The sequence below is a fragment of the Arvicanthis niloticus genome, chromosome 4 (genome assembly GCF_011762505.2).
Source record: "Arvicanthis niloticus isolate mArvNil1 chromosome 4, mArvNil1.pat.X, whole genome shotgun sequence".
Classification (NCBI taxonomy): Eukaryota; Metazoa; Chordata; class Mammalia; order Rodentia; family Muridae; genus Arvicanthis; species Arvicanthis niloticus.
Genome location: NC_047661.1, coordinates 79,939,856 through 80,228,213, shown reverse-complemented (window position 1 = coordinate 80,228,213; position 288,358 = coordinate 79,939,856). Strand labels below are relative to the sequence as shown.

The following is a 288,358-nucleotide window of genomic DNA, read 5'->3' as shown; positions in this document are numbered from 1 at the left end:
TGGTCTTCTTCACATCCTCATCCCATCCCCTGTATCAGTATTAACTGATGGTGCTGAGGATACTGTCCCTGTGTTGCGTCTGAGTGCCGGCCAGTGTCCCTGGAGCACAGCACTGTTGCGGAGTTTATGGGAGCAAGGACTCCATGACAGCTGTTATTAATGAGTGGGAAGTTTTATGACTTTCTAGGCTGGTGAAATGAGTTTGAAACCACATGGTATGTTCTGATGTTGTCTAGAATTCTCTATTAGATTATTACACTGAGTCACTAGTAGTCATGAATTTTCATTGAGTGACACTGGAAAACAAAAGAGGGCTTTTGGTTCTCTGGGTGGAGGGTTGAATGGTACAGCGGAAAGGGCTGATACTAAACCACAACTGCTACCAAAAGGAAAACTCTTTGGGGACTGGGAGCAGATACCTAAATAGGCATGTTTGTATGGCCGCCTGCAGACTCTCACTCAGACACCATCTCTGAAATGAACATTCAAGGGTGGCAACCTGTCAGTGTATATTTAAATACAAACAGGGGCACTAAATATAGCTATGTGTTTTGATTTAAATATGCACGTTAAGGGAGCTCATTTGTAATTATTTTACTTATGGTAATAGTCCTTGTCATAAGCAGCGGTGGCTTTTCCTGTGCACTAGTTTTCTTAGCAACAAGTTGGGGACAATGATGATAGCTACTTCACAGATTAAGAAATCAATAAACTGGGCATGGCAGCTCACTCCTCTTATCTTACCCTTTGAGGAGGCTCCAGGAAAATCATGAACTCATGCCCCACATGGGTTATATAGTAAATTCCAGGTCAATCTAGCATAAAACAAACAAGCAAAAATAGCTTAATACCACCATACCTATAAAAGCCTTTTGTGCTCTGTTCAGGGTCTGGCCCAAAGTACATATTAAGTTTTAGTGGTGTGTGTGTGTGTGTGTGTGTGTGTGTGTGTGTGTGTGTGTGAAATTGTCCTTGGAAATCTATAACACATTGATTGACTATAGGACCTTTTCAGATACCCAGATCTGTAGATACTCAAGTCCCTTATAGGCAAATCTGGTACGCAGCCCAGCCAGTGTGAAGCTCTAGATTTGACCCCCAGCGCTACAAAAGAAAAACAGAAGATGACAAAGTGTTTACATTTTGCATGTACAATCTTCATGAATACCTACATTATCCCTAACTTATATTCCTGAGTACAATATAAATACTATATAAATGGTTGTTGGCCTGTTTTGCTAGGGGAACAATGACAGAAAAGGAACTGCACATACTCAGTACAGATGTGAATTTTGTTGATGTTGTTACTGTTGTTCAAATACTTTTAGATCTGCACTTTGTTGAGTCCACGGATACAGAGGACCGGATGCCAATCTGCTTATTAAACTGTGCATATCATTGAGACTATAATTGCCATAGGCACTTAGAGAGGAAATGATTAACATCGGCCAAAGAAAGCAGAAAAGTCGTGTGCGTACTGCAGGACCAAGTGGGGATGAAAGCACCTACAGACCTGGGAGGAAGACACTGAAACTCTGGCATCTCAATGTGTAATTAAACAGAGCAGAAGGTAGAGTAGAGACTGCACGGGATATGGCAAGAGATATTCAGTACACGTTTTAAAAAATACTTTTCTGATTGTTGATATTTGTTAGAATAAATTACTCTGAAATATAAGGTGAAATAGAGGCCAGAAAGACATCTCAGTTGGTAAAGTGCTTGCTGCTTGAGCATGTTTAATCTCCCGCACCTACCTTAAAAACAGTACAGTGGTGTGTGCTCGCACCAGGAAGACGGACACAGGATTGCAGGGGCTGGCACAATAGTCTAGCTTAGTTCATGAGTCATGGATCCCAGTGAGGATCTGTCTCAAAAATAAGGATGGCTTCCATAAATGACATGTGAGCTTAAACTGTAGCCTCTACATGCATGTGTATATGTGTACATGCATATGTAACAGCACACACATGTACATGTAACATACGTATACAAATAAGCAAATAAATACTTTAAGGAAGCTGGTAACTCTGCTGAGCTTCTCTGGACATGGTTAGCATCAGCAAAATAATGAAAGCGGCAAACCAGATCTATAAACCCATTCAAGGGACACTGGGGAGACAGAAGTGAGAAGGGGGAAGCTGCTTTCTGATATGGAAGATGCAGGCTGGAGCATTCCTCCTAGAAAGCTGGAAGTTTGTGTCACTATGACCCTTGTCTTAGTTAGGGTTTTACTGCTGTGAACAGACACCATGACCAAGGCAAGTCTTAAAAAGACAACATTTAATTGGGGCTGGCTTTCAGGTTCAGAAGTTCAGTCCATTATCATCAAGGCGGGAAGCACGGCAGTGTCTAGGCAGGCATGGTGCAGGAGGAGCTGCGAGTTCTCCATCTTCATCTGAAGGCTTCTAGCAGAATACTGACTTCCAGGCAGCAAGGATGAGTCTTATAGCCTACACCCACAGTGACACACCTACTCCAAACAGGGCCACACCTAATCGTGCCACTCCCTGGGCCTAGCATATACAAACCATCACAACCCTGTAATGGCTTCTCTGTGGCAGGAAGCCCTGGCTATTTCCAGCTGTGTCTTCAGACTGTCTGGGGAACAGCTTGAGGGACAGTGGATCTGCTCTTAAGCTGGGAAAAATCTGACCCTGGATTCTAATAGGAGTGTGTGGAGTTTGAGAATCCTGAGCAAAATGAACTAGTGAAAATTCAGAATTACTATAAACATTGGTTTCAACTTTTCTGAAGTGTGTGTGTGTGTGTGTGTGTGTGTGTGTGTGTGTGTGTGTGTGTCTGCTGAGGGTCATGGAAGTGACTCACCCTCTGCTTTAGTGTTTTGGTTTATCAGATCACACAAGACATGGGGTAGGTGAGAGTGGTGCTTATATCCAGGGGCTAGAGAGCATGCATGGGACTTATGTGAAACAAGGTGGGTTGTTGTGCATGGTAGCAGGTCTTGGTTAACTGAAGGACTCCCTCCTGAACATTTAGTCAAGGGAGAACATATACGTATATCTGAACTACAGACAAAGTATATATATCTTAAATACCACAGTGGGTTTAAAGCCCATATACATATGTTATTCATCTATTACCAGAATGTGAATGAATACCTACAAGTGGCCACACCCCCAAAGAAAAAACTTCCTACACTAGCCGTCATCAGTTGCCAATGGCTCTTCAGCCGGGGGTGTGGTCTCATGGGAACATCTCTAAAGTCAGGGTGAAAGAATCTAAGAGCCAGAGGACGGTAACGAGCGCTGTGCAATGCTGCCTCTGGACATGCTATGACCATTGCACTCATGAACTCATAGGTATGGTTACCTGCACAAGACCAACACAAGATCAAACCAGTCGTGGACAGGAATGAGCCCAGAGAAATGGAATCAACCTAGATATATGTCAACTGGTGAGTGGGCAATGAAAATATGCTATTTATATACAATGATTCCATTTCTCAGCTATTGTGAATAAAGTAGCCATAAACATGGATGTGCAAGTATACTCACTGTTGCGAGTCCGTCCAGGGGTGTGTAGTTGGGCCATATAGTTGTCTTATCTTTAACTTTTTGAAAAAACTCCACATTGGCTTCTTTTTTTTAAAGGCTTTTGTTTATTTATTATATGTAAGTACACTGTACCTGTCTTCAGGCCCCCATAACAGGGTATCAGACCTCATTACAGATGGTTGTGAGCCACTGTGTGGTTGCTGAGATTTGAACTCATGACCTCTGGAAGAGCAGTCAGTGCTCTTAACAGCTGAGCCACCTCACCAGCCCATCCACATTGGTTTCTATAGTGCTTATACCCACCTACACCCCTACCAACAGTGGGTAAGAATTCTCCTCTGCATACTCACTAGCCTTTGTTGTCACCAGTCTTCTTGATGATAGCCGCTCTGACTGCTCCCACTGTCAGGAGTCCCACAAGTAGACCAAGCTACACAATTTTAACACACTCTGGTTTATTGCTATGGTTCTGTAGTGGTAACTTGAAATTAGGTATGAGGGATGACTCCAGCAGCATTCTTTTTGTTCAGGATTGCTTTGGCTGTCCAGGGTCTTTTGTGCTTCCATATGAATTTTGAGATTGCCTTTTCTGTTTCTGTGACTGTTACTGGCATTTGGGTTGGGGTTGCTTTAAATCTAGGCATTGCTTTTAGATCACTTCCACATTGATTCTTCTGATCCATGAGCATTGAAGGTCCTTCCATCTTCTGGTGTCTCCCTCAATTTCTTTCCTTAGTGTTTTCAAATTTTTTTACAGTACTTCTTTAGTTAATTGGTTTTATTATTTTTTATTTAGTTGTTTTATTCCGAAGGCAGTAGTTGTTGTTGTTGTTGCTGCTGCTGCTGGCTATTGTAAATGGTGTGGTTTTCCCAATTTCTTTCTCAATATTGTCATTAGCAAATTGGATGGCTTTTGTATAATTTTTAATCCTGCCACTTTGGTAAATAAAAGTTTTCTTCTGAAGTCTCTAAGGTCTTTTATGTAGAGAGTCACATGTACAAATACATATAAATATATGGAATATATCCAATTTCACCATGGTGAATGGTCTTTCAGATAAGTGTTTGAATTTGTTTGGCAAGTATCTTGTTGAGAATTATTTGTGTCTGTGTTCATCAGGAGGATTGGTTTATGAGAGCTTTGTTGTTGCATCTTCAGGTCAGGGTAAAACTAGCCTCGTGGGAGAGTTTAGTGATGTCCTTTCTTTTCTGATTTTGTGTAATGATGTGAAGCATTGGTGTTAGTTCTTCTTTAAAGGTTTGCTGAGATTTACCAGAGAGTCCATCTGGAGCTGTTCTTTTTTTAGTCGGAGGATTTTTAATCACTGCTTCCATCTCACCGCTTGCCACAGATCTGTTTAAATAGTATATCTTGTTCTGGTTTAATTTTGGTAGGCCATATGCATCTAGAAATTCATTTATTTCTTTTAGATTTTTCCAAATTGGTGCAATATATGTTTTTAAGGTATGACACAATGATTTTTTTTCTGGATTTTGTTGGGGTTTTTTTTGTTTGTTTGTTTTAGTGGCTCCATTTTCATCTCTAATTTTATTAATTTGAGTTTTCTCTCTTGTTCTTTTGTTTAGTTTGGCTAAAGGTTTGTCAATCTATTTATCTTCTTAAAATCCATCTCTGTCATTTCTTTATATTATTATGTTTATCTTGTTCCCACTTCATTAATTTCTGATATGAATTTGCCATTTTCCATACACTCATTAGAGGTTTAGTCTGTTCTTTTCTCAGGGCCCTAGGGTGTATATACTGTCAAGTTAGAGAGAAATCAGATCCTGCTGGTTTCTACGTAGACATTTAAAGCCATAAACTCCCCTCTTTGGACTGCTTTAATTGTCTCTTATATGTGTTTTCATTTGATTCTAGAATTTTTTTTTTATTTCTTTCTAGATTTCTCCCAGGACCCATTCATTGTTCAACAGGTTATTATTTAGTCTCTAAGAGGTTTTATACATTCAGAGGGTTCTTGTAGTCACACTCCATTGTAATCAGCTAGGATACAAGGCATTGTTTCAATTGACCTAAATTTCTTAAGACTTGAGCTGTGTCCTATTACATGATCTACTTTACAGAGAGTTCCGTAGGTTGCTGGGAAGAGTGTATATTGTGCAGGATTTCGATGGAATATATTCTGTGACGTCTGTTAAGTTCATTTGTCTACATTGTCATTTAACCTGTATATTTCTCTATTATTTTATTTTTTGCAGAATGACGTGTCAGTTGGTGAGTGTAAGATATTTTAGTCACTGGCTGTGGTGGCTTGAATGAGAATGATCCCACAGATTCATATTGGGATGCTTGGCCTGCCATTGGTGGAATTGGTTACAAAGGATTAGGAGGTGTGGCCTTGTGAAGTTGTGTCACTGGGGATGGGCTTTGAGGTTTCAAAAGCCCACACCTTCCTGGTATGGTGGTGTGTGGCTTTAATCTTAGCGCTCAGAGGCAGAGGCAGGCAGATCTCCTTGAGTTTGAGGCCAGCCTGGTCTACAGAGCAAGTTCTAGGATAGCCAGGGCTATGTAGAGAGACCCTGTCTCAAAACAAAACCAACCAAACAACCAACCAAACAAACAACAAAAACCAAATAGAACATCTTTCCCAGTTAGCTCTCTGTCTCTGCCTCCTATTTGTAGATGTAAGCTCTCAGCCACTACTCCAGTGCCATGTGTGCTTGCCTGCTGTCAAGCTTCCTGCTATCATGATCAGGGACTTGCCTTCTGAAACTGTAAGGAAGTCCCTAGTAAATGCTTTCTTTTGTAAGTTACTTTGGTCATGTGTGGGGAGCTGACAGACGGCAGCTATCATCCTTGCAGCCATCTTGAGCCATATACCCTGACAAGAGACTTGTTTTCAGTAGCCTACAACAGCTGAGCACATTCTGATAGCATCTTGTTTTATATACCCAGGATTTTCCCTTGGGTGTTTGTGACTTAAAGGCATGACTTGAGAAGTCAGACTTATAAAAGGCGAGAGGCAGACAGAAGAAGGAACTGGAAAACTTGGAACTTGGAGGCACTAAGGACTAGGAACGAGGGACTAGGAACTTGAGACTTGGGACTTGAACTAGGAACAAGAAACTTGGAAAGAGAGAAGAAGAAAGACTTAAGAATAAACGGGACTGAATCACACTCTATCTAGTCTCCATTCTTCGCGTCCGCCCTCAATCTCTTGCTGAACCCTGACCCGCGGACCGGAGCAGCAGTACGAGCCAGGACAATTTAGCCCCCAAAGCTTGGGGCAGTGCGGGTTCCAACATTTGGCAGAGTGGTCCCTGACAGTCATGGTGTCTTTTCACAGCAATAGAAAAGTAACTAAGCCACCAACTACTATTTTGTGGGGTTAATCTGTATTGTTTATGAATCTGGATATACCTGTGTTTGGGGTGTATCTGTTTAACATTGTAACATGCTCTGGGTGGATTGCTTCCTGAATGAATCTTCATGAAGTACTCTTCTTTATCTTTTACCGCCAGTTTTTGTTTAAGCTTATTTTGTCATATATTAGATTCTCTTGTCTCCTGGTCCACCTGCTTGGAGAACCTTTTCCATTCTTTCCCCTAGGGTAGAAACCATTTTCTGTCATGAGGTGGGTCTCCTGGGGACAGAAAATAGGTAGATAGTTTGATGCTCTTTTTATCCAATCTACTAGTCAGTGCCTTTGGCTGGGAGATTGAGACCACTGATACGCATAATTATGGAAAGGTTTGCATGGCTACCTGGCATCTGGCGTGTTATACCATTTGTTGTTTTCCTCCTGCTTTGGTTTGTTTGTTTAGCATGATTTTTTTTTTCTTGTGGCATCATGGATGAATTAGTTTTTCTCTTCAGCCTGAAGGATTCCTTCAAGCACCGTCTACAGAGTTACCTGAGTCGTTATAACCTCTTCATTCTTATCATGGGAAGCTTTCATTTTCCCTTCAATTATGATAGGTAGCATTTCTGGGTATAGGAGTCTGCGCGGACAGCTGTTGCCCTTCAGAGATTGAAATACATCATTCCAAGACCTTCTGGCTTTTAGAGTCTTGTTTGAGGAATCTGCTGTCTCTCTGAAGGCCTGCCTTCATATGCAAGCCTGCATTTCACTCTTCCCCCCTTTTAATATGCTTTCTTTGATTTGTACATTTATTATTTTAATTATAATATAAGGGGAGGGGTTATTTCCAGTTTTTTCTATTTGGAGTCATAAAAGCCTCCTGGGACTGCATCACCATCTTTTTTTTCCTAATTCTGAGAATTTTCTCCTTATGACTCTTTTTAACAATGTTTTCTACAACCCACATATTTGGTGTCTTCAGAGGAGAGTATACACTTCGCTATTCACACGGGGCCTTCCATGTAATTTTGTCAGTGTCTGATTGCTGCAGTCTCCCCCCTCGTTCTCAGGCTTAGATACTCTCTCATCTCTTCACCCCTTTCTATTGAAGAAACTTCTCATAGTTCTTATTTATGTTTCTCATGTCCGGGATTTCTCCAGGATTCCTTTCTCTTTGCTGAATTCTTCTTACATATGTTACACCATCTTATTTTATTCGGTTGTTTGAACTCTCAATCGAGACCCCGTTTTCTTCTTTCATTTCTCAGGACATACTTATGAGCATTCTTCTGACTTTCCTGCCCAGGAATCCGCCTCACTCATTCTCACTAGATGGCATTACTTCAGGGGTTCTCTTGGGGTTTTTTTTCACGTTTCTTATGTTACTGAATTGGGATTTATGCATCTGGGGTTATTTCCCTGCTTGAGTTTTTTAGATGAGCCATGTGCTTTCAGTTGAAGTATTTGCATGTTCAAGTGGGACTTGGATAAAGTAGAGTTGAAATATATAATTCAGAAGACAGTTCCTCTGTCCTGGAGTTCAGGGTATTGCTGATGCTGTATTATCCCCCAGTAGAATATGAACTTTCCTCTGAAACCTTTTGCAGCCTCAGTCTCCTCTTTATACCTGTTTTTCAGAATCACAGTGGGTTCTCACAGTGATGCAAATATCAAATCTGGGGCAGAGCTGAGATGCTATTTTCAACTTGGCAAGGAGTCCTCACAGTTTCCTAGTGTATCATCTGAATGGTGAAAATTTTAAAAGTAATTCAGAAGTAAAAATATTCATGGACAGGTACCTGTCACCATAGCAGGAGGGAGGCAGAGGCAGGAGGATTGCCTTTCCTGAACTACACAGCAAGGCCGTCTTGATAAATAAATAAATAAACAAACAAACAAACAGAATAAAAAGTAAAAATGTCAGTAAAGTCTGAACTGTAAAAGCTCAAACTCACCTCTGGACCATACACTCTGCTCTCACCCTCTAGAGGTTACCCTGGTAACAGAGTTTTGCATACACTTCAAGGAAATGTTTGTATACACATAAGCATCTGTGACCCAGATGTCGGTCATCTGTCTCATCTGTTTGGCTGACTCTCTAGCCCCATGCCACACTTGACACAGAACTCAGCCCTTTGACCAGCATTTACAAGACGTCCAATCACACCAACTATATCCTGATGTTTAAAGGATTATTAAAGACGGACGGGGCCGAGGAGAAGGCTCACATTACGCAGCATCAGCCATTCTCCCTGTCCAACCAAAACAAAGCTGTGTTGACCTGTCTCCACACTACAAACAGGAACTGCTCACCCCCGGCCTCCGATTATCCAGTGCTGACACATGCACTCGTGCTCCAAGGCACTTGGTTTCCACTGCCACCCTTCCCCTCCCAGTCCCTGCCTCCCCAGCAGTAAGGACGGACTACATTTCATTTCAACAACTGTTGTCTGGCCAGTGTTTAGTTTGCTTCTGGTTTTTCTTTTGTTTGTTAACCCTCATCATAATTAGAATGGCAGAAGTGACATCTCTGTACACTTGTGAGCTTGCTACAGGGCAAATTCTTAGAAGTGTAAAATTTGGCTCAAGGATTCAGGCATTCACAGTTTGGACACATTGTGATAACTGGTTATATCAAGGAAAAATAAAAGTGGCATGAATGTTTCAACTCCTAGAGCATGGCGTGGCCCCAGGTCACAGTGCCTTGTCCAACACCAACTGTTACCAAATGGTGTCTACCTTCATTACCTATACAAGTGTGAAAATATGTATTCCTTTAGTGGTGATGGGTGATGTTAAAGCAACTTCCATCTTTTTGTATGCCATTCTCTTTCTCTGTGTCTCTCTCTCTGTCTCTCTCTCTGTCTCTCCCTCTGTCTCTGTCTCTGTCTCTCTCTCTCTCTCTCTGTGTGCTCTCTCTCTGTGTCTCTCTTTGTCTCTCCCTCTCCCTCCCCCTCTCCCTCTCCCTCTCCCCCTCTCCCTCTCCCTCTCCCTCTCCCTCTCCCTCTCCCTCTCCCTCTCCCTCTCCCTCTCCCTCCCCTCTCCCTCTCCCTCTCCCTCTCCCTCTCCCTCTCCCTCTCCCTCTCCCTCTCCCTCTCTCTCTCTCTCTCTCTCTCTCTCTCTCTCTCTCTCTCTCTGTGTATGTGTGTGGCATAGGCTGGCACACTCACAGTATGAAAAATGAACACAGACCTCACATGTGTGAGACAAGCTCTACCTCTGAGCTCCACTCCTTCAAGATCATTCACATTTCTTTTTTACTTTTTTTTCCTGATACAGGCTCTCAGTACCCACCACAGACCCGAGTTCCTGCTGGCCCAGCCTCCCCAAGTGCTAGAATCTAAGCCTTGCACCACTGCACTCAGCTGTTGCACACTTTTACTCTGAAAGTTTCCTCTACTGCTTTTCCTCCTCTTCTCCTCCTCCCCTCCTCCTCTACTCTCCCTCCCCTCACTCCTTCTCATCTTCCTCCTTGTCTCCTTCTTCTTCCTCCTCATCCTCCTCTTCCTCTTCCTCCTCTTCTTACTCCTTCTTCTTCTGGCCAATTCTTTATGTAGGCATCAAGCATACCAGGAAAGCCCTTTCCTTCTTGGAGGGATCACCTCCCTTTGCTTCCAGGTCACGTCTGTCTTGAGATTCTCACGTACTCCTTTTGGTCTTTGTGTTGGCTTTTTGCTTATCTGTCTCAAGAAGTCACTGTCAGGTTCTCCGATGTTCCAGTTACATCCTGCCTCTCCTCTGCTATGTAGTGATCTCAGCTCTTGAATAAGAGGCACCTTTTATCTACTACTTCTATGTCCTAGCTTTCTCTCCCATAGAATTCCTACTGTTGTATGAAATTCTATGAGGTCAGTTCACCAGCTCCAATCTCCACATAAAAACATGGAGCTTACAGACTAACCTGCATGCTGGCCCCAACCAGCGAAGGGATTTGATACCAGCTGTGACTCTCCAGTGTCCTCTCCTGTTACTCACCTCACTGTGTCTCCTTTACCTTCAGGGACTGACTCTGAGCTGCTGTTACTCAAGACCTCTCCCTTAGTCTCCAACATGAGTATTCAACTCCTCCATAGAAATCCTTACCTGGAATCTGCATGAAATCCGTGTAGTGTGTTCCCCAAACCTGCCTGAACCTGCCCTTGCAGGGAGGTCCCCCAGGCTCTGCCAATAGTCACAATGTCCTATAGAAACAGCCCTCCCCTTCTCTCTGTCACCCCTTTAGCACAGATACTACATGCTTCTCACCCTGTCTCTGTAGCACCAGGCCGTGCATACCTTACTCCACCCCAGCTATACACCCAAGGAGTGCTTTTCCTTTAATTATAAGAATCTCAAAGCTCTGTCTCAGGCTTTATCAGAACAGCACTTGGGAAACCAGGAATGTTACACACACAGGGGCCTCTTCTCAATGGAGGAGATAAAATACCAGTCTCGCTACCACCCTCAGAAGGCTGGAAGTAAATTTTATTAACAATCTGGTGGCCTTTTTGAGATCTATGGAGGTAGATTTCAGCCACCTTTTGCTACAGAGGCAGACCTTAGCCACAAACACACACACACCCAATGATTATCTCAGACTCTTCTCTCCCTAGACTGTTATCCATCCTTAGGGAATATGTCACAAGTGTTTTATAGTGTGCAGACCCACCTCTATGTTATCGGTCAGAGACCACTTTAGATTCCAGGCCTTTTAGCTCTGGAGCTCACCCTCATGGTCACAAGTACATTGTAAAGGAATTTCTGTGTTTACACCTTAAGCTTTATTGTGCACCTGGAATCAGAATGATTACTGCCTGGAAACCTCTTCCCAAACTGTAATGTGTCTTAAATACATTGACAATGGCCCACCCATCCCTAGACATCCCAAAGTCTGTTCAGGTTGACAAGGTCACTCTGAATCGTGTTTTCATTCTCATCTCTCTGCGGATCCCCACCTGCAGGGGCCCCTTCAAGCTCTTAAAGGAATCCATGAGTTAATCTGTAAAGTAGATGCATTATATTAATTCCATAATCAGCTAGGCTTACCCCAGCCACTCAGGAGGCAAAAGCAGGAGGATGGCCACAAATCCTAAGCCAGGCTGTTTGACCTAATGAGTGCCAGGCCAGCCTGACCATATCTGATCTGTTAATCAATATTAGACTCTGACTTGCCTTCTAGAAAGTCAGTGCCTGTTGTCTGAAGAGAAACTCAGCAGGTCCCAGTTTCCAAGGCTCTAGTGGACATCCCTGGTTTTGCTGCATATCCCCATATCTGGTCATCCAAAGTCCTTGTGGCTTTGCACACACTGTTCCCTAGCTGGGCGTCTCCTTCCCTCAGTAGTGCCCAGGATTAAGACTAGGTTTGCTGGGCAAATTCTCCATCACTGAGCTTTGTCCCTTGTTTTCAATATTTATATTCTGAAACAGGCTCACTAAATTGCCGAGGCAGGTCTGAGTTTTCCTTTGTCATTTGTTTTAGAGGTGGTACCTCATACATCTCAAGCTGCCTCTGCCTTGCTATATAGCAGAGGCTAACCTTGAACTCCTGACCTTCCTTTCTCCACCTCCCAAATGTTGTGTGTGGCCTTAGGCATATGCCACTACACCCAGTAACCCAGAGATCTTAATCCTCCTGCCTCAGCCTTCAAATATCTGAGATTACAGGCCTGTGTCATCCAGCCCAGTTTAGTGCATGAACATTCGTAAATCCTTCAGATCAAGCTTAAGTGGTTCTTTCTTCTGAGGCTGGCCTGGATCCCTCCTTTCCCGGTTCCCAGGCATCTTCTCTGACCTCCTTTTTCATTCTTCTGACATTGCACTGCTGTTCTGTGTCCATCCATCTCCAAGGCAAGGCTCCCAGCAAAGCCTTTATGATCCATTCTCATCTCTGTGTGTGTGTGTGTGTGTGTGTGTGTGTGTGTATGTGTGTGTCTCACAAGGTGACTTGCAAATGTCTGTGGACTTAACATGTTCTGCGTGTAAGTGATCATCAGTCCCTCCTCCCATCAGAACTAGAGCTGTGAAGAACAGGGACAGTAGTACCCTGGTACAGTGTCAGAACATACGGGAAGGGCAACATCACAATTTCTACATCCTAGCCTGAAGTGGGATGTTAGTCCCATCACCCTGCCAAGTTGTTCCCCCAAATCTGCTGTATTGCCATGAAGATCCATGTATATTTGATAGTGTATGTGGGAGGTAAAGCTGAGAGGTTAGTAGCTTGGGGCTAGAATGGGCTACAGTGAGACTCTCTACTTTGCAACAAACAAACAAAAATCCAAGGGACACATATTGGAGCAGCCCCCCCAAAAAATGCAGCCAAGATGTAAGTAGATGTGAAGTTGTAGCTGTAGGAGAGGAAGGTAGGAAGCCTTTCCTCCTCTCCTACGTGGTAAGGAGCATGACTGATTGCTCTACACCAAAGGACGGGTTAACAAGTGGAAGCCATGGTCAGCATATCTCATCAAGGCTTTATATCATGGAAGAACCTTCATGAATGAAGACCCAAACCCCCAGGAAAAGTCTTTCTGCTTCTTTAATGAAGATGAGACAGGCATGAACAAATGGATCACTCAAAAGCTGTGACCTGATGTAAAAGACAGAGGGGCACCCAGTGAGGCCTCCCTGTACAGCCTGCCTTCCTCCCTGAGATCAGACCTGACCCACTGGAGTGAGGCCTTCAGAGGAGGAGGGAGAGAGTGGATTGTTAGGTGGCTTTGAGAGAGAGAGGTTGGAGTCTCCATGGCACACCCTGGGTAAGGGAAACTCTGGGATCTATGAGGGAGACGACAGGAGGGTGGGATAAGGGCCAGAGAGAAAGAAAGAGAGGAAAGAGAGGGAGGGATAGGGAAGGGAAGAAGAGAGAGAGAGAGAGAGAGAGAGAGAGAGAGAGAGAGAGAGAGAGAGCTTGCTTCTCAGGCTACATCTGAGGCTTCCAGTCTCTCCTGCTTCTAAGTATTCAGCAGATCCACGCACTGTACTTAGAGATGCTTTTTTTTTTTTTTTTTTTTTATTTTTGCCCTAACATAGCCAAGACCAAAGGACAAATACTTTTCAGGTAATAGATTGATACTTAAAAAAAATGTGAGTGTTTGAGACAAGTTTAAATTTACAGTGTAATGCTGTCCTGACAAATGAACCCTGAAACAGCCTTGACCTGACAAAACAGGGGTCAGTTTCCCTCAGGGGACATGTCCACCACAGGTGATGTGGACCCTGCTCTACACAGTATTTCGGGACCCACACTAATGACGTGTGGCAGACTGAGATTCCCTCAAGGGCAGACTCTGTAAGGCTCCCACCTAGGAACTTGTCAGAACACAAAATAGAACACGTGGCATGTTAGTCCTGGAGGTCCCCCTGGGGTACCCTTGGGAACAACATCCCTGAGGAAGAGCAGAGGAGAACGATTGTACAGAGGGAGAATCACAGCCTCCGCCTTACCTCTGGGTCTCTGGCACTTGGAAATCCCTTCTGAGCTGTCCGGAGTCCAAGATGATTAGATCCCACCCTCTACAGCTGAAGGCCTCTTGTGGACGACACTCCCAGTCCCTGGGGCCATGTGTCTTGGGGGAAGAAGCTGAATGGAGGGTGAACTCTGATTTGCAGCAGCTGTGTTCTCTTGTGGCCTCTCTTTTAGTTCCTACCTCCAGGCTCCTGCTGGGATCTGCCCTGGTGTCCCTCAGTGATGAGCTCTAACCTGTAGGCCTAAGAAACCCTTTCCTCCCCTGAGTTGGTCTGGTCAGTTTTTATCACTGCTGAAAGTTGGCTAGGACAGAAGGAAGGGAAACAAGCAGAGAGAGAGAGTGGGTGGACAGGGAGGGCTGGAGGATTCTGAGGCAGAGGAATACTTTTTCCCACCCATAGGACAAAGTGGAATGTATCAGCAAAGCCACTCCCAGAGACAGCCACTCCCTGCCAGTTCTCCATTACCTTGGCCACTTTAACCAAAAGTTGGAGGTCACTGTAGAAGAAAGCCACTGCTATTGGCACCCACCATGGTAATGGGTTTGGGACTAGGTGCCTGCCTTGCTTCCACCAAGATGAGAAAGGGTGCTGTTGAGAACTATTAAGGTACACTCACTACATCTGTGTGAGACCGAGAAGGGCTTATTTTAATGCGCCTCAATTTACCAATCTGTATAGTGGGAAGGACAGCACCTATCCAAACAGAGTATGAGAAACGATGTGAATGCACACACAGCATGGCAACGTCCTGGCTCAAATCTGAATTGAATCAAATCGGAATTGAATGAATGAAACAGACTTGACATGACTCCTTATGATTCTTTTATTTTACTTTATAACATAAACACATTATGTATGTTTTTACATCTCAAACACAACATTAAATGATAAGGTGTGCACATTTGATGTTAGGCATGGTTGACATTCTAAGACTGATTTCAAATACGTAAATATACCAAAATACTAAAAATGTGGGTGCTCTGGTGGGTGACAACGCCAGTGGCAAGCTGACGGCGGTGGGAGCATGAGGACCCAAGTCTGGATCCCTAGCACCCACGTAAAAGCCTTACGGTGGCTTGGTGTCCCTAACCACCTTACTGGAGGGTTGGGGACAGGAGCAGGATGGAGGCAAATGGATCCCTAAAGCTCACTGGCCAGCCAGCCTACTGCTGAACTACTGAGCCTCAGGTTCAGTGAGAAATCCTAACCCCCACCCCCACTCCACCCCCCACCCCACCTCCACCCACCCCCCCACTCCACCCCCACCCACCCCCCCACTCCACCGAGATTGCACCTTCACTCCCCACCCCACCCCCCACCCACTACCAAAAGGACCTGATAGGGTTTGCATCTCAAAGCTCTGTCTGGCTTCTGGCAGGTGAGGTATTCCGCATCTCAATCAGATGGCATTGTAGCCTGGGAGCCTGCAGCAGCTCCAAGCCTGCACTGTTACTTTTGGCCTCCGCACACAGGCATACTGTGTACACACTTCAACCCCCATACACATCCACAAATAAATACATTTTTAAAGTTGTAATGGTCAACCACAGTGACTTGTAATTACTTGGGAACGTTGGAACATCAATCTTATTAGGTCAAACCAGACTTGGAGTGTGAGTCACCCAGATAAATAACCAACTCTCAGGTCTACGTGGGGAACTGTGGGGGGCGTGGCCTAAGCCTGGACTCACCAAGTAAACGGAAGTCACCCTCATTTACTAACAGTGAAGATCTATTTCCTGCAGAGTCTTTCTAATAGGCGCTTTGGGGCCAAGGGTCAAATCTGCTCCCACCAGGTTTGGAGCTGCCGGCAGGCTCCCAGGCTACAAGGTCATCTGAATGAGACATGGAATACCTCACCTGCCAGAAGCCGGACAGAGCTTTTGAGATGCAAGCCCTATCGGTCCTCAGAGATGAGAGGGAGAAGTCACTTTCAAAGCACTGCCTGCCCCCTACTATACACTCGCTAAGCATACACTGCTTGCTCAATCTGCTACGAAAACAGAATTCTAAAATAAGCTATAGCCTGCTCTCTCGGATTGGAATTTAGAAGAAGATGGATTCGTGTATTTGAGTTAGCTTCATCCTCTTTCTCTCGTGCACTCTCCACCCCATCCCCCGTACCCACAAAGGGCAACACTGGCTAACAGAACCAGTTAAGACCGGGAAAGACAGACGTCGATAATTAAGAGAGCAGGCTAGAGGCTGCATGAAAATAAAGTGCGCAGAAGCCAGCAGATGGCAGTTAATCATAATTTTTCCTGCAATTCCTATTAATTGTCGAAGATTCTTCATTCTGTCTACCCATAAGACGAACGATACACTAATGTGTCATAATAAGTAATGTTTCCCCTTTGAGATATTAAATAAGCGTACTACATAAAGGTTCCCCTCCCACATAACTAGCCCCAGACCTGATTTTCTCATGCATGTATTTATCATATCATAGCGCACCATGCATATGCATGCCCATAGATCTGTACACTTCCCAGCATGCTGCATGCTTGATCAATGTATAAAGTTAAAGCTAGCGCCCGGGTGTATCTCAGAAGCAAGACTGAATCAAGGAACTGTCGTTCCTAACACAGTGCCCAGAAACAATTTAAACCACACTGTCTACAGAAATAGCAATGCAGAAGTACCTCAGGGAGGCCACTGGGGCAGTTTCCTCCAAGGCTCTGATTACAAGCATTAACAAGGTGCGTGACCCCTTCCTGGCTGTTCTCCCCCAACCCCACCAATCCTTCCCCCTCCCTCCCCTTCCCTCCCCCTCCCTCCCCCTCCCTCTCCCTGAATTTCCACACTGCCTTTCCTTTTCGGATGTCTAGTTCCCTCCACTCTGCTTCTCCAGTTTTCTTACACATACACACACACACACACACACACACACACACCAGCCCGTCCCTGGTTTCCTGAGTCTTGCAGGGACAGATGCTGTACCAGGCAGGGTTCTTGACTTCCAACACTACAAATCGACTCTTAGGTAGAAAAAAAAAAAGAGAGAGAGAGAGAGAGAGAGAGAGAGAAATTATTGGAGAGCATTCAAGTAGTTCACAGAATCAACGGGAAGCCTAGGAAATTTGGCTCGGTGAACAGGCACGAACCAAAGGATTTGGCACCAAAGAGCAGAGCCAAGGTCACACCATTGAAAACTACCCAGTGGGACTGCCACCAGCATCCAGCCCACCAGTCACTAATGACCACCGCTGCCAGTTGACTCTTCGGAGGGGTGGTCTGCACACCTGAGACCTTTCCTCGCCTTCTCCGGTTCCCAGTCTGGGCTTCAGACCCAATGCCAAGGCCTAGAGGGCGGGCCTTGTGCACAGCTTTCCAAGAACAGAGCTTTGGTTCCGGCTCAGACCACTGCAGGGTCAGGGCACACGGCCCAGTGCCTCAGCGGCTTAGCAGAGCTCAGGACACTGTGGATCTGGAGGGACACTGGGTAACACAGGCCAGGTTAAAGTCGGTACCCTCCCCCCTAACCCCTAGGTGTGGAGATCTGCACTTCCTAGACAAGCAGGAACAACTCTGGGGAAAGGTATTTGGCCGCCACATCAGGATTAGTGATGCCAACTCTGGAAAGATAGTGTCGTGAAATCGTGCTGGAGCTCAAGCCCCTCCCTGCCCACTCAGTCTCTTCTCACAAACTCAGTCCCAGGCTGAGCAAGGGGCTGCAGCTGGGATGTGAACACTCTTTGTTCTCGTGTTCACTTAGCCACCCTCCATTCCTGCTCCCTTGAACCGCTCTCTTGACCCCCAACATTTTAACCCTTAATGGAGACTGGTTTCTTTCTAGGGACCAGATTCCCGGTCTGGCCACAGGCTTTGCTCTCTTCTGCCAGCTGTTCCCAATTAGGAGCTGGTTTAAGCAATTTGAGTGTCTGAGGGTGTCAGTCAATAGGAGTATTTGTTAGTATTTGGTTTCCCTTAGGATCCCAACCCCAGAACTAATGGATTCTCTAATATCCTGAATTACGAGGTGATTTTTGTAGATTTTCCAAGAAAGGAGAATAAAATATATGAATAAAATCTCTAGGCAGCGGGCCTGGCGGCTCCTCCCAGAACAGGGTGAGTGATGGAGGCAGTTCTCTGAATCATTCTGACAGGGCTCTGACTTTGTCTTGGACAGTTACATCAATTCTCCTGCGTGTTTTAGCAGAGGATCTCTATGTTACAAGAAGCTTCTTGATTTAAAAAAAAAAAAAAAAAAAAAAGGGTTCTGGGGGGAGCTCCGGCATAGAGTGTAAAAAGGACTACACACACCTATATTCACTTGGTTTCAGCTTAGTGTTTATTGAGCATCTATTACAGCCTAAATACTTGATTATTCTGGAATTACATAAAAGTCACAACTTGGTACTATGGATCTCTTCCAACCAATGGCATTTTTAAGAAGATCGAAGACCAGCCTTTGGCTACATTTGTTGCCAACTGTTCAGAATTGCCACGGCTGTGGCAATTATATAAACCAGATGGCTTTTAGTTGGTTTTGTTATTATTTTAAAACTCTACAGACTAATAGCCCCTTCCTGCCTGCACCTGGCTGGCTTCTTTCCCCGACTCCTTCCAGGAGTCACCCCTTTTACTCACTCCTCCAGTTGACAGCCGCAGAGAAATGGAGGGGGAATAAATGTTACTGGCAGGCAAGTGCCATGGAGAAATGGATCTGTGGTAACGCCACTCTCTGTTGCTTAGACTCTGAGTTTTGGGGGTGGGGGTACGGGAGGCCCCCTTCATCTACACAGGCTGTTCCATTAAGTACAGGTGTATACTCTGGTGACAGTAATCTCTCCTGGAGACACATGTCCTCGTGTCACAATGTGAGTATTTATAAGTCATCTTCTTCCGTCATGTTTGTGTTATTTACTGTCTTGGAGCCTCCAATGGTCTCACTGCTGGACTGTGGCTAAGAATGATTCTTCCTGAAAGGACTATTCCTGGGAGTCAATGAGCGAACACATGAAAGATTACTGTACTGGATGACTTTGTATCAACTGGACACTAGAGTCATCATCTGAGAGGAAGAATCCTCCTTAAGGAAATGCCTCTGTGAGATCCAGCTGTAAGACATTTTGTGAGTGATCAATAGGGGAGGGCCCAGCCCATTGTGGATGATACCATCCCTGGGCTGGTGGTCCTGGGTTCTATAAGAAAGCAAGCTGAACCAGCCAAGGAAAGCAAGCTAGTAAGCAACATCCCTCCATGGCCTCTGCATCAGCTCCTGCTTCCAGGATCCTTCCCTATTTGAGGTCCTGTCCTGACTTCCTTCATGATAAACAGTGCCGTGGGAGTGTAAGCAAAATAAACCCTTTCCTCCCCAACTTGCTCTTTGGTCATAGTGTTTCATCACAGCAATAGAAACCCTAACTAAAACATCCTCTGAACTGGCTATCTACTTCCTTAAGGTTTTTTTTTTTTTTTTTTCCAGGAAGGAGGCAAGGATTCTGGGGGTGTCAGGGAGATGGGGAAGGGACAGCAATCAAAACTAAGGTTATATGGGGCGCCTTATGGAAACCCACGGACTTTATAAGCTATTTTTTTAAAATGTAACTTTTTTTAGAAGTTCGAATAGTCGTGGTAGCTTGTGTAAGTACATACTGCTGCTCCTACAAGACTTGGTTCATCAGACAACAAGCCCAGTGCTAGGAGTGGATGGCTCCCTTTAAGCTGTTGGTCAGAAAGGTCCCAGAAGCTCCCAAAACAGCTCAGGCTACTGCTATTGTTTTTGCTTGCCAACCAGAACTAGACAGTAAGACTCTCTTACCATTGCTGACCTGGAAGATTAACCTCCTTTTTAGCTAGCTTTCACAGAACCAGAAGGTGCCATGCGGGCCACTGAAGAAGACAAGTCATCAGTGGTGGGCTTACCTCAGCGGTGGACCATGCCATAATACTGACCTGCTAGGCAAAATGTACCTACTGATGAAATAGCGGCACAGCTGTTCTGAAGGTAACCAACCACATTCTGGGTAGATGTGGGGCCTTCGTCACAAGGAGGGAATTCATGCCTATATTGTAACCTGCTCAAAAGCCCTACTTTTGAGCAGGTTACAATACTGGCTAGGAGGTTGGAGGCCCTACTGAGGAACTTGCTACTGTTGTTTTTTTCTAATAGGAATGTTGTTAGCTGCCTTCTCCCTTCTTAATATTAATGTTTATACTAGTATATTAGTGATACCCTCAGCCTTGATTAGAGGAGCTTCTTAGTGGTTGAAATGTTGCAAACAAATGGCTATAAACAGCTTTTGAGTGCTTAGTCCTAATGGAGCATGAACACCATCACTCCTTCCCTAAGACTCAGGAAACATCCTGGAAGGGGGCAGAGGGATAGGTAAGAGCTGGCATATGGTGAAGAGAACTATGACGTATCATCTTCTAGACATGACACAAGGTAGCACACATGAACTCACATCTAGACATGACACAAGGTAGCACATATGAACTCACACCTAGACAATGACACAAGGTAACACACATGAACTCACATCTAGACAGGACACAAGGCATATGTACATATACACATACATACACACACATACACAATGATAAGAAATTACTGAGGGAAAAAAGCAAGGAACCAGCAAGTATTTTTTTAAAGACAAGAGGAGCAGAGAGAAAGGTATGAAGAGAATAGAAAGAAAAGAAGGGAAAGCAAATGACTTGGGAGGGAGACAGGAGTGAGGAAGGAAGGAGGGAGATTTGGGTCACATTTTGCTTTGCATTTTGGAAGGGCAACCTGGCATTTCTGAAGAGAAAGAACTGGAGGGTGGGTTCCCTTCTTGCTTGTTTTCTCACTTTGCAGCCAGGTTTAAGGAGGGCACTGTCTAATGTCTAAAATGGAAGGCAGAACCGAGTCTCTTCGGTGGAGAACTCACAAGGCAAAAACCACATTCTGTGTGTCTTCTTTGTGCTGTAAAGACCCCTGTAAGTGGCTTCCTGTGGTTTCTGGTGTGAGACTGGACCCATTGTCTGTGGAAGGCTACATCATTTTGGAGCAGATCATCTTTGCTCGGTAGCAGAGCTCTCACAGACTGGCGGTTACATACATGTAGGTCAAGTAAGAGCTTTGTCCTGGGAGACCTTTTGGCAGTGTTTTCCTCCCTCCTCTCAATCTATTTCTGCTCAAGTCTTTTTCTTTCCTACACAGACCTCACATCCTGGAAATGGAAACCTAATTCCTTAAAAATCCTAGTGATCCTGGGAGGGGAAAGATTAAAGTTCAGGGTCCTGTTCCCTGAGTTCAAAGTTAGGAGTTGATAGCACAAGATGTGACTCATACTGAGGCTAGAGTCACTCTCTGGTGAGTAGATCCTCATTCTGTCTGAGGTCTCAACTGAACAATGGAGTCTGGTGCTTGGTATGAGTCTACCATGCTGGGCCAGCCTAAGATCAGGGACTGGCTGTGTTCAAACAAAGCAGGTGGCTAGGAAGCTATAAAGCTGTGGCATTTGGGAGCTGGCTAGTTGGCTCCTGTGAACTGGAATTCTCTGAGGTAGCCCTATCTCCATGGAAGACCTTATAGACTGATTTATCTCGCATTGCTGACATTCCTTCCAGAAGAGAGGTAGAAATAGCATCTGCCCCTCCTCCTCAGGTTCCAATGGCAAACCGAGGTACCAGTGAATTTACTGGGCTTACTTACAGGGCAGTGGGTGAGGGGCTGTGGGAATGAGCACAGTTGCGCTTAAGGTAGACACACTGGGAGGTCTGCACCCTTCAGCCAAGATGGCTTCCCTAAGGCAACATAGATGGAACTCCCTTTTCTCATCTTTTCCCACCTATATTCTCTAGCCCCCTCCCCCAAGACAGAATTTCATACAACTGATTGGGAAGGGTGGCTGGATTCTCAGGTGATAATCCCATGACCTTCCCTGAACCCTCCTTCTATGAGGGACCCAGCAGACTCCTGACAATGGGAGCAATTTGCTTAGAGGAGAGTCTTAGTACAACACCCTGGCTGAGTTAAGACTGTGGAGAGATGGAATGTTGTCGACCAAGAGCTAAAGTTGTCTTGGGCTCTCTTATCTGTTGCTATCAACCTGTTTCTGGCTTCACATCATCCTGAGCACTAGATAAAATTCCTAAAATGTGTCACTAAGTCTGCTAGACCTCTAGACTCCACCAGGCCTAGAAATAAGACTGGAGCAAGGTAACATCTGACTCCTATAAAACACATTGTCTCCACCTTGTTGTAGCTGTAGGCCAGCTGGGATTACCACCAGTGTAACTAATGAATGTGTAGACTCCAGTCCTTTTATTCTGTGACTACAATGATTATACATAACCTCTTCCACAGTGGAAGATGTCATTCAGGATATATTAAACCTGTGTTTGTATGCCACGATCTTACTTCCTTTAACACAAGGTAGTTATTTCACATTGACACTTATATGAACTGTTACATTTTCATAAGTTTGGAAAGCTCCTTGTTAAATTATCCTTTCATAGTTGTTGAATCATGTAAACTTTCAACTGAATAACTAATTTGGAGTTGTGAATGGAATGAAGATTCTGGTGGCTTACTACTCGAAAGTCAGTATTTAGGAGTTGAGAGATGATTAAAGGAATTGGGATTGTTAAAGGGACAGTAATATTGAGAAGATGGGGATGGGTGTTGAGGATAGGGTTTAAAATGGCAGCACCCAATCTGGCTTGTTCTTATGTGACTGCCATGTTCCCGACTAGACAATGCCTGAGGCCAAGAGTGGCAGAGTGCTCTCACTGCTGCTTGGCTTTGACCATGGCTCAGACCAGTCAGAAGTTCTGGCCCTGGCACCCATGAGACACCATCATGGTGGCTAGATCAGCCGATCCACCACACTGTCTCCACAAAGCTTGGCTGAACCCTAAACAATACCCGCCATCCACACAGTACCTGGTAGAAATTAGACTCTAAAGCTTAATTATTATCCAAAGGCTTTATATATTTAGAAATGCTCAATTAACAAGATGCTTATCAATTAGAGTTGTAACCCAATATTTAACATTTTGATAAGTTGCTACTTTAGACTGCTAGAGACACCCAACGTCTGCTGCCATCTTCCCCTTTCTCCTCTAACTCCTCCTTTTCTTTCTCCTCTTCCTCTGCTTGTCTCTCTTCTCTCCTCCCACATCAGCTCCTCCCAAATCACTGAGCTTTATTGTAAAATGTAGCAGGGGAAATATCCTGCTACAGATGGATAATCTCTTCAAAGTTCCATCTTGGGTATCTTTAGGGACAGGGTAGAAAGGACTTTCCCAAGAAGGGAAAGGAAGAGAAGGAAGGTCACACTTTGAGTGGGCCTCCATCAATCAGGACATGTGTCTCTTTTGGTCTTCTCTGGAACATTGCAAGGGACTAACTTGCTCGAGCAAGTTTCAGTATCGCCACTCAGATATATGTATGGAAAAAGACTTAAGGAAGGGGGCTAGAGCAAGAACATGGGTGGTAAACTGCTTGCTATGTGTGCTGGCTAGATTTATGTCAACTTGACACAAGGAAAGGAAATCTGAAGGAAGGGAAACTCAGTGGAGAAAATGCCTCCATAAGATTCAGTTGTGGGGTATTTTCTTAATTAGTGGTTGATAGGGAAGGGTCTAGACCAGTGTGGGTGGTGCCATCCCTAGGCTGGTGATCCTAGAGTCTATAAGCAGGCCAAGCAAGTAGCACTCCTCCATGGCCTCTGCATCAGCTCCTGTCTCCAGGTTCCTGCCCTGCATGGGTTTCTGTCCTCACTGCTTTTGCTGACGAACTCACCATTCCATATAGCACCCATATACATTGTGTTTCATCACAACAATACCAACCCTAACTACGACACCATGCAAGCACAAGGACCTTTCCCAGTTTGGTTTCTCTTGGCTGGGATAAAAGCCATGACCCAAAGCAGCTTGGGAGGAAGGAGTTTATTTCCAAAAAATAAACTGTCTACCATCAAGGGAAGCCAATGGAGGGACTCAAGTCACAAATCTGGAGCCACGAACTAAAGCAGAGGCCACAGAGGAGTGCTGCTCACTGGCTTGTTCTCCATAGCTTGTTCAGTTCTTTCTTATACACTTCAGGATCAGCAGCCCAGGGGTGGCACCATCTACAGTGGCCTGGGTCCTCCCATAGCAAGAAAAGTCCACATGTGATGCAGGCATTTTCTCAACTGGGTTGCCCCTTCCCAGATGAGGGTGCTAAAAAAACACTAAGTGGAGAAGAAAGATGTGGAAATGTGCAGTTTGCTGAGGAGAGAAGTGAAAACCAGTTTAAGCTACAGATGAGGGTGCAACGCATCCACCCCTGGTAAGGATGCTAGCACCACTAAAGAGAAGCCTATGTTCTGTGCTGGGAAAAATACAAGTGCCAGTCTGAGGACACAACCCCACCCACGGAAGTGTCTAACCTATGAAAATAGAGAACCATTTGAAAGGAAGAAAATCTATACTGAGAATGCCACCATGGGGGGTGGGGTGGGAGTGGGAGGGTTTATGCTCGTGGAGGTATTTCCCCAGGGTCAGTCTCAGAGGCATGCAGAGGTCACTGCAAAGCCAGACTATGTCTTATCTGGAAGCAGAACTTGGCAAGCATCGTCCACATTGTGCTTACTGAAAGATATAATAGTTTGGGGTGGAAGATGGGAGCTTGCACCAAGATTCCAGAAAGGCCCTGAGCCAGAGGCAGAGTTCCTGAAAGGAATACATGATAGACCATCGCATGGGCCTGGGAAAGTGAAACCTAAGTTCCAGCGAAGGTCCTGAGATGTTGGAGATGCCTGGGAATCTGGGATTCATGTCAAGGAAAAGGACAGCGGGAAGTGCAGCTAGCCCAAGAGAGTCTGCTTGTGTGTTAGGGGGAAGAAGCAGAGGGTCAGGTATGTCCAAACCATTGGAGTCCAGATGATTCCAACACAAGTACATGTAGAGAACTACCTAGTTTGCTGTGTACCTTACTAGATATGGATCTGGCTTTGAGGTTTTTGCTTTTGTGGGGGGTTTTTTGTTGTTTTTTGTTTGTTTGTTTTTGAGACAGGGTTTCTCTGTGTAGCCCTGGCTGTCCTGGAACCTGCTCTGTAGACCAAGCTGGCCTTGAACATGAGATTCGCCTGCCTCTGCCTCCTGAGTGCTGGGGTTAAAGGTGTGTACCACCACTGCCCCATGAGTAAATATTTTCTTGATGTGCTCACGTTCCTCCCTTTGCATATAAGAATGTTTATTCTGTGCCATTGTAAAGCAGATATATGTGAGCTAAACTTTCTGTAGGAACTTATAGTTAAGAGGTTGCTTTGAGCCTCAGTAGAGACTGTACTTTTGAACAGTGATTGAAACCATTAAAGACTGAACTCTTAGAAAGGAACTGCTTTGTGCATTATGAGCTGAAACTGAGTCCTTTGGGGCTTGGGATGGAATGTAAGATTTAAAGTGCTGTGTCTGGGTGTCAAGTCGACAGTGGGTGGGGTTGTGATGGCCTTTCTTCATTGTCAAACTATCCGGATTTAGAACCATCATAGAAACACATTTCTGGGTGTGTCTTTATGAGGATATTTCCAGAAAAGTCTGACTGAAGAGGAAAGACCCACCTTGAATGATAGCTACCTCTTTCAATGGTCTGGGGTCCTAGACTAAATAAAAAGGAGAAATTTTGCTTAGAACCAGCATTATTCCTCTCTCTCTCTCTCTCTCTCTTTCTCTCTCTCTCTCTCTCTCTCTTTCTCTCTCTCTCTCTCTCTCTCTCTCTCTCTCCTTCTTGACTCTATAAGGCCAGCAGTTTTGAATCTCTGCTGTGTCCAGAAGGATGACTGGAACCCTCAAACTGTGAGCCAAAACGCTCTCACCTGGGAGTCTGTGTGCTCCCTAAGACAATCTTCCACTAGACAGCCACATAACTAGTTCTCAATTTCTCTTTGTCTTTAACTCAAAAATCATGTTCTCAAGGCATAGAGAAATGCCTCCGCAGTTATGAGCACTTGATATTCTTGCAGGGGACCTTTATTCAATTCCCAGCACCCATGGCAGCTTACAGCTATCTGTAACCCTAGTTCCTGAGAATCCAATGCCCTCTTAGACCTCTGAGGGCACTTGGCATACATGTGGCGCACAGGTATGCATGGAAGCAAAACACACATAAAAATAAAATCATCTCCCCAGGGAGCCCTACCCTAGCCACTCACACTTTATGTACAACTTTTGTTCTCTATTTTCTTTTATTACACTGTGTGTGTCTGTCTGTGTGTGTCTGTCTGTCTGTCTGTCTGTCTCTCTCTCTCTCTCTCTCTCTCTCTCTCTCTCTCTCTCTCTCTCTCTCTCTGTGTGTGTGTGTGTGTGTGTAGGTATACACATAAATTGATTGCATTTCTCTCTAGCATGGGCTCATAGGCACATTTGCTTATTCTCTAGGTTCTAGAACATTGCCTAACTCATGGTAAGCATTCATTTCAGCTGTCTACTGCTACATCATAAACTATCCTATAACATTCCAATTTATGTGTAGTGAGAATTCTGGAACTTTGGTTTGTTTAAAGAACTCAGAAATATTATAAGAATGTGCTTTCATTTTAATCCCAGGTATGGGACATGAGGCTGCTTCGAACTATCTGCATCAGCTGACTGTGCTTTGCCTCATGCTCTAGCAGAGGTGTGGTTTTGCCAGCTGCAGATAGTTTCTGTGACTGTGTGACATTTGGACTTCTTGGAACTTCTTAGAGAGTATATAAATGTTAGGGTCCAAAGAGCAGGAGGTTGCTGGTTGGTAGACCTTTAGGGAGGTTAGTTTTGATTTATAAGTAACCATAGTCAAAGAAGAAACAAAAGGAAAGAAATTAGATTCAGGCATCTCTTCCTGTCTCCCTCTCTAGCTTTTCTCTCCTATCTAATGATAGAGAGTGGAACCTGGGGGATAAAGGGTGGGAAAAGGAGGAACCCACAAATTAGCAAAGACCAGCTACACTAAAAATCATAGATTACCATAATCTATTGAGCCCTTAGGTTGGGAAAGACCAACTGGGAAGTTCTACCTTGGGTATACTATGTAGTTGCAGTCAATTGCATCAGGAACTGGAAGTCACTTGAAACACATGGTTATCACAGGATGCTGGCTGTTGACCAAATGCTTGGTGGGGCCATTGTCTGCAGTACCTGCATGTCACATGGCTAAGTCCATCCGAGGAACTATGCCTAAAGAGTTGGGCACAAAACACTCAGTGAGCATGTGTGGGAGGAGGGAAGGCAGGAAAGAAGGGACATGTGAAGAAATGAGGAGTCTGAAAAACTGGAAACAAAAAAATAAGGATAGAAGTGGGAGGAAGAGAAGGACCAGAGAGGGGTTTCAAAGTCAATGGTAACATGGTAGCCCTGGCGTGCAAGCTTTTCTTGCCTGGATCTATTTCTCATCTCTGTCAAGTTGTACAACAAGCTGGCTTGGAGAAATTCATCTCATATGACCGATCAGAACTGGAGTGCTCTTGGCAGAATCGCTTACGATTTATGCCTCACGTTGAAAATGGAGCCAAGGCATAACTCCAGGGGAAGAACAACAGAGCACTTCATCTTGATGGTGCTCTTTTCCCTTGATAAATTCAAAGCGGTTTTATAAACAAGTGTTATCATTGTACAAGGGAGGAAACGGAAAGGAATAGTGATGTTAGTGATGTTTAGGTAACGAATAACAAAATGCTTGAATCAATATACTGACTTGATTAAGCAATTATGTGGCCTCAGAAGCAGGCTACCAACTGCAACAAATTAATAAAATATAATTTGGAGAAAAGAAAATGTTAAAACCACACACACACACACACACACACACACACACACACACACCAAGTTGGTGGGAGATGAAAGGAGCTAGACAGCAAAAATAGACTTACACACAACCAGGTAGAACAACATTTAACTTGATGCAATGTTTAAAATGGACTAACTTTTAAAACTGTGGAAGGATTCAGTCATTTTTCCAGAGCCTTGGAGGGTCTCTGCCAGCTGGACTCTTCTTCCTAAGCCACGCTGGCAGGCTGCTATCTAATGAGAGGCTTTGCAGACAAGCTTCTGGCTAAAACTCAGAGAATGTGGGTTTGAAGATCTCAAGTCTCATGGTCTCCATGCAGAATGAGCTAGGTCCTCACCAATGACGGGGTATGAACTTCCTGTCCTTTCTTAGTCAATGTACCCAGAGTACGGTGGTATTGTACTTACTTTACTCTTTGTCTTTAGGGTCCAAATAGGCTCATTTTTGGGGAAACTGGGGCAATCCAAAAAGAACAACTTCCCCCGTATTAAAATTAGGCTTTTAGCCAGGCACTGGTGGCACATGCCTTTAATCCCAGCACTTGGGAGGCAGAGGCTGGCAAATTTCTGGTTCAAGGCCAGCCTGGTCTACAGAGTGAGTTCAAGGCCAGCCTGGTCTACAGAGTGAGTTCCAGGTCAGCCTGGGCTACACAGAGAAACCCTGTCTTGAAAAAAAAAAAAAAAAGGCTTTTAAGTATGAGGTAGAATTCTTTCTGCCTCTAATTCCATAGGCCCACCACCCAATCCACCCCTTAAAAAAAATAAAAGCAAATAAACAAACCAGTGGATTAAACAACTTACAGACTCTCCTCTTCCATCCAAGCCTGGAGCTCAGAGATTGTGTTCTTTCCAGTGTCAGTGACACAGACTTTTTTCTTACTTTTTTTTTTTAACCTTATCTGCATCATCTATATTTCTAATCATCTTATGGCCCAACATGACTGTGTCAGCCCCAGCTCTCTTATCTTCACTCTGTTCAGCAGAGAGAGGACATAAGTAAAGAGAAGGGACTATTCCCATCTTTTAAAAAGTAGTTGCTATGAGCCACTCTCATTATTACTGCTACAAGCATGACAGTGGCCACGCCTCCATTACATCACCTTACCTGACTGACCCGAAGAAGCCCAGGAAGAAGGGTCTTTGTAGTATCATGTACCAGGCAAAGCATGAAGGATTCTCATACTGTAGAATTGGGGAAAGCAGAATAAATATTTGTTTGGGAGATGGAGATAGGAAGATCAAGAACTCAACAATGTCGGAAGTTTTAGGAACAGCCTACCCCTTACAAGAACCCGTCTTAAAAACCTGAGAAAAACTGGGGGTGGGGTATGCAGATCAAACAGTCTCGGCTACACCTTTACCCCTTTGTCATCTCTAAAATGTCTGTGCATCTCTCTCCTCCCTCATAGGATGTATCCCCTCTCCCCCAAGAAAAAAAACATGTCTTAACAAGAGATAAGCAGCTGCTGCTGCTCAGCACCGTCCTGTGGTTTCCCTCCCTGAGTCCAGACACAATGTTGTACTGTCTGTTTTAGTCTTGTCTTTCTTTCCTTCCTTCCTTTCTTCTTTCCTTCCTTCCTTCTCTTTCCCTTCCTCACTCCTCTTCCCTCCTCCTCCTTCTTCCTCCTTTCTCCTCCTTCTTCCTCCCTTCTCCTTCCTCCTCCTTCTTCCTCCCTCCTCTTTCCTCCTCTTCTTCTTCCTCCTCCTCCTCCTCCTCCTCCTCCTCCTCCTCCTCCTCCTCCTCCTCCTCCTCCTCTTCTTCTTCTTCTTCTTCTTCTGTTTCAAGACTTAGTTTCTCTGTATAGCCTGGCTGTCTCTTTGTAGACCAGGCTGGCCTCAAATTCAGAGATCCACTTTATCTGCTTCCCTAGTGCTAGGATTAAAGGCACATACCACCACCTGCGGCTTAGTCTTTTCAAGCTGCTATAACAAAATGCTTTAGACTAATACTTTTTTTTATAAGTACTAGAAATTTATTTCTCTCATTTCTGAAAACTAACAAGTTCAAGATGAAAATGGGAGGAAATTTGGAGTTTGATGAGATCTTGCTTTTTCAAAGTCGTTAGTCAACAGCTGGCATCCAGTGACAACCATGCTCTTCAGATGATTCCAGTCCTCGATGTCATTTGACCCCCAACTACTTAGAGATTCCTAAGGAAAAACTGTTCGGCTGATCTACTTAACCCATGGGATTGTGAGATTATAAACTATTATCTTGTCATTATATGACAGAGATAGCTATGGTGTAGCAATAGATTGTTGAAAAGTGGTCAAACAGACTTCCTTATGCCTTTTATAGTAAGAGTGCTCCTATTCACAAGGATTAACTTTCATAGATGTGCTCAACCTTTTGATACTGCAACATGCAAGCAAAGAAAAAACTTACACACACACACACACACAGAGAGAGAGAGAGAGAGAGAGAGAGAGAGAGAGAGAGAGAGAGAGAGAGAGATTCTTATAATGTTTAAGTAAGACTGCAATTTTGTGTTAGGCCATATCTGTAGATATCCTCAGATACATGTGGCTCCAGGACTGCAGGTTACACACATCTGAAAGGCTTCACTTCTAATACTGTTGAATTGAGAATTATATTCAACATGAATTTTGGAGAGAAAACATACAAACCATATCCCAAATCATGAACCAAAAGTCTATTCATTTGACCTCTCAGCCAATCCTTAATTGTGATGAAGTAAGACAGCAAACCCATAGTTAAAACCACTCTTCAGAAAATACAAAACCCCAGAATGATCAGATTTCGGGGGAATCTTAAAATAATAGTCAGAACAAAGGGGGCCCTTCTAACAGAAGAGACGCCTGACCATCCTAGGGGAGGTGTTTGGGGTCTAGTATCCTGTACTGCCATGTCTGAAGCAGGAAATAGAAAGTTTGTTCTCTAGGGACACCATAGCTTTCAGAGCCCACTTCATGCTGATAGAGATTTCCAGGCACTGGGGCTGCCTGAGGTGTTGAATCAGCTTGGGCTTCAGCAGGTTAGACTTAGAGATTTTGGTTCATTTGGACCTCTCAAAATGCAACACCTCTTCCATTCGCCTCCCAGCATTTAATTATGTTAATTGCATAATTAACAACAGCTAAAGATCTTGCTAAAAATAATTTTTAAACTTAAAGACTCAAGTCTTTTACCTGTAGTTCTATGTTCACTAATCACTTACTGGCAAATTTGATGCCCGTGAGTTGAGACTATCTTTAACAATAAGGTTTGGAAGGAAAGCAACAGTTTTAATTGGAGAGTTGCCATGAAGCTGTCACCCAGCACCTCACAGAGAACTTTTTAAGCCACTTGGATAGAATTCAGCTTAGGAGTTACTACCTAGGAATATATTGTTTCAGGGTCAGCACATTTGTCTTTTTCACTTTGAAGTTCTCAGATCACTGAATTGCTAGTCAATTTAGGCGACAGACCAGACAGAGAGTAAAACCTATGTCACTTCCCTAATACAAAAACTGGTAGGTTTAGATTTGTTTCTTGCCGTCTTGCTGTCACAGATTTTAGGATTTTATAATGATATTTCTCCATTTATTTTAGGATTATGTAATGATACTTTCTCACCCCACTCCTGGTACTAATTTACATTTTAGCTAGAGTAAATTGCTTGCATAATAGATGTAAGAGTTTAATTACTCTTCTACAAAATAAAAGTATTTCTCTTTCATGTAGCTGTACAGGATAGGTACTCTAGTGATTCAGCAACTCTTACTGCCAGAAGCAAATCACCCATTAGAATGGATAGTCAGATGAAGGCCTCCTGTCAGATGTATGACTGTAAGAAATCTAGATCTTTGATCTATACAGCAGGAACATTTCACTAGGTAGTCAGTAAATAGTTTCATGTCTTGACAGTGGGGTATCTGTATTTTAAAATACCCACTTAATAATTCTCTCTGTCTCCTAACCTGAACCACTAACACCATCGTACTACTGTAAGGTTTGATCAGATCTGTATTTCATTATTAGCCCTATTATGTACTAGCTATGTCTTTGGACAAATTAGTTAACCCTTATGCATTTCCATTCTTAAATGCGGAATACTGTTTAGGTCTCTGTGCATATTTGATATAGAATACCTCAAATATGTACATAATGATTAATATTTCATAAATGTTTAATAAATGATTCTTCCCCATCTGAGGAGCACAAGATTAAGATGGTTATAATTGGAGTTTGAATTTTTACAGACATGTGATGGATACACACACACACACACACACACACACACACACACACACACACACACACACACACACACACACACACACACACACATTTTAAGGCCCTGGGAAGATTTTCCTCTTGTTCTCTTTTGCTCATCTATAAAATAGTAACCATAGTGTCCATTTTGGGGTTCATTCTTGTTTTTATCTTTTATTTTCTAATTAATAGGGCAATGTTTAGAAAGCATAAATGTTAGGGAAAAACAAAATCCTATGGATTTTATTTCTATTACACTTTTGCACTCTTTGTGTAAAATAGTGCTTTACAAAGCACTATTACAGCTTTGTGGTTTCATCTCCATCTTTCTTCGCTTCAAAGCTATTATTTTTGAAAGCTGAGGACCATGGGATATCCTTTTGGTTATATCCATGGGGAGTTCCTTACTCTATGTTATGAAAGAGAACCAGAAGTCTCTGACGGTGGAAAGAACTACCCAAAGGCTTCAGTTAATACACAGAGGGCTCCCAGTGAAGAGAGCCCTAATTAGTCTAGATTGTCGCCATCTTGGAGAGAGGAACTAACTGGCCTTGGTAGGAATAGGGGATGAGGGTGATTTTGAGCCTGGGGCTCCTGAGAACAGACACTTGCCCAATTCACAGCCTTGCCTTAGGCTAGTTCTGCTAAGGGAACAGCTAGTGCTTATTCCAGTCAATGGGGGTATTCTCATCACAGAGGGATTGTGAGATTTGGCAAAGATCACAAAGGAGAAAAAAAAAAAAAAAAACCCTCAGACGGAAACAGTCAAGAATTGCAACTCAGGATGGGACAGAAATAAAAAGCCCAATTCTGATTCACATATTCTGTCATACCCGGTTGATCTGGGACTAAGATCAAAAATTCAAATTGGACGGTTCCCAGCCAGGACTTCTTTCTTTCCCAATGGGCTGTGTAGTATTAACAACCAAGGAGTATCTTTTGTAATCATCAGTGATAAGCTGATAATGAAAGAGCAGACGCATTTGTCATTTGTAATTTCTATAGCTCCCCTCTTTATTATCAGAACCTCGACATCTTGCACCCATCTTTAAAATGTAAATTTACCTACAGCTACTCATCCTGCCTGTCCTAATGCCTGTCAAACTGAGATGAAAGAAAGCTGTACCAAGGCAAGTCTGAGATCCTCCCTCTATCAGAAAAATCTTCCATGGAACCTTGCATTACTCAAGCAAGACAGATCTGAGCTCTTGATACAGTCAGAAGGGGTGACCTACTTAAAAAGCCAGCAGTGTGTGTGTGTGTGTGTGTGTGTGTGTGTGTGTGTGTGTGTGTTGAAACGAAAGTGAATTGTTTTGCTGAAATCTGACACTAAAAATAGGGCACTGGATCCTTCCCCTGCTTGGAAAAAAAAAAAAAAAGGCATTAAAATGAGTGTGTCTGTATGTCTGGGAATATGTCTCCATAGCAACCATTGTCCCACCTCCCCTATCAGCAGCATTACCCTTCTCTACGAAAAGAGGGCATATGCACGCCTTTCCCAGCACCCCTCCCAATTCCTTACTCCATGAAATCTAATTAAAGAGTGAAATGAATTTTAGCGATGGTCCTAGAGGCTGGGAGAAGTCCAAGGCTGGGGAGGGAAGCACTTGGGAGGAGGCACAGGGAGACCTGCCCTTCCACACTGGAGGAGCCACATGCAACTCCTCTTTCATTTTTAAAAAGAGCCGCAGCTTCTAGGCTGAGGGGCTGCAAGGGAGTGATAAACCCGCCATTCGATGATGTTATTACTTTAATGGATGCAGGACTGGTTGAGCACTTCATTTCCACCAGGGCTTCTTAGTTTGCAGCTTCTTCTCTTTAGACAGCATCTAGTTTTCCTTAGACCCCCCTTCTGTTATTAATGAACGCTGTCCCCATTTCCTATGACATTTTCGTGAGGAAGAGGAAGCATCATTTGAGAAAATACATCTGTGTCTAAAGTGAGGTGAGTCCATCACAATTAGGAACCCCCCTGCCATCTCCAGCCTTAAACACTGTATTTATATTAAGTATGAGGGAGCACACAGGGCAGATACCCTGGGAAGTGGAAGCTGATTTAGGCAAAAGAGCTGCAAAGTAGCATCTGCCAGGGTCCTTTCTTTAGGTCTCCAGGAAGTGCCTTACCTCCCTCTCCCTTTCTCCATCACCTTCCTCAGCATCTAGACAGCAGCGGCTCAGCACCGCCTCCCCCTCCTCAACCCCCAGCACCCTCCCCTCCCTCTACTCTGAACAACCTTGCCCTTGTCTCTGTGGTTACCTGGTCCTGATCCCCGCATTCAAATCTTTTCTACAAGTTGGCTGTAGGTCTGACTTTGTCTTCTATGAGTCCCCTCAGGAGCAAAACTGCCCTCACACAGCATTTAGTCAGGTCTAGACTTGTCCTCTGGACAAACAGAAGGCAGTACAGGAAGTCTGTGGGGTCTCCTGGGGGTGGAAGGGAGAGTTAGTTGCACATGGCGCACAAGCTCACATGTTTCAGAGCTGAGAGGAGCCACAGTAAGAAGAGCGGCTAGGTCTTGTCCTCTGTCCCTGTGGAATGAGCCCAGCCAGCTGTGTGCACAGGAAAAGTCAAAAGAGGTGATCTCACGCAGGATGGAGTAGTTGGCACAGGGCAGCCGGCATGTGACTCTGAGCTCTGGGCAGAGCCAGCTGTGGCATCTGCAGTAGCGTCCACCCCAGTTGCCAGCCTTACAGCTGCAGCAGCAGGCATCTCCACATCCTTGGATGGAATAACCAGCTACCCCACTGGGGCCAATGGGGTCACCCTTCTTGCCAGACAGCTGAGGCAGCAAGAGCCCCTAGCTTGCCAAATACCTGTGAAGCCTTGTAGGAAAAAAAAAAAAAAAAATCATGGAAGTCCCAGAAGAGCAGGTCCCTGTTAGGCCACGAAGAGTCCAATGACCTCTGGTTTTACCCAGACTGATGTGGCTTAGAGCACAGTGCTTACTTGCAATCAAATTATGAGAACTAATACTTACTGAGCACTCACTCTGGGCCAGGAGTTTCTCTGCATGTGTCCAAAGGTGACTTACAAATCGGGAAACAGATCTCATTCTTATCTGTGTCTGACAGGCAAGAGAAGAGGAGGCCTGAGGTTTTAACCCAGACAGTTTGAACTCAGCACTCATTTGGTCTGAGAAAGAGGGTCGGGGAGGGAGACAACAAGAGAGAGCTGTCCATCTACTGGCAATAAATCTCTAGTCTTCAGAGCATCTTCACACCCACCCCACCCCCAAAGTGCTGAGGAATCTTATAAGACCAAACAATTTTCATCATATAATCATTATGTAAGAAACACCATGAAATGTTAGTGTATAAAAGAGAAAAAGAAGTCACTGTTAAGCCAACCATCCCGAAGCACCCATTGACCCACCCCACTTGCCTGGCTTGCCTGTGCGCTCATGTTTCACACAGTGAAATAAAATTCTCTACTCTGTTTCCCACTGGTTTTATAACAGGGTGCTTTAAGCACAATTTCACAAGGTTATTTTTTAATTGCTGTCCCGAATTCGTTCCTGCGAGATCATGGTACTGAAACTGACTCAGCCAAGGCTCTTATTTTGGACTCTGAGATGATTTCTAGCTTGTCACCATTTAAAAAAGCAATGAAAGCAAATCCTTTGCTCCTCTTTTTATTCTTTTGATGGATTCTTTACAGACTGGGGAGGGCCATCCAACCTGTGAGTTCCTGTGGCTTTGATAACCTTTGGCCTACGGTCAGGTTAGCTGGAAGGTTAGACGTACAGGAACTGGAAGGATCTCACTAGGTGCTGCTGCTCGTTGCTGAAGGACTGGGAAGGAACAAAGGCATGAATGGAATAACCCTCCCAGCACCACGCCACCGCTGCCAATATGCTAGAAATGGCAGACACACCAGTCCCAGGTGGAGCATCTACCCTGCAGAGGCCACGGTGAGCATGTTAATAGATGGCCTGAGCTCAAAAGGCCAGGGCTCCTTAAATCAGCAGGGTACAGGTACATGATCCAAATGTTCTCTGTAGCCAGAGGGATGGACACTGTCCACTTGCCAAGGGCTGCTTCAGCAAGGGATGATGCCAGGGATGGGAAGTGACTGGACAATGCAGGGGACAGTGGCGCTTCAAGGTGGTCAGTGGGGACTCTTCTTTCTACAGCACTTTCCTAGCCTTGCATCAGGACCCCTCAAACTGTAGGGCCATGAATGGGGTCCTAGTCCCAGCTGGGATCAGTCCTATGGGAAACCTCAAGATCCAGTATATGTCTGGATCAGATGGGACCTTGGTGAAGACAATCCATCTCCCCCGTTCTCAGACTCGGTTCTGGGGAGTAAGTCAGTCTAGACAGGCAAAGTGGATCAAACAGAGTCAAAGTGAGGTACATACAAGTGTGATCAGTGCTCCAGTCTTACTTTTAATTTGCTTGTTTTTATTTTTATTTTACATTATATGAATATTTTACTGCATGTATGTCTGTGTACCAGGTGCATACAGTGCCTGTAGAGACCAGAAGAGGGAGAAGGATACTGTTACAGACAGTTGTTAGCCACCATGTAGGTGCTAAGAATTGAATCCTATGCAAAAGCAGCAAGTGCTCTTAACCTCTGAGCCATCTCTCCAGTCCAACAGTGTTCAATTTTAAATGCCTGCTTTGCAGACACCAACCCTGTACCTGTATGTCCCTGAGTGGGAAAGACACTTAAACTCTATGTCTTAGGCACCTCACTTGCCATAGCCCTGTCCTGGCCTAGCCCTAAAGTCACAGTAAGACTCTGACTTGTGCACTGCTGCCCTTACCAAGTCCCTGCTGTGTTGGGTTCTGAATAGCTCATTAAACCTGGATTCCTGGCATCAACAGGCTATAAACAAACAAACAAACAAACAGTGGCCATATCTACAACAGTAAGACAAAGGACTAAGCTGACCTCCTTCTCATGACCAGCTGGAAATGAAAGCCCATGGACTTCAAGTGGCAGCCCAGGCCTATTGACAAAAGGACTGAGTAACCCAAATCATGAGTTTTGTATGGACTGGCTCTTGTGCTCTTAATCCCACCGAGGGAATTAGCATTGAGCAGCTGTGCGTATTCACACTGCTGAGTGTGTATTGCACAATATTATCAGATGTCCTCCTACACAGAGTGGCAGTATTGGCCTGGATGATTCACCAGGATCTGACACAAGCTGCCAGAAAAAGGGAGCCATACAGACTTGGGTGAGGAGAGAAACCAGAACACATGGTAGAAGAAAAAAAAAAAAAAAAAAAAAAAAAAAAGCAGGCCAGACAGCCTTTCAGGCTGGAGCAAGAAAAGGCTTTGACAGAGCAAGACATGACTTTCCTTTGTCTGAAGTGCTTCCGGTCCACAGACCTGAAGTTTAGTGTTTAGATCAATGCAAGCAGTTATTCAATCCTCAATAGCTAAGAAAGGAGAACAAGGATGGAGTCGGTGAACTCATGTTTGAATAATAGATATCCTACTAATATAAGCACAGAGAAAGCCAGGGCTGGCCCAGGCTTAGTCTCCTCTAGCTTAGATTCCTCATATGTCACAGAAAGCATGGCTACTTTAGGGCAAGACCCTTCGAATCTCCCCGCTGTCTTAGCCAGTAGCTCCTGTGCGGGCAGTGTGCGCCTGAATCCTCTAGGGTGCCGAAGATAGTAGGGTTATCTTTAACTCATCTACCTTGATTCCTATTTTTGAATACATTTTACACTGGGATGTTTTATTCATACAGGAGAAATGAGACTTCATTTTGACAATGGGTACTCCAAAAACTTCATGCTAATGGGTTTCAGGATTAAAAATGTTTGGAAGTTCCTCATCTAGTAAGAAGATGAAAACTCTTAGCCTGGTGTTCAAAACCATCTGGGTTTTTACCCATTCAAACACCTCTCTGACCACCTAGCACTTGGATCACTTATTACAGTAAAAGGAATCTGTTCTATATCTATCTTCTGTAACAACATCAAACCATTTTCTTGCTCTTTTTCTTTAAGATTTACTCATTCTTGTCTTATATGTATGAAAGTTTGTGTGTATGTATGTATGTGTGTTGTGTGTGTGCTTAGTGCCTGCAGAGTCAGAAGAGGGGGTCAGATCCTCTGGAATAAGAGTTATGAATGGTTGTGAGTTACCACGTGGGTGCTGAGTCAACCCCGGGTGTTCTGCAAGTGTTCTTAGATCGCCAAGCTATTTTCCAGCCTCCACACCCTTGTTCTAACTCTTGGCCAATGCAACACCAACAGATGAAGTCACACTGACAGGTACATTGAGCTCCCATTCACTTCACTTTTAGGGATACCACTCCCGTCATAGGATACTCCTTCATGAATGAGCTGTCCAGGGGTAACTACCATTAATGTTCAATGACCCACTGCTTGCTATTGTCAACTCAGGTGGCCCAAGGTATGAAAAATTCATACATAAACATAACTCTTGCCTCTTCCATTGGCAGCCATGCCACTTCTGATAGACTAGAACCAACTGAAATCATTAACACTAATTATGTACCACCACTAACACTCACCAACATTGCTGCTAGGACTTTGGCAATGCCAAGAAAGAATGGTTCTAGATGGCATGGTATGGGAGAAAACAGTCTCTGCGTCTGCAACTTACATCAGTTGCAAATAAAAATTGCTTGGGGTGTAGGTGTCAGCAGGTCTTATATTGTATAATGGTTACAGGCAGAGACCAGATTCCTCCCCTTACTACCGTTTTCCTCAAGGAACCTGGAAGCAAGTTGCATTTTCCAAAGATGGAAGCCTCAATAGTCCTGTCCTTCAAGATCTCTGACAGTGTGACACTGACACTCTTCTTATGGAGTGTTGAGGTCACATGCCACCTCTCTTTCAGCTTGAGGATCTTTGTGATGTCTTCCATCAATAATGTTTGCCAGAGATGAGGATGCAACTTCTGAGGCTGGTTATAAAAATGACATAACTTCTACAAAGGCCTCCCTCAGTACCCATTGTTTGTGTGCATCATCTAGTGCTGTCTGCACCAGAGGATCTGTGTGGGTCCACCATCTGCATTCGCAGACTGTCAGGTTCCTATCTCCTAAACTGGGGATAATATTGATCTCCGTCTCCTGAGGATTGAACAGTTAATCTGTGCAAGCCTGTAGTATAATGTCTAGCGTATAGTAGCTACACACGTTTAGCAACTGTTAACAGTACTTGACATTTGAGAGGGGACCAGTTTCTATTTGTTCATTGTTTAGTTGAAGTTCACAGTGTATACATGGAAAAGAGCATGATGAACCAATGTGTAGGCAGTGGTACAGGAGACTGCCCATGTCCAGTTTAGTCAGTGTCTCTAGTCTCAGGCTCACAGGGGCTAGTTGCCTTGTACAAACCACCAGAGGACCTCTCCTGCCCTAAACCCAATCTCCTCTGCATTTCCCTCCAAACTTTGTTTTGCCTGAGTATTTGTTATGTGGCTCTCTCCTCTTGGAAGGCTCCCTTCCACCCCGATGGTCTACTTTCTATGGATGCTCACTGGTCCTTCCGCCCACACACCGTTTTGGAAGCCTCTCCAAACCTCAGGAGTAAATGAGGTATCTGTTAGTTACATCGCTCATGCTGTGATCTGAGAAGAAACTTAAGGAAGGAAGGAAGGAAGGACTTATTTTGGCTCACAGGATACACACCATATGGGGTGGGGGTGGCAGGCTGGTGGGCAAGATGGCAGGAGTGTGGAGTAGCTGGCCATCCTACCTCTGCATTCTGGAAGCAAGGAACAAGTTGGAAGTGGGGCCACACTATCAAGACCAGCACCCCACCCCCACCCCCATTGACTCACTTCTTCCAGCCAGACTCCACTTCTTAGGTTCCATAGCTTCTCCCAAACAGTGTTCAACTGTGGGCCCAAGTATTCGAGTGTGTGAGTCTCAGGGAGACCCTTCCCATCCAAACCACAGTGGTGTCTCAGATTCCCCTACAGTAGCGGTAGTTCATCATAGAGAAGCTGTGGCTCATGTCTTTGCCGTCCCTGTTTTCTGGGGCACACCTGGAAGACAGGAGTACAGATTGTCTTTAGCATTGCTTTCCTAGTACTTGGGAATGTATGGTCATTAGTAGTCACTCAACAAACACTTGACTAAAGGCTGCAAATGAACAGTTGTACTATGTTTAAAGAAAACTAACAATTCCAGTATCATCACCATGGTAGTTCTGTTTTTAAAAAAAAAAAAAAAAAATTTTTTTTTGAGAAATCCCCAAACTGATTTCCACAATGGCTGCATGAATTCGTATTCTCACCAATCTCACCAATAATTAATAAAGGTTCCCTTCTCACCCCCACTCCCACCCCCTCCTTCTTCAGCATTTGTGGATGACAGCCATTCTGACCAGGCTGAGGTATTATATTAAAGTAGTCATAATTTGCATTTGGCTAATGGCTTGGTGGGTTGAACACTTTTAAAAATAGTTATTGGCCATTTGTATTTCTTTGTTTGAAAGCAGTCTATTCAGTTCACTTGCCCATTTGTCAATGGCAGTTTTATTCCCTCGGTAGTTAATTTCTGGTGCTCTTGTTAAATTCTGGATATTAGCCCCTTGTCTGAAGTATAACTGATGTGAATTTTCTCCCATCCTGTGGCTCTCTGTTAACTCTGCTGATTGTTTCCATTTCTGAACAGAAAGTTTTTGTTTTCATGCTGTGCCATCTGTTGATATTGGGGTTAGTTACTATGCTGTTGGTATTTTATTTAACAAACACATGTCTACCCTGATATCTTGAAGGATATCCCGTGTTTTCTTCTAAGGGCTTCAGTGTTTCAGGATTTCAATTGTACATGATGAAATATAAGAATCTAATTTCATTCTTCTGCAGGTGGAAATCCAATTTTGCTAGCAACATTTGTTGGATAGGCTATCTCTTTTCCAAAGTAGTTTTTGCCTCCTCTGTCAAAAATTAAGTTAAAGTAGCTGTGCCATTTTATTTAAAGGTTCTCTATTCTATGCCATTGGTCTATCTGTTTCCATGCCATGACCAGACTGTCTTTGTCTTTGTCACTAATGCTCTTTGATGTAATTTGAGCTCAGGTATCATAATGCTGACCATGACCAGCTTGTCTTTGTCACCATAGCTCTATGATGTAATTTGAGGTCAGGTACTGTAATGCCTCCAGCAGTGTTTTTACTTCTTGGAACTGCTTTCACTATTTGTAATCATTTGTGGATGCATGTGAATTCTTGTATTGTGTTTTCTAAACCCATGAAATATGACATGGGAATTTTGAGAAGCATTGCATTAATTCTGTAGATTAATTTTGGTAGTATAGACATTTTCACAATGTAAATTGTGCCTACCCAGGAGCATGGAATATTTTCCCATTGCCTTGTATCTTCTGGGATTTTCTTTTCCATATCTTGACTTTTTGTTATAGAGGTCTTTCTTTAGTTAGATTTGTTACTATTTACTTAATTTAGGGGGAGTTATTCTGAATGAAATAGTTTTATTAATTTTTTCTCAGAGAGTAGAATGTTACTATAAAAAGCTACTAAGTTAATGTTTTGTTATTATTATTGTCATTGTCATTATTATTGATTTTTATACCCTGCCTAATTTACCACCATCACTTTTAGGGTGGCAGGTAACACGGTGTTAAAAGACTTGCATCAAAACAGAAGCAAACATAGTCTTGGCACATGATAGCATGAGCTTTGGCTGTCTTGGAGAAGTCCTTCACCTGGAGTGCTTCAGCAGAAGAATGGAAGTGATGGAGAATACTGTTCTCTTGGTTTCTCACTGTCCCATTAAGTAAGGGGGGACAGGGATGGGGGGAGGCCATGCTGCCTGAGTGGTACCCAAGTTTATTCCCTGTGAATATTTGGTGTGTGATACCTAAAGGTTTGAAGCTGAAATAAACCTTGATGGCTTGCTCTGAATATTGATTGAAAACTGAACCCTAGAGGATAGACCCCAAATCCATCCCTGACCCATATGGGAAAGGAATACTTCTCTCTACTCCAATGATCTGACCCCAGGTGTCTGCATTGAAGGGCTTTCCAGGAACCCAGCCAGCTCTGCCAAGCCTGTATTTTCTGGTTTGATGCTAAGGTTCTCTGTGTAGAATAAGGAACTGTCTGCAGTATTTTTGCTGAAATGTGTTTAGCACAGCATTCTGTATCATTTCTTTCCAAGGAAAGCACATGGCACTTCATCTGTGAGAATACCTGGAGTCTCCATCGTGAGAGATCCACCAGGGCAAAGCAAACAGCACTTGCTGACACCCCACAGAAGGCTCTGCCTGGATTTGTGTGGCCAGAGCCTCCTGGAGCGCTGCAGGTCAGGACCTGTGCAACCAGTCAGCTGCTTGTTCAATTATCAAAATCCCAAGACGCTGACATAGAGGCAATGACCATGAACAGCAGGTTTCCTCCCAGACTGGGAAAGTCCTCTTCCAGACAGGCCAGCACATGCTGGTCAGGGAACTCTTAGGTTACGTTTTGTCTGCCTCTGCCCATGGGTATTACGGAGGCAGGTGTGTCCACTTACAACTCCACCTACCAATTCTAAATCTTCTTTCCTTTCCTTTCTAACAGTGTGTACCTCCACTGGGAGTCTCACCCAACAGTCTCTTGCAGATGATTCAGACACAGTCAAGTGTCAATACAACTAGGAGAGGTATCGGATGTCCCAGAGGACCAGAGCTGCTGTTTTACAGCACAGGGTCACGCTTCACACCAGCTATCCTGCCAGGGACCTAGGTTTGGGTGTTTTCCATTGTTGTTCAGTTCTCCCCGGCACAAATGTAGTCTCAAATGTTAGATTCCTGGCTGCCTCTCATCTTAGCCTACACACCCTTCTTCAAGGGTCAGAACTTGGGAACTGACATTTCTGCTGGCTAAAACAGTAGGGTCTGACTTTCTCTTGTAGTTAACAACATGCTTTCATGCATTTTATAAACATTCACCCCAGCAGTCTCCCGAAAGATAAGCAGCTAGCCTTTGTATTGAATTACAAATAGATGCTGGAAATCAGGTCCTCTGCAAGAGCAGTACAAACTGGTAACCTCTGAGCCATCTCCCTAGTCCCAGCATTATCCTGTTTTACAACTGAGAGAGACCAGAGGTCATGTACTGGCCAGTGACCCTTCAACGAAGCAAGAGGGCAGGTCCTGTAATTTATTCAATTTGGGCAATGAAAAGAATCATCTCAGTGGTGCCATGGATGGGTGTTCAGTCACCCTGTCTCTCCTTATTTTTAAGGTCCCAGGAAAACCAATGCATACGTGTGAACCAGAGCCATCGGTGGCCATGTGACATCTGCCATTTTGATTGTTCCTCTGGTCCCCAGCCACTGATACTCATTGGTGATGCCTACAGTCAGGAAGATGCAAAAGTCACTGCAGGCTCAGCTGCTCCCCATGGGAATGGAAAAAGGGAAAGTACCAGGAACCGTCTGCAAGCCCTGCCTGCTGTTCTTGGGCACACAGAAATGCTACTAGAGAATGGGAGGTGCCACAAGTCTGTGAGTCTAACTTGTCCAACAGTCTGTCCACCCAGATCTTTCCTCTACCCTCTATGCCTGCTGGTGGTCACCTCCATCTGGATTTCTATCAAAGCTGGAAGAAGAGGCCATGGAGTACCCGGGGTACCAGAACAACACTAGTGTGAACCAGAAACAACAGCCACTTGATTCAAGTCTCCTCTCAGTTGTGAGAATGGTTCTTCCCTAGTACTGCACATCACCCTTAACAGGTAACACACAGCTCATGCCATATTCCTCTACCTCTGTGGGCATGATGCTAGTGCATGTGGAAACAGCTGGATGCAGTGTACTGAAGCTGTGTCTCACACGAGATTCACTGGGAGCCAGAATCGGGGCGGTGGCACAGCGCTCACTGAAACTGGATGATCCCATTCTTCTTCTGTGCATTTAAGCCCTTTTACGTTCATATAGTGAAAGTGTCTTGCTTGGGAAACTGTGAAAGCTGCATTGAGAACAACATTTAAAAAGGGGGTGCATCTTGCTGAGTGTCATCGGTACCTAGACTCTGTTTGGTCCAGTGGAAATAAATCAAAAGGAAAATCTCCTATAGAGAGGTTTTATTAATAGAAAAGTAATTTATTCTTGGAGTCACAAGATAAGTGTTGATCAAATATTTCATAAATAAATAAGATCAGGTTGGGCATGGGGCCACACACCTTTGGTCCCAGCACTCAGGAGGCAGAGGTAGGTACATCTTTGTGAGTTCAAGGCTAGCCTGCTCTACATAGCGAGTTCTGGCCAGCCAGGGCTGCTTAGGTGAGGCTGTCTTTTAAAACAAACAAACAAAGAAACAAAACCTTTCCCATTTGTTTGATCTAGCCCCAGACAAGGGGGTGAACCAGAGCATCTGCCCTCAGACTCACCCAGCCCATCACTTGCTATTGGATGACAAAAGGACAGAAGATGGACACTTAGCTGGTGTGTGTTAATGTTTAAAAGAATCACAGGAACCCTTGAAAGAAGACGTCAGCTGGAATCCAGGAATCTGCATGAGGGATTTTCCATGATAGTGTTGCTGTGGTTTTAAGATCTGATTAAAAGAAGCAACCACTGCCCCATCTCCCCACCCAGGTGGGCTGAAATCCTTGCCTTGCCAGTCAGCTTTCCTCATTTCTTACATAAGCCCAGCTCAGCCACCTTTCTGGTGGAAAACCGGAGTGACAGCCAGAATGAAGGAACAGAGGATGTTTCAAAGGTGCTGCTTCAGGCCTCCTCTTGGGGTGGCCGGATTCCATCAAACATGAGAGACCAAACACTGGCACCCACACACCCACCAGTCACCTAAGGAGTTGAAGCCAGGCCTTCACGTGTTGGTGTGTGGATGCTGATTGCTTGGCTGCTCAGTTAAATAGGGCTAGAGTGAGCCCGAGAGTCTGCATTACTAGTAAGTGTCCGTGTGAACAGACTGGGTCTCCAAGCCTTGTGTGTGCCTGTCATTCAACAGAAGCAGGAGCAGTGTCTATGATGCTAGGACTAGAGAGAGGAGGAATCAGGGAGGCCAGCATTTGTAAGAGGTGACAGATATACAATAAGTTACAGTCTATGTGTTCATGGGGTACACAATAAATAGATGAAAGGGGCTGAGTATAGGAAGAGGGAGGGAGAGAAAAAAGGGGGGAAGTAGAGAGGGGGGAGGGAGGGAGGCAGGCATAATGATACACACCTGTGATCCCAGAAGACAGAGGTATGAAGATTGAGAATTTAAGGCCAGCCTGAGTTACAGAGTGATACTCTATCACAGGAAACCAAAAAACCCGAACAACAACAAAAACAGGGCCAGGAGATGTAGCAGTTAGTACAAGTACAAGCTGCTGGTTGGCATGTTTCTGAAAATCAGTTTCCATCTGGGCCTCTGTGGCTTGTCTTGACAGGGAAGAAGATGAGGGTAGTTGGATTTGAATGTGGAATGTGTCCCACAATCTCATATTTGAACACATGGTCCCTGGCTGGTGGCACTGTTTTGGGAGGGTGAGGGGCCTTGGGCACGTGGAGCCCAGATGGGCCGATGGTAGCAGGCCTTGTGGTTTAGAGCCTGGCTCTGTTTCTTGATCTGGATCTTCTCTGGATCGGCCCAGATGTGAGCCAGCAGCCTCATGTTCCTACAGCAGAGAGCCTCTGCCTCACCATGTCTTTCCCATCATAGTGGATGGTTCTTTCCAACCATGGGCCACAGTAAACCCTTCCTCCACTACCAAGCGTGGTGGCCCACTCCCATAAACCCAGCACTCTGGAGGTGGAAGCGGGAAGATCTAAGTTCAGAGTCATCTTTGACTACAGCTTGAGCCACATAAGACCCTGCCTCAAAATCGAAAACAAATACTAGACGTGAGGAAAATTTGGAGTCCCACAACCAAGGGCATGATCCCAATGACCTGTACACCCCTCATGAATCGCCACCTTTTGAAGGTTCTCCTGCCTCCCAAAACTGCCACTCCAGAGTTCAAGACTTTGGGTCCACATTTGGGTCTTTGGGGACATTGAAGACCCACACTACAGCAAGTAGCAGCTCCCCGGGACACACAAGTGTCCTTTGCTTACCTTTTCCTTCTCTGCCTAGTTCAGTATTGGCATTTAAGGTCTCTACAGGAGATTGCTGACAAAACGAACCAACTAATTATGACATTCCATTATGATTTCTTCCTCTTCTTCCTCTTTCTCCTCCTCCTCCCTTCCTCTTCTTCTCCTCCTCCCCTCCCCACTCTTCCTTCTGCTGCTACATCTCCCCTTCTTCTTCTTCTTCTTCTTCTTCTTCTTCTTCTTCTTCTTCTTCTTCTTCTTCTTCTTCTTCTTCTTCTTCTTCTTCTTCTTCTTCTTCTTTCCTCCTCCTCTTCTCTGCAGTCTGCAGTAGAACAAACACAGCATAGATTTTCCATCTAAAACACTTCAAATGGCTAATTCAGTGGTGGTAAGTATGTTTAGCCATCACTGTATTTGTCTCCAGGACTTTTTTTTTTTTTTCATTGTCCCCAACTGGCATTATTTCCATCAAACAATAACATCCTGTTTCCTGATGCCCCTGCCCCTGCCCCTGCCCCTGCCCCTGCCCCTGCCCCTGCCCCTGCCCCTGCCCCTGCCCCTGCCCCTGCCCCTGCCCCTGCCCCTGCCCCTGCCCCTGCCCCTGCCCCTGCCCCTGGTGATCAGCATTCCATATCTATCTCTATGAATCTGGCTCTTCTAATACATCAAACAAGCCTGATTATACACTACCTGCTCTTTCATCACTGACACAGTTCAATTAGCTTGTCTTCAAGTTTCATCCATAGTAGCATGTCGGAGGTATATGCTGGTAACTGCCATACTTGGGAGGGTCAGAAGGGAGCTTTCACACTCAATGCCAGCTTGGGTTACATAGTGGGTTCCAGGTCAGCCGGGCCCACATAACCAGACCCTGTCTTAAGATACTTTTTATTCTCTTTCAGGCTGGATACTCCACTGTATGCACTTGGTATTCCTTGCTTGCCAGTCATCCGCTGAGGCGTACTTCAGTCACTTGCACTTTGACTTTTGAGGGATGCTGAGTCCCTCCTTTCATACCTTTCCACTATAGTCCTGGGAGAGGGTTCTAGACTCTACTTTTGAGGAACTTCCTCATTACTTCAGTTTTGTTTTGGTGGTGTTTTGAGACAGGGTCTCCTTACATAGTCAACCGTGGGCAATCCTTCTGTCTCTCCGTCCTGAGTGTTAGGATTATAACCTGGCCTGTCCTACCTGCCTCTCAATTTTGTGCTTTTAGGCCAGGTTTCACTCTGTAGCCCAAGCTGGCCTGGAACTCACTCTACAGTCCAGACGGGGCTGGAACTCAGCAATTCTTCTGGCTCAGCCACTCCAGTGCTGGAATGACAGATGTGAGCCTCCATTCCCCATTCCCAGCTCTCTATTTTAAATTTTAAAAATATCAGTATCTGCATAGTCTGTGAGTTGAGAATTTCAGTAGATTCTCCTTGCTGGTTTGTCAGATGGTCCCCTCCCTCCTTTGTACTTACCTGGAGATGTGAAGGAGACACTGGTGTGGGTGAGGGTGGGGGGCTCGAGGGGGAAGTGGGTGAAGCTGTGGGTTATAAGGTTTAAGCCACCAAGGTTTATGGGACCTGGGTGAGGGGGACAGGTTTCTCAGCGGTCCCGTTGGAGCCACACTGCAGCCAGCTGCTGAACTCCCCACCCCGGGGTAAGTACAGGGTGCATTTCTTTCACAGAACACCTGAAGAACAGAGCCAGCTTGGATCTTGGTGCCAAAGGCTCCCAGAATGGTTTCTATAAGTGGCCGCACTGGGCGGTAACATTTTCAGAGGCCAAGGCAAAGTACTAACCGGCAGCCAAGATCCAGGCACACAGCTGCCCAGAAGCTTGGGGAGGGCGTGGCTGAGGCTCCTGCTGGCCGGAAGGGCTGATCCACAGCTGGAGACCGTTAAAATGTGGCAAGGGCTCTCCTCTTTGTTCTCAGGGTAAGTTTAAAGTGCTACCGGCCTGCAGGGCAGGGAGTGAGATTCCAGGAACAAATGGGAGAGACTGAGGGATATCCTGACAAAATCCAGAATTTGATACACAGGATGTCATTCTTTTTAAAACTGTTTATCGAAATAACAGATGGAAAAAAAAAATCCATGATACCAAATTCTGCCCCCAGAAAGTAACTGTTTTCATTTTGTGTTCTGAGCCATAAGTTTGTGTGTGTTTCTTTTTTCTTTTCTTTTTCTCTCTTTTTCCCTTCCTTCCTTCCTTCCTTCCTTCCTTCCTTCCTTCCTTCCTTCCTTCCTTCCTTCCTTTTTTGAAAGGGTTTCATGCATCCTGCCGCTGCCTCAAGCTCGCCTGCGCCTGCATAGGAAAGGATGAACTTGAGTCCAGGACTCTCCTCCTTCCACCTGCCCAGTCTTCTACAAGCTGCATTCCTAGCTTCCCCTATGTCTGAAGGTGATTTTATTTAAATTATTTCTATCTTTGGTTTTCTGGGATTGAAGGTAGAAGGTAAGACCCTTAGTTGGTGATATGTTCCCAGTTGCTCTGCTCCTTCTGCCCAATTTCTGTGGGGAAAGTAGGAGGCAGGAAGGAAATATGCCTTGAGCTTTACGCCTGCTCTGGCCTCCAGTTTGCCTAGACTGATTGTTACAAAAGCCATGGGGGCTTAGGGAGAAGACTCGGTGTGCCTGCCTCAAAGCCAGGAAGTTCTGAGTTCAGAGCCCTGACACCTACCGGGAAAAGTTGGCCAAGGTGAAAGTTCTGTAACCCTAGCCTTGTGGGAGTGGAGTGGAGACAGGCGGATCCCTGAAGTGTGCTGGCCAAACCTGATGACCTTGAGTTCCCTCCCTGGATCCCACATACTGAAAGGAGCAAACCCACTCCCACAAGCTGTCCTCTGACCTCTACCATGTCATGCTGCATCCACACACATTAAATAAATGTCATTTAAAACTTTTTAGTATAGTAAAAAGCAATAGAGAAAAGCCCCAGTGTCAACCTCTACACACACACACACACACACACAGAGAGAGAGAGAGAGAGAGAGAGAGAGAGAGAGAGAGAGAGCGAGAGAGAGAGAGAGCGAGAGAGAGAGAGAGAGAGCGAGAGAGCGAGAGAGCGAGAGAGAGCACAGTGAAGACCCCCCAGCTGCTCAGTGCCAACCATTCTGCACTGTCTGAGCAGAATCCTTTCTTTTCCTGATTTAAGTGAACGCTTAGGATAGAGCATAAGGAAAACAAAAATGGAGGCACTCCTGACTTTCAAATGGACTGAATGAAGGAGTGAGCAGTAGGTGTATCCAGCAAAGCCTGTGCCAATCAGAAGCAGGGACTGAAAAATCTGCACGGCTGAGATAAGCCTCTGACTGGCTATAAAACCCAGGCCCCAGGCAGTTCACCACACTGGTCTCCAACATTCCTCAGCACACAGGAGCCACTCACCCTAGCAGGAGGGGACCCTTCCAGGATCTCCTGCTGCCCTGCCGGCTTGGCTCTGGCTTCGGTGTTCAGCACTGTGATTGGCCTGGCTGGGTATAACTGAGGCTTTGCAAGCAACATGTGCTGCAGAGGCAACAACCCTTCTCTGTCCTTCCCCTCACTGGCTGTGGATGTGCTGGCACTGGGCAACTGGACTTGGGACCCCTTGTGCTACCGCTGCCCCTGTCCCTGAGTGAACTCTGTCTCACTTATCAGAGGCTGTGTCACTTAGAGCTGGATTGTAAGATTGTTAAGATTCATTTGCAGTGCATCTTTTCTCTTTCCCTAATGTGTGAACGATAAACTGTGGGTTTGAAGAAGACAACTGTCTGCCACTGTGATGTGTAAGTCACGTTCAGGGAGGTTTTCTCCCTCCCTGCTGATAGCAGTTCTCAGAACCCTCACTTGCACTGAGTGGCTGAGCCCTTGCAAGAAGAATTATAGTGTTTGTACGCTGCTATAACATAGCCCATTTTTCACACATCTCTCAAAGTCTTAAAACTGTGACTTTGGCGGCATTCCGAGCAGAGACCAGGAAAGATTTAGGGACCATAGGCTCTTTCTAGCACCTCCAAGCTGGCATCTTTCAGGGCTTGTGCAGAGCAGAGTTAGCACACAGGACCTGGGGCATCCCCCAGTGGCCTTTGCTTTCCGACCAAGAGCCTTTCTTTAGTTCGGTAGCATCCATATTCCCTGGCTACTTTATTTTATCCTCCATGCATCTAGATCACTTGTTGGGGGTGGTAGGTAGGGACTGTCAACCCAGAAAAATACAGCTCTCACCTCAAAGGAAATAGGAGATAGTTTAGTTTTAAAGAAAATGTGAGAGAGCAAGGCCCAGGAACACAGATTCATATGGCCAAATCGATACTTTCCAATGCAGACAAATTTTCATGTTTTTATACCTACTGAACAAAGCAAAGTCATAAATCGAAGTATTTTTCAAATGCATTAGTGACACATCAAGAAGGTGGGCTGTGACAAAGGTTTTCCATAGGTTTCGGGTGCTATTTGATGACTCTTTTAGGTCTGGGGTTGGTAGAAGGCAGTGAGCTGGTAAGAATACGGTCTAAAGGTTTCACCCAGTAGACAAAGGATGTTAAGTCTGATCCAGAGGTGGCCAATGAATGGCCACTAAGGACACTAAAAATAATTTGGCTCTGAATTTGTAACATTCCAACTCTCCACAATCATGACATTCTAGCAAATCATTCCTGTAGAACCTTCCACATGGACTTAGCTTCTTTTTGTCTCTCTCTTTTTAAAGTTTACAGGATCTAGTCCTAGCTCCTAGTGGCTTGGCTCCATTTTCTGTTTCAGATATTCTTTCTGAATAGGCTAGGAAGTTTGTGAATCTCTTTCTTCAGAAATGGGTGGGCAGGGTTAAGGTAGGAGGATTAACCCAGGCTAGACCTTTCTCTATGCAGCTGTGATAGCTACATGAGTTATGGGATAGCACTCACTTGTAATGTTGCTTTTTCTTGATCCATCTCTCTTTGACATGAAAAGAACTGTGGTTCTGAGATTCAGGAAAAGTTACAGCCCATCTGTGGTGGGGGCCTGGCTGTGCCCGGATTAAACTTTATAAGCTTGAAAATGTGCCTTGGATCAGACCTCTGCACACTGGGGTTAAGATGGCTGCCTGCACACCAGGCTTGCTATGCATTGGGTAAGAAACGGTGTGAGACACTCAGTATACTATCTATGCAGTGTTATGCAGTGTTCTGTGATAACATTCAGAATTACTTGCTAACAATTATTGAATACGACTAGTGCTACTGTGTTAATACACTAATTTATACTAAGTGGAATATATTTTGTTGCAAATAAAGCCCAATTCAATTGGCTGAAAACTTTAAAAAAAATTTTTTTTTTCTTACACAGCCATGATTTTCCATGGTGGGATGGCTCCTGAGTTGTTGAGCTCAGTGTATACTTGATGTCTGTCTTAGTCAGGGTTTTGTTGCTGGGAACAGAAGCCATAACCACAGCAGCTCTTATGTAAAGGAAAACATATTTTTTGGAGCAGGCTCATGGTTCAGAGGTTTAGTCCACTATCATCATGGAGGAAATCATGGTATCATGCAGGCAGACATCGTGCTGGAGAAGGAGTTGAGAGTTCCACATCTGGATCGGCTGACAGCAGGACGAGAGAATGACACTTGGCCTGGCTTTGTAATCTGAAACCTCAAAGCCCACCTCCAGTAATGCACTTTCTCCAACAAGACCACACCTACCCCAACAAGACTATACCTCTTAATAATGCCACTCCCTCTGGGCCTATAGGGGCCATTTTCATTTGAACCACCACAATGTTTTTAAGAATACAAGATAATACTAGACATGGCCATATGTGACTTTATCCATCCTGATCCTTGGAGGCTAGGGCAAGAGGCTTGTGGTGAGTTCAAGGTTAGTCTAGGCAGCGTAGCAATATCCTATCTCAAAAACAAACACACAAACCCCAGCAATTTCTATCTCTGCTTCCTCAGTCTTACACTCACTTTGGGTGTTGACTAGCTCCTGTCATGTCTATACCTTGGCTCACAACCAGGGTCACAAACAGGCACAGCGATTTTCAAGGAAGGGAAGACTGTGTGTGTAAGCACCTCTCTAAGAAAAGGAGACCCTTCTGTCTTTGAGCATGAAGAGTTGTCAGGGTCACACATGCCCTCCTGACAAAGCAATTGGGAAATCAGACAAAGCAGGCAGCCCCTGGGCAGAGGCTCACAGAGTAACCTCAACTGAAGGGCAACATACTAGTGGGCCTTCTGTCACCTGGCTTTCTTCATGAAGGCATATCCTGGTCTACAGCGAGGTGCAAAGTCCCCAGGGGAGCACTACAGCTGAGCTCTGAGAGGTTTTACACACAGTTCTGTCGTTTTCAGGCTGCTGGGGTTGGAGGGGAGGATAAGTCCCTTCTTGCTCAGTTTGCAATGTGCTTTCACCTGTCCCACTCTGGAGAAGGGAGCTGGAGAAGTGTTTCCCAGAAAGAGAAACCTAAGGACTATGCATAAAGGGAAGGCTGGAGTGTTTGGCTGAATATGAAGTTGTACCAACCCCAGCTGAAACCACATAGGATAGAAAATCAAAATGTCTCACGGAGAACAGTGCCCTGAACTATCTCTCTGTTCATGAAGGAAAGAGAATTATTTGTATTTCATGCAGGCAAAAAGGAAAGCCGAGCCTTCTCTAAGGGCCCAGAAGGGTCACACCTTCAAAGAAAGCTTCAGTTAACCCTACAGTGGAGGCTATCATTCTCAACAACACTCAACACACAGTCCTAAAGAGGATCTGGAACTGACCTGCAGGCAACTCAACCATCCACCCAACAGCCCTTACCCTCCAAAGGCAGACAGCAAAGTTCAGATACTCTGCAGTAACAGCCGTAACGCTTAGCAACCAAGAGCTGTCACATACGCCAAGCAGCAGGAAAATACGACCCATACCAGAAGAGTCGGCACTAGAAACAGGCTTTGTTTTGAGAATTCCTTCCCTAGGGAGATTTAAACACTGTTTACCCCCTCCTCATAAATTCCCAATGACAAACCAATATGACAGTCCACTAAAGTTCACTTTGGGAAATCAATGGGTTTATTGGGTTTACTTACAGAGCGTGGGTGAGGGGTCACCCGCAGGAGTAGGAGCATGGGTGACCCCTAAATAATACACTGGAAGTCATCACCCAGTGTGGGTGATGGCTTCTCCTGTGTGTGCATGCACATGCACACACACACACACTCACACATTCAGGCACACTCACACATGCACTCACATGCGCTCATACACTTTCTTTCTCTTCCCTAGTCTGTGTGCTCTTTCACCTCCTGAGACTCTGATGCCACCTGAAGTTAGGACAGAACTGCATACACATGCCTAGGATGAAAGGCTGGAGTCTTGGGAAGGTTCAGTGAAGTTCTCCAAGTCAAACAAGATATTCTATGAGGGAATGTGAGTAGCCAACAGGATGTTCGTGGCGGACACTTGAAAGTAGCTCAAATGATTTGACGAAGATGGTGAGCGTCCTCAGAGGATCCCGTTCGATAGCAGACTTAAAGTGACCCGTGGAAGAATTCTCCAAAAACCAAAGAGACAGGACAGAGACAAGAATGATGACAAGCTTCTTTGTCATAAGTCCCCAGAGCTAAAAAATAATGAAACTAAGTCCTCAAAAAGCTGAAAGGAAGGAAGCCATCTACATATATGTACACATACATGTATATATATAAAACCTTGTAGACTATAATTCTACATTCAGGAGAAATAGATTAAAAATGAAGACAAAGACATCGTCAGGCAAACAAAAGCTAAAGGAAATTCTTCAGCCAGAAGGAGAATGAGCAGATGGAATTTGGGGATTACACAAAGAAACAGAGCTCTGGAAATGAAAACATTTTAATGATTACAAAAGACTTCTCTTGAGTTAAGGTTTCTGATTTTTTTTTTTTTTTTGGACTAGTCAAAACAAAAATAACATTCATATAAGTCTGAGATCTATGTAGAAAATTGAAATGAAGACAGCACAGGAGGGAGACAAGGCAGAGATATGCAGCCTCTGCCTCCTCCTGACCTGAGGTGGAAGCCGGCTGTAAGATAAGAGGCTACAGTTTGGAAACACAGAAAATGGGTAGAGTAGACGGGATAGGGAAAACTCAAGCCCGTGACAACTCAGTGCACTATGAAACAGAGCAAATTTGCATGCAAGGAGGGCCAGAGGAAGAGCAGAGGGGGCAAATGAAAACAGAGTCCTAGAACCAGAAACGAAAACACCCTCATCAAGTACATTAAAGGTGAGTGCTTTAAGTACTCCAGTTAAAAAGAAAGCAAAACCAACTGCAGAGTATCTACTAGACTTGCATCTTTATATCTATCTATTGTGTTCGTGCTCCACCCAATACTCAGCCCTGGGTGTGTGTGCATTTATGTGTGTGTTTAGTGTATGTGTGTGCATGCATGTGTATACATGTGTGTATGTGTGTATATAGTGTGTGCTCGCATGTGCATGAGTACCTGCATGCCCTTGACATGTAGATATGAGTGCTATGCATGTGAAAGTCAAAGGACAACTCCCAGGAATCCACCCTCTCGCTCCATCAGGTGGATCCTAGGGATTGAACTTTAGGCTGCCAGGATTGGTAGGAAGCTCCTTTGGCTGCTGAGCCATCTTGGCAGTCTTCAACTTTCGATTTAAATGTAAAGTCACAGATAAGCAAAGGTAAAGAAAACAAGATATCCATACAAGCCTGAGTCTAGAAAACACCTGCAAAATGCATCTGATAATTTTTTTCCAGTACTAAGGATTGAACGTGTGCTAGGTACACACTCTATAACTGGGCTACACTCCAACTCCCTGACAAATGGTTTATATTCAAAATATATAATGAACTCATAACTTATTAATAATAGACCAATTAAAAGTGGGAAATATCTTAACAGAAATTTCCCCAAGGAAAATATCTAGATGGCAAAAGTTGCTACATATAATTAGTCACAGGGGGGTGCAAATCAAAGCCACAGAGAGATGCCACCCTCTACCACAGAGTCCTTTAAACCTGTCTGACAATACCAAGTGTTCACAAGGGCAGAAGAGCTAAAGCGTTCATGTATTTCCACTGATAATGCTGAAAAATGCTGCTAGCTTGGGGAAGGGTCTTATACATTTAAATGTAAACCTACTATATGGTCCTATAATTCCATTCTCAAGGATTTTTTTCATAACAGAGAGAGAGAGAGAGAGAGAGAGAGAATATGTTCCCACACAAACTTGCTCACAAGGATATTCATAATATCCTGGTTCATAATAGGCTAAATGTAGAAGGAATATAAATCTGTATCAATCAGTGGACAGATGGACCAGTACATAACGGCTGCAGGCAGAATAATTCCCAGCACTGATAAGGAGCAGCCTGCTGTACACAGAACACTGTTTGTGAACCTGCAGAGGTGTGTGGGAAAGATCACCAGGTTCTAGGTCAGTGTGAGCTATGTAGTAAGTTCGAGGTAGCCTAGGAGACCCCGACTCAAATAAAAATAAGTATATCTACATAAGTCAATTTATATGAAATGTTAGAAAAGGCAAAACCCCATGGTGATAGCAAGCAAGCCACCAGGGACTAGTGTGGAGAGAGGATACTGACTTATAAGCAGGTGCAGTGAAGGATGGGGAGTCTTCCTTTGAATAGTGGTGGTAAGACTACATTTGTCAAAACTCATCAAACTGTGCATTTAAACAAATAGATTTTGTTTTGTATCATACTTAACAATGAAGAAAAAGAATCTTTCTCATTAAAAAACAAAACAACAACAAAAACCAAACAAACAAACAAAAACACCTCCAACAGTCATAGAAAAGCCAGAGTCATACAACAGAAAGTAAAAGACCTTTCTAAGAATTCTTCCTAGGAGACATATCCAATCTCAGTGCCCAGCATTCTCTTCAATGTCCATGCTTAAGCCGATCACTGGCAATGAATGAGGATTAAAATCTACATTTAGAGTGCTTGGGTATATAAAAGTTTGAGATCATACCCTGGGCTTGGAATGGAGCCAATGTCCCTTGAATAGAGATGAGTGAACCTGCTCAGGAAATGGAGGGAGGTTTGTAACTTAGGGTGACCATAGTTGTTGAAAACGAGTGAGCCTACACTTTGCTTGCTTACCACATATACTGGCTGGTTTTGTGTGTCAACTTGACACAAGCTGGAGTTATCACAGAGAAAGGAGCTTCCCTTGAGGAAATGCCTCCATGAGATCCAGCTGTAAGGCATTTTCTCAATCAGTGATCAAGGGAGGAGGGCCCATTGTGGGTGATGCCATCCCTGGGCTGGCCATTCTGGGTTCTATAAGAAAGCAAGCTGAGCAAGGCAGGGGAGGCAAGTCAATAATTCACATCCCTCCATGGCCTCTGCCTCAGCTCCTGCCTCAGGTTCCTACCCTGTGTGAGTTCTTGTCCTGACTTTCTTTGGTGATAAACAGCAATGTGGAAGTATAAGTTGAATAAATTATTTCTTTCCTAACTTGCTTCTTGGTCATGACATTCATACAGGAATAGAAACCCTGACTAGGACACCACCATAAAAACTTTTGAGGCCCCAAGTGACAATCCCAGCATTCTTGACCAGGGCTATCTTTCTTCTATGTGGACTCTCAGGGGGGCTCTGAGGAGGTGTCATCTCGGGCCTCAAGTTCCACCTAGTAGACAAGGAAAAGGGTGTGAGGAAGTCAAAGAACTGTTTCTTAGTTTGACTATCTTAAAGTTAATGTGCTCAATTTCTGCTCAACTCTGAGCCAAGAAGAAGAACCACATCCATGAACTGGAGAGATGGCTCAGCGGTTAAGAGCACTGACTGTTCTTGCAGAGGTCCTGAGTTCAATTCCCAGCAACCACATGGTGGATCACAATCATCTGTAATGGGCTCTGATGTAGGAAGACAGCTACAGTGTACCCATACACATAAAATAAATAAATCTTAATTAAAAAAAAAAAAAAGCACCACATCCAGCCACTACTAGGGGGTGGGAACTATGTTCTTGGCAGGAAAGCTGGTCCTAGTGGGAATTGTACATACTTAATGTCCCATGTCCTTGCAAAGCAAAGGCTTCTGTTAAACCCGTTATCCTTCATCAGTTGTCCCCCCCAAACCTTTGCCTCGTATATTACTATGTGCTTACTTTACCCATGTGTCACCGAGGCCAAGAGCAGCTAAGTAAGGTAGCCAAGGTTGGATAGCTTATCCAACTACCTGAGCTGGGGGATGATCCCCAAGACCCCAAGACTCAACATTTTGTTCTCTTAGACTCTTTTGTGTGGCCTTGGGGGTGGGGTAGAGCTTTACCATTTCTCTTTGTCCTTTGACATCATGGTTCCATTCAGATCAATGTCAGAAGGGAACCTTTGGGGGATGGGTCACACAGACAAAGCTGGGTATCTGCCTCCAGCCCTGAGTGCTTTTGCATCATGGTATCATAGACTGCACCAGCCACTCTTTTCTCAAGTAATGTTGACCCTTGTATGTGCAAATAAAACAAACTTAGTATGAGTGTGTCTATTCAAATAAATCCTACCCCTCTCATTTGGCAGGAACAACTAGTTCCGAGGACACCATCACTGAGTGTTTCCCTGGGCTTTTAATGCTAGTGTACAGGGAGAAGTGGTAAGCTTTTTATCTTGATGTGTGTACATGTGTATCTGTGTTTCTGAACGTGATTCTGTGTATGAGCATGCGTATGGATGCCAGAAATTAACATTGTGTGTCTTACACACATGTCTTACACAGCAGTGGAAGACTACATAGAGGTAGGAATGGGCCAGGAAGCTGAGGAGGTGGGAGACTCTAGAGGGTTCTTATAATTTATTAAGATAGTAGAACATTCTAGAACCTATGTTTTACTGTAAACAAATTTACCACTGTCTCCATACTGCCACTGTTGGCTAAACAGGTTGGAGGAAGAGAATTCTCGACAGTTTGCACTCAGTCAAAATCCATGCTGCCTTACCTCAACATGCTTGTCTCGGTCATTGTTTTATTGCTGTGAAGGCACACCATGACCAAGGCAACTTATAAAAAAAAGCATTTCATTGAGGCGTCTTAAAATTTCAGAAGTTTGGCTTACTGTCAGCACTGTGGGGAGCGTGACAGCACACAGCACACAGGTAGACATGGTGACATGGTACAGGAGAAATAGCTGAGAACTTTACAAACGGGCACCATACATTTACAGGATCTGTAGTAGGGAGAGAGGGAGAGAGGGAGAGAGAAGGAGAGGGGGAGGGGGAGGGGGAGGGGGAGGGGGAGAGAGAGAGAGAGAGAGAGAGAGAGAGAGAGAGAGAGAGAGAGAGAATATGAATCAGTCACTGAGACAGGCTTGCTCTTTTGAAACCTGAAGACCCGCCCCCAGTGACACGCTTTCTCCAACAAGGCCACACCTACTCTAAAACCACACCTACTCTAACAAGACCACACCTCCTAATCCCTCTCAAGTAGTGCTACTCCCTGGTGACTAAACATTCAAATATGAGAGCCCATGGGGTTCATTCTCATTCAAACCACCATATTTATGGAAGGTGAATCTTCCCAAAGGAGGGAAAAACCTCTCATATTGCTCACTTTCTTAATCAGAGCTCAGGAACTTTCCAAGTTCATTTATTTCATGCAGTTTCCTCTTGGAAATCTAGCATAGAGTTGGTCAAACTTTCCATCTGAAGTGTTAATAATTCTTACTGCAGCTCCACCTGACTCCCTGGCCTGTCTTTGGCTTACTCCGTGGACTTCGTTAAATATTCCACAATTACTGTAACGTGCTGTGTAATCTTGGATAAGTTGCTTAGGTTTTCTGAGCCTCATATGCCTCATCTGTAAAATGTGGGGCTTGGGCAATATCAGTGTTTTCAGATGATTTTTTTTTTCTCCCAAATGAACAAGCATGTAACACTCTGGTCTATAAAAAATGATAAAAGCAGAACTCATAGCTGGACCCAAAGCAGTTACTGCCCTATTGTGTGTTGGACATGGTGCCAGAGGCCTAGGACAACAGCCTCTTCTGCCATTGTAGTGGAGGAGGTCAGGCAACTTCTGGGTGCTGGGCTCAGGAGGATGCTGAAGAGAGGGCAGTGGAGGGGGCTGCGGGCAGAGGAGGGGGAGGGTACTGGGAAAGAGAGAAGGAGAATTAGTGTCACTGTGAGCCAACCTCAGGTGCAAAGAGTGGGGATCAGGGAGTCAAAGCTTGCAAAGAATACCTCTGGGGCCCTTTACGTGGTGGGGCCACAGCGGCGCACACTTCGGTAGCACACCTCACTGGCTTTCTGGTTCCCTGCCCTGCTTTCTATGTTACCTCATTGCTGATTTCTGAGATCATTTCCTAAGGGAAGGACTCAACTAAATCAGTGTCTGAAGCTTTACGTGGCCATGTGAGGAGAGAGGGTGAGAGGCACTACCAAGGCAGAGGACAAAGAGAGTCAGCAAGGAGTAGAAGGGAGTTCTGGGCAGCTCCACAGTGGCCAGACAGTCCCAATTCTGCGCAGTTAGTAGTGTGGGACTGGACTAGCTTGGCACCCATTGGACTGGACACTCAAGTCACTCCAGTTCCTTGATCACTGTGTGCTTAGAGAAAGCAAACCACTCCTAATATTTACTCATCCCTCGCAGATGGATGACTGCTCTGCTCCTAGGTGAGGAGGGGCACAAGTGCTGTTGGCTGCTCCTGGAAACAAGGTTCTTTGTCTAGAGCTTGGTGGCCTTCTGAGGGTCCCCGTCCCCTCACCACACAGGCCCCAACTCACTGCAGCCCTTCCCAGGCAAGCAGAGCTCAGCGAGATGATTACCTCATTGCGTGTCGTCTGCAAATGAGGAGGAGTTGGGATTTAAAATGTCTTTTGAAGGGCAAGAGCTGCAGACTGGATTTTACAATAAGGAGCAAAGCAAAACAGCCAGTGCCTACTCAAGGAAACAGTAGTAAAGCAAGGGGGGAGGGGAACCGAGGGTGGCGGAGGGGGGGGGGAAGGTGAGGAGGAGCTGGGAGGGAGGACCTGTAGGGGTCCTGTCTGTGTGCTAGTGGGGAGGGACACCTTCTACCATCATAAGTGCTCTAACCACTGTGTCCTGTAGAAAGAAAAACACCAATGGTTACAGTATTTACAGAGACCAAGAGGTGAACAGAAGTCAGCCCCTAACAAAGAGCGTCTGAGAAGCTGAGACCAGAATACATTTTCTGCACCATTGTAGGCAGCGAGGCTGCTGCCAGGCATGACAGAGAGCATCTGTAAACCGTTCCCGTGCACAGCACAATGACAAAGTGCTCAGGGCTCTTTCGTAGGACATCCCTCAATAAGGGCTGATGGCACATCATGACAAAGAGCAATCAGTAACAGCAACTTTATGGGGGGGGGGTGCCGATGTGATGTGGCCGATGTGATGTGGCCGATGTGATGTGTCTGAGTGGTAAGCTGGCGGACAGTCTTTCATTCATAACTCAGGGGAAGGTCTTAGGGATTCTAGAATGTACAGGCTACATTTTCTTCAAGTAGTCTTCCATAAATATTGTTTTTGTGGGTTTTTTTCCCCTTGGCTGAGCTTTAAAAATCAAATATTGTGAGACAGTAAGTTTGAAATCACCTTCTGGATGTTGGCTGTTCTTGCGGGGTGGGGTTAAGCACAAAACCATTTGTTCTGCAGATTCATCACCCCAGCCTGGGCAGACTTGACATGACCTGGTGAAGGGCAGCTGCCTATGACTCAGAAGTAGACCTCAAGTGGGCAGGGTGCCCTAGAAAGTCACTATGCGTCCTACCTCGGACGTCACAGGCTCTGTGTACTAAGCTGTGTATCTAGCCACTGTTGGAATGAGAAGTTATTCCCATAAATCCCCATAAAATCACTGACAGCAAAACAACCATTCCAAGACAGACAACATAGTGAAATGTACCCTGGAAGTGATGGACTGGCTGAGAGCTAAGGGGATGATGAGTTACAGAATGTGGAGAATCAAAAATGTAGAGATGTGGAGATGGCTCAGGGCAAAGGTTCTTGCCCTCAAAACTGACAAGCAGAGTAACATCCGGGGACCCATATGACGGAGAGGACCAGACCCCTCTTTGTAAGTTGTCTTCTGGCTTCCATATGCACTGCATTGCACATACAAATGCTAATAATAAATTATATTTTAAAAATAGGACTAGAGAGATGGCTCAGTGCTTAAGAGTGAGTTCTTCAGTAGACAGCAAGTAGGTGACAAGGAAAGTAGGCCTACATTTCCCCAGTAAAACAGTGGTGTCTGCAGATGAGCTTCTCTGGTCTAAAGCTGCAGGACACAGGCAGCCCAGCCCCTCCTTGCTTTTGTTAGGCAAAAGAATGAACAGTTAGAACAAAGGCTGAGCCTTGCAAGAGTAAGCTGCTTTTGGAAGAACTGCCCATCTTAGGGAAACATCCTCCATCCTAGGGGTTAGCTGCTGGTCGGTGGTTCTTCCAAATGCAGCAAACAGCTTAACAGATCCCTTCTCAGGAAGGCACTAAACTTCAGGATAAATGTGTTTTAGAGACGAGGGGATGCTCCATAGAGCTTTGAGCTAGCTCTGACCATTACAAACTAGGCAGGTTCTCTTGGCATTTTTTACCAGTGACTCCTTGGAACATTGCAAACAAATATGATTCCTTCCTTAAAACATAAAACTTCAAAAACAATCTGAAGATAGCTCTCTCTGAGTTCCACATTGTCTTCTCCAATCTCTCCATGGCCCTGTTTCCATATAAGGAAGTGTTTCTCTGGAAGAGGGTCCACAGGCTCAAGCAAGTAAAACCATGGGCTGCTGAGCTGAATAGGAGTTTCAGACAAATGAAGAATGTCTTTTCAATATAAGTGTGCTTCATATACTATTTTGGGCACACTATGAAAAAGGTGTGGTTGGATTACTTGAAAATCAGATTTTAGTGGACACCCTGTCTATTAGCTTATGGCCCTACAGTTGTTATGATCTGGTTTGTAAATATCATTATAAAGACTTAGTCCTTGGGACTGAGGCTCCACATACATGCTTGATAACAGATCTGGAGGGTTAGTAGGAACAGGTGAAGGAAAGAGAAAAGAGAGCACACCCTTCCCTTCCCGTGCCTTTACTTGCCCCTTATATTTATGTGCACATAATAAGACTGTCCTGAGAACGAGAAAGCTCTCTGCCTGGCTTCCACTGGATGTGAGGGCAAGAGGTGGGACAGAAGGGGTAGCCTTGGGTACAAACCAGCTATCCCTTCCTCTCTCCTTCCATCTTTCCTCTGTCTTTCCTTCTTTTCCTCCCTTCACTCTCTTTCTCTCCCCTCTTCCCTCCCTCTCTCCCTCCCTCCTTTCTTCCTTCTCTTCCCATTACAGTGTGAGGAGCCCCTCCAGGGTCAGGGCCACAGAGACTTCTCACAAGGGCTCACATTTTCAGATTGCTTTTATGGTAGTGTGGGCGCCATGGGGGCGGTGCTTGTGGGATACTTTGGGTTCCATGGAGGTGGACTTGGAACAGCCTGGGTCCCTAAGATCGTCATCTTTAACATTTCCCACCTTGATCTTTTAGGGCAGCAGAAAGGATAAGAATTGGCAGTGTGGCGGAGGGAGGGGTCACAAAGCAAGAGCAGTCTTCCTGCTTTGAACCCTTCCCTTGTCCATCAGAAGGGCAGCCACAGTTACCAGAGCTTACAGGATCACCAACTCTCACTCCTCATGAAGTGGGCTTCCCTTCTCCACCATTCTCTCTCTTTTAAAAACTCTAATTCCATTTTCTAATTCTACGATTATGCTTCCTCCCTCCTGCCCTTCCTCCCCCCCCACCCCCCTCCAGCCCCATCTTTTCATTGCTGGAGAACAACAGGCAAGTGTCTTACATCTGAGCAATGTCCCCAATCCTTACATTTCTCTTTGATTAGTAATCCCTTAATTTCAATGGGGATGCTACCTCCAGACACAGAAGACAATTTTGAATGAAAGTGATTACTGGGATAAAATGTTTTGATAAATACACTATTTTTCCTAAGACCTACTGCCATGGAGGTCAAAGTCATTTGGAGACCATACATAGGCTGTTGGCAGTAACAGGGTAAACCTACCACATCTGGATGAATCTTAAGAAAAACTAGTAAACTCATTTATTTGGTAGCCTTTTAACATTTCATTCTTAAAGTTAAATGATACAGTGTTTTTGTTTTATTTTGTTTTGCTGGATTTCAATAGGAAAACCTGTTTCAGGTGAGGGAATGTGAGGACCTTTGTAGGGTATTCAAAGGCCACAGCTGCAAACAGATGTTTATTATCAATCGCTAATAAAGGGAATAAAGGGTGGTTGGGACTGGTGCCCTTGATGGTCACTGAGTGAAACCCAAACTGGGATTCATCCTCCTTGAGGGTGGGGGAGGGTTAATTAGGATTACTAGAAAGTGAGTCTTGTTGCCTCAGGCAAACCGATACAGGACCACAGGTTGGGGCAAGAGATTTACCTATGTAGAAAGTTACTCACTGGCAAATAAATGCCTGTCATACTGGAAGCATCATCAGTTCCCACGGAGATGAATGGAGCTACTGTGGGTCTCTGCAGCAGGTGCGGTGCTTTCTAGTCGGAAACATTGTATCTATTGGTAGTCAGCGCAAGGGACGGTAATAGGACTAAGTGTCTGGTGTCATTAATTTGTGCTTATTTTTGCTACACCAGTGGCTCATCGGTGGATTCTCATGATACAGTTGACTGGTTGCCAATCAGTCAGTCAGCTGACAGCCTGGATCCACTTAAGTGTTCTTTGCACTTACCTTGCCCAGATTGTCTCATTTGTTCCCACCAGTTCAGTTGTTCACCAGTTATTACCGTGATTATAAAATGTACCATTAGTTTAATAACACTTGGGTGCTGGATGGGAAGAGAGAAGAATTCCCCTCCCCCTCCCCTCACGTTACGTATACACTTACAGTAAGCCCCTCCATGTATGTCCCATCTAGGGAGCTCCGGGACTGCCATACTTACTGTACAGTTAAGTTTTGGGGAAGTCTGTAAAACTGTCTCCAGCACTGATGGTTTCCTGGGTGGGTCATGACTGGACTTTGCACCTGTTGCCACACCCACTAAATCACCTCATAGGCTATAAGCACGCTAGTGGCAGCAGCTGACTCAAGGCTGCAGTACCAGGGTCTAGCTCAGAGTCTCTTCTCTGACTGCACGTGGAGGGCTTTCCAAGGGCCAGATTTTGTTTCTTAAACAAAGGGCACAGAACTAACTCCTCTCCAGCGATGCGGGGATGCAAGATGACAACGCGTCAACCTCTTAGGTCCTCGAGTTATTAGGCAAAGGTGGAAGCAGTATACATAGTGTGCTGAGCTGACTGTGATCAAGTGCCAGATTGTGCAGCTCAGACGTTAAGCATTCTGGGTGGTAAGAAAGCAGAAAGATTGATGAGCTGAGATCCGAGCTTCTGGAAGAGCCGGGCCTGACATTTTCCTGTAGTTCCAGCATATTCCAAAACTTAACATTAGGCTCCTATTCAGGCTTGATAGAATGAAAAAAAAAACAAAAGAGAATTAAACTTCCTACAGAAATTCTGGGAAAAGGAACAGGGGCATGGGTGGGAGTGGAGTAAACTCTGGCAAAGGCTTGGTGGCAAAATTAAAAGAAAAAAATTATTGAGGTGAAATATACTCAACACCAAAGTTACCATACTCTGTTGAACTGTTGCCACTCTGTGACAGTAAGTAAATCTCCATTGTTAAACCACCAAGAATTTATTTATTTTGGTCTTCTGAAACAGGGTCTCATGTAGCCCAAGCTGGCCTTGAGCTCTGTTTGAAGCCAAGGATGGATGACTTTGAACCAAACCTGCCTCTACGTAGAGTGCAGTGGAGGCCACCGTGCCTGGCTGGAAATAAATGTTTAAAAATCTCTTTCTGAAGGCTTCACACCTGACCAGTCAGTCACATGTCAGTTAGCAGAAATGAGAAACGCTTGTGGAAATCAGAACAAGCTTAAATGTTCTGCACCAAAGAGGGCAGTTTCTCCAGGAACATCTGTGATTTGTTTCACATATATTACTGAAAGGCCGGGGCGACGGAGGGGGTCACGGGATACCAGGGAGCCTTTTTGAGTGTCTGAATCATCCGTGTGAAGCTTTAAACAAGGAACACTGATTTTCCCCCCAGAGCTGTGGAGTCTTTTGTATTTAAATCCAAAGCAAAAAACTCTATTGTGGGAGGAAAAAGAGGCTTTAATGGAAACTCAGTCGTGTCCACTTAAAGCAATGAATATAGTCTCAGGCGGCAGACATACCATTTGAAGCACTACAGCTAATAATAGATGGTGTAGGTTTTCTTTTCTTTTTTTATGGGTACCTTCGTTGGAAGTTGTTCTAATTAGTACCACAGGGACCCTGGAGAGGGGGGAGGTGGGCCAGGAGGGAGGCAGGCCCACCCAACTACAGGGTGGTGGGTTAGAGCCTTGTTGGATCTGATGCTTGGCTCAGAGTCCCTGGCCAACTCTCCCAAGCACATCAGGCCTCTGGACCATGAGGGGGTGGGAATTCACTGCCTTTGAAGCCCTTTCAATCCTATCTGTGTAATTATTTTTAGCAAGGACTAAGCAGGTGGCTGGTGGCATGCTTAGCTGGAGACCAGAGGGTGTATGTGTGGGTTGCTGGCTACGAGACACTCGTGGGGATTCCACCGCGAAGGAATGCCGGGCGTCCCGGGATAGGGCCCAAGCGATGAGGTTTCCAGACAAGTCTTCCAGGCCAACTTTTAAAGGTCGGAGGAAAGTTTCTCCAGGGGTGGGGGCCCGAGGGGAAGGCTGGGTGGGCTCGAGCGTCTCCTCCCCTTTAAGCGGGTGGCCCCGGCGCCTCCTCCGTTACCTGGAGCGGGGAGGGGCTTGGGAAAGTTTGTGTTTGTTGCTGGCAAAGCGCCGGGTGGGAGGCGCGGGCGGGCGGACGCCACGGCTCTTTCCTTTTGCTTTCGGGAGGCGGTCCGGGCTGCTGCGCCCTGGGATCGGCGAGGCCGGCTCCGGGGCCCGGCGGCTGGCGGAGGGCGGGAGAGGAGGAGGCGGAGGGCCGCGACGAGCCAGGTGCGCACGTCCGCGCCGGCGCTGGGCTCGCTCGGCCGGCGGGGAGAGCGGAGCAGGCGCGCGGCCCGGCGGAGCAGCCGACTCTGGAGCAGCCGGAGCTGGAGGAGGAGGAGGAGGAGCGGCGGCGGGGAAGGAGGAGGAGGCGGAGAGTCGCTCCCGCCGGCCGAGGATGGGGCGCCCGGCGCCGAGGCCGCTGCTGCTGGCGCTCCTGTCGCTGGGTGAGTGTGCGTGGGGCGCGGCGGGGCGCGGTGGGGCGCTGGGTCCCGGGGGGGCGCGGCTCCCGCTCGGGGCCTGGGGTGCCCCGGGCGGCTCCCGGGAGACCGGGATCCGGAGCGCCGGGCTAGGGGCCGGGCGGGGAGCGGTGTGGGGCCGATCGGAGCCGGGTGCCCATCCTCTTGGGCCCGCGCTCCGGGTATCCGGAGCCGCCCGGCCTGACCGAGCCTGGTTCTCACGTGTGCCGGGGGAGTGGCTCGTGGTCGGTTCCCCCACAGCGCTCTCTACCTGTTGGCCACCCAGAGCCGGGCTCACCTTGAACTCCCGGCCCCGGAAGGTGCGGGCGGCCCCGGCCCGCGTGCCGGGCTGGGCGGAAATGTGAGCCTTTGCTGTGTCCCGCCATAGCCGAGGCTGGTCGGGATAGCTCTTCACTCGCTAGCCCATACTGAGTTGCTTTTCCAGGGAAGCAAGAGAATTCAACTTCCTTCCACGAAGGTCACTGGGTAGCCCAGCGTTACTGTGACAGTCTTGTACCATCCCTGCCATCTAGCTAAATCTGTCTCAGTGTTGTCTTCCAGCGTTTTCTGAAGCTGGCTAGGCTCGGATTTTTATACAAAAACCCAAGAGCCCAGCTTTTCCAACTTTTCTACCTGTTACTTCCCTTGTTACTGCCCCTTTCTCTTTTACCCTCGGAAAACCCTTGGTGCCTCTCAGTGGTTTGGCCCAGTATCCCCTCACCCACTCAAGGAATCTTTCCTGGGCTCCCCCCCCCCCTCCATTTTCCATTCATTCCTTACACAGACACCATCTTCACGTAGATACACAGGGTGATCTTAACTAGCCACTTGATGTATTTATTTAGTGCCTGCCTTGGTTCAGGAAGGCAGATCCCCAAGTGTGGTTATATGCTTGGATCTCTGTGGCCAGTGTCATCTAGGACAAGCAGAATTCCAGACCTAGCCCTGGGTTCCCTTCCAAGCCCCTGCAGAAGATATATCTCAAGCTTTCTCAGAGCACGTGGTATGTGTTGTCTATCCCAGCCAGGCCTCAGCTGCAGAGAGGCTAAATTACTGCACTTCTGATGTCGTGAGGGTCCCAGTGGAGACCTCCCACCACCATTCCCCTTCTGCTGGCATTAGGACTGTACTGTCCTAGCCCCCATGAGTCCTGGCTGCCTGCAAACCAGCCTTTCTGGCTGCTACTATGGTAGTTCACCTCTGAGGGGTTTTCTGGAAATGACTCCCTTTAAGAACTCATCTAGACCCAATTCCCCAGCCACAGCCCATTTGCAGAAAACATCCAGTGGTCCTCTGTGGTGACTGATATTAGCTCCTTTAAACTTCCCCTGCTGGCACCTGTCCTTGTAAGTTGTGTATTTATTGTGCATTGATGGGGACAGTCCTCACCATTTAATTGACTTCTATGTCTGGGTCAAGCAGGGCCATGGCCTATGGTTGCACAGATTGCTCAGGGCACCACTCCTATCTGCTACTCACTTTGTGGTTTACGTGATTGACTCTCCCCAGAGCGGTCAGTTTGCAGGCTATGTATGGACCAGTTAAGAGGGTAGCGTGAGGTAGAAGTTTAAAAAGAATGCCCTTGGGGGGCTGGGGTTGTAGCTCTGTGCTTGTGTAGCTTTGCCAGGTTCTGGATTCCATCCTTCATATCAAACAAATAAAAAACCACAACCAACAGCCCAGGGCTGGGGGAAAGCACAGCTTGGGGAATCATGCATCCAACCTTGACGAGACTTAAAGAATTTTGGTTGCCCAGTGCAGATTTACCCATCAATTCTCTGAACCACTGATGTGCCAGCTACAAACTCTGCCCCTTGATAACCCCACTAGGTGCAGCTTCAGTCTGACCTCTGAGGCAGCTTCCTAGTGTAGCATCGTTTTCCACACACACTGAGTCTAGAAATGGAGTGTGTTTTGATAAGCAAGATGGTCTTCCCACTCGTCTTGCTGCTGGAATGGAATCGTGATGTTACTGCTACTTTTGTGGTGACTCTCCGAGGGCTCCACTGAACCCCAGCCCTTTGTTTTGTAGTTTTTCCCAAGCACAAGTTCAAGCTGTGTCTGTCCTTCTAAGTGAGCCCCACACCCCACTCATCCACACTGTGCTTTCCCAGTCGTAGCCAAGGCCTTGGAGGCTTCCCATGAAGACGACTTCCGACCCCTCGATTGACAGGTTTCCTCCAGCTCTCCTCTAAGGTCGCCATTTTTCCAACAGATGATTTCAGGCTCCCACCTGTGTGCATTGAGTTCTTGTGATTTTTCTCTCAGGAGCTGCCTCTTGTTGCTTTCTACTCTTTCTGCTTTAGAGATTTCATTCCAAGCACCGGGTTGCTACTCTTCGTGGGCTCCGTCGAGCCTTCTAACCCTCCTGCCCCCTCTCTTCCCTGTGCAGAGCCCTTTGCCCCTAAAGCTCACTTCCCCATGAGGCTTTCTCACTAAGCCCACCGACCAGTGGGCCAGACCCACTCAGTCCCACCCAGCAAGTGACCAAGTTTAGCCCCGCACTGAGTGGCTGGCTGGGCTGTGTAGACAGTGGTAAAAACAGTGTGAGCCCTGACCCCAGCTCAGCACTGGGGAGAAGCAGGAAGGAACGGGTCATTTTGACTTGGGGGCTGGAGTTGGTTTTGCCAAAGAGGTGACATTTGAGCTGAGCCTTGAGAATAATTAGAATTTTGGAAGGCTGGATAGAAGAGCGTCCGGGGCTCTGGGGAAAAGTATGAAGTGTGGGCGAGTGAAGTGCATCGCTCCTTCAGAAATGGCGCCCAAGTTGTTGCATGAGATGAGAGGAGGGGGAGGGGAGGAGATGTGGTGAGGTGGGGGTGTTAGGGGAGGTGTGGAGCGTCCGAGTTGTGAATTGTTGGCTCCAGGCAGCCTTTGTTTTATGTCCTGACTCCTGTTCATGACCCTGAACATCGTTGTCTGAGCCCAAGTCTTCCATCCCCACCTGACTGTCCTCCAGAGCAGGGCCCCATTGCTCTTGCTATCTCTCTGTTCTCTTAATATCAGGCTGTATAACACATAGGACGTGTTTGACTAACTGAGCACATCTAGATGGTATGTCTTGTTTTTACTTTATTATTTGTGGGAAGTAAGTAGCCATGAGAGTCATTATTAGATTCTCTAAATCTTTTTTAAAAATGCAAATCTGCTAAGATAGCTTTTAAATGACAAAAGTATCACACCTATATTTTCAAATTCAATTGCTGTAAAAGGGTATTATGCTAATTAGGTAGGCTAAACTGCCTTAATTGCACACTCCTGGCACAGTGGTTCAAACAATAGGCCCTTCCCTCCCTCCCCTACCCCCCTTCAACAGTGCAGTGCTTCTGAGGGAAAGTTTGGCTAGGCCCTTGTTTCACACAGTTCTCCGGTCCCTACGTTGGTGACCCTTCCCCTGGTTTTCAGGACCACTTTATTTGTCATCCTTACTTTTCCAGCCCCACAAAAGATGGAGACAGCTTGGATGTTATAATGGATACTTCATAGGCAAAGCTTGGAAGTGACATCATTTCTGTGTGTATTTCATTGGAGACGATTTAGTTCCGTGTCACAGTAGCTGCAAGGGAAGCTAGAGAACACAGCAGAACCTGCCAGCCATCTGCCAGCTACTGTGGAAAACAGAATGGTGGATTAGGGGTTTGGAGGCACCAAGGAGTCTCATGAGTGACACAAGATGTTAGTTTTTTTTTTTTTTTTTTTTTTTTTGTGGTACTAGAGAATGAACCTGAACCTTGTACACTCTACCACCGAGCCTTACCCTCAGCCTTGCTATTTTCTAGTGGCTTCTGTAAGGCCTCTGCACCTGGCAGGCACAGAGGAGCACCAGTAGCTATCACTTTGGAGTCAGGATCTGTCAATCATTCAAATCTTGGGAAAGGCTCAGTTATTTTCTTCTTATAGATGAGGAACTAGGTGCCCAGAATCGAGAAACAACTTGTTCAGTCCTAGCAGGATTCCATCCTGTCGGCGCTAAGGATCAGCTGACTGTTGTCTACTGTGCCCGAATGCTGCCCGTTGTTTGAGATTTAGGTGAAGAAAAGATGATCGTGGTTAGAATACAAAGCTGTAATTAAAAATAGGATCTGGGATGTGTGTGGGGCCCAGGTGCAATGCAGAAGGGAGTAATGGTGTCAGCATGCACCTCTCAGATGTGACAACCTGCAACCTTGCAGGTCCTCATTGCCTGCTCAGAGGAATGGGGCTCAAATGAAGCTTGCTGCTCCACGGGGCACTGCAGAAGGAGGAAGGCTCGCAGGAGAAACACTTATGAATCCCTCTAGCTTAAACAGCCTTTGAAGTGCTGTGGTCTTCAGAGATTTCTTGGCACTTATTTCAGTCTTGTTAACAGAATTCCTGTATCTGCCAAGCTGATTAATGCCTGCCCTGGCTATAATTATTCTTATTAGCCTGCTGGATAGGAGCGGTAGTTGTCAGTGATCTTCCTTACAAGGCAGTCAGGCTAGGCGGCTTTTATATGGCTATTTGGTTTTAGTGATGAGCTGCTGAGCTGATTTTTCTCCCTATAGATGAATCTATATGTATGGATTGGCGCTGCGTCTGGCAGTGAATAAAGTGTGGGCTTGTCTGTCGGAGTGTGTCTGTGTCTCACTTTATCAAATGAAGTTGGTGGAAGCTGTCAGGACCAGTTCATAGCTGTTTGGTTTAATTGCATTGGTTTCTTTAAGGCAGGGCTGCTAGGCCATTTGACTCTGCTTTGGGAAAATAACTCGAACTGGCAAAAAAATTCTAAATAATTTATCTTCTGGAAAAGGCGAAATGCTGGAGTTGGCAGAGTTGGTGGTGGTTTTTTTTTTTTTTTCCTTTAGATCTTGGGCTACCAACCCTGTCCCCAAACACATACACACACACACACACACACACACACACACAACTGTAGTCTTTGGGAGCAGACAAGGACCCAGTGGCAAATGCGTCACACACTGGCAGCGTGATTTCCAGGAGACAAGACAATGGAAGCGTGTGTTTATGTTCTTTGAATGTTTATTTCACTCTGTGTTCCCCAAGTGTTTGTGCTGGATGATGGAGTTGCTATGTGGCATGATTCAAGGTTTAAGTATTCCACGGCTCTACCTGCAGCTGTTTTACACCTTCGTGAGCAGCTGGAATATGGAAGCGTCGGTATCACTTGGAATGTTTCAGGGGACTGAGGGACTGTGCATTGGATGCTGCTGTCTTGGGTGAATCTGGCTGAGAACATTTAAAGAGTAGAATTGTGCTCACAGGTTCAAGGTTCATTGCAGAAGGCGTGCTGCCACGGAATCTGAATGACACAGAGGCACTTTGCAGCCGGATAGGTTACTTCTCAGACCTTAAAAGCCACCATGAGCCAAGAATATGTTGGAAAGGGCTCTTACTTGTTCTTGTTTAAAGCTGGAGTAGGCCAACACTTTGCAGCCTGTGGGCCAGGGTAAGGAATCCCTGCCAGTTTCATGAGGGTTGCAGGTATATCAGGATTCTGGTAGTGGGCCCTGGGAGCCCACAGTCAGAAGCTACCTTTAAGCCCTTGAGCCTGAGTATGCAGTGATAAAGGGCTAGCAGATTCCACTTTCACGTAGGGAGCCTCGACACTCCTGTCTCCGCCTCGGATGAGTGGTTTGAAGATGGAATCAGATTTGCTAGTGTCAGGCGGTAATCTCAGCTCTGGAGAGGCAGAAGCAGGAAGATTGAGAGTTCAAGGCTAGCCTAGGCTGTCTAGCAAGACTTTAGCGGGGGAGAAGAAAAGAAAACAAAGAAAGAAGTGGGGGAAAAGGAAGAAAGCAAGCAGCTAGTGACACACGCACAGTGTTCAGCTCATTTGTCCACTCAGCAGACCCCAAGCCAGTGTCATTTACGCAGGCATCGTGAGTACTGGGGATTCTGAAGTAAGCAGAACAGGGCAGATGCAACTCTACCCTGCATGGTGGCACAAGGTGTATTAGATGTGGGATTAGGACCTTCGCAGAAAGTGGGTGAAAGAGTTGGGTTGACAGCAGGTCAGAAGGGAAAGTTCTAGAAGTAGTCATCAGAGACAGGGTTGGGAAAAGAGCCAGCAGAGCATCCTATTGGAAACGAAGCAGAGCTGAGTGGGAGCTGGCTTGCTAAACAGGGAGTGGAGGCGGAAAGTGCTGCTGCAAACCAGAAGGATAAAGAGAGAAAAGTGTGGGCCTGGTGTGGAACTTCGTGGTGAACACAGCCCTCACAAGGTTGCCCTTGGGCTCGGGACACTAAAGTTTGTGTAGTAAAGGTGGTTTGAAAACAAGAGCTGAGGGGTAAGCAGGTAAGGAGGACATTCTTGATTCAGAGGCTGTGGCCGGCCTCCCCAAGGGGTGCCAAGTGGACCACTGTGGTACCTGTTCATTAGGATCCAGGAGACACCAGCATGTGGAAGAGCTGCCTGGGAAACAGGCTGGTGAGAGACTAAGCATGCCTGGGCCCTGGGTGGATGTCACAGAACAGGGACAGTGAGGTTGGAGGTCAGGGAGAGTCCCTGGCTTTACATGGTTCAAACAGAGATGAGGAGGTGCAGGCAAAGTTGGGGAGGAGTGCTGTAGTGTGGACTGTGGTCCCTGCAGTCCTCTCAGCATTTGCAGCTCTAGGATGTCCCCATAGTTCCCAGACACTGTAGGGAGAAGTTTTCTGTATGTCTCAATTCTTCTCTTCGTGTTTAGTTTCTGGGTGTTATCTAATGTCTGGATCAGTAGAGTTAACTTACTTCCAGAGGGCTATTTTTATGTGTTCTGAGTATGTGTGTGTGTGTGTGTGTATGTCTTTGTGTGTGTCTGTGTCTTGTCTGTGTCTGTGTCTCTTGTGTGTCTTGCTGGCCCACAAGCCCAAAGGGTCTGTCTGTCTTTACCACTCAGTACTGGGGTTACAAATGTGCATCACACCTGGCTTTTTACATGAGTGCTAGGAATCAAACCCAGGTCGTCTTAGTTGCATAGCAAGCACTTAGCTTACTGAGCCATTATCTCCCTTGAGTGGCTTTTTGAAAAATTATTTAAAAAAAAAAAAAAAAAGAAAAAGAAAGAAAGAAAGAAAGAAAGGAAAAGTGTTTGTGGTGGTGGGCATCCCACTTAAGGCTTTGTGTGCTCCACCACTGAGCAACCGGCTCAGCTCATCTCTTTTCTCTTTATAGTACCTAAGAAGGCTTCAGTCATTTGTGACAGACTCCCATTATGTTTTTAAAACTATACCTGCTACCCTTCCCATTTTACCCCAACTCCTGGTTGAAAATAACCTCCATGGAGAACAAATACTGGGTTACGCATTAGAACCAGCCCTCCTTTGAGCTCTGTCTCCTTAGACAGGTTTCTTTACTACTTTGAACCTCACTTTCCATCTCTGGGAAATGGGCAGAATTCCTCTCTTGTAGGATTGTCATCAGTGTAAAAAATTATCTTTAAAATGCAAACATTCCAGTGAGTGCATATGCATTTCTGGTGTGGCCTGGGACCACAGCAGTGCCTAGGCTCTCCTGATCCAGTCTAGTGTGCTGAGTCTGAGTCTGCATTTGAGCAGGGTTCCTAGGAGGATCAGATGCACACTAATGAATGGGGCGTTGTAGTCTGCAAGGAGGCTTAGCACACAGAATACATGGCAGCATGGCTTTCCCAGTGAGTGCTGAGGCAAGGGTCATGGCCAGAGACAGTGAGCACGGTGAGTTAGTGCTGGGCTTGCTGGATGTGGGAGGCATGAGTTAGCACTGAAGGAGGGGGTAGTGTGGGCATACGATGAAAGCTGCCAGCTTGGTTTTGTGTTTAATCCACCGAATTTGGCACGTAGGAAGAATGACATCATGCCTTTCCATGGAATGAGGTTAGAAGGATGGGGACCAAGGACTCAGAGCCTCAGAGAACATCACAGGGAAGGGTGGCCAAGGAGGTTAAATAGGACAGACAGGTGAATGAGACCTCAAGGCTTGATGACTCTGCAGAGGGCATTGAGGGTCCACAATCTATAATCTCTAACAGAAAATCTGTGGGGTGATAGATGGGACAGCCGGTTATCAAATAAGCATTTAACCAGACTGTTTTGGTCAGTTTAACACTAATACCAGACTAACTTTCTACTGTTTTGGTCAGTTTAGCACTAATACCAGACTAAGGTTGCCCTCAGGTTCTTCAGAGCCATGCGACTTCCTAGAAGCCTCAGTCCCTGGTCTAGAAGGGAACCAGTGAAAACTGCTGACTGTGTTACAGCCCCGGAGCAACCAGTTTAAGAGTTCTCTAGGAAACGCCTTCCCACCTTCTCTTGGTGTTTAGCTTATACCAGGCATTACACTTTCCAGGTATTGACTTGTTGAATAGGCTTTGTAACCATACCTGATTGGTCCTGTTCTTATCCCCACTGTTGGATGAAGTAACTGAGGCACCGTGAGATAAATTGCTCAGGGTCACACTGTAAGTGACCGAGCTGCTGAAACTCAAACTCACACATCATTCAGATGGATCTCTGCACTTGGGAAAGAGTTGATACAAGCAGCTAACATGTGCTCACAATCCTCTCACTGTTTTTTAAGACCAGAGCCTTGGATCCTGGCCTTATTCCTTCTCCTCACTTGTTTCTTGACCTTGAACAAATTGCTGAGTAGCTCTTAGCCCTCGTAATAAGGCTTAGTTTAGCTGGTTCTGAAAGGCTCCCCTTGCATCTCCAGACTTCTTTGAGCATGCTGACTCCTGCTGTGGGCCATATGGACCTCTTGGTTGGCCCTGGCCTTGCTGGCCCATTGCCATCTTCCCCAGCACTGCTCCGGTCTGCAGCCCATGCCTGGGTGGTGTTTCTCACTGGCTTGGGACTGGTCACTGTTTGGTGCCACCAAGGCTCTGGATATTGTTTGCTCATCTGTCTATGTATCAGCATCTACTCAGCCCGGCCCATTTCCTGTGCTGTGAAATGGGATCTCTTTCTAGGTTCTCTAGAGTTCTAGGGTGGTCATCGCCAGGCCAACTGGACTTTCAAACTGATTTCTAGGTTAAAAGAACAAAAGGGTAAATAAAACCCATATAGCATTTCAAAGTGGCTGATGCTTAACTGCCTTTTATTTGCTGGTGGTGGAAGTTTTGATTGAGGATATATGATGTTAGTAGGTTAGAATTGTGTGATTAAGTCTCAACCTTCAGAAATGTAACTTGTATTTTTTTTTTTTTAACCTTTATCCTTCGGGTCTCCTATGGAATCTGATGGATGGCTATGCCCTACAGGAGTGTGTTTGCACTTGTACCCGTTCCCAGTGGTGCCCTCTCCCTGTTTATCTCCCTTTCCTTCCCTCCCATACTGCTCTCTGCTTCCCTCCTCCTTCCCACCCATGCTGGCTTCAAATTGATGGTCTTGCTGCTTCAGCCTACCAAGTTCTAGGATTGCAAGCCTGTGTCACCATGTCCAGTACAGCAAGAAGGGATACTAAAATTTAGACGTGTCTAAACATTGACACTGTTTTGGATTTGACACCCTTCCTAAAGGGGTAGGAGAGTTCAAATTCTGACACATTTTCCTCCCACATGATCCTTAGTAGGCTAAGTGCGCACTGGTGTTTCCAGGGGATTTCCTTCTTCTTTGGTCTAAAAAGGGAAAGTTCAGGGTGTTGCTGGGTACCATCCCACTGAGGGATGCAACCTAGAAAGCTTGTGAAATACTGGTAGAAACCTGTGCTTCTGACCTATGGCTTAGAGGACTGGCTGTTGCAAGTCCTCCCTGGATGCTTTGAGTTGCATGCAGCTAAGTTCAGTGCTATCCCACTTACCTTGTATGCTGATGTCGACTAAGAGATATCCCTTTAGGGGTAAACTCTTGCTACTTTGCACTGTTCTAGAGCTGATGCTGTGGGCCCTGCTTTCTAAATACAGTGGTTCCCTGGATGACCAGGAGCAGCATCAGACTTGGTGTCGATCCAGGGTGTTGCCTCTTAGCTTATGTTGCAATGAAGAGTTTCTTTTTAAAAAGAGCACTTGGCACAGCTATTCGTTTTTCCATTTTCTGAAAGCTGGAACATCCAAATGTTTTTTTATTTATTAGAAGACATTACAGTCTGTCATCCTTGATTGAGAAATCCATACTGTAAATCCAAGTTATGACGATGATGCCTGACCCAGGGCCGGGTACATGGCGGGTACTTTGTCATATTAGTCAGTGGGAACGGCCGTGGCTCTAGAAGAAACAGATGATTTGTGCCTGACTGCCAGCCTCCTTTGCAATACAAGGCATTCCTGCTTTCCCTCAGCAGCACCGGGGAATATTTACCACGTTCCGACACTGTGACACATAACAAAGGAATTAAGAAAGGCAGTCCCAAGAAGAAATGGAGCCATTTGTAACTAAACAGAGGGGTGGATCCTTCCTGCTTTTAAGGATCTGAGTGAATGCATTATTAGATGGCTGTGCATATAGGGCTGTAGAATTAAAGGGTTACATCTGGGACCAGGAGCTGTTATCATGGGAAATGTTCACAGAGCAGGTGGGCCAGCGAGTGTCAAGGTGTAAGAAAATGACCGCGGGAGATGAACATGTCCAGCCTGACATCCCATTTAGGGATTAGCTGACTTAAGCTGGGAAAGTAGGAGTCTTCAAGGGGCTGTGGATATTAAATTCTGGGAAGGGGAGTGTGTGGAGAGGAAGACTGTGTGCAAAGTCACCCTGAAAGGTGCTGGCAGCAATGTCAGCGCCTACAGAGCAGCTCTAGCCACGTGCACACACTGCATGTGAAGCCTTCTGGGACTTCCAGGAAGCAAGGCTGTTAAATGAAGGTGATAAGTCAGGCCATACGCCTATTTTTGGTTGTTTCTTACAAGGAAAACAGCTCACCAAACAATTACTGATGTTCCCCTTAGGTCGTTTAACACAGTGTTTCTTCAAAGGACTATCACCCAGAGAAGAGACACAGATAAGTTTTAGAGGAAGGGTGGGATGTGTGTGGGTTTTCTGCGGAAACAAGGTTTACATAGTCATGTAGCTTATTCATTGGAGTCCCAATTTAATAACCATTTATTCCCACAAACAGGTTTATCTGAAACATCAGGATGAGTCCCAGAAAGTGCTTGGTACATCAGTAATGGGGAAGTTCCTCTCTTCAGTCATCCCTGGAGGGTCACAGAGGCAAGGGAGGGTTTTTGTTCATCTCGGTGTGTAGCAGCATGAGTCATTGTATGGTTAGATTTACTTCTATGATTAGAGAGCGTGTGTGGGATATGTGCATATCATATAGTATTTATATGGTACACATACACACATATACATGTGCACATACACCACATACATACTGTACATGCACATTACAACTTACATGCACACACATCACACATGCATACACATGCACACACCATACATGCACACATACCACATATGCACACACCACACACATACACACATACCACACACAGCACATGCACATACAACACACACAACATACATGTACACACATGCATACACACCACACACATGTACACACATGCATACCCACACAGTGAGAAAGTCTCTGTCCTTCCTGTGGGATGTCTCTCTTCTTCTCTTGGCAGCTTGTGTGTAAGACACACCACTCACAGATTCTCAGTATTGTCCCTTTACTGTCCCCACCCCTTCCTCCCTTTGTGGGGTTGGTATAGCCTGTCCCATTGTACAACAGCATCTGCTCCCCCCACACGCCCCCAAGACTCCTCCTAGTGTTCACAGTGAAGAAAACAGACCTCCTTCACCCCAGTACTTGTTTCTAGCACCTTGTGGCTGGATTGTTCCCAACCACAGACCGTCTGCTTGTCATCACTGTTGTAGCAGGCAGCCAGCTCTGAGGCACGTCTCAGGGTAGGACAGCGAAACTGCTGCCTGAAGCCCATGCCACGTCTCACTGTCTGCCTCTCAAGCCATTACTTGTTATCTACCCTGTGCCAGAGTCATTATTCTAGAACCTGGGGCACATTAAGGACATAGACTCGGTCCCTTGATTCCATAGCTGACAAACCTGTTTGACATCAATAGGAGGAGAGTTGGCCTTGGAGAAATGTCCAATGATTGTTAAAGACTGAAAGTTAGGAGCGTTTAAGGAGGTTGGAGAGCATTCTGCCACTGCAGGTAGAGGAGCTTTGGAGAAAGGTATATGAAGGCAGGTGTGCTTCTTTGTTCATTGGTGTCACTGCCAGGGTCACCCAGCCTCTGTGTGCCTTTCTAAAGGCTTTAGTGGTGTGTATAGAGAGAGAGCCTTTCATTAAGGCTCTGAAGCACCTGCCTGTTACTACTGAAGAGAGGAGCACTGTGACATCTTGGGAGCTGGTGTTGAGAATATGGAGACTGGCAGGCTGTCACTTGCTGTGCTGCTTGCAGCTCATCTCATTGACTTTGCCAGGTGCCACACTTGCTCCAGACATGTGCCCTTCACTTTCTGTGAGGAGCTCGGCCAAGAGCTTGGTTGAGGGACTGTTTCTAAAATTGATGAGATTAAGTATCCCTGTTAACTCACCAGGATGAGGGCCCAAAGGTTTATGATGCTTTTGAGACTCCAGGATCTTATGGAGTGAGAAGTGGTCGCAGGTACCGGCATCATCAAGCTGGGCTGGGGATTGGGTGTGCAGGAAGCCATCTGTCCCTCCAGTGAGGGAGACTGACAGCCTGGAATGCTGATGGATGGGCTAGCCCTCTGCAGACACCGTTGGAAAGCTGCCTGGGTGGGCACTGAGGTTTCAGAAGTGTGGACTCATTTGAGCTCATTAGGTCTTGAAATTCAGTAGGTTTTGTCTGGCTGAGAGGGCGTGGGTTTTCCAAGCAGATGGAAGAATGCAGGCAAAGAAATACACTGGTTTGTAAGTGCTTGTTGGCTGTTTTATTTTCTGTTAGTTTTTTTTTTTTTTTTAAAGCACATGATAAATCCTAGCCTGGCCTCAAACTTATGATCCTTTTTTTATCGACCTCCCAAGTGCTGGGATTACAGGTATGTGCCACCCCACCCTCTCCTGAAATGGCTTTGAATGAATAAAGAAAACTTGCAGCTGGAGTAAAGGATGACTTGAATGGGAGGGTGTGTGTTGCAAGCAGTTGAGCAGAGCCGTGCATGTTGTCCAACACCAAATCGTAAACTTAAAGTATACTATTTATTTATTTTTCTTTGTTTTATGTAACTTGATCACATGGTTCCCCAGATTGGACTTTATTGAGGTCATTCTCTATAAAAAGGTTGGGCATGCCTATATCTGGAGTTTTTACATAGAAAAGGCTGAGTCTTGGGAAAATGTCACCTGATTAAGAGTGTCACGTGATAGAGTTGAACACAATTGGTTTTGTTTGTTTTTCAGGCTGTGACTTCCCTGAAATGCTTTAGGTCCCTCTGTTTCTTTAATTACTTCATGTTTTTCTTGTTGTAGGGTCACCCCCACCCCCTGACTGTGCTGTACCTCTGTCCTGTCCATAGGCCAATAGGGGACCTATCAATTCCTATTGCTCTACACACAGTGGGTCTACACAAAGAATTTGTGAATGCAAGGCAATTTCATTCCTGTCTCATTAATGTCTATCTTTTCTAGCCACACAAACCCAGAATCTTCCCATCTGATTCCTTGCATGACAAAGGCTCACACTCAGCTCCTTAACTGAGCCTTATCAGGGAAGCTGGGATGGACTCCACTCCACCCTCAGTACCTTTGAACTTCAAGAACAGGTTGAGGAGGGACACACAAGTCAGAGGAAGAGGAGTGACTGGCTTAAGAAACAGTAATACAAAATCTAACCAGGTAGGGAGTTGGGGAGTGTTACCCCAGATTCAGCTCAGGCATCTTTCATGCCCATTTGCGAGTTTCAGCCTGATGCTATCCTCTGTTCTCTTTAAATGTGTAGCTCAGAGAGGACCAGGTGTTCACACAGAACTTGGCAGGCAATGCTGGCCCGTTTGTAGGTGGAGAGGATTGAGGGTGGCTGAATAGCGAGGGATGCTAGGCAGAGCCTGGGCCTCTAGCAGCTGTTAATTTTATAGAATATGCTGAAGTAATCCTTGTGGATAGCTAGTGCCTCAGCTTTGTCTGTGGTCCATGGTCAGAGAGTCACTTTAATCATCTTGTGTTTATTGGATTATTCTGTCTAGTCAACGGTACAGATTGCCTCAAGGTGGTGTTTTTGCATCTCCTTAAAAAAAAAAATTGTCACTTGGTCACAGGACTTTTTTCAATCTCAGTTCCCTTATTTAATCCTCTCCTGGGTGAGTATTGAATCCTGTGAGCATAGTTTACAGACTATAGAGAGCAGTGCTGTAACTGTCCAGTGGTTCTGGTTGGTACCAAGTCCTTAAGGGCATTGATTGAACATTTGGTTTGCTCAGTTAGGTTAAGTTCTAGCAGGAAGGTGGAGTTACTATGAATATTATGGGATAGGAGTTAGGTTTCATACAACTACCAGAAGAGCTGAAGAAGTGAAGTTGAAGGAGAGTCAGTTGGTCAGGAGCCAGTCACTGATTGGCCTTCCTGTGCTTGGATGGGTGGGCAAGATGAAGACTGGAGGAACCAGGAACAAGCAGTTGGAGTCTCCAGAGACTGTTGTGGGATCTGAAGGATATCTACCTCATTGTTTACTTCTGTGCTGGCATCCAAGTGCCCAGTGGTCTTGGGGGAGGGATCATGGAGTCAGTCCATAAAAGCAACATCTGGCAAGAGAGAAGAGACAAAGAACAAGGACAAGCTGGGCTCAAGGGCACTTCTGCTCTGTCCCCCTTCTTTAAACTTGAGGACCTCCAGAGCAGAAGGCCCTTGGCTTGTCTCCTACCTCCCAAATCTTCTGTGACGTTCTGTCTTGTCCAGAGTTACAGGGAGAGGATGATTCTGGAGAATGTAGATTGTGCTCAGCCAAGTCGACACACTCTAAACCCCACAGTTTCATAATGTAGCATTAAAGATCTATGCCTTCAGCCTATCACAGTCTCTCAAAGGCCCCAGAACTGGAAGCACTGTCAGGTTGAGTTCAGTTAGCTGATGGTCCACCAGCCTGTGTGTGAGTTGTGACCTGAGAGTCTGTTTCTCAGCTCTTCATCTCTGACAGTCTTCTGTACCATCATTGTTTGTTATGCAGGAGGTAATGGTTATTCAAGGCAGAGGAAGCATTGGCTGGAAAGAACCCATTAGTTCTTGTTCAGGTGGATACAAGCCTGTTTTCTCCCTTGTGACCCAGGGAACATCATGTAAAGGCTAAGAGATGTCTGGATATAAATGGCTACAGAGGACTGCAGGCCTGGGGGCTATCACATAAAGATAGTTGAGAGAATCTGGTTTCACTCTCTGGACCACCCTTCTTCACCCCTGTGGCCTGTTAGTTATACTATCCCTTCAGCTGCATAATGGACATTTCAATCTGTCTGAACCTCACAGGTTTTCTCTAGAGCACTTGTTCTCAACCTGTGGGTCTTAACCCCTTTAGGGGTTTTATATCAGATACACTGCATATCCGATATTTACATTATGATTCAGAACAATAGCAAAATTACGGTTATGAAACAACAACGAAATAATTTTATGGTTGGGGGTCACCGCAGTGTGAGGAGCTGTATCAAAGAGCTGCAGCATCAGGAAGATTACAGTTTACTGTTTCCTTTGGAAAATGGTTTTTACTGGCTATTAGCTTCCCAAACCCTTGAACGCAGCTGCCACCTCTGGCTTTGACTCTCGTTTCCCTTCCCTGTTATTCAGTAGAGGAGAGGGCCCGGAGTAATCCATGGGCTGCCACGTCTGCTCTGGGTACCCACTCTGCATGGAGATCTTTGTTGAGGCCACTCACCTTCTGTGTCTCTGTTCAGCCTTCCCTTTACCTTACTGTTTCTCAAAGATGCAGCTAGAATAATGACCCTGCATGAAGCCTGCTTCTCTGAGGCCTGTGGAGGGGGAGTGCTTGCTTCTTGTAGCCTCACATCACTTGTTAGCATTTTGTTATACTGTTCCCCCTCAAGATGCCTGGCACACTTCATGTGCCTGTGGCCTAGCATGGTGTTCCTTGCACTGCAGTTGTTTATTGAATTAATAATTCATATTTGTCCAGTGTATCTTAATACACTGGTCATTTTCTTGTCCTGAGGAGATGCCCAACAAGAAGCGATTGAAAGAGAGGACGGGATTATTTGTGCTCATGGATTCGGTCAACATGGTCTGGTCCTTGGTAGAGGGTGGCAGGCAGGTCATTCCATGTCGGCAAGAGTGTGTACATCTGGTGCTCTTCACCATCTCACTTCTTGGTAGAACAGGAAGTAGAGAGCAGATGGGATGTAGAACCAGACTGTACTTCCAGCTAGACTCCACCTCTTAAAAAGATTCCACAAACACAAAACCACCATATGGAGACTTAAGTGTTCAAATACATGAGCCTGTTGGACACATTGTATTCTAGGAGACATTATATGTTACAATCACATGAGCCTGTTAGATACATTGTATTACAGAAGACATTGTATGTTACAATCACATGAGCCTGTTGGATACATTGTATTACAGAAGACATTGTATGTTACAATCACATGAGCCTGTTGGATACATTGTATTACAGAAGACATTGTATGTTACAATCACATGAGCCTGTTGGATACATTGTATTACAGAAGACATTGTATGTTACAATCACATGAGCCTGTTGGATACATTGTATTACAGAAGACATTGTATGTTACAATCACATGAGCCTGTTGGATACATTGTATTACAGAAGACATTGTATGTCCCAGTCACAGCAGTGAGCTCTTCACTGAACTGCTTTTTAGGATGTTTTGAGACAGGGTTTCTCTGTGTAGCCCTGGCTGTCCTGGAACTCCATCTGTAGACCAGGCTGGCCTCGAACTCAGAGATCTGCCTGCCTCAAGCCTTCCGAGTGCTGAGATGAAAGGCGTGCATAGTTGATGCCACTGCCATCACCCAGTGGCACTTAACTGAACTTTTTTTTTTTTTAAAGCCCATTCTAGTAGAACCATATTTGCTTTGGGATGGCATTCTTGAAGTACTGCCATGTGTGACTTTATTTCACATTCTCTGTTGGCTGTAACTTGTTTAATGTGTACACATGGCATTCCCATCACCGAGGGACTGTCTGGTTGAGCATTGGCATGCTCCCCTGATGCCAGAGCTCTCAGGGGCAGACTTAGGCAGACAAAAGTTTTTAATTTGTTGAGGCAGGAACTCTAGTAGAGGCATTCACTGTAAGGTTTGCTTCTGTGTGTGGTCATCTCCAGCTCACATGAGGACTAGGAGGTCTTTCTAGGACTCCATGGGCACCTGGTCTCCTGTACTGGCTGGGCTTTTTCAGTGTCTTTGATAACCGAAGCACCACGAGATCTTTATTTCAGGGCCCAGTTTTGCCTGTACCACTGTCATCGTAGCAGCTGATACATATCTTACAAATGGCTCCAATCTGAAAGCCAGATGATAAAAATTTGAGCAATAATAGGAACAGATTGCAAGACTGCTTTGTAGCTAGGCCACACTCTGCAGGTCTTGATTTAGAATAATGTTCATGATAACCTGAAAAATAAAATTATTTCCCCTGGCTATCAGGGGGAGGTGGAAAAGGATCAATAAATAAAGTTTGGTCTTTATTGTCTCATTTCTCTTAATGATTCCAGCGTTTGCCGGTAGAACTTACTGCCGAGCGCATTGCGAGTGTAGTCGTTTACTTTGAAAGCCTTGCCCTGCGTTTCCTGCCTCTCCTCAGCTACTCCTGATCCAGGCAGGGATCATGAAGGCTTCTAATTACTTTCTGGAGTATTCTAAAGGGAGGGAGATGGTAATCTGGAGTCAGCTCTCCATTGTTAACCATCTGCTGATCACGTTAGCTGTGTGTGTGTGTGTGTGTGTGTGTGTGTTGGTATCACTTTCAGGTTTTTTTTTGTATTGTGTTATGTGGGTGCCCCTGGAGTCCAGAAAAGGGAGTCAGATGCCCTGGAGGTAGAGGGACAGGTGCTTCTGAGCTACCCACCTTGAGTATTGGGAACCAAACTCCAGTCCTGCAAGACCAGTAGGTAACCACTGAGCAGAGTCTCTGACCCCCTGGAATCATTTTTTTTTTTTATTTCATCTTTTAAAGCTTTATTTTTTTATTGGTTATTTTCTTTATTTACATTTCAAATGTTATCCCCCCTCACAGTTTCCCCTTCACAAGCCCCCTATCCCTTCCTCCCTCCCCTGCCTCTATGAGGGTGCTCCCCCACCTGCCCACCCACTCCTGCCTCAGCAGCCTAGTGTTCCCCAATTCTGGGTCATAAAGTCTCCACAAGACCAAGGGGCTCCCTTCCCAGTGATGTCAGATAAGGCAATCCTGTGCTACATATCTAGCTGGAGCCATGGGTACCCCTGTGTACTCGTTGATTGATCCCATACCAACTGATGCAGAGCATCCAAGTAATAAGCCTCCTCTTTTTTTTTTTTTTTTTTTTACAATTCTCAGAACAAGTTTTATTATCAGGGAAAAAAAAATTCCCCCCCCCAGGGGGCTGACATTTTTTTTTAAAGATGTTGGTTCTAACAACTTTTCTTTTTTTTCCCCCCTTTTTAAAATTGGTTGTAATATTTACATTTCAGATTTTACCCCTAACCCCACTTCCTCCCAAAACCCAGAAACCCCCCATCCCATCCCCCTCCTCATGTTTCTATGAGGCAGTGACCGCACCTACTCCCCCAACTATCCCCTCCCCACCTTCACATTCCCCTTCACTCTGTGTTTATTTTTTAATGGGACCAAGAAGCTCCTCTTCCACCTATGCCTGATAAGGCCATCCTCCCCTAAATATACCTCTGGAGTCTTGGGTCCCTCCCTATGTGTTCCCTGGCTGGTGGTTTAGACCCTGGGGGGCTCTGGTTTTTGGTATTGTTGCTTCCCTGGAATCATTTTAACAAGCCTCTTTTACCGTCTCTCACCTGTCTACTTATTACAACTCTATTTCTTCACGGCTCGGTTTTCTGTTGCTTTCTTGCCTACCTTCTTCATATTGCCACTGGGGAATATGAAATATTTCAGAAGGAATTTCCAGCTGTTTTTCTCCTTTTCTCAGAGCAGACAGACTCAACAGAGACAGAACCGACCTAGCTTGGGGTTGTATGATAGCTCAGTGCATAAGCTACCAGGCGGGGGACTCAGTCTCTCACTTAAGCTGGCCCAACCCTCTTCAGGCCAACTTTTCAGGCTTCCTCTTAATTTGTGGTAGGCTAGGAACCTACCTGCTGGTGTGTTTGCTGGACCAGAAGTCTTACAAACAGTGCCCCGCTCAGAGCATGGCTATCAGGGACACATAATATGCTCTTAATAAATCAGACAGAATATATTTCAGACTAAATACCTGAGCGATGCTCTGGTGATTTTGGGTGGAAGATATTTTTCTGTTTCTTCCCCAATTTGTTATCTTCTCTGTCCTCAACTCCCATTATTTTGTTTGTTTGGTGTTGTTTGAGATAGGATCTCATGAAGACCAGGATGGCTTCTAATCGTCCTGCCTTCACCTCTCAAGTGCTGTGATTTCAGATGCGCACCACTCCAGGCTCAGCCTTTCATCTTTGTGGTTACCATAGAGATTAAAACACATATCATTACACATTTAACCGGTAACTGTTTCAGCCAAATTTACTTTTAGCTGAATTAATGCAGAAAAGTTGAAATTTGCCTAAGTTTTTAATTTTGCTTGAATTTTGTAAACTATTTAATTAAATGTACGCTTTATTTAATTATTTAAGTTTAATTAAAGTTGCTAAAAACAAATCCTGTCCATTGTTGACTTCTCAGTGTCTAAATTGCATTTCATTTATTTTGAACGGTGTATGTATGTGAGCACACAAAGTCAGAGGACATCTTACCGAAGTCAGTTTCCAGCTAACTCAGGCCATCAGCATCAGCAGCAAGTGTCTCTGCCCACTGACCCCACTCTTCTTACTACTTGTATATTTCCACTATGTATATAGACTGCATGTATATGTTTATGCATATATGTATATTGAACCCAAAAGATGTCACTGATACTACAGCAAGACTGGCTGAATTTCTGTAGTGCCACCCACACAGTTGTTTCTGTCTTTTTGCCTGCTTGTGTTTTCATGGTTTCAAGATGAACCAGCTCTCTCTGTCTGAAGAACTCCACTTAGTGTTTCTTCTTGATGCCAATTAATTATCTTTTCCTTGTGGTGAATTGGTTGTTGAAAGCATATTTATTTTGCTTTCCACTTAAAAGTACCCCATCCCCCTTCCCTAGGATGGCAGTTACTTTTTTAAAAAACCACTTTAAGGCTGCCATTCCGTGGTTTTACGAGCATCGTTTCTGTTGAATGTCAGTTATCGGTTGTGCTATGACTTCCTTCTTTGCCTCTCAGCAGTTTTACTGAGCTGCACTCCAGTATTTGTCCTGGCTGTGATATATAATGTAGCTTGTTTTTGAAACATAGTTCAGTTTAAGAAAAATATCAGCCATTATCTCTTCAAGAATTTAGTTTCTCTCTCACACCTTCTGGGACTCTAGCACAAACATTTGTAACCTTTTTATTGTGCCCCTTGTATTTCTCCTCCTCCTTTGCATGTTTTTATCCACTTACTGGATGCTTTTATGCTACAACTAATCTGCTAACACAGCCACTTAGTGAATCCTTAATATTAGTTATTGTATTTTTTATTTCTAGAATTTAGATTTCCATTTTAATAGATTCCAGTTTAGTAGGTAACAATCCTCTTTGCTACTTCTTTAATGGATCATGGTTGTTTTAATATCCATGTCTGGGAACGCCAATATCTCCGTCCCTTTGGCTCGGTCTCTAGTGTGCGTTTTCTCCCTTTTAATTTAGCTATTTGGTTCTGTCATCTTATTTTTAAACTTTAAAACTTTTAAACTTTTGTTTATTACTTTCTCCATTCATGCATGTGCATGTGTATGTGCAAGTGTCCTCGGAGGCCAGAAGAAGCTGTAAGATCCTCCAGAGCTGGAGTCAAAGGTGATTTTGAGCTTCCCAAAGTGGATGCTGGGAACTGAGCTCCCTTCACAAGATCAGTCCACACTCTTGACCACCAAACATCTTTCCAGCTCATTGTTTTTTGTTTTGTTTTTTTGTTTGTTTGTTTGTTTGTTTTGAAACAGGGTTTCTCTTTATAGCCCTGGCTGTCCTGGAACTCTACATGTAGACCAGGCTGGCCTCAAACTCAGAAATCCACCTGTCTCTGCCTCCCAAGTGCTGGGATCAAAGGTGTGTGCCACCACTGCCCAGCCAGCTCATTGTTTTAATTTAATCTTTGTGGTAATAGGGATTGATCCTGGGGATCCTTGCACTTACCAGGCAAGTGCTCTTCTGTGGAGCAGTCTCTCTGGTCATGGTTCTAGTGTTGTGATTGTCCCATAAGCAGTAGTTGAACATGGAGAAGCTGTTCTCTCCCTGGATGATCTCATCTTCTGACCAAGAAGATATGCTTTTTTCCTGATGCACCTGTAGATCAAGAAACTTCACATTCTCCAGTGAGTAACTTGTATGCATAGTCTTGCTAGTTCTAGTTCCATTTCCAGCTTTGTTTTTGATCCAAGAGCATGGCCTTTCCAGGCTTACAGCTAAAAGATTTAGCTGCCTTGCTTTGTGAACTCAGAATTTTAGTGTTGGTGTCCTCCTCCTGTGAGGATGTTTTAAAAATGCTTGTGCGCTTGTTAAACTATTTGTAGTTCGAAGCAGGATCTTACTCTATTGCCCAGGCTGACCTGGAAGTCTCAGTGCTGGCCTCAAACTCTCCAGGATCCTCCGACTTCAGCCTCCTTAGTGCTGGGATTATAGGTGTGGTTTAACTCGGTAGTTTTTCTTTTGTGTTTAACATCCCAGCAATTTGCCCTGCCCTCGGATATGTCTCTTCGAGATATCCATTGTGTGAAGACAAGCCCAGTGTCATATCTGCCAGGGTCGAGTCTCAGCTGGTCCCCACCCCCAAGTTGATTTTCAGCTCTCCAGATTAGCCCTCACTGTGTTCATGAACTTGAGAGTTAAATTTCTTGGCCCTGTGAGGTGTTCGAAGCTCTGTGTTTGGATGTACGTTTTGTGACCTAAACCACTTGAGAACTGGCAAACTTGTCAAGAGCAGAGACCTGGGACTTCATTGGGTTCACATGACTCTGATTCATCCCTCATGGAGGCATTGATCTAGGCTGTTTTAACCTGATCACCGTGCTGCTTCTCAAAGGTAGCTGTCTGATCCACACCAGTCGATTATAGAGAAACAGTCTCCTATGAGGGGAAATCAGTTACCCACCTTTTAGATCTATGCCTAATTTATCTCCCCCAAATATTCGAGAGAACTTACAATGAAATACACAGACAAGTGCAAAGAGAACCATAAATTAAGATAAAAGGCTAAGCTCACAAGGCTGCATGGAAAGTAAAAAGGAAGGAAATACTTATTTGCAGTTTTTGCTACATGATTTTCATAGTTGAATGTCATATCTAATACTGATGTTTCTTGAAGCCAGAGTACAAAAAGAAATATGAATTTTATATCTTGGGAAGGGGGGAGGATTTACAGGTTGGAATAGTAACAGATGAAGTTAGCTGCAGTTGTATTAAATAATTTTTTCCCTGTAGACTTAAGAAAAAAATTAAATAAACTATTCACTGCTCTAATTGGGGACCTGGTAGAACAGATCCTAAAAAAATGAGACAGACTGAAGTCTCATGCAGTAGCTAACTTTATTTAGAGCATCAGACAATTTATACATGGAATCACATGAATAAAATGTATCAGGACAGGCTGCACGTGGCAAAAACATGTTTTCCTGTAGAGGCATATAACTAATAACAGCAAGCAATAACAAGTAATCTGAAATAAACCCACTCCTTTTGATACACTGGGAAGAGCACAAAAATGGATTCCAAGAACAATCCCATGTTTTGAAGAAACCGAGGTCACAAGACTCTTGTTTTCTTGGAGTTTTGTCATAAGCATTCAGATTTCCCCTCACGTGACTCTGTTCTTAGACTGTGTTCCACCAAGAATCCAAAGTGAATGGGTGCGGAGGCCGGATGGTTTTGAGGTATCCCAAGCTGAGTAGGCTGTCACAGCAAGTGCAGGGCTCTTAGCAACAGTGATTGGCAGTAGCTCATTTGGTGTAGAAGCCTTCTTCATCCCCTTTTATGTGCCCTTTTTATGCCTTGAAGATTTAAAGTGTTCAGAAACCCAGAAGGTCAAAGATACCTGTGTTGGTTGTGTTTTGTGGAATAGGATAGTACAGTTGTTTAATAGATTTGGTCTTTTTTTTTTTTTTTTTTTTTTTTAAATTGTGGTTCTATTTGTGTGGGTTATTAAACTAGATTTTAGTGGCTTTTTATTAGGTGGATTTTTGTAATGCAGTATGATAATTTTTCTGAGGCAGATGCCTCTGTAGTCTAGCCTAACTTGGCTATGTAGCTGAGGATCTTGAGCTTCTCATCCCCCTGCGTACAGGCTCAGTTTATGCAGTGCTGGGGGAGAGCCCAGTACTTCACGCATGTTAAACAAGTGCTCTCCCAAGTAACTCCCAGTAGTACTTTAAAGTTAGTGGAGAAATGGTTTCCAACAGGCTGGGTAACACAAGCACTTACTCCCAACATTCAGGAGTCTGAGGACATTGAGTTTGAGGCCAGCCTGGACTATAAAACAAACGACACAAAACTTTAAACTAAAGGGCTTTCATATAAAGGTTTCTTTTATTGACCCCTAGGAACAAATAAAACCTTTATTTTTTAAAGTAGTTTTTTAAAAGTAAAAACCATTTTATTTATTACTCCTGTGTGTCCTCCTGCCTGTGTCAGGCATGTGTGCCTCAGCATGTGGGTGGAGGTCAGAGGACAACTTGTAGAGTGGCTTTCCACCTTCCACCTTTGCATGCCTTTTGGAGATGGAGCAGGGTGGCTGGGCTGGCACAGAAAGTACCCCTTAGCCACTGAGTCACCTCACTGGCCCCAAATTGTTCCTTATAAAAGGCATTTTTATGCAGAGTTATGGTAACATTGTCTAGGCTCAGAAACAATTAGGACTCTTAATTTGAAGCACTGGTAGTACTTGGAAACCCAGAGGGAATTTGTCTTCCCCTCTTTCCCTCAGTCATCAGCTGTTACCAAAGGTTGTGACAAAAATTGGCAAGTGTGGCTCTGCAGATACTCTACTTGATTTGAGAGTTGCATATGCTCTCCCTTTTACAAGTTCTATTTATTTTTAAGTATCGTTTGCCGCTGTTTTACAATATTAAGGGGAATCTGTACTAAATACCAGATTGCTGCTGACAAGTTGAAATTCTGCTACTGAAGTCTTAAATCTCCCTTTGCTCGGATGAGAGGACACCCCGAGCAGGACACTGCTCAGACTCATAGGTTTCCAGATGAGAATTTGCTCTTTCAAGCACCTGCTTCCACTGGCTTGGTTCCCCATGACACTGTAACACTTGTATAGGTTACAGTAGAATTCGAAGAAGGAGTACCTGAGTGATCCTGTGGGAAAGAGGTGCTTCACAGAGGGGAGATGGTACTGAAGCCTCCTCTGAGCAAGAGGATTGTTGGGAAGGAATGCTGGCCAAAGGAGACAATGAAGCAGAGGCACCTAGGCACCTCAGGACATGGTGGCATTTCCGGAAAGGAAGGTAGTTTGTTTTTGTTGAAGTAAAAGCATTAGTGGAGATGATGTTAGGGAATGAAGCCAGAGTGGTAGCCATAGGCCAGGTCATGAAGAACCTTGTGTGTCTTCCATTTGATAGATACTTATTGGATGGCTTGTGAACCAGGCTCTGCAGTAGATACACAATGGTCACGGCTCATAATGGGAAGAGATAGATGGTTAATAATAATGATGATGCTCTATGAGTACATATAAGATACAGTAATGACCACTGGTAAGAGGAAGTTTTGAGGTCAATAAAAATGGGAGGTAGGGGACCAGGAAAGGTTGGTTAAAGAACCAGTAGAGTGAATGATCTCCAGTGTTCGGGCCTGAAATGATATGCAAGTGCCCTGAGGTTTGAGCTGGAGAGACAAGACAGCTCAGTGGATAAGTGCTCTTGCAAAGTATCTGAAGATGTTCAGGTCTCAGCAACCATGTTAGGTCTCATCCAAGGGCATTTGATGTGTCTATCCTCCATGGGTACCTGCATTCATGTGCGCACGCATACACACACACACACACACACTCATACATACATATGCATAATTTTCGAAAACTTGTTTTAAAAGCCTCAAGTTAGACTGGCTCTTGCCTGTTTAAGGAAATCTTAAGAGTTAAGTGTGGTTGAGTATCACGGGGGGGGGGGGGGAGGGAGAGAGAGAGAGAGAGAGAGAGAGAGAGAGAGAGAGAGAAAGAAAATGAGAGAATATAGAGTCCAGAAAACAAAGTAAGGATTTAGAGGTGAAGTGGGGAATGACTGGAGAATTTGGGGCTGAGGAAAGTGTAATCTACTGTATGGTTTTGAAAGGTTGCATCGTAGTGGATAGAAAGCCAAGAAACCAATGAGGGAGTTATTGCAGAATGGTGGTGAAAAATGGCAGCTTGGACCAGGGTGGCCACAGTATAGGGGGCTGGCTTACTGGGAGAAGTATTTGCCATATGTGATAAGCATCCATTGAAGAATTCTGATCCATAGGACCGGGGAGATGGCTCAGTGGTTACGAGCAATGGCTGCTCTTCTGGAGGACCTGGGGTTGATTCCTAGCAACTACATGCCATTTCACAACTGTATAACTGCAGTTCCAGGGAATCCAGCACCTAATTCTGGCCTGTACAGGCACCAGGCATGCATATAGCATATAGATAGACTTCTAGATATATAAATACTGATACACAAAATAAAAAATAAACAAATCTTGAAAATATTCTGATCTGTGGAATGACAGGATTTGTGTGTTTAAAAAAATTAAAAATGAGACGAGAGGATTCTGGTAGCCATGTGGGAAAAAGCTTGGAGAATTGAGATAATGAGCTGGATTCATTTCCAAAACTCCAGTCACCAGGAATAAAGACAGAAACCTCAGAAGGAAAGTAGGCCCCGGCCTCTAGGCCTTGGAGACATTTTGCCAAGGGATAGAAATATGAAATATTTACATATTTGGAAATTCTCTTGTGAGCCTTGCAAGGTGAATGGTTATCGTCAAGTTTGTTCTAGAGTATCCCACCTCAAACATTACCTGAGACCCTCACCATGTGCCAGGCACTGTTGTAAGTACTTGTACTGGTTCATCTGAACTTTACCACAGCCTAGGCGTGAGGGATGGAACACAGTGTTGATCATGGTCACATTTTTTTCTTTGTATACATGTTCATGTTTAGGAGTTTGCATGTATTCAGGTGTGCCTGCATGTGTGTGCATGTAAGTGTGGAGGCTATAGGTATACATGGAATATTCTCCTTAGTGGCTTTCTACCTTTTGGGGGTTAAGGTCTGTCACCAATTAGCTAGACTGAAGCTGACCAGCAAACCTCTGGAATCCACCTTTATCTGTCTGCCTCACCCCACCACACTAGGTTACACTTGTCCAAGACCATTCAAAACTTTGTAGGCACTGTGTATCTGAACTCAGATCCCCATGCTTGAGTGACAGGTACTTCATTGACTGAGCCATCTCCCCAGGTGCTCTGGTTCCCACTTTATAGAGATTGAAACTTGGGCAAAGGGCTCAGTGGTTCTCTGAAGGTCACTGCTGTGCTGTGGTCACAGGAAAGTTAGCATTGGAGATCCCGAATTGTCTGCTAGTCTCTAAAATTAAGTAAAGAATTGATTGCTTGTTTCCATTTTGAGCAGTGGTGATCACGGCTGTAGAGGGTTGGTCACTGTGGGTAGACAGATATTTTATTTCAAAACTCTTTTGAGTTACAAGAGATGGAAATTAGCTTTAAAAATATGAGGGCCAATTGCAAGAAACTGCCATATCCAGCAGAAGAAAGGCATGTGCATACATGGGTGCACATGTTGGAGTGTGTAGGAAATGCTATAGAAGGCTTGGCTGTACCCAGAGAGTCACGTGCTGTTCTTTGCTTCTGTCTGAATGTTCACCCAGACCTGCTGTTCTGTAAGTAGCTGCCTTATATGGTCAGGAGTGCTGCCCAGTGGCAACTAGACAGTGAATCCTCTATATAGTACCTGAGTCTACCAGGAGCAAAAGTATCTTTAGGAGAAGCTGAAAATATCCAGAGTGAATTGTGATCTCCCTGACCTTTGCCCAAGTCTCCATTCCTAGGATCTGAGGTTCAAGGTCAGCCGAGTCTGCTCCAAATAGTGATTGAGGCCATGGGTGGTGTCTGTTGTCACTGAGTTGCGGCTGGAAAAAGACAGCCTGTTTTATGGCGTCATTCAGCAGGGCTTGGCGTTATTCTCCCATGCTCTGTGCAAGGATACGTAATTGCCCCATTCTTCTGTCTTTACCAACTTTTACATTTTTCCTTCTGATTTTTAAAAAGTTCTTCAGTGGAGCTGAAGAGATGGCTCAGAGGTTAAGAGCATTGGCTGCTCTTCCAGAGGTCCTGAGTTCAATTCCCAGCAACCACATGATGGCTTCTGACTATCTGTAAAGGGATCTGATATCCTTTTCTAGTGTGTCTGAAGGCAGCTACAGTGTACTTATATATAATAAATAAATAATTCTTAAGGAAAAAAGTTCTTCAGTAATTTCATACGTGTATACAGATGTATTTAGAGCATGCGTAGGCCCCCTACTCCCCACTTCTTGCTTCTCCAGGTTTTTGAGATAGGGTTTTGCTATGTGAAGGAGCTGCCAACTCTTAGACTCAAATGGTCTTTGACTTCTTGAGTAGCTGGAGTTATAAGCATATAATACTTCATTTCCTTAGTCAATCAGTCTATGTATGTATGTATCTATTATCTATATCTATCTGTCTGTCTCTGTCTATCTGTCTTTTATTTTCAGTGCTGGGGTGGAGCCCTGGGCCTCACATATACGAGGCAGGTACTCTGTGTGCCATCCCCAGCCCTACATTATTTGATTTTTAAGGACAGTGGTGTGAAGATGTTTTGGGCCTGACTCCAGCTCAGCTAGGACAGGAAGACAGTTGGTCCCCTTCCTTGAACAGTGTTTCACACTGTCTCTGTCAGTATTTCTCTGGCATGGTTGCTTCCTTTTTCCTTTCTCAAAGGAAATGATAATTGATAATGTGTTTGAGGTGAGAGGAAACAAGATTTAGTTTTTTAAAAATGACCCTCGACTCTCTTTTTTTTTTCAACCCTGACCCAAATTTATGTTAGGTTTGCATCGTGATCTGATTCACACACACCTTTGTTTACCTAACAAAGTGCTGTATATGGCAATATTTATCCCTTACCAAGTGCTTTGCACTCTAATCGCTTCTGTTCATTTAAAATTCCATTTTTAAAAGCACACACGACCACTATAAATTCATTTTGGAATCCACTAATAGGCGGCCATAGGGTTTGAAAACCATGAATTACACCAGCAATAAACAAGCAGCCCTGATGTGTTAGTTCTTAGAACTGATGCTACAGACCAGGTGGCTTTAACAACAGCCTTTTCTCTACAAGCTAGAGGTCAAAGCAAGGTGGCCACAGAGTCTGTGCCTTCTAAGGCTGAGAGGGAGAGGCAGGCCTGCCTCTCCTGAGCTTGTGCTGGCTGACTGCCAATCTTTGGTGTTCTCAGTTCTTAGATGCATCACCTTGATCTCTCTCTTCATCGATGTACAGTATTCTCCCTGTGTGTTCAGATTAGCTCCCTTTTAAGGTTGCCAGTCATACTGCCTCAGAGGCGTAACCTCTGCCGTATGACCTCATCACAGTTTGCCCGACGACATCTTCTGTGGCCATGTTCCCAATTAAGGCTGTGATTTCAGAATTCAGTATAAGAATTTTTCATGAGTCACACAGAAATACAATACAGTAGTGACAATAGGGAGCCCCGTCATGTTGAACCCATATTACATAGAGGGCTCTCAGCTGAACATTCTGTTTTATTAATTCACCGATACCATCTTATCCCACTTTATAATCAAGGAAAGCAAGCTAAGAGAGGTTTAACTCCTATCTCCTTGATACAGAGCCCATGCTATCTCCTGTGCAACTCATTGCTGTACCTATTTGTAGAATATCAAGAGAGGTACAGTTAGCTGTTCTAAATGGAAATGTAAAATTCAGGTCATAAACACCACAAAATTGTGCCGAATGAAGTTCATTGCAGTGAGACCTTCTAAAGGGACTTGCAAGTACCTGTCCTTAAGGGTTCTGCTCCAGAGCTCTGTGGATCAAGGCTCTCCTGGCAGGCAGCGCCAGCTGATTGTCCCCCGTCCACCGAGCTTCTCTCCCACCACAAGCCACTGTATTCCTAACAGCACCAGACAGCCTCCCTCCCTCTTAGCTTCCCCATCCGCCTTCTGAATTTAGATCAGGGTGAAGAGTAGAGAGAAGGAAATGAGCCAGAAAATAGAAAATTAATACTTGGTGGAATTGTCATATTTTTAAAATAATTTATAACCAATGTCAGATAACAGGAGTTAAATCATTGTATCATCGGGCTGCTCTAGGATTTGAAAATTGACATCCATCATTATAAATCAGGTCTGGAGAATGATGTCTAGGGATGAAGGTTGATGTGGGATGGGCAGAAATAAATATACGTGCTTAGCCATGTCCTTTTCTGAAATACAGAACCTTTCCAGATCTCATTGCGATAATGATCTGTTAAATCCTGAGAGAAGAGCCATGGTTGGCCCACTTTTCATATTTAATCTGCCTGTCGGCCCTGGGAAGCTGGTTGTGTGGAAGACCTTCAGTTCAAGGTGCTACTTCCAACCCATGATTTCAGGAATGACTTAATCCCCATCTGCAGGGTCCATTTTCTTAGAGATTCCGATTCTGCCCTAGGTCCCAGAGCAGACGCATCCTTCAGGCATCACTTTCATTCCATGATTAAAGGCCCACCTCTCATTCCCTGTCATTGCAGCTGTCTGCCGCGGGCGTGTGGTAAGAGTCCCTGCGGGCACCCTGGTTCGAGTGGTGGGTACTGAGCTGGTGATCCCCTGCAACGTCAGTGACTATGATGGCCCCAGCGAGCAGAACTTTGACTGGAGCTTCTCATCTTTGTCATCGGGGAGCAGCTTCGTAGAGCTCGCCAGCACCTGGGAGGTGGGCTTCCCGGCGCAGCTGTACCGGGAGCGGCTGCAGCGGGGAGACATCCTGTTGAGGAGAACTGCCAATGATGCTGTGGAGCTACACATAAAGAATGTCCAGCCTTCCGACCAAGGCTACTACAAGTGCTCAACCCCGAGCACGGATGCCACTGTCCAGGGCAACTATGAGGACACAGTGCAGGTTAAAGGTACAGTCCTCACAAGGGGCCAACTTCCTCTGCCATTCTGCTGCTGCAAAGAGACTCAGTCCCCTATCCAGTGCAATGATGGTGTCTTACCTAATGATGGGCAGAGGGTGGACCAGGTGACCCCTGAGAGCCCCTTCTCTTTTCCCAGTGTAATTCTGATGCATCTTATAGCCAGTGAGTTGTAGTCACCATGGTGTGGTCACCTGTGAGAGTGCATCTCTGCAGCCAACTTGCCTATGCAGTTGGCTTCTGGCTCTGCCATTTGTCTGCTAAGTGGCTCCTGGCTCAGTCCATGCATGCCTCAGCTTCCTCTGTACAACACAGCCTGCCTTAAAAGGTGTGGGGACAGGAGAGTTAACTTAAACCAGGCCTCCCCAGCCATGTCATAGTGAATATTCAGCTTAGAGATAAGCTGGTAGCACTCACTAGGAGGCTCAGCCTTATGGTAGGAGTAGATACTTCAAAGTTCATGTCTTTTTCTCTGTGATCTTCATGAGTTAATACCTGTTTGCAACAGAAGTTGTACTTGCTGTTTATAGACAGAAAACCATGTGGTTACTGCTCTTTCATGAATCCAGCTGTGCAAAGCTGACATCATAGGCATCTGGAATATCTTGAGTTTGGATTTTCCCTGCCTTCCAAGTGCTGTTGGATTTGCTCACACATTCAATTATCTGCATCCAATGAAGAATTTAGGACAGGCTATTTCCCTAATTTACACATGAGATGGGAGAGCATAGGTTAATTACTTGCTTAAAACGACAGAGCTCATTAGTAAATGAGCAAGAAGAAGACATTTTAATTTGAGGCTAACAAAACAGAAACATTATTATTATTATTAATTGTCTATTTATTTGTGCCCTGCTTTGTTTCTGAAAATATTTGTGTCAGGGCAAGAATGTTTATAATTATCTGGAAAGTAGAAAATGATAATAGAAAAGGAGTAGGCGGATCCAGGCATCCACCCTGTGTTGTGATTGGTAGAAACTGCTGTAGCTCACTACTGCTGGTCCTTTACCAAACCATGAGGGGATGAAATACCAGCCATGCCATCAAGTAGGTACCTAAGCATCAAGCCATCAAACCTACCTCTTCCATCTTCTGATTAAAGGTTCAGAGTGTAGCTGGCTAGGGTGACACACACCTGTGATCCCAGTGCTTGGGAAACTGAGGCAAGAGATTCAAAGCTTGAGGCTAACCTAGGCTGAAATGTGTATGTATAATAAGTTCAAAGCCAGCCTGAGCTACATAGTGCCACTCTGGGGATAAGAGATTAGGGCATGGGCAACTTGAAATTCAGTGGTAGAGTGATTGCCTCTATATGCAAGGCCCTAGTTGACATGTAGATTTGGGGAAAAAGAAATCCTGACTTTTAAAAAGATTTCCCATAAGACATTTTTGCACTAAGTTAAATAGTACAACATAACCCCTCCCCCCTTTTTTCAGGTCAGATACACTCTAGTGATTTATTTGTGAGAAGGCAAAGGGTGACACAAGAGTCCCCGCCCCTCTCTCCCATTTCCCTGCCTCTTGACTAGTCTTTGAAGGTGAGAGAAGCAGAGGAGGCTTTTCTTGGCTCAGGAGAGCAGAAGGATACATGAGAGAGGCTGGCTAGCTGCCCAGGTGGAGTCTCTGGCAGGAGCTAGATGTGGTCCAGCATCTGTCTGGCCTTCAGCTTCATGGGTCTTAAATCTGTCCATCCTTCTCAGTGAAGAACTGGCCTTGAGAATGAAGCCATGCTAGCTGTCCTCACAGACTGAAGGGCCCTAGAAGGGCCACTGTATTTGTTTTGTAGAAGAGATGGGCCTATGGGAAGTGTTCTTCTAGAGGAGTGCCCATTTCTTTTATCTGGAGTAACTCCTTTCTAAGTGTGTGATCAGGGAGAAAGCCAAAGACATGATGGATTGTGATGCTGAAGATCCACAGATGTAACTCCCGATGAGCTGGGAAGATTTCTCCAGCCTTTGGTAGATAGCGCCCACCTGGCTCTCCCAGATCACCATCGTCTGCACTTCTGAACCCACCCCTTTCCTAGACTGTTAAAGTGGTAGCTTTTTCTAATAGGTGCTAAGAGTTAGAAGCAGAACTCTCAGCATTTCTTGTCCCTTCCTGTCCTGTGGATATACTCTACCCAGCCTGAGCCTCAAGCAGCTCCTGCCATCATCTTTCCTGGAGATCTTGACTTTTGGCAGCTCCCTTGTCTCTAAATTGCAGGCTCCCTCTTCCAGCTCCATGTTCTAACCAAAGGATTGTTTGGTGGTCATACCAGGCTGTTTTGTCCTGGTGCCAGGCACTGTCCTGTCACTCGCTGGACTCCCCTGTTGACTCTATGAAGCTGGTACAGTTATCATCCCCTTTTTAGGAAACTGAGGCACAGAGGGCATGGTAACATGCATCATAGTGACAGAAGCACCCACAAACCCATTTTAGCCAGAGCTTTATTATTGTCTCATTTTTCTTTTCTTTTATTTTTTTTCCCAAGTCAGAAAGTCAGTTGAGATTGTGGGTGGATCACTTTAGTACAGAATAAGGAATCCTTAGGTAGCTTCCATGGCTGAAGGCCAGAGTCATGGAAGGTAGGTTCTTTCCTTATGGGGTAGGATCTTTGGTGACCACTGACTGACATCTTCCCTCTGGCCCCCACAGTGCTGGCAGATGCCCTGGTGGTGGGCCCCAGCTCCCGGCCTCCTCCAGGCCTGAGCCTGCGTGAGGGAGAGCCCTTTGAGCTGCGATGTATTGCATCTACCACATCACCGTTACACACACACTTGGCACTTCGGTGGGAACTGCACCGTGGCCCAGTACACAGAAGCATCCTAGCCCTAAGCCACGAGGGCAGGTTTCACCCAGGCCCTGGCTATGAGCAGCGCTACCACAGTGGGGATGTACGCCTGGACACAGTGGGCAGTGACGCCTACCGCCTCTCCGTAGCCCGTGCGCTCTCTGCAGACCAGGGTTCTTACAGGTGTGTGGTCAGCGAGTGGATCACAGAGCAAGGCAGCTGGCAAGAAATCCAAGAAAAAGCTGTGGAAGTGGCCACTGTGGTGATCCAGCCTACAGGTGAGCTTTTGAAAATGGTGTCACCCCTGATTGAGACTAACAACTATGGCTGGGACTAGACCAGAAAAGGGCTACCCCAGCCTCCCCTTGTGGGTGGAGGGACCAAAGTAGTATTGGCAGCTTGAAGAATACCTCTGCTTTGAGCTGAGATTTGCCTTCCTGCTCTGCTTCTGGAACTTGGGCTGCTGCTCAGCTTGAATAGGAAGGTTCCTGTCTGACTCAGAGAGTAAGAAGGACGGACTGTCAGAGCCCACCTGCTGTTCCCTGGAGCTGTGGGTGGATCCGGGCTCACCCACTGCTTTAGGGTTTATTTGTTTGTTTGATTGATTGATTGTTTACTATTCAGTCCTTGAGACCTTGGGTCTGCCTTCCCTGGTAGCTATTGGATTATCTGTGTGGCTAACTCCGGAACTTGCTTAAGTCATCCCCTGGACCTGCCTTTCCATCCCAAGATGCACCATCCCCTGCCAGGTGACAGACTTCCCCAGGACCAGGCCTCTTCATGCTTTCTATGTCTACATATTCCAGAGAGTCCAGCCAGGGTCCACATAAGTTAGTTTTTGTCCTATACTTTGCAAAAATAGCATTTTTTCAAAATTTCCAACTGCAGAAATAAGACAGAAAAGACATATTACGAAGTCTACAGAAATAGAAGTGAGAGGAGACCATTATTGACTTGCTGGTTAGCAAGCATTGGTAGGAAGCTCAGTTCTGTGCTGGGCCCTGGGCTCAGAGGTCCTGCAGGCTCAATCTCAGGTCACTGGAGCCTGCAGCTTCAGCAAGGACAGAGTACAGAGACATTGCACTAATGCCACACATTGCAGGCTAATGTCACTGCTAGGGTACCTTGGGTGTGCTTGGTTGTCTAGGAGTCTGATATCTTTTGATAGTGGAACCTCCTGTCTCCTGAGAGACCTTGGCTGACTCATTCCCTGCTCAGGAATGTGAGTGTGTGGCCAGTTCTGTTTGCTGGAAAGGAAAGCAGGAAGCTATAACCAGTGATCGGTTTTTTTTGCAACGTGCATGGTTCTGGACAGCATTTCTGAGACCTGAAAGAGGGTGTGAACATCTTCATGAGTGGCTTGTGGCAGCTGAGGCATGGCCATCACTGTGGGCCTTGGCTCCATTGGCTGACTCTTTCCCCATGGACTAAGGGCACCTTTAGCTCAATGATTGTCTGGAATCTGCCACAGGAAACCTCTGGCTATTCAGTGTATATCAAACAACTCTTTTAATGAGGCAGGCAGGGTAAAGAGCTTAGCTTTACAGCAGGTTCACCATTGGATGGAGGAATTTCAGTTGTAAACTCTGTCCCTCAAACCCTGTAGTATCTAGTTACATGACTGGGACTCTCTCAGGCAGATTATAGGAGCTATTTCCAACCCAAGGCCGCATGGCCTCACCATCCTTTCTGGTGTTGAGCCTAGCACCTCCCATTTGCTTGGCAAGCACCTATTGTTTAGGTATGTTGCCCTTTTTATTTGGGAGTAAGACCTTGCCAAGTTGCTCCAGCTGGCCTTGAACTTGTGTTCTTCCAGCCTCAGCTTTCAGAATAGCGAGGACTACAGGCTTGTACCAGCACACTTGGCCTTGTGATCTTTTTGTGTGTGATGGGCCCTTTTGACTACCTTTTGAACCGTGTAACCTTCTACATTCATGAAAACGTGATACACAAGGTGATGGGGTAAGAGTTACACTCAGGTAGTTATGAAAATATCTCTAAGACAAATTTGTTTTATACTAATACTTTGCTTCATTATTAACACATGAATAATAAGCCACATTGGCAGGCTTAACAACCATCTTAATTTCTAGGGAGCAGTGAATGCAAATGACGTTTTAAATGTCTGCAACTACTGTAAAGTCACGTCTGAAGAAGACCTGTTATTTCTGTTGGTGACCAAGCCCTGGGTATAGGCTATACTGCAGCAGCACCTTGTCGCTTAGATTCACCAAGGAGATGCAGTGTCTCAGCTCAGTGAAGGTTAATAAAAACAAAAATAGGGACAAATGTCCCATCCACAAGCACAGGCTTCCTAAATTCTCTGTGGATTGTAAGTTAAGAATCATTGCTCAAGGGTTATGAGCTCGCTTGTGTGTGTTCTCTCTCCCTCTTCCCCCTCATTCCTCTCCCTCCATTCTTTATCTTTATTTATCTCTCTATCTTTAATTATGTTTTTAGACAGTCTTACTGGTCTGAAACTCACAGGCTTATCTTGAACTCACAAAGATCTGCTTGCCTGTGCCTCCCAAATGCTGGGATTGCAGACATGTCCCACCATACCCAACTGAGGGGATGGTCTTTTGCTTTTAATCAATCTCTGTACTGGTCACAGGTGACTGCTCATGTTCTCTGACCACAGTGGCATTGTAAAAGTCTCAGAACCACTTACTAGAAAAGCTGTGTCACCTGTGTGCTAGGTCCTCCTGTGGTGATACAAATCATAGTATCTTAACTTAAAGATTTAGCTGTATTCTACCAGAGAAAGCCTGGACCGCCCAGGCTTCGCCCAGATCGCCTCTTATATCCGAATCTTTAGAACTGGCACTCCTCTCCACAGCTTGCTCCATATCATCTTCCATTGCCAAACCCATGAATCTAGAATACATGGTTATTCTCCATGTATGTATGTATGTATGTATGTATGTATGTATGTATGGTATGTATGTATGTATGGTATGTATGGTATGTATGTATGTATATATAATAAACCCATGGTTAGTGATAGGACAGATATTTAGCCACAGTCACTGAGAAGATGGCAAAGTGGTCTACACAGTTGCAAAGACATTGCTGCCAGTGTTTCTGGACCCTAGGAACGTGTTTCTTGATCTGTAAAGGACAGAGAACAAACTACTTTCAAACCCTTTGTCCTAATACTATGCCCACCTCATTTTCTGTCATGTGTTGGGGGTGGTTATTAAACTCGGCTTAAAATAATTGTTTGAAATATATGTCAAGATTTGGAAATATTCTTGTGGAAGCAATGTCTTCCAGAGGCCGTGGGCTCCTGGGGTGGGTGTTTTCTGAACTGGGTATCAGTCTTTGTCTCGGAGCTTCCTGGGAAAAGCAGTGGCTGCTGCATGGGTTTTGCTAGAAGATGGGACTATGTCTCACTTGACTCCACAGGGAGAAGTTGGCTGTCTGTCATTTAGTGACAGTTTCCAGAGCATCATTGTAACTTGAAATTTTCCACTCTGATTACAGATACTTCACATCTTAAAAAAAAGTCCTGAATAGAGTAAAATGGTTGCATTTAAAAGCTTTGGCAATGGAATGCTGAACAAGACCTCTCTTGAGTCAGGGACACTCAATACTTCAAGGATTTACCTAAATATAGCTTATTTTAATTGTCCCCAGTCATGAGAGGACAGTAGCATGGACAATGCAAAACTCATTGGGTTTGGGGTTCAGAGTATGTCTTCTGCTTGAGATTCAGCCAGGCGTGTCTAAGGAAACAGTAGTCTACATACGTCATATTATGAAGGAACCATAGTCTACATAGGTCACATTGTGAAGGACTGAATCACTAGGAAAATTGTCTGGTTTCACTTTCCTGGCTCATCTGGGTAGGAGTTTTCAACCCCACCCGCAGGATGCTGGAGCCAGCGGTGCTAGGGGAGAGCTCTACCTGGAACTACTGTGTGCTTCAGTCTCCATATCAGTAAATGAGCATAAGAATGCCCACCCTGTGTTATTCTCAGAATCTACTTACAATAAGTACACAAAAGCTGTAGACATGTTTTACTGGTCCAACACCAATTTAGTGTGTGTCATGAATTTATTCATTAACTATTTCTCAAGCACTTTCGACTGCACAAAGCCTTCTAATTTTAACACCATAAATCAACCTAAAGGGGTGATCTAGAGGGAGGTAAGGAGAAGGAAGGAGCGGGGGCAAACATCACTTGATCACTCCATGGGCTTGTTTTTCCTCTTCTAGCTCTGCAACTGGCCGTGCCCAGGACAGTGTCTGTGACTGAAGGAAAGGACCTGGACCTTTCTTGCAACATCACAACAGACCGTGTGGATGATGTCCGGCCTGAAGTGACATGGTACTTCAGAAAGACACCTGATACCTCTTTGCTTGCCTCTCATATGCTGGCTCGGCTGGACCGTGATTCCCTGGTACACAGCTCACCCCACGTTGCTCTCAGCCATGTGGATACCCGCTCTTACCATCTACTGGTGCGAGATGTTAGCAAAGAAAACTCCGGCTACTATCTTTGCCTTGTGGCCCTCTGGGCTCCTGGACACAACAGGAGTTGGCACAAGGTGGCAGAGGCCATGTCTGCCCCATCGGGTGTAAGCGTGACTTGGCTAGGTGAGTAGCTTGAAGAGTGTCTTTTAGCCAACCTGTGTAATCCTTCCTGCATGCTCAGGAAGTGTGTGGTGCACTGCGCATTCTGCCTCTTTTACATGTTTGGATCAGACAAGTGTCCTTGAGCCTCCCAGCTCCCAACTAGAAGGGAACAGGATGGGCTGAAGTAGTGTGTCCAGCAAGGGCAAGCATAGGTGGCTTTTGCTCCAGTGTCTTTCAGGAGGAAGTGGTTTCTTTGTTGTTGAGAGTACCTGCCTGAGAGCTGAGCTGAGTGGCTCCTTGCAGTGTCTCTTTGTTGGAGAGACAGTCATTCTCTTCTCTTTACTTAGACTCCTGGGTATTCTGCCCTGGGCTAGGGCTCCCTGAAGCTCAGTGAGAAAGCAGCCACTTCTCCAGGTAATGGAGAATGTTTTCTACCCCAATGTGGATGCCCGGAAGCCCCTGGTGGTTTTATCTGCAAATACCATTTACAGCAGGGGCCATCTTCCTCTCAGGCTCTCAGCCCTGGTGCTGCCCTGGGCGGAGGGGTGGAGGTGTCACCTCACCCCATGTTTTATAGCAGCTTGTAACATGGGAAGATGACTGGTGTCCTCACTGTGTCATCCCACTTGTCGTGTGTGTGTGATCCCTGAGAGTGCCCTTCCTTATGACATACGTGATTGTGGCCATGTTCTATGTGTCATATGTCCACTGGTATATCCTCATCTCGTCATCATGTGTGCTGCCTGGAGAGTGCTCACTTTATAATGTGTGTGCTGCCAGGTAAGTCCTCTTTCATCATGTATGTGCTCTCTGGAGGATGCTTACTTTTTCATGTGTGCTCCCTGATAAGTGTTCATTTTGTCATGTGTGCTCCCTGGTGTGTGCCCTCATGTTTTCATGTGTGCTTCCTGACAAGTCCTCATTTTATCATTATGCGCTCCCTGGTGTTCTCACTTTGTCATCCTGTCCTCCCTGATGTGCTCACTTTACCGTGTTTGCTTTCTGGCGTCCCTGCTTTATCATTATATGATCCTACCATGTCTTCGCCCTGTCTTGGGGGGGTGGGGGGGATTGTTGGCTTTGACCTCATCTCTATTTCCTGCAGTGCTCTTTGTCTTTGCTGCCCACTGGGAGGAATGTGTAGTTGCTCCTGTCATCAAGGCTGACAATGGCAATTCAGCTTAGGTAGGAGGGGCTAACAAGGTGTGGCCGGCTCCCCACCTGCATCATTTCCCCAGTGGTCAGCCTATGGTCAGCTCTTATGCTTTCACCACCCTCACAGGGCTTTGGGCCCTGACAAAGACATTTGATTTTTCTTTGATTAAGGAGGCAACACCAATCTTTAAAGGCCGATAAATGACTTCATCCTGTCTGATGCTAACCTTCCTCCTACATGTGCATGTCTCCAGCTACTATATAATTCTCAGTCTTTCATAGAGGTCCTATGCTGCCTCAAGGGTGAGCTCCCTGTCTGTTTGTCCCTCATAAACAGATGGGAACCTGTGAGTGGTAGTGGGGTGCAAGGGGAAGTGTCCTTACAGGGTAAGCAGTAGGGAAAGTCCAGTTGGGACTGAGATGGGTGAGCGGGGTGTGGGGGTATTAGCCCTGTGAGCAAAGTGGTGCTTTGGTATCTAAAGAGCAAAAGGAGCAGGCTTATCTAGAGAGCTTTCATTCCTGCAGTTGAGCCTGCGCGCTCGAGGCTCTCTGTGAAGTCCTGAGCGGGAACAATGTTGGCCCAGCCAGGACTCTCCTTAGCAACCTTCAAAATAAAACAGATGTTGTCAGCACCAAGAGAAGAGTTTTCATCTCTGGAGTTGAATCTGTCTCCCAGCTCTGATCCTGGTGCATTGTGTGGCGCTGTCAAGTCCCCACTCTGGCTTTCTCCCCTCCTCTCTCCCCTCCAACTTCTGAATCCTAGCTCCAGGATTTTTTTTTTTTTTTTTTTTTTTTTTTTTTTTTTTTTTTTTTTTTTTTGAAAATTCTGCTTGCACTCCAATTCTGAGGGCTTCTTTGAAGTCCTGGTGTATTGATCCCACATACCCTGGGGGAAGTACAGGCACTGTCAGACATCAGGGGCAAGCTCTGGGAGGGAATGGGCTTTGTAACTGGAAGGGATTTGTTGGTGACGTGTTCTCCAGAGATTGAGGGGAAATAAAGAGGCTAAACTGTGGGAAAGGCTCCCTTATTATCCTAAGGGTCCTGTGGCTTGTTTTCCTGCGGAGTGCCAGCGCCACTGTGAAAGATATCAGTGCACCTCTCCAGTGCATCTAGAGCCCCAGACCTTGCTCATGCTTTACACAGACTAGGCCTGCCCCAGCATACAGAAAGCTAAAACCAGAACCGTGTGCAGGCATGGCCATGGCTTAGAGTATTAGGAGGCCCTTGCACAATTGTGAGCTCACCAGGAGTGTAAATATTATAAAAACAACTGTGTACTTCTCTTTCTTCCTCTTAAGTCTTCACCCTGTTCTCTGTCTATGACTCATGGTTTGCAGCTGCTTGGACTCTTGTCAGGAGACAGTCGGGTCTGAATACAGCCACAGGCCTTTAGTCACAGTCTGCAGACTGCATTCTCTGCCCAGAAACTGAGGCAACCGGATGACTCTACATGTTTTCTCTAGAAATGTAATTTGTGTGTTCCATCACATACAACTGGGACCTATAGAGGATAATGAAGATGTGACCAAAAAATAGAACCAGGAAGACAGATGACCTGCTAAGTATACAGATCATCCCAGGTTATGTGATGTGCAATGCTGTCATAGAGGCGGTCTTAAGAAAGCTGGATCCCTGTGCAGATATGATACAGCACTCAGTTTTGCACTTGACATATTAAGAATTCTGATTACCATTTATTGAACACCTTTTTCAGGCACTGACGGAGAACTTTCTATGCATTAAATGGTCAGGTGGGAAGTGCTTATGATTATCTTTGGAAAGGAGACTCTCCCCCATTGGCTAGTTCTTACTTCTTATTGAAGATGCCATAGAGTCTGTCCTAGGCATTGTCTTCCTATGTGGGGAACGGCTTTGGAAGTCGGCTTACCTCCCGAGACAGCCAGTCCCAAGCACCAAGGATGAGCTTCCTGTTCTCATTCTCGTCTTTAGAGCTGCTCTGCCGTTGATGATGGGGTGGGAACTGGTGGGATTGTCTTGGTCCGTTGTGTTACATGGGCCTGCTATTGATGGTGTTTGTAAAGTGACAATCCTTTGCAGCAGGCCGGAGGATTTTTTTTTTTTTTAAGAAGGTGAGAGAAAGGCCTTTTGCTAAGATTTGTGATCCTCTTTGAAGGAGGAAAAAGCTCTAAGTTGGTTTGCAAAATGAAGAACAAAGTGACAGACAGAAAGAAATAATCAAGATCAAAAGAGGCAAAGGGAATCCAAGAACAGCTATTGCTTGGATTGCTTGGGATGAGCTAGCTGAGTGGTTGGCATGAATTAGTTGCTACATTTGAGCACCAAATTTATAGAGTTTTGAATTTGAGACAAAAAGATGTGCTTATCTAGTTGTCTGAGGAAAGAAAACAAACTTTCAGAGAGGCAGACCTTTTCTTGGCACTGAATTTATCCCATGCTTTTTCATGGGGGGGGGGTCAGTGGCTAATTTAATGGACAGTACTTACAACTGTTCTTTTACCAAAGACCTTCAGTGATTGTTCAAATGTATGTTTCTTACACCCACGCTCTCTGAGCTGAGGGTGTGAACTGTAATTGTGGAAAGGAGCTTCTCTCTCAAAAGAACTTGAATTGCTTCAGGAAACAAATGTTGCTTTGTGTTGATCCAATTTAGCGTATGGCTGAAACAGAGAGCCAAGCAGAATGGCCAGTTAATCTGCACATTTTAAGCCATCTCTCTATGCTATCAAATGTCTTAAAACGAGCCCTTGGCAGGAGTTGGATACTAATCAGTTTATGGTTGAGCTCCCTGCCCTAAGTACCAGACTTCTGTTAATTAGAGAGGGTTCCTAAGGCTCCGATGCAGGAGGAGGCGCAAGAGTGGGAGGGGGCAGGGCTGAGCTCTGCTGGTCAGTCGTAAGAGTGAAGTTGCATTCTTCACCACTGGAGAACTGGCACCTCTTCAGCAGTGTGCCAGCAAGGAAGGTAATTTTTTTTTTCTTTAAAAGGAGCCTGTTAAACTGCTAAGTACTTGGTAGACACTCTGGCATTCTGTGCCATCTGTAGGACATCCTGTTTAGATCTATGGTGGTTTTAGCATGGCTATTGCCTATACCTGTCCAGGATTATTCCAGAAGAGTGGTGGAGTCGGCGAGACTTGTGTGGATTTCTGCTTTGTAGGCTTTGGCATTCTTGGTTTAATGAGATAGTGCATAAAGTGCTTGGCACAGCACTTCCCAGTTAAATCCTTGGTACATTCCTTGGTGGTGGTGGTGGTGGTGGTGGTGATTATTTGTGCTTGAGGGTCTCCCTCACCAAGTTATTAGCCAGTTAGGATGTAGAAATATGTGTTTGGGTCCAAACTAGCGTGGAGGAATCAGGAAAATGTGTGTAGGAAAATGGAAGTAGCATTCCCGAGAGGTGCTGGGGCAAGGGGGTTACAGCCAGCCCTTCCCCCTGTGCTCTGGGTATTTATGGTCCTCTCTGAGAGGAGTAAACGAAAACGAAGGGAACGTAGACACTATCTGAATGGCCATATTTCTGTGAAATGGCTAATTCTGACTTCTGTCCTGAGTATTTTTCCTCTTGGACTCTGCCGAGCCATTCCCCCACCACAGGACTTTATTTGTAGCCATCTCTGTTAAAATATTGGAGACTCTTTATTATACAAATGACTGTATTTGTATAATACAGGTTACAGTTGGAGAGGGGGTTAAAACATGAATCCCGGAATACAGTGGGGGGAGGGGGAGGGTGTCAGAGCTTCTCTGATAGTATCACTCTGAGCTTCCGGGAAGGAGCAGGTCAAGAAAGTCTTGGTATCACAGAGGTGTGATGCACCTGTCCAGGCCGTTCAGGTAGGGAGCCAGATCACCTAGATAAAAAGTCCCCTGTTCATACTCTATGCAAAATCCTCTAACTTAGCTCCCTGGGCTTCATTTTTGCTTGTTATTTAAAACATACACAAAAATAATACTAATCCTGTAACGTTGTTGTAGAGAGTAAGTCAGATTCCAAGAAAGTATTATGGCTTGCTGTCTGTCATCTAGAAAGCCCTCTGAAAATGCTGATTGTCACTATTGTTATTGCAGAGTGGGGATAAGCTATATACCTTCTTTATGGACTTGTCAGAGTAAGCGAAGGACATCTGTATACCTTGCTGACACACTAGGAAAAGCAGGTGATCCCCAGAAACAATAGACAGGAAATAACTGCAGTCTGTAACTTTACCAGTGATTCTCAAGGGTTTTCTTTGTTCTGAAACTTGTGACAAAGACATTTAATGATTCATGTTTCTAGTAGAATCTTTCTTCTGAGGAGGGTCACCTGTGAATCTTCAGCTTTGGAGAGAGTGTGTGTCCGAGCAGGTGTGGACCTGGTACCCAGATTAGAAAGCAGGCCCTTATTCTCACATGCTCCTAGCACTCGGCTTGACACGGCTCGTGTTCTGAGAGAGCTGATAGCGTGGGCAGTTGTTTGTTTCCAGCTTTTCAAAACAAATTTACAAACATTCACAGTAGAAGAAATAATCACCAGCCTTAACTACAAGTATCTTACCTGATTTCAATTCATTCTCTCTCTCTCTCTCTCTCTCTCTCTCTCTCTCTCTCTCTCTCTCTCTCACACACACACACACACACACACACACTTTTTAATCTGCAAGAGCATAAAACATACTTAAGAGGCCATATCTTTTCTTTTGTGAGACAGGAGCTCTTTCTCTGTGTAGCTCAGACTGGCCTTGAGCTCAGCCCCCTCTGGCCTCCGCCTCACATGATGGAACTGCAGGCATGCACTGCCTCACACAGCCTCCAGATACCATTTTACCACTGAGTGCTTGATGCATCTTAACTGGTGAGCATTTTCAAACATAACCCTCCTTGCATCCTTAGCTGATTTCTTGATGAGATCAGGCAGACTGTAGCAGTAATCAGTGGTGAAATACTACGCCAAAATGAGCATTTTTATGCAAAATATTAAATTTAGTCCAATTCAGCCAGTATGCTAATATCTTTGATATAGAAGGTGTTTTATGCATAGCATGTGCAGATAGATGCTCGAGTAGCCTTGGAAAAAGTCCTAGAAGATTCCATGAGCTGTACATACAAATAACAGAAGTTCAAGGCAGTGTTCTAATAAAATCTCCAGAGATTGAGGGGCCTGGCAGGTGGTAGGATCTCTGCTGAACACTTTGTGATTGAGAAATGGGGATATTTGACAGTGTGCCGAGGGAGTTCCGAGGAGGCATTCTGTGTTGCCAAGGTGAGGCCACAAAGAAAAGGGTGTGTACCAGAAGCCTAAAGAAAGACACCCGCCACAAACCGTTCTCAAAATTGTAAAGCAACATAAAGGGTCATCTTCTGCACAAAACAGAAACAAAACAGGGCTGCAGCCCTGACTCCCTTCACTCTGATGCCATAAGCAGCAGCCTGTCTTCTCTGGGAGTGTTCGTCTGAAATTGACTCACAGAGATGTGGTGGACAGCTCTTGTCACTTCCCAAGCCAAGAACCATCCAGTCTGGGGCTTTTTGTGGTAGAGGTGAAGCTAAGAATCATTTTCCTATTGTGCCAATGGTAGCTTCTTAAGACTCAGACATGAATGTTCTACAGCCCTACTGTGTTGTGCCCTCCCGATTTCCTGGACTCACAGGAGGGAAACAAAGCCCTTTCGGGATGGAGAGTGGTGTAGAGGGGAAGAATCTCTTCAGCTCTTTTCCTCAACAGCATGCTGAGTGTGTGGCTTAGGTGATGAGGTAGAGGGTGTAACAGCAGAAATGAGGAGCTGAGAGAATGGAGAGGCAGTAGTATTGGGGTTGGGTTCAGTTGGTGAAGGCTGGAGTGTGTGCTCTGAACTGAACATGTGGGATGAGGGCCTGGAGGTTAACAGACTGTGACTTGCCAAGTGTATCAATTTAGAGGTCACTGGGAAGCCATGCTAGTGTTGCCAGAGGCAGTGAAGGCCACAGTGAGAATGGTGGTCCCTGAGATTTCATTCTTAACTGCTGTGCATCAGGCCAGGAATGGAACAGTGACTTCCAGGACATGGAGGAGGCAAAATGCATGGGGCTTACTCTCTTAGGCTACATGGGCAAGAGGGAAGAAGGAAGGTAGAAGATGGGGTATATCTCATGCTAGGGTAGCCAGGAATGCAATCCTAGGAAGTCAGTGGAGAGTTGGGAGCGGTGACTGTGTTACTTTGGAGTGGTGCCAGCTGTCTTCCTCTGTGTGTGTGCTGGTCAGGGAAAGTGAGGACTGAGTGAGGTGAGTTACATTGTGACCAGGTGACACTTAAAATGATATGGAGCCCCAGGCCATATGCTGACACAGCTCTACAGCTGTGGTGGGTTGTGAAGTCTAAGAAAGAATTGGGGCAGAGCAGGGCACCAGTTGGGTTTGAAGACCCTGAGTGAGTGAGTTTTGGGTCATAGCCAGGGGTGAGGGGTAGGGAGTGGGGGTGGAGGAGGAGAAGACAGTAGGGCAGAGGTCAGTCATGTTTCCACTTCTTTATCATCTTTTTTTTTTTTTTTTAACTAATTGACCAATTAAAATTATACACATATATATTATACACGTGTGTCTGTGTTGTATACATGTCTATGTCTCTCTGTGTATGTGGTTTTGGTTTTGTCTTTATTTTTAAAACAGGGCCTCAGCATTTTACTATCTGGCCTAGAACTCACTATGTAGACTTGGCTGGCCTTGGACTCACAGGGATTTGTTCACCTTTGATCCTTGAGTGCTGGGATTAAAGGTAGATGTAGCACATCCGGCTTAACATTGTGTGTGCGTGCGTGTGTGTGTGTGTGTGTGTGTGTGTGTGTGTGTGTGTGTGTGTCTGGTATATACATCATGGTGCTTGATATGTATGGAGAGTGGAATGGCTAAATTGAACTAATTAGCATATTTGTTACCAATGAGTAGCTTATTCCTTTTGTGGTAAGAACATTTACAATTCCTTCTCTTAGCAGTTCTCAAGCACCTATAAGAGCAGTCACCATGTTGTAAATGTACTTTCTGGACTTACCGACCGCCCAGCAGAAGTCTGACTTCCTTTGACATCCTTTGGCCCTCCCCTGCCCCAGCCTCTGAGAGCTTCCATTTTACCTTTTGCTGCTCTGAGTTTGACTGTTTTAAGTTCCATGAGGCATTTGTCTTTCGGTCTGTCTTGTTTTGATCAACACAGCATCTTCCAGGCTTGGGCGTGCATGCATGTATGTCCTATGTTGTCTTTCTCCATTCATCTGTTGACAGACACTTGGGTTGACTACCTCTTCCTTCTAGGCTCCTGTGAGCAGTGCAGTGGTAAGCATCTCCTGTCTGTCACTCATCGTCATTTTAACAGGCTTTACAAGTGTCACTTTGGAAGAAAGTGCCTGTGGGTGGAAGTAAACCATGAAAGAAGGGTTTGTTATTAGAAAGTACATGATCTGTTAGCGAACAGAAGTCCTGAGGACAGCATCTGGGCATCTCAGTTTCATGAATCAGGTGGACTCAGCTTCAGGCCCACAGGAAGCTGTCCTCTGGTCACGGTCCCCGTGGCAGTAATTGGCAGTGTCATTGCCAGCACAGCCACATCTTCAGTGTCCTGAAAAGTGTCCCGTTGAGCAGCAGAGCTTAGAAACTGTACAGTGTGGAGGAGAATGGGTTTGGCTTCAGAGAGATGCTTGTCTTGAAAGGTAGGATCCCTTTCAGCTCTGGGACCAGACCTCCCTCTTGTGAGCCAATGAGGAAGTTACGTGCCCTTTAAAGGTCTTCCTTCTGGACATGAAGTGGGCATTGTGATAAGTAGTGTATGTATCTTTTACCCATGGTGGAGTGTGCCTTCCTACACCTCCCCCAGTGTGCTCCAGGAACCAAAGCAAGCACGTTTTTGTTACTGTATTACTTGTGTTGAGGGGAGGGTACTAGCCTAGTCATGCCCCAGTATATACGTGGAGGTTAGAGAGCAACTGTGGAGTTCTATCCTTCTGCCTTGTCGAGGCAGGCTCTCCACTGTTTCTGCCATGTTGTGTACTCCAGGCTAGCAGGCCTGTGAGCTTCCAGGTAATTCTCCTGTCTCTGCCTCCCATCTTGCCATATACGTGCTGGAATTATAGATGAGAACACCAAGCTTTTCATGTGGGCTCTGGAGATTGAACTCAGGTTATCCAGTCTTGCACAACTATTACTTTTATTTGCCAAGCCTCCTGTCCAGCCCCCTTTATGTATGTTCTAATTCTCAGTCCTTGCGGTGAGGGTAGGAGTGTGTATTTGTGGTCACTGTCTGCATCGTTCCAGATGAGGCACCAGAGAGCTTAAGAAGTTGGGTCAGTGGCAGACACAGGGTTAGTACATGGTCTGCTTGCTGACCCCTGGCAGGTCAGCACCGCAGACCTTTTTTATTGCTCTTCATGGCCTCACGAGGTAGTGTACAGGTTGAGACCGTAGCACCAGGCAGTGTTACCCATATCAAACTCAAGGTACACAGAGGTCTGTTAATGGCAGCCATCGTTAGGTTAAAGGTTAAGTGCAGGATCCAGGGTAGCTGTGCTTGCGCCACAGTTCTATTTCACTGGCTCCAAGCTCCTCCACACTTTCGAGAAACCCATATTAAAACCCCTTGCCAGCCTTCCTTCCTCTCTATACCCATTCCATATTACCTGAGGTTCCCCACTTGCCACACACTCTCTTCCCACTATGGTCCTCAATATTTGGGATTCTCTGAAGCTTCAGAGTCCCCAGTGGTGGCACTTTTCTTCTGAGCTCCCCTTATGTTCTCTAATATGCCAGTTGCCCACTTCACAGTGACCGTTTGGCAAGGGCTTGCCCTTGAGTTTACCTCTACGGGGGAGCCCAATTGCCTCTCAGTTAAATACTTGTAAAGAGAAACGTTGGAGAGAATCAGGGTTTGAGTTCTTTCTGTTTCCTAGCCCTGTGAATCATTCTTGGAGAAGTCACAATGTTATAAATTTCATTAGAAGTGTAAATCACAAAAGAACAGTTCCTTGACCTCAGCAGTTTATAATCTGTGTGAGTCATAAATAAAAGCAGCAAGAAATAAAACAAAACTGCTAGCGGTGATAGAGAGAAAGAATGCTGGAAGGTGGAGGGCTCGGCTAAAGTAGACTGACTCTCATAGGCAAAGCACTCGGAACTACAAAAATGTACTTTCCTAGTGACTACCATCAACACAGGGAGTTATGTCCCGTACCTACTGGGTTCCAGGATTTGGGGGTTGAGACTCTCAAGCAAAGACTAGTTTCAGAAAGAATGACTGGTGTAGGAAAGACATGAGAGCTTAGAAAGAGCACCATCCCCAGTGACGGGAGGGTTCAGAGCCTCTCAAGTGCTGCTGCACCACAATGGTGTCAGCCCATATGGTGGGTGGAGAGCCTCATGAATAGGGGTGAGAGGCATAGGGAAGGGGGGCAAAGGAAGGCTGCCAAGGGGTTCTAGTACAGGTTCCTTAAGGAGGCAAGTGTGGATGAGGCTGCAGCCAGTGAAGATCCAAACGTAGAAATACAGTGGAGAGGTGGGTGGTGGTATTGAGCAGACTTGCCAGGGCCAGGTTCACTATGTGATGGTTTCATGGTTGGCAGAGATTCAGGGTGAGTTATTTGTGGCAGTGGAAAGAACATCCTTTTGCGGAGTCTTAAGCGAGGGGGTGTTGACTGACTGAATACAGATTCAGTGGAAAATAGCAAATGAGGATAAGCCTATCTGTGCGAATGAGGGCCAGGGGCCTTGCAGAGGGCCAGGGGCCTTGCATTTGTGGCTTGGCCAGGGGTGGCAGGAACCCGAGTGCCTCAGATTGTACATTGTTCTTTAGGTTAGAACTTTGCATTACTGCTCCAGTGGGAGCTTGGGAGGTCTGTGGGCTTGCTTGGTGTCCCAGAGACAATCCTGATAGATTGGGAATACTTGAGTTTCTGAGCTCTTTCTCAGAGACTCCAACCTCCTGAATCACCTGTTATCTTCCCCTTGTCCTGTGCAAAAGTCAGGGTTCTGACCCAGAATATTTGGCTTCTGGTCTTGGCAGCACCCTCCTTCCCTCCCTTACTAATTTAATCTTATTTTTTAAGGTGTATGGGTATTTCACCTGCATGTATGTCTGCACCACATGTGTACAGTGTCCTCTGAGGCTATAAGAGGGTAGTGGATCCCCTGGAACTGGAGTTAGAGATGGTTGTGATTGACATGTGGGTTTTTGGGAACTGAACCCAGGTCCTAGGCAAGAGCAGCCAGTGTTCTTAACTTCTGAACCATCTTGGAAATTTTCTTAAGGCAGATACAGGAAGAAGTGATTTACAGGCTTTGAGAAATACTCTTACAAGGTCCTTCCTGCTCAACACAAAAACTTGCTTTTTTTTTTTTTTTTTTTTTTTTTTTTCTAGGATGGACGATTTGTTGGAGTGCAAATGGTTCTTGACTTATTTCTTGGACAATTCTTATGTTGCTGTGTTTTCTCTTTCTCTCCTTCAGAACCAGAATACCAGGTCTACCTGAATGCTTCTAAGGTGCCCGGGTTTTCAGACGACCCCACAGAACTGCAATGCCGGGTGATAGACACAAAGCGTGTGGAGGCCGGTGTCCGACTTACTGTGTCCTGGTATTATAGAATGAACCGTCGCAATGACGATGTGGTGGCCAGTGAGCTTCTCGCAGTCATGGACGGGGACTGGACTCTGAGATATGGAGAGAGGAGCAAGCAGCGGGCCCAGGATGGAGAGTTTATTTTTTCTAAGGAGCACACAGACACATTCAATTTCCGGATCCAAAGGACTACAGAGGAAGACAGGGGAAATTATTACTGTGTTGTGTCTGCCTGGACCAGGCAGAGGAACAACAGTTGGGTGAAGAGTAAAGATGTCTTCTCCAAGCCCGTCAACATATTCTGGGCCTCAGAAGGTGGGAACATCATCTGTCATTGTTCAGTTTTGGTTTAGTTTCTTAAGTCATCTGTGTTTGTCTTGTTACCCCCTCCCTCCACTCACACTAGAAATCTGTGCTCATGCACTGGGGAGCTGGAACCACGTGGCCCTCTTTCCTCTCCATTGGACTCACTGTCACCTCTTCTATGTCCCCAGGCCAGGAGGAAAGGGCCTCTGCCACTCACTGGCAAAGCCTTGTATTTCCTGAACCCCATTGTGCCTTTGTCTTTCTTTCGGTTGCCAGCCTTCTCTCTGAGGACAGTTGTCCCAGAACCCACCTCAGTGGCTGTGTTTTCCTCTCACATTCCTTGAATAGCTGGGCATAAAGGAGTCAGGTACCCTACCCCATTTGTTCTTCTGCAGTTTCTACCATCTCCCCCTAGTCCCAAAAGACCCCCTCCCTGCCCAGAGCCACACCTCTTTCCCTTGTCACTCATCGTGATTGGCTCCTTGATCTGCTCATCTGCTGGAGCTGCTCGCCTTGGTTTCATAGCCACTCCATTATTACTCCTGTCTGGCTCGCTGTGTTGAAATCTTCCTGGGAGCTTTCAAAAAGAAAGGATCCCAGTAGAAATTACATTTAAGTTGTTCTGAGGTGTGTGCAGTCTAGACACTGGAATTGTATCCTCTAGAGGGGCCACCATGGAGGACCCTGGTATAGACAACGCCTTCATTCTCACCCCCTGCTTTTGTCTCTGAGACACATCCTCTGTCCTTTTTGGTCTTTCACTCCCAATTTTGTTCATCTGACCCATTCACTTCTGAAAACTGGAACCCAGCCCTCCATAGCCCAGTGTCACAGTCTAGTTCTCTAAGCCCACAGTCTCCCCAGATCATTCCCTTTAGTGCTTCAGCCCTATAGGTTCTGTCTTCTACCATTGTTCTTCCTTCTTTCTGGGTCTTCACCTCTCTCTTACCAGGAAGTCCAACATGCACGCCGCCCCTCCTGATACACATCCAGGGCTGAGGGTAAGGAGAGTTGTTTGATTACCTACTGATATCTAGCCTAAGTTTCCAACCAATCATGTCCCTTCTTTGCATTCTTAACTCTCTTCCCTGGCTTGGCCTACCTTATATTCTGCTTAAAACACAACCCAATTCAAAGCCAACTTTGCTGTCGTTTTGGCTGCATATATGCAGAGCTAGATGTAGTTGAAGGAAATAACTTTCCAACAGTGAAGGTCTCACTTCAGATTTCCAATCCCTTCTGTCACGTGGGCTCTCAACATTGAGAGTCATTCTGGTTTCCTTCATGTGTTTACTTCCCCACTCTCCTAAGTGATAATTGCATGCCACCTGCTCTCTCTGAAAACCTCCTCCCCCAGCCTCTTTCAGCTCCTGGCCCTGCTTCTCCATCCCCTATAAAAAGATAGTCAAAGGAGAACTTACATCTGCTATGCTCAATATTGAGCCTCTTACTCACCCTATGTCTTAGCAGAGGTTAGCCCCTCTAACAGCTCAGGCACATGACCCTCTTTCTTCTGTCTTCAATATTCTCTCTTCTCTGGTCCTTTTTCATCGGCCTGTTAACATTGCTGTTAGAGAAACTATTTTTGGTCTATCTTCTTCCTTCATCATTCTGTTTCTTACAACCCTGCCCACTACTCTGCCCTTTTATAGCAGTGGATTTGATTTAACTGTATTTAATATCTTTTGTTTCTCCTCCATTTCTCTGTGGTACTTGCTCCCCAACCCTTTATAATGCACATATTAATATTGCCAGAGATCAACACACTGCAGAACCCTGTTTGTCAGTTTCCTTCCTGGGCCAGGACAGTTTCTCCCTTGTAGGAATGCTTTGGCTTTTCCCTTACGGCTTATGGGATGCCTTTTCCAGACCTGTTTTCTTTCTCACTGGCTGCTGCACCTCAGCCTAGTTACTGTTTCCTACTCATTCCCCCATTTCCCACTTGGGACACGTGAGGACACAGTCCCTGAACTCCTGCTTGACTCACTCAGCATTATCTGAGTGAGTCAGTCACACCAGTGACTGACTCCCAACTGTGCCTGTGTCCCAACATGTTCTAGAGCTCCAGATTCACTGCTATGTTGCCTTCTTGCCTAGCAAGCAGCTCTTAAGTTTCCATCCAAAATGGAGCCTCTGGTCTCTACCACCCATCTTCTTCCACCTTGTTGCTGACCTAAACCTTTACCTCTGACTCCTCATTTTTTTTCTTTTGTTTTGTTTTGCTTTATTTTGTTTAACTTGCTAGGGATTGAAGCAGAACTGTATGCAAGCCAGCTGCACTGTGACCCCTAACTTCCCTTTTTGCTTATTGTTTGATTTATTGAGGGCTTGTTTTGTTTTTAGAGGCAAGGTCTCATGTGGCCCTGTCATCCTCAGATTCACTGTGTTGTCAGAGATGACTTAGAGCTCTGATCCTCCTGCCGCTACCTCCCAAGTGCTGGGACTACAGACACCGCCATGCCCAATTCTAACTTCTTGAGACCAGTTTAGAGTCTGACAGCCTCTCATGCTTCACTCTTAGGAGCCAGTGTTAATCTCTCACCTATATTTACATCACCTGCCTCCTGTCTGGTCTCCTTGCATCCACCCTTAGCCACACCCTTAACATCTAATCAGATGGTGAAATTCTTCCCCTCTATGCCTTCACAGATTCTCTATCTCGGAGCAAAACCCACAGTCCTCTCAGTGGCCTTGAGTGTCCTATATAGACTGTCATCCTCCCCCATAGCTCTCCCCTCTGCCCACTCTGAAGAACTCCTCTGACCATCCCATTGTCCCCCTCACCACCTGACAAGCTCCGTAGCTCACCATTTGCTGTCTCCTCTGCCTAGAAAGCTTCCCCACCTCCCTTGGGTGCTTAGTTAAATGCTAGCGTCTTGGTAGGACCATCCTGGGCCACTCTGTCTATAACTCTGTCCCCTTTCTCTTATACAGTCCCACACCTTCTCTTTTTTGTCTGCTTTTCTTCTGCGGTTGTTCTTACATGTTTACAGTCTAACCACACTACGTGTTTTATCTACTTGTCTTCCTCCACTGTTACATAAAGTGAAGGTTCCTGGACCTTTACTATTTTATTCCCAGTGCCTATGATATGAAGACTGTTAGTAATTAATGTTTAATTCATGAGCGGATGACCAAACTCACAGGAGAATCAAGAGCAAATGTGGTTGGCTCAGTAGAACCTCAGAAATCGTCATGTCTCTGAAGATGGCGTATCACACTTGTGCTGCGGGGTTTGACAGGACAGATGCTCCCCAAATCACAGCATAAAATTCATAACTGAATAGATTTTTGGGGTTAATTATTGTAGTAAAAGCTCTTCTTAAGGAATGGGGTACCTTCCACACATGCCTGACTTTGTGCCTTTGTGATTGATGAAAGCGAATATTTACATGCTTAGGGATTAGTATGTGACAGAGAAACTGAAAGAACATGCAGACCCACTTGTAGTGTAGTCATAGACATTGGCTCGAAATTCTGAAAGCCACATCTCCGAAGTTAAAAGTGTAAACCAGTTGGAGGTGGCCATGTCTGCAAATGTAGTTACTATATTATAATCATATCTATTATAATTGATATAGGGTTAGCCAGGGAAGAGCCAAGCTTCCACACAGGCTAGCTCAAGAAGATCTACTACCCTGGCACTAAGTAGAGAAGGCTGTGGTGTGGCTAGCCTAGCCTATCTTCCCTGCTCTCTGGATCTTGAGAGGCACTGTCTTAGCTCTGAGTTCTCTCAATGACACATCTGAGGGTTTGAAATTCCTTCTGTTCACACTTTAACTGTCCATTGCCCCTCAGATCCCTTCCGACCGCTGCTTCCCCGGGGGCAGTTTTCAGCCTGTTCATAGGCGCGTTATTTTCTTTTGGAGTTTTCACATTTTCCTTAATGTTATCAAGTGGCAGATTGCAAGTAAATCCCTATTTCCTGGATGCTTTGATTTTTAGATGTGTATCCATTTTAACCACGTCTGTTGAAAATGGCCCACTTCTGATTCTTTATTCCAGACTCTGTGCTCGTGGTGAAGGCGCGGCAGCCAAAGCCTTTCTTTGCCGCAGGGAATACATTTGAGATGACTTGCAAAGTGTCTTCCAAGAATATTAAGTCACCACGATACTCTGTTCTCATCACGGCTGAGAAGCCTGTTGGGGACCTCTCTAGTCCCAATGAAACCAAGTACATCATCTCCCTGGACCAGGATTCCGTGGTGAAGCTGGAGAACTGGACCGATGCATCTCGGGTGGACGGCGTCGTGTTAGAGAAGGTTCAGGAGGATGAGTTCCGATACCGAATGTACCAGACTCAGGTCTCGGATGCAGGCCTGTACCGCTGCATGGTGACAGCCTGGTCTCCTATTGGGGGTAGCTTGTGGCGAGAGGCAGCGACCAGTCTCTCCAATCCTATTGAGATTGACTTCCAAACCTCAGGTGAGCAGAGAGCTCTGTGAAGTCATAGATTGATCTGAGACAAACCTTTAATCAAGGGTCCTTATAATTTGTTCATTTTTGTGTATGTGTGAATGGTGTATGTATGTGGTTTATGTGCACACGTGTGCTTTTGCCAGAAGGTGATGTCAGGTGTCTTGCTCTGTCACTCTCCCTTGAGACAGTTTCCCACTGAGCCTGGAGCTAGGCTGATGGCCAGAATGCCCAGGGATCCTTGTCTGTCTCCCTACCACCGCCACCACACACAGCTCTGGGTCATAGGCATGTGTGGCCCCACTCAGCTTTTTATGTGGGTGCTAGGGACTTGAACCCAGGCACTCATTTTTAGGCAGCAATCATTCTTACATATCATGTTGTCTCCCAAGCTTCTGTCCTTCCCTTTTCAAAGAGTTTGTGAAGTATAATTCTTATACCATGTAGTTTATCCATTTAAGGTCCATAATTCTATGGCTTTTCATATATTCTTAGGATTGTACCATCATTGATCCCCAATAGTCAATTTTAGAATAATTCTGTAGCACCAAAATCAAACTCAGACCCCTTAACCAACAGTGTCTAGCCTCCTACCCCAGCATCCACTCTGCTTTCTGTATATGGATTTCTCTGCCCGGTATACATCACACGCATGTCACCTTGGTGTCTGGCTTAACTGAGCATGGTGTTTACAGACATCACCCATGTTGCCCTATGCTTTCTGTTGCATTTTATGACTGAGTGCTATCCCGTGACACGCTTGGTATCATTTCATCTGCTGATGGACAGGCTGTCCAGTTCCCCACTGTTGTGATTCTGTCATGAACACTCAATGTACAATTTTTTTGGTCTGGTTGTTTTTGTGGTTTTGGTTTTTATTTATTTATTTATTTAGTAAATGGATTTTTTTTTTTTTTTAAGTCTGGAACTCATAGTTCAGACTTGAAGGAACTTAGCGGAGAGAAATGAACATGGCTTGTCAAAGTGGTTGGTTCAGAGCTGGAGCCTGGGCCAGGTCTGGTTTCCTGGCTTTCTACTCCAGGACTGCAAGTGTGACTGTAGCTGAGTCCCACTCTCAGTAGCATTCAGTAGGATGGCTCTCAGCCTTACTCCGCTCCTCAGTTTTGGATTGCATGAACTTCCTATAATCGGGCATCACCAGAGTTGCTGCGGTGCTATGGTATTGGTGAATCTGTTGGTTTGGTTTCATAAGAATCATTATTCATGATATTAATCTTTGTTGTTCACTATTGTTAGGAACAACCTTGCTTCTACACTGAAGGCCAAAGTCAGCCATAGGCCTGAGTCAGCCATACATACCTACTAACACAAAGTCTTGGTCTCTGTGGGAAAACACTGACCCTAGAACAGATAGCTATAGACCTTGTGGACTGGTAGCCTTGGTGGAAAACTACCAGCCTAGATAAGAACATGTAGTCATAGACCTTGTGGATAGATAGCCCTGGTGGAAAGTGCCTTCTTGGATAAGAACAAATGAATCATAGATCTTATGGACAGAGTCATAGTGACCTGTTCCGCCCTGCTTCTTCACCCAGCCAAAACTCTGCTCTGGAAGATATCAGTACTCCCCCTGAGAACACCTACGCTCCTGCGTCATCCCCTTCCCCACACCCTGCCTCTATGTGCATATAATCCCTGTGTGACAAAATTAAAATAGCGGTTTGATCAGACTATAGACAAGCCATGGTTCTTTGCGTATCTTAGTTCACCGCCCCTCGGGCTGGGGCACACTATGTTCACTAAGAAATCAATTTATCTTTAGCAACTAGAATATTATCACATTATAAGGCAGAAAGGCCCACATTATAGACTGTGTAGCTATAAGGTGTATGTTCTCAAGTGGAAATATTTCACTCTTATGGATGACTCCCTAGGCTCTGACACACCTAGACATACCTGTCTATCTGTATGCTACTAGGTTTTGAAACATCAGGGCATACCTGTCTGTGTGTGTCACTAGGCTCTGGCACATGTGTCTGTGTATGTGTGTCACTAGGCCCTGATACACCTGTGTATGTTACTAGGCTCTGACACCTGGACACACCTGTCTGTGTGTCACTGGGATCTGACACACCTGTCTGTGTGTGACATTAGGCTCTGACACACCCAGTATATGTGTGTTACTAGGCTCTGGTACACCTGTCTATGCGTTCCAGTGGGAAGATGCTTTTATTTATTTATTTTTATTTTATTTTACTTTTTATTTTTATTTATTTATTTTTATTTTATTTTTATTTTTATTTATTTATTTATTTTTGTTTTTCGAGACAGGGTTTCTCTGTATAGCCTGGGCTGTCCTGGAACTCAATCTGTAGACCAGGCTGGCCTCGAACTCAGAAATCCACCTGCCTCTGCCTCCCAAGTGCTGGGATTAAAGGCGTGCGCCACCACAGCCCGGTGGGAAGATGCTTTTAGATTCCCAATCTCATTTAGACAGTCCATGTGAAGAATTTTCCTCTGTGAATATTAGACCAACAGTCCTAACTAATCTGCCTTGCATGCCAGTTAGGGATTTGAATGCATACATTTATACTTATCTATAAAAATCCTGTCATTAATTGAATCCATATAACAAAAACAAGATGCTTTAATTGGATTATTCACCTTTTGGAGGTAGAGAGATGACTTGATGGTTGAAAGCACGTACTGCTTTTGCAGAGAATTCAAGTGTGCTTCTCAGAATCTCAACACCCATCTGTAACCCCATCTAATTCCCGGGGGAATCAGTTTTCTGGGCAGTTGCAGTGCATATACCCATACACATAATTATAAATAAAGTATATTTAAAAAAAAGAAAATCCTTAAGTCGTTCACATCTGTTTATAGGTAATCAGAATGCACTGCCTCTGTCTCGGAGTGCTGGGATCAAAGGCCTGTGCCGCCATACTTGGCCCTTGTTGGGTGTTTCTATCATGGAAAGGTGTGGGGACTTCTTGATTTACCAAATGATTTCTTTCCCCTTGCATCTGTGTTTATTGAGATGATCACATGATTTTGTCCTTTTTCTTATGTATCCATCTTTCTCTCTCTATGGTCAGTTCCACCTTATTTTACATTTGGTTTGATATTTCTTGCAGTTTTGTGGAAGAAGGGAGATATAAAATCCTTTGTATGTATTTCTGGTTTAGGGATAGATATTGGGTCTATTTCTTAATTCTTTGAGTCCCACCATGCAGTTCTTTACTTCTGGGTTTAATGGATTGCCTAAAACCTGTACCATCTGTGGAATTGTCATAGTCCCTTCTTAATTAGAAGCTGCCACCTGATTGACCAGCCAAACACTAGAGCCCCAGATTGTCTCCCAGTAAAGAACTGATTTAAACCCCAAGAGCTTCTACTTCCTGTACATCAGTAGTCCTCCTTAAGATCCAGGCCAAAGAAGTCCTGCTACCATGCTGTCATCTAATCTCGAGCCTTGACCTCTTGTTAGTGGGGTCTGAGTTTCCCAGGGGATCCACTAGATCAAGGCTTTCACTGACCCAGGGCTAGCATGAGATTTAAACACGATGATGTAAGACTCAGCCTTTAAACAGAATAGCAATTTTTTTTCTTTTTAATATAGAAATGTGTGAATAGAGGGAAAGGGCTCAGAGGTTAAGAGCACTGGGCATACTTCCAGAGGACCTGGCATCGATTCCTAGTACCCACACCGCAGCACATGCTGTTTATAACTCCAGTCTCATGGGGTCTGACGCCCTTTCTGGGCTCCATGGGAACGAGACACATGTAGTGCTCAGATGTACATGCAGACAAAATGGGTATACACTTAAGATAAAAATAACAATTAAGAAATTGAAATAGAGCCAAGTAGTAGAAAGTAGAGCAATCACACCCCACCCCCACCTTGCCCTGTGAAACACTAATCTAGTTTGTTCATCTTTCTAGAACTTCCCTTCACTGTTATCTTCATGACATTGAAATCATGGCTAGACATGTGATTTTATGACCCACTTCCTCCCCCTATAATGTGAGACAATCATTTTTCCTGTTATAATAAATGCTAGGTAGACATCAGCCCAGTGACTGTATAGAGAGCAGCATCACTTAGCCATGACCCTATGGCTGGAGATGCAGATGGGATGCAGTTTGCTTACAGGAAAATGCTGCTATAGAAGGGGATGGAGTATGGAATATGGTTGTGTCAATGTTTGTACTTAAAAGTTAAGTGGTCTTCATGCTCTCAGCAGACTGGGAATCCAGAGACTCCTAGTGACTCTGGCTGTTCTCTGAATATTCCAAGTCATAGTCAGTCTGCAAAGTTAATTAGACAAATTTCTTCACCAAACAGAATTGCCACAGAAATAGACCATAATGAAAATATTTCTAAATATCTCATTATTCTGGGATAATGACCATATTAATGTCGAGCTATTGATTTCATTAGAAGGAAATCCACTACTGTGAATTGTTTGCTACAATGAAGGCCTTCTTCCCCAGCCCTGTCTGCATTGTGAGCAGAGCACAGACCCTCTCACAAGCCCTGCCTTGGTTCCCACGGCAGCCACCAGTGGGGAACTGGGAGTTATGACTTGTGTGACCCAGAAGGCATTTGGGGTTTTCTTTGGAAATATAAAGAAAAGTGACATTTGTTCAAATTAGGTAAGTCTTTCTTCAGTGTCTTAAATAAGAAAAATACATAAATCAGTTCAGCATGTCAGTGTTTGCTCACTTGAGTTATCTTAGAAGGGACCCGAATGCTTTTAAACTTTCAAAGAAAGTCCTGAGCAGAGTTGTTTATTACCAAGACTCTAATCTAAGGGAAAATCTTAATCCCCTTCTTGAACATGACCACTGCCACCCTGAGCCAACAGAAACAGCATTGCCAGCCATTTCCACAGGACTGGTTCAGAGCAGTAAGGCTGGCCCTGTGTCTCTCCACACAGTCTTGGGCAGAGCTGGTCCAGAGTATGAGATACTAAGGGAGCTGGGGCCTGAGCTTAGGCATCTAAGGAGGTGGTGTGTTTGCCTTCTGTCTCCTCCTTCCCCTGTTCCTGAGACTGCCATCCTGCTGTGTTCTGGAGTTAAGTCCCTAGGTCTCCCTAACACCCCTACCTCCATAACCAGCCTTCTTTACCGTTCAAATCATTCATATCCTTAGTGCTAGGAAAGCAATTTAATGAGTTATTATCAGTCATCAGATTGAAGTGAGAATAGAGCCAAAGCCATTTCAGCCCATTGCCTTATGATGCTGTGACCTTTCACACACTCTCCTAATAGGGTGAGTAGCTTTTTATGGATGCTTTTAAACACACTTTGGGATACTTTTCCTTTCTGGTAATCTGAACAAGAAAACAGTATTGTCCCTATTCCTCAAGTAAGATTTAGCTCAGCTTCCCCAACCTGAATGGTCTTTTAAAGGACTCTCCAAGCTGCCTCAGTTTCCCCCTGAAATCCTGGCATTTTCTCAGTGCCCCACCATACTTTATTTCCAGTGTTGGTGGATTTTTCTCCTCACTAAGTTTCAGTCCTTTAACACTATGGTCAGGGTTCTGTCCGCATCAGTATTGCAGGACATGCCAAGGCCACTCACCCAACTGTGACCAAAAGCACATGTGACTCAGCTCCTGACCCTCTGGTCTGTACACCACCCTGGGTAGTTTGAACTGTACTGAATGAGAAACCAGCCCAAGCTTACCAGCTCAGAGGCAAAGTGAGCATATCCATCAAGCAAAGCTGTGGTTGTCGAGCAGAGAAAGTTCTGTTCAGATTTAGTCAAGACTGAATTCAGGTAGATGTATGTCCCTGATGTGACTGTCTCTGCATAGAGAAAGGAGATCTTAGAAGGCCTGTTTTGTGGTTTTTCTAGACCAATTCCCAGAAAAGAGAACAACATTTAGATGCTTTTGGAGCTTTAGGAATGAAGTTGAAACTTGTGTGAAAGAAAATGATGCAGCTTACATATTACTGTCTTTCAGGTCCTGTATTTAATGCCTCTGTGCATTCAGACACACCATCCGTCACCCGGGGAGATCTCATCAAACTGTTCTGTATCATCACTGTGGAAGGAGCAGTGCTGGACCCAGGTACCTCCCTCCATTCTTCCTCCCCTCCTGTTGCATGTTATAAATGTTTCTCCCGACATCTGTCACTGTCACTCAGAGGTAGGAACTAGGGTTTGGACTGTCTGTTGATCTCCACTTGTCGTAGTCAGGGTTTCTGTTGCTGCAGTGAATTACCATGACACAAAAGCAAGTCGAGGAAAGAAAGGGATTGTTCAGCTTCACATCTACATTGTAACTCATCACTGAAGGAAGTCAGGACAGGAACTCAAAACAGGGCAGGAACTTGGATACAGAGCTGAGGCAGAGGTCATGGAGGAGTGCTGCTTACTGGCTCGTTCCCCATGGTTTGTCCTATAATACAGGAATGGCAACAGCAGGCCCTCTCCCATCAGTCCCTAATTAAGGAGATGCCTTATAGCCTGGTCTTCTGGAGGCATGTTCTCAATTGAGATTCCCTCCTTTCAGATAACTGTAGCTTAGGTCAAGTTGACAGAAAACTAGCCAGCACTCCATGTTTCCTGACTCATCACTGGCGTGGCTCCGTGAAGCTGTGTATCTGCTGTGAGACCTAAAACACTTTTCAGGACAGTCAGTATCTCTTCTTGGCTTGTTGTGGCCTGGTTAGAAACCCAGATTCTTCTTCCTGCTACATGTCATTCATTCCTTCTTTCTCAGCTCCTACAGCACCCAAGAACAGCTGGAGATGCTGGGACTAGAGCAATGAACATGCTCAGGGTCTGCCCTGAGAGCTTGCACCCGTGGTGACGTCATTTCTAACTTGTAGGATATCTTCATAAAGCCATCTCCCTGTTGTACTGAAGATAGAACCTTACACATGCTAGGCCTGTCCCAAGCCATGTCCCCAGTTCTACAAATCTTCTATTTATAGAACAGATCAACCTTGCCAACAGATGCCTCAATCCTGGGCCCATCCCTCATGCATTCTCTGCTTGGTGCCTTCAGCAACCAGATGCCATCCCTCTCTTATTGGTTCTTCTGGTCTTAAAGGAGCCCTAAAGGCCTTAGGGTGTTGTCCCTGTTGCTGGGCAGGACTATACGCACCTTTGCCTTTCCCCAAAGATTCTGTGAAGAGTCTTGCTTGCTGAGGCCTGCCGTTCTCCCTTCCACCCACTGTGACCCTGACACTGCCCAACCCCACCCCATTCCTAGCAAAGTCATGCACAAAGCTAGCCAGATTCTGTGAGTTCTCGTGTGATTCTGTGTGTGGAGCTCTGGAAGCATGGCCCCCGAAATAGGCAGGCAGGTTTTGCTCTGTGTGAAGGGGCAGTGCTAATAACCAGAGATGGTGGACCCTGCAGGCCTCACCAGCATCTGGGAGTAAACTACTGGATAGCCATTACCATTGGGGTGGATGCCTGGCTCCTTAGGACTTCTGTAAAGCATGAGAAGTCGGGCTCTGAAGAGAGCAGCCACTGCTGCACCATAGGAAGCACCGAGACACAAAGGTACCTTTGAACGTGGAAATGAAGGTAAGGGTAGGAAAGACTGCCAGGGAAAGGCAAGCAAAAACTTCTTAAAGTTTGCATAGAGCAATGCTGTTTTAAAGCTCATTCATGATATACACAGACATAAACCCTCCAAATGCTCTTTCTCAGCAAATTAATAGGTCGCCAGTTGTGCCTTTCATGTAAACCTCTTTTCTCCGATGTAATTGCAAAAGCTATAGGTAGCTGGTATCTTGCAAATCACAATTTTCCAGAACTTTGCACTCTTGCTCTGTGTGGGTGGAAGATTCTGAGTAATTAAACACAAATTGTAATTCTTTTCTTTCTTTTTTTCTCTTTTCATTCATCCTACGGCTCAGAGAAGGAATTCTCGGTGGGAAAGTTGCATAAGTGGGCTGAGAGCCAAGGCACTGTTATGTCACAGCAGGGTGGGAGCGGCCAAGTGTGGGTGGCACCGTGGTCAGGCTCCACAGAGCGGAGGCAGTGCGAGTCATCAGCGGGAAGGGGGGGTCTCCAGAGCTGTGGAGGTGCAAAGGGCTGGCTCAGTCACCGTGCTCATGGTACTTGGAGCTGAGGGTAGCTAAGGAGCTGGGCTTTCCTGTCCTTGCTGCTTAGCCATTGCCCAGAGGCAGGGTGGCTGAGAGTTAAGGGTATTCTGTAGCCTCTGTGAGGCCTCCCTCTCAGGTGAGGTGACTTCCGTGTTCTGGAGGTGGTACAGTTGGAGGACATCAGCATCTAGTCCCTAGCCAGTGTATGCAGTGAGATGGGTGGCTCAGCACAGCAGATGTCCACAGGAGGGACCCACATCCTTGACAACAAGCACTATGCCCTTTTTTCTAGCAGCGTCTACCTGTCCAGCCATGTGTGGAGATGAGGACAGTCACTTTTATTATCACTAGTTCCCACTGGGTCCTTCGTAGAAAACGTAGATCCTGAGCTTGTAGGCACATGAACCTTTCAACAGAAGAGCCAGGCATCCACCCCAATGGTAATGGCTATCCAGTAGTTTACTCCCAGATGCTGGTGAGGCCTCCAGGGTCCACCATCTCTGGTTATTAGCACTGCCCCTTCACACAGAGCAAAATCTGCCTGTCTGTTTCCAGGGCCTTGCTTCCAGGGGCCACACACAGAAACACATGGTCCAGGCATGGTTCTTGGCAGTATTCACCCATGCAGTTAGTTGGATTATTTTATCAAATGTTCTTAAAGTGTATGTGTGTTTGTGTCTGTGCACAGTGAGTATGTGTGCGTGTGTCTGTCTGTCTGTCTGTGGAGACTAGAAGAGGATGTCAGATCCCTTGGAGTTAGAGTTAAAAGCGGTTGTGAGCTATCTGACATAGGTGCTAAGAACTGAACCCAGGTTCTCTGCAAGAACAGCTCTTAACCACTGAGCTGTCTCTCTAGAACCCTGTTAATTGCATTGTGCAATAAACTAACATGGCTTGTTTAGGTCACATGGCCAGTAGGTACTGGGATTCTGGCTCAGGCTAGCCACCCTAGTTAGCATCCTATGATGCACGGTGGAGAATGATGTAATGGGGACACCTCTATGTCTTGTCTTTGGTAGCCACTCTAGACTCCCACGTGACAGCAGAGTTTCCCTGGGTAGCGGAGCCCACACTGCTCTGGTGCAGAGGGGAATTTAAGCAGTCCACAACACTTTCTCCATTCAAACCAAGCTGGTCTCAGAGACTTACATGCTGAGAACTGTTTATGCTGAGGTGTGCCACCAGGAGTGGGTGGAGGAGAGAGATGATCTGCCTTAGTAGAGGAGTTATCACTTGGACCTGTTTGGAAATATACACTTTGAGTTGAACTCCCTTCTCTCTTACGTGTGTCTGGATGACATCTGTTTGCCTTAGAATGTGTTTCTGAAGTTATTAATGTACTTTCACTGAATGAATGGGTATTATTTTTTGTTGTCCAGCAAAAACCGACATATAAAAAGTCCCAGGCCGGGGCTATAGCTTACCAATAGAGCACTTGCCCAGCACAGCCCTGGGCTCAGTCCTCAGGGTTTTGTTTTTTTTTCCTTAGACAAAGGAATTTTGTCAAGCAGGTTTAAGAAGCAACTGTGTTTCTGATCCACAGTTCCCACACGCCTCCTGGCTGAATCCTGAAGCTCAGCAGCTGGTTTGGGTTGGTGCAGTCAGGGTGGGGATGGAGGGTCTGGGTTTAGCATGTGGCCTCAGTTTCCACATTGTGTAAATTAATCCTGTACCGTTCTCTTTCTCTTCTGCCCATCTTAATTTATTTGAGGCAGTTAGAACCTCAGTTTCACAGAGTACTTCATGATCCACTAGCTTTACTCTCTGGGACTGTTAACTGTGTTCAATTTTCCCAGCTTGATTTTTTTTCCCCTCTTGTTTTGAACTTAAATACTTCTGCAAGGGGGAAGAAAAAATAAAACAGCACAAACCACAGTAAACAATAAAATCCAAACTGTCTACAACTTTAAATCTGGTATAATTTATGAATGTGTGGTCTCTGGTTCTTCAGCTTGAAATGCCCAGGGACCCTGCACACCACGCCCAGGCTTCACACACAGGGCTGTTTGGCCCTAGATCCTCTTCCTGTGGTTCCTTAGGGTGGGTGGTCAGGCTGGACATACTACTATCTGTGGCTGTGTGGCCTTGCCACAGGGGAGGCTGTGACAGTGTATCATCACAGGCTGCCTGGAGGTTCATATAGACCTGGCTAGGAGTAAGGGTTACACACAGGAGTGTGTACATCAATCAGTTCTGCTCACACTCTGACCTCAGCACTTTGGCTTGGTAATCCACAGACGACATGGCCTTCGATGTGTCCTGGTTTGCAGTACACTCTTTTGGCTTGGACAAGGCTCCCATCCTCCTATCCTCCTTGGACCGGAAGGGAGTCGTGAGTACAGGCCAGAGGGACTGGAAGAGTACTGTCAGCCTGGAGCGAGTGAGCGTGCTGGAATTCTTGCTGCAAGTGCATGGCTCTGAGGACCAGGACTTTGGCAACTACTACTGTTCTGTGACTCCCTGGGTGAGGTCACCAACAGGTTCCTGGCAGAGGGAAGCCGAGATCCACTCCAGGCCCATCTTTATAACTGTGAAGATGGATGGTGAGTTCCTGCTCTGGGTATCTAAGTATCTTCCCATGTGGTGCTGAAGCACATAGAATCCAGGCTTCAATAGTTTGGTCCAGCTTGTTTTTTCTCTAGGGCCTGACTTGGGGCCAAAGTGGTTTTTCAAGTTTGCTAGCTTTGCAGTCCTGGCCTGGTGACACCACTAGGGAAGGACCTTTAGCCTTGGCTCCTCTTTGATTCTGTAGAAACCCACTTCTTCATATCCTAAGGTTGGCATGGCTTTTATCTGAGGGCAGAGAGGTCTCCACATGAGACTATAGATTAAAGACTGACAGTTCTTACCCACCTACTGTTTCATTGTTTTTAGATGAGGTCTCATAAGTCCTAGGCTTGCCTCAAATCCACTGCCTGGCCTAAGGCTTGCCTTAATCGAGCCTGTAGCAGAGCGGGGACCTCTTGGAACCCTACAAGAGAAGAGTATTGCTACTGACCCATACCAAACCTACCCCACCCAGACCAACCTAACCAGTCAGACCTCTGTCCCCCTCCACCCCACTCCAACCCACTAACCCTCCCTAAGCTGGGCATTTGTCCCTTTATTCTCAAGAAAAGTGTTTGCCTTGTGAAAGCTTCAGAGTGTTACTCTACTCCGAACAACTCCATGGAGAGAATGAATTCCATATGCCTAAGGGTTAGGAGAAGCATTAACCAAGAGTGTGTTTCCCTAGAGGTCAATCAGTCTGAGGAGAAGGACCTTTCAACTCCAGCTCCTCCTCACTTAGTTTTTCTGTTGGGTGACTTTTTCTGAGGAGTCTACTTAAAGTCACCCCAGATGAAGAGGACAGTGACTGACCAGAGAAACAATTTCACCCGAGTCCAGCTTGTTGAGCCAGTGTTACAGGCGCATGGGTAGAATACAGGCAGTGAGAAGAAGACTCGACACCCCCCCCCCCCGGCCATATACACCAGTGATTACTAACCACTTATATATCAGAATATCAGAGAGGCGCATGGGTAGAATACAGGCAGTGAGAAGAAGACTCGACCCTCTCCCCCCACCCCCCACCATATACACCAGTGATTACTAACCACTTATATATCAGAGAGGCGCATGGGTAGAATACAGGCAGTGAGAAGAAGACTCGACACCCACCCCACCCCCCGCCATATATACCAGTGATTACTAACCACTTATATATCAGAGTAGAGGGAAGAGGCCTCCTGAACCACTTCTCCACCTCCCCTAAAGGAAATGTAGTGAATGTGCTCTTGGAAGGCTCTCGTCCAGGTGAGCACAGCCAGTCTGAATGGCTTGGAGATGCAGCAGCCGTGCCCTGCTTGGAGGACAGAATCTGTCTCCTGAAAACATGTAGCAGTAGTCTCCCATGGGTCTGTTATGAAAATTAGATCATTCCAAACATTAAAGACCTGGCCAGAGGCAGGCAGGCACCTACCCAGAGCCCTGGGGGAGGGAAGATGGCACTCCTGGGGTGGGATCTAAAGTTCTGTCAAATCTCTACCACATTTGCATCTTAAACTCTCCTTGAAGTGACTCCATATGAGAACCCAGATTCACCAAACAAGTCGGGGAGTGATTATTCACTTTGCTCGATAATTTACTATAGTGTTTCTTAAAATAGCGCCCTTAGTACACTTCAGTTATTTGATGCATAGAAATTGATTTATTCAGTCTTTTTTTTCTAAAGGATGCATCTGCCGTTCAATGTGCGGTGCCCTTATACTGACTTTTAAAAATCAATCTCCTGCCAAAACCCTAAAAAGAAGTTGACATTCAAAGGCATCAAGTAAAATCTCTTTAATGCGTGCTACCCCCGTCACCCCCCACGTGCCCAGCTCCACAGAACTGAGTGGGGGACATTTGTTCATTTCTTCAACAGAGCTGAGCTACTCCTGTCTGAATCACATGCCAGGTGCAGGGTATGGGATTTATGAGCTCTGATCTCTGCAGATATCTGCTGTAGGAGATGGGGGTGAAGTGGGACTAGGGAGTGAGCCAGTGCCCTCTACCCTCCAGCCCTGCACTAACCGCTTCCACTTTCTGTCTTCTGAACAGTGCTGAATGCCTTCAAGTACCCGCTGCTGATTGGCGTGGGCCTGTCCACAGTCATCGGGCTCCTGTCCTGCCTCATCGGGTACTGCAGTTCCCATTGGTGCTGTAAGAAGGAGGTGCGGGAGACGCGTCGGGAGCGCCGCAGGCTCATGTCCATGGAGATGGATTAAGCAGTTGGAGATGGAAGGACAGAGGAACATTGTAGGAGTGGTGGGGGTGAGAAGAGGACTCTGATATTTTACGACCAAGTGTGTTACACTAAAACCAGTCCTCTCTAATCTCAGGTGGGACTCAGGCGCTCTCTCTTTTCTGCATGTCAAGTTCTGAGCGCGGACATGTTTACCAGCACACGGCTCTTCTTCCCACGGCACTTTCTGATATGTAACAATCGAGTGTGTGTTTCCCCCAGCTGCAGCTTTTTAATGGTTAACCCCCGTCTAATTAGTTTTATCCTAGCGGCTTATCGACCCTCTGATTCGTGTGTGTTAATCACTTTTGATTTGAGGGATCGAGGTGAGGAAGGGCGAAGGCATTCAGAGTTGGTCATCGTGGGTAAGAGGGTACCTGCCCACCCGAAAGCCAGCATCCACAAGCAGCTAGCATCCAGAGAGCTGCTACCTGCTGCCCTCCTCCCTGGCCCAGAGCTGATATAGACCTGTGCCAAGGCAAGCTGTGGCTTCTACTACCCTGCCCATCCCCCACCCCGTTGTCAGGAGTTTAAACTATATTGGAACCTAAACTCTATAACTTCTTGACCCTAAGCCTTTTGTTTCCCCTTCTCTGCCCTCTTCCGTTTTCGGGTTTGTTTCTGTGAGAGTGAGGATATGGCAGCCCTGGAGTCTAGAACTTGGCTTTCCACCAAGCACCTTATCTTGCCACCTTAGCCTTAAGAATGAGTATGAAGAAAAATCACCACCACCACCTCTGTCCAGGGCAGAAGGTCTGTGAGTAAGAGGACACTGGGGGAAGGAAAGGAACAGATGCTCGCTTACTTACTCCCTCTGGTAGTTCTGAGGCCACTGTGCTCCAGGAATGCCAGGGTGAGTTGTGCCGCTGAGCCAGGTGCCCTGTCCCTGGGGCCACAGGACTGGCATGGGAACCACAAATGCTCCTTTACAGGAAGGCAGATTGCTGCCTGCAAAACTGACTGACTTCAAGGAATCAGAAATTGCCTAGAGCAATCGTGTATTCTCCGTGACCTTTTCAGTCCTTGAAGATCCCCGCAGGGGGTAGTGAAGAGGGGTATACTTTGTGGACCTTTGCTTTCCTATTAGAAACACGAAGGGAACCCAGCAATTTAGTGTTACGTGAATGGCCTGTAAAAGAGGGTTGAGAGCAGCTGTCTCTGCCTGGCTGGGCCCAGCAGGAACAGGACAGCAGGCAGGCATACATTCCAGGTCACCAATGCCTACTCCACCAGAGCCTCGGCCACACAGTCTCTCCCCCAGCATAGCCTTTCATGAGGCTCCCCTGGGTACTGAGGCTCACCACCCGCTTGGTACCCTCACCCTGCCCTCTGTCTTTGAAGGATTTGACACTGTTGTCTTCCAAAGGGGGCAGGGGAAGATTCCTTTCTCTTAAAGCAATAAAATAATACGAAAAGATGGCCATTCACGTGCAGCTCTAGTCACCATGGGCCAGGATGCTCTGAGCCCCGCTCCTCACCTTCTCTCCATGTGGCCCATGGTGGCTTTTGTATTTGCCACCCAATTTCCTCTGCTTGTTTCGGGCCCACCTTGGGGACTGCTCATGTGATGAGATTTTGAGCTGGTGGCTCTAACCCAGGTAGAGCCCAGGGTTAGAGTCGGTAGCAAGAAGAGGGACAGCAGGTGTACTCCACAGAAGCAAGAGAGGCCAAAGTAAGGGGGAAGGCTTTGGCAGACACGGCTGTTCTACATGTCGCTTTCTTATTGCTGGCTCAGACGTGAGGCACAGGTGATGGTACAGACAGGAATTAGGGAATAGAGCCAGATTTTAGGAACAGCCTTCAGGCCCATGCCAGTCCTGAGGAACATTCAGGGTCTTTGCAGTGCAGCCCTCCTTAGGACAAGAGAGCCTTGGGTGAGCTGAGCCCTGGATGTGTATAAAGCCACAGTGGTCAAGCAGGTACTTGATGGTGAGAGATGAGTGACCGGGCCTACCTTTCCCTTTCGTCTGATGTTGAGATTTGAACCTGAGTTGTGGAGGCCATGCCCAAACCTCTGTGTTGCTTAGGGCTGGGAGAGGGGCCAGAAACCCCAGGACCTAGTTCCTTTTGGGAATATTAACATTCTGGGGTGTGTGTCTTTTTAAGTGTGGTCAAACACTCTTGATTACCAAATAGTGTTCCCCATGAAGCACTCTTCCTGAGGCTCCCACCCTGCCCCACTGGTCTGAGGGAGGGAAAGGCCGAACCAGGCCTTGGCACATGAAATTGCACTTCTTAAAGAGAAACTTTATAGAAGGTTGGGTATTTTTCCTAATTACAAAAATCTTCCGCTGAAAGAACCTAAGCTACATTCAGATCGAAGCCTCGAAATTACTTTAAATTGTTTACTTTATGATGTTTACACACACGACTCACTTTTTTAAAAAATAAGAAAACTGCAAACTCTGGCTTTTTAACAACTTTTCAGATTTTTCATGCATGGGATATGCTGGCACCCTGACTCACCAGCTGGATTCAATCCTCATTTAGAAATGTCCCGATATGTGGATATATGTGTCTTCCCCGTCCCAGCCACATGGCTCCCTCCTGCCCAGACCTCTGTCTGTTTCTCTGGTGGCTTTTGCCTCCTGCTTTGCAGACCGCCTGCAGCCATGATTTTGTTACGGCATCCATGAGCCAAAGACTGCGCCTTGGGAGCAGGAAACAATAAGCAATACTACACAACTTGCTACTTTTGGGGGGAATTTTTTTTTTTCTTTTTTAGCTTCACTGATGACAACAGAGGAAGAAAGGAATTGAGGTTTAGGTAAGTTCTCTTCCACTGTGTGACCAGATTCTCGGTGACACACAATTGTGCAGATCACTGGGAGAACAAGGTTGGGTTTGTTTTCTAGTGTGTAACACAAGGATCTGCAGAATTTTCCGTAGACAAAGAGAAGGTCTTGTGTATTTTTGTCCCTATCCAAGGTTATACAAACTAATTGTGTTGTTTTATACTGTGGCCACAAATATGCAATGCACCATTTGTTTTTGTTTTTATTTTATTAAAGGAAGTTTAATTTAAATCAGAGTTGTGTGAGGAAGTTGATATTGGCTTCCATGGGCCTCCGCTCACCAGTAAGAGGGGGTGTGGCTGATTCCAGTTGAAATGGCAACACCTTCTGATCCTTTCAAACCTAAAAACATTGTCGGGCTAGAGAGGTAATCCAGTCAGTAAAGTCCTTGCCTCACAAGGACAGGAGCCTGAACACAATTGCCTTAACCATGGGGTGTTCATGAGGGGAAGGTAGGAGAGTTGGAGAAATAGCTCAGTGGTCCTTTAAAGCTCTGGTTGCTCTTGCAAAGGACCCCAGTTCCAGTCCGAGTATCTCCATCATGGCTTATAACCATCTGTAACCCCAGTTGTAGGGGATCTGATGCCTTCTTCAGACCTCTTTGGACACGAAGTATGCATGTAGTACACATACAGACATGCAGGGTAAATATTCATAAACATAAAACAAATCTAAATTATTTATGTATACATATGTGTGTATACATGTATATGTGTATCTATAAAGGCTGGGCAGGGCGTAGTAGCACAGTACTAAGGAAGTAGTAGGGACAGAGAAGAGCTGGTTCCTATCCAGGGAGAGAGATGTCTCAAAAAAAAAAAAAAAAAAAGGTGGACAACAGTAGAGGTTGTTCTTGCCTCCACTTGTATACACACACACACACACACACACACACACACACACACATACACACACAGCAAGAGAGAGACAACATTGTAGACTTTGGCCTACAATGAAATAGCTGCATTTTGTAGAGTCCATTGGGGTTCTCTAGAGGAACAGAATTTATAGAATGACTGTGTGTGTGTCTGTGTGTGTGTGTGTGTGTGTGTGTGTGTGTGTGTGTGTGTGTGTGTAAGTGTGTAATTTATTAGAGTGACTTACAGGTTGAGGTTCAGCTAGTCCAACAGTGGCTGTCTACAAACAGATCTAAGAATCTGGTAGTCGTTCAGTGCACAAGGCTGGATGTCTCAGATGTTCTACAGTATATGATAGAATCCCAAAGAAGTAGGCTCTGATACCAGGGAAGGAACAAAATTGACAGCAACACCAGACTTCCTTCCACCATGCCCTTTGAAGGACATGCCACCAGAAGTTGTGGCCCACCTCAAAAGATCTAGATTAAAAATGGGTATTCCTGTTTCACATGATTTCATTATGATAACAATCCCTCATGAGTCACCCAGCTGCTTAGGTTTTCTTAGTCCCAGGTGTGGTCAAGTTGACAACTAAGAGCAAGCAGCGGATCCACGATGAGTTTCCCAGCATGCAGAAAGGTAAGGGCTTTCTGTTACTCAGGGTCCTCTTGGCCCTCTGTTGAGTTCCCACGACCTTTAGAGGTCTCCTTTCAGGAAAGAAAAGTTAGAAACTATCCCTTTCTGCAGATGAGGAAACACACACCCAAGTTCGGTGACCAGATTGAGACTGGAACAGGTGGTTTTTCTGACTCATGCTGCAGTTCAGAGTCCAACTCTGGAAGCCACCAGCCCCTGCACCATGAAAACCACACTGCAGATCTGGGTGGGAGCACGTACCAACAACTCCTCCCACATTGTTCCAGCTCAGCAGGCTCCTGCAGCCCCGCTCCCCCAGACTGACACTCCTCTTAGCTTTGCTTTGTGCCCTGTATTTCTGTGTCCCATTTAACAACCCCTCATAGTAGTTATCCAGATGAAGTGTGTATCCTGGCCACTCACGTACTATGGTTTAATGCTCAGCTGTCAAAATGGCCAGCTATTCCATTCCCTTCAGTCCAAACACTGATGCAGGCAGAGCCTGGCTTGGGAGACCCTATCCTGTTACTGGAATGGTTCCTTTCTCAATGTCAAAAGCAAAACAAATGTCCTCATACACCTACTGTGTGTTCAGGCACTGCTGATGCTGGCTACCTGCCACAGGCCTGCTCCTGGGCTTTTCCTTACCCTCGTTGCTGCAGATATCTTGCTAACTGTCTTAACTTGTACTCCTCCTGGTCCCAGGGCTCAACCATTGATTGGATCTAAGAGGCTGCCTGACAAATGTTCTGATAGTCTGATTGAACCATGAAGATCAGGCATTTGCCACCATGACCCCAGACTCAGTCTCACTCTGGAATTGTTGGGATATGCCCTGCACTGGAACAGTGTACTCTCATTGAGACTTGGAGTCACTCCTAGAAGCTCTAGCACAGGTTCCTGAATGACAGAGACTCTGCCTCCTGTGACTTCAGGCCAGTGTTCATGGGACTCTGAAGTAAACATTGTGTAATGATCTAGGTGTGGCAAGACCACCACAGAGCAGCGGCTGGCTCTGGGAAGATGGTAGTACTCAAGATGGCATTCCGACAACACACACTTGCACCACCTTAGAGGTCCACATCAGTGAGAAGAAAGTGTGCAAAATGTCTGGCTCTCAAAATGTCAGTGTTCTCAGCACTGTGTTCTTTGCCTGTCTGATCAACCCTGAGAGAAATTAGCAAGACTTCAAATGTTAAAACATTAAAAGGAAAACAGCATGGTGAACACGCTCACTCCATGGAGTGTGGGACCAGCGGAGGCCCTGCTCCACCTGCTCACCTGAGTCCCCCTGTCCTGTGCATTCTCCAACCTACTGGGCAAGCAGCATGGGTTACTATGGCTACCTAAAGTCTTTTGATGGTCGGTGAAGCAATCGAATGTCGATCTGAGTGTTTTCAAAGCTTGTTGATAAAACTGGATATCCATATGCAAGAGAATTAAGTTGGACCTTGCATCATATACAAACATTGTGCCAAATGAGTAAAAACCCCAAAACTGTAAGATGAAAGCTATTTTAAAAAGAAAGAAAATGTGGAGGGAAATGTTCAGAACATAGAATTTGATAATTATTTCTTGGGTTTGACACCAAAAACATAAGTAGCAAGATCAAAAATAGGCAAATGGAACCATATCAAACATTAAGATGTTCTTGTGTCAACAAAAATGACAGTGAAAAGGAAAAAATATTTACAAGTCATATATGTGATACAGGCTAATAATATCCAGACTGTAAGAAACTTGATTGTAAAGCAAAAACAAAAAAGAAATGGGAGAGGGCTCACATAGAAAAATATAAAGAACACATACAAAGAAGATGCCCAGAATCACCGCCCATAAGAGAGATGGGAGTCAGAACCACCAGGAGATGTCATCTGATATGTTAGGATGTCCACTCTCAAAAAGACTGTGCCTGGTGCTATCCTTGTACAAGCATGCAGAGAAGAGGCTAACAGAGTGGGTCAGTGGTTAAGGGCACTTGCTGTTCTTGCAGAGGACCCACAATTTCCAACACCCACATTGGGTGGCTCACAACTGCCTGAATCTACAGCTCTACAGCTCAAGGGATCCAACGCCCTTTTCTGACCTCCAAGAGCACACGTGTGTGGCACCGTGTGCTCACGTGCATACACACACATAAGTGAAATTTTTTAAAATGCAAGAAAAATTAGAATAAGGCATGTTGCTGTAGATATAATGTAGAACCATTATGCAAAATAGTATGGAGGTTCTTCAAGAGATTAAAAATAGACCTGCCAGATGAGTTAGCAATCCCACTTCTGAGAATATGTCCTAAAGAAAATCTGTTCTTAAAGCAGTGTCTCCAAGAGACACATATGCTCATTATATTCACAATAGCCAAGAGGTAGAAGCAACTTAAATTTCCATCAGCAGATGGATGTGTAAACAGAATGTATGTACACACAGTGGAATATTGTTTAACCTTTAAAAAGAAAATTCTGGGCTGGGGAGATGGCTTAGTCGGGTGAAGGGTATGCCATGCAAGCATGAGGTCTTGATCCCAACACCCTTGTGTGGTAATCTCAGCACTGGGCTGAAGCAACCGACCCACTGTAAGTGAGAGACTTTGCCTCAAGAAAAGAAGATGGAGAGGAGTCAAGGAAGGCCCTAATGTCTACCTCTTGCTTCCATGTGCATGTTTATTCTTAGGTACATGAAGATCCCTCCCCGACACATAACCAAAATACAAAGATGGATGATAGATAGACAGATGGTAGACTTAGATGATTAATAGATGGTGGATAGATATGTGATAGATTGATTGATGATAGACCTAGATGATGGATAGATAGACAGGTGATAGATTGATGATAGACATGATAGATGATTAATAGATTGATAGATAGGTGATAGACCAATTGAGGATAGATAATAGATATCTTTGAGCACGCTGCAACATGATTGAAACTTAATGATGTTATACCAAGTGGTATAAGCCAGTCACAAGAACCATTATATAGGATTCTTCATGCAGAGCCCCTGAAGCAGTCAGAAAGTAGGGGCCCCAAAGGTAGACAGGTGATGGCTAAGAACCAGGAGAATCCCAGCATCACAGGGTGAAAAGCTTCGAGCTCTGCTGAGCAATGGTGTGTAGATCGACTAGTGCTAAACCGAAGTTGTGTGGCTTGCCCCATAGAGGCTGCGAAAGCATTGAGCGTGCCACTCAGAGTTAGGAGAGATCAAAGCATGGAAGGGCTCAGGGCTCCCTTGGCACCACAGACGTCATTAGCATCTTCCATGTTAAAGAAAAGGCATTAGTGGTCTTGCTTATACAAGACAGTAGATTCTAGACAAGTTGGGTGGGGTAACACGCCCTTGTAATCATGGAACTTTGGAGGCTGAGGCAGAAGTGTTGCTGTTAGTTCAGGGTCAAGCCTGTGCCACATAATGAGTTTGAGGCTAGCCTGGGCTACGTCCCCCTACAGTAGCTTGAAACTAGGGGAAAAAAGCAAGATGCTTAGGGCTGGCAAGATGGCTTAACAGGTTAAAAGCACTTACTGCCAAGCCTGACTACCAAATTCAGTCCACAGAACCCACAGAGAAAACAGCTACACGTGTGCTACAGTGCGTATGCACCCCACCGACATACACATAAACATATTGAAATAATTTCTCAAGCTGGCTATACAGTACGAAGGCGGCTTTAACTTTGCAGACTGAGTAAGTCACAACAGTTGAGTGTTTGTCCCTAAGGGTGGGTACCGGGGCTTCCTGTCCCCATTCCTTCCTCCCTATTTAGGGCCTATTCTGAGTCTTCTCTAAACTGTGCATCAAAGTTGCTTGTCAATCAGGAAGTTTATGGAATCGCCCTTTCCTGGGGAATGTCCACTTAGCAAGAAATGACCCAGGAATCCCTGCTGTGGCTCCTTCCTTTCTTCTTGCCTCCCTGTCCCCATTCTACTTCTGTGCCAAGCCCTGTGCCTTTGCCCACAGAAATTCAATTCATACTTTTCCTCACGTTGAGAACTTCTTCAGCCCTAGTAAACTTGCTGACGGGGTCAGGGCAGTGAGCAGTCAGAGCAAGACCTGATGGCATCTCTACCACAGGCCCAGGATGCAGTGGGATCACACGAGCCTTGGTTTCTCCCTCGGAATCAGGGAAGGGTTCACTGAGGTCACTGTAGGCCATTCTTGTGGAGTGACTGGTGTTCTGAACAGGTTTGCCTGACATCAGCAAGTCTGGGCTTAGGGGAAGACCCTTCCAGTTGAGAGGGGTCACAGTGGTTATCAGCTTACTGCTAACCTGTTGGGATGTTTGTTTTTTAGATTCAAAAAGACACTCGCTGTTCTACACTTGGCCTTCTATAGCAACAAAGGTGGGCGTGTGGAACTGAGAAGACGCTTGTCTTAAGGTTTTTTTTTTTTGCCATGATAAAACACCGTGATCAGAAACAATCTGGGTAGGATAGAGTTTCTATCAGCTTACAACTCTCAGGTCACACTCTATTCCTGAGAGAAATCAAGGCAGGAACCCAGAGGCCACAACTGATGCAGAGGCCATGAAGAAGTGCTGGTTACTGACATCCTTCTTCCCCACAAAGGGCAGGGCCTTCCCACATCAATCATCAATTAGGAAGATGCACCACAGGCCTGTCTAGAAGGGCATTTTCCCCGACAAGGCTTCCGCTTCCAAAATGACTCTAGCTTGTGTCAAGTTGACATAAAACTAGCCAGCACACTAGCTACTTTGTATCCTTGTGGGTTTCTATAGATCAGCCCCGGACTCAGAGCCTCAATTCATTTGGCTGTAAAGTGGGACCAGCAATGCCTGCTGCACTGCCACCTTAGTCTATGAAGCTGCCTTGCTTTAAATGTAAAGAAAGGAAAGGTCCCTGTTTGTTTCTGGGCCCTGGGTGCCTATGATACGAGACCATAATGCTCTGTTTCAGTGCCTTTGTGGAACTAATAGCGAGGTGTGTCAGCCTGAGGAAATACCGATCTCTTTTATTTGTCTTGCAGGAACTGAGACAGGTCTTTAAGCTTTCCTGTCCTGCACTGTTGTCCTTTCCCTTCCTTGCTCTGGGAGAAACTACATCTTACACATTTTCAAGGGCTGCCATACAATGCTTCCCAAGGCAACAGAATTGCTGTCTTTTTGTCTCTTTCTCTCTCTTTCTTCTTCTTTTTCTTTTCTTTGACAACAGAAAGCTTTTATTTTTTTTCCCTCCCTCCAGAAAAGAAACAACTTCACCCTGTCAATGCTCAATTCTGGCAGAAATGGAGGCAACTAAAATAGAAAGAGAGAAAAAAAATATTTTGGCAAGAGCCAGGAATCCAAAGTTGTGCAGCATTTATTGGGTCAGGTACATTGCAGGGCTGCAGAAGCTCTGTGTTACTGGCAACATGGTCCATGCTTCTTAATTCTAAGATAATTCTCTCTTCACTGCACATGGCACATGAACTGACACTCTGATTTTTAAATCTCCCCCCTTTGCTGCTTCCTTCAACAAAGAGTCAGAGCCTGTAAACCCATCGCTTACGTTCAGATTTGCACAATTCCTGGAGCAATGATCCACTCACCCCAGGTAGAGAACCATTGGCAGACCAAAGCAACAATACCACCAAAGTCCATCTGGTGAACCAGTGAGTTTACTGAGGCTTCTTAGGTAAAGGGTTATGTTCAAGTGCAGAGGAAATTCAAAGGCAGCTGTGTCATTGAAAACCCACCCTAACATGGTGACAGTCCATGCACACTAGAAACCTGGAGTTCTCTGAAAAACCTACAGGAAGCTTAACAGATCAGAGGCTCTCCTCTGTATCCTTGCTGCTTGTATAATCTTGGAGAAAAGGAGAGGACTTGTGAATGTGGTTTTAGAGACTTTCTGAGACTTGTGAGTTGTTTACTTCTTGAGTCTTTAAGGAGTCTCCCTCTAGGATGGAATGTTTCCACTAGGTCTGTGGGACCCTTTATGTGAAAATATTAAGACAATGTAGCAAAAGCACTGAATTGTCCAACCCAAGGCCATCCTAGGCCATTATTCTTCCCGTCACCTGTCACATTAGTGAAGCCACACACACCCATCAACAAAAATAAATATTTTGTCACTGAAGCCACCAAGTCTTATGGCAGTTTGTTACACAGTAGCAAGTAGATAATTCAGTGCATTTGCCTAAATATTAATACCAGAAGGTGGCCTCTGACAGCTCTAGCCAAAATAGTGAACAGATTTCTGCATTTTAAGTTGCGCTACTATTATAATTACAGACTTGGAGGATGAGTTTGAAATCTAAGCCATAGGCGACCTGCCCAGTAGTGCTCTCCCACACAGCCAGCATGCCCCTGCCTGTCTTCGGGATTTTACTACTTACTGGAATCTCCCTTCCTATCCCTTTTTAACCTACTGGAATCACACTGGATCTAAAAGGACCTACTCCAAAGCAAGTGTTTTCTACATGATCTTGGTGGCCATCCCTGCCTCTCTGTCCATTCATTCCCAGGGTTTTTCTTGCCTTGCCATACAATGCACACCCCAGACCTGCTTCCTCCCTTGGCTTCTGTTGGTTAAGTTGTTTACTAGCATGGATTCCAGGCTCTTGAGGGGTGGAGCTTTCGTGTCCTTCCTTTACCCTCCACATCTTACACAGTACTTTGAAGAAGGAAGTCCAGAATCTTTTGCAAAAGCACTTGCAGTTAACCAGTTTCGGGGAGTTAATTTTTAAGAGACAACAGGTTAGTGAATTTAACCAGAGGGCAGGATGGTTCAGGTGAGTGGGTGTGTAAATAGATAAATAAAGAATGAATGGTTGGATTAAATACCTTCATTTCCACATTTACAGATATCCCCTGATCTGTGATCATCCCACTAAGGAAATAAATTTTACCTTAAAGTACCTTTGTCCTGAAGGTTCCTTTAGCCACTCACTCTCCCAAACAAGACATGTCCTCTACCTCCTGCAACTGTAGCCATCTCCTAGGGGACCTCCCCTACTTTCCCAGCGTGACAATGTGTCATGTTCTCTCCTGCTCACTTCCATCAGATCTCACTGTCTTGAGCAGAGAGGAGAGGCTGCAATTTACCGTGAGGTTCTCTGGCTTTGGGTATCTTGTCACGTAGAGGTGCTCATAAGGACCTGATGTGTTTCATCTCTCTGTCCTGCCATTCTTTTAGATGCCCTAATTCAGAAACTCATCATTGGTGAACGAGGTGAACCTAATTCACCCCATCACTGGTGAATCAAACAACTACAAAAACCTATGACCTTTGTTTACCGCCTTGACTACCTCCCTCATTTCCAATCAGTTAACAATAATATGAAACTTTGTTTCCAGCAAGGGAGAGGGAAACGTGCTGATGTGTTTCTGCTCAAATTCCCTTGATAGTTCCTCTGTTGTTCAAAATTAAAGTCAGGCTGGCGTTTACAGCCCACTAAGATCTGTCCCAGACAAGCTATAGAATCTCTTTCTTCATACAAGCCCCAAGTGTCATCAACAGGAAGGGACAGTCAGCAGCACTACATACTAGACTAGAGTATTTCCCAACTGTGCCTGAGGCTTTTTTTTTTTTTTTTTTTTTTTTTTTTTTTTTTTTTTTTTTTTGCCTCTTTAACCCAGACCAGTCCATCCTGACCTCTCCTCCTGTGTACCAACTTCCTTCTCTGCCTTTATGTGTCCCGTTGTTTGTGGGCACATTACATTGGTGGTCACCTGATTAAAAAGGCATTTCCTAAGGACAAAGGAAAGGTTATGAATATCTTTGTATATGTGCAAATTCTACCATAATACCTGAACATGGGAAGACAAAACAAAATGAATGTATGTATAGATGGATGGGTGGATGAATGGATAGATGGATGGAGAGATGGCTGGGGTGGGTGGGTGAATGGATGAATGCATGGATGGATGGATGAATGGTGGAAAAACAGATGGTGGATAGATGATGGGTGGATGGTGATGGGTGGATGGAACAAGGAAGAATCTTCCAGTTACTGTGTCCTGAAACAGATGAAACAGTTACTAATCTACCTAGGTCTATGCTGTACCAGATCATAGAGACTGAGGCTAGTGTCCTCAGGAATGTGATCTTGCCTTCTAGGTCTCAACTACTCAGTTATCCTGGGTTCAATGCTAGTGGTTGCATGTAGACACACTTCTGCTACCCTTGATCTCCAGACCCACCCCAGGAAGATAAACATTAACTCAGAGGTTGGCTGATGATGATGATGATGATGATGGAGATGATGGGAAATAGTATCCATTAAACACTGCTGTAGACCAAATACTATTCTAAGTGCTTAAACCAATGACAACTTTTAGCTCTCTTGTAAGGTGTGTGTTATGAGTAGCCCCACTTTAAAGATAAAAGTTTAAAAGTTTAGCCTTTCTAAAATCACACAGCCGAAAACAGTGGAATCTGCTCCAAACTTCAGGTAGCCTGCCTCTGGAACCTTTGATTTTTTTCACCTCATGTGACCCCCAAGTTCATGGATTCCAGGGGCCCCTCTCATGCTTCCTCCCTCAAGAGCAGAGCAGGACATTTCTCTGTTTTTTTTCTATTCACTCAGTTTTCTGAAATTTGTTCATATTTAGGCAGGAAGAGACACAGGCTCTCTTTTGTCTGTGTGTGTTTCCTTCACTGTGAAGATAACTAGTTACCTCATACCCAAATCTAAGTGACTGTAAATGCAGCCACCTTTGCTTTCTGCAAGCCCTTCTCCATCTCTCAGTGGGCTGGAAACCGCACCATAGCTTCCTCTTTACCTTTGCTGTGACAGCACCGAGTTTTGTTACTCAGCTTCTGAGCAAGTTCAGTGACGCTGCCCAGAAAGGCTGTGCCAGTCCAGATGGCATGCATCCTGTGTGTGGCATCTCTCTTTCTCTCTCTAAGTAAGTTTTATAACTTTGATGTTTTTACGATCACAGGAGCTTGTCATCCAGAGACTGCTGGGTGAGGGAGCAGGCCAACTTGGTCTTCACAGGAACGACTAGGTTATAGACTTCTGACTTTGTGCTAATCTTTTACTTACTGACAGCTTTAAGGCTTCCTTACATGCCCTTGTGTATGGGGGAAATGGAAGACTTTGCTGTGTCCTGGGTACCTATTGTATTTTATTTTAAGCTTGCCTTTGAGCTTTGCATGTCCCTGGCTTTACTTAACTTTCCTGGGCTGACCATCCTATATGGGAGAGGAAGAGGTTTCGCTGCCACACAAAGAGGCCTCAAGGTTTGCCTGATGTTAGGGTGTAACTAGATGTGTGTGCCTTGTGAATGTGACTGGGTAGAAGAAAAAGAAACGAGAGTACTATGAAGTTTAGATCAAGCTAAAAGAAGGTTCTGGGCTTTACCTGAGAGCTAAAGAGAGAGACAGAGAAAGATCAGGACAATTACTTGGCTCTACTGAAGCCCATAGTGGGGCCTTTATCTGGCCTAGGGATACCTATGCATATTTGAAGAGGATGGAGGAAGAAAAAACTTGGAGATAAATGGAAGAAGCAGAGGAATTGAGCAGGGAACAAAACAGTCCCTTACCATGTAGAGCAGGTAACAGGCATGCGGTGTGCTACATACAAAGACCATCTCAGTGTAACTTATAAATGCATACTATAAAGCACATAGAACTATAGAGTAAATTGGCCATATTGAAATAAAGTTATCAAAATATTTTTAATTTCAATGTGGTGGCATCTGTAATTACAGCACTAGTGGGAGCCTAAAGTAGGAGGCCAACCTGAATTTTGTAGTGAATAAACAACATTAAAAAATAAATCATAATATGTTCATTTCCATTCTTATTCATGTGCTATACAATAAGATCTGGAGGACTACTTATTAATTAAAATACTTTAGTATGACCACAAAAATTGCCATATAATACACAAATAGCTATGGTTCCGTGTCTACATCCATCACTAAAGGAAATAGGACATTTCCATTGGAGAATTAAGATGAAAGGGCTTTTTCACCCTGGTATAAGGACACTTGAGTCCTATCTGTGGGTTCAAATTTAGAACTCTTGATTCCCAGAGACTGGGTGGAGTTAGTGCAGAAACTGGGGTAGCTGGGATGAGGGAAGAACTGGGCTGAGCTGCAATTCATGCGGCCAAGGCTACAGCTTTATAAGAAAAATGAAGGCAGTGTACCATTTGGCACTAAGGTAGACCAGCAAGCTCTAGTGGAGCTGAACCAGGATCACATCTCAGTGAGCATATGGGTGAGGATCAGACCTGGGGCCTGAGAAAGAGACAGGAATCCTGCAGAGGGCTGTATTAGAACCACTTGCCAGTAATGGGTACCTGCCAGCACCCTGACAGGTCGAGCTTTGATAGACAGTGTCTTGGTGGAGTCCTGCGAGGATTGCTGTGTCTGTGATCCTGTTCAGTCGTCTAACTGAGCGTGCATGCTTCATGTGTAGGCACTGTGCATTTGCTTTGTATGGGAGTGAAATGGGTTTACATTGCAAACACTGCACAAGGATGCAGAAAGTTGCACATTCTTTTTCCTATTATTATTTTATTAGTTTTCAGTTGTCTATTTGTTTTTGATAAGCAGGCTTAAAGGTCTAGAGGCAGCACTATAACAGTCAAAGTTCAAAAAGGAGAAGATGGTTGCCATTCCCCACCCACTTCCATGATTGCCTGACCTGGGTTCTGCATTTGTTCCTACTAGTCTTTGACCTGTATTAAGTTCCAATTTTGCATGGAATCACAGGTCTTACATGAGACATGCATAAATCAGGAAGTAACTTGAAGTCTGCTGCATCTCATTTTAATTATAGAGAGGAAATGCAGGAAATTAATGAAGATAAAGTGATCAATCACATTGTTTGGATCAATCTATTCTTTGTCCCAACTTCATAGTGTGGTTTTGGAATGTGGGGACTAAGTCCCTGGGACCCAGCACCCACTCCCTCACCAAGCACTCTACCACTGAGCCACACTCAATGCCTTAATTTATTATTTCTTTAGATTACTTACTATTGTGTGTATGGTGTGTGGCAATTTGGAGTCAGAGGACAACTCTTTGGACTCGGTTCTCTTCTTCTACCTTTTCATGGGTTCTCACAATTGAACACAGATCATCAAGGCTTGCTTTAAAAAAAAATGCCTTTACCCAATAAGCCATCTTACCAGGCCCATTTTATTTTTATCACCTCTCACCTTGACCAACTGCCAAACAATTAAGGGGGGCATTAACACAAGAGGTCTTTGGAGAGGGGCTATTTTTGTGTTACTGAGATTGTAGCCATGGAAAAACAGAAAAGTATTCCACTTCATTCTGGATGGATGATGTCCCACCCCCCTCACCCCTGCCACCACACACAGAGACCACATTGCTTCTAATGTGTAGGGCAAGAGCAGTTGTTTGGTGTGTTGGCTGTTCCCTAGGTAGGTTTTGTATAAGGTGGAATTGCTTCAAATTCCTTGGCTATGTTGTAGCCTGAATGTTTGTGTCTTCTTGGATTTTACCTGTTAGAGCTTTTACCTGGCAGTGATGGCTTTAGGATATAGAGCCTTTGAAAGGTAGTTAGCTGAATGGGTTAGTACTCTTTCATGAGATTGGAGAGTTCCAGCTAATCTCTTCCATGTGTGAGGACATAGCTAGAAGGTACATCTACATGAATCAGGCTCCCATTGGACACCAAATCTACTAGTGCCTTAATCTTGCAATGTGTAGTCTCCAGGCCTGTGTTTCTATGGCACGACTCCATTTACTTTTTTTTTCTTTATTGTTATCAACAGGCTAAGACATCAACCTTTTTAGAAGTGAAAGGAAAAGTGTTGATGTTTTTACAGGTTATTTATTTATCTATTTTTGCAATTCTTGGGGGTAAATTCAGGGTCTAGTGTGTAAGTGCTCTACCACTGAGCCACATCCCCAGCCAGTATCTTTGAGATGGAAAGAAATGATGTCCAGAGGCCAATTCACAGGGATCACATAATGACATGTCTAACTGTCATGGCCACCATCTCTATGGGCTCTGTCAGGGCTTCTTGCTTCCTCTTAGAGAGGATGATTCTGCAGGGGACTGATCATTGCTTTCTCTTTTAGTGGATGGATGGCTGGGCTTTGTGCACAGTGACTTTCTTTCTTGTGGTCCAACGTCTTCCTCCACGTGTCCTCTCTGGCTCCATGTGTCTCTTTTCCTTTGCTGCTGCCTCTGCAGAGGTGATCCTGTCCATCCCTACTGCTCACCACTTGTCACTCAGCTGCCCTTTCTGGTTGCTATCTTTGACCTGTCCTCTACAATGCCATGAAGTGGTTTACATGTCCCACAGTCACTTCTTAGCCTCAAACCTACCACTATTTCTGCTCTACTGGAATGCCTTACAAAGCTCTGCACAGCAATCGACTCAGTTGACTCAAAGGCCTCTCCTAGTCTCTGCCCTCCAGCCGCCCTCGCCAGTGTTGACCAAGCTCTTCTCCCTTCTACTTCCCTTGATTTCCAAGCCACTGTAGAACAGCTGCCTTCCTGCCCTCCTGACTTCTCAGGGTCCTTCTCTGGGTTTCATCCCCGCCAATATAACAGAGGTTCTCACTGGCCATCTTTAGACTCCATAACACTTCTGAATACTTATGTGTGATGGACCTAGTCTACACCAACAGCCCAGGCTCAGGGACTTGCCAGGCAGTGAGAAACAGTGGGCAAAGCCATAGAACAACTGGGCATTCGCAGGCCTAGGTTCAAGTCTGGCTGAGTCACTGTGAATTTTGACATTATTAAACACAGAAATGACAGAATTCTTGAAAGGGTTAAATTACAGATATTTTCAAAGTCTTTAAGGGTCTTTAATGTGATGCACATAATATTTAAATGTCTCCAAATGTTTTTGGTTTTTTGTTTGTTTGTTTTGTTTTTGGATGTCTTTCCTGTTTATTCCAGAGCATTCAAATTCCATCTCTAAAGTTAAATGCATTATCTTCTCACCCATGTTTGAATACACATGATAATTCTCACTGATACCCCCCTTTCCTGCTGAGTATGGTTATTCTTCGTTGGTCTATCAAACATGGGTATCCGATTTCCTCTAACCTCCTGTCCCTGATCATCCCCGCTGCACTGAAGCATCCAGAGCGCTAGTCTCTACAGACACCATCTCTATAACAGCCCCTGAGTTACAGCCCCTTTCTTTCCACCCTGCCCTTTCATCAAATGTAAAAAGACATTTACCTGATGTCTTTTTCCAACTTCCACCATTCTCCAAACAACCATCAGTTGCTTTTCCTAAGATCATTCCGGCACTTTGAGTGGATTCCCTAGTGCCCAATTAATTCCAAGCTGACAGCCAGTGAAGGAGAGTCACGTTCTTCATGCTCCTAGCCAGTCTCAGGCAGCCATCCATCTTGCACCTCTTTCCCACCAGGCGACCACTTCCTGTTTCTGTACAGTTCTTTTCATTTTTACTCTGCTCATCTTGTCATAAAGTTTCTTTCATCTAAAAGGCTCTGTCTCCACTTGGCCTAATCCTCCCAATCCCCCAAAGCCCAATCCTGGTGCCATTTGTGCTAGTTAGTTTTTGTCACCTTGACACAAACCTGGACATACCTGGGAGGAGGGAGTCACAACTTGGGAGATGACTCCATCAGATTGGCCTGTAGGCATATCTGTTGGAACTTGGTTGTTAAGCAATGTAAAAAGCCAGCCCACTATGGGCGGTCCCATCCCTACACAGGTGGAGCTGGGCTATGTAAGAAGGCAACAGAACATGAGCCTGGGACAAAACCAGTAAGCTGCATTTCTTCAGTCTCTGCTTCACCTCCTACTTGGTGGTTCCTATCTTTAGAGCTCACACTGGCTTCCCTCAATGATGATTTATGGGTTAAAAGTTGAATTAAGCCCTCTCCTTTCCTTCCCAAGTTGATGTTGGTCATGGGTTTGTCACAGAAACATAAGGAAACTGAGATAGCATCCCTTCTACAGGCCTCACCCGTTCGTGCTCACAAGCCATGAGCTCTCTGAGCTCTCTGCTCTCTTCAGGTTCCTCTGGGGGCTTTCATTTGTATCTTTCTCATAGAGATGATAGCCATTCTAACTGGCTAGCTTAATAAGGCTCAAAGACAGAGATGATTCCAAACTCATCTTTATGTCTTAATCTCTCAAGTATCAGAAAGACTGTAAGTGACTGAATAAATATTTATTGACTTGGCAAATAAAGCAGGGAAGAACGAAGTGCTAATTTCCACACAGAAGCTTTCTATTGTGCACTTATTTCACTGGGAAGTGATAAAAAGTGTTGAAGAGACATGGCCAAGCTGTCCACGCTACAAATAACAATATAAATACAAATAACAGTGGCAGGAAAAGATGAATGGCGCCTCCAAACTATAGTTTAAAAAAGTTTATTTGTATATATGTATGTTTGTGCATGTGTGCGTGAGAGAGAGAGAGAGAGAGAGAGAGAGAGAGAGAGAGAAGACCAATGTCAGGTACCTTTCTCAATCTTACTCTATGCTTTCTCTCCCCCCCCCTTTTCTCTCTCTTCTTGTAATTTTTTGGAAATTAAAATATAGTTATATTATTTCCTCCCTTTCTTTCACCCTTCCAACCTCTCCTATAGCCCTGACCTCTTCTCAAACTCATGACTCCTTTTTCTTTGTCATTGTTACATGTATGTATACATGTATATACATGTGCATAAATATATAAATACAACCTGCTCAGTTCATTTTGTGTTACTTGCTTGTATATGATTTTATGGCTGACTACTTGGTGTTGGATAACAATTAGGGGATCAACCATGAGGATGAATATTTCTCCTGCTCTCAATAATCCTTTGTTGCCTGTTCTTGGTCAGTGAGAGGGGCCCAGTGAGAGCTCCTGTTATGTCGGTTAGTGTGGTACTTTAACAGGTAGTTTGTTTTTTTTTTTTTTTTTTTTTTTTTCTGCACTCATATTGTTGGAGTATGGGTGAAGCTTTTCTGTCATTTCTAGAAGATACATTCCCACAGCGGGCTTCCTGGTTCCCTCACACTGACAGTCTTTCTGTCCCCTCTTCTATGCTGTTCCCCTGAGCGTTAGCTTCAGGAGCTGTCTTGTAAACGTATCAGTTGGAGCTGGGCTCCCCGTGATGACTTGCTCTTTGCCTTTTGACTGATTGTGTCTTTTCTGTGTTCTCCCTTGTTGCAAATAAAGGTTTATTTGATAAGTGGTAAGAGCTACACCTACCTGTGGGTATAAGGATGAATATTTAGAATGTAGCAGGGATTATGCTAGCTTAGTAAAATGTCAGCAGCAGAGTCTTCTCTAAGATCCATGACCTCACTAGCCCTGGGCACATGGCTAGGTTTTCAGTCCTAAGCATAATTTCTTTCCTGTTGGGTGAAATAATAAGGCCAATTAGAGAGCTGTTGGTTACACCAAGCTCTGAGGGCCAGTGATACTCTTAGGATATCTTGCCAAATTGGTCCTAGTTGGATCTCCACCTTATATTTAGAAATAGGATTATCACTTGTACTTTGGACTCAGCTCACTATTTCAGATAGATGAGGCTGCCTACAAGCCCCAGGATTCCTCCTTCCTCTGCCTTCTCAGTACTTGGATAATGGATGCACCACTGTGCCCAGCTTTTATCTGGATACTGGGGATCAAGCTCAGGTCCTTAAGCTTGCTCAACAGGCACTTTGCTGACTGCAATATCTTCTCAGTTCTAAAAAAAATATTCTCATGGTGAAATATAGTATGTAAGAAAAGGCCAATAAAACATAAGTACGCAGCTTGATGAATAAGCAGAAACTAAAACCTGCGTAATCACTACAAGGTTCATCAGGTTCCTGGAAGTGCCCTCCCATTCTGCCTGTGGATCATCAGGACATAATCCCTCCACAAATCACCTTCCTGATTCCCATGATAACCACTTCCTGACCCACTTTTAAAGATAATTTTAACCTTTATTCATCAACTAAATGATACAATGTTTTTAAATTTTTATTTTATCTTATTTTATTTTATATGCATTGGTGTTTTTGCCTTTGTGTATATCTGTGTGAGGACATTGGGATCCCTAGGACTAGAGTTAAAGACAGCTGTGAGCTGTGGGTGCTGAGACTTGAACCTGGGTCCTCTGGAAGAGCAATCAGTGCTCTTAACTGCTGAGCCATCTCTCTAGCTCCCTATATTTTAACTTTAAATATTTTAACTTTAAAATGGAATATTTTTGTAGATGGCCAAACAGATTGGAGGTATTCCATGATTGAACAGGCACAAGTCTACATCTTACTACAAATAGTTATAATTTTTAATTTCTTAATAAAATTCCATCTTCTGGTACACTACCACAGTTTATCTGTTCTGCTGTTGATGGATACGCAGGCTGTCCCTTATTTGGGGCAACAGTGAATGGCACTGCTGTAAATAGTCCTTCATGTGTTGCCTGGTGCACAGTGCCCACATTTCACATCTCACAAGGTTGCCTTGCTGAAAATGTTTAAAACTTCTCTGTAGTCACTTTCTGGTAAGTAATCACTTAATTTTTTCTAATGTAGTCTAATTTCTATTTATAGATATTCAGCACAAAAAGTGTGATATAAATATATAACATTGAGATTTATGAATACTTAAATGTATTTTTAAATTATTACTGGAAATGTGCATGGTTGGGTATTGATTAGTTTCTTGGCCAGGTTTGGTTGAGTGTATTCAGATGCGGTTCTTAAGTTTTTAGTTGATTTTATCAATTAATCACTCTACCCTCTTGTGGGGGAGGGAAGCCTCCTTCCTGTCTCTTTCCATTTCCTCTCATGGGCTCTGCACTTCTCTTCCTCCGTTCCCCACAGGAGTCTCCTGAACCCTTTGCCCTTGCTCTGGCTCTCTGGAGAATCTGATTCTATTCTGTCAACTGCTTCATGCTGTCCATAGCTCTTGATGGACCTTCTGGTGTCCTTTAACCCTGTCTTGTCCTTTGAGGGTTCCTGGACCCTCAGAGAAGATCTTGTCTATCTCTGTAACATCATTACCTCTGGCCTCTGTTCTTTCAGAAACACAAAGCAAGTCTACTTTCAGTATTAACTGTAATAAACAATCTTGTAGTTTCTGAAAAAAAAATGCTGAATTAAAAACCTCTCTATAGAAAAGTTACCTTTTAGCCACGTTTCTCCTTTAGACCTAATTTTCTGCAGTTTTGATTAGAGAACATCCTAGCTGAAAACCATGGGTAAGAAAAACATTAAACTCTGAGCCCAGAACCTGGACTTCATAAACATCCATTTTAGTTTCAAAGTAAAGTGAAAGGGCCTTCCTAAGAAATTACAACAGTGAAAACAGCAAAACAAAGCAAAAGCAACGAGAAAAGAAAAACCTTTACAGCAGAGACAGGAAGTGTCGCTGCCATTTCTGGTGCTAATTTTATCTAGTCTTGCACCAGACATGGCGGAGGGCTACAAATATCTGTAAGCAACCAGCAAGAAGGAGTAAGGCATTGGGAACAGAGCTGTGGACGTTGCCTCTCATAAACGCCCTCTGTGGGAGAGACTGTGCCTTGGAATTTGGGGTTTGAGAAGTTTATGCTGTTTTGCCATAAAATACTGTAAAAGGTAAAGTATCACATATGATATTACCTTTCAAGTAAGTCCGTTTCGACAAGCTGCTGCTTGTTAGATGTGGCCTTAGAACACAGCTGAGGCTGAACATTTTCTTTTCTTTTTTTTTTTTTTTTTTTTTTTTTTTTTTTTTTTTTTTTTTTTTTTTTTTTTTTTTTTTTTTTTTTTTGTTGGGCCTTGGATGAGGTAACTCCATTTTTTTTTTATTAGATATTTTATTTACACTTCAGATGCCATCCCCTTTCCCCATTCCCCCCTCCTTAGAAAACCCCTATCCTATGCCCCCTTTTCCTTTTTGCATTTATACATTTTTTTTAAATAATGTTAATCATAAGCGTTATAAGTTTGGAATTGTTCAATCAGAGGTGTAACCCACTGACCGACCTAGATATAACAACTATCTTTGACTGGTGGAGATACATGAATATCTGCCTCCCTGTCTCCCCCCTCTTTCTCTCTTTCATCACCTAGCTTCTCCTATCCTTCTTCTCCTCCTCTTCTTACTCCTTTTCTTCCTCTCAGTACTCCTCCTACCTTAGCTCCTCCTACACATCACCCTTCCTGTTAAAATGAAACTTTTCTCTCAAAATACAATTAGAGCATAATTATGCCAATTTGTACCAGTGAGGTACAAGATAGTCCTAATACCCAGTTCATCATTTTGTTGACTAACCAGCACCTCTGTCATCTATCCTAACTAAAACATTTAGTTCTGAACCTGGCTTTAGGATGAATGTCAGCTGACAACCATCCACTCAAATCTTTTCTCTTACGGTAAATAGCTATAAGTTTTCAACCCCGTCAGAAATCCAGAATGACTGAGTTAACTATAATTGTGGGAAGCACAAAGCATAGCTTCTAAAACTTAGCCAATTTATAGACACCTCTGAACACCTGAAAAGCCCCTATACTACCAAACGTTGGAGCATCAAATCTTCAGCCTTCTGGCCCAGAATCATCTGACAGACCTTGGTGATGCAGGATTATTAAGGACTGATTACTCTGTCTAGGCAGATATAATCAGTCGACTATTCTGCATGTGTGTCCTTTTCTGGACAGTAATTTGTCTGTAGATGGAGAGAGGCAATTCTTGCCTAGTGGCTGTTACCACACAACTGGAGTAACTCCAAGGATGCTCAATTTCTTCTTAGAATCCACGACAGGAAGCTGTCAGGAGCAGACAGGTCTCTAATCAATATGAACATTAATATATAAATATTTGTAGCATCAGTTCTATGGACTTCTGATGTTTTGAAAACCAACTATCCATGTAAGGTAACCTGGACTGTTTTCTGTTAACTCCTCTCAGCTAATTCTAAGTAAAATTTGGAAAGCACCCTAACAATAAACTCAAAAATATGAATTTGCTATAGTCCCTTAACTCATAGGTTAACCGTCCCAAATCATTTAAAAAAGTTAAAAAAAGGGCTGGGTCTAGGCATTGTATTCCTAAATGTGTTATACAGGCACAATGCCCATGAGTGTATAAATATTCATCTCATTTTTATATTAATAAGGGGCTCGTACCAATGAAAACCTTAAATTTGAGATCAAAGTAAATTTTGTACCATTTAAGAATTTATAACTTCATCTTGATAATAATTATACAGATTTCTACCAGTAGGTTATGGCTATGCAGTAAGTCCTAGCTAATCCCCCCTGTTCCAACAAAACCACTACTTGTCCCTAGAAAGACAGACCATTATTAACCACATTAGTCCCCAAGCTCAGGGAATAGGGGCACTGACTCTTCTTTAACTTCTTCAAGCTGATTAAGGGCATTGAGATTTTAGAAGAGGGGTGGGGGGAAGAGTAAGTTGATAAGCCTCTGATGCTGTGTCTTCACTGAATCCAGATGGAATTCCAGGACATCAGAGGTTTGGGCAGGTCTGCTCAGTATGCTTGATGAGTAGATACACCAAGGCTGTGTATTCTGCAATATACAATTCTCAGAACAAGTTTTAGTATCAAGAAAAAAAAAAATTCCCACCCCCAGGGGGCTGACATTTTTTTTTTTTAAAGATGTTGGTTCTGAAGACTTTTTTTTTTCCCCGCTTCTTAAAATTGGTTGTAGTATTTACGTTTCAGATTTTATCCCCTTAGCCTACTTCCTCCCACCACCCAGAAACCTATCCCACCCCCCTCCTCATGCTTCTATGAGGCAGTGACCACACCTACCCCCTCACTATCCCCTCCCTGCCCTCACATCCCCCCCCCACTGTGTGTTTATTCATTCATTTTTCATTCATTTTTTTATGGGACCAAGAAACTCCTCTCCCACCTATGTCTGACAGGGCCATCCTCCCCTACATATACCTCTAGAGTCTTGGGTCCCTCCCTATGTGTTCCCAGGCTGGTGGTTTACACCCTGGGGGGCTCTGGTTGTTTGGTATTGTTGCTTACCACCTGCGGTCAATAACCCTTTCTGCTCCTTCAGTCCTCTCACTAAGTTCTCCATTGGGAAACCCCTGATCATATCAGTGGTTAATTGTGAACATTGTCCTCTGAGTGTTTTAGTCTTTGGCTGACCTCTAAGGAGACAGCTGTATCATGTTCCTCACGTTATGCACTTCCAGCCATCCACAACAGTGTTTAGACTAGGTGGCTGTACATGGGGTGAATACCCAGGTGGAAAGGTCTCCTGATGGCCCCTCCTTCAGTTTCTGTTCCATGTTTTGTTTCCCTATTTGCTCCCTTGAGCATTTTTATTTCTCGTTCTAAGTAGAACTGAGGCATCCCCTCTTGGTCTTCCTTCTTCATGAGCTTCATGTGGTCTGTGGGTTGAGTCTTCGCTAATCCAAGCTTTTGGGCTAACATCCGTGGAGATATGTTTGTGTAACTATCTTCTTTTGGGGTTTTTGGAAGATTACTTTCTTGCTTTTTCTAGTTGTAGTTTCCCTCCTTGTGTTGGAGTTTTCCACCAATTATTCTTTGAAGTGCTGGATTTGTGTTGAGATACTGTGTAAATTTGGATTTGTCATGGAATATTTTGGTTTCTCCATCAATAATGATTGACAGTTTTGCTGGGTATAGTAGTCTGGGCTGGCATTTGTGTTCTCTTAGGGTCTGTATGATATCGGTCCAGGATCTTCTGGCTTTTATGGTCTCTGGTGAGAAGTCTGGTATAATTCTTATAGGTCTGCCTTTATATGTTACTTTGCCTTTTTCCCTTACTGCTTTTAGTATTTTTTCTTTGTTTTGTACATTTGATGTTTTGACTATTATATGGCAGGAAATATTTCTTTTCTGGTCTAAACTATTTGGAGTTCTGTAAGCTTCTTGTATATTTATGGACATCTCTTTCTTTAGGTTAGGGAAGTTTTCCTCTATAATTTTGTTGAGGATATTTACTGGTCCTTTTAGTTGGGAGTCTTCCCCCTCATCTATACCTATTATCCTTAGGTTTGGCCTTCTCATTGTGTCTTGGATTTCTTGTATATTTTGGGTTAGTAGCTTTTTGTATTTTGCATTTTCTTTGACAGTTGTGTCAATGTTTTCCATGGTATCTTCTGCACATAAGATTCTCTCTTCCATCTCTTGTATTCTGTTGGTGATACTTGTGTCTATGACTCCTGATCTTTTTTTTAGGTTTTCTATCTCCAGGGTATTGTCCCTTTGTGATTTCTTTATTGTTTCTACTTCCATTTTTAGATCCTGCATGGTTCTGTTTAATTCCTTTTCCCGTTTGGTTGCATTTTCTTGAAATTCCTTAAGGGATTTTTGTGTTTCCTCTTTAAGGGTTTCTATCTGTCTACCAGTGCTCTCCTTAAGTTCTTTGAGAGTGTTATTTATGTCTTTCTTAAAGACCTCTATCATCATCATGAGAAGTGATTTTAATTCTGATTCCTGCTTTTCTGGTGTGATGGGGTGTTCAGGGCTTGCTCTGATGGGGAAGCTGGGTTCTGATGATGCCATGTAACTTTGGTTTCTGTTGCTTACATTCTTGCTCTTGCCTTTTGCCATCTGGTTAACTCTAGTGCTGCCTGTACTTGCTGTCTCTGACTGAAGCCTGTCTTTCTAGTTATCTAGCTTGTGTCTGATCTCCTAGGGGTCCAGATGTCTCTGTGATCTTTTCCAGCTGCACTGATTACAGTGGTACCTCTAGGATGCCTCAGGATATGGTGCCTCCAAGGTAGTAGTCCAGCTAGGTGTCTGCTGTTCTGGGTGCAGTGTCTCCTCTAGAATATCTCAGGATATGTTGTCTGAAGCTCTGAGTTCATTTGTTCCTCTGTGGATCTGGATTGAGTGAACCTTCCAGTATGTCTCAGGTGGAATCCGGGGTTCACACAACAGCAGACCTGGCAGAGGTCTGATCTAGGCCTCAGATCTGAGAAGTAGTTTCTAAGACACTGTCCAAGTTAGAGCGCCTGGGATCCCTGCTTCCTCTGGGTTCTTGGAGGTTGGGGACAGAGCTGCCACCCAAGATCTGCTCAGTGCTCTGGCCCAGACAGGAAGAAACCAGTGTTCCAGGCCGGGAGTGACTTCCTGGGTCCTTTTGGTTCCCAGTTACTCCCTGTTTAGGGTGGGCCCTGCTGTCTGCTTACCTAGGATACTGCCTGAGTTCGAGTGCTTGGGATCCCTGCTTCCTCTGGGTTCTTGGATGTTGGGGGCAGAGCTGCCACCCAAGATCTGCTCAGTGCTCTGGCCCAGACAGGAAGGAACCAGTGTTCCAGGCCGGGAGTCGAGGCTGAACATTTTCAAAAGGAGACTATGGCTGTGTAGACTTAGATAACAGAGGAACAATGACCTCATGAGCCATTCCATTGCCATCCAGCCTGAGGAAGGCGGTGAAGACTCGAGGTGATTATAGCAAATGACCTGTGGTCTCATTTACCAGGATGGTAATCTAGAGACCTACACTATGTGGTATCCCGGGAATTCGAGCACTCACCTATTTTTATCCCTTTTCTTCCTCCTACTTACAAGCTAAGCTCAGCATCAGCCAGAGGGAAGTAAAAATTCAAGAAGGACCTCTGTACAGAGCCAAAGGTTATCCTGTCAGCATCAGTTGCAACGTAAGTGGTCATCAGGGTCCTTCCACACAGGATTTCCAGTGGTCTATTTACCTGCCAAGCACCCCGACCAAGGAAGTCCAGATCATCAGTACCAAGGATGCCGGCTTCTCTTACGCAATGTATGCCAGGAGGGTGCAAAGCAAGGAGATCTACATAGAGAGGCTGCAGGGCGACTCGGTCCTGCTGCATTTCTCAAAACTCCAGATGAAGGATGCTGGCGAGTACGAGTGCCACACACCCAACACGGATGGGAAGTACTTTGGAAGTTACAGTGCGAGGACAAATCTAACTGGTGAGTCCTTGTTACCCAGCCCCTGGCAATCCTGTATCCATCATCACAATGCCCTGCCAAGGGAGAGACTTCCCACTAGTCTGTTTGCTCTGGGTAAAGAACCTACCTACCACTCCAAGTATTTTGGAGATGTGTCACAAGTAGGTGTCTCGTGTTTTTCCAGTGACATATGCCATGCAGGTAAAGGAGCCAGTGTGGGGCCTTCCCAAAGCCCCAATTACATGTTGATAGTAGCAAAGCATTAGATAGATCTTTGCATGTCCCCTCACCCCCATATCATCTTGCAGCTCAGTAAGAGAGCCAGCACCAGTATCATGAATGATGAACTGCAGAATGATTATTTTCCAACCACCATTTCCTTGCACATTTATCTAGAGGGAAAGGATCAAATTCTTGCAACTGTGGTTTGCCTGGAATATCTAGTTTCCTTTTGTAGTTTAGCAAACTCCTACATGAATTCTAAGATGCAGATTCAACACTACCTCCTTTGCAGAACCCTTTAGATTGCCTCAGGCCATATCCCCAACTTGGTTCTTCTTAATGCCCTGTTCATACTGCAATTAGCAGCATTCACCCAGTTACCTCCTAACCAGCTACTTATATGCCCATCTCCCACCACCTCTGAGCCTGCTGGGAACTCTCAGCTCTTGTGCAGTGTCTATAATATTCATTGACTTAGCCTCAGTGCTGCTTTTTACATGAGCTTCAACTGTGTGGTTTACATTGAGGAAGAAGAGAATAGTAGGGTCTTTAGACAGCTATGAAAACTTTGGGAAAGCTTGCATTTGGTCTCTGAATAACAAATTACATTACTTTAGATCTCCATAATAGAAAAAGCAGATTAGGGTTTAGGGAGGGAAAAGAAGCAGTCCACTCATGTCCATATAGTGAGACAGAGTGGCTGAGAGCCAGAATCTGGGTCCAGAAACTCCAGTGTTCCTCCTCCTCCTGGCTGAGTAGCTGACCTGGCTCCAGCCTGAGCCATTCACTTTGCAAAGTTCCTCTGCTCTCTCAGCAAAAGGGAAAGCCCAACTTAGGAAAGCATAGACTGGGAGCGCTCCAGGGATGTGCCTTGCAGATGATGTTTAGGCGCCATCTTCCCTCCAGAAGGTCTAATGAGATAAACAGGAACCAGTAAGATAATCACTGTTGCCTTGTTTCCAGTGATTCCCGACACGCTGTCTGCCACCATGCCCTCCCAGACGCTCAGTAAGAAGGAAGGCGAGCCATTAGAACTCACCTGCGAGGCAACCACAGCCACGGTTCAACATACCCATCTCTCTCTCACCTGGTACCTGATGCAGGAAGGAGGAGGGAGCCAAGCCACTGAGATCATTTCCCTCTCAAGGGATTTTGTATTGACCCCTGGGTCCTCCTATGCAGACAGGTTTGTGGCCGGCGATATCCGGCTAAACAAACTTGGAGCCACTCTCTTCAAGCTGTCCGTGGGTAGGCTCCAGCCCTCAGATCAAGGCCAAGTGTTCTGTGAGGCCACAGAATGGATTCAGGATCCAGATGAAACATGGACTTTGATCACAAGAAAGAAGACAGATCAAACAGCTCTGAGGATCCAGCCAGCAGGTAATTATCTTCTCAGGAAACCTGTGAATTCATTCTCAGTGACTATGTAGGAGCATCTTTAAAAAAAAGAAAAAAAAAAGTTCTGTTGACTTTTTCTAAAAGGTATATTTAAAAGTTTAAGTTAATTTTTGTTTTTGTCATCTGGAAAGCATAACTAAGTAGATGTTCCAGAATGTTCCACTAGGGCCTTGCTCGTGGGAGAGTTTATATGGGACAAGAAATGTGAAACAGATAGATTGATGCTACAAGGTGGCTGTAGCAATCGCCTTAGAACCATGGTCACCAGGCACTTTGTAAGCGTGTTGTCGCCATTATTTAATTGTAGTCCAAATAATCACCCACAGTGTAGCCAGCTCTCTGTTTTAAAAACAAGGGACCCCAGTTACAGACACAGTGAGTACATCCGAACACCTACCGGGGACAGAAGGTGCTCGCTTCAAAAGCCAAATCTGCCTCTCTCCAAAGCCCACCTACCACAGGCAGCTGGGCCTCAAAGCAGCTCCAATTTCCAGTATGAAGCCTTGCCCCTGTTGGCAGCAGGATACCCTTCTACCAGGTCCCATCTCTATATTGAAATGGTGCCACTTTGCATGATCCATTGCCATTTTTGTCAAAAGCAGACAGGAAGGCCTGGTCATTTTTGGTCTTTTTATGTGCATTGGTTTAATAAGAGGACCATCTGAGGCCATGAGTATCCACTGTAGAAAGCAATACTCCAGTGGTGGGTCACTGACTATATGACACTCAGCTCCACTGCATCCCATGGCCTTCATGTGTCTGAACTGTGCTCAGTGGGTCCCACAAGGCCCTGTAAATGAGCTCGGAAGTTAGGAAATTCTACTGGCTGTTTATCAGACAAATGAACAGGGTAAGAAATAAAGGTTGGGGGTTCAGAGGAAGAAGCAAATACCCAGCATACAGTGAGGCCCAGGTTTAATCCCTAGTACAAAAATAAAAGAGAAAACCAGAAGTCCTAATTTACAGCAGTTTAACACAGCATGAAATAGTTCATTGTTTCATTTGGGAGGCGGACCTAAGTAGCTCTTGATACATCTGTGTGTACAAAATTTTTTTTTACTGGGACTGCTTTCAGAAAAGCATGGACATTATCCTTCCTGGGTGACTTAGACTAGTCAGGGACTTTGTAATTTTCTTTAACTTTGGGGCTATTTTGGAGTAGGGAACTCTGGCACCACAGAACTGAAAGGTGACATACAATGTAAGCAGGGGATGTTTATCATGGATCCCATACGTCTTGTGCTGAAAGGGGAAAGTACATCGGGCTTTCTAAACCTCTGCCTTGCTTTTGTTACCTAGCAAGAGATTTTGAAGTGAGCATCACGGCCAGTACCTCGCCTGGTGAAGGAAAACCCTTGGAATTGGTTTGTCTGGTTGTCGGCAGAGATGGTGACCCACAGCTTCAGGGCACTTGGTTCCTCAATGGGAAGGAAATTGCCCAGATTGATGCTGGTGGAGTCCTGAACCTGAAGAGAGACTACAGAGACAGAGCAAGCCAAGGACAGCTACAGGTTTCAAAGTTAAGTGCCCAGACTTTCTCTCTCAAGATCTTCTCCATGGGTCCAGAGGACATAGGTGCCTACGGCTGTGAAGTGGCAGAGCTGGTAAGGACTCAGCCGGGCTCCTGGCAGGTACTTCAGAGAAAGCATTCACCAGGCTACCAGGTGCAGCTGAGGGAGCCAGCAGGTAAGTGACATGACATAGGGACATCTACAGATGATGCTCTCTTCAGATGCTCCTGGGGGGCAGTACAGGAACACGGTGTGTGTGTGGGGGGGTGTCTTCCCTTAGAGTCTGGGACCTGCCAGACCCTACTGGAGGGAAAGTAAATTGTGAAGGAAGGGAAAGCACCCAGACTAGTCAACTCCTGAGCCAAGGGGCATGTGCATTCTTCTTCATTTCTCTCCATTTCAGTTCTCTTGTCTATAAAATGATACAGGGAGGTGGCCCCTAAGTCCTGTCTTGTTATCTTACATTGTTTGTGTCTACTTGCTTATTTTTTTTAAGTTGTAATTTTCTTACGCTGTTTTCCATTCAATGAAGTCCTCTGACTTTGTGTGTTTGCACACTTGTATGTAAATAAGCATATGCTTATAAATACATGAATATGTTGTGTGCTTGTGTGCCCATGTATATGAATGCACGTGTATGTATGGGGGTGGGGAGAAGTGTAGAGTCTTTTTTCCTGCGGGACACACAGCCGAGTAAGCTGACCTTGGGTTGAGGCTGGGCAGCCATTTTTCAATTGCCTTCTGCTAATCTTGTTATGTTAACTTGCAGTGGGTCATAATTCTGATTCATAGTGAGGAATGAAGAGACAAATGAAAGCGGACAGACTCTATTCTCTGCGCTTGCTGGGATGCAGTGAGCTGTCTGTTCAACTGGTTCTGAGCATCTCTAACAGTGCGAGCCACTGCTGTGGCTTATGTATAATTGTCCTTCAAAGGCTCAGAGTTTGGTCCTCAATGTAGTGATGAGGATGAAATTAGAGCATGGGAGCTCCACCCTCGTGAATGTATTAATGCCACCTTGGGAGACAGGACTGCGTGAATGAGAGCACCCCCATATGCTTGTCCCTCCTGTTCCCTCTCTTCTTCACAATGTCCTGCTGTAGTTAGAGGGTCCCACCACGCCAGTACCACAACATTTGGATCCTTAAGTCCACAAACCCCTTTATGCATCACCCAGCCTCACATATCTTGTTCTTGCAACAAGAAACAGCCCCAGGACAGCCACTGGGTCATCATTACTTTGTGAAGGTTGAGTGACTTTAAATATGTTTGAATCCTCAGTGCTTTGTGTATAGCATGAAAACAGATGCACCCACAACTAATATTAGAATTCTCTGGGCCGAGTGGTAAAGTCAAACTCTAGAAAGAAATTTGCCCAAAAGCAAAAAAAAAAAAAAAACATTAGGGGAAGAAATTTTAATTAAAAATAAACTGAGCTAAAATGAAAGCTATTCTTGCAGCTCTTGCTCATTAGGGGTATCTCCAAAGATAGATAAATGCCCCTTCTGAGCTCCACTTCCCTCTCCCCATTGGCTAGGGAAGAAGCAAGCAGAGCTCAGGACGAGTGGCAGGTCAGAAAGTGTGTTGCTGTTAGTTTCTGCACTAAACATTTGCTCTAAGTTTCTAGGATTCAGGAAAAACAATGTGGGCGGTTTACATATTTGCATAGAGCTCGCTAAATCTCTGAACTCCCAGGGGGAAATATCTACAAACTTCTTTAAACCTGGGGTGTGAGAATTTGTTCCCAGGAGCTCCAAAGGGTGCTTCATGGTGTTGGACTCCGGTCCTGCAGAGCAATCTTTTAATGCTGAAGAGAATTATTTTTTCATAAACTGGAATCCAAACTGGGCCTAAAATGTAGCAATTGAAACACTTATTAGCAGACTCACTGGAGGCCTTGTCTAACATGTCTAACAGTTGAAAGTCCAGCTGCTATTTGAGACACAAGCAGACTTTATCACTCCATGAACGTTTTAAACAGAAGGGAACATCCACTGCCACTGTGCCTTCTCACTGCGAGGCTAATGACCACAAGGCATTTTTGAAGTGATGCTAGTTGAGACTGGTCGTGATGATTATGTTAAAGAGGTGAGATCGTGGCTCGCTATTTCCCTTCTAATTTTTAAACTTTGGTCATGAGTCATTTTTATATCAAAAACAAACAACATATACCATGATTGCTATCTCTCACACCCAAAATGCAGAAGCAAGCTTGACAATTTACTCAACCAGTTTATGAAGATTAGTCGTCATTCTGCCTTTGTAGCTGGTGTGTGCATGCCTGGAGCAGTGGGTGGGATCTCTCTCCTCTGTAGGGAAGAGCAATTTGCAGATTCGTTTAGATCCCCTTTAGGTTTCTAATGCCGGTCTGTTTTATTTTTCTCTTTTGCTTTGAACTACCTCTGCTGTTGCCAGGGCCTCTTATTAAACACTAATGGTAATAGCTAACCCCTTTTCAGCACTCCCCATAGCCCAAGGCCTACACCCTTAGTGTAGCCTTTGTTCAGTCCTCTCCACAAAGCAAAAATGTGGCTGCTATTATTACCCTCATTTTTCCTGGAAAGAAACACAAAGGCTCGGAGAGGTCAAGAGTGCTGCCCAGAGTAATTCTGCCTCCAGGTCATGGTGGGCATTATCCTTACACTTAGTGCTGGGATGCCCAGGACACAGGAGCTCCTGATGTATCTACAGGGCCCACAGGGCAGCCAGAACAGGACCTTGTACAATAAGCATTTGTTGAATGAATGTTTTCTCTATGTCTTGAACTTCCCATCCGGGAGCTGGCCTTGCATTTATAGTTATTTAGCATATAGTTATATTATAGCATTTAAACATAAGAAGACTGTCACTTGCCAATGATAGATGATATATATATATATATATATACATATATATATGTATATATATATAATGTATGTGTATATAGATATAAAATTTTCCCAGATTAGTGGTTTTTATGGTGGTATTGTAAACAGAGATCTAATTAATAATTTTCTTTCCTTGTTCAAAACATACATAAGCTAATTAGGACTTGCAGGCAAATGTAAGCAGAAAGACAGAGAACATACTGAAAAGACTGACAACTTCTACTCTAAAAACAAACACCCTAAGATTTAAATTATCAGGGGTTCATTACTTTCAGGTTCATTTACTCTCCCTAATGAATCAAACAAAATACTATCAGATATTTGCCCAACTAGACTTTCTTCAGTATGGGCCAGCTGAACAAAACCATAAGAAAAAGAAGTATATATTATGAATCATGTATGTGTTCATAGGCTCTTCTGTCTGCTGTCTTGTTTCCACTACATAATAATTACTTTAGGGAAGTTTTATTTTATTTACAGAGAGAGGGAGAGAGAGAGAGAGAGAGAGAGAGAGAGAGAGAGAGAGAGAGACCCTTGCACACATATCCATCTACCCATCTACCTGTCTATTTGTCTTTCTATCCATCCATCCATCCTGCCAGCTAGCCAGCTATTTATGATGTGTTTGAAAGATCTTTGTTCTGGGTATGGTACAGGAGAATCAACCGACTCTGACCAAACAAGTAAAGTACTTTATAGTTCAATTTCATCATCATATTTTAGAAATGTCTTATTTAGTTGAAGCACTTTTCTTCCATAACCTATAATCTGCAGCAAGAAGTGTGGCCGTGTCCGCCGAGCAGTGTGCCGTGTGGGAAGGAGAGACGCTTACCCTCCTCTGCACAGCAGCTGGAGATGCAAGTGCTCTGTCTGTGAGTTGGTGGCTCACCCCACAGGACCAGACCACACCTGTGTTTGTGGCTGGCATGGGGCAAGATGGTACTGTGCAGCTGGGAGTCTCTTCTCCGGGCCCTGGGTACCATGGTAACAGGAGGTTGGAGAAAGTGGACTGGGCCACCGTTCGGCTGGAAATTGCTTCTGCCATGGTCACAGACAGCGGTGCCTATGAATGCAGAGTGTCAGAGAGACCCCAGAACCAGGCCAAAGATCTGCAATCAACCCAGAAGATTTCAGTCACTGTAAAACCTCTAAGTGAGTCCCTGGGAAAAGTCCTTTTCTGAATGTGTGTCAGTCACCTTATTCTATACTGCAGTTTGAGTGATATCATCCAGAACCCCTGCCAAAGGTACATGCATCCTGAGTGCCAGGAATATGTGTACCCTGAGACATGCAGAGCAGTATATGCAAATCAAGGCTGTCAGTAACCTCTCAAGTTTATTCATCTTTATAATGATCATTCTAGAGTGATTGTTCAAATTGTAAATTGTTCAAAGTTGAAAACAAACCCCTATGACTCAGAGTTAACTTACAGATGAGTGGAGCCAAGCCTGCCCCCTTCCGGCAGCAGCCCAGATATCGTGGAGTCTTCTCTAGCACAGGCAAGAGAGTGACATTGAGCCCAGGGGGGGTGGGGAGAGGAAGGAGGCCAGACCCTGGCTGCGTGCGTGGTGTCCCTGTTCAGTGCAGCTGTCTAAGTGGCACACTGGAGAAACACTGCCTGTTTGTTGTGGCTGCTGAGAACAGTCGTAGGCAAGGGGGAGACTTGGAGAGCTGAGGTTGAGATTCAGGACAGACTGTACTGTGGACCAACTTCTACCCCCAAATTCATGACACTCCAGGAACACAAATGTGTGGCCCTGTGTGAAGGGTGGCATTGAGAAAACTTGGAAGTCCCCGTGCTTGGACTTGGTAAACAGGAAGCGTGTCTTGCTTTCCTCCCCCAACAGAATCAAGTTTACGAGTTAATCTGATGAGCCGTCAGCCACAAGTGATGTTAGCCCATACCTTCGACCTGTCCTGCATAGTAAGGGCCAACTACTCGGACCTCAAGCTGCCATTCTCGGTAACGTGGCAGTTCCAGCCAGCTGGCTCTGGAGCCTTTCATCAGCTTGTTCGGATCGCCCACAATGGCACAGTTGAATGGGGGGACATCTTCTCCCAGCTCCACAGGAAGACGAAGGTGTCACAGTCTTTCTTTCATTCTCAACTCCAAATCCACGATGCTGCCATGGAGGAAACAGGGGTGTATCAGTGTAAAGTGGAGATTTATGACAGAAATTCCATGTGCACAAGAGGTCCAGCCAGGGTATCTGCCACCTCTAACCTAGTAATGATTAGTGTCACCTTTCCAGGTAAGTGATACTTCCCTGTTTAAAAAGAAAAGAAAGAAGCTTTTTTGCCAGGTGTGATGGTGCATGCCTATAATCCCAGTATTCAGGAGGCCAAGATAGGAGGGTTGAGAATTTGAGGTCAGTCTAGGCTGAAATAGTGAGCCTGTCTCAAATAACAACAGAGCTTCTCCCATTTTGTGTAAACTATAGAAATAGACACAAAGTATCCAATCACCATGTTTGTTGTGGTAAAGTGAGCACGATGTAATGGCATTAACATGAAGTTGGTACACATGGAATGGCCACATTAGCTGCTAACACAATGAAATAGTTCCGTAGCAGCTAATAACCACTGCTCTTTGACCTTTCCACACCTGCCATGAGTTCCTGTTGCCAGCAGCCACATGATACTGTGTGGTACGGCCGAACCATAAGAGCCTCCTCCATCCAGGGGAAACAATATTTTAGGTCAGTCACTGCTGGTGCCTCAGCATCTTTTTTGTATTTGGAAGTGGTGAGGATCATGTAAATTCTATTAGAATACTGTCTTAGTTAGGATTTTATTGCTGTGAAGGGATAACATGACCATGGCAACTCTTATAAAGGAAAACATTTAATTTGGGGCTGTCTTATAGTTTCAGAGGTTCGGTCCATTATCATCATGGCTGGAAGCATGGCAGCATCCAGGCAGATGTAGCGCTGGAGAAGGAGCTGGCAGTTCTACATTTTGATCCACCGGCAGCAGGAAGAGACTGTGCCACACTGTGGATAGCTTGAGCAATAGGAAACTTCCAAGTCCATCTCCTCAGTGACACACTTCCTCCAACAGTCCTAGTGCCACTCCCTGTGACCAAGAATTCAAACACATGAGTTTATAGGAGCATACCCATTCAAACCACCACAAATACACTTAGCCAGCTAGCTCTTTTGACACAGCATGTAAGAGAGAATTCGTGGTTCCAGTCCAATTCAGTCTTGACTCAATAACAGAACACGGAGGCTAAGAGTGAAACCCCACCTAGCTGAAGTTCTGCCGCCTTGGGCTTTCTGTTTCCTGACTTGCCTTCAGGGACTTTGAGATGGCTCAGATGTGATGAGCTCTGGGTTTGGACAAGTCACCTAATCTATCCCTACCATGGTCACCACCTCCATAAATCTCTGATGTGCACTTGAACTGGGGTATGTCTATTGTGCACCCAAAGCAGATTCTCAGGCATGGCAGCCACCACCTGTTCTGTGCTGCTGACCAATGTTTTTGTTAATAGTCATGATCTTGCTCATGATTTAATGCCTTAATTTATTTGTCCTTCCCATGATGTCTGAGATTGCTTCCACAAGTCTTCCTGTTTCTTGCTCTCAGCCCCTTGGCATAAGGTTTCCTTCCTAACACCATGGATTCCTTCTCATTCTCTTGTACAGAATTCTCCTCCACCACTGAGTCGCTATAGTAATTCTTTTGTTTGGTTTTGTTTTTTGACCATGTCTCATTCTGTAGTTCAGGCTGGCCTGAAATTCTCAGTCTTCCTGTTTCAACCCACTAAGTGTCCCAGTTACAGGTGTATGTTACAAAGGCTTTTCTTTTCTTTCCTTTCCTTTCAACTCAGGCTAGTGTCAGACTTTTTAGGTGGCCAAGAATGACCTTGAACTTCCGATTCTCCTCTGTGGTAGCCAAGCATTCGTCCCATTGAGCCCAGTTTCTTCTTTAAAAAAAAAAAAAAACAACAAAAAAAAAACTGTTCATTTGGATTCAAGCTTAGGTGTGTCCTCTGATTCTCTGTGCTTTTCTAGGATAAAAAAAAAAATTCTTCCGTGGATACAATCCACTTATTGACAACCTCCATGTTCATCATCCAGAATGGTTTGTCTTCTGGGCTTGGGATTCACATCTAACTGCTTTCAAGGCATGCCTATATTCGGTGTCATAGTATTGGTCATTATTATTGTCCAAAGATGTCCCTTCCATATTGCTTATGATGTGGTGGTCCTCCCCACATCCCAATGCCACAGATTAGAAACTGTGTCCTCCACATGTCCAAACTCTCATGGCAGGCATGAAAGATCTTTTGTAATCCTCTGCACTTGTCTCTTTGGTGCCTCTGACTTTCTATCCTAGATCTGACTTCCAACCACACTCAACTGCCTGGGAATCCCCATTTCCTTTTATGAGGAAGTCTCCCCTCATTCCTGTCCTTGGGTTAGATAAATAAGCTGGGTGATCCTGATATTTGTTACATCCCGACATATCTCTGTCCTATATTAGTGACCAATTCCAGGAAGTCTTCATTCCTGTCCTTTAACTTCCTCTAAACCGTGACTCACTGACAGGAGCTATTCACAAACTACCTAGAATAGTCTGGTGTGTGATACATTATGTGATTAATAAATGTTTGTTGAGGGGAAATTCAGGGACCTACTGGCAACATCAAGAAAAGTAGAGTGATCAACAAGAAATGGCAGAGAGATTTGTGACATTTATTGTGCATCTTAGGACAAAGGAAAAGCCACTAGAGTTAAAAGATAGCAGGCCCCATGCCCATATGATAGTCTCAAATGGAGTGGCTGCAAAAAGACAGGATTGCAATAGCTTGCGAATAGCCTCATCTTGTTTACTCACTTTGGAAGGCGGCTCTAACTAGACTTTGACAAATTGGGGATTCAGAAGTAGTTCAGATAGTAAACACACAGAGACAGAGCGCTCATAATGTCATTTTCTCTCAAACGATACAAATATGCTATGGAAGAGATTCCTCTGCCTAAATATAACAGGATTATCATGCAGGGGAAGAGCTGGGCTTTTTTCATGACTGCCCCGATCCCCACACAGTAAGGTCAGAAGGAGGACCAACAGATGGATGTTATGAAGAGGGAAACATCAACTTGCAATCACACAGACTTTCTCACAGGCATGTCTGGTCTTTTGACGTTGTAACACTACACTGTCATCCACAGAGTTCATGCACAACCGAAATACCAAAAGCCAAACAAAATTTCACAGTGTTTTAAGCACATTTACAATTCTGTGTTAGGTCACATTCAGAGCTCCTCTTAGCCACATGCTGCCTGCAAGATGGACAGAGCTCAGTGATGGAAAGGGCAGCATCCTCAGATTATGAGTCATACCAACATTGAATGAACAGTTAGGGCAGCTGCCGTGAGGGACCCACACGATGGTTGTAGAGCAGCGGTTCTCAACCTGGGGGTCGAGAGAGATCGTGCATATCAGATATTTACATTGTGATTCATAACAGTAGCAAAATTACAGACATGAAGTAGCAACAAAATAATTTTATATTGGGGGTCACCACAACTTGAGGAAGTGTATTAAAGGGTCACGGCATTAGGAAGGTTGAGAACCACTGCTGCTATAGTGGCTATTTGCCCTGGTTAACAAGCTAGCTTAAAATTCTGGTGTGTGTGTGTGTGTGTGTGTGTGTGTGTGTGTGTGTGTGTGTGTGTTTCTAGTAAAGTAACTCCTCATTATTTTCCTTCAGAGAGCAAACTGAGAGTGAACTCAAGCAGTTGGGTCCAAGAGCTATCCATCGGCTCCAGTACTCAAATAGAATGTGCCATCTTGTCCCGATCTGCTGGAACCCTTCCGTTATCCATCATCTGGTACTTCTCTTCCATTTCTGCAAATGCATCCTATCTGAAAATCCTAGAAATGGACCAAACCAATGTTGTAAAATATGGGGATGAATTTCAAACCCCTCGGAGCAAGCAAAAATTTTATTCTGAGAAAGTTTCTCAAGACTTATTTCTGCTGAACATTCTGAGCGTGGAGGACAGTGACCAGGGCCACTACCACTGTGCCATAGAAGAATGGCTCTTGTCCACAAATGGAAGTTGGCAAAAGCTTGAAAGAAAGACTTCAGGACTCACAGAATTGAAACTCAGACCCACAGGTAAGCCTTAGGAGAGTATTGTCATATATCTTTCTATAGAATTTTTCTCCAGTGACATTTAAGGTGTGACTATGAAGAGGTTAAAAAAAATAGGATCTGGACCATAGAAATAATAGGCACCTACAAATGACTACAGGACCTGGTAGCCTACCAGAGGAGGGGAGGTTGCTTAAGGTGAATCAGTATAAGGATTCAAGCTCAAACAGAAACAAGATCCCTTTGCCTGGTTTGCTTATCAGCTTGGCAGCCTGGTCCATGCAGCTGCCCAGGGAATCGTGCCTCCAGATCTCTATAATAACAAGCTGTGTCACTCCAGTGGGGGCCCTACTGTAATTTGGCAGAGAAAGAGTAATACGAAGCATATTTCTCCCACTGTGAACAGAAACTGTACAACTCTATGGGGATATGTGGAGAAATTGCTTTTCAACATTTGGCTGCCTAAACATAAGGCAACTAAGAGTAGTTAACTGTTGGAATGGCTTACTGGGGGAGTCTTCTCCACCTCTGGAGATCTTTAAAAGTGTAATGGAACTTCCATCCATTCCAGCTAGTCTACAAATGCTACTGTCTGAATGCAGACAGGCGTGACTGGGTCTCTCAGTCCTGGCTGGGTCACCTCTATCTGTTGATTAAAGCCAAATGGGTATCACAGCTCAGGAACTGACAAGATCCGATAGTGTGATGTAAATAACTCGATCCAATGTGGTGCTTAAAGGACTATTTTCAAGATGACATTTTTTTTAAAAGCTGCTAAGATTATAACCGGACATTCCCATATGCTAGAAACGGGACTGCAAAGGGAAGAGAGCCAGGGCTCTTGCCCGTGGCGAGCTCACAGGCTGCAAGAGAAGCATAAGAGAAAACGGCTTAGGAGTGATCTCTTCCTCTGTCCTTTCTCTTCAGGTCCCTCTCACTCTCTATTAAGCTTGAGTGCTCCCCAGGGAGTAATCCTGAGCTCCTCTTCTTAGTCTCTGCTTTTCTCAGAACTTCTAAAACCCTGCCCTGGCTTTAACGTTTGTCTACAAGATAATCATCCCAAATCTTTGGGTTAGATCCTCTGAGCCTTGTGCTTTTACACTCTACTGTTCACTTCTACTTGGACGCCCCAGAGACCCCGCCCCCATTGCATTTATTATCTTTTCTGCCCCTCATGATTACTTTGTCTTTCTACATTCTGGATCTGTGTGACTGATACCTCTTGCCTTCCAGTTGTCTTAGACAAACACTTGACTGTGTGTGCCTGCATGTTTTTAAGGAAGCAACATCTCTTGGCTCAAGCTAGTGTTTTCTAGGGTAGAAATGTGGCTTCAGGATTAGATCTTTTAGTGTATCAAGAAAATTTCACAGTCTGCACTGTTAAGTCAATTGGATTGGGAGGCACCTAGGAGGATAGTAAAGTCAACTTCGGGTGTGTTTATAAGAACATTTCTACAGTGGATTAGCTAAGGGGAGATGTACCTGAATATGTGTGGCCTCATCCAGTAGCCTGGGGTTGGGGGTGGGAGTGCCAGACATAATAAAAGGGAAGAAGAAGGAAGTCCCTGGGTGTAGCTGTGCTCTCTCCTCTTCCTTGCCATCCCCTGAGCAGCTTTGCCACATGCTCCAACACTATGAAATCCTGCCTCACCTCTGGCCCAAAGCCTAGATGACTTTGGACTAAAATCTCTGAATCTATCAACAGAATAAGCATTTCTTCTTCTTAACTCTTTTTTAAGTATTTGTTAGAACAGCAGCAGCAGCAACAACAACAACAAACTAATATGGCAAGTTGATTCCAGAGAGGTGGGGGTCAACGCTGTGACCCAGCCTGACGAAGCCGTTTTAAGTATTTGAATCTGGTTTGAAGGAAATGTTTGGAAGAGGTTGAGGAAGCAACGCAAACAGTTCTAGAATGGGCAATCCTGGTGAAAGAAAATGCTGGTAGGAGTATGGACAAAGAGACCTTGCTCATGAGATTTTACATGGAAACGGGGGCTTTACTGGGAAGTGGTCTAAAGGTCATTCATGTCAAGTTCTGGCAAATATTTTGTTCATTCCCTGAGGTTTGAGTGAGGTTGACCTCAAAAGAAAAAAATAAAATTACAAGGCAACTCAGGCTATGGCATGGTTACTATGCCTTCCTTTTAGCCAGGTTTACAGTGACAACTAGCAACAAAACAGAGCAGGGAGATGTGAAAACATTGGCATCTGCCCAATAAAAAGGCTCATGTAAAGTTGAGGCCTGGGGAGTCAAGGAAAGTTGGCTGTTAGAGATTAGTGCCGCACACTTTGCACCAGCACAAAAGGAAAAGCACTTTGGAGGCATCTCAGGAATTGGCCAGACCCACCCATCACAGACTCAAGGATGTAAAAGAGTAAATACATTGAGGAAATTTTTGCTTGAAAGCCAGGTGTGGTGGCATTCAACTAGGAAGATTGAGGGAGAGTAGGAAATCTTCAAAGACATCCTGACTTACAGAGTGAGTTCCAGACTACCCTGAGCTACTGTGATTTTTTTTTTTTCTTAATGACTTTCCCTTGAGGTGAGAGCAACATGACCGGAGTCCCCTGCTCACACTGAGCTCTGCAGGAAGTTGGTTCTGTAGGATCCATTTTACTGGGTGCAGCTGCACAGGCACTAAGAGGCCAATGAAGCTGTGGTCCAAGGACTTCTAACCATAAGGCAAGCCATCGACGTGGTGCTGGTTTTATAGACATGCAGAACATAGGAGTTATTGGATAACGGAGCCTGAAACCACCAGCCACACAGTAACTTTGCTTCCCTAACTTGTCTGCTCAGGTATTTTTGTTGCAGTGATTAAAAAAAAAAAAAAAAAACAAAAAACCAAAAAACAAAAACCTGACTAACCTAACACAGTGACATTCCTCAACTTGAGAATGCTTGTAGTTAACCAATATCTCTTAAAATACTGAGGGTACCAAGCTCCATGTGATCGCCGTGTGACTGTGGGTTACAACTGTACACCTGGGTTAGGGAATGGATTACGGAATAAATTGCCAGGAGATACTGTGCATATCACTGTGCCAGGAGCTTTTTTCCTCAGGTCAAAAGAAGAAAGAATTTCAAGAAAAAAATAAACCTTAGTGACAAAAGCCAATGAGAAAACAAAACCATGACTGAAGGGATCTCTTGAGCTAGCAAATGGACCTTGGTCAAGTATTGGGATGGGTTAGAAACCAATTTGCAACCATATAGTGGGTAAGGACACAGAATTAAGATTTTACATGATTCCCCATGAAGAGCAAGTAAATACTAATTAGACTAAACATAGTCTAAGATCAGGAGAAAGGGTTGAAAAACAACAAAACAGATTAATAAATGAATTTTTAGTGGAGTGGTAAATGTATTATACATCGTAATGTTCCGCCTCGACTTTCTGTTGTTCTTTGTTATAAATCCTGAGGATTTTATTCCAATTCCTCTCCTGCTGGTTAGTGGAGGAGGAGAGAAAGAGGAGGCCCAGAGCTGTTTAAGGCATACTGATTAATAACTGAGACGGATCCCCTTGGGCGGTGTTCTGACACTGGTATCAATGTTCTGTCTCTCAGTGTGTCTGAACAAGAAGATGATATCTGGGTGTGGTGGGGGAAGGTGATTTCATAAGGACTGGTACTGCTGTAATACTTAGCTTGGTGGAGTACTGAAAGTTGTGGAATGAACAGCACCTGTGGCAAATCAAAGAGGAAGTTCAAAGTAGGGCAAAAGCTGTGAGCCCGGCTGAGGTCGTGTCTATTTTAGCAGCAGGCTCCATCAGGCAAGAGGCTAAAGGAGGGAAGTGGTTAGCTTGGTTGGCAGCAGAGAATGCTCTGGCAAGTGTGACAAAAAGGAGAAGCATCAAAGGAAAACATTCATGATGGGGGTTCTCATGTCTGGAGAATCCCAGATGAGTGAGATCTCCCAGTGGAAAGGATAGGGCTCAGGGGTGACCAGGCCAAAAGTCTTGCTCTTCTCTAACTGTCCACCACTTTGCCTCCTAGGAAGTCGGGTCCATGTCTCCAAAGTGAGCTGGACAGGAAACGCTACCGAGTATGGAGAGGCGGGCTTCAGCTGCAGCCTAGACAGCTCAGGCAGCACAGCCTCACTGTACTCTGTGACATGGTACCAGAGCAGAGGAATCATAGCCACTGCTGCCACCGGGAGTCAAATGCTGGTGCACCTGCAGTATGATGGCTTGCTGCAATATGGCCAAGAAGGGAGTAGGAGGCTCCTGCACTGCTACCGATCCTCTCCCACAGACTTCATCCTGAAGCTGCATCGGGTGGAAATGGAGGATGCTGGGATGTATTGGTGCAGGGTGGCTGAGTGGCAGCAACATGGCCACCGAGGCAAGTGGATCAACCAAGCCTCAGATGAGTCACAACGAATGGTGCTCAGGGTACTGCACTCAGGTAACTTGGGGGTCACTCAGCCACTGGCTCAGGAGTCATGGCATGGCATATCCAGTTCCCCTCTGCCATTCCTGCTAGCCTTGTTTCCTTCTTTCTTCTGGCTAATAACAATATTTCAAAATTTTCAAAGAAGATAACTTTCTCCATAATAACTCATTTCAACCAGCAAGGTCTGCATGAGGTTTGGGCACAGACACTTGACTAATAGGCACATCTGACCTGTTCTGACCTTCCCTGCCCAAGCAAAGAGCCATCAGCATCATGTATGCCTCTGATACCCAAATAGCATGTGCAGCCAGCATCCTTACCTCTTGGCTGATACTCTAATCTCCAGATACTGTTTTGTAGTGGAAAAGAAAATAAGGCAGAATTAGATGATAGTTGTGATGATAGTTCTGCAATTTGACCCAACTGAATCAAATACTCCCTTAATCAAGGGAAGAAAAGAGCCCAAACACTCTTCCTCAAAGAATTCGTGCTGGTCTTTCTCTCTCTCTCTCTCTCTCTCTCTCTCTCTCTCTCTCTCCCTCTCCCTCTCCCTCTCCCTCTCCCTCTCCCTCTCCCTCTCCCTCTCCCTCTCCCTCTCCCTCTCCCTCTCCCTCTCCCTCTCCCTCTCCCTCTCCCTCTCCCTCTCCCTCTCCCTCTCCCTCTCTCTCTTTTCCCTCACCAAACAGTCCCAACTCACAGAGGCAGAATGATTGCTGTGGCTCAGAGCTTTAGAGCCTCTGGTCTACGATCATTTGGCCCCGTGACTCTGAGTCTGCAGCAGCATACGGCAGGAGTGCGTAGCTGAGCAAAGGAGAGAGGAAGAGGAAGGGCTGGTGTCTCAATGTCCCATTCAATGATGTGCCTTTAAGAACACGAAGATCTACTAGAACCATCTCTCATTAGGCACCATCACCTCCTAATAGAACCAAACTGAAGAGCAAGCCCTTCACACATGGACATTTTAGGGCACGGGGTAGTCATTTAAGACCCAAATGGTAGCAATGGTCATTTGGTGTCCTCTTTCCATTGTAGTATAGTGTCTTGGAAGACATCAAAGAGAGGACAATGTCATAGAGAGTTGTCTTCTGGGCTCCAACAAAAACCACCACTCAAAGGCCTTTGACCTAAGAGTGACAGTTCTTTGTATAGGGAAGTCATCCTTAGCCACTGTCTCAGCCTAGTGCTGTATCAGACACGTGAAGGGCATCTACTAGGCATGTGTTAATAAGAGTGGTCTCTTCCAGCAACACCAATAAATTGTGGCTGGCTATAGGATCTGTCAGCTAATTATCTTAGCTACTTCTTTCCATCCCACTGAGAATCAAGTAGGTGAAAGGTGAACTATAGACTGAACTTATGTCAGAAAGGGAAAACTAGAGAAATTAGGGCAAAGTCTTGGCACTCTAGCACAGGAAAGATAAATGGGATTTATCATAAAATTGACATTCCTAGGAGACCAGCTGGCTTTATCGACAGTGCCTGGAAGGAGAAGGGTACATATGGCAGTTTCTCAGAGGTAGAGAGCCTCACTATATCTAGTTAGGGCCTGTCTGAAGTGTTCCCTAGGGCTCCACCATCTTTTCCCCCTGTCTAATCTTCAGGTCTCCATTTTCCTTCCCTCAGATCCATTCTTCAATAATTTTTTTCATGTGTCCAGGCAGAAGTTTTTCTATCAGCTTCTCATTCCAACAGTTATAGGGTATTTCACCCATCTGGGTACATCCCACAAATGCTTTCCTCTGCAATTCATGGGCCCCATAGAGTCAGCAGTTTTTGCAGTAGAATAAATAGGTAACAAAGGACAGATTCCGTGACTAGCAAGTGTATCCCCTCTGAGGCAGGTGAGATGCCGCACAGCATGTCTGTGACAGCATGGAGAACAGGTGTAAAGGTGGAACTCTGGGAGGAGACATGAAAAAATTGAGTCACTTTTGTCTCCTCTGAAAATGCTCACAAGCCTGTGCCATGATCAGCAGGGTTTTCAATGCAACTAACATCATGTGTTCCCAAGGCAATCCCTATGACTGAGACACTGGCCTGCTCCACCTTGCTGCTCCTGGCTGTTGGTGAGGAACACAGTCTAGAGTGAAAAAAAAGTCCTTAGGGATTGGAGTCTGTAAGCCTAAACTCAGATTACAGTCCTACCATGTATTAGCTGTGTCACCAGACTGTGTTTCCTTGTATGGCATTTGGCTTTCTCATAAAAAGAGAATCATAATACAAATATGTTTTGAAAAACCTGGTACAGACACTGGTATATTATAAGTTTTAGATAAATGTTAACCCCTTTGTCTTTATGCCTCCAGCCAAATTTGTTACATACACATACATACACTGTCATAATTTCTTTTCATGTTGCTGCCATAAAACCTTTTGACAAATGCAACTTAAGGAGAGAAAAGGTTAATTCTGCCTCCTACTTCGAAGATATAGTTCAGTTGGGTAGCACACATTTGATCCCAGCATTTGGGAAGCAGAGGCAGGCAGATCTCCAAGTTGGAGGCTAGCCTTGTCTACAAAACAAGTTCCAGGACAGCCAGAGCTACACAGAGAAACCCTGTCTGGAAAACCCAAAAGAAAAAAAAAAAAGATGCAGTTCATGATGGTAAGAAAGTCAAGGTGGCGGGAGCTAGACGGGTAAGTTTCATTGTGTCTGCACTTGGGGAGACAGCAGCAATGAGTGCTTATACTCGTCTCGCTTTCTCCTCGTTTAGAATCTGAGTCTAAGGAATGATGTCACCCACAGTGGGCAAGCCTTCACACCTCAATTAGCATAATCAAGATAATCCTCCACGGATTTGCCTATTTCCTAGGTGATACCAAGTTCTGCCAAGCTGAGGACTCTAGCCATCACATGTAACATGCTTATACCCATCTATGTGGCAGACTTTTTAAATTTACTCAGTAAGTGATTGTATGAGATCCGAGCACACAAAAATGTATACGGCAAAGATCGTTTCCACAGAATGGGGAGAGTTGACCCCACTGTGATGAGCATCGTCAGAGAAGTAGTCCCAGGATGCTGAGGGAGCAACTGAACTGGAGTGAAGGGTCAAGAACAGATGCCATCTGGGACGGTTCCCTAGAACATGGACATATGGGAAGAAGAAAAAGTTTTAGGAAAAGGCACACAAGATGGCAAAAAGATACAAAACTTCATGCCAGAGCGAGGGAACCTCCGTGGTTGAGAAGGCCTGAAACTCAGTGCACAAGGCTAAGTGACGGGAGCCGGGAGCACAGGTGTGGGAATGGCACAGAGCTAAGACGTGCTTGGTGTCTAAAGTGAGGGACGGGAGCTTTACCATGGCAGTTACGGGTGCTACTGGGTAGGTTCAGGAGCGTCAGTTACTCCCTCAGAGTTACGTTTAGAAGGCTCCCATTGGGTGCAGCAATGAGGCTGAGGTGGAGGGAGGCAGACAGAGCAGGGTGAGCTACGTGAAACTGTAGATAAGATGAGGCAAGATGTAGGCCTGAGCCCAGGCAGTGCTAGTGAGGAGGGACGCGTGAGCAGTAGGCGTGAGCCTTAGGCGTTCGGAGGTTGCTAGCTAGCTGGACATCTGTGGGCAGGGAGTGAGCAGAAGAGGCGAATCAGTACTGGGGCTTAGGTGGATCATGAGGCTGTTTACCAAGCAACCACACCAAGGCTTAGAGGGGGAGATTGGTCTGATTTGTGCAAGTTGAGCTGGACCTCAACTCAAAAAGAGTTTCCAAGAAGTGTTTATCTGGGAGATGGTGGGAGTTCCAAGTGTGAACCGCACCTGACTTGTACACTAAGGACTATCAATGTGTGGCCAGTAATGACGCTCAGGGGAAAACGCCCAGGCATCAGTGGTGGAGAATCAGAGTAGGTATCAGGAGGCAAGAGAAACTCAAGAGGCTGAAGAATACAAACAGACTGTTTAAGATAAGAATGAGAGCCGAAGAGATGCTCAGGGCTTAAAAACACAGCTGTGTAATCATGATACTAGAGTTCAGGTTCTAGGACCCCTGCAACAAGTCAGGCATGACCTCATATGCACATGTGACCCCAGAACTACTGGTGGCAAAATTAGAAGGCTCTCTGGGTTTGCCCAGTCCCAGATTAGGCAGAAGGTTATATGAGCTACAGGAGAGACCCTGACTCAAAAGGATAAGGCAGAGGGTGGTAGAGGAGGACAATTGTATCACACACACACACACACACGCACGCACGCGCATACACACACACACACACACACACACACACACACAAACATAGTGGGAGGGAGAGAACGGGAACATCTTCCCTGGATCTAGTATCTAACCTAACAGTTGGTAGGCTTGGGAGCATGTTTACAGTACAGAGAGGAAGAGGCAGTGAGGTTCGGGGAGATGAAGTCCATATAGCAGCCCAGAATCTGGCTGTGAAGGCAGCCCTTCATGTTCCTCCATGAAATTCTTCCTGGTCCGCATCTGAGCCTCTGTGGTTCTCTGACTTGCCTTCTCTCAGACATCACCTGTACCATACACATCACCACTAGGGGGCACCCAAGAGAGGCACAGACGCTGGTGGCTCACAGTTGTATTCCTGCTGACTGCCAGCTCTGCATGTTGGTAGACTCGAAATCAAATCCAGCTTATAACTGCTCTTCACTTCGCCACCTCCCCTATTTGACCACACTAGATGGGGTTAGTTTTAGAACTACACGAAAGAGCCATGAATCACATGGCTTGGGTCGAGGCAGAGCAGACATATCCTGGACGTTGCTTTGCCCCAAACCCCAGTTATCTCTTTACAGAGACTCACTAGGGTGAGGGCTATAGAGTGGAGCCTTTTCACCTCACCTTCAGATCCTAAGTACAAAATGCTATCTTTTTTTTTTTTTTTTTTTTTTTTTTTTTTTTTTTTTTTTTTTTTTTTTTTTTTTTTGAGTTAAGGCTTCTTAGCTCCCAGGCTGTTTTAACACATGCTATATAGGATAATCTTGAACTTTTGATCCTTCTGCCTCCACCTCCCGAGTGCTAGGATTACACATCTGCCCTATTACAGCATACATATATAACATGAGGGTTCAGACCCAGGCTTTTGTGCATGCCAAGCAAACACATTACCTAAATGTTGTGTTCTGAAAAGTTGTCTTGATGCAGTGATAGGCTAGTCCGTAAGGCTTTCTGGGAGGTTGGATTAGTTGTGGCAACATAACACTCACTGCCATATCTCAGCTTTTATTTAGATAAGAATTTACTGAGAAATGGATTCTTAAAGGAGACGTGCATTCCTCCCACACTGAAGTTTCTAGAGAGGCCATTTGTTTATTTTCTACTGAGTACTCAACAAGGTCTGGCACGAGGCACTGAGCTAACACTTGAGAGAATGAACAAGCACTCCTTCAATTAGGTTAAAACAGGAAGCTGTCGGGGCCGCCCACTCTGGGATGCACTTGCCGCAGAGTAAACCCCACTTTTAGTTCTTGGCAGGAGCCAGATCTCTCAAGTGACCTCATATGGCCCAAGTTCTGAACTGAGATAGAGAAAGGCTGAAAACACCTCTATTTCCGCCCCCCCCCATAGCATTTCTGAGGAAATGTCCAAAAGAAAACTCTTCCTGGTGTGCGTGGCCGTGGGCAGAAGGAAGCAATTTCTAAATGACTGCTCAAGATGCAGTGAGTTCATTGTGCTTTTGGCTCTGTTCCGCAGGCCTTGTTCTTTGAGTCTGGGGCACTTACTTGGATTGAGTGTCACCAGTTCTCATCCAAACATGGGTGAGAGGCAGATGGTGGGAAATGAGCACCACAGGATCCGGAGCAAACAGTGCCCTCCCCCGAGAGGCCATTTAGAAGCACTGGAGCTGACAGTTGCTTGCACTTGGCCAACTCAGCACTGTGCAGAGGGCACTGTGCTGCCCTTTGGTGGCAGACAGCTCTAAATGGAGCAGCCTCCCCCCATGAAGGCAGTTCCTTCATGCTGAAGGCTAGAGTCTCAGGGGCAGAATAGCCCAATGCCAGATTTCTTCCTACGTCCTATGTGTCCGCCCCTGTCATCATAATCATATGCCATTCCAGGATCTGTGAGACTCGACACAGACTCACCTCCTGATTCCCTACACCCGACTAGAAGGAAAGCCCGTGGATTGGTTCCTTTGCTATTATTGCTATGATAAGACACCATGACCAAGGTAACTTGTAGAAGAAACAATTTGTTTGGGCTTATAATTCCAGAGGGTTAGAGGCCATGATGGCAGAGCAGAGGCAGCAGGTAGTGGGTATGGCAGCTAGCACAATGAGGGCATGCATCCTGAACTACAAGGCAAAGCAGAGAGAGCCAACTAGAAGGGCAGTGTGGATCTGTAAACTCTCAATGCCTGCCACAGTGACATACTCCCTCCAGCAAGGCCACACCTCCTAAACCTCCCCCAAACAGCACCAAGAATTGGGGATCAAGTGTTCAAATGCCTGAGGTGGATGGGGATACCTTACTCAAATCACCGAAGCCAGGGTCTCCAAAGGGGTCACTTGACTTTCCCTGTGAAGGGTGAGATTTAGCTGTGGAAGAGCTTGAGAAGTCTGTTGTGGTTGTCGGCTTCCCCCATCTCTGGGACAGAAGACCTGAGATAACTTCTAAGGAAGAAAGGAATACTTTGTCTCATTGTTTTGGAGTTTTCAGGCCATGGGTGGTTGGTCCGTGGCTTTGGGCTGGCAACAAGGTGGGGAAGAGGGTGTGGCACTTCAAGAAGCTTCTAACCTCTTGGCATCCTGGAAGCAAAGAGAAGGGGGGAAGGGAGGGAGGGAGGCACACACACACACAGAGACAGAGAGAGAGAGAGAGAGAGAGAGAGAGAGAGAGAGAGAGAGAGAGAGAGAGAGAATGAATATCAGAATTCTTCTGTCCCCTTTAAGGCCATGCTCCCAGTGACCTATAACCTCCCGTTGAGCCCCACCTCTTAAAGGTCCCATCATTTTCCAGTAGTGCTAACCAAAGCCAAACCTTTATTACCTGGCTCTTTTGCAGGATATTCCAGATCCAAACTACAGAGCTGATGTCTCTATGGGGAATCAGCAGGCTTGGGAGAAGGTTGCCTGGGAATTTCTCAGCTTCTCAGGAACATTCTAACTAATGTCTATTGCTTACCCACTCAACAAATGGTCTAGGTTTTGTGTTAAATGTTATATTACATATTATCTCACTGCATCTCCATAAATTATTATTCCTGCTTAGTTGATAAGGAAACAGAGGATTGGAGGAGATGAATAACTTCTCCAATAAGAGTGAGCTGAGGAGTGAAGAGCTGAACCAAGCTCTCTCTGAAGTACAGGTGGTACTCAATCACTCTGATATAGGAACACACATGGCCATAATGTGTTTTCATAGGGACTCCATGGCTCCATCCCTTCCTAGTGAAAAGTCTTGGGTCTGGGGTCAAGAGAGACACTGAGGCAGATAGGTTATCATTTTGGGTAGAGGTTTATTACAAGGGCTATTAATGCCAAGCACAGACAGCAGCATGGCAGGAGCCCTAATGAACATTCAAGCTCACAGGCAGAGTTAGGAGGTCTCCTCTTAGAGGTTCACATGGTAAGCTTGCAGCCAGGCTGTCTCTGATTCAGCTGTTGCAGAGTGGAGAGGATTCCAGGAAAGGGATATGCAGCTCTGTGGGGAAGTGAGAAAGAAGGGCCTGGCTAGTTGACCCATTATATGGGTGGAGGCATATGTCAACACTGGCACCCTTTTGATAGCCCAGGGAGTCCAGCCCTGAGGTTTGTAAACTTCCTTGGGGAAGTGAAAAATTGTGGCTGTCTGTCATTCTCTGGGAGTCTGGACACCTGAGGAGACTGTTTACACTCTCATAGATGGGCTCTCTGTAGGGAGCTTGTCATTTCCTGACAGTGGCCATTGCTATAAAAAGAAGTTTCTTTCCATAGCCATGGTTGAGCAGCCTGGCCTATTCTAATACAGCGTTGCAGGCCCTGCTTCCTTTGACCATGCTTGCCTGCATCATCACATGAGACCCGGGAGACTAATTATCATTCAGCTGGATTATTTGGGAGAAGAATGCAGAAGGAGGTTAGAAATGAATTAAAAAAGTAGACCAGGCATGGTGGCACATGCCTATAATCCCAGCCTTTGGGAAGCTGAGGCAGGAAGATGATGTGTTCAAGGTTAGTTCAGGCTACATCGTGAGACTCAACTTCAGATCAAAACAAACAAAAGAAGAAAAACATTCAAAATCTCTCTCTGCCATTGATCATGTTTTCAAGAAGGAAAATCAGATGCAAGGTGAAGACTACACTTGAGAACAGAAAAAAAAAAAAAAAAAAAAAAATCTAGGCCACCAACTCTGTGGCTCTGTGCCAAAGCCATTCAGAAGTGACAGCCTAATGTTCACCAGGGGCCGCCACTCTGCATGATGACGGCCACCCTGGTTCTTGCATGGGGAATACACTCAGTAGTTGATTCCTTCTCCAGGATCCTGGAGGCCTTCCAAGGGAAGTGCTTTACCAGATACAGAGACATGTAAGACACAGGCCCAACCCTCCAGGAGCTCACAGTACCCACCTCGAGCAAATGTCTGGGCTGTCTCTTGATTTCCAGTGAAGAGGCAACCTTTGACGTGTAAAGTGCATCAGTGAGGCCCCAAAGGGATTTTTTTTTGCACTTGGAGGTTGGTCAGAATGACCTATTAAACCTGTTTTATCCCTGGGAATCCATAATCTCAGAAATTGTACAGCTTAACCTTTGAAGAAAAGAGGTCTCCTGTCATTACAGTTTCCCAAGCAAAGCACAGCTGCTGTTAGCAACAGATTGTTCAGAGTAGCCCTGACTCCACATATATCATAAACGTAGTTGGAAGAATACAGTGAATAGTTGGTAGCACTTTACACATGCGGCTTTCTGCTGAAGGCCTGTAACCCAGGCCTTTACGCATTAGCTCAGGGTGCCGTTTCCCAGGACCTGTGGTGTCCATGGTCCTCTCTGCTTCCCTGGGAAGTGGCCAAGAGCCACAGTGTCCCACATGTTGGTCTGCGGATGGTGCCTCCCAGCTGACGGCAGCTGCTGGAGGATCGCGTGCTTTGGCATGCCTCTGTACCGTGTCTTTGACTCTGTGGCAGCATTCGGTTTGGTTTGAGATCAGCAAATGCAGGAACCCAGGACACATAGACATTCTCAATCCAGGGAAGAAAGGGGTCGAAACAGAGGGCTGTGTGACAAGGAGGGGTAAGCATGGGACAATGTAAGAAGTCTGGGAGAAGTGAGATCCAACCAGACAGGGGCTATGCCCAGTGGCTTGGATACAGGAAGTGAGAGTTGAACGTGGTAGGGCAAGGAGGCAGGGCCTGGGCTACCTGAGATAACCTATGTGTTACAGGTCAGGGGGAGAAGAAGCGCCCTCCTCCATAGGTAGAGCTGCTACTGAGGACAGCGTAGTGCTCTGTGAGTTTCAGAAGCAGCAGTGGGAATAGCTCAGTTAAAAATTCAGGGCCAGTCACACAGTTGAGAACGAGGGCTGAATTATACATATCTTTTCTGAGGGAAGAAGATTAAAGGAAAGGTTTTCTTTTTTTGTTTTGCTTTTCTTTTTGGCTGCTGGTTGTAAGTAGGTCATTGCCAGTTCTACAGCTGCAATGGCCGGGCAGGGGAGAGGTGTGTGTTGGGAATGTCCTAGGCCTGTACTCCCAGTGCTGTCACAGGATGAAAGGCCTGTGCCGTCTACCCTGTTGTCTGCATGGACTTGCTGATAATAATGGGTAGGGATGTGTATGTGCCTACTCGGCCCTGATTACCTCCTGTGTTTCTCTGGTTGCAGAGCCCACGTTCTCTTCCCGGATCTGCTCCTCGGGACCCTTACTCCACTTCCTCATCGTCTGCCCCTTCATCATGCTGCTCCTTCTGTTCACATCCTTCTTCTGCTTGTACTGGAAGGCCAGGAAGCTGTCACAGCTAAGTCTCAGTGCAAAGAAAGAAAAGGCTCTCTGGGTGGGCATGAGAAGGACATCACTTCGAAAGGATGCAGCAGAGGAGGGTGAAGGCTACTGAAGTCCAAGCACCTGTGCTGGAGAAAGGAGTGTGGAGGGATTGGGGTGGACTGACCAGGGTGAATGCCTTCTGCTTCAGACCTTGGTCAAGTTACCTAGGGACTAGAAGGAACATGCCGCAGGCATATGTTGTTAACCAGATCTTGCTAAGTGTTTCTTTGAGTAGCACCCATCTTTTTTTTTTTTTTTTTTTTTTTAATCCTTCAGAAGCAGATAGCATCATTGCCCCTGCTTACGCAGACCTCATCTCCTGAGGTCCAGCTTTCATCTGGAAAGAGAAGAACACCAACTGGCGAGCCTTCCTTCCTTTCTCATTCCTCTCCAACATCACCTATTCCCTTGGAAACATCAGCTTGGCCCAGTCACAAGGGAAATCATTTTTCTCTAGATAAGAAATGTAGGAAAAACCTGATGTTGGCAAACTGAGAGGAATTGAGAGCGTGGACTGGCTTGCCTGGAATTGGACTCCCCCAGTCAGTCTGTAACTTTCTCTAGGCAGAAATCCAATTTTTTTTTTCCTTTCCCCTTTACAAATGCCTGCTGAAAAGTCTAAGAGTAGCTGTCTAATCAATATTGGTCCTTTGACAAAAGGGTAACATGTTGCAGCCTTTTTGAAGTTTTATTTGGCTTCCTGCTTTTATGATTTGGATGTGTTTTTTGCTTCTGTTTTTGTTCTGTTGAGAAAAGGCCTCGGGATACAGCCACAGGCCAGCCTTGAACTTGATCTCACTATAAAGCCCTGCTCTGTACAGTCTGGACTGTCCTTCAATTTACAGCCATCTTCCCCCTACCAAGGCCAGCCTCCAAGGGCCGGGATTAGAAGCACTGGCCAGTGCTGTGCATGTCTTTAATCCCAGCACTCTGGAGGTAGAAGTGGGTAAATCTCTGAGCTCAAGGCCAACCTGGTCTACAGAGTGAGTTCCAGGAAAGCCAGGACTACAGGAGAAACCCTGTCTTAGAAAAAGAAGGAAGAGGAGGAAGAAGAGGAAGAGGAGTAGGGTGAGAAGAAGGAGGAGAGGAAGACATTGGTATTCTTGGTTTAAGGGATAGTAAGTCATTACTTAAGAACATCCCCCTACTCATAAAACAGTGTTCTGCTCAGTCCCCAAGGCCTCCTGTCTCCTACACACACACACACACACACACACACACACACACACACACACACACACACACCCCACACCAGCCTACCACCACAGTACTTGGCCGGTGCCTTCTTTGAAAGCACTGGGCAGGAGGAAAGATCATCAGTGGAACTTGGAAAGGCTGTGCAGTAATGCCCCCTATCTCGTGGTACTGGAGTGTGGGTTCAAGGGAAGCAGAGGGTCAAATCTGAGTCCTGAGTTTCCTAATCTCACCCTAGAAAGTCCCAAGGGCGAGGTGTGAGGGTTTAAGGCTTTCAAGAGCTGTTTCCACTGTGCAGGCCTGGCTGTAGCCAGAATTGAAAATCAATCAAATAAAGGACTTCAGATAACACATCTATTTATTGTCTATGTGACCACCAGGGTTTCTTCAGTACTTGGTAATTTGCATTTCTAAGGAGAGCCATTTATTTTTAATTATTTTATCAGGCACACAGTCCTCTCCAAAGATAATTAGTTCCTTTGCTCCTCTGCAAGCAGATTAGCTGAGGCTATGAGGACTGGACTGCCACCACAGACCTGCTGCTGCTTTAATCCAACTCCCTCTAAAGCCTCATTTGAAACATTCCAAATGTTTTCTCAAACAACCAACACATTAACTTCTTCTCTCCCAGGTAACGATGAAAAGAAGAACGAAATTAAAGGGTTTTTCAGAAATAAATATGATGGCTCCCCTCAACCCCACCCCCAATTTCAGAGGCCTTTTAAACATTTTTTATTTTGTGTATTGGTAATTTGCCTGCATGTATGTCTGTGTACCACATGCATGCAGAGTCCACTAAGGTCAGAAGAGGGCATGTTATCTCTTGGAACTAAAGTTATAGGTGATCGTGAGCTGCCACGTGGTTGCTGGGAAAGGTACCTGAGTCCTCTGGAAGAACAGCCAGTGCTCTTAACTGATGAGCCATCTCTCCAGCATCCATTCACAGGGTAAACCAGGGATGACCTAGTGCTCACAGAGATCTGCCTGCCTGTGTGATGGCATGCCTAGAAGAAACTTGTACTTAAATTGATGCCTAGCTGGAGACTCATGGAATACATTGTGCTACTTCCTATCTGGTCTACTTGGAGCTCTCTCCCAACCTTCTCCTTCTCTTCTTTACCTCAGCTGTTATTTTTTTTTTCCATCGAACCCAGGACAGATCTTCTTCAAGGAGACAGGGTTTTTCCAGCCAGAGTGCCTGGGAAAGTATGTCCCTGAAACATTCCTTGCTTGTCAGGCATTGTGGTAGACTAAAGAGATAGTGACTCAAATATGTCTGCCCCATAGCAGGATTGCCTGGCCCATTCTGGATGCTCTCTTTCGTAAATGGCATGAACAGCCAGCACATCTGATTGACTTTAGAGCTACATCTCACTATTGGTCCAACAATCAGTTACTAGGCAACTGAATCCCCCAAACTCTTTAACTTTTGGTTTCTCTGTCTCTCTGTCTCTGTCTCTGTCTCTCTCTCTCTCTCTCTCTCTCTCTCTCTCTCTCTCTCTGTATTGACATGAGTGGGCATGTATATGTATCCTGTGTGGTATGTATAAAGGCCAGAGGTAGACACTGGGATGGCTTACTCAATCACTATCCTGCCTTATTTTATTTTATTTTTGAGGAAAGATCTCTCATAGAACCTGGAGCTCACCTGGTTTGAGCTAGACAGCCAGTGAACCACCAGGATGTGCTGGTCTTGTACTTCCCACCCTCCCAACACTCATGCCAACCCAGAGTTCGGGTACAGACATGTGCTACCATACTCTGCTCTTATGTGAGTACTAGGGATTTGAACTCAGATTCTCAAGCCTATCCAGTCTGCACTTTACCTACTACTAACTTTGACCCACCATAAATTATACTTTCCAGGAGACTTCTCTCCGGCTGCACCCTTGTTTGTTTTAGTGTTTGCATCCTGCAGAGGGCTTTTCTTGTGCTCAGTGGTTGCAACTTTCCTATTCTGTGCCCCCACCTGGCTTTACTTTCAGCTTTGTAATATGTTCTATTTGGCAGTGAGACAAGCCTTTATCTTAGGAATTGGCTAACCACACCCCAAGGGTCTCGTACAGCCTTATACCAGTGCTTTAAATACAATTTACTGGAATACGGTCATTCTCTTTTCCTTATATTCTATGCTTGGCTGCCTTTGTGAGGAAATGACCACAAAGGGAGGTTGCCAAGGAGACCATGTGTGCTGGCTCGTTTTTATTGTCAACTTTACATAACTTAGAATCACCTGGGAAGAGTCAACCTCAATCGAGGAATTGCCTAGGTCAGACTGAGCTAGAGGCATATCTAAGAGAGATGTTATTGACTGCTAGTTGGTATAGGACAGCCTAGCCCAGTGTGGACAGTGCCATTCCTAGGCAGGCGGGCCTGGGCTGTGTAAGGAAGTGAGCCAGAGACTGAGCTAGTAAGTGGCGTTTCTCCATGGTTTCTGCTTCAAGCCTCTCCCTGACTTCTGTCAATGACGGCTCATGCCCTGGATGGATCAGGCAAACAAACCCTTTCTCCCCAGGTTGCTTTTGGTCAGAATTTTTTTTTTTTATTAATGACAGCAACAGAAAAAAAACTGGAACACCACGTGACCTACAAAGTCTAAAATGATTTCTTTCTGATCCTGTACAGGGACCGTTTTTTTCCAGCTTCTGTCTCTTCTGGTTAACGTTCTGCCCACTGTAGCCACGTATGATGTTCCTGAAACACTTGATTTGACCTATTTTATCTACCGTTGTTGTGTATTTATTTGGTTGACTTCATAAACAGTCTTAGGCTCTCTGGACTGGTGTGTGGTCCGAGCCAGTTCCACACTTGGGATGCTCCCAAGCAGCCTGGCAGTAAGGGCGGGAAGCTCGCCACCCCGCGGAACTCCACGGCACTGTTCTGAGAACCCTGCCTAAGCGAGACAGGCTGACAGGGAGATGAATAAGGCAGGGCTGATCCTCTCATTGTTTTTAGTCTTTTGAGACATGTGTAACACTGACTGATTTATTGCCGAGGATGAATGCAGTGGTGAAAAGATGCAAGCCACGCTAATTCCTCATGACTGTTCAGAATTTATTCACCAGCACAGAGTTTCCTGGCATCCTACACAGAAGGGATTATTTCTATCCTACAAATGAGGAACTGGTGCTCAGAGAGGCTAGGATTTATCCAGGGTCCACTAGCACTGTGCAGAAGAAAAAGAACCAAAATTTAGGCTTACCCATCAATTCTAAACTGGTGGTTCTCGACCTTCCTAATGCTTTGACCCTTTAATACAGCCCCCTCCAACCTAAAATTATTTTGTTGCTACTTCATAACTATAGTTTGCTACTGTTATGAATCGTAATGTAAATATCTGATATGCTACCCCTGTGAAAGGGTCATTTGACACCAAAGGGGTCAAGACCCACAGGTTGAGAACTGCTGTCCTCAACTCTCTTACCACAAACACTTTGCTTAAACTTATTGCTATGGGGTGAAGTTCTGAGGATGATAATACCCACATCGCGTGGTTCAGCTCCGGTACTTATGTAGACACAGGAGCTTGTTTATTTCATTTTTCATGGTGGTTTCTTGGTGGTAGCAGCAGCTCCCATCCACAGTAGTTGAGCCTATGAAAAGCACCTTGCTCACATCTCAGTAGCCAACTTATAAATAGGTTTTAAACCACTTCAAATCAAAAGCGAATGTCACTGTATCTCGATTTTTTTCCAGCCCTACCTGTGCTCATATGAAATGAAATCAATAGTAGTAATTCAGATTTTATAGGCTTTTGTCACGGCTTGCTTACAACAGGGTCTTCAACATCAATAATGTCCTTCAAATATATCCAAGGATTCTGCAGGATTCTGAGGACTCACATGCTCTCACAAGTGAAGTCTCTCCCCATAACTCCCTGTTATTTACTTGGGTACTATGGGCTCTGTGGAGCATGGGATGCTGGGGTATGAGAGATGAGCAGGCAGCACTGTCATCAATGGTGACTCTCTGACTGCATCACACTCAGCTCTAAGGAGACAGATCTAAGGTCTCTGTGACTTTCTGCTGTCTAATTATTCTCTTGTGAAAATAGCTCCATGGTCTTTTGCCCCAAATCTCTCTTGTAACATCTAAACCCTGGCCAGTCTGTAACCACTGTGTTCTTCCTTCTGCTTTCTGTCCTATGGCCTCAGGTACTGTGCATTTCATCTCTTCTTTCCCTTTGCTTCCTGCAGGGAGGTCATAGAAGCCTGCTTGAGGGGATGCCACACCAGACAGGATCCAAGGTGTCTGTATTCCCTCAGATGGCACTTCTGTTACACTGTCTATTCATTTTTACCCCAAGTGAACTAAGCGCTAAGACCTCTGAGAAATGAGAGAAATATTAAAGGAGATGCTATCTGGCTGAGGATTAAAAGGGATGGCATATCTTTAAAAGAAAACTTGAGTTGAGGTAAACAGTCTAGGCAGAGGAGACTCTCAAGAAGAATGCCATGCATAGAGTAGTTCTGAGTTGGTTCAATTGTCACATCCCCAGAGAGGGCTGGGCAAAGGGGTCTCAAATGTGCGTAGAGACTTGGGTTTTATGGTGACCACTGGTTAGCCAAGGAGTGTTGCTTACCAGGGAAGGAGAGCTTGGTTGTTCAGGGAATGAAAATGACCAGTGAAGAGTTTGGCTGGAATTGGACTGAGAAGGCAGTGGTACCAAAGAGAAGTATGGCAGCTGGCCACAGAACAGTCATTGTCCTAAAGTGAATAACAGAGGTGGCAACAATTCTGTGAATGCCTTGAGTGTAGAACAAAATTACCAGAAAATTCAAGTTTTAGGCAAGCCTGGGCCACATAGCAAGACTCTGACTCAGCTACTATAAATAAATAAATAAATAAATAAATAAATAAATAAATAAATTTGGTCACAAAGTAGCTAATATTTATTTGGTAAATACAATGATATATCACTACATTGCCATTGTACAGAAATAACAGATTGTTACATTTGCTATCTCAGCTCTTTTTCTCTTCATCTTTTTTTGAGATAGGATCTTGCTATGTAGACCAGGCTAGCACATAACTGTAATCCTCTTGCCTTGGCCTCCTGAATGCTGGCATTATAGCTGTGTACCATCATGCCTGTCTCCATGTATCTTCTTTTACTCATTTCTACATTTAATTTGATTGTTAGAAACTCGAAGCTTCTACCACGTCACCTCTGAAACCAAGGTCTCTTCTGGACCAACTAGAGATGTTTTGTTGAAACCATTTGCTAAGACAAAAGATCACATTAGATAAGGATGGTGATTCTGAAGTGTCCGGGTTATCAGCACCTGTGTATGAAAGTCCAAAGCTATTGTTTCTGTGAGGCAGAGGGTGGATAGTCCCTACTTGGATCTGCACATCCGATAATAGGATTCTTGATAACTCATCTTTCCTGATCCCTCCTTGGTACCCAGTGCTCCAGTTATAACAAATGACTTGTTGAGACAACAAATGACTTGCAGAGTCCCAACTTTGTTTCCGGTGAAAACCTTTTTTTCCCCTGTGATTTTGACTAATCCCTTGAGTTGACCTCAGTATTTCTGAGGCCCACACAAAGTCTTAGGAGAGACTTGTACTGCTTATTCTTTTGTTTGCATGTTCTAGAGTGGATAAAATTCAGATAGAGCTGTGATACAACAGAATCTCAGAGTGCTCCCTACCTTCCTTCCCCCTCCCCTGTACATTCTTTGGTAACTGAGATCGTGAGTGTCCCTGCTCTTCTCCTGGGACATCTTACATGGTACTGTTGCCACTGTCACTGGTGCGCAAGCACAGCTGATCGCGGCAAACAGAGCAAGCCATTCTACAACATAAGGGATTTTCCACATTGTAGCCGTTAGTACTGGGAACCCAGGGCTTTGGGGCTCACACCAGCACATGGGAGGTGGAGGCAGGAGTTCCTCAGCTGCAAGATGAGGCCAAGGACACTTTGTACTTCATGAAATTCTACAAACAAACAACAACAAAACCTAAAATAATCACTGAAAGTTTGGGACACATAGAATAGATATATACTGTGATGAAAGCAGTGAGTGTCCTTTGTTAACACACATTCCTTTGTGTGTGTGTGAGTGTGTGTGTGTGTGCACGCGAGTGCAATGAGTCCCTAATTGAAACATATACCATTAATAGCTCTTGGTGCTATAACTCTATAGAGCGAGGATCATCAGCTTAGATTTAAGCAGGTAAATTAAAAGAAAAACAATTTGTCTGAGGAGAGTCCTTAGGGAGTAATGCAGACAGAGGTATTTGGAGCATGCATTTCTATTTAAAGGCACTTAGATCCAAGGTAATATATGAGATAATTGTGCAAGGAATTAGAAGGTTTAGAAGAAGGGTTCAATCCTTTGAATCCTGCCTCACATCCTGAAGCCATCACCAGATACCAAGAACTCCACCATTAAAACAGCGTCTCAAGGTTGTAAGCACAGCCACAGATCGCAAGGCTAGCTACATGACTAGCTACTTAGCTATTTTACCTTTCAAAAGCAGGCCTACCACGAGTTACAAATGAATTTTGTGTAACACACGAGATGGAAGGCTTGAGCACCATCGCTGGGAATATAAAACAGCATAGCCGCTGTGAACAAGCAATAGGTCAATTCCTTTCATTTCTTTTCTTTATCTGATTTGCATTCTCTTACTGCAAAAATAGAAATGGAATTACCATATAATCCAGTAACTTTGCTTCTGAGTTTATACCCAAATCATTGAAAGCAAGGCCATGAAGAGATTTTTGTACACTCACGTTTATAACAACAGCATGTACAATAGCCAAAACTCTAAAGGCAACTCAATGTCCATGGATATATGGATAAATTAACAGAATATGATACTATACATAATAGAATATTAGTCCTTTAAAAGGGGAAGGACTTTATGAGACATACTACAACATGGATGATCCTGGGAGACACTGGGATGAACCATATCAATCATAAATGGGTAAGTGATGTATGATTCTCTCGTAAGAAGTGCCTGAAGTAACCTATACACACGTAAAGTAGAATAGTGTTTTCCAGGGCTATGTGATGGCACAACCCAGCATGTTTGTTTACATCATTAGAGGGCTTTGATTTGGGAAAATGAAAAACTCACTGGAGCTGGATGGTGGCGATTGCACAACAGTGTGTGTGAACTTAACACCACTGAAACGTGCACTTTAATGGGAAGGTGTGTATGTAGATTTTAGCATGTTAAAAAGTGTGGTGGGGAGGCTGAGAGACAGCTCAGTTGGTAAAGGGTTTGCTGGATAAGCTTGAGGGTGTGAGTTTCAGCCTCAGAACCCTCATTAAACAAACAGACAAACCAACCAACCAACCTTGGTGTGGTGGCATGTGCTTGTAATCCCTGAATTGGGGAGGTAGAAACAGGAGGCTCCCTGGCCCTCACTGACGAGCTAGCCTAGCTGAACCAGTGAGGCCCCAAGTCACTGAGAGACCCTGTCTCAAAAATCAAGGTGAACAGCTCATGATAAAAGACATCTGAGCTTGATCTCTGATCTCCACCTGTACGTGAACACACACATGCACAGGAATTAAAACACACACACACACACACACACACACACACACACACACACACACACACACACACTGGAAAGAGTAAGATAAAACACCAAAGTTTCTTTCCACAATCACCCTGTTACTCTAGTGTCAGATTCCTAAAGGGTATCTTTTTTTTCTCATGCAGTAGTTTTGAGAACAAAAAATATATTAAATGCTTATGATTTATGTACTATTTAGGAAATCATTGCTTAGCCAGGTGTCAAGGTACATGCTTATAATTTGAGCTCTGGGGAGATAGAGGCAGGAGGATCATGAGTTCGAAGCCAGTCTCAGCAATATAGGAAAACTCTTTTTCAAAGAAAGAGAGAAAAAGGCAAGCATCACATAGTACATGTCTCTAATTCCAAACTCAGGAGCTAGGAGCAGGAGGATTCCAAGTTTGAGACCAGCCTAGACTAAATGGAGATCACAATAAGACCTTGTCTTAGAAACAAAACAAAACAAAGGATAAAAAACCACTTCAACTACGCTCTATAGACTTTAAATGATACATCAAATCACAACCAACCATGATGTAATCACAATCTGCCACTGTGCATGTTTTATTAAGAAATGAAAAACTGGCTTACCATGCAAAATTCAATCTATGTGAAGTATTTTGTTAACAGAACAGAGAGGAAATTTCTCATCATCTCTATAGGTGCAAGGAAAGAGCTTGATAGTTTTTTAGAGCTTGTATTCAATACATTTCTCAGAAAACAGACAATAGAGGGGAACTTCTTCAGGTTGACAAAGGCTGTCAAATTCAGTTGTAGAATCCTGAGTGCTTCTTGCCTTTTATTAGAAATTTGATGGGATGCCAACTAGCACTATACCTCTTGAGTACTTGACTGAAAGTTCTTGTAATGCAATGCTGTAACAAACCTTAGCACTACCGATGCAAAGTTAGAGGCACCATTCTGACCTCAAAACTCCTCACAGGCCCCAAAGCCTGGCAAAATGGGAACAAAGACCTAGTCCACAGTTCCAAGAAAGCCATGAGGGGAAAGTCCCTTCATATACTAGCCTTGCCTTTTGGCTTCTGTAGTTCCACTTTGTGCTAACCGAAGTGTGCAGACCAGGATGTAGTTTCTGTGTGTAAAAGACAAAGAGCTGTAAGGCCTGGGCTTGGGGCTGCATGATTTGGTCAAGTTCCCTGTGCAGCAGCTGGCTGGCAATAAAGACTTTTCTTTTGTCTTTAAGAGTGCCCGTGTGGTTGTCTCTGGTGGGCTTATTTCACAACAATATGACAGGACAAAGAGTTAAAGGCAAAAAAAACACATTGGAATGGAAATTAAATTGTCTTTATTTTGGGGTGACTTGATTACATTTTTAGGAAACCCAAATCAGATACTACATCAGTGCAGAAAATAAACTGCGGTCTAATATCAAATGACTTGGGAATCATATCTGTAATAGAATAAAATATCAAATGCCTTGAAATAAATTTTTAAGAATTTTACATTTAAAACTCTAAGTAAGACATTGCTGGGCTACAAAAGCCCTATTAGGGAGTTCATAGTTAAGACCCTCAGCATCATTAACACGTCACTTATCTTTGAGTTGATCTACTGATTTAAAGCAGTTGTTAACAGTGCTGGGAGGGGGCAAATTTGTACAAAGTGATATGTACATGGAGACTTTTTTTTGTTTTGTTTGCTGTTACATCTTGGGAAAGTACTAGTGAGTGAGAGACCAGTTCTCTGAATGCCCTGAAATGTATAAAACAGTACCCCACCCCCATAGTAAATACTCTTCAAACCCCAAACTTCATTAGTGTCACACTTAATGGGATCCTGACTCAAATTCCAGATACCTTTAGGCATCAACATGCTTATTCTGATGCTAAATAAAAACACATATTATTTGGGATAATTATTTGGGGTCAAGAAGATCATGTTTAAAAGTAAAAGGTTGAAGGAATTACATGATCAGGTTACAGGAAATTCTGTAAAATATAAGAATTTAAGACCATATGAAATGTGTCTACACATAAGTAAAGAACCAATAGAGAAGAATTGGAGACCAGAAGTGAATGTCCACATACACACTTACCTGATTTCTACTATTGCTGCTACTTTACTGAGGAGAGAATACTTCTTTTAGTGAATTATGCTTGAGTAATTAAAAATAATACATAAGAAAACCCACCTCACATTGTGGGGAAGAAATCTCGCGGCGTCAGGGTTTCACGGTCCGACAGCGGTCTGGGTCGCGCTTCCCACACTGCCGGCCGTGGCGGGGCAGGAGGGGGGTGTCTCACATTCACACTGCCACTGCAGGCCGGCAGCTGTAGTTTAAGGTTCCAAAAGCTGGGATCCTGGCGGCGGCAGATCAGGCGACACGTGGAGTTTTCCAAAGCTTTTATTGTTCATGGCATGTTGAGTGGGTGTAGATGATCAGCGCTCCCCCGCCAAAAGCCAGGGGAGCCTGACTTTTATAGGGAGGGGGAAAAGGGGAGGGAATAACTTAATTAGCTACACCCCTGACCTTTAGATAGCTCATTAATATTTAAATCTCTGGAGGTGGAGACCTCTACCTGTGTCCTACGTGATTGATGAGCACAGGTTAAATGGAGTTACCTCATCCAAGGCCCAACATCACATTATATATGATAAAATGATAAACATCATTAAAATTAAAAATTGAGCAAATAGGTGACTGACATTGCATAATTTTAGTACAAAAGAGGAATGATGAGATACATATTTTTAACAAGCATCCTGTGGTTCTGACTGTGTGAGGCTTATACTAAGAACCAGGCATGTAGAAGTTGCTGACAAAGTCTCTTCTCTCAGCAAAGAGGGAAGCAGAGTGAACACTTACTTCATTGAGCAGATACCATAGGTTTAGAAGGCTTGAATCTCTGTAACAACATGGGAGAGAAAATGGCGTCAGTCAGAGTTCTCCAGAGAAACAAATGACAGGATCTGAACAGAGATGTAAGAGGAATTTTGTTTCGGAAATTGCTTCACACAGTTATGGAGGTGCTGAGATCTCTGGAACAATGTTTGTGGACCAGAGACCCAGTGAAGCTAATGGTGTGATTTAATCAGAACCCAGGTGCCTGAGAAACTAGGGGAGCCGAAGAGGTGATTCCTACACTGAGGCCTAAGGCACAAGGACTGAGGGACAGAGACATGTAGGCCTTACAGTCTCAAGGATCAAAAGTTCTGGTGTTCAAGGGCAGAAGATGGACATCCCACCTCAAGAAGAAAGGATTTGTCTTTTCTCAAGCTTTTGTTCTGTTTGTGCTGGTAACAGTTTGTAAACTACCAACCTGAAGGCTGGTCTTTTTACTTAAAAATGTTTTAGATTATTTTATTTTCTGTGTATTGAATGTTTGTTTCTGTGTATATTTATGTGTACCTCAGGTGTGCATGGTGACCATGGAGGTCCAAAAAGGGTGTCAGAACACCCAGAACTGGAGTTATAGATGATTGTGAGCCACCTCGTGAGTACTGACAATTGAACTTGGGTCCTTTGAAAGAGCAACGTGTGCTCTAACCATTGAGCAAACTCTCCAGGCCACAGGGCTGATGATCTTTACGTGGCTTACATTTCTTCCCACAGCATCCTCTCAGGCAGACCTGGGTACAGTATGTTATTAGTTATCTTGGGCATTCTTTAGCCCAATCAAGTTGATGCATACAATGATCCATCACAACTATAAAACAGGGAGACACAGTTCTGTCTTATGATCTCTAAGGATTATGACACCCAGAGCAGAGCTCCTTCTTCCACAGTGTGCAGAGAGTCTACCCTCTCATGAACAGAGACACATCAGTAACATGAGAGTAACAAGAGCCCCACTGGGGCAACAGCAATGACAGGACCTAAGAGAGAGAGGTCCTCTAGCTGTTAAGAGAGAGGTTAAATTGTCTCAGGGAAGCAGGGGGCCCCTTTGCACTCAGCACTAACTTCCACAGAGTTTCTTTCAGCCCAATAGGTGTTGAGCGAGTGGCCACTCTGGGTGACCTTATGAGGCAGTTTATACAGACACAGGAAGATGTGTTTGGTGATGGTCTCCTGTCACTGAACGCAGACGCTACAATGCAGAGTCTTTGCATTGTTTCCTGGCCTGTCTGGCAGCAACTATTTGTACCACCCTGATGGCTACGGAAATTTGAAGGTTCTCTAGTGGCCATTGCTCAAGATACGACCTGATCAATAAAAGGGCGCTGAGATCAGAACGCCCTGCATTGAGATAAGCATTGTTCAGATGCCCTCCAAGCCCTAAAGCAGACAAATAGCGATTCTGTGCCTGGAGAACAGGTCTACCCAGGGAACAACTTGGGAGGAGCAGCAACATCTGAAGTGAAGCGGCGGGTGCTCGGCTTCCCATGCGAGGAAGGGCTGTCCACTCTGCCCCGCAACAGCAACTAGCGCACAGGTGCATCTAAGCGTACCTGTGGTACTTGAGTGAAGAAAGGCATTCAACAAGGCATAAAATAAGGAAGCACCAGTTACCACCCTGCTCCCATGAGTCACCTGCCCTGTTCAGCAGTTTGTCCTTCCCCACCAAAGGCATAGTAAACACAGGAGCCCTCACCAACGAGCACGTTTTCAGTAAGACAGATAGAAGCTACTAAGTACTACTTCTCACCAACCACTTTGACGTTTTGCCCTTTTTAGATCCACAAAATGGAGGTAATGTCTCTGACCTGACAGTTGGGTGAGGCTTAAATGAGACGGACATGGAGGAGTTGGTGTTCATACCTTTAGGGAGTGGTCATCCCTGACCAGCTCCCAGTTTGATGTTTTCTACACCTGAAAGGGAAACATCAGCTACCTGTGTTCTAACTCCTAACATATCCTGGAGAGAGCAAGATGTGGGATTTGAACACAAGCACAGACTCAGCCACAAAATAGGAGTTCTGCCCTGTTCTCAGCTGTAGAGGGCAGGTTTCAGGAAAAAAGTCTGGCTACCAGGGCAAGGGGAATGGAGAAATATTTGGATAATGTGATCTGGGCACTTTTCAGTTAAATGAGAAGCCAGTGTGATTTAGTGCCGGGGTTCAAAGCAAAGATATATAAATACCTGGAAAACAATGAGAAATGGAGCCGCTGGAGACTTCTCTCCTGAGATACATTATACCTGTATTAATTAGCTAATTCAATTTACATGTAGATTTTAGTGCAAATGGCACATTTGGAAAACATTGTATGTGGAAACATATGCTGTGGTAGATAATAAACAATTAGCTTGGGAATCTGTGTTGGTGTGCTTGGGCCAAGGGTAAAACACCAGAGGCGGGCGACTGACACCACAGAAATTTATTTTCTCACAGTTCTCAAGGCTGCATCCCGATCAAAGTGCTGATTCATTGTCAGCTGAGGGGTCTTCCTGGCCTGTAAATAAGCCATCTTCCTCCTCAGTGTGCTCTCTGGACAGAGAGCAATCCTTTCTGTTCATATTCTCTTTGTCTTTGTCGGACTCTGCCTGTCTCTGTCTTTCTGTCTCTCCCTCTCCCCCTCCCTCTCCCCCTCCCTCTCCCCCTCCCCCTCCCTCTCCCTCCCCCGCCTTCTCTCTCATAGGCATTTTCATGTCTTGGCATACTCGTAGATGTCAGAGAACAGCCTTGGGGGTTGGATTCTGTCTCCCATCACGTTGAAAGCAAAGTGTCTTATGTGAGCTGCACAGGCCAGACAAGCTGGTCCCCAAGCTTCCAGAGATTCTCCCATCTCAGTCTCCTATCTCGCTGTAGGAATACTAGTATTACAGGTGTGTGCTACTGCATCTGGCTTTTACTTAGGTTCTGGGGATTCAAACTCAGGTCTTCACACTTGCATGGTAAAAGCTTTACACACTGAGCCATCTCCCCTATTGCATCTTCTGGTAAGGACATCATCAATAATCACCTCAAGGGCATTAATAATCATCACAGAGCCTCGCCCTTAGAACCTCATCTAAATCTAATTACCTCCCTCAAGCACCATCCCTAAATATTAATGTTTTGGCTTCAGTGTGTGAACTGTGGGAACATAATGCCATAGCAGAACTGTCAAGATAATCAATGAACTGTTTGTCCCATATTTACCTATATGAATGTTCAAGTCTCATAACATTTTTCAATGGAGATAAGTTATTAAAGTGCTATAGGATTGGTGTGTTTTATTGTATTAGCACACACACAGACACACACACTCCCACACACACCGAGTATATACAACCTTAAAGCAGCATCAGTCGAACGACGTGAGCTCAGTTTCTCCTCCTGCCACTTAGCCATGCTCCAGATCTTCCATGAGAAATAAGCAATTACTGAGGTGGCAAGAATGGTGTCACCATGAAAAAGTCTAAGAATGCAGAGGCATTGCTTAAGGATGCATGCACAGCTCTGAGTAGGGACAGAGCCAGGATGTCACCGCTCCCACCACAGCCACCCAGCAATGCTGCTTTCATCTGCCCTGCCCTGAAGAAGTGTCCCGAATGAGGGATGGGGCAAGGAACAAGCAGGAGACACAGAGGAATGAAGAGAGGAAACAAGGGCAGCCAGCTCATAAGGGTGGGAAAGCAGAAATCACAGGAGGCAGTCCACAGAGGGAAGATACAGACAGACAGACACACACCCCACACACAACTGCTCCAGGCTCTCTGATTCCCATAGGTAGTTCTGGATGGGCCCAGGGGTAACAAGACAGCAAGATTTTAGGAAGTGCTTTAGATATCCTGAGACCTACAGGCAGCAAGTGTCACAGAGCTTTGTGGCCTTACTGCCTCCCTGGCACAGTAGACAGGTCTGCTGTGTATGGAAACAAGACTGTTGGGCTTCCAGTTATAATGAGGTAAGGTCAGTCTGGGAAACTGGGTGAGGAAGTATTAAAGAGGAAACAATGATTGAGGCAAGCTGGACCGTGTGCTTCAGCTGGGCTTCTGCACTGTGGTCCCTACGGAGGTGGCCCCAGATCTCATCAAAACAGCGAACTCTTCTCGCTGTGAGCTCATGCAGCAAATCCCTTACTTAGAATCTTCCTAGCCCACATCCAAATGCATATAAACCTCAAGAGAATACCAAAAACGAAAGGAAGGAGGAGGCAGAGCCAGAGCAGGAAGTAATAGATGTTGTGACCAAATTGGCGAGACAGGAGGTAATGTGGCTCAGTGAACCACCAGCCATAGATGGCAGGAGTTTTGTCCTCAAGAGCCATCTTCCTCTGTGGCTGTTTCCCGAGCCAGTCACCAAGAAAAAGCCAGGACAGATTAGCCTCATTTCTTTTGCTGTTATGCTTTGAATGCTGATCAATAAAGGGACACCACAGGGCAGCAGTCACGAACGACAGCAATAGAGTGAACACTGTAACTCCATTCTTGACTGAATGACTAGCGCTCGGCCTGGCTCAGCAGTTTGACTGGCAGCACCGCCGAAGGCACGGAGGGTAGGCTTGTCCAGTGTTCAGTCGGGAGGCAGTACTAATAAGTCAGCCCTGAGAAATAAGATTCGGAGAGATTTGGACCGGCTAGAAGAATGGATCAAACTAACAAGATGAAATTCAGAATCCACGGTTAAGTTCAAGCAAATTACGTGTGCTGGGTTTTTTGAGTCCATGTGTGAAAAATGAAACTCGATAAAAATTACTAGCATGACATATTTGCTATAAAGAGAGAGAGAGGAGGAGGCGCCACATAACAAACTGGTCAGAATCAAAAAATAAGGAGATGATGCTCCCACTGTGCTCTCATTGAAGATGCCTGAAAGAAGCGAATGTCCCTTGAAAGGCATTTTCAAGGGGGCCGCGGGGGCAAGAACTACAGCAGCGGGAACAGCTTCTCTGGAGGGAAGAACATGCACGCGATATGTGAGGAGGAAGAAATGGCTTATTAGACATTTTAAAGTGATGCTAGAAAAGACTTGCTGTGCCCCTGGTAACTTCACATGACAAGAAGGCGGTCACTGCAGACAGAACGGCTTCTCCTCAGTAGGCATGAGAATTCACTGATACGTGATAATACTAGAGAACAGGTGGTGACCAGGAGTCTTTGTGCCATATTCATTAGGGATGCTGCGGAAGGGACCAGAGAGCACGCCAAGTGATGCTAAGGTTCCTTCCATTCTGGCTTCATCCACCCGTGGGACGGGTGTATATTGAGTACTTAGAGTACTGAGCACAAATCTCTGATTTTGGCATCTATGTACAGTCCATAAAAGAGACAGACTATGATCAGGCAAGCAGACTACTGTGTGCTTAGTGCTATGTGGAAAAGGAATGGGACTCTCCCCGAGAGAACAGCAAGGAAGGCGCTCTGTGGAGATGTACACAGAGCAAGTGTGGCTGAGGTATGCTCAAGCTTAGGCCTCACAGGCGAGAGGCTGGGCCCTTTGAAGAATTGGGAGAAGTAATAGGGACGGATGGTAAAGAGTGACCACAGCCTTAGGGTGAGGGAAGGCTTGGCATTTGGAGCATTGAAGGCAGACGGGGTAGGCATGTGGCACGCGAGAGACAGGACAGTAGCAGGGAGGGAGGAGAACTGGACTGGGCCAGATCCTACAAACCCAGGGAGGATTTATATCTTTCTTCAATTAATAGACACTGAGGAGTTTTGCTCAGAGAAACAAGAGTCAATCACACTTTCAAAAGGTTGGTATTTCTTGAGGAATTTTTTGTTTTTGAAATATTTCTTATTCTTTGAACATTCTATACACTTAAGTAATGTATATTGACCATATCTATCCACTACCACCTCCTTCCAACTCCTCCTCCTCTCTCACCTCACCTCCCTCCCAACTTCATGTCTTTTTTAAAAGAGGCCAACGTGTACTGCCTATATGCACATGGCGTGGGACCAGCCCCTGGAGCATGAACAACCTTCCAGTGGCCATGACCTCACAGGACAGTGAGTTCCCTCCACAGTAGCTACCTACTGTCGATAGCCCCTCTGATGGGAGCGGGCCTCGGCTCCCTACTTGTTAGGCCTTTGACTTAACAGTCATGTATAGGTCCTAGAGAGGAAACCAGCTGCTGCGAATTTAAACAGCCATGACATGACCAAAACTCAGCATCTCCCAGATCTCCCCCTGATTCATTACCTCTTCCTTGAATTCCCTAGACCTGGGCACATACCCAAGGGACTTCTCTCCTACTCCAGAGATAACTACAGATTCGTGTTCCTTGAGGCTCAAGTCACCATAGCTAGGTAACTGAGTCAGTCAAGATGCCCTTCATGACACATGGACAAGTAAAATGTAGCACACACACATAATGGAGTATTACTCAGTTGTAAAGAATGAAATCACTAAATTTACAGGTAAATCTATGGAACTGGAAAAGCTACAGTGAGTGAGGCTACCCAGGCCTAGAAAGGCATGTTGCATGTAGCTTTAAATCTTTTGTTCTGGGTGTTTAACCTGGAGTACATGTGGAAGGCAGGACACTAGAAACGGGCCACGGAGGGGTGAACACCTTAAGGGAAGAGGGGTAGTAAAATACAGTCGAAGTGAAGGCAGAGAAGGGGAAAGGTTCAGCATAGAGGAAGGTAGGGGGTGGGGCATGAGGTATTGGCAGAAAGATTAACCAAAGGGAACAGTGCATGAAAAGCTACGTGGAAACCTACGATCTTCCAACCCAAGCAAACCTTTGCTCTTGGTTGCTCATCATACCTGTATGGCAAGTCCCTACTCACTTCGCTGAAGATAATACTCACTCCGGATGCAGAACATAGAGAAATCAATCTCGAACTGACCAGGAAACGTTTTCTCCGGTTGCTAGAGTACAACAGCATCAGGTGGTACACAGGCTGCTTCAGAAGAAAAGCACCAGCACTGGTCCCAACCTGCCTGGAAAATGTGCACACTGGGGAATGAGTGTGGCATGACTATCTGGGGGATAGCCAGCTGCTTTCTGATTGGATCTAAGGCCTGATTCAGAGGGAAGAGTTCCTGTCTGGGTAAACCTAGTCAAAAGCCACGGTGGGGGGAATCATATACCCTAGAGCAGAATCTACTACTGTTGTTTTGCCAAATGGCCATCTTGTCAAGCTGCACTGTAAATAATTCTGTTTATACTCACAGACGTGTGCTGCTCACAGCTTTGGTCAGCAGAAGCTTCTTGTGTGCAGTGAGTAGTAGTTAATGCAGAGACTCATAACTGGCCAAAGTGTTGAGTATAAACAACTGAGTTCTCAGCTATGGGTGTGCCATTTAAGAGCATTTGCTCTGAAATAAAGTAGCACAACGCAGACTGCTCTATTCCAGATCCCAGGTGAAGCCATGAAGGAGCTGTGGGGTGCTGTCACCATATCTGTGCAGGTTGTCTCAGCCACTAAGATCCCAGCATCTGGAGGGGCTCAGAGGTGGTGAATCTTCAAAACCTGGATACCACACTCCTTCTCAACAGGAGAACTTAGCCTGTGCCCAAGTGCCATGTTGTGTCACCACCCAGAGGAGAGGCAACTTGGGGCAACTGTGTGTACAGCCACAGCAGCCTTCTCATCATGTGTGTGTGTGTGTGTGTGTGTGTGTGTCTGTGTGATGATGACGGCCTTAAGGAAGCAGTGAGGAGTGTTCCTGCATCTTAAGAAGATTGGAAATTAGAGTCATGAATTGTGCTAGAATTAAGTAAAATTCCTAGTATAAAGAGAGCAAAAAGGAGAAAGGACTTGGTTTAAAGTGTGAAATTAGATACAAAACAGAGGGTGGGAGGGAATAGAAAGAACCAAAAAAAAGAGAAAGGATTAATTACAGGACGGGTTAAACAGCCAGGCTGAGAAGCTCGCACGTAGAGAAGATTATGAAGGAGGCAGGCACATTATCCCAAGCCCACTCCATGGCAGTGTAATGAGATTACATGGAAATAAAAATAGGGAAGGGCACCCCAAATCCTGCCATCTCACATAAGCATAATCATTATGATTCTGGTACACTCTCTTTGTCGTATCTCCCTGTGCACTTGCTTTTAATGGCATTATTGGATTTTTTAAATCATAAGAGCGATGCATGCTAGTTGTACAGAGTAGAACAGCAAAGATCTGCCAGCCTGCCTTCCCAGAGGGATAGAAATAGAGCCATGTAATACAGAGCTTTAAAAGTTTATGGTTTGATGTCTCAAAAAATTGGCATGGCTATAGTGAAAGTACACAAACAATGCTGATGCGTTTCACTGCTCCACTCTAGTTTCTCTGATGTCCTTGGGGTGGACCACTGATACACCAGACAGTGTGGATGAGCCTCAGAGGCAGCACAGAGGGATGCTCTAAGGCAGAAGCAATAGACATGCTCTATGACTCCATTTATAGAAGATGTTCAGAAGGCAACATTTTGAAGATGGAGATATACTAGGTTGATCTCATTTTCAGGATCATAAAAAATGGTCTTAAACTGTGAGGAGAGGCTTGGAGAGAGCACAGCTAGTGAGGTTCTTGTCATGTAAGCACAAGGACCTTCGTTTGGATCCCCAGCAGCCGGAGAACCCAGGTGTGGTATGTGTGCAGACAGGTGGATCCCTGGAGTTTGCTGGCCAGTCAAGCTAACCAAGGGGTAAGATTCAGAATCAGCAAGAGACTCTGCCCCAAATCAAGATGGAGAACAACAGTGGAAGATGCCTGATGTCAGCCTCTGGCCTCCATATGCGTGCATGCACACACACATACACACACATGTATGTGTGCACACACACATTATACAGTACACAAAGAATGTTCTAAAACCAGTTGGCAATGCAACTCTACACATTTAAAAAAAGCACTACGATGAATTGTATACAAGTAGGAGAAGCTGCTCTGAACAACTCTTGGCATCGTATTTTAAGAACAGTGAAATTTGGAATCTAACACTGCAAAATTTTGATACAACAAAATCATTTGTCAAACTGAATGACAGTTCAGATCATAAACAGAGTTTTGCCCACAGTAACATCTTGATTGTTTCTTAATCAAAGGACAGGTTTAAAACTCTCATATATCTGGAAGGCACCAAACAAAATGAAATCGAATGAGCAGTACATATTTGTAAGCAAAAAGAATGAAACAGAAGTGGGCAGGCCTTCTGCTTGGCTTTCATGTTAATATGCTGCCACCTAGTGGTTATTTGTAAAATGGCTTTTACTTTAGTTAGTCTTAACAATGTTAAGCATGCCACAGCAAACACCTAAATGTTTGATGCGATCCAAGTGAAAGATCTGAGTCACTGAATGTATTTTAAAATTTAAATTTTTTGCCAAGCAGTGGTGTAATATGGTTTTAATCCTACCACTCAAGAGGCAGCAGCTGGTAGATCTCTCTAAGTTCAAGGACAGCCTGGTCTACAGAGCTACTTCTAGGATAGCCAAGGCTACACAACAAACCCCTACCTCAAAAAAAAAAAAAAAAACAAAAAACAAAACAAAAAAAAACAATAATAACAACAACAATAATATTTTAATTTTAGCACACTAGGTTTTTGAGACAATATCCTAATCATTCATTTTGAGACACATCTAGCTGTGCAACTTAGGCAGCCTTTCCATGTAGTCTGGGCTTGCCTTGAACTCAAGGTAATCCTCCATCTTTACGTTCGGGTTACACGTGTGAGCAACCAGACCTGACTATGCTAAGTCTTTAAAACTGGGAAGAATGTGTGTTGCTAGGGTAGCTGTGAGCACTAAATCTAGTTACTCAGTAAAAGCCCTTACCTTACAACGCACCGCAGAGAAAGCTGAGATTTGACCACTTCCCTTCTCAGAATGTACTGCAGGGCAAAGATCTGTCACCTGCCAGTTAGAATGAGGCTCTCAGCTTGCAACAATCAAAATGCCTCAGAGTTTCAGAAAATCAGGTGCTGGGTTGGGTGGCACTCGGCGATTCAGTACTGAGCATGCACAAGGCCTCCCAGTACTGTCTCCTCATTTGTACCCCACAAAACTGGATACTTAGAATTGATAGCTGGCAAGAAAACCTCGGATATAATAAAGGAGACTTGCAGAACTACTAGAATCTGACAACTGAGTTTTAAATTGCTGGATATTTTTAAATGATGCTGACAGGGTGTTAAGAGGTTAGTGTTGAAGCTTGCCCTCTCATCTCTAACACCCAACGAGTGTTAGAGTGCCTAACGAGTCTGACACGTGTCAGCCAGCACAGTGCTGAGCACGATTGTTTTCCTTTCCTCAAGAACTAAAATGAGTGTATCATCCTGGAGTCACAGGTAAGGGAAGCCATCTGCTTCAGGGTCAGCACTGAGAGTAAAGCATGTCTACCACCAAGTTCTCCAGCCATTAGGCTATTTTCTAATGATGTTGGCATGTCTACCATTTACTTTCCACATGGAAGGTTCCAGCACCACTTATAAAGAACAGCTTTCTTGAGGCCTAATTTAGGTCTCAAAGAATTCACCTATTTAAAAGGTATAATTCTAAGCCAAGCATGGGGATGCATTCCTATACACTCATCATACAGGAAGCTGAGGCAGGAGGATTGTGTATTGAAAGTCAGCCTGGGAAACACACCCAGTTCAAGACCAGGTTGAGCTAATCCTAAAACTCTATCTCTAAACAAACAAACAAACAAACAAATAGCTTTTTTAGTTCAAGTGCAGTCATTGTCAAATCCAGCTACAGAATAATTCCAACATAAACTTTGTGTTTGAGCTAGCCCATACTTAAATAATTTGTATTGTTAACTTGTACGTTTAAAAACATCTAGATTTAGGATTTACTGTAAACATTTGTTCTGAGTATGACAAGGCTATCAAGAAAGCCAAAAACTTACATTTTCAGCTTCATTCAAACTAGAAATTTATACAGCTCATTCTCAGGGTTCTCTCCAGATGTTTTCAGGCTAAGAACACATATGAAACATATATGCATAAAACCTGTATATGCTTGGCTGTCTCACTGGTCCAATCCCATTCCTACTAATATGATCCTGGGTCTAAATGTTTTTATCTAGCACATCTTAGATTTCTGGAAGAAACAGTTTCCCTTCCTGTAAGTTTTCTGTGTCCATTTTTGCTTGTTGGATGTGTGCAAGCCGTCTGAACAACTTTTAAGTTTAATATTTGTCTGTAATGCCACATCTGAGACCTGGCCTTTGTCCAGTCTCAAAATCATACTGTGCGGGAAAGAATCTGTAACCTGGGGCTTGAGTTCACTTCCCAGCAACCACATGGTGGTTCATAACCATCTACAATGAGATCTGGTGCCCTCTTCTGGCATGCAGGCATACATGGACTTTTGGTCACTGTGAGTTTTTTTTTCCACCCTTCTCCACCCCTCTCCTTTCAACCCCTAATACTAGGTAGAAGAGAAAAAAGGCAGAGGGGGAAAGGGGTGACATTATCATTAGACTACTTCCTGCTGATTAGGGGTGTCGAGTTCCTCGGGGCCAGTTTGAGCTTTGCCACCAGCATATCTAATTCCTTCTTTTCATCTCTTTGCACACAAAAACGGCTTAACAAATAGCAGCCAACAGCATCCAACCACCAACTGGTCAAACAGCCTCTTCTATTGGGCTTAGTATTAATATATCCTTCGAAGAGTCCCCAGAATTCCAACATCACACTCTCAGAAACTATCCACAGCTGGCAAAACCACCCGCCTGTTAGAGCACGAGGCAAATCACAGTCAGCTGCTGTGGGTGATCTGTAGCAGCCCCACCTGGGATTAAAACAAAAAACATTCTTATATTTCTGTGTTTTTAAAGAAACCAAAATTCTCACTACAAGAAGCACTATGGTCCTCTTCACTAAACCTTAGTGTTTGTGGTCTCCATCTTCTCACACGGTGTCTATTTCACATGCACATACAGATCATGGAACTGCAATCTTGGAATAAAGAAAATACCTCACCTATTTGTCTGTATGAAATTTCACTGGAGAACTGAGGGTATACCTTATGCACTTGGAAATTCATGTCTTTTTTCAAGCTCCCCAGGGTTTGCTGCTGACTCCATTTGTCTTGACATTTAAATACTATTTTATATTTATTTAAGCATTAGTTATAGGCTAGTTCCGTTTCCTCCATTCAGTAAGCCCTTGTGGCTAGAACAGTTGCTTTAAATGTATGTAGTAAGTGAACTTTATATTTCTCAGACACCTATTCCTCTTGGGGCACCAAAAAAGCTATTTAGCAAGAACTGCTTAATTCATAAACGATACCTCAGGTCTGTCTGGAGGGGTCCTCTGGACTCCTAAAACATTTACAGTCTTCATAAAGCCCAGACTTCTTAGACATTGCAGCTTTTCTGTCCTCATAGCAGTGTGTGTGCCACTCTGAGACACACGGTCTTCAACTGCTGAAATATGAAGCCATGGCTATTGTAACCAAGCTCCGATAGTCATTCCTCCCCTTCTGCTCACTAAAATAATCAATTACAATGTCTAAAGATTCATTTTCTTTTTAATTCTGAGTATGTGTTTCTCTGTGTGCACAAGTTAATGTGGGAGTCCATGGAAGCCTGAAGCTGGATTACAGGTGGATGTGAGAGGCCGGAAGTAGGTGCTCGGACAAAACCTCACGTCTGCAAGAACGCCAGCAAGCGCTCTTAAATGCTGAGCCATATCTCCAGCCCATTGGTTACAATTTCAAATGTAATGTTCTTTTAACGTCACTCTCAGTTTTTTTTAAAGTAAAAATGCAAAATAAGTTCAAAAGTTTTGACAATGCAAAATATAAAAAGTAAAATTTAGCTTGCACGCGAGGTCCGGTATTGCCCTTAGGTTCTTCTCTGACTCTCACCAGGCGGTCGTTAGAACCTCACCCAGGAGAAGGCAGCCATGAGACTCTTAAGAGCGCGGAGCCTGGAACTGAGATCTGTGCAGATGTCCAATCTCTGGTGACCCCGAGGACGTCCTGCACTCATTCAAAGGTGGTCCGGGGTCCTAAAGGAGTTTTTGTGCCGATCACAGACCATGCAATTGATTCCCACAGTTTTAGGGGATGCTCCCGCCTCTTGGCTGCCTCAAATTTAATTGTTTCTGCCCACAGTGGCTGCTTCCCGAGCAGGCAAGCGGCTCTGGCTCCCTCTGGGTCTCAGGGTTCCTCTGGAGTCGCCCAGGCTCAGCCTCTACCGGTCTACCGGTCTCAATGTCTTGTTTTCTCCCAAGCCAGGACTTCCCGGCGTCCTCACCGGACTTCGGCCACGCCTCCTTACCCAAGTTTGATTTCATTGCGCGCCAAGCCTGAAGGAGGCTGTGATTGGTTGAAGGTGAAAGAATCTCCCACCTGATTGGTGGATAGTTGTGGTGGGCGGAACGGGGCGGGGTCAAAGACTGAAAACCGGAGTGCTAGGCCTTTCTGGCGGCGTTATGGACCTGGTTAAGTGTCCGGAGCACGGTAAGGCCCCAGTCTCGGAATTTCCCTCTGGGGACTGTGGGACTGGCTTAGAATGGCGGCTGCTGATTTTCTTGTTTCCTCAGGAGCCGTCTGCTTCTTAAAGACCGGCGTTCGCGATGGTCCGAATAAGGGAAAGAGCTTCTATGTGTGCCGGACGAACACGTGCAGCTTCGTGCAGGCCACCGAGTGAGTCTCCGGCCCGGCCCGGTTCCACGGAGTGACCCAGCCTGGTCACCGCAGCTGCCTTGGAACGCGGATTCACCCACACTGGATGCTTCTAGTTTCTAGGCACCTGTCTGGCATTACTTAGCCACTCCCCTTTGCCCCAGCATCCTTTTCTGCTCCCTCTAAAAAGTGTAAACAAACAGTGAACTTGGGAATTAATTTGCTAGTCTTGTACCAATTTTAGGTCGCCATTTAGATTTTAACGTTTGAGGTTAAAACCGTAATTAGACACCAGCTTTTCTCCATCTAGTGGCATGACGTTAATAATCCAGAGAGATTCAGTGTCTTTAGGGTAGCGTTTCTCAACCTGTGTGTGGGTCGGTCATGAAAGGACCCTTTCACAGGGGTCACATTCAGATATCCTGCAAATCAGATATTTACATTACGTTTCAAAACAGTAGCAAAATTGCAGTTATAAAGTAGCAACGGAAGTGATTTTATGGTTGAGGTCACGGCAGCATAAGGAACTGTTTTAAAGGGTTGCAGTATTAGGAAGGTTGAGGACCACTGCTGTGGGAGTTAGTGCTGAAAGAAACATCAGAGGTTGATGATGTGGAACTCAGGTTCTGCAGATGTGAAGGCTGAGACCTAGAGGTGTCAAGCATATTGTCTAAAGTGAGGAAAGTCAATACTGCTCTCATCTTAACATACCAGGCATTGACATTCTCTAAATGAAATTAAACCATGGTATCATTTGACATTCCTTCCTGCCCTCTATTCAGCTGAACTTCGCAGAGCACAGGTTTTGGTTTTTTTTTGGTTTTGTTTTGTTTTTTCAGTATCATAGCTATATAATGGATATTATATACTGGAATAAGTTGTATAACTAGTGTGTCCATTTTGCATCAGAGTTTACTGTTTATTTCTAGTTTCTAAATATGTTGAGATTTGGTACCCTGCTCAAATGTTGTAAGATACATGTGTGCTCATGTTTATGGGAATTATGCATCAATGTTGGTCTCAGGTGTGATTCAGCATTAAGAGAAATATTCTTGAGGGTTGAAGAGATGGGTCAACCTTTAAGAGCATTGGCTGCTCATCCAGAGGTCCTAGCTTCGATTTCCAGCACCCACTTAGGGGCTATCAAATGTCTGCAACTTCAGCTCCAGGGGATTGGGCACCCTCTTCTGGCCTCTGAAGCCCTAGTGTTTACATGGTGTATAGACACACATGCAGACAAAACATCACGAAATACAAACAAATAAATCTTTAAAAAGAGAGGGAACATTCTTAAACAGTGTGCCACATCCATGGGTACACTGCAATACAAATTACTATAATACTTTCACTTGAGGCTTGTGTCTGTCTGATGAGCAGGCTGCAGACAGGTTTATAAGTCACAGGAGAATGCTTAGACCTTCACTCAAACCTCTTCGCTCTCAGTGCTGTACATATTTTTCTTCTATAAGTTAGGAGGGACATTTTAAATTTTATGCCAGGCAAAAAGCACGTGTGTAAGTTATTGTTAGAGGTAGACACATGAGTAACAGCGAGTGACAGCTAATGGGTATTAATGGATAAAGGATAATGGGAGAACCTGAGGAGAAGTCACAGCAGGCCTGTCCTATGGCCAGCCTTAGACTATGTCATCCCTGGGAGTGTTGCAGTGGGGACATCATATGACAGTCATGAAGAAAAAACTATTGTCACGCTTCCGTTTAGAAAGTAGAAAGAGAAAAACTCTGGATCCTTTCCTCAGGAAGCCACACAGATAACCATATATGGGATTTACAAACCCAAGACACCTTGGTATAATCTGTAGTTGGGTTGGGTGTGGTGACACACACTTGTGATCCTAGGACTCAAGAGGCAGAGGAAGGATTGCTATAAGTTTGAGGCCACACTGGTCTAGGCAGTGACTCCTAGGCCAGCCAGGGTTACTTAGTGAGACTCTGTCTCCAAATAAGTAAATAAAAATAAGAATTCAAGCTTGGATTTGACTTCAGATTGCTGGCCTCTATTTCTTGTCTCCTAAAATTATTATTTTTTCTCTTCTAGTATTCCTGTTTCTCATTGTTTATTGCATGAGGAGTTTGTGGTCGAGCTTCAGGGTTTGTTTCTACTACAGGGCAAGAAAGAATGGAGGTGAGTGTCCAGAAGGAACATGCACCCCCTCCCCCCATATACTCCACCTCCCCATCCTGAAAGAGTTGCAGCTAGATATGTGTTTTTTTAATTCTTTAAAAATAAAGAGTGTTCTTTAAAAGTCATTACTGCAAACCTTTTTTGCACATACTGAGCATCTGTCTACCGTCAGTCTATCTAAACCTGTGGGTCTCCACCCTTATGCAAGAGTCAAATGATCCTTTCACAGGGGGTCACATATCAGATATTTACATTATGATTCATAACAGTTGCAAAATTACAGTTACGAAGTAGCAACGAAAATAATTTTATGATTGAGGTTATCACAATATGAGGAACTGTATTTAAGGTTGACAGTGTTAAGGTTGATAACCAATGCCCTAAATGCTGACCGAGTTACCTGGGAAAGCCAGTGGTTAGTTTCTGGATTACCCGCTCTGCTACTCCCTCTAGCTGTCCAATTGCCAATAACATCAATCACCAACTGTCAACTTTCAATTCTGGTACGAGAAAGAGGGAAAAGTACTCAGTAACGTGCAGTTTCCCGTGGGAAGGGCAGGGAAGTCCATATAAATGGGAGATGTTAGTCATCATGAATGTTAAAAGGTAATTAGAAAGTTACCAATTATTAGATATTCTTTTAAATGAACACATTGCATTGGGGTACCAAGGCATGAAATAACATGACCACTTCAGAGAATTGGCTTGGTGGTTTGGCCAAGAAGGGGTCATAAATACATGATAGTTCTTATGTTAGTAGTCTATGTTTTAGAATTTATGTGTTCTAAGTCTCTGTCCCCAACCCAAGTATATCAAGATGTTTGGCATCCATATATGTATGTCAGTTGACCCTAAGTTTGTGTCAGTGTCTGAGGTGGCTAATTTTTGTCCATTGGTTCATTTACATATTCTTGCATGGTTGATTATGTGAAATAGTATGTCTTCCAGCTTCTTCAAGATTGAGCTGGAATTGTGGGATCTTTGTGTTTGCATATCAAATATAGATTCAACCTCTTAAATTTTCTCAGAAAACTCTGTTGAGGTTGCATAATTTACACAGATCAGTTTTGAGCGAACAGACATCAATATTGACTTTTCCAGGCTGTGAGCGTGGTGTATAGTATGACTTTAAATTTTTCTCTCAGCGTTTTAAAATAATTTCCATTATGAAGGTCTTATACTCCTTTTCCAAAATGTATTCGTCTGGTGATGTTTTATTGCTGTTGTAAGTGGAATGTTTGTTGTTCTGTATGTATGAGGGGTGTGTGTATATGTACATTTGCGTACATTTGGATGTGTGCAGGTGCCATGCACGTGTGTGAGGCCAGAGGTCGGTGTTGAGTGATTCTCTTGATTACCCTTCACTTACTGAGGCAGAGTCCTCACTGACCTTGGAAGCCACCTGTTTGCAAGCCTCGATAGACAGCTTGTCCTGGGGACACTTTGTCTCTGCCTCCTGAGTGCTGGGATTATAGGTAGGGTGCCAAACCCACCTGTATTTTATGTAGGTTCTTTGGTTTTCACACTTGCAAGGAAGCACTTTATTCACTAAGACCTCTTCCTAGCCTATAAATGTAATTAAAATAGATGGGGGGTGGGGGGAGAAAGAGAAAGCAATTGAGAGAGAGATTGTTTTCTGTTAGTAGAGTCAAAGCTGGCAAATCTTTATTAGGTTCAGTCTTGTTCTCCCGACACTTAAGATCACTTGTCCCTTGATACAGAAACACCTATTTCTATAGGTGGTAGAGGGCAATCAGTGGCTTTCTAATTGTCATTAAAAGAACCCTGGAAGTTTGGAAGTGAAGACTGGAGGAAAGTGCTTTGAGATAATAACTACTAAAGAACTGAGCCTCATGGCACATACTATCCTGTGTCTTCCATGCCCATCTGCATGGTCTCAGTAGCTGTCTTACAGGTAGATGTAAGACTGTTATTAGAGAGGTTAGGAAGGGAATCAGAGTTCCCATGGTTGCTGGAATTCAAACTCAGCTCCAGCCACTAAACACACCCACTTTCTCTGTGTGAAAGCTTGAATTGAGATGATGAAGCTAAGTTAAGTTAGGCTGAGAAAAATGGCTTGAAGAGAGCTGGAATGGCAAGCCATTGCCTGGCAGTGAGTCCAGTGTGATTGCCTGGCAGTCCGTCCAGCGTGCTCCTCTCTCACCTCTCATCTGGGACAGTGATGGAGGTGCTCCAGGAAGGCCCTAGGTGGTGAAGAGTTAGCTGTGTGATACCGTTTGAAGTTTGCTAGTGTTGTTTGTTTAGCAACTTCCTTTTTTTTGACAGTATTGTGGACTCCCTTCTGGCACACACAACAGCTGGTTATCCTTTTCCTGCTTTTTAGCAGCTATTGCTGATCTTTTTCTCCATTTCATTTGTTCTTCATACAGAGTAAAAAGGAATAAACCAGTGAATACTTTTGGTTATTTTATCCTTTTGGTCTTGACCTTCCAGCCCTTAAAAATGTCCTCTGCAGGGCCTGGAGTGATAGCTTAGCAGGCAGACTGCTAGCTGTGCAAGCATGAAGACCTGAATTTAGATCTTCAGTACCCACATCAAAACCAGGTGTGCTCAGCTTTCGGGCTGTGCTGAGACACACCCCTACTCCCTCTTCCTCTCTCTCATTATGGATTGGATTGATGCTCAGTGGCTAAGAGCACTTGGTGCTCTTGCATAAGACTTGGATTCTGTTCTCATTACCCGTAATATCAGGCAGCTCACAACAATTACAGGCCTGAATCTAGTTCCAGGGAACTCAGTGCCATCTTCTGGCCTCTATAGGCACTACATATGTACATGCAGGCAGAATGCTCATGCATACACAAAATCCATAAAAACCCTTAAAAATGAAACTCTTAAAGAACATTCATACCTTAATTACCTCTGTTTTATACTCCATTAGGTTGTTCTTCCGATGTGCTAGAACTAAGGCGGAGGGGAAGCACTGGTGTGGAGCCATCCCGTGGCAGGTAGGAATCACCCATGTGTCTTCCATACACAGAAAGCACTCTGTGGGGAGCCGAAAGAAGGCAGCTATCATCCTTGCAGCCTTTTTGAGCCATATACCCTGACCAGAGACTTGATTGCATTAGCCTACAACAGCTGAGCACACTCTGATAACATCTTGCTTTAGATACCCATGATTTTCCCTTGGGTGTGTGAGACTTAAAGGTGTGTGACTTAAGGGCATGACTTAGAGATAAGATTTAGAGGCAAGACCTAAGGGCATGATTAAAGGTGGGACCTGAAGGCGTGGCTTAGAAGTGAGACATATAAAAGGATAGAGGCAGACAGAGAAAGCAACAGATTACTTGACATTAGGTAGAAGACACTTGGCTCTAGAGAGAACAATTTGGAGTAACAGAGATTCAGACACTAGGAGTAGGAGTAGACATTAGACACTCGGAAGAGAACAACTTAGAGTACAACTTGGAACTAGGAATTAGGTTAGAGAGTACAACTTGGAATAGGAATTAGGCATTGAGGAAGAAGACACTTGGACTAGAGAACTCAGAAGAATCATTATTAGGTATTAGGCACTTGGCACTTGGAGGAAGAACTTGGAATTAGACATTAGGCACTTATCATCTGGAAGAAGTAACTTGGAACTTGGAGGCACTAGGGACTAGGAACTCAAGACTTGGGACTTGGAGAGAAGAAGAGAGACTGGAGAATAAACGGGATTGAATCACACTCTATCTGGTCTTCATTCTTCGAGTTCGTCCTCACTCTCTCTCTTGCTGAACCCTGACCTGCGGACTGGAGCAGCTTGGGGCAGTGCAGGCTCTAACAGTTTAGCCCCCAAGGCTTTTGGCAGTGCAGGTCCCAACATTGACAGAACAGTCCGAGATATTTTGGCCCCCAAGTGTGAAGCAGCTCGGGCCACAATAGCACTCCAGTCTGTATGAACTGCTACTGTCCTCCAAGAGCCCTGAAGGGTTTTGTGGTGGCTCTTTTAAAGAGCCATTGCCGTGGTCAAAGTTTGATCTCTTACCTTCTGTTTTACACAGATGTTTTCCAGTGTCATAAAAGCAGTCAATATCCTCTTACTTAGGGAAGAAAGACTAACATCCCCATCTTTTTATAGATCAGTATTGACTTGATTTTGATATAAGCTAAATGTAACACCTAGGTTCCTAGACTGAGAGGAGGAGAGGCCCTATTCCTGTGCAGTACATGGGGACTAGACCTGGGGAGCTGGTAACACTTGTAAAGACTAGAGAAATACACATTGTGACTCTGTCAGAGCCTGTTGACTCATTCTTCACCGAGCCCTGAAAAGAAATTATTCTGAACAGTGTGAACAAGGCACTGAAAGAAGTGGATCCCTTATGAATTTGGCATCTTTCCTTTTTAGATGCAGAAGCAGTGCTAGACATGCATTTACTGTGTTTCCATTTCCTCCAAAAGGACAGACATTTTAGATACAAAGGTAGCCCTGTTTTATGTTACAGTGTTTGTTTTCGTTGTCTATAGGATCCTAATCGTAAGGAACACTGTGTAACCAGTAAGCCTCAGTTACTGCCTCGCTCTCCCAGCCAGTCGAGAAACCCATTTAGGGTACTTGACAAGAATAAAAAAACACTTGAACACAAACAGTTTGTCGAAGGAGAAGGTGAGAGAAAGACAGCTGATAAGAAGCTGAGAGAAAACAGAGAGCAGCTCTTGGATCAAAAGAAGGAACAGAAGCCCAAACCTAACTGCAGGATGGAGAAGGATCCTTCATCTGACCTGGTGACAGCTAGACAGTCTGGAGGTGACGGGGAAGAACAAGAGGAGAAAACAAAGTTCCATCCCAAAACTAAGAAAACTGGAGGAATGGCTTCCAAACAAGGCCATGCAGAGGTGCTTCAAGGAACACCCAAGGGTCCTCAGATGTCAGAGAGTGAGAGTCGAGAGGTCCCGAACAAGCCAGAACCTCTGAGAGAAAAGGAAACCCAGCTTTTGGTGCCAAGTATTCCTGGTCAGAACCCAGAAAGCAAGGGCCAGAAAGAGGGACACCTCAACAGGGAGCAGCTCAAGAACAGGGAGGTCCAAGGCAAAACAGGAACAGATGCCCCCGATGTAGCACAGGTATCCCAGAAGGGGCTATCTCAGGGGCCTCTCCAGGGACCTTCCAAGACTTGGAGGCCTGCTCCCAAAGCACGGGTAGCACCTGACCTTTGCTCGGGAGCGGTACAGCATGCCACCTCCAGCAGTGATGACAGTGAGGATGATGGTGCTTCCAGTAGGCCAGGGTCCCCACTTCTCTTTGACTTGACGGTGGACTCACAGAAGAAGGGGAGCCTTCAACATTCTGACCAGAGTGTGCAGAGACGGACACCTGCTGCTTCAGGTGTTTTCAAGAAGGGAGAATCATCTGACCCAGCAGCCCAGCGTGCAAACCTTACAACACAGCTGAAACAAAAGAGGGTGAGTCTGCAGTGTAGACTGTCTTTGCAGAAGACCCCAGTTCAGTTCCCAACACTCATGTCAGCTGGCTCCAAACCACTTGTAGCCTCAGCTCTAGGGGATCCGACACCTTCCCCTTCCCTCCTTGGGCACCTGCACTTATGTCCACATACTTATACACAGTTTATATGCATATACAAATACATATAATGAAAACTTTAAAAAAAAGGGGGGGCAGTCTTGACTTGTACTTTGTCTCTAAGGCAGTGGTTTCAACCTATGAGTTGGAACCATGTAAGGGGTCAAATGACCCTTTCACAGGGTGGCCTAAGACTGTCAGAAAACAGATATTTATATTATGGTTCATAACAGTAAAATTATAGTTATGAAGTAGCAACAAAACAATTTTCTGGTTGGGGTCACCACATTATGAGAACTGTATTAAAGGGTTGCAGCCTTAGGAAGGCTAAGAACCACTTCTCTAGGATCAGGGTGTTCTGTGGGGAGCTGGGAGCTACTTTCAGGGTTGAGTAGATTCCTGAGAGGGCTTTCTAGGTGGCTGCTCAATACCTGCCTTTCCTGTGTTTAGACATAGGCTTACTGTGCCAGCTGGGGTCTTATTTTGCTTTTTTTTTTTTTTTTTTTTTTTTTTGGTTTTTAGAGACAGGGTTTCTCTGTGTAGCCCTGGGTGTCCTGGAACTCACTCTGTAGACCAGGCTGGCCTCGAACTCAGAAATCCGCCTGCCTCTGCCTCCCAAGTGCTGGGATTAAAGGCGTGCGCCACCACCGCCCGGCTTATTTTGCTTTTTAATCCTGGTTTTTTCATTCATAATTAGAAAATCATTTTAGAGTTTTGTCATGCTAAGCCAAATTTAAAAATCTGAAGCTGTCCTTTAGTAACTTGAGAGGCCAGTTCCATTTGATGGCATCTGTTTTTTAGGGCACCCTGGCTGCAGTGAACATCCAGGCTCTCCCTGACAAGGGGGAGAAGTTGCTTAAGCAAATCCAGGCTTTGGAGGACGCACTTAATGCCCTGGCTCTCTCCCCAGAACAAGGTAAGATGGGATTTGCCCTCGAATTCAGTGTTTGTTAATGTGTCAGACACATTCTGAGAAAGGTTGTGTTCGTTTTTTCTGCTTTATTGTTGGCTTCCAGGCTTTCTCCTAATGATATCTGCTGTTGTTTGTAACAGCATTCCTGCATGCTGTAGTCTGAGCACAGCTGAAGCTCAGTCTTCTCTGGGAGGCCTCCCCTGGCTGCATGTGCTTGCAGTGTCTTTACTTGTTTCTCTCACTTTAGTCTGCTTGTTCCTGTGTGTTGACCAGGAACTAGGGAGAACTGCAGCTCTCAGGAACCAGAGCAGAGGAACATCACCAAAACTGCTGCTGCTCCTCTACACTTGGTACCTCCTCAGCCCCTTCCCAGGCCCCATATCCAGCCTACAACCTCTCTGGGACTAAAGGCAGGCCGCCAGGAAACTCCTGAAGGAGCCAGCCAGTGCTCAGGAGGTAAGGTTCAAGGACTCAGCCCCGCTGTGACAAGCTGGTAAGCTATGTACTACCCAGCAGATATCTTTGCACCCCCTCAAAGGGGAAGCTGTTCATTCTTGGATTGAAAGTTGCATATCTGATTCTCTGTAGAGCTTTGAACAGTTGTTTTAAGACTCTGAGGCTAGGGGCTGGTTACTGCCTTACATCACCATGTGCTCACCCACCAACCCAGAGGTCAGTACATAGGATACACAGACAGTATTGTGTATGAAAACCAACTTATTATAAGGCTGGTAGACTAGCAGGTAACATTTTAATTCCCTGTATGAAAGATGGGGGTGGGTCAGGCATACATGGAAGCAGAGAAGAATGATCTAAGTGATGACCAGTGCCTTTAGACACATAGAAAGCAGTAATCCCTAGTTAACTATGTTTGTTGCTAACTTCCAGGCAACTTTGCAGGTCCTTAGTAGAGTCTTGGCTTTTTTTTTTTTTTTTTTTTTTTTTTTTTTTTAGGTTTTCTTGCTTTTTGTTATTTGAAAGAGGGTCTCACCTGTTTGAGAAGTCTGGAACTTGCTGTATAGACCAGGTTGGCCTCCCAGGCACTAGGAATAAAGGAATGCACCGCCGCACCCAGCTCTCAGATAGAGCCTTGGGTGTGCTGTCTAATGACTTGGTTTGCAGTCAGGAGATTGGAGTTGAAGTGGGCTGCCAGAAATTAGGAAAGCAATGGCAGTTTTCTCCCAGTGATGACTGCTAGAGGTGTAAAAAATTGAAAGGCAGCCTTGACAGGGAGTGTGGAATAGATAAATTTAGGCCACTCTAGAAGGTCACTGAGAAACACTTGGTCACATAGAGAGCCATCTTGGCTGCTTTTTGGGGCCAAAGCTTATGTTACAATATTATTCCATTACTTAATAGTGATGAAGTCACCTAAGGAAACATTAAATTATAGCAGGTTATTGATGTAAAAGAACATGTGACAAGTCTTGGAAAGAATTCTATTAAGACAAGTTAAGGCATTTCAGAACTTCAAGTTTCCCATTGTCTAGAAACCTTGTCCTAGAAATGTGTTCTCCCTAGAACAGGGAGCAGCTTGGGTATTTTGCCTGTGTGGGACGACAGGGCCAGCAGTACAGTGTGACACAGTCCACTGTGACCTGCATCTCAGGGATCAGCTTTCTGTCCTCACAGATGACTTCATGTGTGGCTTTTACTCTCACTGGCTCTTCTTTGGATTCAGAGGCTTTTGCTTCCAGAGTTCCTGCCCAGGATGACCTTTGTGTCCACTGCTTTTTCAGAACTGGAAAAGAAATGGTCCAAGCCACCGAGGGCCTGGCTGGAGATGGAGCTCTGTGGGAGTGCTTGCCCGCCATGTTCAAGGCCTCACCTTTGAGCTTCAGTCTAGGAAAATAGTATAGGTTGTTTTGTTCTAAATTATAGTTGTTTGTGTGGTTAAGGAAACAGAATGGGAGTATAAAAGCTTGTGAGACCAGGAGAGCCTTGAGGTAGGACTTTTTACTCAGTACAGATTCATCATTTGGCAGATGATTACGTTTTTGAGGCTCTATCCAGAATACAGTACTTGTCTTGCTGTTTTTGTTCAAGAGACAGGACCTCCTGTATTCTAATTTATATGGTGTTGGGGATCAAACCCATTATGTAAGTCAAGCACTGTAGCAACTGCACTGCATCCCAGCCCTCAGGACACTGCACTTGTGACATCTTTGGGGAACACTTATCTGTCCGCAGGCCATATGAACCAACATCGTCTTTATAATGTATGGAAAATCACGAGTGAAGCTATTGATGAACTGCATCGGTCATTGGAATCTTGTCCTGGTGAAACAGCAGTGGCAGAAGACCCAGCTGGCTTGAAGGTGAGCCAGGAACTACAACACAGAGTATCCAGCACCCCGGAGAGCACTGTGAACCCTCCTGCAGAGGGATGCCTTAGTGGCTTCTGTAGTGGTTCCTTCTTTTGTTGAACAGTAAAAATAGTAACCTTCCTTTTTTAAGTCATAGGCTATATACTTCTATAACAGCAAAGCATCTGCGTATTCAGTTGGTAGATGCTACAGGATGCAAACCAATTGTTATTTGAAATGAGCTACTGGGGGTGGAGATATGTAAAACAAATGTGATCATAAGACAAAGATAAAAAGCACAGTGCTGCCAAGCAGTGGTGGCGCATGCCTTTAATCATAGCACTCAAGAGCCAGAGGCAGGTGAATCTCTATGAGTTTGAGACCAGCCTGGTCTACAGAGCAAGTTTCAGGACAGCCAGGGCTACACAGATAAGCCCTGTCTCAAAAACAAACAAACAAACAAGAGCACCTTACAGTGTGTCATAGGCCATATATATAAAGTACATAGGGAACTCAAAATAATGGTCAGTAAGTAGTTTTATACCTTTAAAAGGTGTACATGTTTAGAGGACAGAGAAGATTAAAAACAACACAGGACAATGAGAAGCAGTAGTGAGGAGTCAGTTGGTATTAATGAGAGGTGGGTGGATGTCATCACTCCCTCACGGGGAGGAGCAGGCAGTGTTTCGGAGAGAGTAGGGAGAGTCCCTTGCAGTAGAGCCTGGCATTGGCAAATGAGCTCAGATTTGAATGAATGGTTCAAGATGCCCTGTGCAGTAGTGATAACTCTATAAAGGTGTATGAGTGTTGTGAAGGTTCGTTCTCCCACAGAGCACAACATAAACTGGAACACAAAAGAACTGGGAGGAAGTCGGTAGTTTAAGAGCTGTTGCAACTTGTAACTATCAGTCCAGACTGGTCTGTTGAGTAGAAAGAAACATCAAATATAAGGATCAAAAGGAACAGGACCGCTAGTAAAACTCACGTGACCATCCGAAGCTGGGTTGCAGGCAGTAAAATGTGAAGACAAAGTGAACTTTTAGTGGAGGTGGAGACATGGACAGGAGCGTCCTAATAGAGATGCTGACTGAGTCTTCACCATAGTGGACAGGGAAACCAGCAGCTCATGATCACAGCTACAACATAAAGGGCTCGCCAGCATAGCCTCTCATTAGGAATTCATTCTGACGTTTGGCTTATTTTGTCAGGTCCCCTTGCTGCTGCACCAGAAGCAGGCATTAGCCTGGCTGCTGTGGCGGGAAAGTCAGAAACCACAAGGAGGGATCCTGGGTACGTTTGGTATTACAATAAAATCCGACAGTTACGGGATGCTTATGTTAACTGCTATAGTATTAAATTTGATGTTGTCACAATGCTACAAGGAAGGTATATCCATTTTTCAGATGGGAAACTAAAGTGTAAAACACATAGTGTGCTGAAGGAGGTATTTGCAACCAACATTAGTAGCTGCCTCTGACTGAGGAAAGAGTTTGTTCTGGCTGGTCCCCACAGTCTCTAGAAGCTGTGGAATATGAGCCTGGGGGCCAGCCTTCCAGGAGCACAGGCCATAGCCACAATTGCAAACCGATCATGACTTCGCTGTGAGTGTTCAAGGAAGCTAAAGCCTCTGACTGCTCATGGTTCAGAGATTTTTAATAAGACCCACAATATTTAGTCTATCCCACAGCCATGACGTACACAGATCAAAATCAGAAGGCTCACAGAACAACATCCTGGAAGCAGTCTTCTAGAGTCTTCCCTAATGAAGTCTCATGGGTCAGGTCACACTTACCATCCTAGTAAGCTGGAGGATGTTTCCAGCCAGAGAAGTGTTTTGGAAACATAGTGCCCAGGGAGTTTTCAAGGAGTATGTAACAGAGGCAATTTCATACTGGTAGACAGCGAGATTCCATCCTCCAGAAGGAAAGGTGGTGTTGGCACAGAACCACATAATGTGTACAGATAGTGTGGGCAGTTTTGAAATGTGAGAGCTCTCCTTGCATGTTAATTCCATGGGTAGCTACGGCCTAATGTTGGGAACAGGCCTCTCAGACGTTGGTACACAGGCTGCCCGTGTTGACTCAGACACTGTGGTAGAGGCAGAATGTGAACCACATTGATCACAGTGATTCTGTTGAATGACTGTAGAAGCCTAGTGAGCTAATACAAGTGTCCCATATGGTATGAAGAGTAAGTTAGATAATCTCAGTGGCTGGCACAGGGACTGTGTGTAATGTAAGAAGTATCACAGCTAGTGACTTGGCTCAGTAAGCAAGCACTTGTAAAAGCCTGGTGACCTAAGTTTGGTCTTTGGAATTCATGTAAAAAATGGGAGAGAACTGACTCCACACATGTGCCTTGGCATGTGATACTTTTGTGCATGAGCACACATATGCATGCACACACACACACACAAATATATATAATGAAGTGTTCAGTTATGGCCTTTGATGGGTAAAGGAAGTGCATGACAAACTGCTGGAACTGTGGCAGAGTAGAGTAGGTGGTAGGATATGTTAGCTAGACAGTTTTGCTTTTGGGAATAACAGAAAAGCCAGACACCGTCATGAAACCAAAAGTAAGTCAATCTGCTGTAAATCCACTGTGGCAGGGAAACTGGAGTAAGAGTGAGATCCAGCTATTGTATGGTATCTGACCTCGATCTCTATACAGATAGCAAGAGATCATCTTTACATAAACAGAGACCCCACGGGGTAGGGAGCGGATGGGAATAAGGAGTGGGCCAATTTCTTCGAGAGGAGTCTTCTCTTGAAGTCATGTTGATTCTTTGTTTCTTATTTCTAGCGGATGATATGGGCTTAGGAAAGACTCTGACAATGATCGCACTCATCCTAACCAAGAAGAATCAGCAGAAAAGCAAGGAGAAGGAAAGAAGCATGCCTGTGACGTGGCTTTCCAAGAATGGTAGATATAAGCCCGGCCACTCAGTCTTATCTGAGCCAGCAGAGGGAAGTTTCCAAGCTAACAAATGATAGCTTTGGTCACATCTAATTAATCTGTTATAAAACCAGTATTGGTAAAACCAGTATTTTTTTCTTTCTTTTTTTTTTTTTTTTGGACTCTGGAATTTTATTCAGCAGGTCTCTGGGTTTAGAAGTTGTTGGGCCTCTTGGTGGTGAAGCAGGGCTTATGCTGTCATGGAAACACTTGGTGGGGCAATGGGAACTTGATCTTGTAGTCATAGAACTGCTTGATACCCCACTAGCTACAATCTCTTTCACCCTCATGATCTGGAAGGAGTGCTCCCGGGCAAGGTGCTGAACATGGTTTCACACTATGGTGTGACCCTGCCAGTGATGGTTAGGTCCCAGTGCTCCTGGTGCCTGTTGTGTGTGCCAGTGTCGGAGTCATAGCACAGCCAGATGCCAAAGTTCTTCACAGGCAGTGCTACTTCTCAAACACTGCCTGCAGTGCACTCTCTCCCTGGAAGACTTCTTCATCTTCTTCACCTGTGGCATGAAGTACTAGAAATGGGACTTGGCCACCACGTGGTTGGGTACAAAGTTGCACTTTCAGTACAGGGGTGCTGTATGGCACTTTGGGGTGGGCAAGCAGCATCCTACTACCTCGTACTCCCAGAGTATGCCTGACACTTTCGTGGTGGTCCGTCCTCATTTGCCACCATTCCTCCTGCGTTATGTCTGATGCTGAGTGTGCAGTTATAAGTGACTTCTCCCTTTTACCTAAATTTAGCTTGATCTGGGATTCAAAAAAGTTTTCTGGAGGTTAGATTAGGTCCTAGAACAGTTAGTTTAAGCATAATAATTAGTGTTTTCTGTTGATGCTAGGTATAAACTCCCAGGTATATCCAAATTTATGTACTTTTTAAAAGATATTTTATTTGTTTCTTAACTTGTTTTAAATATATAATTTTATGCATATTTTATGTTGATCTATGTTGTCTGTAAATATCATATAAATTAGTGTGAACATGAGCACAAGTCCTGCTTTGCTTATGTGGTTAGAAACATGTACCTCTCTCTCAGGGTCTGTGGTAAACACTGTTGCAGCTGGGCACCTGACGCTGCATGGAGTAACACACACACACACACACACACACACACACACACACACACACACACACAGAGAGAGAGAGAGAGAGAGAGAGAGAGAGAGAGAGAGAGAGGACAAATAATACTAAATACTGAGTACTAAATGTAATACTGTGTACCAATAGATGGTTACAAATCACATTTGTGGGGCTGGACTGATGGCTCAGTGGTTAAGAACACTGGCTGCTCATCCAGAGGTCCTGAGTTCACTTCCCAACAACTACATGGTGGCTCACAACCATCTGTAATGAATCTGATGCCCTCTTCTGGTGTGCTGGTATACATGCAGGTAGAACATTGTATACCTAATAAATAATCTTTCTAAAAAATCTCATTTGCTTCTCTTGGATGAGGCTTTTTCTATTCATTTAACACATAGTAATTTTTTATTATATTTTAATGTAGAAGTATATTAAGTTATGGTTTTTATATAGAAAACCACAAAACAGTAACTCCCTGTAGTGAATCATCTCAGGAGTCCTTAGGAACAGACCTGCTTCCACTTCTGGCCACTGTGAAAGGGCATTGCTTTTCAGATTGGGTCACACACTGCTCACTTTCCTCCCTGTCCTTAAACTTATTCTAAAATAAATAATTGTTTGGTTTAAAAGACCACCTCTTCCATTTCCTAATCTGTTTGCTTTGTGTAGAAATAACCCAGTAGTTAAAAATATTGATTGACGGGATAAAGTCATCAAGAGAAGTCATCATGTTCAAGGCTGTTCAGTGAATGTAACTAGGGACTGGTTTCTTCCTCTAGACTCCTCTGTCTTTACTTCCAATGGAACGCTAATTGTCTGCCCCGCTTCCCTGATCCATCACTGGAAGAATGAGGTAGAGAAACGTGTGAACAGCAACAAACTCAGAGTCTATCTCTACCATGGGCCAAACCGGAGTCGGCACGCAAAAGTGTAAGTCAGAAGTGCCTGGACAGGTCTGCAACCCACCTAGGGAGCCCTTTGCCTTTCTGCTTACCCAGTTCTTTGGGGCTAGTCAGATGTGTGGAAACGGGACAGTTTTCAGTCTAATTATCAGGCAGCTTGCACTCAAACACATCTCAAGGTTTAGAGGTTTTACTTTGTCATTGCTGGTCACTCTCCCTAGCCAAAGCTGCAATATGAGGAGCTTGCAATACCTGAGTTGCCTGTGGGGTAGCAGCCACATTCCCTGATAAACCCTGGGGAATGAGGAAATGTCAGGGTCTCAGTTGGGCACTGAAGGCCTGAGGCTAGAACTCATCTTCCATTTCCCTGGGTGTGAAAGGAAGCACTTCTCGGTAGCACTCTGTCAGTTACCGGCTGTAGGCTGTGTGGATGTGAGCGTGCTTATGGCTGTATTTTCATACATAGACTATTCAATAAGGTTAAATATAAGAGTTTTAGATGCAGAATTGTTAGACTTAACTAAACATTCTTGAAAGGGGATGTTTAGGAGAGAGAAAAGATCACCCCAGATGGCAATCTTTAGTTTTTGGGTTTTGGGGGTGTTTTTTGTTTTTTTTCTAGTGCTAGGGATCAAATACTTTGAGCATTCTGGGTAAGCATCCTAGCACTGAGCTGCAGCTAGACCTGCCTGTTAACGTTAACTGTTTTCTGAATGGGACATGAATATTGGAGGCAAATATTTGCTGTTTAACCTAGGATGAAAGATAGACCAGTGCAGGTGTCTTCCAGGAGTCATACCAGATTGGTGACTTTTTATTTTTAAATATGTATTTATTTTTTAATTTTTAAAGGTTTATTTTTTAACTTTTAAAGATTATTCATTTAATGTGTTTGAGTGTTACATATGTGCACCACATGCATGTAGGTACCTGCAGAGACCAGAAGATGGCATCAGATTCCCAGGAACTGGAGTTACAAGTAGTTGTGAGCCATGCAATGTGCTGGGTACCGAACCCTGGTCCTCAGCAAGAGCAGCAAGTGCTTTGAACCTCCGAGCCATCTTTCAAGCTAGACCTGAGTCTGACAACACACTGTGCATCTGTTCTCATGCTGTAGTGGCAGGACTGGAGCCGTGGCTGGTGCCTGCCTTTGCCCTGGATCCTAACTTAGAAACAATTGAGCTCACTTGAACTTTGTTCTTTGACTTGCACTTTAAACATAACAGCTGTTTACTCAGAAGGTACAGTCACTTATATTTGATTCTGAGGATTTATAGATGGTACTGCCACTTGGAATTAGGTATATCATTTTACCAAAATAATTTATTACTCTCTCTTAGATACATAGTATTAAACCCATTCAAATAAGATCCATGCCTTTGGGCTGGAGAGATGGCTTAGAGGTTAAGAGCACTGGATGCTCTTCCAGAGGACCCAGGTTCAATTCTTAGCATCCACATGGCAGCTCACAACTGTCTGTAACTCCAGTTCCAGGGGATCTGACATCCTTACACAGACATACATGCAGATAAAATACTAATGCATGTAAAATAAATAAATAAATCTTTTTTTTTTTTTAAAAATCCATGCCTTTAATAAGAACCTTTGTGTGTAAAATTATAATGTAGAAAAGATGAACTGAAACCTTACTGTATTTTTCTGTCCAAAACCAAGTTAATGGGTTTTCACAAATCTGTTATAAAGTGGTAACATTGGCATGGGGTTGACAGTGCTTTAAAGATTTCTTTTTTCTTGAGACCTGAGCATCACCCACTTCAAATCATTAAATATCAGTTTCCAGCCCTGTCCTACTTTCTATTCTGATTAGGTCATAGCAAACTTCATATGACTACAGCTAGACATTTTCCGTCTGACTCACTGGATGGTTACTGTAGTGAACAGACTGTATAGGAAGAATGATCACATTGGTAAGAGACAGGGAAGTCTGATAGAAAAATCGTGTACACACACACACACACACACACACACACACACACACACGGAGAGAGACCAAGCTCATGTGTGTACCAAGCACATAATTAGCTGATGTCAATTCTGCTATCTTTTTTCCCTCCTCAAGTTTTGTTTTCTTTTGCAGTACTGGGAATTAAACTGAGCGCCTTGAGCATGCTGGCAAACACCCTGCCCCTGAGCTGTTCTTTATCCCCAGCTCCCCAGGCCTTTCTATAAAGAAGTTGCCTCTGCCTCTGGCAGGCACCAGGAGGAGTTGTTTACTGTGGCTTTGTATTGTCTCCATGCAGACTGTCTATGTATGACATCGTGATTACTACTTATAGCCTTCTGGCCAAGGAGATTCCTACAACGAAGCAAGAGGGAGAGGTCCCAGGAGCAAATCTCAGTGTGGAGGTGAGACTTAGGGACACCAGGAAGGTAGAGGAAAAGCCACACATAGTCTAATGGGAGAGGTAGCACGGTATCTTCCTGCAAGGAGAAGAATGTTCCAGGTAGTCAGTCCACCTGTGGAAATGAGTGAGTCCCTTCTTCCCTGCTCTTTATTCTGGACAAGCATCCCAGTGGTCCATTAGTACTTGGCACAGAGCTCAGCTATTTTTTACAAGTAAAGAAACATACACTGTAATTGTGGTAATAATCACACATGAATGCCGAAGAGTCTGAGTTGCTATTTTCATCTTTGACTGTGTAGAGTACACGCTTGTGTATTGTTCTTCATGTTTTGTATTCGTTCACCTGTTATTGCCGGCCTTTCTCCACCTCCCAGAAAAGAGCTTTGCAGATAATAGGGCTACAAATGGGTCAGAAGCTAAGCGATGACCTTCTTCATTTGTAGGTAGATTCGGGGATCCTGTTAGCTGTTTCACAGGCTTTCTTGTATAATTTTGAGGGAATTTCTGTATTCTGGGTGATTTATAGAGTATCATTCCAGCTCAGACCAAGCTCAGTGCTTTTCTATGGCTCTGAGATAAAAACTCAAATTCCATTACATAATGTCTCAGGTACCTTATGGTGTTGGCCTCTCTCGTTTACCTCTCCCCATCTGCGCCCTCCCTGAGGCACTGCATCCTCTGTTTGCCATCACACCCTCTGGGCAGCTATGGAGAGTGTGCTCAGCTTCCTCCCTTTTCTCAGGTGTGTTTTCCTAACCAGCTTCAGGGAAGCCTTTCTGAATGCCTCCTACTCAGCATTTGGATGTGCGCCTCGCCTGGCACCTTGTGCTCTGTGCTTTTAGCTGTTTAGTCAGCTGTGTGGAGGCTCCGCTGTGTTGGGGGAAAGCCTCCACTGTCCTGTATCGAGTGACTTCTGCATAGACCTAGTGCTTGGATGATATTTTTCTCTCTTGCTAGAGCCTGAGCTCCTTTAGGGTCTGAGCTGGCCTTTCTGGTTTTGACTTAGCATCTTATACCTAAAAAATGGCATGTAGGAAGTTTAAATCAATTTAGTAAATACTTTGCTGACTGAGTGAAATTCCAACCTTATATTTGTGTATTCCTACTAAACACTATTAATGCTATTGCTGAATGTGGCTGGAGAGAAGAAATGAAAACTCCGATTACAAAGCCTTTTACCCTTTGCTATATTCTGTTCAGAGACAGACTCTTTTTTCTTTTTTTAAAAGATTTATTTATTTTATGTATGTGAGTATACTGTAGCTGTCGTCAGAACAAGGCATGAGATCCCATTACGGATGGTTGTGAGCCACCATGTGGTTGCTGGGAATTTAACTCAGGACCAGAGGCTCTTAACCACTGAGCCATCTCTCCAGCCCCAGAGACAGACTCTTAAGTGACCATTTATTTGACCTTTTTGAGAAGTTCTGTGCTTGGTTTTTAAACATAGTTCAGTGGAAGAGTCTAAGTAAATTAGAGGGTCAGGGTGGCCCCTCAGGTTATGTTCCCTCCTCTTGAGGACAAGTGCATGTTCCCACAGTGGTGTGTGGTACTTTGTTCCTTCCAGGGCATCTCAGCACCTTTGCTTCAGGTAGTCTGGGCTCGGATCATTCTGGATGAAGCTCATAACGTGAAGAACCCTCGAGTACAGACATCCATTGCTGTGTGTAAGCTCCAAGCCCAGGCCCGGTGGGCTGTCACTGGAACCCCCATTCAGAACAACCTGTTGGATATGTATTCACTGATGAAGTGAGTAACCTCTTTAGGGTCATATTAATGGGATCCTATCCCTGTTTGTTACCCTTCATTATTATTTCATGCCTTGGGACGAAGCTCTGGTGTGTACAGATTATCTTGTGTGGCAGGTGGCTAGTTTAAATGCAAAGAATGAATGTTTGTGATAAAGTATCAGTGTTGCTCAGGTTAATACCAGTATTTTATGCAAACATATAGAGCCGATTGAATTAAAGGGAATTAAGGTCACTGTTCTTCAGTCCCCTGGCTGCATTAGGCTGCTTGCTTTAAAATAGATGGACTGGGGAGGACTGCAATATTCGAGGCCAACAGTAAAGAATGCTGACTTTAAAATGCTAACTTTTTCAAGGGAGCCCATAAAAGTCTTTGGAATTTCCATGCTAACACTGATGCTTTAGTAATAAATTTTCATTGTTCATTATATGTCCTGTTGTGGCTGTTGACATTGTTCCTGTAAAATGCACAACTTTGTAATGTGACTTTCCTTATTGACTTAGACTTTTGTCCTGTCAAGCAGACATTGCTATGGCATTCGTTCTCAGATGGGATGGGAGGAGAGGGCAACAGTTCTGATTTGTTTTCATCTGGTGATGAACCCTTACTTTGAACCCTTATTCCATCTTCTCCCAATCTCCTTTCCTGCTGTGTCTTTCCTGCCCTCCAAAAGGTTTCTCCGCTGCTCCCCATTTGATGAGTTCAGTCTTTGGAAGAGTCAGGTTGACAATGGTTCAATGAAAGGAGGAGAACGGTTAAGCATTTTAACCAAGAGCCTTTTGCTGAGGAGAACAAAAGACCAACTGGATTCCACTGGTAAACCTTTGGTAACCAGATTTCTGCCTATCCCCAGGGAGTGAATGTGTTCTGGAACTCAAGTAAACCCCTCAGTGTTGGGAGCCTCCACTTCCTTCTGGGGAGACTCCTCAGCAGTCCCAGGTGCTGTGTTAGCTCAGTCCTTTCCAGGGAAGAGGGGACCGCTGTCCAGAGTGGTGCAGAGGGCCAGAGTGCTAGGGTGTGCTCTGAAGTATTCAGTGGTTTACAGAACTTCACACCAGCTTCCTTTTCTCATTCCCCAGGTGCCACTGCCTGGGCGTAGATGTGAGCTGCACCGGTTAAAGCTTTCTGAAGATGAGCGGGCTGTCTATGATGTCTTTCTTGCAAGGTCAAGGTGTGTACCAGGAAGAAACACCTTTTCTCTTGTTTTTTTTCTTTCTTGGCTTGGGGAAGAATCTAGGCTTATATTTCCTTAAGTTTCACATATGACACTAATGTGTTACATCTTTATTTTCCAGAAAACCTCAAAAACTTTATATTTCTTTTTCCCTTCCTCTTGTCTTATCTCTGTCTCTCCTACACACTGAAGGCTGAGTTTTGATCCTACTTTTAATTGTCTTCTTTACATAACAGTCAGAAGGTATAGAATCTGTCTGCTCCTTTGGGATTGGATGATATATTAGATAATGACTCTTTTTGACCTTTGACCTACCGCCCAGCATCTCACAGGAGCTTGAATAAGAAACAGCTTTGGAATCTTACGGTTTGCTCTTTGCCCTTTCTCTAGGACTCTCGTCATTCGTGGAGTTCTCCATTTGCTCCTTCCCATGTGGCACTTTTGTTTCCAAGAAGATTGTGGCTTTCGTCTTTTTATACTTTATACTTACTATGCATTTTTAAGGTTTTTGTTTTGTAAATAATAATTATTATTATTATTTTGCTTATGGCTCCTGTTTGCTGTGAGCTAGGAATCATTTAGCCAGTGCATTCTATACCCTGCCCAGACCCCTCTCCAAGTTAAGCAGTCTGGCGTTAGTGGCTATAACATGTGTTTTCTGACAGGTCAGCTCTTCAGTCCTATCTAAAGAGACAAGAAGGTAGAGGCAGCCACCCTGGAAGAAGCCCTGATAATCCATTCAGTAGAGGTAAGCCAAGGGCTGCTCAAATATGAATAGCTATGGAAGGAAGGTGGGATTTCTAGCCATTAAAATAACAAACAGATTATGGGCCCTGGATATCAGAGAGACCACATTTTATCAAAGCTTGTTAAGCCAGAGAAATACACACTGATCTGAAAACATAAGGACTTCTTTTTGTTTTCTAAATCTATATTATTTAAAACATAGGCATGCCTACAGAAAAACCCAGTGTTTCATTTGATTTCATAAAAGTATGTTTTAGGGCTATCAAGAAGGCTCAGCTGGAACAGGTGCTTGGCGCCAAGCCTGCTGACCTGAGTTCAATTCCTGGGCCCGTAGGGTAGAACCAAGGCTCACATACCACCCAAAAGGTTTGTGTGTTTGTTTAAGGATGTTATAGCTAAATTATTGAGTGTCAGGTCAAGAAAAGTTTAAATAGCTTGAGTTAGTTCCCAATTCTTCCCCAGATCTCCCTATTTTAAATCTTGTACTGTTTCCCGGGGCTTGTCTTCTCTCTTGGCAGTGGCTCAGGAGTTTGGGTCCAGCGTGCCCCAGCACTGCCCTGCAGCAGACTCACAGAGACCCAGCACCGTGCATGTCCTATCCCAGCTTCTCCGGCTTCGCCAGTGCTGCTGCCATCTTTCTCTGCTGAAGTCGGTGAGAGAGGCCCTGTCTGTAGTCACCTCTATAGTCTGCCATAGCCAGAATCTGCCATAGCTGGGACCCAGGTTCCTTCGTCAGGGAAAAGCTGGTTTGCATCACTCTTTTGTGGGATGAAGAAAAAAAGTACTTCTTATGCTTTACCTTATATTAATGTTTATTAGTGCTCATGATTTCCATAACAAGATATAATTTTTTTTATCATTTGTTTTGTTTTAGACCAGGAAATGACATTTTATTAAGGAAACCATTTATGAACTCTTTGGTATCTCAGAATGTCATAAAGTTTATGGTGTTCAGTATTGGGGCATATGAAAACTCAAGTACAAACTGGAAGGTGGCTTTTTTACTAGGCAGAGGTGTATCTAGAATTCTAAGTTATTATGTACTCATTTCAGAAGCTTAGCTCTGTACTTGACTGTCAGCAGAGTGAACTCTATGAAAACAGAATGATCATGTAATCCGTCCGAAGGTTTTTAACTCGCATCACTTAGTTTATCTGGTGAGAAACTTCAAGGCCATTCTTTACACAAGGCCTTTTCTGTAGTGCCAGAGATAAGTCATTTTACTCTCAACTGTTGGAAATCAGCTGGTAAGAAGACTTGCCGCCTCCACTGTCCTATGTTCCCATCTCCTCTCTTCCAAGGCCCTGGACCCCACAGAACTGGAGAGTGAAGGCCTTGTCCTGTCCCTGGAAGAACAGCTCAGTGCTCTGACCTTGTCCAAAGTCGATGTCTCAGAGCCGTCACCCACTGTTAGCCTTAATGGCACATGCTTCAAGGTGGAGCTGTTTGATGACACACGAAGGAGCACCAAGGTACTTTTGGCATCTCTGTGCTTGATGACAGATGACATTATTTCTCCCTGTGTTGGACTCCTCATTGTGCACGTAGGAAGAGCTTCTGAGAGGAGAGTTAGAAGGTCAGATCTTAGATCCCCCTCTAGTCTTAAAGCCTCACTTAGGAGAACCCTAAAGCCTTCATTCTCTTTTCACACCATGTGGGCTCATCGAGTGAACTCCAGTTGTCAGGCATTCAGCAAGCACAGTTACCTGCTGAGGCACCTTGCTGACTCTTAGTTAAAGTTTTAAGAACATGAGTCCAGGTATTTACCATAAATAACTGGAAAATCAGAGCCCTGAATCAGATTGTACTGACTCTAGCATTGTTAAGAGTTAGCTGCTGTGTCTTTGCCTGATCTCAGGTAATGTTCACATAGCTTCTTAACACAAGGCCATGAGAAGAATCAAACCTTATTAGGCTTCATGTATACAGGGAACAGCTTAAAACCAGAAAAGCTCTTCTACTTTCTTCTATGAATGTCAGGCTAGACCCTTGTCTCTTCCAGCAGTGGTCTAGAGGACAGAAGCACAGGAGGGAACCAGACATGCATATGTTCAGGTCCTCAGAGGGTTTGATGTTATAAAAGCAAAAAACCGTTACTAAGCAATGATTGTGCAGGGTGGTCACAACATGACAGTAGAAACAACATGGAACGTGCAGCTGGCTAGCTAGTCTACACTACATTGGGGAGGCTTTCAAAAGTAACCCCATCATAGCCCAGCAATATGACTATACAAGACCATACAACAATGACAGTACCAAAGAGACATGCTAATGTGAAAGAGAGTCTCCTGGGATCCCACCCCTAGCAAAGAACTACAGGCAGCAAAGACTGCTGCTCAGACAGAGCAGGCTCTCCCAGGGATGAGGATGTTATCAGTTCGAAGTGGTTAGCCCTAGAGTCACACGTACACAGTCCATACTAAAGAGACTAATTAGGTTACACTTACATATTTATGTGTGTATAAGTAATAAAACATCAATGTAAGAGGGAGTGGAGGGTGTGTGGGAGAAGCTGAAGGGAAGAATGGCAATGAGGAAGTGATTTTAATTATATTTTAATTAAAAATTAAAGAAAAATCTCTAAAGCAAAAAAAAAAAAAAAAAAACCATGACATGAAGTTGGCATGGAAAATGATACTCTAAAGTAGAGGGAACAGATGTGGCCTATTGGGCAAAGATTTCATCATGACTGACATGTCCTTTGAGGAGTGCATAGTGAGGAATGACCAGTGCGGAGGCCAGAGCTGCGGCATGGACCTAGCAGGTCATTTTAGATGTAGGCTTTATCCTCAGTAGGATGTCATAAGAGGAGGAGGGCAGCCAGCTTCCATTCAAGAAACAGCTTTCCAGCTGCAGGAGAGTGTGTAGACAAGCCAGGCTAGAAGCATAGAGGCTGTCTAGGAAATTGCTTCTGTAATTCAAGGTGAGATGAGAGAAAAGCAAATGGCTTAAACTGTAATGTTATGTGGCCTTTCCCAGGTGTCTTCTCTGCTAGCAGAACTGGAGGCAATTCAAAAAGGCCCAGGGTCCCAAAAGAGGTGAGTGGCACCTCACTGCTTCTGCAAGGGAAGTTGAGGATCTCAAGTCTCAGTTTAGGTCATGCCCCACAGAACACACTTAGGTTATGGTATAAATTCCTGTAACGTCTAATTAAAATACTGTGATGTACATTGAATGAGATCCCTGAGGATCTGCTTAAGTGATATCTGAAACAGTAGAAGATCAGTGAAGCAGAGAGGTGGGAGGGCAGGGCAGGGCAGGGCAGGGGAGGGGAGGGGAGACTGCTTAGTCTTTTTGGTTTTGCTTTTCCTCTCTAGTGTCATTGTCTCTCAGTGGACCAGCATGCTGCAGGTAGTAGCACTGCACCTCAAGAAGAACCGACTGACTTACGCCACCATCGATGGCTCTGTCAACCCCAAACAGAGAATGGACTTGGTGGAGGCATTTAACCACTCCCAGGGGCCTCAGGTATGAACTGGGCACAGCAGGCCTGTGTGGTGGAGGAACAAATTGTTCTTAGTTATAAAGCAGCAGAGTGTAGCTGCTTAACTTAAAAAGTATTCAGCCTTGATCTCTCCAACTGTTTATAATTTGTTAGACACTTCTCGCAGATCTGTGCCAAAGTGCGCAGATACCTAAAGAGAGTAACTTGTGGGAATAACCTGACAAGTCCGAAAAGCAGCCGGGACGGGAGACTCTTTGCAGGGCAGGAAGCCTTGCAGGGTACGTGGCTTGCAGAGTATGTGGCTTTTGATAGGGGATGTGAGAGAACACCCCCCCCCACATAGATAAGCAGGATTTAGGAAGTACCAGCTGAAGGGAAGGAAGGATAACGTAGCTGGGGGGCGGGGGAGGGCATGGTCTCAGGATTAGTTATAATTTAATGCAAAGTTGGCCACCCAAGGATCTGAATTACAATGTTGATATACTTTGGCAGTTGACCCTCATGTGAGATGGGAGAAAATTTTTTCAAAGGTGAGATATGAAAAATGGCAGGTTAATGATTCAAAACATTACACCAGGGGGAAATTTGAAAGGAATGTGTTTCTTGTGTTTTAACCTTTTTAAACTAGAGCTGGAAAGATGCTGGTTCTTTCTGTTCCTACAAATGCCCCCCATAAAGAGAAAGGGCTGCTTTGGGCTTGTGTTTTTGGAGGTTTCAGCAGTCCTGTTTTGGGGCTTCTGTTATGGGTGGGTATCATGGCAGGGGTATGTGGAGGGAGACAACCACACATCTCGGCAAGGAAGAGTCAGGGGCCAAAGGAAGTGGAAGTTCCCAGTGACCTGAAGATCAACGGAACTGATCCCATAAAGGTTCCCCCACCTTTGATCTAGGGCCATGACGGGGACAAGTCTCTGCCGCTTGGCCTTTGACCCAGACTGTGCCAGCTGCACTGTAAGACCAGGAGTGTGGAGCTTTAATAGTGTGTTTCCTTTTGAAGGTCATGCTGATCTCCCTCTTGGCTGGTGGTGTTGGACTCAATCTGACTGGAGGAAACCACCTTTTCCTTCTGGACATGCACTGGTAACTTCAGGATGTTCCTGTCCCAGCACCAGGGAGAGCAGTGGTCAGAGGGCAGCACTCTGACAGTGCCTTTTAGAAAGTCATGGTGACGTTGTGTATGGCCCCATCTAAGTGGCATGTAAGGCTAGCTGACGGTTCAGGACTGCTGAGGGACCATTTCATGGCTACTTCATGATTTTATTGTTCATTAACTTAAAAAAATATTTAGCATTGTTTAGCCAGATGGTGGTGGTGAATATCTTTAATCCGATTACTTGGGAGGCAGAAATAGGCGGATCTCTAGAGTTCAAGGCCAACATGGTCTACAGAGTGAGTTCCAGGACAGCCAGGGCTACACAGAGAAACCCTGTCTCAAAAAGCAAAACAAAACAAGCAAAAAACCAAGGAGCACAGTTTTTTTGTTTGTTTGTTTGTTTGTTTCTCATGACTAAGCTACATTGTTCAGTTTGATATCTCTGGAGAACAAATCCAGACAGTTTTTAAAGAGTCAGGGAAGTTACAACCTTAGATTAGAAACCTTACTCCAGAAGGATGAGGGGCTTTCTAGTTGTGATGGAAATGCTTGTTATATCCAGCTTTTGGCTTCATGTGTGCTTCCAGTCAGTGCCTTGGTATGTGCCCCTCCTGGTACTGGACAGGTGAAGTCACATATGGCTAGGTGGAGTCTCACAGTGCCCAGCTCTGATGTTCTCTCTGATGTTCTGCCTGTGCAAGCCAGAGTTGCTGTTTCGGATGGGCTTTCTTTGCTTGCTCTGCAGTTCAGGCTGCACCCAGGGCCTTGCCCACCTAGCCTACCTTTCCTTCTTTACCTTTTACTTTGAGATAGGGTTTCACTAATTGTGCAGGCTAGCCTTGAACTAGTTCTGTTGTTCAGACAAGCCTGGTATTTTCATTCTCTGGTATTTTCAGTATTTCAACACTGCAGTGTTGTAGATAGTTGGGATGTCAGGCCTGTTTCAAGATACTTTGTACCAGGCACTGTTTCCAGGATGCTGTGTCTAATCCTCCATGCAACCTCAAATGGTGCAAAGAGGTCAACTTGCTACCTTTGTGGAGAATGTATGCGGGTTTACTTAGGATTCTTATATACACAGAAGTGAGAAAAACATGCTAGGAATTAGACCTGTGTTGAGATGAAGAGGTAAGATGAGGTTAATTTAGAGTTGATAATGAGACTTCATAAGGAAGAGAACAAATTATACCTCTTTAATGGACTTCACTGAACACTAAAGTTAAAAGAAATCTTTGAGACTCTTAACCAGCTCTTATGCTTCCAAGTAGGTTCTGCAGCCTAGTGGCTGTGGTTAGGTAATCTCCACAGTCAGTGCCTCCTGGACAGAGCTGACACTTCTGTAAGCATCTCCGGCTCTGCAGGGCATGTAGGTTTCTGTTGCTTAGCCTTTATTTTGTCTTGTTTTCTTAAGCCCCTTTGAGAATGTAATGACTACTTTTAGCTAAAGAAGCATACAAAAGTGGGCTGTCGTTTGGACCTGGCAGTAGGCCATGGTTTGTCAGCCCTGTGTAGGATGTTGGTGTTACTGAGTTACATCTCTCCTCAAACAGGAATCCCTCACTTGAAGACCAAGCTTGTGACCGGATTTACCGAGTAGGGCAGGAGAAGGATGTTGTCATACACAGGTAAGCAAAGGCACCAGGCCCCCCTTCTCAGCATCTCCCTTTGTGAAAGCCTTTCCTGGGGAGTATTTTCATAGACTGTCATAGGCGTGGTGATCACAGCAGTAACGATGTTCCACAGGCATACCCGAGGAACTCTAGTCAGGAAGGAAAGAAACAGTCTGACGTAACCTCGATGGTTATGGCCAGAGAGCAAGCATGTGCTGATAAGACCCAGCTCACAAGGAGGCAGCTGTGGGCAGCATCCTCCATGCCCACCCACCCCTTGTCTTTTTTTTAACTTTTAGTATGGCATAATCTCAGCCATAAAGAGAAGTTGCCAAGGGATTACCAGAAAGTTTCTGTTTCCTGTCTTTAGCTCTCTTTTCTGCTTGTAAGTCTCAAATCTCTATTTTTAGTTCCACTGTCTCCTAAGCTTCAACCTGGGTATCCCGATCCCTGCTAAACATCTAAGCCTAACTGTGCAAGTACTCTTCCATCTTCATGCGTCAGTCCATCAGTGTGTGTGCTCAGATACCAAAACAAACACTTACTGAGAGCACCTGATGTGCCAAGTTTAATTACACCCTTCAGGATAAAACAGCCAGTCTGAAGTCTTTGCTTCCTACTGCCTCAGTTTGTGCATGTACATTATCTGGGCGACTAGCATCTGCTTATCCAGCATACAGGCAGCAACTAGACTCCTTCCTCTCCCTCTTCCCATGCCAAGCCTTTAGCTGTGCTTTCTAAACTTGTAACTGTCCTTTCCTTCCATCCCCACTGCCAGCTCTTTTCCAGCTCTGCTGATTCTTGTCCTCTGCATTGCCAGCAGAAGGCTCTCCCTAACTCAGCAGTCTCTGGGACATGTCACACCTTCTTCAACAGCTCACCCCTGTAGATTTACTCAGTGTCTTAGCATATCAGGACATCCACTGAGGATCTGGCTCACAGCTCCTGAGCTTTTGCTAACAGTAGACTTGACTGGACAGCAGGATCTTTAATTAAACATACCACATTCTGAAGCTCATCAATAGTTTGTTCATGTTCTCATTCCCTGGGATGTGTGCCTACTCCATCCCGTCTAGCCAGCCCTGGTGAGCCTACATGCCTCACATTAAGAGTTAACTCTGATGGAGCCTTCCCTGACTGCCCCACACAGATTGCCGTTTGGACCCTGGACACACTCTTACTCGGTCACTTCCCATAGGGCACAGTATATGTATAGATAAATACAGACGTACTTAATCGGTACTTGAGTGACAGCAGGGTGACTTCTTCAATTTGAAAAGCCTGGCTATGCTATGGATTAGCTAAGAAGTTAGACATTCTTCACTTAAAATCCACACTGATACTGTCAGAAGGCCTTCTGACCTTGTCAAGATAGAGTCTGGGTAAAAGTTGGGCCTCTGTATTTGTTTTAGATGGAAATACCTTCTGCAGCTACCCTCACTTAAGAAACAAAGTATGAATGCATCACTTTAAACAGACATATCTAGTGAAAGTTGTATGGATTCTCTACTCTCCATTATCTCAGGGAAACTGTAAATAGTCTTCTTGTGGAGTGAAATTCGAAGGCATGCTTTGCTGAGCCACTTGGGCTCTGATGCTTGTTATCATTTGCTCTTTCTTAGGTTTGTCTGTGAAGGGACAGTGGAAGAGAAGATCTTACAGCTCCAAGAAAAAAAGAAAGATTTGGCAAAACAGGTCCTTTCAGGATCCGGAGGACCTGTCACCAAGCTCACACTGGCTGACCTCAAGATCCTCTTTGGCATCTAGCTTCCTTTGCTGGTGCCAGTGTACCAGGGTCTGGAGGGATGCTCTTTCCATGATCCTGGAGCCTTAGATTTCATCTTACTCAAAGTGAGGCTTGTTCGTATGCCAAGAATTGAGGATAGGTTACCATGTTAACAAACCAGTTAGTCAATCATGTTTAGCACTCAGCTCATGTAATGTGCACCATAGAAACCAATTGGTTATTTCAGAATTAAGCCTGGCATGCTGGAGCATGCCTATAATCCAGCAAGAAGATGGAGAGTTCCAGTCTGGCCTCTTATAGACTCTTTCTCAAAACAAACCACAAAAGTGCTTTGGAAGCCAGCCGTGTAGTCCATAATTCCCAGCACTCCAGAGGCTGAGTGGGGATTGTGAGTTAGAGGCCAGTTTATGCTACAGAGTAAATTTTAGGCCAGCCTGAGTTACAGAATGAGACCGTGTCTTAGAAAAACAAAGTAAAACCAATGAGAGCTTTGGCATCAGATGGCCTGGGAAGATAAGTCTGGAAGAATTGTGTAACTGCGTCTGTGTAGAGCTCAGCAGTCATTAAAAGCATAGTGACAAATGCCTATAATGCTAGCACTTTAGAGGCAAAGGCAAGAAGGTTATGAGTCTAAGGTTAGCCTGGGTAACTGAGTTCTTTGGCAGCCTTAATTACATGGTAAGACCCTGCCTGTCAAACGGCTACAAAGCCCTGTGTTGGCATGTTTGGGGCTGATGGCAGACCTGGTCTTATTACCTTGCCTATGTAGGCTCTGTCCTGTTTCCCTGCTGGCAGGCTGTTCTTTTCGAGCTGAGAAGAGGGTAGATCCTATAACCAGCCATCCCTGTGTGGCCCCCTGGATCCAGGCAGGTATAGGGTCAAGATGCTTCACATATAAACAGAAGTGGAGTATTACTCAGGGTATCATCCAGCAGCTGCCATTTAGCCTGTGCATCATGGCTTCACTTAAGAGCGTATCAACATCAGTGTGACTGTGTCACGCAGTTTCCTCACTGTATCATTTGGTATCACAGTATTTCTATCATATTGTATTTGCATTATTTAATGTTTATGTGCATTTTAGTTGCCAGTGGCATGTAATACTGTTGTTTCATTTAGTTTTTGCCATTGTACCACATTGTGTTATCATTGGTATAGTCTATTAAACACCTTCGGCAGTGCACAGAGGTGATGCTGTGTGTGCACCAGACCCCGTCTCCTTTTCCTCAGAGCACCAGAGACCACCTGCTGGGGTAGGGTCCACATTACTGAGTTCTAGCTGGTGGAGCATGGAGAGAAGTGATGTAAGGAAACAGGCTATCCTGTGCAGCTTTCTGAATGTTTCTTCTTGCTATTTCTGGGAACCTGCTGGAGGTACAAACTGACGAGAAGATGCTGTGGCCTTAGGAAGGGCAAAATCCACTAGATCAGGGATTCTTGCTTTCCTTTAAAAAACATTTGAGAATTTCATACCATATCTTCCACTGCTTTCCCCTCCCAACTTGATGAACTCTTTTTAAATCCACTGGGTCTACACAGTGCTGACACAGTAGGTGCACAGGGCCATGCACTGGAACACTGGCAGCCTTTAGAGGTCGCATCCCTGAAAATGACCCTTCCCCAGCAGCCGTCAGTTGCCAGGAGCTCTTACCAAATGTGTTCTTAATCTCAGTCCCAAGACAAAATACATGAATTAATGCTGTGTGTGGCCTTCTGGTGTCCAGCTCAGGTTTGGGTTCATTCATTTTGTTCTATAGTCCTGGAGGTTGAATCAAGGAGGCTGGCATGCTACCAAGCACTCTATTACTGGGCTACTTCCCCGGCCCCCGTCTTTAAACTTTGTTCATTTATTTTGGCATTGACAGTTGGGTGTAGGCTTCATGCATACTAAGCAGGCACTATCCCACTGAGCTGTACCCCAGTCTTCATGTTCATTTTAGTTTACGAGTCAAGTTATTATTGTTTCATTTATTTTGAGACAGAATCTCTTTAGCCCAGGGTGATCTCGAACTTGCAGTAACCCTACTGCCTCAACCGTCTGAGTGCTAGGATTAAAGGCAGTTGCCACCCTGTGTGGCTCACTAATCAATTTCTTTGTAAATGGTGTATTTGTGCCCCAAATCACTGGCGGCACCTCACAATATAGTGACCTGATTGAGGTGCTGTGCTGAGTCCTGCTGATGCCACCATGCCCTCACAGGAACCTCCACTGCAGGTTTCTTTTTCAGTTGCCTGCCTACTTCATGTGAGTTGGCCATGATGAATCTGAGGTAATAAACCGTTCTAAATCCTAAAACGTCATGTAGGTACTAGTGACAGTGCTGTGGGACAATGCTGGAGGCAGCAGACAGCATGGGCACAGCTGGCAGAGCCAGACTGAACAGTTGTCACCAAGGCACACATTCTTAAACACCAAGTTTACAAGGGGAAACCTTCATGGAAGTTTAGTTGACTTTTCTCTTGAATGTTGATCAAATAAGATCGTGTAACACCCTACGGCCAGGTGGCATTCCAGGCCCTTTCAAACTCCATCCAGGACTCCTTGACATGCCACTGGGAACAGCAGTAGGCAGAATGATGCCTTTATGGGATGCGACCCCATTGTCAATCTTGTGGCTTAGGGTTTTGTTGTTTTCTTTAAATTCAGGGTCTTGCTATACACCCTGCAGCCCAAGCTGCCTGTTTCCTGAGTGCTGGGATTATAGTCACATTCCACCATGATCTTCCTCCAATGCTTTATTGTGGCCCCTTATACACAGTGTTATTTCCTCAAAGGTATCTCTTGCTCAGGCTGTCTTCAGGACTCCCAAGTGAAGTCAGATTGTCTTACACCAAGAGGATAATTGTAGGACCACCAGTACCATGTGGCCTGTTCTCTGAAGTCCTGCTTAGTTCTTGAGAGTTGAGTTTATGGAATGGGATGCTATGCTGCTATCATACAGCTTGTCTTAGTGCAGTTTCTGGTTTTCAGATAAAACATGGACAAAGCCAACTTGGAGAAAAAGGGTTGATTTTGGTTTATAGCTCCCAGGTCACGCTCTATCACTGGGGGAGGTCAGGACAAGAACTGAAGCAGAGGCCACGGAGGAGTGCTACTTCCTGCCTTGATCTCCATGGCTGCTGAGCCTGCTTTGTCATACAACCCAAGACCACCAGCCCAGGTGGCACTGCCCACATAAGTCATTAATCAAGAAAATGCCCCACAGGCCAATCTGATCAAGGCATTTTCCCAGATGACCCCAGTTCCTGTCAAGTTGACCATCTAACCAGCACACAGCATCAAGCCCTTGAAAAATATTGGAAGAAAAAGCATACATGCAAGCACAAAGAAATAATAGAAACTTGGAATTCTTGGGCATATAATCTATATTAGAACGTTTTCATCAATAACCATGAAATTAGGGCTAACTAGGTACTCTGCACTACAGGATGGAGATGAAGTGTAAACAGCCTGTAACAGGGAGGGACAGGTAGGTGACAGCCATGGGCTCTGCTTACTGTCTTCAGTGCTGCCTACCCAGCTGCCATGGCTAAGTCTGAGTGTAGGTGGATGTCTAAGAAAGGAGGGATAAGGAGTGTTTCTGTTGTTCAGTACCTGTACATTAACTGAAATGTATATCAAGCACTACTGTGTGCAAGGCTCTGCTCTGTACTCCAATTTTAAGGGGAAGCAAAGTCAAGCCTACCTTCCCGAGGCTTAGCATGGAGCATAAGACGAGCTGTACCGTCACTTGCTGGCGAGAGCTGTGGTAGAGAACCTGTGTAGTTGAAGTTTCATCACAGAAACTGACCTGTCAGAGCTTTGGGGAAGTGATGAAGGAATGCCTTATCAATCTGTAGGAACTGACACAACACTGCCTCTTCCTCTCTTCTGCTTCTAATTGCTTTATCTTTATCCAGCCACACCTGACACAGGTGCTCATCCTCTGGAGTAATGGTAGGCAATGACTGCAGAGAGGTAGGATGGGTGGGCTGGCCAAGACAGTCAAGGCGTTTATATCCCAGAGGACCAAGGCTCTAATTTGTAGCCTTTTTTTCTTAGCTGTAATACCAACCACATCACTTACATCATAAGCTGTACCTTCAGTGTGCACATGAAACACTTTCATAGCCTCCTAAAACCTCCATTTCTTTTCTCCTTGTTGTAGTTTGGTGGGTTTTGGATCACTCTGACTTTTCCAGAGTTTTTTTTTTTTTTTTTTTTTTTTTTTTCCCTTTTCTTTCAGCTGCCAGAACATCTGGTCTAAATTGAGCCAAGACCTCATTATTGTACAAACTAAGGACAAGCCCAGGCACCCCCTACCACCACCCATGGGGACTTTTAGTAACAGAATTGTTACCAGCCAAGGGATGTGCTTACTATCCTGAGTCCTTTCTTCTTGCTTAGAGGTATTAGCTTGAACCTGGATGTCCCACCAGAGCCTGAATGCCCCACTGAAATAAAAGTTTTCCTCTAGAGATGTAGCTTCATCTACAGAAAGCTGTCCAGTCATTGCAACCTCTCCAGGGGAGACTCACAAGCTCTGATACACTCTGCTGTACTGACTCAAAGACACCTGGGGAAAGATGATGTAATTCCAGAGACTTCGTGGTAGAAACTCCCTAGATGTCTGAGGTAATTGGAAAATTCAAGGCTGACCCCTTGGGTACTTACAATTTATCCAACAAGTTGAATAGAAGGTTAAGACATTTTCCCAAGAGGTATTTGGTTAAGTGAGAAATACTTGGGTTTGGGAAAATGGAAGTCATGAAAACATACTAAGTAAGGCCAAACAAAATTCTACCAACTTTAGTTTTTATTCATTCAAGATACTATTTGTCTGCTATGAGCCAAAACCTGGCCTGCATTGGGGTAATACAGTTACTAAATGTCAGCTCCCTGCCCTCACGGCACTCAAGTCCAGTACAGCAGATGTAAGATGATGTGTGGCAGCTGGGGATGAAGCTGGGGCAGGGAATGACTTCTGGGTGTGATACTTGTGTTTTATTCAGGATGGTTAGAGACCTCACTAATAGGATGCTAGTTGATGTAGAGCAGAGTCAAGGGGTATTCATCTTTGAGAAGGACTGTCAGATAGAAAGCCTGTTACTATAACGGCTCCAAGACGAGGCCGCTGAGCACGAGGAGCAGTGGCAGGGCCACAGCCTGGACAGAAGACAGAGCTGGGTGGGAAGAGAAGAGCATGAATCAGACATGCTGATCACGCATGGTAATGTGAAGCATGTGTGCTGACTGTTCTGAGTAGGATGAGAGGTCACTGGAGGGAGTGAGCAGGCTGTGGAAGCAGGGAGGCTAGAAGACAGACGACGCTTTCTGGTGGAAAGTCTTGGCTTTTTGTACAAGGATAGTAGCAGTGGATGCAGACATGGAGTCAGATGTGTTGTGAAAGTAAGGCTGATCGGCGTTACCAGTGGCTATGCTATGACACGCAAGGAGGTTCCAGGGCCGCCCCAACTAAGGACAGACTTAGGCTTTTCTTTTAAAGTATGGAGAGGACTCCAGGAGAAGCTATTTGGTGATGGCAGGCAGGACCAAGTGAGAACTAGGCACTGGAAGCCATTTAAGTTTGAATGAGGTGCTTACTATACACACAAGGGGAGATGTGATGTAAGCCACTGGACCTCATAATCATCTAGACAGTGGACCTGAAGGGGACTTGGAAGTCATCATGTGTAAGTGGTATTTGAGTCAGAGCAGGTCTTGGGAACTGGGGCAAGAAATGGAAGGACTGCTCTTTGACTCTGAGCATACCAAGAATAGCACAGTGCAAGTCTGAGTAAAGGAGCCTGGGAGGGAATCGTTGAGCAGAATGCAAGATAGACGCCTCATCAGACATGAAGATAACACTGCAGGGAGGCAGAACATGCTCCGTTTACTGCAGAAAGCTATCCTGCAGTTTAATAAACTGACCTGTGGCCCTACTCAATGCTGCTAGAGCCAGTATCCCCAAGATTCTGCAAGACATGCCTCAGGGAGGCAGGGTGGGGCAAACCCACCCTGGCTGAGAACCAGTGATCTCAAAGCAGCAATTAGCAAACTCAATAGGCACCTGACTCTTGACTCTCAGGGCAGGGGGTGGGCGGAGGGCCAGAGAGGGGACAGACAGTGAGGAGCAAAGATCAATCAGCTGGAGGGGTGATGGGCAGTGGTGTCTTCTGGGAACATCAGATTTTGCTTATAGAAAGGGGCTCAAGAGGAATGTTCGCAGAGAAGGAAGAAGGTTAGTATCTTAATGTCTAAGGCTGAAAGAAGGAAATGTACCCTGTGGTGACCTGACAGTAGTCATCTAAGTGCTTCGCTTCCTTTGCTTTAGAGTCATACTCTAATATGTCACCACTCCCCATGAGATCTTATAATGCAAATTTCAGTAATTTGGTTTAGTATGTTCTGAGTTTACTGCTGTGTAAGAAACCAAGAATCCCAGAACACACAAAATCTCTACAGGGAAGACCTTGGCTGGGTTGAGGGAGTGTTGAGTCTTCCTCCCAGAATCCTGTAGCCACTAGGGGGTGCCCTCAGAGTCAGTGCTTTCAGCTGTTGCTGGGGAGAGACACAGCAAAAGCCCACTATTAAGTCAGAGCTGTGTGGGTGGTGTAAGAACTGTGACAGATGGATGAGCGCTCTCTCCACACTGATCCTCCTTATTAACTGTCTACGTGTGTGCTCTACACATGAATGTCACCCAGGCGCTCACCTAAACAGCAAAACACTATAATCATCATAAACTGTGTACTAGAAAAAAACACTGAAAGTCTACTAACAAAAAGAAGAAAAAAAAAAAAAAAAAAAAAAAAAAAAAGAACTGGACAAATGGTTTTCATCTTCCAGGAGAAGTACTTAAACTCTGGCTCAGGGAGGAGCTTGAGAGGCTGTAATATAATGGAAAGGAAGGCAGAAAATCCTCCCTGCCCCACAAGCTTGTGTTCCCATGGCAGACACCTTGATGCCTGTATAAAACAAAAGCGCCTCTGTGGAGTAGACCAGCAGCCTGCCTTGAAGGGCGGTGTAGGGGTGGCCTGCACTCTGCCGTGGTACAGGTGAGCCGCTCACACACAGAAAGCTCTGGAGTCTGATGTTAGAGAAAGCACTTTGTCTTTAATTCTGTCAGTCTCTTCCGAACTACTCAAGCTCTGGGTTCTCCGCACACCTGGAGTCATGCTAGCTTCAGCTTTACCTGGCCCAACTTGTCCTCAGGAAGCATCAGAGTGCCACTGTCCTAAGCAGACTCCTCGGGACGCTCTGGCCACTTGTGTACGAGCACTCTGACTTCTCAATTAACTTCCCACAGCAAGACCAGTGTGGACGGCCTGGGTGGCCTTTGTGTCCATGGCCACAGCCAAGGTACCCACCTGCATAATACAAAGGGGGAGGACAGCAGAAAGTGAGTCCAGCAGTACAAAGCTAAAGCTGGCAACATTCAGACTTAAGCAGTCAAGACCTCCCCAAAGGAACTACCCGGTTCAGTCCACTGTAATCAGAACCACCGGGTAGCCATGGGCAGGCCAGGCTCTCAGACCTGTCCAAAATGCAACCTGGAGATGAACTAGTTTACACTTCAAATGTTAAGTAAGCTGGTTTGGATCTTAACTATATGCAGTGAGTGACATGGATATAAAAGGGCAGATTAATGGAAAAGGAGACAGATCCTGAACTGGTTACATGGAGGGCACAAAAGCTTATTTTGTGGGCCACCATTAGAGTAAAGACATGATGAAAAAATGTAATTTTTTGTATAAGTGTTTTCGCTGCATGTATGTCTATGTACCATGTGTGTGCCTGGTATCAGAAAGAAGGCATCAAGTCTGTTTAACTGGAGTAGTAAACAGTTGTGAGCCCTTTGGGTGGTAGGAATTGAACTTGGGTCTTCTGGAACAGCAGCCAGTGCTCACATGATTGGATCTCCCCAAACCCCATGAGAGAACAACAACAACAAAGGATCTCTTGTCCGGAGGTCCAAAGAGTCAGACGTTGCTCAATCATCTACTCCCCTGATCTTCCCCATTTGAATTTCCTCATGATTTTTGGTTGGATCTGTTTTTCACAGTGCTCAGACTGCTAGAACAGGTACAGACTGAATCTAAGAATCTCAGATTCTGGTCAAAACGCCCATGGACTGGTAAACTGTATCAAGAAAGAACTCAGAACCTTGAAGCCTGTCATTTCAATTCAGAACAAGAGGCTTGCTGTATAGACTATCTGTCCTGCCTCTACATAAAAGGCTATAATTTTTTTCTTTTGATATTTTCTTTATTTTACATTTCAAATATTATCCCCTTTCCTGGTTTCCCCCTCCCCTGAAATCCCCTATCCCATTTCCCCTTCCCCTGCTCCTATGAGGGTGTTCCCCCACCCACCCTCTTCTGCCTCCCCACCCTGGCATTCCCCTACACTGGGGAATTGAGTCTTCACAGGACCAAGGACCTCTCCTCCCACTGATGCCTGGACAAGGCCATCCTCTGCTACATATGCAGCTAGAGCCATGGGTCCCTCCATGTGTACTCTTTGGTTGGTGGTTTAGTCCCTGGGAGCGCTGGGGGGTCTGGTTGGTTGATACTGTTGTTCTTCCTATGTGGTTACAAACCCCTTTGAGAGGCTAGAATTCTATAAGAAAAGCCTCAGTCCAAACACCCTGTCCTAGTAGCTGTGAGGCAGTGAAGGGAAGGACCCTTGCTTGCTGCTGCTTGGCTAGCAGGCTTGAGGACACTGAACATGCTTACCTGGCATGGTGCCTCCACAGGCACAGCGAGCAGTTTTCTGGCCTCCGCTGGAGCAGAAGGTACAGCAGTGAAACACACCTGAATGGGGCCGATGCTTCCTCCTCACGGTCACATTGAACGGTGAGCCCTGAAGGGTTCAGGCCGAGAGCAAAGAATAGCACCTCAGACATCAGAGGGGTGCGCTGAGCTATCAGTGCATGATAAGCAGGCTCTAAGTCACAGGGCAGACAAGGACTCAGGACAGGAATATATCTGGGTGGGAACTTCTCGGTTGCATGGGGCAAATACCAGTGCAGTTAAACTGGACCCGGATGTGTGCAGCCCTCCTGCTAAGTGCCAGCTACTGATTGTGCATGCAGCTACTGAGCTTCTGGGCATGAAGACAGTTCCATAGGTCAGCCGCATTTTCAGTGACATGTGAACTCTCTTCATGGATTCTGCCTTCCTCCAGCCTTGTGTGAAGTAGGAGTGGAACCCACATTAGTCACTGACTCGGGCTTCTTTGTGCCTGACTTCAGTCTTTAGGAGTCAGTCTCAATTCTTGAGGAGCTCAGGGGTAGTCACTAGGCTGCCACACCCACAAGAAAGGACACGTATGGTGCTCTCTACAGCTTCTCGGCCACACACATGTCTTCACACACAGCTAGCACCTTTCCCTCTACCCCTGAACACAAATCCACTGGCCCAGGCTCTTAGTGATAGATGGTGAAGATACATGGAAGAGGGAAAGCATTAATATTTGTTAAGTATTGTAATTTTCCTGTCCTTATGTACGAACCACATCGTCTGAAAAAAGAAAGTGGAGGCCTGGTATCTTCGAAGACTTCCCAATGTTTAAGGCTCCCTCTTTTGAGGGGAAGACCCAGAAACTGAGCTTTAAAGTGATGAGCCAATACAAACCTTTCTTCCTTTCAAGTTTATAGCTCAGGTGTTTTGTCACAGTAATAGAGGGCTAGCAAGCACACCATTTTTCTAAAAAATAACCTGGATGGAAACATGGCTGGCACATCCTGTAATCCCTGCACTTAGGTGGTCAGAGCAAGAAGATCAAGAGTTCAAGGCCAGCCAGTTGGTGGTGGCGCACGCCTTTAATCCCAGCACTTGGAAGGCAGAGGCAGGCAGATTTCTGAGTTCAAGGCCAGCCTGGTCTACAAAGTGAGTTCCAGGACAGCCAGGGCTACACAGAAAAACCCTGTCTCGAAAAACCAAAAAAAAAAAAAAAAAAGAACACGAGTTACAGAATCTGGGCTGTGCCCACGATGAAGAGGAAAGCGATTTTAAGCAGCCGGTCCGATGAGACCCGAGAGCTCCTGAGCTGACAGCAGGTGCGGGGCCTTCCTCACCTGCACATGCTGCTCTCTGATGCAGACCCACACAGTGTAGACTCCAGGCTCCTTGGGGGTGTAGGAAACTCGGTATGATCCATCCTTGTTGTCCTGGACCACTGTTCTGATTGGGCTGAATACAGAAAGGGTTCAGAAGGTCAGTGCCTCTCACAAGCCTGCTCCAGCTGCCCCATTTGAGGCTGGGACTCTGCAACACTGTAATTATATTAAATTACATCTAATGTGAATCATAAGCGTCCCTTAGACTGGAGAGTAACAGCTGGATTATTTTAATCCAACATTCTGAGAACCAGGAAACGTTCTGTACTCTTCTCTGCTGGCCTCTGTTACACTCTCTGCTCTGCAGTCCCTTCTTACTCCAGTTGCAGAGGAAAAATATATATAAACATGATCCTGGAACAATGCATTGGGAAAGCAGGCTAGGTTTAAGAAAGGGTATGATTCTGTTACTCATTAAAAACAACAACAAAACCATCCATTCCAGAGTTTGGAATAAGGACAATCTATACTGAGAGAACTGGAGCTAGCCATAAAACCTACACAAGGAAACACACTTGGTTAACAGTGTGGAATCATTTTCTCATGGCACTATGGAGCCGTAAGACGAAAGAGTCCAGTTATATCTCCTGAACCCGAAGGCCCTAGTTTCCTCACTACCTACTACACATGATACACTGAACACACACCTGTCCTTCTTATCTTTGGGGATAACTTCCACGTGGACATTATCTCCTCCCCTGCCCATGCTCTCTCCTGAGGCATCCTTACAGAACAAGGTAAAAGAGGCTGTCTGTTTCTCTCGAGCTCTATGGAGATCTGCAAAAGACAAACACACAGTTAGTAAGAACTCACCTCCCAGGAGAGGCCAACTCCCCCAGTCAGACCAAAGAAAGCTGTGCTTCCTGGTTATAAGGACCACCGTGTTCCCTTCCTGTTCTCCTTCCCATGCTGCATAGGTACCCACCCTCCCACATCCCCTTCCCCAGGCCTGGGCTAAGTGGTGCAGCAGCAGCTGCTCTAGAATCACATGATTCTGCATCTTAACTTCGGCCCCAAGAAAACTGCAAAAATCAGGATTCATCTAGGTAGCCAAAGACACCCTTTAGGCTTGTATGAGACTAGTATCCTCAAAACTATCTTCTATAAGGCCTGGGTCCTCCTAGAATAGGCAAAGGATACTAAAGCCTTGCTTGCAACCTCCCTGTTGTGAGAGCCTCTGGGACTCAGAAGCTAATACCAGGGTGCTACAGCCTGAAGGCCAGCAAAGACAAAGCTGGGTTTCTCAGGCCCAGTTTGTGAACTACCAGGTGTTGTACAGAGGCACATGGGGGGAGAGGAGGAGGGATATTAGGAAACTCTATGCCCAACTTGGTGAGTACTTCTGGGAAAGAACAGTCTCAGATGGATCTGTGACTCCCAGAGAGTTAGGAATTCCTCCTAAAGTGAAGGCAGCTCAACTACAAATTTCCCCATCAGGTTTGCCCTGTGAAATATGTCTGAATAACATGTTTCCCATAGGAACAGAACACTGGTATAAAGAAACCATTTCTAGATGGGCCTGGTGATGCACACCTTTAAATCCAGCATTCAGAGGCAAGTGGATTTCGGTAAGTTTGAGGCCAGTCTGTTCCACATAGTTCCAGGTCAGCCAAACAAAACCTGCCAACCTACCAAATCCTTTGAACTACCAATGATACAGAGTTTGTGTGATCCAAAATGGTAGGAAAGAAAGGAAGACATGAGCATGTCTTCTTCACTGCTCTGTAACTCTCCACACAGCATCCTAGCACCAGGAGCTGCAGTACATGCCTTGGAGCAGGCAGACTCTGCCTTGCCCTAGTCAGTGCTGTGAGCTCCTGCCTGTGGGCATGGCCAGGTTCTGTCTTCCCAAAGCAAAGCCTGATCCTTAAGGTTCTTGGGAGCTTCTATTTTTCTGAAGTACAAAAGGTTCAAGCCTACTACCCCCAGTATTAATAACTGCAGCCTGCCCCAACCGTGAGAGAGAAAAGGACAAGGCAGGGAGCCACTGCCTTTAAAACCAGTATGCCTTGCTGAACAAGCCTCATTTATTTCATCTTTTTGACACATGGTCTTGTATAGCCCAGCCTGCCATCAAACCTGCTATGCATCCAAAGGGGTCCTCGAACTTCTGACCCACTTGGATTAAAAGCATATGTGGCCATGGTCAGTTTTATGTGGTGCTAGTGATCAGACCCAGGCTTTGTGCAAGCTAGGCAAGCACTCTGCCAATGGCGCCATACTCCAGACAGCAGGATACAATTCTTTAAATGTCAGGTCCCTAGGCACTGACTGCCCTCTCAATGCCATTGAGAGATGCTTCCCTACCTTCTCCCTGAAGGACACACTGAGCTGGATCAACTTCCTGCGTGTTAATGGCTCCATACACTTCATAGCCTTGGCACTGGCCTGCCTTCTCCTGAGGGGAGAAGCAGATCTTATGGTTCACTCCTGGGCGGGGACTGTAGTCAAGTTTATTCAGCTTCCTGAGCCGCTCCACAACCACTCCCTTGGTGATGAGGATCTCTAAGTCTGAGCCGCTGGTCAGCAGATGCTCAGTGAACTCCACTCCCGTCCGCATATCTGCCAGCAGCTGTTCCAGCTGTGCTTTCTGCAGCTGTAAAGCGGTTTCCTTCTGGATCCGTATGTCATCCAGCTGCTGCAGCAGCTTGTCCCGATGTACCTCGATGGCTTTGATGTAGCCCTCAGAGAAGGTTTGGATGTCAGCTGCCACTGCCTCCACCTGCTCTTGGAGGGCGTTGTTCACACTTTTGATCTGCGCCAGGGCATCCTCCAGGGCCTCCACGTGGGGCTGGGTGTCTCGCAGCAGCTCCCGTACAGAATCTCCATGCTTGTGGATGACATTGCTGGTGAAGTCGTAGGGGTGCTCACGGTGCTCCCCAACTACACAGTCCCGACACACCGGCCGGTCGCAGAGTTCACAGAACAGCTTCAGCTCCTCCGCAGGGTGAGAAGGACATAGGATGGGCTTTCCAACCCGACTGTAGCCTTTCAGGTCTTTCAGGTCCACCATGGTATGATACGTTGTCTTCTTTTGTCTCCTGGAAAGCAGCAGTTGGGAACAGGAAGTGAGGAAATAACTCTAGAAGGAAAGAGTCTGGCAAAGAGGTTCTAGGGGCTAAATGGATGTGAGTCACATTCCTCAGAACGTATATAGAACTACAGGATCCTCTTTGCTTCATTATTTCTCCACACAGTGAAGCACATACCTATCTGAGTGCTGTTATTTAGGACACGGTACATAAATACTTGAATTTGGCGTGGAATACATCTTTAAAGGTGCAATGCTGGGACTATATTCTGAGAGACGTTCACTTGAGTTAATTTGGTAAGTTTAGACGAGAGTCACAGCCCACTTCCTAAAGCAGGGCGGAAGGCAAACACCAAGTGATAAACCATGCCAGATGGATCTATATGAAATGAAAGCAGCCAGCCGGCTCTGGCAAACTCATCTCATGTTTAATTAACATTTTTGTAAAGCAGTTCCTTTGGCCAGTGCCTACATCGCACAGGCTGGCCGGCCAGGATTCTCTTTAAGAGTCATCAGCATTAGTGGAAAGCGAAATCAATCGGTACTAAGGTACTAAAATCAAAATTCTCTTGAATTCCTCTTTCTTATAGATTTCTAGGGGGCTCAGAAAAATCTCTAGGGAAATCCCAGGCAACATCCCATCAACTTGAAGTGGGTATGCCTATTCTGGTACGAGTGCGGATGCAGAGAAAACAGGTCAGCTGTTGAGCTGGCAACAAGACAGTCAGAGAGATAATCACTCAAGTTAAAAATAGGGAGCAAAGACAACTGTTCTTTTAGTAAGGCCAGAATACTAAAGGAGGTCAACACCCCCCCCCCAAAAAAAGAACCTGTTCTGGGTTTATCCAAAACCTTGTTTAGTTTTGTTTTGTATTTTGATGCACTGGAGTAGGATGGAAGGAAAAGGGGACAAAGTCTAATCCATCTAACAAGCTATTTCATGACTGTGATAGAAGACAAAATACCCCAATTACCAGCCTGCTCTCCAGGGCAGAGGTCTGACAGCCAATTGAAACCTACACCGAGGTAGCATGTGTTTAGTAAAAACGAGCATAGAAGAATTAGGTCTGAATTGAGGATTCAGTTCAGTTACATGCTTACCAGCTGTGAGACTTTGGAGAAACACAAAATACTGCTGGGCTTCCATCTCCTCATTTGCTGAATAGGGTGAAGTAGCACCCAGCTTTCGGTAAGAGTTACAATGATCAGGGGAGATGAAACGCAGGGTGTACGCTAGCACAGTCATCCTCTCTCCAGCACACCGTGCATTTTCAATGGACAAACGATTGGTGATGGAAGGAAACCCAGTGTGCTCTGTAAACGGGAACCTGCCGTGCTTCTATTACTACAGCTACCAGGTCGGCTGTGCTAACTTTCATTCTAGAGCTTGCAATTTGTTGGCATAGTGTATTGGTTCTTTGCATTTTGATAGTGTCTGAGAAAGCCTTCCTTTTGACCTGCTCACCAAAGGGATTTGTGTCTTGTTTTCTTTGCACCCTATTCTTATATTTTTGGTCGTGAGCCTAGCCTATAACGTCTGAGCCATCTCTCCAGCCCTTGCACTCCATTCTTAAGCCACAATAAATGGGGTATTCCCTCTTTACCTATGAGCCTGGCAGCAGAAGTGGCAGAGATTGGCTTTGCAGGTCTGACACCTCTTCTCTACTTCTCTGTCGCTGCATAGGTCACACACCAGGCCCTGGCCTTCCCCACGCAGATTCTCCAGCATCACATCATTCATGGCCAGGTGGTCTATCGTTAAAGCCTTCACTCCACCCAAGGGCAGGTCCACCTGAGCATCACATACCGGACAGAGGATGCCAATCTGTGGCTGCAGGCTGCATAACTTGGGTTCCTGGAATATTGACCCCTCAGAGCTTGTGTCTGAGTCACCCTCTCGGATGTCCACTACTGAGAACGGATCCAGCTTTTCCAGACACGAGGTGCATACCGTGTGCAAGCAAGGCAAGAGCCTGGGGACTTTGAAAAGCCTCAGACACGAAGGACAGTGAGTCTTGCCTGAGCTCCCAGATGTGTTCGTACTGGGGTGTTTGTACACGAAACCCAGAGGTGGCTTCCTGTTTTCTGACATCTTCCCCACCTAAGTACCCAGTATCAGAAAAGGCCTTGGGCAGTCCTATAATGAAGGTTAAATTCACCCAAAGACAGAGTTCCAAAAACTTGAACACATACCATGAGGACTCTCGTGTTGCCAAATAAAAGGACAACCGGAAAGAGAACCCCTCTGAGGAACCATCCACAGATCTACTCCGGATTTGTGGTGGTTTGGCCCTTCCTTTCCACTGCATCCCACACCCTCCTGGATCACCCAAGTCCTCCTGGCAAGCGCTTCTAGATCTAGTCTCTAACTAGTTCTCCCACCACCACCCTGACCACAACATTTCTTGTCCTCCAAGGCCACCCTCCCTCCCGCCCCACTGGTCCCGCCCCCACAACGCCACAAGCGCGCCCTCCCCTCCGGGCGGTGAGGTAGTGGGTCCTCCGGCTCTCCAAAAGTGCGGGGCCAGGTTCAGCCGCCTCCTTGGGTTGCCTAGAAGGCCCTAGAGCCGTCGTCCAGCCTCGCACCAATCCCAGCCCTAGGCTCCAAAGAATCCAATCACCGTCCGAAAGGGGCGGGTCTCGCCGCTCCGAACCATGTCTTCCTCCAGAGTGACATCACTGTCATCGAATAAGCTCAGCAAGTTCCACATCCTTGCCGGCCACTCGCGCGGCAAAAGGAGATGGACCAAGGGAGGATCTCATGCAGGACCTGGAGGAGGAGTCTGGGAGTGAGCGGCGTAATGTGGTTGGCGTCACGAAGATGAGCTCCGGCCACTAGAGAGGCCGCTAGATCGTTGAAAAGGCCGCGTTGAGTGTCGCAGGACGGGCTCCAAACTCATATACGGTTCTCCCATTGGTGCTTGGTACTGTCAGTCAGCTGAGGTGTAGCCCGAAGCATGCTGGAAGTTGTAGGCAGACTCTCAGCTGCCTTTGAGAATCAGTGGTTACCCGGCCAGTTTTCTTTCTGGGCCTCCGAAGTCTTTTTCTGCCCAGTAATCTCTCACGTATAGTGTGCTAGGTACCAGAACCCTCTCAGCTAGCTAGCTAGCTTCTGGCATTTTCCAGGGAAAGGGTACCTCCGGCTCTGGTTTCAGAAACTTTGCTGAAAAGTTTAGAACAGCTGCTACGCGGAGCTCCACTGAGTTTCCGAAGTGCAAGCTGCTTTTAATCACTCAAGACCAAGACCAGCGGGCAAATGACCTAAGTTAGACACTTCTCACCAAGAATTCTACAGTAACGGAAGTTGTCAGGGTTGCGAGGGGTGGGGTGGGGTGCGAGGGGTGGGCAACAGAGCAAGCGTGACATTTGTTTTTACAATCAAGGGGAGCTCCTGACTGGTCACAATGGGGCGGCAGTGGAGGATGTCACTGGGACAATTCCCTTGTAGGTCCGACTAGTTAAAAAGTTGGGCATACCTGGTACTCTGAGCATTTTTTTTTTCTTGAAGGATTTGCCAAGAGTCTCAGATTCACCCATTTGGAGACTGCTTCCTACACATGGGGTCTAAGGCACGGATCTCTGAATTCCAAAACTTGTAACAGCATGGCTCCTCAGTTGCCACCTGTTCCCATTCCCGGATGATTAAGCTTTTGTCTCACTGTTTTTCTTTACAACCTTCCATATTTGATTTCGACCCATACAGCACTGTTTCAGGAACCTCGTTACTAGAGGTTTCATGCTAAGGCATAGCAGTCGAAGACTATGCTTCCATGAAGTATGGATCCTGGGTAGAAAGGGACCCAAACTATGGAAAGATGAAATTTAAAAAGGAGGAGGAGGAGGAGGAGGAGGAGGAGGAGGAGGAGGAGGAGGAGGAGGAGGAGGAGGAATTATTATTATTATCTGGCTATTTGTAAAACATGTTACAGTAGAGAAGTAGCTCACACACCGCCACAAAATGGTCTGATTTGGTTTTTATTGTGAGGGTCTCGAGATCTGGTTCTAACTTTAGCATAACTAAAATATTATCTGCTAATGGTTCAAAAGCCATTTTTATATAAAAATCCTGTGACTTCCCAATATAAGATGCCTACAAAGATCTTAAAAATGAAGATGGTCCTTACCCAGATCTCTCCAGCCTTTTGCCTTCTGCCCTGCCCTGACTGAGTCCACTTGCTTCACTCCAGTATGCTGAAGCCAATTACAAAACCACCATGGACTTGGCTTTGCTATATATTGCACTTGCCCTCCTCGGTGCTTAGCTATGCTTTGTCTTATGTCTTATTCATACCATATTATATTTCTCATAGGGTGTATTCTAACTTCTCCTGTTGGAGGAGTGCTGTATAATTTATATGCATTATCTCATTTAATCTTCCAACAACTTATGATAGAACAGTCTGGAAGGGGGTCTAGAGGTCAACCCTAGCTAGCTAGCATCTGGGACAGAAACAACAGTCTTATGATTTCATGTCTAAGATTCTGCTCCAGTCCCCTTCTGTCCTTCCCTTTCTCAGCTTCTTACACACCAAACCCCTATCTGCCTTCCATGGAGGGAGAAGATGGGGCTATCTGAAGAATGCCTTCCATTTCTACTTAAAAGTCTATGCATCTTCTCTCCTTTCTCCTGCCACTGCTTGCTGGTTTTATCTCAAGCTCTTCTGCCTCTCTTTATTGTGCTGACACTTTCCAATGAGTCCTTTATGAATTCTTTCTACTGAGAACTGTGATGAAGTCCTGAAGGAAAACTAAGCCTCCCTTGATCCAGTTCCCCTCAACGTAATCTGTCTCTCAGCACTGAGTTCCTTAAACCTTCTGTTAGTCTCATCGCCAACAATTTATTCTTTCTCTTCCATGTGTAAGTGATGAGTGACAACATTACTGAACTTTTCTCAATTCTCAGTCATATTAGCATTTGCCATTGCCGTGTACCGGGGCTGGTTTCATGTCTCCTCTGTTAGCCCCCACTGTATTTCCTCTTAAAGAGTTGATTCTCAGACCTCTAATTCCAGTTCCAACTGGCCCCTCCCCAGAGCTTTTGTCATAAATGTCTATTATAACTCAGCTCCAGAATGTGTTTCCTTCACCTAACCCCATCTTAAGTGACTCGGGGCTTCTGTCTTCATTAAATTCTGTGCTCTTAGGCTCCTGTTTTATTCTCCCGAGGGGAAGCTCACTCTCCCAGCCTGAAACCTTATCGTCCTCCTGGCTTCCTTTTTCATTTTCCACATCAGGCAGGCATCAGTTTCTTTCCATCCGCATTGCCAACACCTTACTGCATAGTTTTTAAGATGGTACAAGACCTTATCACTCTCTCCTCAAGTACCGCAGTAGTCTCTGGATTATGGTTGACTTCCCTTTTTAAATAGCTAATTTGATCTTCCAGGTTAATTGTAAAACCTCATTAAGCCTTCATTCTAAAATACTTCCCTTATAGGTGCATAAGCCCAGACTTTTAGGTAATCTCTGAGGTTTGACCAGCACCTTTCTTGCTCTTTGTCAACTTGTCCACACTGTTGTCCTGCCTTTATTTTTGAAACTTCTCCTTCTTCCTGTGTCAGGTGCACTTCCTGTTACCTCCCCAGAACCTTCCTGTTAGTCCTAAGCTCCAGCTTCTATTCTAATGGCTTCTTTGTGACTTTGAAGATTCAGCTCAATAATATAAGTTGATACCCAGCACCCCTCAAAAAAAAAATCTAAAGGAAATCAGCTTTTTGCCTATATTGTTTATGTCACAGTATTTTTCTACCTTACAGTACTGTTTTATTATGTTTGTGTACATATTTTTATATGTGCAAATATGTATAGATTATGTATATGTGTATAGATATAGCATACATGTGTATGTGTTTTCTATTTCTCTGTTAAGATAAAATAAGCCATTGACAACCAACCCAGTGCCTTCATAGTAGGCATTTGATAAAGACCTGTTAATAGTGAGGCAGAAATTGATTATCTCAAATAATGAGAAAAACTTCACAGGACCATGTTTAACCAAGAATTTTGCGGATACGTGATATGGGTTGAGACCACATGGTTAAGATTTATTAGCGGTGTTCCTTTGTCAGAGTGGATTCATTTCTTGCTCCATGATTACACATTGTTTCTCCAACTGGGAACTCCAGACAGCAAGTAGTCACAGGGGAGTACAAAAGCCACGGGGGCAGAAGAACAGGACTTGTGGAAGTGGCCAGGTCCATATAGTATCTAAGGATTTCAGCCAACTCCTAATGCCCAAGACAGGAATGGTACTGAGGGCAGGAAAGCCAGGAAGGGAGGATGATCTATCAGGTCAGAAAGGCTGGCTCTGACACCGCTTGATCCATCCAGCAGATAGAAAGGTTCTGGCAGATTTATCTTTCACTGCTGCATCTGTCCCCATCAGTCACTATACCTTCCCATCTTGATGGCTCCTGACACCTCTGGTCTACAAGTCCAGCCCCGTCCTCACTTCTGTCTTCATCCCCTCCTGACTGTGGATCTTCTGTGGGTTCACACTCACGCTTCAGTTTCGCCTTCCATTCTGGGCTCCTCAGCCTCCTTGTTCTCTTCGTCTTAGCTAAGGGTCTGGAGGAGCCCAGTGTGGCTTGAACCCAGTGTCTGCCATAGCTCCTGTGTCTGACCACTCAGTCCGAGTTGGTAGTGTTGTGTGGGGAGGATTCGCAACTTTTGTTGGCAGAGACTCGCTGGAGGAAATGGCACACCATGACTGGGTGGGACACTGTGAGATTTTCTAGCTGCCCCAGTTCCACTGTGCTCTCTGCTTCTTGATTTGCCCAAATGTGAGCAAGCTGCCTCCCACCCCTGCCAGTGCTGAGAGCCACTAGGCTGCCACACCTAACCCACTACGATGGACTGAGTTTCAAATGTGAGCCAAAGCAAATGCTTCCTCCTCGTGTGCTTGCCACTGTGAGGGTGCCAGATCCTCTAGAACTGGAGTTATAGACAGTTGTGACAGTTATAGACAGGTGCTGGGAAGAGCAGCCAGTGCTTTTAACCACAGAGCCATTTCTCCAACCATCTAAGTTGGTTTTTATTAGTGTTCTATCACAGCAACAGAAAGCCAAACTAGAACAATATGTATCTCAATTTTCTTTCTTTTTCTTTTTTTTACTATGTAGCCCTGGCTGGCCTGCAACTTGATGTGTAGACTGTCCTTGACCTCACAGGAATCTGCCTGCCTCACTGCTGGGATTAAAGGGGTACACAACCTACTACTAACTGCATCTCCTCCGATGCCACCATCTGCCATTACGATGCCCCTTCACTTTAAAAAAAACATTTTAAAATTATGTGGGTATGAGTTATAAATTATAAGTACAGATGCCCTAGAGGGACGGAAGCATCAGATCCCGTGGAATTGGAATTACAAGTGCTTGTAAGTCATCCAGTAGGTGCTGGGAACTGAACTCAGATCCTCTGGACATGCTCTGTTAATCAAACGTCTAACCACACGGGCTCCTGTCTTAGTACTGCACTGCCACCATGGGCTAAGTGCCTGAAAACCACCATATTCTATAATACTTGTGGTTCATATCTAGAAACTCATATCAGGACAAAATTATCAGGGAAATGCATTGCTACTTCTTATAGCTCATTTTTGTTTCTGAGGTTAGCACTGCCTGGTTCCTAACATGCGACTCTTTAGTGCCATCTAGTGGAAGTAGCTTATATCAAAATAGAAGCACCAATGAGCTTGTATAGTGCTCACTTAGTTCTCTATAATAAGAAAAATTAAAATTGAACTGAGATAGAGAAGGAAGGGATTGAACAGGCTCCAGGACACAGCAAGTTCTAGATGTTTTTGCTTATTTAAAAGTTCACTGCAGAGCTAGGCGTGGCACTCGCCAATAATCCCAGCCCTTGGGAGGTGGAGGCAGAAATACCAGGTTCAAGGTCATTAAAGAAAGGAAGAGAGAATGAAGGCAGGAATAGATTATGAGGTGATGTAATTATGAGAGACAACAGGTATTAAATAGTTCCCCTATATTGACTCTTGGTGATAAATGGGCGGCTTTCAACCTTGAGAAGGTAACGGTGAGACAGTTAGAATGATGTCAGTTTTCAAGCCCTCCACAGAGGAGAAGGCTGACTCAAACTACACAAGACATCGGCCCCACTGTAACTTGTCCACCTGCTCTTATAGAAGAAGTCTTCACTGTCTTATTTATGCAGTCTCACCATTTGGACTTGACTCCTGTTGACTGACTGACAAGTGTCTGTCATGGTCCCTAAATAGCCTCTGGTTGACACAGTCAGAAAGTGTCAGTCTCGCACTGTGGACACTTCATGGTACACTTGCCCATGTCCTCCAGTGAACTCCCCTTTATGTGGTCATCACACATGCACTCACTACTCACCTTTCTTGAGAATAAATTATTTTTAAAAGCTATTTGGAACATTATATATTTTCTTTTAACAATGTGGGTAAATGTGTTTTGATTATATTAGTTGCACATACATTTATCTTCCATGTAAAAATATATAATCAAGTACTATAAAGAAAACAACACATTCATTTAGAAGTCAGGTTTCATACTGTGTATAGTGTTAATGCTTGTCGTTAAATTGGAGCAGTGGTTGTGGCATACTCATGCTGATATGTAAAGGATTGGTCACAAAGCATGCTTTGTGTTCCCGGTAAACACTGCTTTTAACTTAATGCACTGTTTTCCCTGTCAGGATTCCTTTAGTGCTTGACTTTAATAAATGTGACAACTTCTGAGGTTAGGTTTGAGAATTCTGGTTTAAACGGGACCTTTGGTGTAGTTCACTTTTGCCCTGGTTAGTTTCATGGCTTGCTCCTTGCCAGGATGTCAGGTTGATATGGGCAAAGATTAATTGAGAGACCTCCCATGCTCATAAGTTGGCAGAATAGATATTGTTAAGATGGCTGCCTTGCCAAAAGCGATGTAGTTAATGTAACACTCATAAAACCTCCAATGACATTTTTCATATAAATAGAACATTTAGTCCTAAAACTTATGTGGAAGTACAAGAGATCCAAACAGCTAAAGCAATCTTGATTAAAAAGTGCAATTCTGGAGGCTGCACAAGTCTGCTATAGTCAAGTAACAAAAGCAGCATGGTACTGCAGCAGACCTATATAAAGACCTATATACGCCTACATGGCTGTACCCATCTGGCTCTTGACAAAGACACCAAAACATTCATTGGAAAAAAAGACAGTGTTCTGCAACTGTGATATTAAGGAAGTCGGAGTTCCAAACTAGATCCTTATCTCTCACCCTGTGCAAAAACCAACTCAAATCTACTGGGTCTCGATGCAAGACCTGAAACTTTGGAACTTCTTCTAGATCTAGGTATAAGCAATGGCTTTCTGCATAGGACTCCAGTAGTCTGGGAAATACGAGCAAGAACTGACAGAGATGTATCAGATTAAAAGGCTTCTCTACAGCAAAAGAACAATGGAGGAAAGAGATAGCCCACAGAATAAGAGGAAAATCTAATGGGAGTAACAGCTATCATATATAAAGAACTAAAAAGGGAGACAAGAGACCAATTCAATTAATAAATGAGCAGTGGAAATCAACACAACTTTTAAATGAAGATATACATGTGAACATGCACATGTGTACATGTTACATGCAAACATACGAACAATATTCCATACCTTTAGCTATCAGGGAAATGCAGACCAACTACATTGAGAGTCTATCTCACCTCCATCAGAATGGCTAAGCATTAAAAGGACAAACAAGCTGGGCAGTGGCTGTGCACACTAATAATCCCAGAACTCCAGAGAGGCAAAGCAGATCTCTGTGAGTTCGAGGCTAGCCTGGTCTACAGAGTGAGTTCCTGGACAGCAAGGGCTACACAGGGAAACCCTGTTTCGAACAAATAAGCAAACAAAACCAACAACAAACCAAACAAAAAAAATGAAAGAAAAGAAAACAAAAAGAACTCTTGTTCCCTGCTAGTAGAAATGAAAATTTAACTAGTTCAGCCACTGTGGAAATCAGTATGGAGTCTCCTTGAAATTTTTAATACAAAAATTTCATATAATCCAACCATATTACTTCTGGAAATATGTCTCAATGATAAAGAAGACAAACAAAAACAAATATTGTATGCTTTCCCTCGTATGTAGAAGATTGAAAACCATGAAGTGCCAGAGATGAGGAGAAGAAATGAGGGAAGAGTGAGAGGCAGGATAAAGAGTTTACAGAAGAGGTGAGTATGATTAAATTGTGTATGCGTGGAGATGTCCTAATGGAAACCTATGCTCTACAATCAATAGAATCACTCAGGGGCTGGAGAGATGCTCGGTCCAATGGTGAAGAGCCCTTGCTGTTCTTCCAGAGGACCTGGATTTGGTTCCCAGCACCCACATGGCAGCTCACAACCATCTGTATGTAAAAACAGTTCCAGGGGACCTGGTACTTTCTTGCTTTTAAGAGCACCAGGCACACACATAGTAGGCAAAACATCCATATAAATAAAAATAAAATTTAAAAATACATTAATGTGCTAAACATATATAGCTGTTTCTTATTCTCCAAACAATACAGTACAGCAACCACTTAGCAGTTACATTTATATGTGATATTATAAATAATTTAGAAACAACTAAAACTACACAGGAGAATGCATGCATATGATATGCAAACACTGTACACTCTAGACAAGGGACTTTGGTCGTGTGTAGCTCTTGGTATTTACAGAGCACCTTGGAAAGAATTCTTCACCAAGGATGATGTGTGTATATGTGTGTGTGTGCTTGTGTATGCGCGCATGTGCACATGTGTGTATGTGTGTGCATGCATATATGCCTGTGTGCATGTGTGAAAGTGTGTATGTACATGTGTGTATATGTGTATGCATATATATATATACACTATACATTTTTATTGAGAAAATGTGTTTGCTAAACAAGCCAACAGTTTAGAAGAATATATGTGAGTAACTCATCATGTATGCCAAGTCTGAAATCTGACAAACTAGTTAACTTTTTTGTTAAAAATATTAATATATTATTTGTTAAACATATCCATATATTAGCCAGTATGTGGTGGTGCACACTTTTAATGCCAGCATGAGGGAGGCAGAGGCAAGATCTCTGAGTTTGAGGCCAGCCTGGTCTACAGAATAAGTTCCAGAACAGCCAGGACTACACAGAGAAAGCCTATCTTGAAAAAAACAAAATAAAATTCATATGTTCTAAAACTTACTGTGCGTGATTTCTAACCTTCACAGGTTGTGTGTCCATACACACACACGTGCATACCCATACACACACACACACAAAGTGCATGTTCCCCCCCACACACATATACACAAGTTCATACCCATACACGCACACACACAAAGTGCATGCCCCCACACACAAGTGCCACACATGCCACATGTCATTCACACTGTTCTGCTTTCTCTGCAGGGTTTGTGGAGAGGCATAGTGAACTTGTACGTTACAAGGCCAGCACAGACTCGCGAGTAACAGAAAGTCTGCCAGTTCTGCTTAGTATACATCCCCACGTTTTATTTTTCTTCTTTGCTAAAAAAATCTTAAAGCAAACCCAAGATATGTCATTTTATTCAGTCATATTAACATTATATTAAGACACCTATTCATAAAGGTTAGATGGAAAATATCTTAAATTTCCTGTGAAGACTTCCTTACTTAAACATACCATATATCTAAAATTTTGCAAATTTTTTTTCAATGTCCTTCATTTGAAAGAGGGCTCAGATGAGAGTTAGTCATTTAATAATGTTTTTGTGACTGTAAGTAGAATTTATGTGCATGCCTACACACACACACACACACACACACATACACGTACACTAAGTGCATGTCTATACACACACAAATGCATACCCATACACACACACACACACACACACACACATACACACAAAGTGCATGTCCACACACACACATATACACAAGTGCATACCCATACATACACACACACACACAAAGTGCATTGTACCTTCCCCCCCACCATGAGCAAGCCTGAAGAGACCTTGGTTACCACAACAAGGTCAAGTGACGGGATCTAGGTGGAGTTACCCACCTTGGCTGCCCGGAACACAGAAGCGGAACTGCCCCTGGGCTTGCCTTGAGACATCTCCAGTCGTGACCTGGAATGGACTATGGACTATCCCACCCATCTGGAACCAGGAGGGGTTGTGGGTTGGGTCTTCCCCTTTAAATTGAGAGCTGAACATTAAAGCTTTGGGCCTTGATCAGAGAACTTTGTCTTGGCCTCATCTCTTCTCGCCCTCCAGCCCCTTTCATTCCCAGCCCCCCTTTCAGGTGAACCCAGTTGACTTGTGGCCGCGGGCGGCTACAGTGCATGTCCACATACACACATATACACAAGTGCATACCCATACATACATACACACACACACACACAAAGTGCATGTCCACACACACACATATACACAAGTGCATACCCATACATACATACACACACACACACACACACAAAGTGCATGTCCACACATACAAGTGCATGCCCCCCCCAAGTGCCACATATGCCACATGTCATTCACACTGTTCTGCTTTCTCTGCAGGGTTTGTGGGGCTGCATGGCTTTTGCTTTTACACTTGAACCCCCTTCTGACTTTTCTTTCCCTTCCTTTAGCAGAGCTATTAACACACATCTTCCCCACCTCCCCTCCACCCCCCCCCCCCCCCCCGCTCCTCTGAGTGGTAAATCCCAAGAAGGACTATAAAAGGGCAGTCTGTGATTGAATGCAGTGTCTCTTCTAATTCAGATGACAGCCAACTTTTCTGAGCACAAGTCGCCCACAGCTTGGTAGCGGCATTTACAGCATGAGTAGATTATAATACATCATAGTATGTAGAGACATTTATACATTAGTTCCAGAGATGTGGGTAAGAAATATAAATAATGTTCCCAGCTGCAAGAAAATATAAATCCCCCTCACCTACTGAGGCAGAGCCTAGCTATGTATTCTAGATTGACAGCAGCTATTTTTTCTTAAGTACCTATTTCCTAAGAAGCATTTAAATCAGCACTCATTTTAATAAAATGTTCATTTATTTGCACAGTATGTAGAACCTGGAAGAACTTTCTACCTTTTGTACGGAGGCGACGTATCCTATTTTCTTCTTTTATTTAATGAGCAATACGTGTCGTTTTCCAGAATTTCCAATGTGGCAAAGCCCTTCTGTCCTTCAACGTTCCATGCTGCTCCGGTAAGAAGATGGCTGCGTGGACTGTGATAGCTCTGAACTGGGGTGGGAATAAAGGATAATATTGTCAAATATTTGTATAAGAAGGGCTGAGAGACAGCAATCTTGGTGGAAAGGCTTAGAACAGCGGTTCTCAACCTGTGGGTAGAGACCCCTTTGGGGGCATTGAATGGCCCTTTTACATGGGTCACCTAAGACCATTGGAAAACACAGATACTTACCTTATAACCCTTAACAGTAGAAAGTTTATAGTTATGAAGCAGCAACAAAAATAATTTTATGGCTGGGGTCACCACAACATGTATTAAAGGGTCACAGCATTAGCAAAGGTGAGAGCCACTGGCTTAGGAAGAGTAGAGGGGGCTCCTGGCAGAGCATCCCCACACAGTCACTCCCCAGTCCCCTGCTTTGCTATGTGGGAACCTGTGGGAATCAGCTGCCTCGAGCAGCTGTTACTCGAGATATGGCTAGTCCAAATTCAGATATGCTGTGTAAAGTATGTGCTGACTTTCAAAGATTCATAGTGGGAAAAAAAGGATGTGAAATACATCATTGAGTGTTCATTGAGATGATACCCATTCACATTTATTTTCATGGTTTTAAAGGATAAACTTGTCTGTGTCTGCGTGATCCCGTGTTTGAACAAGTGTACAGCCATGTTCTCACTCTCCATCTTACCATCAGAGGCAACGTCTCTCACTTGAACCCAGAGCTCAGCCATTCAGCTAATCGAGCCAGCTATGTTGGCAGCCACATCCACCTAACATTTATCTGGGTGCCGGGGATCTGACACAGCTAGCAGTTTACCCACTGAGCCATCTCCCAGTTGTACAAATAAACATTTTAAAGGGACAGTTTTAGCTTCACAGCAAAACTGAGCAGATAATGTTTCTCCCCACATAAGAGCACCACCCCCCATCAACCTCCTGCACCACAGTGATGCATCAGTGTGTGAGCTGAAGTCACTGTGTTGTCACTTGAACGTCACAGTTTGCGTCAGGGTTCACTCTGGCATTATATGTTCTGTAGGTTTTGACAAATGCACAGCATGATTCAGCCGCCACAGAGTCTGTCTCCAAAGTCTCCTGTGTGGCATCTCTTCCGTTAGTCCTCTTTCCAGTCTCCTGGCAACCACTGGCATCTTTACCTACCTCCACTCATTTGCCTTTTCCCAGAGTGTTACGCAGATGGACTCAAAAAGTCAGCGTCTACACTGATCGCCTCTGCTGTCCTTCCAATCCAAGTGTCCTTCATGTCACTTCACAGCTTGGTGATTTCATGGCTTGACAGCTACCTCCTTCTCCTCCTTCTTCTTCTTTTCCTTCTTCCTTTCTCTTCCCAACCCCTGTTCCTCTTCCCTTCTCTCTCTCTGTCTCTCTTTCTCTCTGTCTCTCTTTCTCTCTGTCTCTCTCTGTCTCTCTGTCTCTCTCTCCCTTTCTGTCTCTCTCTCTTTCTCTTTCCTTCCATTCGTCTGTCTTTTAAATATTTTTTGAGACAGGATTTTACTTTGTAGACCAGGCTGACCTTGAACTCATTATGTAGACCAGGCTAGCCTGGAAGAGATCTACCTGCCTCTGACTGTCAAGTGCTGGGATTAAAGATGTCCACCACCACACCTGGCCCTCTCTTTTTTTTTTTTTCCTTATTCCAAAGAATATTTCATTGTGTGGGTGCATTGCAGTTTATTTACCCTAAAGTAGTAATATTTTAATAACATTCTAAATAAAATCAATATTTAATTTTTTTCTATATATGTCGCTGCACTTTCAAGCTGGCTACTAAAACAGAATCACAATAAATTACAATGAATTTCTTTTGGGGCAGCTGTGCCATAGGCCTTGGCAAAACCACATAATCGGTACAGTGAACATCACAACAGCCTTGTATCTTACCACCCACCTGGACTCTGTTATCTCTAAGGGCTTACCTGGCATGCTTTGTTTTCTCTGTGCCTCCTAACTGACTGGTGTGTTTCTCCATCCTCCAGCTCCCACCTCCCAGGCGACAGCAGCCATTTCCCTGGGAATAGGTGGTCTCTGACTGATCCCATCTCTTCCTTTGCGCTGGGTCTCTGCGGACACATAGAAATGTGCCCACGTGGCTTAGTTTCAGCAGAACACCATTAGACGAGATGAAACTGTGTTGGGAGATAAAGACATGTCTGTTAGAATTTATTTCATGTAATTGATATTAATGCTGTTCCTATAAATGACCTGGAAAAGGAGTTCATTCCCTTCTACTCTGGTTCCTTCGTCTTTTGCCTCCAGTCTGTTTATCTCTTATGTTCTCAGCGGGAGCAACATTGTCCCCAAATGAGGAAGAGTTGCTCCTCTGCAGATGGCAGGAAAAAAAAAGTGTTATTCTCTCAAAGTATAAAGCATATATATTTCTGTACATTCTGTATGCGGTGCAGATTCAGATACAATATATCTTGGATATATTTCCTGTGGTGAGGTAAGTGTTCCTCGGCGGTTTGATCATGACATGCTGACAAGCTTTGCTTTCTGTGCTCTAGACAGACATTCCTACCGTGTGCACAGAACAGCTGCACACTGTAATTTAGACCAGTTAATACCCAAAGTTTCCCTAGGAGAGTAAGAAGTAGAAAATAGAGAAAATATATTGAAATATTTACAGCCGTGCGGCACCTTACCTCTCCCCTCTCTGCACTGTATGTCTGCTCTGGGTCCCTGTTGGAGACACCATGGGGAAGATCCAACAGCTAAGGGTGTTTGTTACACATCTTAGCAAACCTTGTTACTTCGCCAAGTCATTTGTATTCTCTCCATCTCTTTCTCTCTTTTCTCTGTCTCTACTGTAGTAGCTTGGTGAAAGGCACATAGGTTTTTATTACACCACTTTCCCAGATGTTTTATTTGTTTACTGTGTAACACAGGCTGGCTTCAGATTCACCATCCTCCTGCCTCAGCCTCCTGAGTGCTGGGTGTGTACCACCACCATACCCACCTTCAGATAGCTTCTGAAGTAGAGCTGAGGTGGCATGGCATCACATGAGTACCTCTACCCACCTCTGCACCGGTCTCTTCTGGTGCCCTGGGGGACACAACTTCCCTCATGTCTGACGCCATGCACTTACTAAGCTATTTATGTGGAAACTCTCACCTGGCCTCTTTCTGTAGCCTTCACACAGCCTTTGCCTGGATATTTCCCAGAAGCCCTTTAGTCTCCTTTCCTCCAGGAAGTTTACTATGACCACCTAATGCCTAGATTAAACTCCCGAATATGTTTGAATGCCTGTAATCTTCTTCACACATCATCACATTTCTAAGTTTCTCTATCTTTCCTGCACCATGAGTGTTTTAAAGGCAAATAGGTTTGTTTTTAAAATTTCTGACTTAGCAGCTTACCACAGAGCTTCATAACATTATTTATTTTAAATATTTTTCTCATGAAAGGCACAATTGTTTTATATAATTCCATCCCAAAAGACAAAAGAAAAAAAACGATGTTTTATTTGCTTTGTAAAGCTTTACTGCTGATAACAGTATTTCAGATTAGACTTTTATAAAATATTAAAATCAGCTCCCAGATTCCCATTATTAGCCTTGTAAAAGTCTCTGTGAAATATCCCTGACAATGCCGTGAAAACCTGGGCGTTTCTGCTCCAGCAAAGCTCTGTTTAGGCGGCTGTGCTGCAGCCCTCAGCAGGAGCCACAAAGGGGCATCAGTCATGGGGATGGGTGGGAACCAGGGCTCAGTGCAGAGGCTTCACACACAGAGCATTAGAGACTAAGGAGGTCAGTAAAAGAGACACTTACATGAAACCAATGAAGACATAACTATGAAGATCTCTCTCTTTCTTTCTCTCTCTCTCTCTCTCTCTCTCTCTCTCTCTCTCTCTCTCTCTCTCTCTCATTTATCTCATCTACCTACCTATCATATATATGCCATACATATGGATATTCATAGCACTGTAAGGTAGGTACTACTAGTCTCACACATTGGGTTTACACCCTGTGACAATAGGCCCAAGAGCATCAAGAAGGGATGATTCTTTTGATTCTCCGTTCAGAGGTTTCAGTCTATGGTCCCTGGCCTGGTGGCGGTGATTGTGCTGCACTGCATCTTTTTACCTGGTGACAACTGGGAAGCAGGGTGAGGAACAGGGAGCAGTTAAAGAGCCAGTATCCACTTAGCCTCCAGCCACTGACTTCCTTCTGCTATGCCTCAACACACAGAGGTTCCATCACCTTCCAGCAGGGTGCACACAGCTGGTGACCAGGCCTGTGAGGGCCTTTGGGGTGGGGGGTGGAGGGGGTGGGGGGTGGGGGGGTGGGGGTGTGTGTGTGGGGTGGGGTGGTGGAGGTGGGGTGGGGGGGGGCATTTACAATCCAAATCAGATCGGCCTGTTGTCAAAACAATGTAAAGACAAACCAGAATGCATTGTTAGGGTAGAGTCACTCTGCTGTGCTCTCTAGAGCTGAAGACCCATCATCCTATCCAGGGCTCACAAGCAGTTTGTCTACAGCTCCTTCCCAGATTCCACACCCACTATAAAATGGTGCCCATATAAAATGGCGTAGGTAGAACCCGGGCTGTGGTTTCATTTTCCACTAGCAGGACTCCAGACTGACCATTCCTCAGACGAAATGAGTGAGATGAGGTTAAGTCAGAGACTTGTCTAGTACATATGTATATATATAATACATACATATATATAATAATATATAATATAGTATAGATTATATAATATATATGCTCAAGAAAGGGGCTCTGATTGACACTGTAAACCAGGAGTGTGAACAAATGAGGAGTAGAGCACACACAGTGTAGCCATACTTTCTTTGCACACTAATTAAGAAAGTTGGAATTCGCCTGTCGTGAGTCCTAATAGATTTCTGGCCATCCCTGGCCCCTGCCAGTAGTGTAGCTATTTTTCCTCTTTCCTGGATGAAGTCAAAAGCATCTTTCTTCTAGTTTATTTTTCTGTTGCTGGGATAAAACACTCTGACCAAGGGCAGCTTAGGGGCAGAAAGAGTTTATAGAGGCTTATACTATCAGGTTATAATCCATCATGGAGGGAAGGTAGGGCAGGAACTCAAGCAAAAACCAGGGAAGAACCATGCATATTGGTTCATATGCATGAACTAGCCTTCGTATCCAGTCCAGGCCCGGTTATTATTCAATTGCTGCCATAATGCAATGTTTATATCTTTGTGGAATTTATTTATAGGTTTAATGTTGGTATTCCTTTGTCCCTTGGTCATATGACACCACAATGGCCCTGTAGGAGCTAACTTTCCTAAGAAAAGGAGGTCCTGATACCTCAGCCCCTGTGTAGGGCAGAGATTACTCCAGGCAGTCTAACTTTGTTGCTGTATCTTTTCCTCAAGGGACGTACCATATGCAGCCCCAATCTTATCTATGAAGAGGCACCTATAGGATGGTGCCTCCCACAGTGGACTGAGCCCTCTCATATTCGTAATCAGTTAAGACAACCTCTCATAGACATGGCCATAGGCAATCTGATGGAGGCGACTCTTTTATTGAAGTTCCTTCTTCCCAAGTGACTCTAGGTTGTACCAAGTTTACATTAAAAACTGCCTAGGACAATCCTCTTCCAGTTTACTCTCGGGGACATGCAGAGGACCTGACAGAATTACTCAAGCAAACTAAGCACTGTGCATGTTGAGAAAGACTTGTTCTTCTCAGTCTCCACTTCTTCATTCTTATATTTTGAGCTATATTCCTATATCCTAAATCCAGTGAATGCTGGAGGCCAGCCCTGGTGATGGCCAGGTTTGACAGAAAAGATAAGGGGTCTGTGACAGAGGAGTGAGTCAGGCATGGGGGTCGGGGGAATCTCGTAGCCTGACTGGCAGTCCAGATGCTTCCTTATTTATACAGAACTCAGTAGGCAAGGGTAGATTCATGTTGTTCTAAAACATAGATTCTATCACTTTTGTTCCTGGACACAGGTTTTAACTTCTTCTTGGTCATAAGTTTAGTCATTATTGATAAACTGTAACAGAACAGTTTTAATAATCATTTTCCCTCATCAACCCACAACCCAACTTTTAAGAATCTAGAGGTGTATTTTGCCAAAGCATGACAGCCCATTCTCAGACAGGTAGCTCTTGTAGTTTCGAGGGCACTAGATAGAAAGAAAATCTCCAAGCCAGCCTGAGTAGATATCATGTTCTGAGCAGTGTCTTATCAACTTCTAATGGTCAGAGTGCTAAGTGTCACTAGGCCCAAGAAAAAATCTTCAGGCCAAAGCTGCTGCAATTCTTATTCAATTGCTGCCATAATGCAATGCTTATATCTCTGTGGAATTTATTTATAGGTCTAATGTTGGTATTCCTTTGTCCCTTAGTCATATGGCACCGCAGTGGCCCAGTACAAGCTAACTTTCCTAAGAAAGGGAGGTCCTGATACGTCAGCCCCTGTGTGGAGCAGAGATTACTCCAGGCAGTCTAACTTTGTTGCTGTATCTTTTCCTTGTGGGGCATACCATATGTGGCTCCCAATCTTATATGTCACATAATTGCCTGAGCACACAGTAGGAAGAGGCTTTCGATCAGATCTGCTGCCAAGTCCCTAGCCTACCAAATCGTGTTACCTTTAACATTTACTTTGTTCTGATTATTTTGTCCCTGAGTAAGTTCAGGGGCAGATGGTCCAAGACATCTTGGAACATCTTGGAGTCAGAGCCACAGAAGGAGATCTCTGGCATCTTCAAGTCACAACCTCCAGGGCACAAGGAGACTTTCAAGTAGGGCCAGATAAGGATACCTCCCTAAAAGCTGGAGGAATATGTTTAGGAATTTTCTTAGAAGCAGCCCTCCTGGGAAGGAGGTATACATGATTCATAAGAAAATTTCCATCCATCCAATATCCCCAAGTTGTAGAAATATTAAAAGGCCCCCAAGCATGCAACGCATGGAGATCAAGACCAAAAATGGAAGACCACGTGAAGGCGATTGCATCGCGGGACTCAGCTTTGTGAAGCAGCTGTGCTGGCTTTATGACTTTTGCTGTTCCCATTCAATATGGCTATGTCAAGTGAATGCTTGCTTCTCTCTTCTTAAAACAAGCTACTTACCTTCCCGTCATTCCCCAAGTACATGGTCTTAGGTCCCAAATCCCACACATGCTCAGCTGTATGCATATGTGAACACACACAAACGTACAGCCACAAACCAGAAGACGTGTTAGCAAGAAGTAAAATAACATTGAAAACCAAAAGATTTTATTGTGTTCATATTGGCTATAATAAAGAGGCCCAGGGACCCTTCCAAGTCCACCTTTGGGGTTCTGATATAAGTTTTAGGTTTCAATAGAGGGCAGAAAGCAAGCATAAAGAACAATCCCAGCCAAGTCTGTCCATTGCTGTCTCTGCTCTGGTTTGTGTGATAAGTTGCCACGGTGGTGTGAAATCTTTTCCTGGGAGACAAGCCCCCTCTGGCTTCAGCCTTCTCTTTCTCCCAGCATAAGATTCCTGAAGGAAATCCTACTTTCTTGGGGTTCATTGTTTCAACAGTGCAGTATATGGCTCTTTAGAACGTCTTGCTGCCAGTTTGGTCATGCAATGTGTCAGTGCAGGTATCCTCTGCCCCTGCACGAACACAGTACCACAAGGTTGCCCTGTGTGCGCCTTCCAACCCATTGGTAAGTTTTTCTCCTAGTAACTTCTCCTTTATTTAAAAACACCATTTATGAATTGTGTATCCATATGTGTGCATATGTGTGTGGGTGCAGGTGCCACAGTCTGTGTGTAGAGGGCAGAGACCACTTTTCAAGAGTAAGCTCTCACTCTCTCGATCTCTTGCTTTCTCTTGCTTTCCCTTACCCCTTCTCTCCCCATCCCCTTCCCCCCCACCACATGCTCATGGCCAGCCTCTTCTTCTCTTCTCTTCTCTTCTCTTCTCTTCTCTTCTCTTCTCTCTCTCTTCTCTTCTCTTCTCTTCTCTTCTCTCTCTCTCTCTCTCTCTCTCTCTCTCTCTCTCTCTCTCTGTCTGTCTGCCTTTCTCTGCCTCTACTACCCTCTTAACTCCCCTCCTCATGCCCTGAGTAAGCTCTCACTTTCTGCTTTGGTGAGACAGGGTCTTTCTTGTTGGTCTTGTTTGACAGACCTAGGATTATCTTCTAGGTGAGCTTCAGGCAGATTCTCCTACGTTGTCTGTCTCACCCTGGGTAGATTCTCCTGTCTATGTTGTCCATCTCACCCTGAGTCCGCAGAGATCACAGGTACACACTACTGCATCTGGTTGGTTGTTTCGATTTGGTTTGGCTTTTTGAGGCAGGGTTTCTGTTTGTAGCATTGGCTGTTCTGGGAACTCATCTGTAGATCAGGCTGTCCTTGAACACAGAGATTCACCTGCCTCTGCCTCCTGAGTGCTGGGATTAAAGGTGTGCACAACCACAGGTTCTGGGGTGCAAAGGGCCCACTAGCTCTTCTATGATTCCATCACATCAAGCTAGGTGTAAGCGTGTCTGTGGCCCGTCTGTATGACTTTGCCCTTGTATGTTCTTTGTCTTTCAGGACTTAGTGAGAAAAGAAACATAAAAAGGCAAACCAACCAACAACCACAAAATGAGCAGCAGCAAAAACAACATCTAGTTTCCTCTCTGAGAGCCCAAGGAAGGGACACAGTGATGCAAAGACAGCCCCAGTACCGCAATTTGGTTTGCTTACATGGAGTTCAACTGACCCCCAATGCAGCTCTTTTTCTCTGAAATTGAAGGCACATAGATTGTATTTTCATCTTTTCATGACCAGTGGTCTTTTGTAACACTGAAAATAGGAACTGGTGGTTTGGGGAGGCCATTAGTCAGTGTAGCTCCCTCTGCAGCACCTATGAGCTGAGTTATTGTGCTCCGTCCTCAGGTGTCCTCTGACCTGCTTGAAATGGTGATAGGTGGACCAGGCTTTCTGTTGTTCCTCCACTGTTCAAACACTAACCATCCATTCTTGGCCAAACAGAAGAAATGTAGCAAGGCTGATCATATGCTTGCTGGTATAATTCCTAATGATCATTTGTCCAGCTCAGTATGTATAACTCATAACCGCTGAATTCATTAGTACACACACACACACACACACACACACACACACACACACATATGCACAGGCACACACAGGCACATGCACTCACATGTTACAGACTTTTTCCTCCAAATGTATATGTTGAATTCTCAGCTCCAAGTATACCTCAGTGTGTGACTATGTTGACTTAGAGCCTTTAAACAGCCTCAGTAGTTCTCAATCTGTGGGTTGTGACCCCTTTTGGGGGTTGCATATCGGATAACCTGAATATCAGATATTTATATTACGACTCAAAATTACAGTTATGACGTGACTGTTATGAAGAACAGTTATGAAGATGCAAAAGTATAGTTATGAAATAGCAACAAAATAATTTTATGGTTGGGGGTCATCACAACGTGAGGAACTATATTAAAGGGTCACAGCATTAGAAAGGTTAAGAACCATTGGGTTAAATGGTGTCATGTGTGTAGGCCCTAATCCAGGGTGTCTGACATTGTTATAAGAAGAGGGAGAGCCAGGTAGGGCAGCACATGCTTACCCATACTGGGGAGGCTGAAGCAGAAGAGTTCAAAGCCAGCCTGGGCTACATTGTGAGATATAATCTTAAAGAGGGGAGGGTGAAGAGGCCTCAATGGTATACTTACAGCAAGAAAAAGCCATCTGATGACACTGAGAGAAAGAGAGACCTTCCTGATACCCTCATCTTGAAGTAGCCTCTGAAACTGGGGGACAGTACATTTCTGCTGTTTAAGCCACCAGTTTACTCGGCAGATTCAGCAAGACAATTTAATGAGGCCATGGAATCTTTATCAGAACATGCCTATCTTCGCACAACCTTACAGTGAGGGGGACGTGGTGGACCTTAGAGAGAGTCAGGAGAGTCTTGCAGGTTCACTGAGAACCCTTTTGTGACCCAAGAGTGCACCGGGCATGATTCAGGAAGCAGTGCAGCCTCCTTCAGGGAAAGGGATCCTCATTTCTTTTTCTCAATGGAAAAAAAAAAAAAAAAAAAAAAAAAAAAGTCAAGTGACGGTGTCACCTGTCTTTTATCCCAGCATTCAGGAGACAGAGGCAAGCTTACCTCTATGAATTCGAGGCCAGCCTGGTCTAAAGAGTGAGATCTGGTACAGCCAAGGCTACACTGTAAAAGCATGTCTCAACAAATGACATGCAAACAAACAAACAAAATGAACAGAATTTAACATATACAGTTTTAGCTTTTGTTATGGTGTTTTCCAAACAGAATCTGTTTGGGGCCCTGGAGAGATGGCTCCATAGTTAAGAGCACAGGCTGCCCTTGCAGAAGACCAGGCTTTGGTTTTGAGTACCCACCACGTCAAGCTTACAACAGCCAATAACTTCAGGGAATCTGACACCCTTTCCTGTCCTTCACCAACTCTTACAAGTACTCAGTCATGCACACATACCCAGCATCTGTCTTTGTTCTTCTCCATGCCCCACCCCCATGCCTTCCCCCTCCCCCGTGGCCTCTTTTCTTCTTTAATGTTACCTGTGAACTTTTGTTCTCTACAGTTCAACTCATGGTCTCTAATCCAGTCTCCCAGGTCTGCTTACTCCCACACCCCTTACCTACATGTATACAAACATTAAAGGTTGGCACCCACATGTGAGGAAGAACATATGACGTTTGTCTTTCTGATTCTGGGTCACATCACTTAATACATTTTTTTTGACCCATCAGTTTTCCAGCACGCTTTGTTTTTCTTCACTGCTGAGTAATATCCCATTGTGTGCACACGTTACTTTTTATTATCCATTCGTCAACTGGTGAACATCCCTAGGCTGGCTAGATTGATTTCCTTACATTGTGAGTAGTGCAGCTGTAACCAGATGTGATGACATCCCTGTGGTAGGATGTAGAGTCCTTTGACAAGCCTCTCACAGACAGCTACAGACCTTGAGAATGAAACTGAGAACTTCCCATGACTCCCCACACTTAACAGCAAACAAGAGAATAGAAGCCAGTATTTACATAACATGTTGAGCTTTACCCAGCCCTCTACATTCTTGCACTTGTTCAGAAATAGCTTGTGATGACAGGTAGGGGCTTAAAGTATGGCGATCCTATTGACTATGGGATCGTGGTGTTATTTAAGCTCAGAGCTTTTTATCCTCAGTAAAGTGGTGGTGGTTGTGGCACTAGGAACAAATGGTAAAAATGGAATGGAAGAAATATCTATTACGATGTCGACATATAGCAGGTAGTCACTTTCCTTTCTGTAAAGATGGTTATTTGTGACTGGTTTCCATAACAACTCCATGTTTATGCAGGAGACATAGCATCTTGGAGCGTGTCCTATGTTACACAGTAAGTCTTAACTCCATGGTGCACAGCACACAGTTGGAAGCATGCCACACCTCCTTGTTGAGAATCATCGTGATGTCCCTGCATCTCTGATGAGTTGAAAGCTTTGTTTTGTTCATCCCTCATTCTCATCACTCCATTTCAATGAAGAGAAACCGTTATCAGAGAGTATAGTGCACTAAGCTGCTGAAAACAGCATTTAACTGACTTCCCATGTATAGCCGGGGATCAGGGAGTATCCTTTGGGGTTCTGGGTAAGGAAATGATGGAGAAAACATTGGAAATACAGAGGCAGGACCTAGAGGACAGTGGGTTGGGAAAACTTTAAAAGAGAATGTGGGAGAAGCTGAATACAATTGTTTCTCAGAGAGCCTCCTTTAGCAGGATGTAAGTAGATTCCTGGGAACTCGTGCTGTCTCTCACTGGAAACTGCTTTTCTATGCTCCAAGCCTGACACACCTTCAGCCTCACCTACCTTGCATAGCCCCACTGGAGTCATATATGGCAATCTGAACTATCTCATTGGTCATATTAAATACCATAAAGTTATAGAAATGTGTCTGCCAATGACAAAGTAGTTTTCTCCCTACACTGATATGTGGATGGTTGCCACTAAAGAGGATCAGAGAGAAAGGCCGTGGTCTTGGCATGCCACGAATAGCTACAGACTGCATTCACTGAGTAGCACTTTTTTCTTGTTCGGGAGAAATTGTAGGGGACCAAAGTTTCCATGAAATGGTCATGTGTAGAGTTCTGAGTAACAGACATTGTAACTGCAAATACTAAGAGCAATGTTTAGACTAGGCAATCTTTGAATGGAAGAGAAAAGACTAGCTAAAAGTCAAAATCAAGACTTAAATTAGAGTATTATATTTTTATTTTATTAATTATTATGCGTGTGTATGTGTGCATATGTGTGTATATATGTGTATCTGTGTATGTATGTGCATATATGTGTGTATGTATATGTGTGTATGTATGTATGTGTATGAGTGTATATGTGTGTATAATATGTATGTGTATATGTGTGCATATGTACACATATGTATGTGTATGCACACATGCACATGCATTCATCTTCGTGTTCATGCCTGCAAAGGATCAAATAGGGTGTCAGATCCTTGGAGATGGAGTAACAAGCATCTGGAATCAAATTCTGGTCCTCTGCAAGAGCAACAAATGCTCTGAACCTCAGGGCCATCTCTCCAGGCCCCCAAAATTATGATTTTGAAACAGTCAGACAAAGTAGGGGCTGATGAGATGGCTCATTGGGTAAAAGTTCATGCCTCCAAGCCTGATGACTAAGTTTGATCCCTGGAATCCACAGAGCGGAAGGAGAAAACTCATTCCCACGAGTTGTCCTCTGACCTCCATGCAGATGGTGGTATATATGCTTTCCCCACCCCCCACTGAATAGATCAACTTAAAAGGCTTTTTTACTTTTTTAAAAGAAACCATCAGGCACTCATATTATGTGGGGCAGTGATGTCTTCTAGCAGGCAGGACTCTTGGAGTAGTAGCTATAGACCTCCCTTTGTAGGCTGGGACTCAACTGCTATGTTTCAGTGTCTAAAAGTTAGCAAGCCGTCCCAGGGAGTGCTTGTCTGTCCCTTGTTTAGGCTCCAACTGCTTCAAAGGCTGTCTGAGTCCCTATGCTGATTTAATCATCATAGTCCGGGGACTTTAAGTACATAGGGATGAAAGGAATGGATGCTATTTTTATGTTAAATTACACAGACTGACTAAAGAAGGAGTAAGATGACGGTGTGTTGCACTGCTCCGACCCATGAGGGAACAGTTTTTGCTGGTCCTTGAGGGTAGAAGAAATTTAAGGATGGAAGAAAAAAAATAGCCTATTGATTTTCACTGATGACTTCCACATTGAAACTTCTGGGGAGGATTCAGCAAAAGCAGTCCAGGCACAAAGTAAGAGAGCTTGAATTAGCACAGCTAGTGCTCTGTTGTGTGTGAGGGAGAGGACATGTAGGAATTACAGGTATCATCAGTAAAACCCAAGCAAAGGTTGTATTATGTAATTATGACCTACACACATTTCTCACCTCTACTCGTGCACAGATTTAAGTCCTTATTCACTTAAAGTAAGTCTTCTTACAACCTGAGCATGGCCGGGGTAGTTCACATTGTTGGTCAGCCTTTTGACACTGTAACAAAATACTTGACATAAAAAGAGGGAAAAGAAGGAGGGGAAGGAGGAGGAAGAGAAGGAGGAAGATGAGAAAGAAGAGGAAAAGGAGGATTTATTTTGGCTTAAAGTTTCAGAGAATTCAGTTTATGCTCACTTAATCTCACTTTTTTAAAATTTAATTGATAATTAATTTGTTTATATGTGTGTGGGTTACCTGTGCACGTTCCAAGGCATGTGTATGGAGGTCAAAAGACAACTTGCAACTTGTTCTTTTACCATATGATTGATAAAAAAAAATTCATTATTACGGACATCTTGCCTGCGTGCTTGTCTGTGTACTACATGTGCACTTGGTGCACATAGAGGCCAGAAGATGCCATCAGAATCTCTGGGACTGAGTCACCACTGGTTGTAAGCTGCCATGTGGGCGCTGGGAACTAAATCCAGGTTCTCTAGAAGAGTTGTGAGTGCTTGTAACTGCTGAGCCATCTCTCCAGCCCCAGACCTTATTGCTTTGAGCCAAAGACTGGCCTACTATTACAGTTGACCCCACAGCAGGATGTAGAAAGGGCAAGGCAGCTTCCAGGGATAAGGCATATCCTTTAAGGCGAGCTTCCAGGGATCCACTTTCTTCAACTAGGCTCAGCTTCTAATGTCCCATCTGATGCTAAGTCACAATAGATGGATAATGATGTAGTTAGCCTTTCCACGGACCACACCTTTCATACTCCAGCCTTTGAAATAATTTGATTTCCAACCCATAACCCTTAATGCTTTGCTTTGAAGGTTGGATGGTTTACTCCCTTAAATGTATTTTAGTTCTAAAGTATTTAGGTTTGAACAGTTATAGGTGTTTATGGTCCATACCATATTCTGGTTTGCGGCATAGATGTCTACTGTGCTGTGTATGCATGGACGAGACAGGAGTATTTATATGTTCACTGCTTGAGTCACCTTTGGTCTCTGATTCTGAAACACAACCACAGATCCATGTATTAAATAAAGTCTCCAGCCTTTGGAGCCAGTAGAGGTGGCTTTGGAGGTAGCTCCAAGGGAGAGGAATTTAGGCCCTTGGAAGTATGACCTCGAAGGGTCACTGTTCATGTCTCCTTCTGCTTCAGTCATTATGATGTGAGTGGCTTTGTTTGCTGTGTGCTCTCTGCAATAAATTTACATCACCACAGGACCAAAGCAATGGCACCAACCAACCATGTCCCAGGACCCCTAAGAATGAACAAGATTCATCCTTCCTCCTCAGTCTCATCTTAGCTGTTATGTCACGTGACAGAATGCCTACAGTCCTTTCTGCATAAGATATATTGGGACTCAACCTGGAATTCAGGAAGAGAGCAGGTCTAAGGTTCCTTGGGAATTCTTCCTCTGTAGATATTATTTTTCCACCAGTTAGCAGTAGAAAGTGCATAATATGAGACTGGCTGGTGACTTGAGCTTCGCCCTAGGCCCCTGGATCTTTATATAAATGATAAAGACTATTAATTTTGAGGTTCTTCCAGATCTGAAACTTGGTAATTCCTCAATAGTAAAAGTTTTCTTGCTGGGAGTGGTAATGCCTTTATTCCCAGTACTTGGGAAGCAGAGGTAGGTGGATCTCTGTGAATTCAAGGCCAGTGGTCTACAGAGAGAGTTTCAGAACAGCAAGGGCTATGTAGAGACCCCATCTCCAGACACACACACACACACACACACACACACACACACACACACACAAAAGAGTTGTCTTTTGTGACACTAGTGCATACAATTGTATGTGTTCCCCTGAGCTTTCTATCACAAATCAAAAGCCATAACTGTTTTCCCTGATAGAAACAGGCGAGGCTAGTATAAGCCTGGAGGAATTTTCTTGAGTGCCTAGACTTGGACACTCAGCCCACGCAGACTCCCACTCGCTTCCACTTATGCAACTAACCCTTGTAGAAGGCCTGATTTTTGTAGTAGGTGTTCCTCTTTCGAACACTTCCTTTGTCTTTTTCATCTGTCTCTCTGTTTTCACCTTTGGTGACAGACCAGGCAGACAGCAGCACAGAAGATGTATATTTAATAATTCTCTTGAATGGTTTCAAGCTTTCTGTAACAAAATGTAGTACAGATAAGGTGATCTGAAGTCCAGGGAGGCCGTGTTTGACACATGAGTGTGGGGAGGGAGCTGGTGAGAAGTGTTCTTTGCCATCCAAACTTCATCCCTCAAGGCTCTATTTCAAAGAGCATGGCTCCATTTTCTTTTAGAAGTCTCTGTGTGGGCTGGGGTGTAACTCAGTGGTAGAGCGTCTACCTAACATATCTGAGCATCTGAGTTTGAGCTCTAGCACCCTGAAAACAAACAAAACTCTCAAAGCCCAGAAGTCTCTGCATATTTCAAGGAAGATTTGCTTTTGTTGCCTTAACTAATATTTTGTCCACAGTCTTGAGATCTAAAATCCAGAGGCAGAGAACTTGAAATGGAAATTAGGCAGTGGTTAAGCCAAACTTGCTGTGTGGCACAGAATGAAAGGAAAGAGATTCAGAAGTACAGTTAGCTGAGGATAATCTTGTAGAGAATTTCCCATGTGGGTTCACTGAAGGATGTCACACAATGAAGAGACCTGGGTCTCTGAACAGTAGCAAGAGACGGAAGTAGGTGTCCACTGTCAGGATGCAAATGGGTTTGTTCGCACCCACCTTCTGGATCTTTCTTATTCCAATTCAGGGTTTCCTGACCTTGATGTGGTTGGCAGTTGGAGTTGGGTAAATTCTTCGTCAGTGAGACATGTTGAATATGATCTCTGAGTTCTTTCCTCTAGACACCATCAACCCTGTTATCCCTCTTCCTTTAGTTGTGACAATCAGTCTCTCTACATTGCCAACTGTCACATGGGGAATAAGAAGGGGGACATCACCCTGGTTTACTCCCAGTGTTCTTGGGGGGTGGAAGTTGAGGTTACAGCTCTCCATTCAGGATAGAAAGTAGAAACTTCAAACTTTATGATGACATAAGGCCACACAGCAAGATTAAGAGAGCGCCTTACCCTGGGCCAACTCACAAATCAGCATCATCTGAGAAATAACAGGGCATTTGTTTGCTCAAGGGAGAAGTTATTCAGATTATTTGGAAAATCAGCATCATTCAACTATTTTGTTTGTCCTAAATTTATGATCAACCTCCCTATGTGTTTGGCATTTGTCAGGGGGGAGGAGACGCCAAAGCACTTTTGAAAGCATCCTAAGGAGAAGTGAATCACTGGGCCTGTCACTCAGACGTTGCCACCTCTGAGCAGTGAAATGGTGGCTGATTAGCAGCTTTCACGGCATGCACTGTGGTTTAATGTGCTGAATATAAAATGAGTATATAGCAATGGAAACCATCCAGGAACATTCAGGGTGACATCATTAACCGCCCATCCTCACTCAGGAGCTGGTGGGTAAGGGGAGGTCCCTGAGACCCAGGAGAACACCCACCCCTACACACATTGTAAGAGCACGCTTACTACACTCTAGTTTGGTTGAATTATTTTCTAGGTCCATCTTGTTCCTGTCAAGAGGCGTCTGTGGGTTGCTTTTGTTTTCCTTTTGCATCTTGTTCCTGTCTGTTCACTCCAGACTTCTAGACATGAATTCATTTTCTTCTAGAAATATAAGATTAGGTCATGTCTTGTGGAAAATATTTCTGTAGATCCCTCGGATTCTGAAAGAACACAATGAGATACCATGATAGACACTTGCCTGATGTTTACTGAGAACCCAGAGTCTTCGCTCCCTAGTCTTTGTGTGAGTGTACCTCCTGTTTCGAAACGGGCTTATTTTTCTGTGTTCTGCTGCTCTACTGTGGCCGGCAGCCCACAGTCCATGGTCTGTGGCCCATGGTCCATGGTCTGCTCTGGAAGGATGATGGCTTACATTTTACACTAAAGAAGACCCTGCAGTTCTAGTCTCAGGAGAGAAGTGGGTCCTCAGAGCAATAGACATGGGCAGGTTTGGAAGACACCATCTGCCTCTACTCCTAGCTGGAAGGTATGGGACCTAATGTGTTATGGCCAATAATAGTGTGTGTCTGAAATAACAATCTGTCCCTTTACTTTAGAAATCTTAGTGAAGAACAAAAACAAAAAACCCAAACCAAACCAAACCAAACCAAAAACCTCAAACAAAAATCTATTTGGTTTAAAGTTATTCTTCAATAAAGAAAGCTACTTTCTACAAAGAACAAAGTGGCAGCTGAGAATGCATGCAACTCTGCATGGGCTATGTGTGAGTATCCCCTCTTACATGTATGACATGACTTTTTACAAAGCTGAAAGTTACTGCTCCAAGGGAATAAGAAAGAAGGACAAAGAAACTATACTCTACAGACCATGATATTTAGTTGCTGCTTATTTAAAAAAAAAAAAAACCAACAACTTATTTATAGTGAAAGAAGGAATCAGGAGAGGGAGATATAGTTCCTCTTTCTACCTGTGAAATCCCTAAGGAGCAGTTTCTTGGGGGACATCTCCCTCTGCAGAGAACCATGGGGTCAGAAATGATGGCAGCCGGCAGATTCCCTTACATAGAGTCCACTTCTTACACCACACTGTCTTAAGAGCTTAGAAAACAGGAGAAGGGAAGATAAAAAAAACAAATGAACAGGTCTTGCCTGCTTCCAGATATTAACTATCTGGGCAAGGAACACACAGGGCTGGAGCAGATAGGATGGGCCAGATACGCATGCCAGGTGAATGCTGGGTTCAGGGGCCCTCAGGAAAGGGGTCTTAGGCTGAAAAGCATTTCCTTGCAAAGGATAAAGGAACACATGGATATGAACTGCTGTAGAATAAATTTCCCAGAAGGGGCAGGGAGGGAAAGAGCAATGTCAGGAGAGGTCTCTCTCTCTGTGTGTGTGTGTGTGTGTGTGTGTGTGTGTGTGTGTGTGTGTGTGTGTGTGTGTATGCACGCAGATGCCTGTGAGCATGCTATACTTGAGAGAAGATAGAGGACTGTGATTGCCCAGCTGAAGACAGCAGCTCTGATGACTTGTACCTAGACTCATTCTGAGTTTCAGAGCAAGGAGACACCAGAGTGAAATAGTATATTTTCATTCTTGTGCCTAGTTTCCTATCACCTGTGTGTGTGTGTGTGTGTGTGTGTGTGTGTGTGTGTGAGAGAGAGAGAGAGAGAGAGAGAGAGAGAGAGAGAGAGAGAAAGAGAGAGAGAGATAGAGAGAGAGACACAGAGACAGAGACAGAGACAGAGACAGAGACAGAGACAGAGACAGAGACAGAGACAGAAAGGTACAAACATAAGGTTTTAGAACTAGACTTTGGGTTAAAGGATCACTTAGTGGTTAAGCGCCCTGGTTGCTCTTCCAGGGGATGCAGGCTCGATTCCCAGCACTCACATGATGGCTCACAACTGTCTATAGTTCCTGTTCCAGGGGATCTGATACACTCTTCTGGTCTGTATGGGCACCAAGCACACATGTGAGGCATAGACATACATATGGCGAAACACCCATGAACATAAAATAATAAAATACAAAATTTTAAATTAGGATTCGCTTGGATATAAGATGATACAAATGGATCAGTCTGAGAGAACACTGTACCCCATGGCAACAGTTGACACAGGGGATAGAGAACAGTCAGAAAAACCACACTGGACCTGTGAGCCTCAGGGAGCCTCAGAGCTCATGTGGGAACTGACCAGAGCTTCACAGCCCAGTTCTGTGCAAACTTTACCTGCAGTAGAACATTTAGATGGAAACGTTCAATCAGTAATTGGAGCCAGAGAACACATTTCAGCAGGAGGCCTAGCTGGTGAGTCACCAGGGCCCAAGGTGGACAGGCTAGGGTTGGGGTGGGGAAAAGATCGTTTACCCAGGGATTACATGCCTCTCATTGTGAATAACAGTGAAGCCCAGGGTAATTAGTCAGCGCTAAACAGTTCCTACTTACTCTTTGGAAAGGTAGTTTTGAATCCATTAATGACTCAGCAAATGAATAGGTGTTTGAAATTACATAAATGGTTGGATTGTGTGGAGTTGGTTTTCCTATCTGCCAATTAGGTCTCTGCTCTTGGTTAGTGCTGGACACTAAAAACCTTTGCCTTTCACAACTCTAGGACTAAGTCCCTGACCTAACATCAGTGCATAGTCCTCCCCGTGGCTGGTGTTGAAGGCTGTCTAACTCTGTTTCATAACACTTGGTCTAGGGAAGGAGAAATAGCTAGGCTGCTAAGAACACCACCAGCTACGACCCATCCAGCACGCTCTCTGTGCTTTTACCTCACCTGCTGTACCAGTAACTTTGCATGCTTTTGTGTGGCCAAGGCCCCTCATCTTAGCATCAGGCAACAGGAGAGAGCTAGGAGTGCCCAGACAGCCGCAAAGACAGAAGAAACACACGGGGAGGGCCCGGAGTTCAGCAGCTGCAGCTGACTACGCCTTTTGACTTCTGAATCTGTAAAAAGACAGGAAAAAAGTTCAGAGTCACAGAGAGGCTGGATGTCCGCTTCAGTGACAAGGACAGAGCATCTGAAAAATGGAGCAATTGGTTCTTAACAAGGCAGTTTTGTTCCACTGCCCCCTCCACCCTTTTAGACTCAGAGGTAGCCTGGTCTATGGAGTAACGTCCACTCCGTGGCCATCTCAGTGAGGATGCGGCCAATAGGAAAGCTACACCAATGAAGCCGTTCCTATGGTTAATATATGAAAATGAAGTTAAGCAACTGGCCCTAGACAGTGCCTTGATTTTGGAGTACCGGTTCCCCAGGCAGTGGTGTTTACAGGTTTGTGCTATCAGATTTCATCAGGCCTCTATAAAATGATACAGAATTATCAATTTCACCTTCTACTCTCTTCTCCCTAGACAATCCAATTTCACATCACTATTTCAGCTCTGTCACGC

General features: G+C 44.9%; 5 protein-coding genes and 1 pseudogene across 7 annotated transcripts in view; 3 read left to right on the top strand and 3 right to left on the bottom strand.

Annotated features, from left to right (window-relative positions):
- Positions 1 to 66,172: 66,172 nt before the first annotated feature.
- On the top strand, positions 66,173 to 136,279 carry Ptgfrn (prostaglandin F2 receptor inhibitor). Its single transcript, XM_034499983.2, has 9 exons — positions 66,173 to 66,430; positions 96,303 to 96,677; positions 99,324 to 99,737; positions 103,682 to 104,062; positions 115,619 to 116,044; positions 120,041 to 120,460; positions 126,388 to 126,495; positions 130,726 to 131,031; positions 133,070 to 136,279. The coding sequence occupies exons 1-9, from the start codon at positions 66,382 to 66,384 to the stop codon at positions 133,234 to 133,236; spliced, it is 2,646 nt and encodes an 881-aa protein (XP_034355874.1). The 5' UTR covers positions 66,173 to 66,381; the 3' UTR covers positions 133,237 to 136,279.
- Positions 136,280 to 146,285: 10,006 nt separating this feature from the next.
- Cd101 (CD101 molecule) lies at positions 146,286 to 188,293 on the top strand. Of its 2 annotated transcripts, none has more exons than XM_076933027.1 (9): positions 146,286 to 146,386; positions 159,959 to 160,339; positions 161,504 to 161,920; positions 163,238 to 163,624; positions 167,091 to 167,468; positions 168,164 to 168,568; positions 172,039 to 172,449; positions 176,428 to 176,838; positions 186,587 to 188,293. In XM_076933027.1, the coding sequence occupies exons 1-9, from the start codon at positions 146,344 to 146,346 to the stop codon at positions 186,814 to 186,816; spliced, it is 3,063 nt and encodes a 1,020-aa protein (XP_076789142.1). In that variant the 5' UTR covers positions 146,286 to 146,343; the 3' UTR covers positions 186,817 to 188,293. The 2 variants fall into 2 exon arrangements, with proteins under 2 accessions (XP_076789142.1, XP_076789143.1); XM_076933028.1 differs by lacking the exon at positions 186,587 to 188,293 and adding an exon at positions 182,847 to 182,977.
- A 23,357-nt stretch (positions 188,294 to 211,650) lies between these two features.
- Ttf2 (transcription termination factor 2) lies at positions 211,651 to 242,885 on the top strand. Its single transcript, XM_034501381.2, has 23 exons — positions 211,651 to 211,729; positions 211,813 to 211,915; positions 213,953 to 214,039; positions 216,942 to 217,008; positions 218,516 to 219,451; positions 220,371 to 220,485; positions 220,756 to 220,938; positions 222,673 to 222,800; positions 223,997 to 224,078; positions 225,594 to 225,713; positions 227,622 to 227,772; positions 230,006 to 230,111; positions 231,678 to 231,859; positions 232,533 to 232,686; positions 232,939 to 233,030; positions 233,699 to 233,781; positions 234,299 to 234,432; positions 235,082 to 235,252; positions 236,760 to 236,818; positions 237,098 to 237,248; positions 238,223 to 238,305; positions 239,869 to 239,943; positions 241,551 to 242,885. The coding sequence occupies exons 1-23, from the start codon at positions 211,702 to 211,704 to the stop codon at positions 241,693 to 241,695; spliced, it is 3,435 nt and encodes a 1,144-aa protein (XP_034357272.1). The 5' UTR covers positions 211,651 to 211,701; the 3' UTR covers positions 241,696 to 242,885.
- LOC143441933 (large ribosomal subunit protein eL20 pseudogene) lies at positions 225,779 to 226,839 on the bottom strand (annotated as a pseudogene).
- Positions 242,886 to 248,751: 5,866 nt separating the features above from the next.
- Trim45 (tripartite motif containing 45) lies at positions 248,752 to 258,100 on the bottom strand. The gene is made up of 6 exons (XM_034501446.2): positions 256,414 to 258,100; positions 254,086 to 254,819; positions 252,426 to 252,555; positions 251,737 to 251,851; positions 250,394 to 250,520; positions 248,752 to 249,025 (listed from the first exon to the last, which is right to left on the bottom strand). Exons 1-6 carry the CDS (start codon positions 256,899 to 256,901, stop codon positions 248,877 to 248,879), a joined length of 1,743 nt encoding a protein of 580 aa, XP_034357337.1. The 5' UTR covers positions 256,902 to 258,100; the 3' UTR covers positions 248,752 to 248,876.
- Positions 258,101 to 283,520: 25,420 nt separating this feature from the next.
- Positions 283,521 to 288,358, bottom strand: part of Vtcn1 (V-set domain containing T cell activation inhibitor 1) — a 64,101-nt gene continuing 59,263 nt past the window's right edge. Inside the window, exons 5-7 of one of the 2 annotated variants that reach the window (XR_013109987.1) lie at positions 287,742 to 287,911; positions 285,930 to 286,059; positions 283,521 to 285,162 (exon numbers count right to left, since the gene is read on the bottom strand). Coding sequence is in view for 1 of the 2 variants with exons in the window: in XM_076933026.1 (XP_076789141.1) it covers positions 287,787 to 287,911 (125 nt within the window). In the remaining variant the exon portion in view is untranslated. The remainder of the gene's footprint in view (positions 285,163 to 285,929; positions 286,060 to 287,741; positions 287,912 to 288,358) is intronic. The other variant, XM_076933026.1, reaches the window with a different exon arrangement.

Bases quoted from the DNA above. Each gene is read 5' to 3' on its own strand.
- Trim45 (XM_034501446.2), bottom strand. From the start codon at position 256,901: ATGTCAGAAAACAGGAAGCCACCTCTGGGTTTCGTGTACAAACACCCC. The intron at 254,820-256,413 runs GTAAAGAGGGAA...GCTGCTTTCCAG, and splicing joins TTCTGCTGCCAGGCTCATAG to GAGACAAAAGAAGACAACGT. The intron at 250,521-251,736 runs GTGAGGAAGGCC...TGAACCCTTCAG, and splicing joins TCAGAGAGCAGCATGTGCAG to GGCTCACCGTTCAATGTGAC.
- Ttf2 (XM_034501381.2), top strand. From the start codon at position 211,702: ATGGACCTGGTTAAGTGTCCGGAGCACG. The intron at 227,773-230,005 runs GTAAGTCAGAAG...GTCTCCATGCAG, and splicing joins CGGAGTCGGCACGCAAAAGT to ACTGTCTATGTATGACATCG. The intron at 239,944-241,550 runs GTAAGCAAAGGC...GCTCTTTCTTAG, and splicing joins AAGGATGTTGTCATACACAG to GTTTGTCTGTGAAGGGACAG.
- Ptgfrn (XM_034499983.2), top strand. From the start codon at position 66,382: ATGGGGCGCCCGGCGCCGAGGCCGCTGCTGCTGGCGCTCCTGTCGCTG. The intron at 66,431-96,302 runs GTGAGTGTGCGT...CTGTCATTGCAG, and splicing joins GCTGGCGCTCCTGTCGCTGG to CTGTCTGCCGCGGGCGTGTG. The intron at 131,032-133,069 runs GTGAGTTCCTGC...TCTTCTGAACAG, and splicing joins TATAACTGTGAAGATGGATG to TGCTGAATGCCTTCAAGTAC.
- Cd101 (XM_076933027.1), top strand. From the start codon at position 146,344: ATGGCATGCATCCTGTGTGTGGCATCTCTCTTTCTCTCTCTAA. The intron at 161,921-163,237 runs GTAATTATCTTC...TTTGTTACCTAG, and splicing joins TCTGAGGATCCAGCCAGCAG to CAAGAGATTTTGAAGTGAGC. The intron at 163,625-167,090 runs GTAAGTGACATG...TATAATCTGCAG, and splicing joins GCAGCTGAGGGAGCCAGCAG to CAAGAAGTGTGGCCGTGTCC.